The sequence below is a fragment of the Rhinoraja longicauda genome, chromosome 17, assembly GCF_053455715.1.
Source record: "Rhinoraja longicauda isolate Sanriku21f chromosome 17, sRhiLon1.1, whole genome shotgun sequence".
In the NCBI taxonomy this organism is placed as follows: Eukaryota; Metazoa; Chordata; class Chondrichthyes; order Rajiformes; family Arhynchobatidae; genus Rhinoraja; species Rhinoraja longicauda.
The window spans coordinates 984,182-1,272,539 of record NC_135969.1 but is presented as its reverse complement, the minus strand read 5'-3'; the positions used below and the strand labels follow the sequence as shown (position 1 = coordinate 1,272,539).

General features: G+C 45.0%; 1 protein-coding gene across 2 annotated transcripts; it reads right to left on the bottom strand.

Annotated features, from left to right (window-relative positions):
- Positions 1-109,107: 109,107 nt before the first annotated feature.
- Positions 109,108-265,368, bottom strand: phf2 (PHD finger protein 2). 2 transcript variants are annotated; one of them, XM_078413919.1, is made up of 23 exons: positions 264,809-265,368; positions 210,132-210,217; positions 192,659-192,770; positions 186,132-186,292; positions 181,840-181,981; positions 175,524-175,710; positions 174,273-174,435; positions 172,398-172,485; positions 163,321-163,427; positions 163,116-163,207; positions 157,910-157,999; positions 154,065-154,328; positions 150,706-150,825; positions 144,851-144,969; positions 136,922-137,112; positions 136,490-136,563; positions 135,722-135,891; positions 135,406-135,456; positions 127,514-127,788; positions 121,849-121,944; positions 120,067-120,176; positions 114,117-114,231; positions 109,108-110,406 (listed from the first exon to the last, which is right to left on the bottom strand). In XM_078413919.1, exons 1-23 carry the CDS (start codon positions 264,904-264,906, stop codon positions 110,318-110,320), a joined length of 3,000 nt encoding a protein of 999 aa, XP_078270045.1. In that variant the 5' UTR covers positions 264,907-265,368; the 3' UTR covers positions 109,108-110,317. The 2 variants fall into 2 exon arrangements, 1 of the variants encoding a protein (XP_078270045.1); XR_013548343.1 differs by lacking the exons at positions 109,108-110,406; positions 114,117-114,231 and having other exon boundaries at positions 120,127-120,176; positions 121,849-121,963.
- Positions 265,369-288,358: the final 22,990 nt, after the last annotated feature.

Here is a 288,358-nt window from a genome sequence, read left to right as displayed (position 1 = left end):
TGCCAAGCACAGCAAGTTGAACTCTGGATTTTTAAATAGCTTTTTGCTGGAAAATGTCCCGCAGAAAGCAATTTGTTCTGCTTTTATTCTCCCCTTAGTTTAAAATATCTGGCACCAACTTGGCTCAAAACATAATAATTTACAAATTCTAAGCAATGAATAGAAAATTAATAATCAGCAAAATTAATCAATAGATTATCTTGACAAAATTTTGCCTAAAATTGATTCTCCAGTCATTTTCAATCTGCATGATATTGTAAAGAGTATCAGAGAGAATCAACTGGCCACTTGGGCTCTATTCAGAGTTTAATTTCTAACAAGGACTGTGATCACTCTATCTCCACTAATGCACAAATTAAAATTACTCTTTTACCAACTGTATCTAGAATATGTGTGTAAACAATCGAAAGCAGAGGTAGGAATAAATTGCATGCATATAGACAGTGCTTTCTCACTTCAGTATGACTCGATCGTTTATAATCAACTATCAAAATAATGGTAATGTAAATGAAGTTTACTGTTAAAAACAAATGTTTTGTTGTACAAGTTGCCACACCCTGCATTAGCTTGACACGTATAACTCACTGCACAGAAGACCATTAGAAAGTATTAAATGATGTAAAATTGTTGCATTTGCAAAGATCAAATGAACCAAATGGTCGTAACCATTTTATTCTTAAGTAATCGTTATGTGTTATTTGATAATCACTGCCCAACACACTTTCTGACATTGACATTCACAGAACGATGCATACCTATTCCGTAACTCCATGGTCCACTCGTCCCTTCCTACCCAAACCACCCCATCCCCGGGCACTTTCCCTTGCAACCGCATGAGATGTAACACCTGTCCCTTTACCTCCCCCCTCAACTCCATCCAAGGACCCAAACAGTCTTTCCAGGTGAGACAGAGGTTCACCTGCACCTCCTCCAACCTCATCTATTGCATTCGCTGCTCTAGATGTCAACTTAATTACATCGGCGAAACCAAACGCAGGCTCGGCAATCGTTTCACTCAACCGCCTTAACCAACCTGATCCCCGGTGGCTGAGCACTTCAACTCCCCCTCCCACTCCCAGTCTGACCTTTCTGTCATCGGCCTCCTCCAGTGCCATAGTGAGGCCCACCGGAAATTGGAGGAACAGCACCTCATATTTCGCTTGGGCAGCTTACACCCCAACGGTATGAACATCGACTTCTCCAACTTTAGATGGCTCCTCTGTCCCTCTCTTCCACTCCCTCTTCCTAGTTCTCCCTCTATCTTCCTGTCTCCACCTATATCGTTCTTTTGTCCCGCCCCCCTGACATCAGTCTGAAGAAGGGTCTCGACCCGAAACGTCACCCATTCCTTCTCTCCTGAGATGCTGCCTGACCTGCTGAGTTACTCCAGCATGTTGTGAAATACATACCTATTGTATGTCTCATTCCTGCACGTTTTGAAGTTGTTGGAGACATTGAAAATGTGAATTTTTCTTTTATCTTTTCTCTCTTAATCCAATCTTCGTCCTGAATAATTTAAATCTGCTTCTCAAAGCTGCACAGTTACTTTAACCCTTCAAACTGGCATTAATGATACATAGCTGTTTCCTCCATTTACTATGGTTGTAAATACAATACGATATGATACGATACGATAGAACTTTATTTATCCCAGGAGGGAAATTAATTTGCCAACAGTCATAAAAACACAAAGTACACGAAACATGAAAATAAAGTGACGGCTTTGGGGATGTGCAAAGATTGAGGGGGTGGGGGGAGGGGGGTCAGTTTCAGTCTCAGTCTCAGTCTACCCCACGACAGAAGGGGGAGGAGTTCAAAGTTTGATTGGCGCAGGGAAGAAGGATCTCCTGTGTGTTCTGTTCTGCATCTTGGACCAAATACCATTGTTCCCTCAAGGCAATATGGTCAACTTGCCCCTTCAGCATATTGTTGTACAAAACAAAATAAAAGCAAGGAAGAAAAAGTCTAATTACAAGTGTTGACTATGACAATGACTCTATGTCGATGATAATTCACTATGACAATAAATTAGGCTAAAATAAAGAAATATGCCAAAAGCCTTTGTGACCACCCCATCTGCCTGTGACACCGCCTTCATGGAACTATAAGGAACATCTATCCTAGATATCTCTGCTCTACAACGCTTCCCAGAGCCCTTCCTTTCACTGTGTAGGTCCTGCCCATGTTAGACTTTCCAAAATGCTACACCTCACACTTCTCTGCATTAAATTCCATCAACCATTCCTCAGCCCACCTGGCCAATCGATCACCATCCTGCTGTAACTTACCACCTAAACTATCTGTATTACTACCCATTTTTGTATCATCTGGAAGCTGTACAGGATGTTGGTGAAGCCACGTTTGGAGCACTGTGTTCATTTGTGGTCACCCGGCTCGAGGAAGGAGGTCATTAATGTGGACAGAGGGCAAAACAGATTTGCAAGGATATGGCAATGACTTGATGGCCTGATAGAAATATAGGAAATAGGTGCAGGAGGAGGCCATTTGGCCCTTCAAGCCAGCACCACCATTCAATATGATCATGGCTGACCATCCAAAATGAGTACCCGTTCTTGTTCTCTTCCCATATCCCTTGATTCCGTTAGCCCCAAGAGCTATATCTAGCTCTCTCTTGAATACATCAATATAGGGACTATAGGGAGAGATTGGGCAAGCTAGGGCTTTATTGCTTGAAGCGCAAGAGGCTGAGAGGTGCTCTTATAGAGGTGTATAAAATCATGAGGGAAATAGCTAGGTTAAATACACAGAGTCTTTAACTCATGGTAGGAGAATCAAATACTAAAGGGCATAGGCTTAAGGTGAGGGGGCAAGATTTAATAGGAACTTGAGGGGCAACTTTTACCCTCAGAGGATAGTGGGTGTGTGTAACAAGGGCGGCACGGTGGCGCAGTGGTAGAGTTGCTGCCTTATAGCGAATGCAGCGCCGGAGACTCAGGTTCGATCCTGACTATGGGTGCTGTCTGTACGGAGTTTGTACGTTCTCCCCGTGACCCACGTGGGTTTTCTCCGAGATCTTCGGTTTCCTCCCACACTCCAAAGACGTACAGGTATGTAGGTTAATTGACTGGGTAAAATGTAAAAATTGTCCCTAGTGTGTGTAGGATAGTGTTAATGTGCGGGGATCGCTGGGCGGCGCGGACTCGGTGGGCCGAAGGGCCTGTTTCCACGCTGTATCTCTAAATCTAAATCTAAAAATCTAAAGCTGCTGTAGTAGAGGCAGGTTTTATAGCAGCATTCAAAAGACACTTGGACAGATACACGGATAAGAAAGATTTAGAGAGATACTAGACCAAGTGGACCCGTTGGGCCCAAACCTCTCTTGCATTGGTGCAGCACCCTCTTCCCCCCCTCCCCCTCCCTCCCCCTCCCCCCTTCCGCATCCCCCTTCCCCCTTCCCTCCCCCTCCCTCCCCTCCCCCCTTCCCCCCCAATCCCCCCATCCCCCTTCCCTCTCCCCCTTCCCCCCCCTCCCCCATCCCTCCCCCCCTTCACCTCCCCCCCACTCCATCCCCCTCAACCCCCCTTATCCTCCCTCCACCCCCCCTCCCTCCCTAGGAGATAGATTAAAACTTTAAAATGTGAATGACTTTAAAATTATAACACCGATTTCAATGAAACTTCTTCCATTAGCACCAAAGGGACGACGGTGGGCCTAAAATTGCTGCGCTATCGTGTACTGTTTTGGCTGTAGTTCAGGAACAAACAAACAAACAAACGCGAGTTTTTGTATATAGATGGCCCGTCCCCCACCCTAGTTTTCCCACTGCTTTCACTGTCCTCCTGATTAATGTTACTGTTAGTATGCCTCGCTCTCACCTTCCCCTCAGCTCACAATGAACCATTTTACATTTCCTTGGTCGACACAAAATGCTGGAGTAACTCAGCGGGTCATGCAGCCTCTCAGGAGAGAAGGAATGGGTGACGTTCTGGGTCGAGTGAGGCCCTTCTTCAGACTGATCCCGAAACGTCACCCATTCCTTCTCTCCTGAGATGCTGCCTGACCCGCTGAGTTACTCCAGCATTTTGTGTCTACCTTCGATTTAAACCAGCATCTGTGTTATTTTCCTACACATTCTACGTTTCCTTGCGCATCGTCTGCTTTGATCTGTTGTTTTCACACTTTACCCTTCCATATCTCTAGACTCCCTCTCCCCTGACTCTCAGTCACAAGAAGGGTCTCGACCCGAAATGTCACCCATTCCTTCTCTCCAGAGATGTCGCCTGTCTCGCTGTTACTCCAGCATTGTGTGTGTATCTTTGGTGCATCTGCAGTTCCATCCTACACATTAGACATGAAACTCCAATTAATGTATTGTGTAATCACTTGTGTAATATTTTATTTGCAACATCTTTAAAAGACACAAGAAAATGAAGTAAATTAATGTCGATAATGCGAAATAAACTGTTTCTTCCAAGCTTCTAAGGCAGTTTGTTGTTAGTATTTAGTTTTAGACAATAGACAATAGGTGCAGGAGGAGGCCATTCGGCCCTTCGAGCCAGCACCGCCATTCAATATGATCATGGCTGATCATTCTCAATCAGTACCCCCGTTCCTGCCTTCTCCCCATACCCCCTGACTCCGCTATCCTTAAGAGCTCTATCTAGCTCTCTCTTGAATGCATTCAGAGAATTGGCCTCTACTGCCTTCTGAGGCAGAGAATTCCACAGATTCACAACTCTCTGGCTGAAAAAGTTTTTCCTCATCTCAGTTCTAAATGGCCTATCCCTTATTCTTAAACTGTGGCCCCTAGTTCTGGACTCCCCCAACATTGGGAACATGTTTCCTGCCTCTAACGTGTCCAACCCCTTAATAATCTTATACGTTTCAATAAGATCTCCTCTCATCCTTCTAAATTCCAGTGTATACAAGCCTAGTCCCTCCAGTCTTTCAACATATGATAGTCCCGCCATTCCGGGAATTAACCTAGTAAACCTACGTTGCACGCCCTCAATTTTAATTTGAGAAATGCTGGATCTATTGTGGGGCGTTGTAGTGAGGCTGGGAAGGAATAACAGGACAATTGACATTTGGTACAAGCGTAGCAATAGGGGCAGAAAATGAAAAAGGAATAAATTCACAGATAAATGGTTAAAAATATCAATTAAATGTGGATCAGCTCAGAATTTTTTGAAAAAATTGAGGGAGGTTGAAATAGCAAAGAAACAACTGGAAATTATGAAACAGGAAATGAATGGAAGGAATTTAGTGGGTCACAGAGCAGGAAAGTAGGCCCTTTGGTCCAGTGTATCCCTGGTGACCATGAGGCACCTATTAACACCAACAGAGTCATAGAGTCACACGGCACAGAAATAGTCCCATTGGCCCAGCCTGTACATGCCGACCAAGGTGTCCCATCTAAGCTAGTCCCATTTACCCGCCTTTGGCCCGGATCCCTCTAAATCTTTCCCATCCACGTACCTGTCCAAATGTCTTTTAAATGTAGTTATTATACCTGCCTCAACAGCTTCCTCTGGCAGCTTGTTTCATATGTTCATAACGGGCGGCACGGTGGCGCAGGGGTAGAGTTGCTGCCTTATAGCGAATGCAGCGCCGGAGACTCAGGTTCGATCCTGACCACGGGCGCTGTCTGTACGGAGTTTGTACGTTCTCCCCGTGACTTGCGTGGGTTTTCTCCGAGATTTTCGGTTTCCTCCCACACTCCAAAGACGTACTGGTATGTAGGTTAATTGACTGGGTAAATGTAAAAATTGTCCCTAGTGTGTGTAGGATAGTATTAATGTGCAGGATCGCTGGGCGGCACGGACTCGGTGGGCCGAAGGGCCTGTTTCCGCGCTGTATCTCTAAATCTAAAAATCTAAAAATGAAATCTTTCCCCCCTCACCTTACACTTGAGCATTTTGTTCACGATTCCACCACTCTGGGACAGAGACCACATACATCACCCAATCTATTCTGCTCATGATTTGTTACACTTCTATAAGATCACACGTCTGCCTCCTGTGCTCCAAGGAATAACATCCTAGCCTATCCTAACCTATCCAATCTCTCCCTCTACTTTAGGTAGTCAAGGCCTGGCAACATAATTCTTTCAAATTTAATGGCATCTTTCCTACAGAAAGGTAACCAGAGCTGAACATAACGTCCCACCTTCTTTATTCCATTTTCTGACAAAAGCCTTCTTGACCACCCTATCAATCTGCGATCAGGAAACTTGCACCCCTTGGATCCCACTGCACTACAACACTCCCTGAGACCAACTGTTCATGATCAAGTTCCTGCCCTGGTCTGTCATGTCAATGCCACATCTTATACTTATCTGAATTAAACTTCATTAACCATTCTTTGGGCCAGTTTCGCAGCTGATCAAGATCCTGTTGTAATTCTGGATAGCCATCTTCACTATCTACGATACCATCGTATTTTAATTCCATCTACAATGATGGGCTGATGGAGGCGGTGGGCAGAGGAGATGGGACAGAATGGGAATGGTGAAAAAGGGAGAATAAATCTCTGGACAGGTGGGTTACGAAAACACCAGGACTGTGGGATACCTGAAATTGGAAGAATGGAATGTGCATATCATTGAATTGTAGGTTACCCAAGCAGAACATGAGGTGGTATTGTTACAAATCACATTTGGCCTTGCCTTACCGTGAAGAGGTAGGTGCAGGCAGGTGAGTTTGGGAGTGGGAAGGAGAACTGAAATGCAGGCACCCAGAAGCATGAGATGACCATTGTGGACAAGAGTCCAGATGTTCTGCAAAGAAGTCATCTGGTCTACATGTGTAGGCAAGAACTGCAGGTGCTGGTTTAAATTGAAGGTAGACACAAAATGCTGGAGTAATTTAGCGGGACAGGCAGCATCTCTGGAGAGAAGGAATGGGTGACGTTTCGGGTCGAGTGTCTGAAGAAGGGTCTCGATCCGAAATGTCACCCATTCCTGCTCTCCACAGACGCTGCCTGTCCCGCTGAGTTACTCCAGCATTTTGTGTCTACTTTCATCTGGTCTACACATGGTTTCTCCGGTGTTGAGGAGGTCAGATTGTGGTCACTGAATACAACAGCCCAGGCTGGAAGCTGCCTCATTTGAAAAATGCACTCTAGGTTCCCCGGATAGTAGTGAGGGAGGAGGTGAAGGGAACGGTTTTACAATAGACAATAGACAATAGGTGCAGGAGTAGGCCATTCGGCCCTTGGAGCCAGCACCGCCATTCAATGTGATCATGGCTGATCATTCTCAATCAGTACCCCGTTCCCGCCTTCTCCCCATACCCCCTTGACTCCGCTATCCTTAAGAGCTCTATCTAGCTCTCTCTTGAATGCATTCAGAGAATTGGCCTCCACTGCCTTGTGAGGTACATTTCCTATGGTTGCGGGGGGAAGTGCCATTGGATGAGGAGGGTTTGTGTGAAGGGATGTGCATTGCACAGAGCGCTTTGCTCCATCCCTCCACCTTTGTTCTCGCCCACCTTCCCCTCGACAAGAACAGTGAGAGAGATCCCTTGGTCCTCCCGCTTCATTCCACCGGCCTGCCTTCGCCATTGCTGCCAGCTCCAACAAGATCTTACCTGCGGTCGCTTCTTCCCCTTCCTTCCACATCATGCTTAGATAGGTTGCACTCTCTTCATAACTTCCTAGTCCACTCGTCCGTTCCCCACCCACCCTTCCTTCTTTTCCCCTTCCCTCACAGTCCTGACACAGGGCCTTAGCCTGAAACATCAAAGTATACCTTTTGCCACCACAAAAGTTGCACAAACCGCTTTTCAGTTTTTGCTGGTGCTCCAGTAACTGTTTACAGGTTCAGGCCTAACTCGACGGTTGGAAGGAGCTTGGTTTTACACTCATAATTACTGCCTCATATTTGTTCCAAGGATGACCAGAGGTGAGAGATGTCTTTTATTGCCCTCCAATTTTATTTGGTATAATCTCATCCATGTGAATTATCCCCCCCTCCCCCCACCCTAGCTTTACACTGAGCTAAGGACACATTTCCTGCCCCACTAGAATTACAAATAATTGATCAAATGAGATTGCATTTGCTTCACCTTTGGGATTTTAGCAAACCAACACAAACCAACACAAACAGATCGGCATGGTGGCGCAGCGGTAGAGTTGCTGCCTTACAGCGAATGCAGCACCGGAGACTCAGGTTCGATCCTGACTACGGGCGCCGTCTGTACGGAGTTTGTACGTTCTCCCCGTGACCTGCGTGGGTTTTCTCCGAGATCTTCGGTTTCCTCCCACACTCCAAAGACGTACAGGTATGTAGGTTAATTGACTGGGTAAATGTAAAAAATTGTCCCTACTGTGTGTAGGATAGTGTTAATGTGCGGGGATCGCTGGGCGGTGTGGACTTGGTGGGCCGAAAAGGCCTGTTTCTGCGCTGTATCTGAAATATTAAAATAAAAAATAAATAAAAATTGCGGTTCTTTCACAATGAAAATGAAAATGACCCACCAGGAGTGGTTTAAATGATCCTTGCTCCCTGTTGACCAGAACCAAAGGCATTTCATCAGATGTCATAGAGTCATACAGCATGAAAGCTGGTCATCGGCCCAACATGCCCATGCCAACCAAGATCCCCCATCTACATTAGCCCCACCTACCTGTGTTCAGCCAATTTCCTTCTAAACCTTTACTATCCATGTACCTGTCCAAATGTCTTTTCAATGTTGTTATAGTAACTGCTTTGACTACCTCTCTGACCGCTTGTTCCACATACCCACCACCCTCTATATGAAATAGTTGCCCCTCAGGTTCCTATTAGATCATTCCCCTTTCACTTTAAACTTATATCCACTCGTTCTTGATACCCCTACTCTGGGTAAAAAGACTCTGTGCATCTACCCAACCTATTCCTCTCATTATCTTATACATCTCTATAAGGTCACCCCTCATCTTCCTGTGCTCCAAGGAATAATGTCCTAGCCTGCCCAACCTCTCCCTATAGTTCAGGCTCTCTAGTCCTGGCAACATCCTCGTAAATCTTCTCTACACTCTGTCCAATTTAATAACAGCTTTCCCATTGCAGGGTGATCAAAACCGAACCCAATACTCTAAATGTGGCCTCACCAATATCCTGCCCAACTGTAACATAATATCCCAACTTCTCTGCTCAATAGCTTGACTGATGAAGGCCAGTGTGCCAAATGCCTTCTTGACCACCCTATCTACCTGTGACACTGCTTTCAAGGAATTATGTACCTGCAGTTCTAGATCCCTCTGTTCAACGACATTCCTCAGAGCTCTGCCATTCACTATGAAGGTCTTGCCCTGGTTTGCCTTCCCAAATGCAACAATTCACACTTATCTGCATTAAACTCCATTAACCATTCCTCAGCACCACTTGCCCAACTGATCAAGATCATAGAAACATAGAAACATAGAAAATAGGTGCAGGAGTAGGCCATTCGGCCCCTCGAGCCAGCACCGCCATTCAATATGATCATGGCTGATCATCCAGCTCAGTAACCTGTACCTGCCTTCTCTCCATACCCCCTGATCCCTTTAGCCACAAGGGCCACATCTAACTCCCTCTTAAATATAGCCAATGAACTGGCCTCAACTACCTTCTGTGGCAGAGAATTCCACAGACTCGCCACTCTCTGTGTGAAGAAATGTTTTCCCATCTCGGTCCTAAAAGACCTCCCCCTTATCCTTAAGCAGTGACCCCTAGTTGTGGACTTCCCCAACATCGGGAACAATCTTCCCGCATCTAGCCTCTCCAACCCCTTAAGAATTTTATATGTTTCTATAAGATCCCCCCTCAGTCTTCTAAATTCCAGCGAGTATAAGCCTAGTCTATCCAGTCTTTCTTCATATGAAAGTCCTGCCATCACAGGGATCAATCTGGTGAACCTTCTCTGTACTCCCTCTATGGCAAGAATGTCTTTCCTCAGATTAGGAGACCAAAACTGTACACAATATTCCAGGTGCGGTCTCACCAAGGCCCTGTACAACTGCAGCAGAACCTCCCTGCTCCTATACTCAAATCCTCTTGCTATGAATGCTAACATACCATTCGCATTCTTCACTGCCTGCTGCACCTGCATGCTTGCTTTCAATGACTGGTGTACCACGACACCCAGGTCTCGTTGCATCTCCCCTTTTCCTAATTGGCCACCATTCAGGTAATACTCTGTTTTCCTGTTCTTGCCGCCAAAGTGGATAACCTCACATTTATCCACATTATATTGCATCTGCCATGCATTTGCCCACTCGCCTAATCTATCCAAGTCACTCTGCAGCCTCCTAGCATCCTCCTCGCAGCTAACACTGCCACCCAGCTTCGTGTTATCCGCAAACTTAGAGATGTTGCATTCAATTCCCTCGTCCAAATCATTAATATATATTGTAAATAACTGGGGTCCCAGCACTGAGCCTTGCGGTACCCCACTAGTCACTGCCTGCCATTCCGAAAAGGACCCGTTTATTCCTACTCTTTGCTTCCTGTCCGCCAACCAATTTCACTAACCACCTCAACACTGAACCCCCAATACCGTGTGCTTTAAGTTTGTACATCAATATCCTATGTGGGACCTTGTCGAAGGCCTTCTGAAAGTCCAGATATAACACATCGACTGGTTCTCCCTTATCCACTCTACTAGTTACATCCTCGAAAAATTCTATAAGATTCGTCAGACATGATTTGCCTTTCATAAATCCATGCTGACTTTGTCCGATGATTTCACCACTTTCCAAATGTGATGCTATCACATCTTTAATAACTGACTCTAGCATTTTCCCCACTACCGATGTTAGGCTAACTGGTCTATAATTCCCCGTTTTCTCTCTCCCTCCCTTTTTAAAAAGTGGGGTTACATTAGCTACCCTCCAATCCTCAGGAACTACTCCAGAATCTAAAGAGTTTTGAAAAATTATCACTAATGCATCCAGTATTTCTGAGGCTACTTCCTTAAGCACTCTGGGATGCAGCCTATCTGGCCCTGGGGATTTATTGGCCTTTAATCCATTTAATTTACCTAACACCACTTCCCGACTAACCTGGATTACCCTCAGTTCCTCCATCTCATTAGACCCCCGGTCCCCTGCTATTTCCGGCAGATTGTTTATGTCTTCCTTAGTGAAGACAGAACCAAAGTATTTGTTCAATTGGTCTGCCATCTCCTTGTTCCCCATGATCAATTCACCTGTTTCTGACTGCAAGGGACCTACATTTGTCTTAACTAGTCTTTTTCTCTTCACATATCTATAAAAGCTTTTGCAGTCAGTTTTTATGTTCCCTGCCAGTTTTCTCTCATAATCTATTTTCCCTTTCCTAATTAAGCTCTTTGTCCTCCTCTGCTGGACTCTGAATTTCTCCCAGTCCTCTGGTATGCTACTTTTTCTGGCTAATTTATATGCTTCATCTTTTGTTTTAATACTATCCTTGATTTCCCTTGTTAGCCACGAATGCACTACCTTTCCTGGTTTGTTCTTTTGCCAAACTGGGGTGAACAATTGTTGTAGTTCATCCATGCAATCTTTAAATGCCTTCCATTGCATGTCCACCGTCAACCCTTTAAGTATCAATTGCCAGTCTATCTTGGACAATTCACGTCTCATACCCTCAAAGTTACCTTTCTTTAAGTTCAGAACACTTGTTTCTGAATTGACTTTGTCACTCTTCATCCTAATGAAGAACTCTACCATATTATGATCACTCTTGCCCAAGGGGCCTCGCACAACAAGACTGCTAACTAACCCTTCCTCATTACTCAATACCCAGTCTAGAATGGCCTGCTCTCTCGTTGGTTCTTCGACATGTTGGTTTAGAAAACCATCTCGCAAACATTCCAAGAAATCCTCTTCCTCAGCACCCCTGCCAATTTGGTTCACGCAATCTATATGTAGATTGAAGTCACCCATTATAACTGCTGCACCTTTAGTGCACGCATTTCTAATTTCCTGTTTGATGCCATCCCCAACTTTACTACTACTGTTAGGTGGCCTGTACCCAACTCCCACTAGTGTTTTCTGCCCCTTAGTGTTTCGCAGCTCTACCCATATCGATTCCACATCCTCCGAGCTAATGTCCTTCCTTTCCACTGTGTTAATCTCCTCTCTAACCAGCAATGCTACCCCACCTCCTTTTCCTTTCTGTCTATCCCTCCTGAACATTGAATATCCCTGGATGTTGATGTCAGGGGAGGGGGCGCCGCCTCCTGTCTGAAGAAGGGTCTCGACCCGAAACGTCACCCATTCCTTCTCTCCAGAGATGCTGCCTGACCCGCTGAGTTACTCCAGCATTTTGTGTTTACCAACAGAGAAAAGATCACTGACCCTCAAGGATTGAGTTAAGGTGCTGACTGTGCAAGATGCATTTAAAATCATGAGGACAATAGTTTGCCTTTATTTTGTACCATTTGTTTATTTTGCAACAACTTTAAGCAGTCTGGATGGAGGTTGTGACACTGGGCCACAGAAAACAATCTCAGACAGTTTGAAGTTTTGTTTTAAACATATAGATGGTCCTACCTATTTGATTGAGTAGGGAAAGGGTAAGGAGCATGGGAAATAGAGGGCAACTAGGGAATAGCTCCAGGGGATTTTAGCCTAAGGGGAAGAATGGGAGCAGTCAGTAGGAACCTTGAGTGAATCTGAGGGCAAGCTGGCTGAGGATGCCACTACAGTGACTGACTGCATCAGCAGGTGTGTAGAGGGAGGCGTGCTGATGAAGACAATCTGTGTTCCCCAACTGGAAACCATGGATGAACCGTGAGGTCCATGCCCAGCTGAAGGTCAGGGCCGCTGTAACTGGCCAATCATCCCGAGAGGTACACGGGAGCTCTCTGCGATCTTCGCAAAACCATCAGGAATGCCAAGAGACAATACTGGGACAAACCTGGATCCCAGCATAATCACTCAGACACCCAGTGACTGTGGCAAGCCTTGAGTGTAACAGACTGCAAAGTGAACTAGGGCAGCATCACTGGTGATAGTGCGGCCCTACCTGATGAACTGAATGCGTTCCATGCTTGCTATCAACAGAAATCCAACAGGGCGATGACATCTGTTCCGTTAGACTCAAGCGTGTCTTTTCCCAGCGTCACTGTTGCAGAGGTTAGATCGGCCTTCCTGAGGGTGAGCCCATGGAAAGCTACGGGCCCAGACGGAGACCCAGCCCACGTCCTTCGCAACAATGCAGACCAACTAGCAGGAGTATTGACAGACATCTCTGTATCTGCCCGTACTCCGTTCTGAGGTACTCACCCGTTTCACGAAGACCAGTATCATCCAGTAAATCCATCCTACCAAGCAACCTCGATCCACTGCTGTTCATCTACCAATACAACAGGTGCGTGGTTGATGCCATCTCCCTGGCCCTGCGCTCATGCCTGGAACACCTGGATACGGAGGACACCTAAGTCAAGCTCCTCCTCTTCATCGACTACTGCTCTGCTTTCAATAACATCATCCCATCCGAGCTCATCATCAAACATGTGACGATGTCAGCACTCCCCTCTGCAATTGGATCCTCGACTTCCTGACCAACAGACCACAATGAGAGAGGATAGAGATATTCCACAACACTGGTGCCCCATAAGGATGTCTTCTTAGCCCCCTCCTATCAAGTCAAGTCAAGTCAAGTCAAGTTTATTTGTCACATACATATACAAGATGTGCAGTGAAATGAAAGTGGCCACGCCTGCGGATTGTGCTCAACTACAAAACAGAATAGAATTATTTTTTTTAACACAAAAAATAAATTAATACAGTAAATTAAATTAGTCCCTGGTGATATGAGAGTTAACAGTCCTGATGGCCTGTGGGAAGAAACTCTGTCTCATCCTCTCTGTTTACACAGCGTGACAGCGGAGGCGTTTGCCTGACCGTAGCAGCTGGAACAGTCCGTTGCTGGGGTGGTAGGGGTCCCCCATAATGTTGCTGGCTCTGGATCTGCACCTCCTGATGTATAGGTCCTACAGGGGGGCGAGTGTAGTTCCCATAGTGCGTTCAGCCGAACGCACTACTCTCCGCAGAGCCTTCCTGTCCTGGGCAGAGCTATTCCCAAACCAGATTGAGATGTTCCCGGACAAGATGCTTTCTGCAGCCCCAGAGTAGAAGCACTGAAGGATCCTCAGTGAGACTCTGAATTTCCTCAACTGTCTGAGGTGGTAAAGGCGCTGCTTTGCCTTACTCACCAGTGCGGCAATGTGTGTTGTCCATGTCAGACCCTCTGTGATGTGGACTCCCAGGTATTTAAAACTGCTCACTCTATCCACTGTAATCCCATTTATCTCCAGTGGCGTGTATGTCCTCGGATATACTCTTTATACACCCACAACTGTGCAGCCTAATACCAATCCAACTCAACGTACAGGTTCTCAGATGACACCATCGTAGCGGGCTCGATATCACATAACGATGAGACAGAGAACTGGAAGGAGATTGAGAGCCTCGTGTCCTGGTGCCAAAACAACAACCTCTCCCTCAGCATCAGCTAGCAAAGGAGGTTGTGATTAATGCCAGGAAGCAAAGCTGGACACGTACGTACCCTGGTAGACATTGATGGCACCGAAATAGAGATGGTCGAAAGTTGATAGGAATAAATATCACCAGCAATTTGTCCTGGACAGCCACGTCAAACAATGACCAAGAACGCACACCAATGCCTCCACTCCTTGTAAACTTCCCCGGTGTGGGGCAAATAAAGGAATATATTAAAGTTCAGTATGTCCCCAACAACTCTCACCAATCTCTACAGATGTGCTCCACAAAGCATTATATCGGGACGCATCACAACTTCGTTTGGGAACAGTTCCATTCAACACGGCAAGAAATTGCAGAGAGCTGTGGACATAGCCCAGACCATCACACAAACCTCCTTTCCATTGACTCCATCTACATTTCACATTGCCTTGGCAAGGCCAGCAGCATAATCAAGAACCAGTCTCACCCCTCTTCCTCCCTCTCCCATCAGGCATGAGGTACAGAAATTTGAAAACACATACCTTCAGACTCAGGGACAGTTTCTTCCCAGCTGCTATCAGGCAACAGAACTGTCCTCTCATCAGCTGGAATGCAGGTCTGACCATCTATCTCATTGGAGAGCTTTGAATTATCTTTAATGAGAATTTATCTTGGCCTATTTGATACATCCTTACTCCTGATTCTGTCCATGGTGGGTGGCTTGACTGCAATCATATCTGGTCATTTCATTGACTGGATGGCAGGCAACAAAAGAGCTTTTCACCGCACCTCAGTGAAGGTGCCAATAATAAATGAAACTATTCAGTTACAACCTTGTGTAATGACATTTCACAGTCAGATGCGTTTTGATGTATTTTGCTAAGAAGCGTGTGAAATGGTGCTGAGAGGGAATGGGTGTAACTCTTCCCCACAGGTTATGGAGGTGTGAAGGTTGGGACTTCACCCTCTGACTGGGTCGCAACCAATGCCAAGGGAAAACTGTGCATCTGTTGAAGTTGGTGAGAGTTGTTGGGGACGTGCCGAACTTCCCACGACCTCAAAGTGGAGGCGTTGGTGTGCGTTCCTGGTCATTGTTTGACGTGGCTATCCAGGCCAAATTGTTGGTGCTGGGGATGCAATCACCTGCCATTGAGGGCATGCAGCGTAGGTTCACTAGGTTAATTCCCGGGACTGTCATATGTTGAAAGACTGGAGCGACTAGGCTTGTATACGCTGGAATTTAGAAGGGATGAGAGGGGATCTTATCGAAACGTAAAAGATTATTAAGGGGTTGGACACGTTAGAGGCAGGAAACATGTTCCCAATGTTGGGGGAGTCCAGAACCAGGGGCCACAGTTTAAGAACAAGGGGTAGGCCATTTAGAACTGAGATGAGGAAAAACTTTTTCAGTCTGAGAGTTGTAAATCTGTGAAATTCACTGCCTCAGAAGTCAGTGGAGGCCAATTATCTGAATGCATTCAAGAGAGAGCTAGATAGAGCTTTTAAGGATAGCAGAGTCAGGTGGTATGGGGAGAAGGCAGGAACAGGGTACTGATTGAGAATGATCAGCCATGATCACATTAAATGGTGGTGCTGGCACGAAGGGCCGAATGGCTTCATCCTGCACTTATTGTCTATTGTCTATTGACTGGGGCCTACCAGGCGTTCATATCATATCATATCATATATATACAGCGCGGAAACAGGCCTTTTCGGCCCACCAAGTCCGCGCCGCCCAGCGATCCCCGCACATTAACACTATCCTACACCCACTAGGGACAATTTTTTACATTTACCCAGTCAATTAACCTACATACCTGTACGTCTTTGGAGTGTGGGAGGAAACCGAAGATCTCGGAGAAAACCCACGCAGGTCACGGGGAGAACGTACAAACTCCTTACAGTGCAGCACCCGTAGTCAGGATCAAACCTGAGTCTCCGGCGCTGCATTCGCTGTAAAGCAGCAACTCTACCGCTGCGCTACCGTGCCGCGTTGTTAAGCATAAGTATACACCGATGAGCCAGAACATTATGACCACTGACAGGTGAAGTGAATAATATTGGTTATCTTGTTACAATGGCACCTGTCAAGGGGTGGGATATATTAGGCAGCAAGTGAACAGTCAGTTCTTGAAGTTGATGTGTTGGATGCAGGAGAAATGGGCAGGAGTAAAGACCTGAGCGACTTTGACAAGGGCCAAATTGTTATGGCCAGACGACTGGGTCAGAGCATCTCAGAAACGGCAAGGCTTGTGGGGTGCTCCCGGTCAGCAGTGGTGAGTACCTACCGACAGTGGTCCGAGGAGGGACAAACCACAAACCGGCGACAGGGTGTTGGGCGCCCAAGGCTCATCGATGCGCGAAGGCAAAGAAGGCTATCCCGTCTGGTCCGAACCGACAGAAGGTCGACTGTGGCACAAATCACAGAAAATGTTAATGGTGGTCACGGGAGGAATGTGTCACAATACACAGTGCATTGCACCCTGCTGCGTATGGGGCTGCACACAGAGGACCAACAGCATATTAGGCAGGTGGTCATAATGTTTTGGCTCATCAGGTCATAATGTTTTGGCTCATCGTGTAGATGCTTTGTCCACAATAAAGCTCGCGTTGACTACCTTGTTTGTGTGGTCTCTGATTCTGCAACCAAACTGTCGGGTTAAACCTAGAGTAAGTGCTTCTTGTTGTGTCACATGGTGTACAGTATACTTCATTGTTTTGTTTAGTTTAGGTTTTTTTTTAGATTTCGAGATACAGCGCAGAAACAGGCCCTTCGGCCCACTGAGTCCGCGCCGCCCAGCGATCCCCGCACATTAACACTATCCTACACACACTAGGGACAATTTTTACATTTACCCAGTCAATTAACCTACATACCTGTACATCTTAGTTTAGAGATACAGCGTGGAAACAGGCCCTTTGGCCCACCGAGTCTGCACCGACCAGCGATCACCCATACACTAGTTCTATCCTGCACACTGGGATCAATTTACAGAGGCCAACTAACCTGCAAACCTGCGCGTCTTTGGAGTGTGGGAGGAAAGTGCAGCACCTGGAGAAAACCCACACGGTCACGGGGAGAACGTACAAACTCCGTTCAGACAGCACTAGTAGTCAGGATGGAACCTGGGTCACTGGCGCTGTGAGAGAAATAGATGGGAAACAACGTCATAGATGTTGGTCATGAAAGGAATTGCAGAAAGCTGGCTCAGATTCAGGGTTCCAATGGTTCCTGGGTGTGAATTCAAGGACACTATAAGTAGCCAATGCCAGAGTAAGGCTTCAAGAGTTGTGTTACAAGTTTGATTATGTGTGTGGACAATCTTCCCAGCAAGAACAAAAGGGTTTAAGTCATTCATTACCTGACAAGAATCAAACTGTTAATACTTGTGAAATGCTTCAGACCTGGTTGATAACACCTTGCAGAAAGGGAATTTGGCAAAGATGCAAAAGGTGAAAAGTTATTCAGAATGTTGAAAAGAATAACATTGCCTATATTGTTTAATATTAATATTAATATTGTCTTACCTATTTGCAATTCCAGTTACACCATTAAGAGGCAGTGGAGTTAATTTTAAACTCTGAAATTATCACCAAGACCGAAAATGTAAATGTTATGTTTAACATAGACAACACTCTGTCTATTACCAACTCTAATCTGCATCCTTCATAGAAACATAGAAACATAGAAAATAGGTACAGGAGGAGGCCATTCGGCCCTTCAAGCCAAAACCGTCATTCATCATGATCATGGCTGATCATCCACAACCTGTGCCCAACTTCTCCCCATATCCCTTGATTCCACTAGCCACCTATCTATCTAACTCTCTCTTAAATTCATCCAGTGATTTGGCCTCCACTGCCCTCTGTGGCAGAGAATTCCACAAATTCACAACTCTCTGGGTGAAAAAGTTCCTTCTCACCTCAGTTTTAAATGGCCTCCCCTTTATTCTAAGACTGTGGACCCTGGTTCTGGACTCCCCCAACATTGGGAACATTTTTCCTGCATCTAGCTTGTCCAGTCCATATCACGTTTCAGCGTGTAAATGAATATTGTGATACTTTCTGGCTGACTAGTAATGGTAAATATTGCTTGAAGCCATTAGAATAGAAATGAACAGCAATTAATAATACTTAGAAAGGTCAGGTGTCAAGTATGTGGCTTCAGTGAATGAGCACATTGCATGTTGCAAAGTCCGCAGAGGAGCCATTACATATTTTATTTTTCCCACACACTAACTGTTGGTACAAGATCTAATCTTCAGAAGGAAAGGGCAGCAGGCCAGGGTTACTGTGGATAGGAGGTCCCTGGGGGTCTTAACTGCGGCAACCTGCATGTTGCTTGTAAATAATGTTCAATTTGCTTGCCTGGGGCGGTAGAAGAAGTATCTAACAGTTAACATGTGGAAACCAATGAAATCGTGCAATGCACTCGTCTTTTTCTAATGAATGGCAGTGTGACATAATTCTTAAGGTACACTTCAGTTGTTATAGTGTGGTGATTATGAATTTGTAAGGATTTGTCTTTTCAATACCCACTTGAAGGTTTCCAACCCCCTGCCATTATTTAGATGAAGGCTTCAGGTCAAACAATGTTCAAATGTGTGTTCCCAAGTCATTGTGATTAAATTAGTCTAAAGGTTGACACATGTTAGTAAATGAGTTTAAATGGTTTTGATGGGATGTATTTTCCATTAATGAGTTTCCAGTTAGGACATGTCTTTCCAAAATTGCTTCATCTAGTTTTTCCTCAACCTTATATTGATTGCCACTTTAAAACTAAAACTAAAGATAAATATTTGTGGTTGGAAGTTGTTGCATGTGCAAATTATTTCTCCTTAATACACAAAATATCGCAGCAATGCAGACTGATTTTCTCCCCGTATTAAAAGGTGTTGGCAGTCTTCTTAATGCTGTTCTATAAAGCTCAAAATAAATCATCACATTTATTAGCCAAGTTCCAAAATTGTGCTAACAGGTTCTCTTGTGTTCTAATATGTATTAAAAAGGAACCGCAGATGCTGGTTTATACCAGAGATAGACACTAATGCTGGAGTAATTCAGCAGGTATCACCAACAACTTCTCCTGGACCACCCATATTGAAGCAACGACCAAGCTAACACACCAATGCCTCCACTTTCTTGGAAGGCTTAGGAAGTTCGGCATGTCCCCTACAACTCTCACCAATGTCTACAGATGCACCATAGAAAGCATTTTATCAGGATGCATCACAGCTTGGTTTGGGAACAGCTCCATCCAAGACCACAAGACATTGCAGCGAATTGTGGGCGTGGCCCAGACCATCACACATGTCTTTCCAATGACTGGATAGAATGCTACAAAAGCTTTTCACTGTACCTCGGTACACGTGACAATAAACTAAACTCAACTCAGGTCAGGCATCTGTTGTGCTGCTGCAAGTAAGGATTTCATCGTTCTATCTGGGGCAGATGACAATAAAACACTCTTGACTCTTGACTATTGATATGACATTCTGTTGTTCACTATTGTTGTGCAGGAATAGCAAAGAAACAATTATTTGTACAGAGCTCTCATGTCTGACAGACAACACCCTGGCAGGTTCATTCCTACAGTGCTTCCGTTTTTATCTTCAGTTTTTAATCTGGTGACAATGCAATCAGTTCCTTTTTGCACAGTTTCTTCTGCGTTTCTGTTATTTAATTTAGGTCTGACAGTCAGGATTTCAGTTTAGCTTAGTCCACATAGAAACATAGAAACATAGAAAATAGGAGGAGGCCATTCAGCCCTACGAGCCAGCACCGCCATTCATTGAGATCATGGCTGATCATCCAAATCAGTAACCCGTGCCTGCCTTCTCCCCATACCCCTTGATTCCGCTAGCCCCTAGAGCTCTATCTAACTCTCCAGTGAATTGGCCTCCACTGCCTTCTGTGGCAAAGAATTCCACAAATTCACAACTCACTGGGTGAAAAAGTTTCTTCTCACCTCAGTTTTAAATGGCCTCCCCCTTTATTCTTCGACTGTGTCCCCTGGGTGTGGACTCCCCCAACATTGGGAACATTTTTCCTGCATCTAGCTTGTCCAGTCCTTTCATAATTTTATACGTCTCTATAAGATCCCCTCTCATCCTTCTAAACTCCAGTGAATACAAGCCCAGTCTTTCCAATCATTCCTCACATGACAGTCCCGCCATCCCGGGGATTAACCTCGTGAATCTACGCTGCACTGCCAGGAGAGATTTATGCGGCCGGTGTGGGCACGTTGGGCTGAAGGGCCTGTTTCCACGCTGTATCACTCTATGACTCTGTGACTCTTCATATGATGCTCAGTTTGACCCTTCAGTTCCAATGAAAGCTGTTTCCTCAGTGAGGCAAAGCCCTTGTCATGATTCTGACCAATATGTTTGATAATCTATGCAGGAACAAATTTTAACCATCATGTTCCCACTAACATTATTTGGACACAGTGCCCGATTACATGAATTCCTTCCACCAGGGTGTACATCCTTATTAACAATGCAGAAATGTGTCCAAAATTGTTTCATACCACACTGATGTGATTTTTCCCTGCGCGATGATAGCTTTTTGGGTGATTTCTAACTCACCATCTACTTGGTATCTCAAATGGATAATGGCTTCTATTATTAAATTAAACGTGTACAGCACAAGAAGATGCCCTTCGGCCCTCAATGTTTGTGCTGAACATGATGCCAAGCCCATCACTTATCTACCTGCTCATAACCCTTATCCCAACATTCCCTGCATATCCATATCCGGCATTCCAAAGATAACAATTCCATTCTGTCCAACTTCCTGCAGCTAATACACACTAATTCAGGCCATTATTCAGGTAAAGCTTTAAGGTGAGAAGGGTAAAGTTTAAGGGCCAAAGAGCAGGATGGGTTTTTTACACAGAGGGTGGGAATGCGTTGCCAATGTTAGTGGTGGAGGCAGATAAGATTGTGGCATTTAAAAAAAAATTGTGAGTTTATAAATTCACAAAACATTGAAGCAGAATTAGGCTATTCAGCCCTTCGAGCCTACTCTGCCATTGAATCATGGCTAAACTATCTTTCCCTCTCAATATTCCCCTGCCTTCTCCCCATAACCCTTGATGCTCTTACTAATTAAGAATCTGTCAATCTCCACCTTAAAAATATACAATGACTTGGCCTCCACACCCTTCTGTGGCAATGAGTTCCACAGATTCATCACTCTCTGACTAAAGTACTTCCTCCTCCTTTCTAAAGGTACGTCCTTTAATTCTGAGGCTGTGCCCTCTGGTCCTAGGCTCTCCCACTAGTGGAAACATCCTCTCCACAACCACTCTATCCAGGCCTTCCACTATTCAGTAAGTTTCGATGAGGTCCCCCTTCCTCGTCCTTCCAAACTCCAGCGAGTACAGGCCCAGTGCCGTCAGACGCTCATCATAGCTCGTTAACGCTCACCCAATCACTCACATTATCATTCGCGTAAACCTCCTCTGGACCCTCTCCAGAGCCAACTCATCCTTCCTCAGATATGGGGCCCAACAACACTCACAATACTTCAAATACAGTCTGACCAGCGCCTTATAAAGCCTCAGCATTACATCCCTGTTTTTATATTATTGTACTCTCAAAATAAATGCTGACATAAATCTGTATAAATATTTGCCATCCTGACTATAGATTCAACTGGCAAATTAACATTTTGGGAATCCTGTACCAGCAGTCCCAAGTTCCTTTGTACCTCTGATTTTTGAATACTCTTCCCATTTGGAGAATCGTCTGCGCCTTTATTCCTACTGCCAAATTGCATGACTGCACATTTTGCTGTGCTGTATTCCATCTGCCACTTCTCTGCCCACTCTCCCAACCTGTCCAAGTCCTTCTGCAGAGCCCCTGCTTTCTTCACACGACCTGCCCCTCCACCTATCTTGGGATCAGCTGCATTTGAATAGACGCACATGGATATGCAGAGAGTGTTGGGATATAGATTATGTACAGCCAGATACCAGTTTTTCTTGGCATCACAGACATTGTGGACTGAAGGGCTGTTCCTGTGGTGTGGAGTTGTATTTTCTATGGTCTATGAAAACCCTTTAATTTAGGCCCGCTTCAGAGCACTACTTCCACAGTGCTCATGGGCCTTGCAAGCCTCGAAGAGCCTTGCACAAGTGATTTGCGTGATAAATTACATAGAAAATAGGTGCAGGAGGAGGCCATTCAGCCCTTTGAGCCAGCACCGCCATTCATTGTGATCATGGCTGATCATCCACAATCAGTAACCCTTGCCTGCCTTTCCCCATACCCCTTGATTCCGCTACCCCCGAGAGCTTTATCTTTTAAATTCATCCAGAGAATTGGCCTCCACTGCCTTCTGTGGCAGAGAATTCCACAAATGTTGCCGTGAATTCCACAAGTATGGAGAGATAATTGTGAGTCCAGATGGGGCATTTGGGAGGGGGAAGAAAGGGAAGCGGGGAGGGGGTGTTAGAGAGGACCAAAATTGGAGAACTTGACTTCATACCGATGTGTTGAAGCTACCCAAGCAGATCATGACCTGGTGTTCTTCCAGTTTGCATGTGGCCACTCTCTGCCAGCAGAGGCGGCCCAGGGCACAAAAGTCAGTATGTGAATGGCAAGGGGAGTTCAAATTGTTAGCAACTGGGAGATCTGTTAGGCCTTGGCAGACCGCACACAAGTGTTTGGCGAACATCATGGTGCAGGAATCAGTATTGGGCCCCTTTGCTGTTTGTAATATACAGATGCTCCTCGACTTACGATGGGTTTATGTTTCGGCCCACCGAGTCCGTGCCGCCCAGCGATCCCCGCACATTAACACTATCCTACACCCACTAGGGACAATTTTTACATTTACCAAGCCAATTAACCTACAAACCTGTACGTCTTTGGAGTGTGGGAGGAAACCGAAGATCTCGGAGAAAACCCACGCAGGTCACGGGGAGAACGTGTCCCTCTACATGCCCCATTTACACACATTGACTCTAACTTCCATCAATGGATAATTCAAGGTTTCAAGGTCAGGTTATTGTCACGTGTACTAATTAAGGTACAGTGAAATTCGAATTACCACACAGCCATACTAAAAAAAAGCAACAAGCCACACAACTACATCAAAGTCAACAGAAACATCCACCACAGTGGATTCCCCAAGTAGACACAAAATGCTGGAGTAACTCAGCGGGTCAGGCAGCATATCGGGAGAGAAGGAATGGGTGACGTTTTGGGACCCGAAACGTCGCTAATTCCTTCTCTCCCGAGATGCTGCCTGACCCGCTGAGTTACTCCAGCATTTTGTGTCCACCTTTGATTTAAACCAGCACCTGCAGTTTTTGTTCCAACACAGCAGATTCCCCACGCTCCTCACTGTGATGGAGGGCAATAATGTCCAAGCCTCTTCCACTTTTATTCTCCCATGGTCGGGGCAGTCGAACCATCCGCAGTCGGGGCGATTGAAGTTCCTGCAGCTGGTGATCGAAGCTCCCGCGTCAGGGCGAGCGAAGCTCCCACGTAGGGGCAATTGAAGTTCCCGCGTCGGGGCGATCGAAGCTCCCGCGGCTTGGAGTTCCCGAAGTCGGTCTCAAACCAGAGACTGCGAGCTCCGCGATGTTAAAGTCCACAGGCCCCCGCGGTGGAGCTCTCGATGTCTCCAGCAAAGGCCGCCAACTCCTTGACGTTAGGCCGCAGTGTGGACGGAGATATGATACGGAAACAAATCGCATCTCCGTCAGTAAGAGATTAGAAAAAGTTTCCCCCAACAACCCCCCCCCCCCCCCACGTCCCACATAAAGCAAGCTAAAGAACACTAAAACGTACATTTAACACATACAAACAAACAACAACAAAAGGAAGGGACAGGCAGACTGTTGGCGAGGCAGCCATTGCTAACTTAATTCCTAACCTAACGTCACTTTCTAACAATTCTGAGTTTTATCAGATGTTTTATAAACTACTTGGTGACCAAAGGAACTGCAGCCACTGGAATCCTAAGCTAAACCAAACTGCAGGATAAACTCAGTGGGTCAGGCAGCATCTGTGGAGGAAAATGGACAAATGTCGTTTTGGGCTGAGACCCTTTCTCAAGACATATTGAAGAAGTATCCCAACCTGAAACATTGTCTGTCCATTTCCCTACACTTATGCTGGCTGACCTGTTGATATCCTCCAGCAGCTTTTTTTAATAAACTAATTTACAGGAGTGCCTTGATTGCATCAATATTATAATTAGATGCTGCTGGTAAGTCTATCTCTAAAAATGTAAGTGTGGATTGGCAGTGGAAGAATATTTAGTAATGGGGTGACCAGAATCTCACACAATGCACCAAATGTGTTCTATCCAAGCTCGTGTGGTTTAGGGTGACACAGTAGTGTAGCAGTAGAGTGGCTGCCTTACAGCATCAGGGACTCAGGTTCGATTCTGACCATGGGTGCTGTCTGTAGGGAGTTTGTACGATCTCCCTGTGACCATGTGTGTTTTCTGCTGGTGCTCCGGTTTCCTCCCACATTCCAAAGATTTGCAAGTTTGTAGGTAAATTGGCTTCTCTAAATTGTCCCTGGTGTGGAGGATATTTAGAATCTTGTGTAGGAAAATAACTGCAGATGCTGGTACAAATCGAAGGTATCACAAAATGCTGGATTAACTCAGCAGGCCAGGCATTTTGTGATACCTATAATTTAGAATATTGTGTTCTGTTCTGGGCACCATGTTATAGGAAAGATATTGTCAAGCTTGAAAGGGTTCAGAAAAGATTTACAAGGATGTTGCCAGGACTACAGGGTGTGGGCAATAGGGAGAGGTTGAGTAGGCTGGATCTCTATTCCATGGAGCGCAGGAGGATGAGAGGAGATCTTATAGAGGTGCACAAAATCATGAGAGGAAAAGATTGGGTAGATGCACAGTCTTTTACCCAGAGTAGGGGAATCGAGGACCAGAGGACTTGGTGAAAGGGAAAAGATTTAATAGGAATCCGAGGGGTAACTTTTTCACACAGAGGGTGGTGGGTGTATGGAACAAGCTGCCAGAGGAGGTAGTTGAGGCTGGGACTATCCCAACGTTTAAGATGCAGTTGGACAGGTTTGGAGGGATATGGACCAAGCGCAGGCAAGTGGGACTAGTGTAGCTGGGACATTGTTGGCCGGTGTGGGCGAGTTGGGCCGAAGGGCCTGTTTCCATACTGTATCACTCTATGACTCTATGATAGGACTACTGTATGGGTGATCATTGGTAGGCGTGGTCTTGGTGGGCCGAAGGGCCTGTTTTCACGATGTATCACTAAACTAAACTAAACTAAACTAAGCAAGACGAAACTAAACTAAACTAGACTAACCTAAACTTGCATCATGACTTGCTGACCCATGACTCGATGCCCCAACCTATCAAAGTAAGTATTCCATGTGCCTTCTTTGCCACCCCATCTACTTGTGTCACCACTTTCAGGGAGTTATGGACTTGGACTTCAATGTCCACTGTAGGTTAATGCTGTTAAGGGTCAGGCCATTAACTGTATATTTTCTACTTGCATTTTCTCTATCAAAGTGCAACACCTCACGCACTCTTGAATTAAACTCCATCTTCCATTCCTGTAACTGGTCTATATGCCACTGTGTACTTTGACAGCTTTCCTCACAACCCCAGCAAGCTTAGTGCCATCTGAATGAATGAATGAATGAATGTTTATTGGCCAAGTATGCAGATACAAGGAATGTGCCTTGCTGCTCCGCTCACAAATGGCAACACAAACACACAGTTAACAATTAAGAATAAAGCATAAACACATCAAAACAATGAGGATACAACATTACGGTCTAAACATGTGGGTGAAAATAAACCAGAGCTAAAAGAGACTACAGACTTTGGTTATTGAGTGGAACTATCACTCGTGGGAAAAAAAGCTGTTTTTATGTCTGGCTGTGGCTGCTTTGACAGTCCGGAGTCGCCTTCCAGAGGGAAGTGCTTCGAAGAGTTTGTGGCCAGGGTGAGAGGGGTCAGAGATGATCTTGCCCGCTCACTTCCTGGCCCTTGCAGTGTACAGTTCGTCAATGGGGGGAAGGTTGCAGCCAACAACCTTCTCAGCTGTGCGAACGATCCTTTGCAGCCTCCGGATGTCGTGCTTGGTGGCTGAGCCAAACCAGACCATGATGGAGAAGGTGAGGACGGACTCAATGATAGCAGTATAGAATTGGATCATCATTGCCTGTGGCAGATTGTGTTTCCTCAGTTGCTGCAGGAAGTACATCCTCTGTTGGGCCTTTTTGACTGTGGAGTCGATGGTGATGGACTGGAGATGATGGTTCCAAGGAACTTAAATGACTCCACAGATGTGACTGTGGTGTTGTTGATGGTGAGTGGGGGGGAGGGGAGGGGGAGCTCTTCAAAAGTCTACAAATAGTTCCACTGTCTTGAGAGCATTGAGCTCCAGGTTGTTGCGATGGCACCAAGACGCCAGCTGTGTCACTTCCCATCTGTAGGCAGATTCCTCCCCATCCTGGATCAGTCCAATCAGGGTAGTGTCATCGGCAAACTTGAGGAGCTTGACAGAGGAGTCTGTGGAGGTGCAGTCGTTGGTGTAGAGAGAGTAAAGGAGAGGGGAGAGTACGCAGCCTTGCGGTGCTCCTATGCTGAGGGTCTGGGGGTCCGAGATGTGCTTTCCCAGCCTCACATGCTGCTTCCTGTCCGTCAGCAAACCTACTAATGAATCCATCCATGTTTACATCCAGGTTATTTATATATATCACTAATAGCAATGGTTGCAGCACAGATCCCTGTGGAATTCCACTGGTCACAGACCTCCAGCCTGAGTATTGTCCATCGACCACAACCCTTGGTCTTCCATCAGTAAGCCAGTTCAGATCCCCACACATTTTGATCTCCTGGATCTACCATGGGGGACTTTATCAAATTCCTTACCAAAATCCATGTAGATACCATCCACCACCCCACCTTGATCGATCACCTTTGCTGCCTCATCTAAAAACCTGATCAAGTTAGAACGTCATAACCTGACGTGTACAAAGCCATGTTGACTGTCCACAATTAACCCATTCACATCCAAATGGCAGTAAATCCTATCCCGCAGAATCCACTCCATTAGTTTCCCTACCACTGACTTGAGGCTCACAAGCCCATAAGTCCCTGGATTGTCTCTCTTATAGGAACAATATTAGCTACTCGCCAATCTTCTGGGACCATGCCTGGGGCTAGAGAGGATGCAAAAATTTATCAAGAATCCCGCAGTCTCCTCTCTTGCCTTTCCCAATAATCTGGGCTAAATCCCATCAGATCCTGGGGATTTATCCATCTTGATGGTTCTTCATTCACCCCAGCATCACCTTCTCGATCTCAAACTGCCCTTGCACATTAGTGTTGTCCACACTGATCTCACACTCCTCCATGTTTTTATCCTTGGTGAAAACAGTTGCAAAGTAGTTGTTCAGCACCTTGCCCACATCTCCAGACCAAGCACAAATTTCCCCCCTTTGTCCTTGCGCGGTCCTACCTTCTCTCTGCTTACCCCCTTTGATTTTAATATTGCTATAACAAGCTTTGATATTTTCTCTAAATGCTGACATCATATAATCATATAATTAATGTAATTATTCTCCAAGTGATCCTTTGAAAATTCATTCCCTGTGAATTAGGAGCAATAAACAAATTTACGGCAGGTGAAATTGCAGATAGATGCCTTGCCTGCGTTGTGAGGTGAAGGAAGGTGGGAGTGTGGGGGACCCAGATGTACAAGTAGGACTTCAATCTGCCCCTGTTGTCCTCCGCCTCATGAAGTGGAATTGCAGAGCTCAATCGGAGCAAGTGCATCCGACAATGTGCTCCATTGCATCCAGCACCAGGGCCATGACTCCACAAGCAGAGGGTTTGTAGCACTTCTCAACCTGGCCCATAACTTGACATGAGGAACCACTGACCTAAGCTGGAAAGAGCACAGAGAGGATTTACGAGGATGTTGCCAGGACATGAGGCGACCTGTGTTACCGCAAGCAGTCCGGGCAGGTTAGAACTTTATTCCTTGGAGCACAGCCTGGGGGATGAGGGGGATCTAATAAAAGGTTTATAAGGCCGTGAGGGGAAGATAGGATGAATGCACAGTCTCTTTTATCCAGATTTGGGGCTGCACGGTGGCGCAGCGGTAGAGTTGCTGCCTTACAGCGGTAGAGTTGCTGCCTTACAGCGAATGCAGCGCCGGAGACACGGGTTGGATCCCAAATAAGGGCGCCGTCTGTACGGAGTTTGTATGCTCTCCCCGCGACCTGCGTGGGTTTTCTCCGAGATCTTCGGTTTCCTCCCATACTCCAAAGACGTACAGGTTTGTCGGTTAATTGGCTTGGTAAATGTAAAATTTGTCCCTAGTGGGTGTAGGATAGTGTTAGTGTGCGGGGATCGCTGGTCGGCGCGGACCCGGTGGGCCGAAAGGGCCGGTTTCTGAGCTGTATCTCTAAACTAAGAGTAGGGGGTTGAAGAGCCTGAGGACATGAGGGAACCTGAGCATTCAAGAGAGAGCTAGATAGAGCTCTTAAGGATAGTGGAGTCAGGGGGTATGGGGAGAAGGCAGGAACGGGGTACTGATTGAAAATGATCAGCCATGATCACATTGAATGGCGGTGCTGGCTCGAAGGGCCGAATGGCCTCCTCCTGCACCTATTGTCTATTGTCTATTGACATGGGTTTCATGTGAGAGGGGAAAGATTTAATAGGAACCTGAGGGACAAATTTATCACATGGATATATGGAACAAGCTGCCAGGGGAAGTAGTTGAGGCAAATACTACGACAACTGTAAGGTACATTTGGACAGGTTTGGACGGATAATGGCCAAATGCGGGAAGTTGGGCTTGTGTAGTTGGAACATCTTGCTTGACATGGACAAGTTGGAGCAAAGGGCCTGTTTCCATACTGTATGTCTCTGGCTGTATGACGCTATGAGTTATGAATAGCAGCCCCCATTATATGAATGGGGTAATCAACTCTTCCGAAAACAGGAATTGCAGGAAGTGGCTCATTTAACAATTTTTATAATGTTTTTACCTACATGTTAGTTGCTTTCAAACACTTTAATGGTTTCTCTTTCTGCTGAATATATCAATGCCATGTTTTAATGTTTAAATCAATGTGAATCGTTTGTGAATATCTCGGACTATAAGCGGCCCTCGGGTAGAATTCAGGATGTGTTAAACTCCCATGGAGCAGGTTGATTAGTGAGAGGATCACAGTACGTTATGTTTCTAGCTGTAAAAAAATGAGGAAAGATGCAAACTGACTTTGAAAGAGACGTTTTTTTTGTGGAATATAGTGTCTTCAAAAGGAAGTCTCTCCTGGGTAATCTACTGATAAAATCAACCAAGCCAGCTGGAAGGATGACACAAATGCTGGAGCAACTCAGCGGGACAGGCAGCATCTCTGGAGAGAAGGAATGGGTGACGTTTCGGGAAAACATCACCCATTCCTTCTCTCCAGGGATGCTGCCTGTCCCGCTGAGTTGCTCCAGCATTTTGTGCCTATCTTCGGTTTAAACCAGCATCTGCAGTTCCTTCCTACACAGCTGGAATGATGGATGGCCTTTCTTCGTCATTTTATATTGAGATCCTATTATGCAATTAAGTCCACCTTCAGGAGTTCTGCAATACGCAAAAGATGAGCTCCTCTGGGTGGACAACCCACGCAGCAAGCAGTAAAACTGATTATACTCTGAGACATCATGGACACACCACACTGTTGCCTCAGGACAGACACAAGGAACTGAAGATAATGGATAATACATGAAAGGACGCAACGTATTGAGTTACTCCAGCACTTTGTGGGCTCCATCTCTTAACGTGGATCAAGCACAAGCATGGCACATCATATCTGGCGGTCTAGGTCACATCTTGTCTGTACATATGTATGTATGTTTCATATTGATGCCATAATCAGGCCTGGGACTGTAAGATGGATGGAATACTAGTTAAAGAGTCAAAGCAACAACTTCAACAAGATCTGCACAATGCCGCAGACATGTGTGTGTGTGTGTGTGTGTGTACAGGCTTGTGGATGTGTAGCTCATAATTAAATGCCCTTGCTGCATTAAAACTGAGGTGAGAAGGAACTTTTTCACCCAGAGAGTTGTGAATTTGTGGAATTCTCTGCCACAGAGGGCAGTGGAACCCAAATCACTGGATGGATTTAAGAGAGAGTTAGATAGAGCTCTTGGGGCTAGTGGAATCAAGGGAGGCACGGGTTATTGATTGTGAACGATCAGCCATGATCACAATGAATGGCGGTGCTGGCTCAAAGGGCCAAATGGTCTCCTCCTGCACCTATGTTTCTATGTTTCTATGTTTCTATGTTTCTATGTTTCTATGTTTCTATGTTTCTGTGTTTCTATGTTTCTATGTTTCTATGTTTCTATGTTTCTATGTTTCTATGTTTCTATGTTTCTATGGTGCACGCCTGGATTTCTGTCAAGGACATTAACAGAGAAGGGTTCAAAACCATTGATTGAAAAATGGTGCTTGTATGGTGTGCACAAAGACACACCTGGTCACGGACTACGATTGGACTTATGGCAGCTCAATGCTCTGTGTGATTAGACAAGTAATCCTGGCCAAATAAAAGGTTCAGACGTAACCCAATTATAGTTTTGAGGAAAGGACTGATAGAGATAGAGGGAGACGTTTATCCATTGTTGGAATAGTTTAAGGGCAGGGGTTTGGATCTTTAAATCATAGCCCTCCATTTTGGCAGTTAGGAAACAGTTCACACCAATTCTATTATTTGGAAATCAGGAAAAGCAACTTTAGTTTTCTCATGTAAAGCAATATAATTAACATACAAACCATAACATACAAAGAATGAGATCCTTCTTCCCCGTGGCTATCAAACTGTACAACTCCTCCCCCTTCTGTCGTGGGGTAGACTGTACCTCCCCCCTCCCCCCCCCCCCCCCCCCCAATCTTTGTGCATCCCCAATCCTTTCCATTCGTCACTTTAATTTCACGTTTCATGTATCTTGTGTCTTTATGACTGTTGGCAGATCAATTTCCCTCCTGGGATAATTAGATACGATCATTAGATATCGTATCGTATCGTATAATGAATCTTCTGTTTAGAAAATTCTATATCACCCGAGTATTTTCACGTGGTTAGTATTTTTCTTTAAGAAGAATTTCTTTAAGGAGGTGGGTGCCCAGGAACTGATCAAATGGTCTTGGTTTAGGTTTTCAGGCTCTCAAATGCATCATGAAGGGCTACAGCATCTGTACAGCAGTTACATATTGACCAAACCCAAGCAAGTTCATCACTGCTTGAGTCCAGGAAACACCAGGCATTACCACATCAGATGCATAGAGCATTTGGGAATAGGGTTGCCAACTTCCTCACTCCCAAATAAGGGACAAAAGGTAAAGTCACCGCCCCACGCCCCACGTGACCTCACCCAGCCAGTGGCCACGCGCTCCCGTTCCACCAATGGCCTGCATGGGTTTTCTCCGAGATCTTCGGTTTCCTCCCGCACTCCTAAGACGTACAGGTTTGTAGGTTATTTGGCTTGTTAAATGTAAAAATTGTCCCTAGTGGGTGTAGGATATTGTTAGTATGCGGGGATTGCTGGTCGGTGCGGACCCGGTGGGCCGAATGGCCTGTTTCCACGCTGCATCTCTAAACTAAACTAAACTAAACTAAACTAAACTAAACTAAACTAAACTAAACTCAAATTTGCTAACTATTCTGATCTATCTATTCTTCAATGGGTGCATTATGTGGAGCTTTCCTCTGGCTTTCTCTCCAATTCCTCAAAGTTCTTTAGCTTCCAGCACAGTTTGTTATTCCTCCTAATCATTCGCATCATGGTTTCCATTTGTCACGTTGTGGAATATTTCTTCATTTTGAAAATACCGTGGGATGAAAGCTGTTGATGGATGGTTTATATGAAAACCCTAAATCCCAACAGGAAACAGGTTCACACGAAAAACTGGCAAAGATTATTTTAATCTCGCTTTTTGCTCCAGCATTGGACGAGTCACTATTTTCCACCCAGTGAACAGGAATCTATCCATTTCCTTCTGAGTTCTCGGTTGTGTGAACTCGGTGTGGCGTGACAAGTTTGGCGTTTGATTAGTAACACGCAGTGTGAATGGGGTTGTTCCCAAGCAAGCTGCTTCAGGATTGCACGGTTTACAGTGGGCAACTTGACATTGGAGCCCCTTGGTGTAAGATTTCGCACTGTTTGGTGTTGACACCACGTGGACTTTATACCCAACGTGTCAGGCGTGATTTAAAAGCTGCCTGGATACCGCACCCTGGGTCCTGTTGAACAATTTAAAATTAGCCACAGTTGATTTAGATTTTCAGAAAGTGTGGACACTCTCATGCCTGTTTTTTTTTAACAATTTACATTTTTGATATCCTGTGTGGGAATTGTATGCAGTCCACTCGGTGGTTACACCTAATATTTTCTCTATGTGTAGAGAGTCAGGTCTTCGACACATCTCCATAACATGTTCTTTGCAGATTTTTAAACTGTTCTCTTTCATCTTTGGAGAAACATACATAGAAATTTTACTGCCGTAACAGTGATGCACTGAGCTGTTTTTTTGCCCTGGCCTTAACCGTAAGGGTTTAGTTCAGAGATACAGCGCGGAAACAGGCCCTTCGACCCACCAGGTCCGCGCCGACCAGCGATCCCCGCACATTAACACTATCCTACACCCACTAGGGACAATTTTTATATTTTACCAAGCCAATTAACCTACAAAGCTGCACGTCTTTGGAGTGTGGGAGGAAACCGAAGATCTCGGAGAAAACCCAGGCAGGTCACGGGGAGAACGTACAAACTCCGCACAGACAGCACCCGTAGTCGGTGATTGAACCCCGGTCTCCGGCGCTGCATTCGCTGTAAGGCAGCAACTCTACCGCTGCGCCACCGTGACCGCCCGACTTAACTAAAATACTTTTGGATGGGCATATGGAAATGCAGGGATTTGAGGGGTCTGGGTTATTTGCAGGTAAATAAATGATAGTCTTGGCATCATGTTCAGCATAGACATTTTGGGCCGAAGGGCCTGTTCTTGTGCTGTACTGTTATTTGCTCTAGGTTCTCGGTACCTAATTTCACCAAACGTAGAGGGAAAGTAGCCAGTATACAGAAGAAGGGCAGGGCAGGGCAGGGCAAGGACGAGCAAGTGCTAAAGATAGACCCAAAACTGGGTGGATATAGGTGAGTGAAGAACAAAATGCTGGCGATACTGGGATCTGTCAAGAAAGAAGGTGAAAAATGAAACTGAAAGTTGTTAGTAAGTCTACAAACTTGCTCACCGTTCCACCGACATTTACGTCCAACTTATTTATATATATAAGATGCTGGAGTAACTCAGCGGGACAGGCAGCATCCCTGGATTGAAGGAATAAGTGAACTTTTCGTGTCGAGACCCTTCTTCAGACCTGAAGCTTCACCATTCCTTCTCTCCAGAGATGCTGCCTGTCCCGCTGAGTTACTCCTGCATTTTGTGTCTATCTTAAGTTTAAACCAGCATCTGCAGTTCCTTCATACTTATTTTTTTATATCACAAACACCAGAGGTCCCAGCACAGATGGCTGAGCAACCAGAAGAACAGCTTGCAGAACAACCCTCTAACGTCTATGAGTAATCAGGTTCAGAATCCATATTTATATAAATTACTCGGATGAATAAGGGTTGGTGCAGATGCGATCAATGGAAGGAAAGGGGGAGGATGGGAGGGGTGAAGGGGATTCAGTGCAGGGCCGTTTTTACAGCATTATGGGCCCCCGGGCAAAGCAGTGTACTGGGGCCCCTACCGTTACTCTCCCCCACCCCCCTTTCCCTACCAGCCCCCCCCTGTCGTGCCGGCGAAAAGCACTTACCGAAAAGCACTTAGCGATGGACTTAGGGTGCTACATTGTTGCGAAAAGCACTTACAGATCGTTGTGAGAAGCACTTAGTGACCGAAAATGTTGCGAAAAAAGCACTTATTGAACCTACATTTTTAAAGTAGTATTTATTTATTGCAAGTCACTTAACATACACAGATCAGCATGGGGCCCCGATGCTCGTGGGCCCCTGGGCAAGTGCCCATCAGGCCCATGCGTTAAGACGGCCCTGATTCAGTGGGAAGTGTGCACGGGGCAGGAGGAAAAGGAAACTAGGCGATAGAGGGTGAAGGGCGGGGGTTAGGGAATGAAGAAGGGGGGTGGTTGAGAGAGGACCAGGGTGGATAGGAAGAAAGACAAAGGGGTGGTGGGTGCAGGTTAACTGAATGTGGAAAGTTCACGATCAATGTTGTTAGATTCGTTTTAGTTTTAGTTTTAGTTTTAGTTTTAGAGATACAGCGTGGAAACAGGCCCTTCGGCCCACCGCATCCGCCCCGACCAGTGATCCCCCCACATTAACACTATCCTACACACACTAGGGACAGTTTACACATGCACCGAGCCAATTAACCTACATACCTACACGTCTTTGGAGTGTGGGAGGAAACGGAAGATTTCGGAGAAAACCCATGCAGGTCACGGGGAGAACGTACAAACTCCTTACAGACAGCACCCACAGTCTGGATCGAACCCGATTCTCCGGCGCTATGAGCGCTGTAAGGCAGCAACGCTATCGCTGCACCACCATGGCCACCCCACGATTGTAGACTATTCAGAGGCAATGATGGTCCAGTTTTATTCTGCCATGATAGAGTCCATCCTCACCTTCTCCATCATGGTCTGGTTTGGCTCAGCCACCAAGCACGACATCCAGAGGGGAAGTGACACAGCTAGCGTCCTGGTGCCATCACAACAAACTGGAGCTCAATGCTCTCAAGACAGTGGAACTAATTGTAGACTTTCGAAGAGATCCCCCTCCCCTCCCCCCACTCACCATCAACAACACCACAGTCACGTCTGTGGAGTCATTTAAGTTCCTTGGAACCATCATCTCCAGTCCATCACCATCGACTCCACAGTCAAAAAGGCCCAACAGAAGATGCACTTCCTGCGGCAACTGAGGAAACACAATCTGCCACAGGCAATGATGGTCCAATTCTAAACTGCTTTCATTGAGTCCGTCCTCACCTTCTCCATCATGGTCTGGTTTGGCTCAGCCACCAAGCACGACATCCGGAGGCTGCAAAGGATCGTTCGCACAGCTGAGAAGGTTGTTGGCTGCAACCTTCCCCCCATTGACGAACTGTACACTGCAAGGGCCAGGAAGCGAGCGGGCAAGATCATCTCTGACCCCTCTCACCCTGGCCACAAACTCTTTGAAGCACTTCCCTCTGGAAGGCGACTCCGGACTGTCAAAGCAGCCACAGCCAGACATAAAAACAGCTTTTTCCACGAGCAGCAGCTCTACTCAATAACTAAAGTCTGTAGCCTCCTTTTGCACTGGTAGTTTATTTCATTCATCACATGTTTAAACTATAATGTTTTATTCTTAAGTGTTTAGTGTGTGTCGTGTTGTTACTTGCGAGCAAAGCACCAAGGCACATTCCTTGTATGTGTACATACTTGCCTAATAAAATTTATACACTTCAATCATTTAAGTGATTTTGTCTAAACGCCTGTTAAACATAGTAATTGTATCTATTTGTATCTCCTAGCAGTGCCTTACAGATTTCAAATGTTCTCTGTGTAAAACAAAACTTACCCTTCACATCCCCTTTAAAAGTCCTAGCCCTCCTTAAACCTATGCCTTCTTGTTTTTGATAACCTTAAGTTTGTAAATCACCAAGTTTGTCAACTGCAAGAACACGTTTATCCTGACATCATCCCTTTGGTTTTCTCTCCCATTAATCAGAATTAGTTTAGTTTAGTTTAGAGATACAGCGCGGAAACAGGCCCTTCGGCCCACTGCGTCCGCGCCGACCAGCGATCCCCGCACATTAACACTATCCTACACCCACTAGGGACAATTTTTAGATTTACCAAGCCAAATAACCTACATACTACGTCTTTGGAGTGTGGGAGGAAACCGAAGATCTCGGAGAAAACCCACGCAGGTCACGGGGAGAACGTACAAACTCCATATATACAGCCCCCTTAGTCGGGATTGAACCCGGGTCTCCGGCGCTGCATTTGCTGTAAGACAGCAACTCTACCGCTGCGCCACCGTGCCGCCCAATTAATTATAACTCAAGATGTTTGGTTTCAAGGAAAAACCACATGCAGCGCCAAGGGACTGAGATCTGTACCAAAGAATGGATACAAAGTGCTGGAGTTACTCAACAGGTCAAGCAGCATCTCTGGAGAACATCTATAAGGTTGTGGGTCAGGACCATTCTCAGAGCAACGGGAATCACAGCGGGCGAGTGGTGAGAGAGGGTCTCACAGAACCCCTGTTGGAGAGAGGAGAAGAACTTCTTTAAAGTAGGCATTCATTGAGGAGAATTCACAGTGGAGCAGCAAAATGTAGAAGCAAGGAAGTGTAGATATCCGGAACAAGATGCCAGCTCATGATAGACACAAAACGCTGGAGTAACTCAACGGGACAGGCAGCATCTCTGGAGAGAAGGAATGGGGGATGAATGAGAGCCGTTCATTTATTGTTACTGATTAGTATGTCCTCACTCACAAGAAGGTTATATGATCATCAAAAAGAGCACTGCCTTGAAATAGAGACAGAGTTGTTGCAATCTTGACAACAATCAATTAATAGACAATAGACAATAGACAATAGACAATAGGTGCAGGAGGAGGCCATTCGTCCCTTCGAGCCAGCACCGCCATTCAATGTGATCATGGCTGATCATTCTCAATCAGTACCCCGTTCCTGCCTTCTCCCCATACCCCCTGACTCCGCTATCCTTAAGAGCTCTATCTAACTCTCTCTTGAATGCATTCAGAGAATTGGCCTCCACTGCCTTCTGAGGCAGAGAATTCCACAGATTCACAACTCTCTGACTGAAAAAGTTTTTCCTCATCTCAGTTCTAAATGGCCTACCCCTTATTCTTAAACTGTGGCCCCTTGTTCTGGACTCCCCCAACATTGGGAACATGTTTCCTGCCTCTAACGTGTCCAACCCCTTAATAATCTTATACGTTTCGATAAGATCTCCTCTCATCCTTCTAAATTCCTTCTAAAGTTAGAAATTGGCAATGGGTCAAGAAACATGGATTCCTGGAAGAATCCCTTAGTCTGTGGCCAATAAATATTTCTTAGAGGAAATTATATAATCAATTCACCAATTTTCCACAAGAGGTCAGTTTCTTTTCTGTCTTTATTATGGTACTGAAGGAACTGGAAATATCAAAGCTTATTGTCAAAATTAATTCTGGAGATGTGGGAATAATACCAGCAGTGGAAGCCTCGACATTCTTTGTCACCCTCAAATGTATGGTGAGTCAACAACTGATTAGGCTATTACATCACTGTGACAATATTTACTTTGGTCTAGTTTAGAGATACAGCGTGGAAACAGGCCCTTTGGCCCACCAAGTCGGCAACAATCATTGTTTACCCATACACTAGTGGCGCAGTGGCGCAGTGGCGCAGTGGTAGAGTTGCTGCCTTACAGCGCTTGCAGCACCGGACTACAGGTGCTGTCTGTACGGAGTTTGCACGTTCTCTCTGTGACTGCGTGGGTTTTCTCTGAGATCTTCGGTTTCCTCCCACACTCCAAAGACGTACAGGTTTGTAGGTTAATTGGCTTGGTGTGTGTGTAAATTGTCCTTCGTGTGTGTACAATAGTGTTAATGTGTGGGGATTGCTGGTCGGTGTGAACTCAGCGGGCCGAAGGGCCTGTTTCTGCGCTGTATCTCAAAACTAAACTAAAAAACGAAAATAGTTCCATCCTACACACCAGTGACATTTTTTTACAGAGGCCAATTAACCTACAGACCTGCATGTCATTGAAACATGGGAGGAAACCGGAGCACCTGGGGAAAACCCACGCGGTCACAGGGAGAACGTACAAACTGCTCCTCCTGAGGGGGCCCAGTCTTTGAGAGTGTTCAAGGCTGAAATGAACGGGTTCATCTAGACCAAGGAATCAGTGGTTCCCTTGGAATCATAGATTGATGCATGCCGGTTTGGGGTATAGGATCAACCACAATCTTATTGGATGCAGTCTGACAAACACATCTAGCCGACTTCCACCTGAATATCTTCGTATCAACCTTAATGATTCTAATGTGTAGGAAGGAACTGCAGATGCTGGTTTACACTGAAGATAGACACAAAATGCTGGAGGAACAAGGAATAGAAGGATAGAAGGAATGGGTGACGTTTCGGGTCTGGAAATGTCTCCCATTCCTTCTCTCCAGAGGTGCTGCCTGTCCCGCTGAATTACTCCAGCAATTTGTGTCTATCTTTAATGATTATAAGCCTGAATTTTAAAACCATATTTGACAAACTTTCCTCCTTGACTTTCACCACAGATTCTATCTTCTTCACTTGAGACTTTATTGTGTTGATGATGTCTGTGACTACCTCGCTAATTTATCACAGGCTTAGTTTATTAGTCTGTGCTCTGATTTTGCCTCTACTTTTATCTTCATCTGAAATTATCTGGACTTGCAACCTTCATTCAAGTATTTTCATTTCATACTCATGTTTTCTAAAGCTCTCCTAGCAAGCCTCTCAATCTCTAAAGGTTCTAAGTGTTAAACGCTTTGGTTACATGCATAAGATCCCACAATAAGAGCCGATCACCCATTGTCCCTGTGTTTGCTGACCTACATGGGCTCACATTTTTATTTTAAGCGCCTTTGGTTAAAACTATACTTCCCTAGGTTTATGTAAAGGAAGGAACTTCAGATGCTGGTTTACACTGAAGTTATGCACCCTTCCAAAACGCCACCCATTTCTTCTATACAGAGATGCTGTCTGTCCTGCTGTACTTATTCACAAGGCCACGTTAAAGCAGTAGAATTAGGCCATTCGGCCCATCGAGTCCACCCTGCCAATGAATCATGGCTGATCACTGCCTCCTAATCCCATTTTCCTGCCTTCACCCCATAACCCTTAACATCCGTTCTAATCAAGAAATTGTCTATCTCTGCCTTAAAAATATCCACTGACTTGGCCTCCACAGCCCTCTGTGGCAATGAGTTCCACAGATTAACTACCCTCTGACTAAAAAAGTTCCTCCTCACCTCCTTTCTAAATGAGTGCCCTTTCATTCTGAGACTATGACCTCTGGTCCTAGACTCCCCCCCCCCCCCCCTGTGGAAACATCCTCTCCACATCCACTCTATCTAGGCCTTTCCTTATTCTGTAAGTTTCAATGAGGTCCCCCCTCAACCTTCTAAACTCTAGCGAGTACAGGCCCAGTGCCGACAAACGCTCATCATATGCTGACCCACTCATTCATGGGATCATTCTTGTAAACCTCCTCTGGACCCTCTCCAGAGCCAGCACATCAGATATGGGGTCCAAATTTGCTCACAATACTCCAAATGCAGCCTGACCAGTGCCTTACTGTATAGAGCCTCAGCATTACATCTCTGTTTTTGTATGCCAGTCCTCTTGATATAAATGCTAGCACTGAATTTGCCTTCCTAGTTTACAACTGTTTACAACTTCAGAACTCTTCAAAAATTCAGAATTCCACCAATTCTAATGTTGTATGAAATTCATCCTTAATTAGTTGCCAAACTTTTAACAGTTAAGGCACAACATTTAAACTCAATTCCTCAGCGTTGGTATCATTTTGCCCTCATTTAAGATACCCCTTCAATTTCACCATTTTTTGAGCAACCATTTTAATAGCCCCTTGTAAAACTGTGAGCCACCAGGGAAATGTAGTCAACATTAAAGTTCATTGCAGGTTTGTTGGTCTGATTCCCAGGCTCTTTGGGTTGCATGCAGTCAGAATTCATAGTTTAATAATAACTTGAGTTAGAAAACCAAAATGTAAAGATATAATAAAAGATAAATAGAATGAAGAAATATTTTTCGGGTACTGATTATATTGGTTTAATAATGTATATTTTCTTATAGTTTTGTTTAAAGGTGCAAAAGCAAGCAAAATGTTCCTGTGTTATTTGAAGCAATCCAGAAACAAGCAATAAATGACTGCTGTGAATATTTTAATTTATTACGTATCATTATAGTGCGTTCAGAAAAAATGGGACCCAGTGCGAATTATACATTAAATTAGGGTAAAGAGGCCAATGCAGCCCAGCAGATTATCATAGGTAATTTGAACAAACAAGGAAAAAGAAAACTTGCTGTTTGGATAAATGTATTTTGCAGATTACAAGAATTAGATGCAATGCACAATTCATGGCCAATTTTGATTGTCTAATGCAGCATAGATTCATTCCTTCTGTGTGGGTGGCTGCCAACATTTTACTTACCATATGTTGTTTAGCTTAGCGGATACAGGTAGGAAACATGCCCCGATGCCCACTGAGTCCACACTGATCATCGATCGCCCATTCACACTTGTTCTCTGTTTCCCACTTTCTCATCCACTCCCTAGATTCTAGGGGCAATTTACAGAGGCCAATTAACGTACAAACCTGCACATCTTCGGGACGTGGGAGGAAACCAGAGCACTTGGAGGAAAGGCAAGCAGTCACAGGGAGAACGTGCGAACTCCACACAGACAGCAACTGAGGTCAGGATTAAACGCCGGTCCTAGCCACCGTGAGGCAGCAGCTCTACCAGCTGCACCACCTTGACAGCAACTACACCTCTGCAACACCCATATGGTTACGCAACTGACAAAACTAATGCGGACTAAATAGCTTCTCAATTAAATTTACAAATTCTTTCTGATATCAAATTTATGCCAAATAAATCATATTGTTCTATTTTAGTACGTGCTGTGCAATACAATTTCAATTGAAAACCAATAGGATGAGAAATCTGAGGCCCTGCTTTTTCTTCCCAAGTAGCGTTGCCAACTGTCCCGTATTATCCGGGACATCCCGTATATTGGGCTATATTGGTTTGTCCCATACGGGACCGCCCTTTTCCCTTATTAGGCCCGGGGGGGGGGGGGGGGGGATTTAGGCCCGGACACAGTAGGCCTGGCTGCTGTAGGCCTGGGGGCCGCTGTTGGCCCGGCGCTGCCTAATGGAGGTTGCGTAGCTATAACCTAATGTGCTGCTATAACATCTTTAATAATCGACTCAACCATCTTCCCCACTACTGATGTCAGGCTAACTGGCCTACAATTCTCCATTTTCTCTCTCCCTCCTTTCTCAAAAAAGTGGGGTTACATTGGCTACCCTCCAGTCCACAAGAACTGACCCAGAGTCGTGAGAACATTGGAAAATTATCAGAAATGCATCCACGATTTCTAGGGCCACCTCCTTGAGTACTCTGGGATCCAGACCATCTGGCTCTGGGGATTTATCTGCCTTAGTCCCAATAGTTTACCTAACATCATTTCCTGACTAATGTGCATTTCCGTCAGTTCCTTCAGGTTAGTAAGACATGACGTGGTGTAGATGAAGCCATGCTGATTTCTTTCTCCACCTATATCCTTCCTTTGTCCCGCCCCCCTGACATCAGTCTGAAGAAGGGTCTCGACCCGAAACGTCACCCATTCCTTCTCTCCTGAGATGCTGCCTGACCTGCTGAGTTACTCCAGCATTTTGTGAATAAATTCCCTAAATATCTCATTCTTTTCCAAACGCAGGTAAATCTTACACCGAAGAATCCTCTGCCACAGCTTCCCGAACACTGACTTTAGGCTTAGTGGTCTCTAAATTCCTGGATTATCTCTACTTTACTTCTTAAACAAAGGAGAAATATTGGCTATTCTGCAGTCCTCTGTGATCTTGCCAATTTCCTCTCTTGCCCCTCTCAATAACCTGGGATAGATCCCATTGTCCGGAGAATTTATCCACCTTCGTGATTTTCAAGAGACCCAACACCACCTTGTCATATCATATCATATCATATCATATATATACAGCCGGAAACAGGCCTTTTCGGCCCTCCAAGTCCGTGCCGCCCAGCGATCCCCGCACATTAACACTATCCTACACCCACTAGGGACAATTTTTACCTTTACCCAGCCAATTAACCTACATACCTGTACGTCTTTGGTGTGTGGGAGGAAACCGAAGATCTCGGAGAAAACCCACGCAGGTCACGGGGAGAACGTACAAACTCCTTACAGTGCAGCACCCGTAGTCAGGATCGAACCTGAGTCTCCGGCGCTGCATTCGCTGTAAAGCAGCAACTCTACCGCTGCGCTACCGTGCCGCCCCGTGTCCTTGATCTAAAGCCAACCTTGCAGTGCACCCTGCACTGATCTCACTCTCCTCCCTGCCTTCTCCTTGGTGAGTACAGATGCTCAGTACATGCTCAGTACTTCACCTACATCCTCTGACTCCAACCATAAATCCCCTCCTTTATCCTCGAGTGGTCTTACCTTCTCCCTAGATTTCCTCTCATTTTTAATGTATGTGTAAAAAGCCTTAGGGTTTTCTTTAATCAAACTTTCCAATGACATTACATGGCCCCTTTTGGCCCTTCTAATTATCCACTTCAATTGTTTCCTGCTAGTTTTATATTCTTCAAAGGCCCAGTCTCATTTCATCTTCATACACCTTTTTTTATGCTTTCTTTTTCTTCTTGAAAATGTTTATAATTTCTGATCAAGGTTCTCTTACCATTTAGGGCGGTCACGGTGGCGCAGCGGTAGAGTTGCCACCTCACAGCGAATGCAACGCCGGAGACCCGGGTTCCATCCCGACTACGGGTGCTGTCTGTCCGGAGTTTGTACGTTCTCCCCGTGACCTGCGTGGGTTTTCTCCGAGATCTTCGGTTTCCTCCCACACCCCAAAGACGTACAGGTATGTAGGTTAATTGGCTTGGTAAATGTTTTTAAAAAATTGTCCATAGTGGGTGTAGGATTGTGTTAATGTGCGAGGATCACTGGTCGGTGCGGACCCGGTGGCCTGTTTCGACGTTGTATCTCTAAACTAAACTAAACTAAACTAATATCATCGTTATCCTCCTTACAGAATTATGTTGGTGCTCGATTCTAATAAGCAGGTATTTAAAAGACTCCTACATGTCTAATGTGCAGTCACCCAATAACAGGTGCTCCCAATTCTCTCACCTTATCTCCTGCCTAAAAGTGTTATAATATGCCTTACCCCAATTTGGTACTTTTCCCAACGGTCCAGACTTATCCTTAATCAAAACTATCTTAAAATTGTTAAAACTATCGTAAGACCCGCTGAGTTACGTTTTGTGTCTATCTTCAGTTTAAACCAGCATCTGCTGTTCCTTCCTACATCTTTCTTTCTCTCCAGATATGCTGTCTGACCCGTTGAGTTACTCCAGCTTTTCGTGTCTATCTTAAAATGTAATGGAGTTGTGATCACTGTCCCCAAAATGCTTTCCCACTGAAACATCAGTCACCCGCCAGGTTCCTTTCTCAATGCAAGGTTCAATATGGTGTCTCATCGACTTGGACTATTCATAGATTTCCCTCTCATTTTTAATGTATGTGTAAAAAGCCTTAGGGTTTTCTTTAATCAAAGTTTTTAAAGGAACTCCCTTGCACACAGCAAAACATAAGTCTGCTATGTCCAAGCCTTTTACACAAAGGAACTTTTAGAAACATATAAAATTCTTAAGGGATTGGGCAGGCTGGATGCAGGAAAGATTTTCCTGATGTTGGGTGAGTCCTGAAACAGGTTAAAGAATAATTTAAGAATAATTTAGAACTGAGATGAGGAAAAACTTTTTCACCCAACGAGTTGTGAATGTGTGGAATTCTCTGCCACAGAAGGCAGTGGAGGCCGAATCATGGGATGTGTTCAAGACATAGCTGTTAGGGCTAACAGAATCAAGGGATATGGGGACAAAGTAGGAACAGGGTACTGATTGTGGATGATCAGCCATGATCATATTGAATGGCATGTGCTGGATCAAAGGGCCAAATGGCCTACTCCTGCACCTATTTTCTATGTTTCTACGAAATGCCAATCAATATTGGGGAAGTTAAAATCACCCACTACATCAACCCTGTTGCATTTACATCTTTCCGTAATCTGTCTATATCTCTGTTCCTCAATTTTCCACTGGCTGCAGAGGGCCTGTAATCTAAGCACTTCAGAGTGATTGCATCTTCTTATTTTTGAACTCGACCAATATTGCCGCTGAGGCCAAACTCTCTCTGAGTATCACGGTGACATTCTCCATAATTATTAATGCAACTCCTCCATCACTTATCTCCCTCTCTATCTCCACCACCTTTACCTCCCTCTCTATTAGGGTTGCCAACTGTCCCGTATTAGCCGGGACATCCCGTATATTGGGCTAAACTGGTTTGTTCCCTACGGGGCCGCCCTTGTCCCGTATTAGCCCTGGACGGCGCTGTAGGCCCGGACACTGTAGGCCCGGACATTGTAGGCCCGGACACTGTAGGCCCGGACAATGTAGGCCCAGACACTGTAGGCCCGGATACTGTAGGCCTAGACACTGTAGCCCGGGGGCCGCTGTAGGCCCGGACAGTGTAGGCCTGGGCGCCGCCTAATGGAGGTTGCGTAGCAACCCGCCCCCCCCCCGTGGCTGCCATTGGTGGAGCGGGTAGATTTTTCGATTTTTCCAGGACGATTTGGATTATTTTTAACCTATCACCGAGTAAGCTAGGTGCGTAGAAAGACAGGTTATTTATTGCAAAGCTCCTGAACTTGCTGCATGAGTTTGTGTTTCCCTACCATGTGTCTTGCAGAAACACACCCTAAATCTCGATTATTGTCACATTTTTGAATCATTATCTTATTTGTCCATCTATTTTTTAAACTATTTTGACTTTAATTCATGCACTTTCTAGTCTTCCAATTGTCTCTTTCCCATGCCTTGAATTTCATAGTAAGTGAGGTATTTGGTTAGTCCATTGGAGACAAAAGCATGTGTAGATCTTGGAATCTTCAGCAAACGATAAAGTGCTGGAGGAACTTAGCGAGTCAGCCAGCATCTCTGGAGGGAGTGTTTCATTTAGAGAACAGAACCTTAGGCCCACCGAGTCCGCACCAACCAGCGATCCCCACACATTAACACTACCCTACACACACGAGGGACAATTATACGTGTATACCAAGCCGATTAACCTACAAACTCCTCCTCCCACTCCCACACTGACCTCTCTGTCCTGGGCCTCCTCCATTGTCAGAGTGAGGCCCAGCGCAAATTGGAGGAACAGCACCTCATATTCCGCTTGGGTAGTTTACACCCCAGCGGTATGAACATTGACTTCTCTAACTTCAGATAGTCCCTGCTTTCCCGCTCTATCCCCTCCCCCTTCCCAGTTCTCCCACTAGTCTTCCTGTCTCCGACTACATCCTATCTTTGTCCCGCCCCCTCCCCTGACATCAGTCTGAAGAAGGGTCTCGACCCGAAACGTCACCCATTCCTTCTCTCCCGAGATGCTGCCTGACCCGCTGAGTTAGTCCAGCTTCTTGTGTCAACCTGCAAATCTGTACATCTTTGGAGTGTGGGAGGAAGCCAAAGATCTCTGAGAAAATCCACACAGGACAAAGAGAGAACGAACAAACTCCGTACAGGCAAGCACCCTTAGTCAGGATCAAACCCCGTCTCTGGCGCTGTAAGGCAGCAGCTCTACCGCTACAAATGGCCGGACAATATTTTGGATTGGGACCCTTCTTCAGATTCTGTGGGAGGCGAGTAAAATGAAATGACTTGCTGTGTTCCTCCAACACTTTGTTTTCAGTGAACCCTTCATTTAATCCAGTCCCAGATCCTGTGTTTCCCTCGGATCCAATTGCAGCACAATATTTTTACTTAAGGTATGGGAAACACCATAACAGTTTTGCTGGGAAATATTGTAGGAGCCTTGACAATAGAAAGGTTTGGGCCAGAGTGTGAATCAAATGGTTTGCCCGTGTAATGTACCATCTTTATTCATAGATTATTCATTTCTTCTCCCATTTTAAAATCGGCTATAAAATAACTATAATTCCAAAACATTTCTCAGCAAAGATAGTAGCCTTGATGATTTAAGGTCTTGTACCTGTGACAGTAAGGTTGCCAACTGTCCCGTATTAGCCGGGACATCCTGTATTTTTGGTTAAATTGGTTTGTCCCGTATGGGACCGCCATAGTCCTGTATTAGGCCCGGGGACCACTGTAGGCTAACGGAGTGTGTTCGGGGAGCGGGGCCGAGTGTGTTCGCCTAATGGAGGTTGCCTAGCAACCCGCCTCCCGGCCCGGGTGGCCGCCATTGGTGGAGCGGGAGCACGTTGCCGCTGGCTGGGTGAGGGCAGGTGGGGCGCGGGGCGGTGACATCACCTTGTCCCGTATTTGGGAGCGAGATAGTTGGCAACCCCTACGTGACAGTGATGCTTGTAGGGCCAATTAACGTTGTGCATTACCTGTGTTGCAGGGACTCCTCAATGTTATTTTACATGTTTGTGCATGTTCTTGGACACTGAGCGAAAATTATGTTAGAAAGTATTATTCTAGACCATTCATACGAGAAAACGAAACACACGATTTCTTTAATCTGCTCGCTTAAGTGTAGCTGCCTGTATTTTGTAGCTTGTTCATTATGAAACATTCTGACCTCAGATTGTATCGTGTTACACAGTTCTGGTCTGATTAAGAGGTTTACTATTTCGTTAAAAGGTTCAGTAACTTAGACTAAAAACAAATATCTTGAATCCATCACACACGAAAGTTGAGACTCTTCGAAATTACTACGTAGTGTAACACTTAGTAGGTCAGCCCAGGAACCGTTAATAATGTTTATATGTAAATAAAATAGCACCACCTTCCACATTTGCAATATGTGAAAGGTTTTTATTCACTAATGATGGAAAGGTTCCTGACCTTTTACAAATGTGCAGGATTAGTCTCATTTCCTATGGCAAAAAAAGGCAAACATTTCCAACTTGCTCCGTTTTACTCTGCAGATGGTGACTTGGATGTGAAAACAGGACTGACAAATAAATTAATCAAAATGGCATCACCAGAGACATAGTTTGCACATCGACCTTTGGGTAAGTGAATTAGAGCTATGTTTGACTGTGAACAGGAATGTTTCCCACTTACAACAAGTTCAGCTCCACACATCTTGAAAACATTTAGAGCTGCGATCAGCATAACCTGCCGTTTTTGGACCTTAAGCTGTCCAGCATTATATCCCCAGTAACAAATTTATTATGAGATTAAATAATGAACCAATATCAAGGGTTCGAAATGTAATTTCACTCTCTGTGAATCTGCTTTGCTGAAAGACATTAAGATGTGGGTCGCTAAGTTCCACGTGTATCTGTTGTACACAAGACGCACTCTCGTTGACAATAATCTTTCCAGAGATTGAACCAGAGTGGGGTCTTGAGAGGTGAAAGCTGCATTTAATCAAGGACACCTGCCAGGCAGCGAGACAAAATGATAGTTGAGCAAATAACAAACCAGCACTCTGTTACTGCTTTTAAAACTGCAACCTCCCAAAACAGTCCCAAAAGGAAAAGCACATTCCTGATGCATCCAGATTAGTGAAACAAGATCATCACTGTTGTGTAGATATATATATTTTTTTAAATGGGATGAATATCCCTCTTGCATTCTCCTGGTCTGCCTTTTGATGACTGTCAATCTCAGATTCTGGCCTGGATGGGTAACAGTAAGACTTTTGTGAGTCTTGTATACACTCTCCATTGTAAATCCAGATCACGACTTGAACTGGCCTGTTTGTGGAAGCCTTGCTTTTGTTTTATTTGAATTAGAGTCATACAGCACGAAGTAGGCCCTTCGCCCCATTCATCCATGCTGACCAAGATGTTATAGACAATAGACAATAGGGGCAGGAGGAGGCCATTCGACCCTTCAAGCCAGCACTACCATTCAATATGATCATGGCTGATCATTCTCAATCAGTACCCCGTTCCTGCCTTCTCCCCATACCCCCTGACTCCGCTATCCTTAAGAGCTCTATCTGGCTCTCTCTTGAATGTATTCAGAGAACTGGCCTCCACTGCCTTCTGAGGCAGAGAATTCCACAGATTTACAACTATCTGACTGAGAAAGTTTTTCCTCGTCTCTGTTCTAAATGGCCTACCCCTTATTCTTAAACTGTGGCCCCTGGTTCTGGACTCCCCCAACATTGGGAACATGTTTCCTGCCTTTAACGTGTCCAACCCCTTAATAATCTTATATGTTTCAATAAGATCCCCTCTCATCCTTCTAAATTCCAGTGTATATAAGCCTAGTCGCTCCAGTCTTTCAACATACGACAGTCCCGCCATTCCGGGAATTAACCTAGTAAATCTACGCTGCACGCCCTCAATAGCAAGAATATCTTTCCTCAAATTTGGAGACCAAAACTGCACACAGTACTCCAGGTGCGGTCTCACTAGGGCCCTGTACAACTGCAGAAGGACCTCTTTGCTCCTATACTCAACTCCTCTTGTTATGAAGGCCAACATTCCATTGGCTTTCTTCACTGCCTGCTGTACCTGCATGCTTCCTTTCAGTGACTGACACATCCAGATCTCGTTGCATGTCCCCTTTTCCTAACTTGACACCATTCAGATAATAATCTGCCTTCCTATTCTTACCACCAAACTGGATAACCTCACACTTATCCACATTAAACTGCATCTGCCATGCATCCGCCCACTCACACAGCCTGTCCATGTCACCCTGCAACCTCATAGCATCTTCCTCACAGTTCACACTGCCCCCCAGCTTTGTGTCATTTGCAAATTTGCTAATGTTACTTTCAATCCCTTCATCCAAGTCATTAATGTATATTGTAAATAGCCGCAATCCCAGCACCGAGCCTTGCGGTACCCCACTAGTTACTGCCTGCCATTCTGAAAGGGACCCATTTACCCCACTCTTTGCTTTCGGTCTGCCAACCAATTTTCTATCCATGTCAGTACCCTACCCCAAATACCATGTGCTCTAATTTTGTGCACTAATCTTCTATGTGGGACCTTGTCGAAGGCTTTCTGAAAGTCAAGGTACACCACATCCACCGGCTCTCCCCTGTCCATTTTCCTAGTTACATCCTCAAAAAATTCCAGAAGATTAGTCAAGCATGATTTCCCCTTCGTAAATCCATGCTGACTCGGAACGATCCTGTTACTGCTATCCAAATGCTCCGCAATTTTGTCTTTTATAATTGACTCCAGCATCTTCCCCACCACTGATGTCAGACTAACTGGTCTTTAATTTCCTGTTTTCTCTCTCCCTCCTTTCTTAAAAGTGGGATAACATTAGCTACCCTCCAATTCACAGGAACTGATCCTGAATCTATAGAACATTGGAAAATGATCACCAATGCGTCCATGATTTCTAGAGCCACCTCCTTAAGTACCTTGGGATGCAGACCATCAGGCCCTGGGGATTTATCAGCCTTCAGTCCCATCAGTCTACCCAACACCATTTCCTGCCTAATGTGAATTTCCTTCAGTTCCTCCGTCACCCTAGGATCTCTGGCCACTAGAACATCTGGGAGATTGTTTGTATCTTCCTTAGTGAAGACAGATCCAAAGTACCGGTTCAACTCGTCTGCCATTTTTTTGTTCCCTGTAATAAATTCCCCAGCTTCTGTCTTCAAGGGACCCACATTTGCCTTAACTATTTTTTTCCTCTTTACATACCTAAAGAAGCTTTTACTATCTATATTATTGGCTAGTTTACCCTCGTACCTCATCTTTTCTCCCCGTATTGCCTTTTTAGTTATCTTCTGTTGCTCTTTAAGAGTCCCAATCCTCTGGTTTCCTGCTCTTCTTTGCTATGATATACTTCTTGTCTTTTATTTTTATGCTGTCCTTGACTTCCCTTGTCAGCCACGGGTGCCTCTTACTCCCCTTAGAATCTTTCCTCCTCTTTGGGATAAATTGATCCTGCAACTTCTGCATTATTCCCAGGTATACCTGCCATTGCTGTTCCACCGTCTTCCCTGCTAGGGCCTCCTTCCAGTCAAATCTGGCCAGCTCCTGCCTCTGTAATCCCCTTTGCTATACTGTAATACTGACACTTCCGATTTTCCCTTCTCCCTCTCAATTTGTAGAGTAAAACTTATCACATTATGATCACTGCCTCCTAATGGCTCTTTTACCTCGAGTCCCCTTATCAGATCAGGTTCATTACACAACACTAAATCCAGAATTGCTTTCTCCCTGGTAGGCTCCAGTACAAGCTGTTCTAAGAATCCATCTCGGAGACACTCCACAAACTCCCTTTCCTGGGGTCCATTACCAACCTGATTTTCCCAGTCTACCTGCATGTTGAAATCTCCCATAACCACCGTAGCATTACATTTGCGACATGCCAATTTTAGCTCCTCATTCAACTTGCACCTGATGTCGAGGCTACTGTTTGGGGGCCTATAGATAACTCCCATTAGGGTCTTTTTACCCTTACAATTCCTCATTTCTACCCATACTGATTCTACATCTCCTGATTCTATGTCACCCCTTGCAAGGGAGTGAATATCATTCCTTACCATCAGAGCAACCTCAATGGCAACAGACCATCCTCAAGTCCCGCCTGCCGCCACAGAATCTACTGTCTGTACCTTGGACAATGGAGTCACCCACTACTATGGCTCTTCCTGACTTCCGTCTCCCCGGTCGGGTCTCCTTGCCTGGATTAGAGCCACCGACCTGTCCGCCGCTCGGACTGGAAGCGTCTTCTGCCCCGACAGCTCCCAAGAGGGTGTACCTGTTTGCAATAGGCACAGCCACCGGGGTCTCCTGTAGTCCATGTTTACTCCCCTTTGAAACAGCCTCCCACCTTCGCTCGACCTGGACCCTTGGCGTGACAGCCTCACAGTAGGTCCTGTCCAGGAAACCCTCGCATTCCCGGATGGCCCTGAGATCATCCAGCTGCTTCTCCAACTCCACCACACGTCCATTCAGGTGCCGCACCTGGACACAGTTCTTGCAGGTGTAGCTCCCAGAAGCTCCAGCGGTGTCCCTACCTTCCCACATCCTGCAGGAAACACACTGCACCAACTTGTCCGCCATTACTTTAGTGAAGTCAAAAACAAGTCAGGCTTAAAAACAAGCGTGACCTCCTCACCAAAGACACGCAGCCAAAGACTCGCACTTTTCTCACAGAGCACTTTTCTCACAGGGCACTTCCCTCGACAGGGCCACACCCCTTGTGCAAGCCTTGTTTATATCAGTCACTAAATTGATTAATTGGCCAATTTACCAAGCTTTAATTGCTGTAATTCACACTTACTTTCTTTCAGCCAACGGTGGTCCTTGCTTCTCCTCCTCCTCCTGCTGCTGCTGCTGCTGCTCTCCCGACCTTCACGTCCTCAGACTGATAGTCACAGGAAAGGGAAAAGAGAGATATAGACGATAATGTAGAGAGAGATATAAAACAAAAGGATGAAAGATATGCAGAAAAGTAACAATGATAAAGGAAACAAGCCATTGTTAGATGTTTGCCAGGTGAGAACGAGAAGCTGGATGGAGATGGAGAGAGAGGAGATGCGGGGTTACTTGAAGTGAGAAAAATCAATATTCGTACCCCATGGTTGTAAGCTGCCCAAGCGAAATATGAGGTTCTGTGCCTTCAATTTGCATTTAGCCTCACTCTGACAATGGAGGAGACCGAGGGCAGAAAGGTCAGTGTGGGAATGGGAATGGGAATTAAAGTGTCCAGCAACCGGGAGATCAGGCGGGCTGAGCGAAGGTGTTCAGTGAAACGATCGGCCAGTCTGCGTTTGGTCTCGCCGATGTATAAGAGTTCACATTTTGAACAGCGGATACAGTAGATGAGGTTGGAGGAGGTGTAAATGAACCTCTGCCTCACCTGAAAGGACTGTCGGGGTCCCTGGACAGAGTCGAGGGAGGAGGTATGGGGACAGGTGTTGCATCTTCTGCGGTTGCAGGGGAAGGTACCTGGGGAGGGGTTGTTTTGGGTGGGAAGGGACGAGTTAACCAGGGAGTTGCGGAGGGAACGGTCTCTGCGGAAGGTGGAAAGTGGTGGAGATGGGAAGATGTGGCTCGTGGTGGGATCCCGTTGGAGGTGGTGGAAATGTAGAAGGATTATGTGTTGTATGCGACGGCTGATGGGGTGGAAGATGAGGACCAGGGGGACTCTGTCTCTGTTGTGACGAGGGGGAGGGGGAGCAAGGGCTGAGCTGTGGGGTACCGAGGAGACACGAGTGAGGGCCTCATTTATGATGGGAGAGGGGAATGAGGACATCTCGGATGTCCTCGTATGGAACACCTCATCTTGGGCGCAGATGCAGCGTAGATGGAGGAATTGGGAGTAGGGGATAGAGTTTTTACAGGAAGCAGGGTGGGAAGAAGTGTAGATGAGATGTGGGAGTCAGTGGGTTTGTCAGTCGGTCGTCAGTCGACAGTCTATCTGATCAAGACTGAAGCAGTCTGAAGAAGGGTCTCAACCCGAAACATCACCCATTCCTTCTCTCCAGAGATGCTGCCTGTCCCGCTGAGTTACTTCAGCATTTTGTGTCAATGTTCGGTGTAAACCAGCATCTGCAGTTCCTTCCGACACTGACAATGGTGATATTGAGTGATCATCGCTAATTGTTCCTGTACTGAGAAGGCATTGAGGAATTACCCAGATTGCTGGATCTGTCTTACACGGGCCAAGCAAGGCAAGCACAGCAATTTCTTTCCATGAAAGGTATTGGTGAACCTAGATGAGATTTTAGGGCAATCCTGTAGTATTGAGTTTACTTATGAGGCTAGATGTCTTTTCCTTTCCAGATGTATTTAATCATAGTGTCATAGAGTGATATAGTGTGGAAACAGGCCTTCCGCCCAACTTGCCCACACCGGCCAACATGTCCCCAGCTACACTAGTCCCACCTGCCTGCATTTGGTCCATATCCCTCCAACCCTGTCCTATCCATGTACCTGTCTAACTGTTTCTTAAATGCTGTGATAGTCCCTGCCTCAACTATCATATCATATCATATCATATATATATACAGCCGGAAACAGGCCTTTTCGGCCCACCAAGTCCGTGCCGCCCAGTGATCCCCGTACATTAACACTATCCTACACCCACTAGGGACAATTTTTACATTTACCCAGCCAATTAACCTACATACCTGTACGTCTTTGGAGTGTGGGTGGAAACCGAAGATCTCGGAGAAAACCCACGCAGGTCACGGGGAGAACGTACAAACTCCTTACAGTGCAGTACCCGTAGTCAGGATCGAACCTGAGTCTCCGGCGCTGCATTCGCTGTAAGGCAGCAACTCTACCGCTGCGCTACCGTGCCGCCCACCTCCTCTGGCAGGAGGTTAAATCACTTGAATGTAAATTTTCCAGCTGCCAATACATGATTCAAAAGCATGTCAATAGGTCAAGATGCTCGGTCTCTGTCTTGTGTGTCTAATAACAAATGATTAGACCACTGGGCCATGTGATCTTCTCACAACAGCACCAGTTCAATAAACACACCCAGGGCCGTCTTAACGCATGGGTCTGATGGGCACTTGCCCGGGGCCCCATGAGCATAGGGGCCCCATGCTGATCTGTGTATGTTAAGTGACTTGCAATAAATAAAAACTACTTTAAAAATGTAGGTTCAATAAGTGCTTTTTTCGCAACATTTTCGGTCCCTAAGTGCTTCTCACAGCGATCTGTAAGTGCTTTTCGCAACAATGTAGCACCCTAAGTCCATTGCTAAGTGCTTTTCGGTAAGTGCTTTTCGTGGGCACGACAGGGGGGGGCTGGTAGGGAAAGGGGGGTGGGGGAGAGTAACGGTAGGGGCCCCAGTACACTGCTTTGCCCGGGGGCCCATAATGCTGTAAAAACGGCCCTGAACACACCCAAACAGAATTGAATCTTTGTGTGTACCAAATAAGTTGTCAGGAAACTTCTGAATAAATTAGAGGCGGCACGGTGGTGCAGCGGTAAAATTGCTGCCTTACAGCGCCAGAGACCTGGGTTCCATCCTGATTACGGGCGCTGTCTGTACAGAATTTGTACATTCTCCCCGTGACCTGCGTGGGTTTTCTCCGGGTGCTCCGGTTTCCTCCCACACTCCAAAGTTGGAATGATGGGAAGGTTAACTGAAGGTAAAATAGTAAATTGTCCATTGTGTGTGTGGCAACTTGTACAGAGATGGCTGGTCGGCATGGACTCAGTGGGCCGAAGGGCCTGTTTCCGCGCTGTACCTCCAAACTAAACTAAATCAACTGTACACAAAAAAGTGTAAAAACACATTAAGGATTTATTTTATTCACTTTGTTAACTTATACGACTAATCTAGGCCCAGCACTGCTAAAATATGTTTTTTATATAATGAGGATCAACAAAAAAGACTGTTTTAATTTTATTTTCAACAAATTCTGTTTCCCAAGAGTAGACCACACGGAATAACCTCATCACACGAGGAAAGGCATAAGCTGCCCTTGTATAGTACAGGCTCATCACTCAGCTGCTGACCAAAGAAAATCAGCTCAACGTACAGCAAAACGTAATCTCATTCATGAAGAATGTAACTTCTCTTTAGATAGCTGCAGCAACAGCTTACACTTTCTGTGTTAATAGTACATTTCGTAAGAAAACATAGTTAGATTCAACAGCTCTGCAAAACCCAAATATAATTCTTCAAAAAGTACCAATCAAGCTTAATCCTTTGAGCAGACAGATTGGATGGCCAAATTCAGAATCGGACTGCTCCCCGCAAATTGTTAGGAAAAGGAAAAGACCCAAAGCAATTGGTGTTGAAATTACCAAGTGACAGATGACAAAATAATTGCAGCAAGGAAGTGCATTCTGGAAGAAAAATGACCAAGCACGTTTATGCAAGTTTGACAACTTCCATAGGTGGGCGTTACACACGCAGCTCTGTTCACCTGCCCGCTCCATCACCGAGATCTCACTGGTCCATTAGTTAAACACTGCAGCCTGATAAACTTCAGAGCCTGATTCGAAAACGGGACCCTGGCCAAGCAGAGATGGGTGATATCAATAAACTGCTGCTTCATGAAAGTATGTTCTGAAGCTGTTATTTGAGAAGCCTTGTCAGATTCAAAGCATAATAATATGTTAATCCTTCTGATTTTATTCTGTTCTATAGATTGTATCGTTAAAAAAAACGGGTTCAGTACTATAAAAACGCTCTCAGTACTATAGAGTACAAAAAAATAACATCAACTCATTCATTGCTAAAATATGTAATCTGGCATCATCTCATTGACCATGCTGTACCCAGAGTGCTGCCAGATGGCACTGTTATTGCAGCTGTGTGGAGAGCATCTTGGCCTCATATGGACCAACACACAATCGCAACGTATACCACATGAATCACAATGTTAGCATGTTTTCAACCTAAATATAATTTACTGTCACAACATTGTGTTCATCATAGCTAGACATTATATCAATTTTGCAAGACTTCATGTTAACGTTCACATCGATAGCATGAAAAATTGGAAGCGACAAAGTCGAGAAAATAAAAGTTACAGCGAGCAGTTATTTCACCCACAGTTTTTCCAGGAAACAGAAAAGTCAGTACAGTGGCTTAATGCTGACATTAACAGCTTGCTATTAACTTGACATTAACTATGTATTGACACCCTTCACCAGTTTATTTCAATGACTGCCACAAAAACATGGCAGCTCATTCTTTCATTGTAATTAGATAAAGGAACCTATAACAGGCAACCTACTCATGAGATAAAGAAAGCAAAGTCTGCTATGTTCCCACTTACCAATTGAATGTAATGATTGTAACAGAGTCAAAGAGATGTTCAACACATTTTGGCCCATCTGCATCAATTCCTTCCACCTGCACACAGTCCGTATGGTTCTAATAGAGACCAGTCCGAAGAAGGGTCTCGACCCGAAACGTCACCCATTCCTTCTCTCCAGAGATGCTGCCTGTCCCGCTGAGTTACTCCAGCTTTTTGTGTCTATCTTCCGTATGTTTCTATGTCTTTTGTATTTAAGTGACCGTCTAAATGTCTGCTAAACGTGGTGATTGTATCTGACACCATCACTTCCTCTGGCAGCAGGTCTGGATATCAACTCGCAGCGTAGAAAAATGCCTTCACCTCAAACCTTTTTGAAAACTCCTTCAACTTAAAAGTATCCGCTCTTGCTTTTGATAAGGGTCTCGACCCGAAACGTCACCCATTCCTTCTCTCCCGAGATGCTGCCTGACCTGCTGAGTTACTCCAGCATTTTGTGAATAAAAAAATATTCTGACTATCTATCCCTGTCTGCATGTCCTATAATTTTTACTATGTCAAATCAACTGTCAGCCTCCTTTGCTCCAAGGAATATAAATCCAGTCTAAAAAATCTCCCCATATCTAAAGTTCCCCAATCCAGGTCACACTCTGGTGAATCCCCCCCTGTACTGTTGCAGTGCGACCTGGCCCTTCCTACAGTGTGCTGACTGGAACTGCAAACAATACTCCTGCAAACAATACTTCATTCCAACTTCTACTTCCTAGCAGATGAAGGTGAGTATTTCATGTGCCTCCTCTTCATATCATATCATATCATATCATATATATACAGCGTGGAAACAGGCCTTTTCGGCCACCAAGTCCGCGCCGCCCAGCGATCCCCGTACATTAACACTATCCTACACCCACTAGGGACAATTTTTACATTTACCCAGTCAATTAACCTACATACCTGTACGTCTTTGGAGTGTGGGAGGAAACCGAAGATCTTGGAGAAAACCCACGCAGGTCACGGGGAGAACGTACAAACTCCTTACAGTGCAGCACCCGTAGTCAGGATCGAACCTGAGTCTCCGGCGCTGCATTCGCTGTAAAGCAGCAACTCTACCGCTGCGCTACCGTGCCGCCTTGGCCACTCTTTGCCCTGGACAATTGTCCATCTGATCTAGTTCCTGTTGTCAACTTAGATCACCTTCCTTGCGATCCACATTGCTACTAACTCTCATGACAGTTGTAAATTTATGAACTTTACCTCCTATATTTTTATCCAAATTGCAAGTAAATGTGACAAACAATGTGTAGGAAGGAATTGCAGATGTTGGTTTAAATCGAAAGTCTGAAGAAGGGTCTCGACCCAAAACGTCATCCCCATTCCTTCTCTCCAGAGATGCTGCCTGTCCCGCTGAGTTGCTACAGAATTTTGTGTCTCTGTTACAAGCAACAAGGGTTCCAACCCCAATCCCTGTGGTAACCACTGGGTGGCGCCAGCAATGGCTGCCTCACCATCAGTCTGTCTGTCTGTCCCTTCCTTCTTTGTTGTATTAAATGTATGTTTTAGTGTTCTTTAACTTGTTTTATGTGGGGGGTGGGGGGGGGGTGTTGGGGGAAACTTTTTTAAATCTCTTACCTCGACGGAGATGCGATTTTTTTCAGTATTGTATCTCCGTCTGCACTGCGGCCTAACATCGAGGATTTGGCGGCCTTTGCTAGAGACCGACTTTGAGGACTCCAACCGCGGGAGCCTGCGGGACTTACCATGGTGGAGCTCGCAATGCCTGTCAGGATCGACTTTGGAGCTCCAACCGCCGGAGCCTGCGGACTTTAACATCGTGGAGCTCGCGGTCCCTGGTCGGAGACCGACTTCGGGAGCTCCAAGCCGCAGGAGCTTCGACCGCCCCCAACACGGGAGCGTCGACCGCCCCAACACGGGAGCTTCGACCCCCCCCCAACACGGGAGCTTGGACCGCCCCAACACGGGAGCTTCCATCGCCCCAACATGGGAGCTTCGATCGCCCCGACGCGGGACCTTCGACCGCCCCAATGCGAGAGCTTCGATCGCCCCAACACGGGAGCTTCGATCGCCCCAACACGGGAGCTTGGACCGCCCCAACACGGGAGCTTCCATCGCCCCAACATGGGAGCTTGGACCGCCCCAACACGGGAGCTTCCATCGCCCCAACACGGGAGCTTGGACAGCCCCAACATGGGAGCTTGGACCGCCCCAACATGGGAGCTTGGACCGCCCCAACACAGGAGCTTTGATCGCACCAGCACGGGAGCTTGGACCGCCCCAACACGGGAGCTTCCATCGCCCCAACACGGGAGCTTGGACCGCCCCAACACGGGAGCTTCCATCGCCCCAACACGGGAGCTTGGACCGCCCCAACACGGGAGCTTCGATCGTCCCGACCGTGGGTGGTTCAACAGCCCCGACCGTGGGAGAATAAAGAGGAAGAAGTTTGGACTTTATTGCCTTCCATCACAGTGAGGAATGTGGGGAATCCACTGTGGTGGATGTTTATGTTGACTTTTATGTAGTTGTGTGCCTTGTTGCTTTTTTTTAGTATGGCTGTTTGGTAATTCGAATTTCCCTGTACTTTAATTGGTAAACGTGACAATAAACTGACCTTGACCTTGAAACCTTGAAACCTTGGCACACCAGTCGTTATAAATTTCCAATCAGAAAAGCATTGCTCCACCACTACCCTTTATTGCCAAGCCAATTATGGGTCCAGCTACCCAGCTTGTTCTAGATTCCATGTATGTGCCTTATCCTCCTTGACCAGGGTTCCATCTGGACCTGATCAATGTCTTTACTAAAGTCCACCCTGCCTTCATCAATGCTCTTAGTTACCTCCTCAAAAAATTCAATCAAATTAGTATTAAAATTCCACAAATGTGGGACATTTTAAAGATAATATTCATTTTTTTAAAAATGTGTGTTCAGCATTTTGAAGGCTGGTTAAAGGAAGTGAAACAAACTGATCTTGTCATGTATTGTGTGCGAGTGTAAAGGAATTGTTTGGTACATTTCTCAGGATGTTAATCTGTGCAGCTGCTCAAATGGCACTGCATTTCTGAAGCATCTGCTGACATCTTTTCATCACAGCTCATGTTGAATAGTGAACGAGGTGCAGCCTCAATTAAAAACTGTTGTGAATAACAAGCTTCCTTTAAATGCAGCTTACAGATGGACGACATTTGTCCAAGACAGTCTTCATTCCTTGCGATTGTGAATCAACATTTAACATGGCCACACAGAATCAAAATCATTTAAAATGTATTAAATGCCTTTATAAATCAAACATAGTGGCCAAAATACATTGCTTTATTGTACCACTTAACGGGCACACAGCAGCAAAGATTACACAAAATCTCCATTGCATTTAGTGTTGTATTGTGTTATTAAAAGCAAACATCAAGTCTTCAAATAACAATGTGTAATTGAAGGATGTTTAAGGCTAGATATTCAAAGTTTAGGGTAGTTTGCCAAAGAAAAAGTTTGTTTTCAATTTGAGGGAAATTAAAATTATATATTTTATTTAATGCAGTGGCTCTGTATGGAGTTATTTCCTGAAGTAGGAAGTTCTTTTATATGGAACTAATGTTACTCAGGGTGAATGTAATCGTGGTGCCTAAATTCATGTGATGAAGATATGGGTATATATATTATATATTTGTGAAACTCAGCCCCCATTTCTACTCATGTGTCAATTTTCATTTTCACCTCAAATATATCTGGAAATATTGAAGATGGATTTATGGATTTGTATATCAATAGTCAATAGTCAATTTATTTGTCACATACACATAAATGTGCAGTGAAATTAAAAATTACCCACAGTCCAACAATAAGACCAATAAAAATAAGCAATAACACACACAACCATAAACCAACACCAAACAAAAGAAACATCCATCACAGTGAGTCTCCTCCAGTCACCTCCTCACTGTGATGGAAGGCCAGAATGTCTTTTCTCTTCCCCTGCCATCTTCTCCCGTGGTCAGGCTGTTGACTTTGCCACGTCGGGCGGTCGGGGCTCCCGACATTGAAGCCCCCGCCGGGCAGAGAAAATCCCGCAGCCGGTTCCAGGCCGTGCCGGACGGTGAAAGTAAGTAGGAAAGACTGTGCAGATGAAATGTGAATTCACAAACCTGTCACCTGAAAACAGTGGACAGGAAGATCAAATGGCGTGAGGGGACTGACCTGGTTCAGCCACTGATTTTGTGCTTTCATCACCACTCTGTCCTTCCCAAACACCAACAATGCTGTCATCCACGTGGAAGTGTCACAAGCTCACAAGTTCACAAGTTGTAGGAGTGGAATTAGGCCATTCGGCCCATCGAGTCCACTCCGCCATTTAATCATGGCTGATCTCTGCCTCCTAATCCCATTTTCCTGCCTTCACCCCATAACACTTGACACCCGTTCTAATCAAGAATTTGTCTATCTCTGCCTTAAATATATCCACTGACGGTCTCCACAGCGCTCTGTGGCAATGAGTTCCACAGATTAACTACCCTCTGACTAAAGAAACTTCTCCACACCTCCGTTCGAAAAAAGTCATTATACAAATTAATATTTGATTTAATGTTTTTTTAATTTACTCTAATCTGTCATCACACCTTTAAGCTATCTTTATATATAATGTCGTAATACAACATTACATGTTGTATGTGTAGGGAAAAAAACTGCAGATGCTGCTTTAAATCGAAGGTAGGCAGAAAATGCTGGAGTAACTCAGCGGGTCAGGCAGCATCTCTGGAGAGAAGGAATGAGTGACGTTTCGGGTCGAGACCCTTCTTCAGACTGATGTCAGGGGAGGGGGCGGGACGAAGATAGGATGTAGTCGGAGACAAGAAGACTAGTGGGAGAACTGGGAAGGGGGAGGGGATAGAGGGAAAGCAAGGACTATCTGAAGTTAGAGAAGTCAATGTTCATACCGCTGGGGTGTAAACTACCCAAGCGAAATATGAGGTGCTGTTCCTCCAATTTGTGCTGGGCACAAATTGTGCTCTGACAATGGAGGAGGCCCAGGACAGAAAGGTCAGATTGGGAATGGGAGGGGGAGTTGAAGTGCTGAGCCACCGGGAGATCAGGTTGGTTAAGACGGACTGAGTGAAGGTGTTGAGCGAAATGATAATGTTATCTATTGTAAATTCAGTTTAGATTCTATCAGCTGTTTGGCTTTCATTCTGTCTAAGAGTAAGTGGCAACATTTTCACACAGAGGGTGATGGATGCATAGAATAATCAGCCACACAGGCTGCTAATCATGACAGGCATGGCCCATGGTGCAGCGGTAGAGTTGCTGTCTTACAGCGCCAGAGACATGGGTTCAGTCCGAACACTAGTGCTGTCTGTACGGATTGCGTACGTTCTCCCTGTGATCACATGGGTTTTAGATTTAGTTTTATACTTTTAGAGATACAGCGCAGAAACAGGCCCTTCAGCCCACCGAGTTCACACCGACCAGTGATCCCCGCACACGAACACTATCCTACACACACTAGGGACAATTTACATTTATACCAAGCCAATTAATGCTAAAAACCTGTACGTCTGTGGAGTGTGGGAGGAAACCGAAGATCTCAGAGAAAACCCACGCAGGTCACGGGGAGAACGTACAATCTCCGTATAGACAGCACCCGTAGTCGGGATCGAACCCGGGTCTCTGGCGTTATAAGACAGCAAATCTACCACTGTGCCACCGTGCCGCCCACAGTTTTCTCCAGGTGGTCTGGTTTTCTCCCATATTCAAAAGAGGTTGTAGGTGAATTGGCTTCTGTACATTGTTCCCAGTGTGTTGGACAGAACTAGTGTCCGCGTGATTGCAAGTCGGCCTGGACTCAGTGGGCCGGAGGAATCTGTTTCCACGTTGTATCTCTAAACTAAAATCTAAAACTAGTTGAGGCAGCTACAGTAACAAAACATTCAAGACATTTGAACAGGTCCGCGGATTAGAAAGGTTGAAGGGAATATGGACCTAACATGGGCAAATGGGACTAGCTTAGATGGGGCATGGTGGTTAGCATTGACTAGGTGGGTCGAAGGGCCAGTTTCCCTGTTGTATGCTTTGCTACATTATGGTTGTAGATTGCACTTTTAAAGAGACCATGAAATTGTTGCAGCTCCAGCAATCTGTAAAAGCTGAAGTTTAACACCAAGAAAAGGTAATGGAAGCATGGAGCATTGTCCGGCTGTATGCCCTGCCAATTCACCACTGCCCTTGTTGCTTCTCAGCCTGGCCTGCAGCCAATCATGATAACAATTATAATCCAAAGCCTTCAAGCTCCACGTCTGCTTGTGATTATCTTCCTCCACTGGTAAGTGAATGATCTCACACCAGCCCTGATGCAGTCACTGGAGAGAGGCATCGAATCATACAGCCTGAAAACAGGCCCTTCGGCCCAACTCGCCCACGTCAACTAACATGCCCTATCTGTTCCTCTCATGATCTTATACACCTCTATAAGATCTCCCCTCACGCTCCAGCGCTCCAAGGAATAGAGTCCTAGCTGCACAAGCTCAGGCCCCCGGGTCCTGGCAACATCCTCATGAATCTTCTCTGCTCCCTTTCCAGCTGAACATCTTTCCTTCCTCTGTCCTTTGGTTCTTGATTCCCCTACTCTGATTAAAGGACTATGCATCTACCCTACCCATTCTCCTCATGATCTTATACACCTCCATAAGATCACTTCTCATCCTCCTGCGCTCCAAGGAGTAGAGTCCCAGCGTACTCAACCTCTCCCGTCCAATCTGGCAACATCCTCGTAAATCTTTTCTGCACCCTTTCCAGCTTAACAATACCTTTTCTCTATCAGGATGACCTCATATGCAGCAATGTCGTGTACAACTGTAACATGACCGCCTGACTTCTCTACTCAATACTCTGACTGGTGAAGGCCAATGTGCCGAGAGCCTTCTTGACCTCGTTATCTACTTGTGACACCACTTTCAAAGAGCTATGTACCTGCACTCCTTGATCCCTCTGCTCAACAACATTCCCCAGAGGTCTGCCACTCTGTGTAGGTTCTGCCCTGGTTTGACTTCCCAAAATGCAACATCTCGCACTTCTCCGTATTAAACTCCATCAACCATTCCTGAGCCCAACTGCCCAACCGATCAAGATCCTGCTGCAATTTTTGACAATCATCTTTGCTATCTATAATACCACCCACGTTAGTGTCATCTGCAAACTTGCTAATCATGCCTTGTACGTTCTCATCCAAATCATTGACATGGATGACAAAGATGTTAGTTTGTGTGATGGTCGAGGTTGCGTCCACAATTCGCTGCGATTTCTTGTGGTCTTGTTCCCAAACCAAAGCTGTGATGCATCCTGATAAAATGCTGTCTATGATGCATCTGTAGCAAAGCCCCGCAGCTCTCCCTGTGAAACAGGTAGAACTCCCTCACACAATAGTGTTCAAAGTGGAGGATGTTACAAACATCTCTCATCTCATGTCTGTTTGGTTACGTAGAACATCCTTGTTCCAAACATAGACTGGCAACTCTTTCTCTGCTACATTAATGACTACATTGGGGCTGCCTCCTGGACCAATGTATATCCATATGCATATCCAGAAGTCGTTTAATGCCACTGACATATCTGCTTCAACCACGTTCCGTGCACCCACCACCATCTGTGCAGAGAGCATTGATTTCATTAACGTTACCACTACCTTCCACCCCGTCCACAAATTATTTGCATCCCGGATCCCAAAACTTCTGATCCCTCTCTCCCCTTTCTCAATCTCTCTGTCTCCATCACGAGGGACAGAGTCTCGACTGATGTTTACTACAAGCCAAACAACTCCCACTATTATCTGGACTACACCTCCGCCCACCATGCCTCTGTAAAGATGCCATCCCTTACTCTCAATTTAACACAAGATGAGGAATTCCCAGCTCGGACATCCAAGATGCCCTCTTCCTTTGACGCACAGATTGGGTAGACGGGCAGAATCTTTTTCCCACGATGGAGAAATCAAATGCTAGAGGGCATCGCTATCAGGTGAGATGGGGGAAGTTTAAAGGGGACGTGTGGTGCGTTTTTCTGCACAGGTGGTGGTGGGTGCATGGAACGAGCTGCAGGGGTGGTGTTTGAAGCAGGTACGTCAGTGGCATTAAAAGACCTGGATATGCGTATGGATATGCAGAAAATGGGGGAATATGGGTTATGCGCAGGTAGATAAGTACTGGGCTTGGTATCATGTTTGGCACAGATGTTGTGGGCTGAAGTGTGGCCAATTCTTGCACTGTAAAGTTTATTTTATTTTACTGATCAGATTTAGTTTTCGACCATCGATCACCAATTCACAATAGTTATCCCACACGCACTAGGGACAATTTACAGAGGCCAATTTACCTACAAACCCTCGTGTGTTTGGGATGTGGAAGGAACCCGGAGCGCCCGGAGGAAACCCACGCAGTCACAGGAAGAACGTGCAAATGCCATACAGACAGCAGCCGAGTTCAGGATTGAACCCGGGTCTCTGGCGCCGTGAGGCAGAGGTTCTACCACTGCACCCACTCTGCCATTCTCAAGTCAAGTCAAGTCAAATTTATTTGTCACATACACATACTCGATGTGCAGTGAAATGAAAGTGGCAATGCCTGCGGGTTGTGCACAAAAAGAATTAGTTACAGCATATAACTAATATGATATAATATCACCAAATAATATCACTAATATAATATCACCAAATCCACCCAAAACTTCATCCTCAACATTGATGGTCTCCCAGTATCCACCTCACCTCACATCCGGAATCTTGGAATCATCCTTGATCAAACCCTCTCCTTCGACAAACACATCAAACACATCACAAAGACAGCCTTCTTCCACCTCAAAAACATTGCCCGTCTCCGTCCATCCCTCTCCTCCACAGCTGCAGAAACCCTCATCCACGCCTTCATCACCTCCCGTCTGGACTACTGCAACAGCCTCCTCTATGGCGCACCCTCAAAAATCATCAATAAACTTCAATACATTCAAAACTCCGCTGCCCGTCTACTCACACACACCTCGATCCGTGACCATATCACCCCCGTCCTTTATAAACTCCACTGGCTCCCCATCCCCCAGAGAATCCAGTACAAAATCCTCCTCATAACCTACAAAGCCCTCCATAACCTGGCCCCATCCTACCTGACCGACCTCCTCCACAGGCACACTCCCACCTGCACCCTCCGCTCTGCCGCTGCCAATCTCCTATCCCCCCACATCCGGACTAAACTCAGATCCTGGGGGGACAGGGCTTTCTCCATCGCTGCTCCCACCCTATGGAACTCACTACCCCAAACCGTTAGAGACTCCCCCACACTCACCACATTCAAAACATCGCTGAAGTCTCACCTGTTCAGTACTGCCTTCAACCACTGAAGGTCACCTCACCTACTGTCTCCTTTCTCTGTTCATTTATTTATTTACTTATTTATCTATTTATTAATTTCCCTATGTTCTCAAAATCTCGGTAAAGCGTCTTTGAGTATATGAAAAGCGCTATATAAATAAAATGTATTATTATTATTATTATTATATAAATAAAGTTAATAAGTTACTAAACATAGCACAAAAAGTGTCGACAAAAATTTAGTCTCTGGGGTTATAAAAGTTGACAGTCCTGATGGCCTGTGGGAAGAAGCTCCGTCTCATCCTCTCCGTTTTCACAGCGTGACAGCGGAGACGTTTGCCTGATCGTAGCATCTGGAACAGTCCGTTTCTGGGGTGGCAGGGGTCCCTCATGATCTTGCTTGCTCTGGATCTGCACCTCCTGATGTATAGGTCCTGCAGGGGGACGAGTGTAGTTCCCATGGTGCGTTCTGCCGAACGCACTACTCTCTGCAGGGCCATCCTGTCCTGGGCAGAGCTGTTCCCAAACCAGACTGTAATGTTGCCGGACAGGATGCTCTCTACAGCCCCAGAGTAGAAGCAATGAAGGATCCTCAGCGACACTCTGAATTTCCTCAGTTGTCTAAGGTGGTAAAGGCGCTGCTTAGCCTTACCCACCAGTGCGGCAATGTGCATTGCCCACGTCAGATCCTCTGCGATGCGGACTCCCAAGTATTTGAAACTGCTCACCCTATCCACAATAGACCCATTTATCTCGAGTGGCGTGTACGTCCTTGGATGTTTAGCCCTTCTGAAGTCCACAATCAGCTCCTTTGTTTTAGTGACATTCAAGAGGAGGCTATTGTCCTGACACCAGAGTGCCAGATCAGCCACCTCCTCCCGGTAGGCCTTCTCATCGTTGTTGGAGATCCGGCCCACCACCACAGTGTCATCAGCAAACTTGATGATGGAGTTTGAGCTGAACCTGGCCCCACAGTCATGTGTGTACAGGGAGTACAGTAGGGGCTAAGGACGCAGCCCTGGGGGGATCCTATGTTCAGGGTGAGGGAGCTAGATGTGTGTTTCCCCCATCCTGACCACTTGGGGCCTGGCAGTGAGAAAGTCCAGGACCCAGGCACACAGAGGGGTGCTAAGCCCCAGTTCCAGCAGCTTCTCAACCAGTCTGCTGGGGACTATTGCATTGAATGCTGAACTAAAGTCAATGAACAGCATCCTCACATAGCCCCCCTGGCTGTCCAGATGAGAGAGAGCGGTGTGTAGAACCTGGGAGACCGCATCATCCGTGGACCTGTTTGGACGGTATGCGAACTGTAGTGGGTCCATGTTGCGAGGAAGGAGGGCGCAGATGTGCCTCTTGACTAGCCTGTCAAAGCATTTCATGACAACCGAGGTGAGGGCCACCGGTCGGTAGTCATTTAAACACGCTGGAGAGGCATTCTTTGGCACCGGTACAATGATGGATCTTTTGAAGCATGCAGGGACCACGGACGGCCAAGGAGAGGTTGAATATTGTGGTGAGCACTGGAGCAAGCTGAGTAGCACAAGACTTTAGTACTCGCCCAGATATACCATCTGGGCCTCCAGCTTTCCTCGTGTTCACACGCGTCAGAGCCCACCTCACCTCATGCTCGGACACCGAGAATGTGTGCACATCCCCGGCGGTGGATCCCCCTCCAGCCTCGCTAGCCAGCGCCCCTTCGGTGCTGTTTTTAGACGGCGAGCTGGTGGTGTTACCCGTCTCAAACCGTGCGTAAAAAGAGATCAGGTCATCAGCTAAGGAGGAGCCGGCACTTCCGGTTGAGGGGGTGCTGGACCTGTAGCTAGTTATAGTCCGTAGCCCCTGCCAAAGGCGCCTGGTGTCCTGCTGCTCCATCTGTGACTCCATCTTGTCCCGGTACCTCTTTTTTGCATCCTTCACTGCCCTTCGCAGTCGGTAGGACTCACCCTTGTAGTCGTCCATGTTGCCGGATGCCAGGCCGGAGTTGTAAGCAGCGGTGCGAGCATTCAAGGCCACGCGAATAGACCTGTCCACCCAGGGTTTTTGGTTAGGGAAGATACTGACCCTTACCGTGGGGATGATGGTATCGGCTATTGTGGCAATGAAGTCCGTAACCGCTTCCGCAAACTCATTTACGTCTCTGGAACTTGCTTGGAACATGTTCCAGTCGACTTCGCTCAGTGCATCCTGCAGCATGGCCTCTGAATGGTCAGCCCACCGCTTTACATCCCTCGTCACTGTCGCTTCCCGTACTATCCGTTGTTTGTACTCCGGCAGCAGGAAAATGGCAGCGTGGTCAGATTTCCCAAAAGGAGGGAGAGAAACGGCCTTGTAGCCTTTCCTGAATGGCGTGTAGCAGTGGTCCAAAGTTCTTTCCCCCCTGGTGACACATGTGATGTGTTGGTAGAAGTTGGGCATGACCTTTTTGAGATTTCCCCTATTGAAGTCTCCAGCCACCAGCACAGCCGCATCAGGGTTCTTGTTTTGGTGTTGACACAACACATCGTGTAGGGTGGACAGTGCCACGTCGGTGTCCGCATGCGGTGGGATATAGACGGCTGTGATGATCACCGAGCTGAACTCCCGGGGTAGGTAGAATGGTCGGCATGAGATAGTTAGATGTTCCAGGTCCGGCGAGCAGGAACGAGAAAGTGTCTTAATATTCCCAGGATTACACCAGTTATTATTGGTCAAGAAGCAGACTCCTCCGCCCTTGGATTTCCCGGATTCTTCCGTTCTGTCCGCCCGGAAAACAGTGAAGGACTCGGATGGGCAGATCACCTGGTCAGGCACCAGCGGGGTCAGCCATGTTTCGGTCAGACAAAGGATGTTACAGTTCTTTATGTCCCTCTGGAATCTGATCCTTGCCCTCAGGTCATCCAGCTTGTTCTCCAGGGACTGGACATTGGCCAGAAGTATGCTGGGCAGAGGTGGACGTAAGGCTTGGGTTCTCAGCCTGTTCCGAATCCCCCCTCGCTTCCCTCGGTGTTTTTTCCGACTTTCCCACTGACCTGCGCTCCCACTGCTGCTGCCGCGGTGCGCTCCTTTGATGATCTCTATCGGTATATTCGTGAGTAGATTGCTGTTTAATAGTGCTCCAGTAGCGCTCGAGTTTAATTTTACGAGCGTTTCCCGGTCGTACATTGGTTAATGCTAAGTGCTAGCACACGCTAGAGCACTTAGGGATAATTTTAAAGTAAACATACCAGTTTAAAACGCACAGTTCCCGCAGAGCTACCACGACGGCGACTGGACTGGACCGCGCCATCTGCCTTTTATGTTGCATGTTCTATGTTCTTTAGTAAAGATAGTTTCCCCCCTTGTGTCGTAGATGGACCCTTCAACCCTGGTTCTGCCCTCACTCCCTCTCCCACTAGACAGAACAAGGATCAGTTCCCCGGCTGCCTAACTTGCACCTGACCAGCCTCAGAAAACAACATCATTCTCTGACATTTTGCCCATCTCCAACATGTTCCCACCACCAGTAACATCTTCCCAATGTCCATCCCTTTCTGCCTTCAGCAGAGACTGCTCCCTCAGCAACTCCTTAGTTCACTCATCCCTTCCCATCAAAAGCACCCCCTCCCCAGCAACTTTCCCGAGAGACCGCAGTGGATGTAACTGCTGCCCCTCTAGCTCCCCCATCACCTCCATCCAAGGATTCCCATCGTCCATCCAGGTGGAACAGACATTCACATGCAATTTTCCTGAACCTCACCTGCTATATTTGGAGTTCCCTGTGTGGCTTCCTTTACATCGGCGTGACCAAGCATGGACTAGGCAACCGTTCCACCGACGCTTGTACAGGGCCTGCTGCATCTCCCAACGGCTAACCGTTTTAACTCGCCTTCCCAGTACCTGGTGCCTCCAATGTCAGGTTTGTTGGTGCAGTTATCGTGGCCACTGCTGACAATGAGGTCATGATCCAGCTAAGAGACGAGAATGGATGTTGCAGTATGTGTCTAATTGTATTGTGAGCAAATTGTTTATTATTGGAGTTATATTATAGGAGTTATAGTCCCAGCCCCAGGATATTTAGATCTTAGTTTAGTTTAGTTTAGTTTAGTTTAAAGATACCGTGGGGAGACAGGCCCTTCGGCCCACCGGGTCCATGCTGCCCAGCGAACCCCGCACATAAACACTATCCTACACACACTCGGGACAATTTACAATTTTTACCAAGCCAATTAACCTACATACCTGTACGTCTTCGGAGTGTGGGAGGAAACCGGGGCTCCCGGAAAAAACCCACGCAGGTCACGGGGAGAACGTACAAACTCCGTACAGACAGCACCCGTAGTCAGGACCGAACCCGGGTCTCTGGCGCTGTGAGGCAGCAACTCTACCGCTGCGCAACCTGGCACCATCGTGACAGGAATACCACGGGCCAAGCATTCTCAGATGCTTCTTCATTGAGTCCCCTCCCATCATAAAGTCAAGTATTAAGATATTCACGGATGATCATGTTACATTCTATTCAATTTACAACTTCTCAGTAAATGATGTGGTAGCAAGATCTGGACAACGCTCACGGCTGGAGTAACATGTGGCAAATAACATTCACAGCATGTGTGTCTTGCTATCACCTTCTGCAACAAAAGGTCCACCAACTTATCCTGGCCTTCCTCTTTCATTGCTCTCCCCGATTCCTTCTTCATGACGCTCAGCGGGAAACATTAACCGGAAACTATATTGGATGAAGCAAATAATGAAATCATCTCCGGATACTGGCTCAAATCGTGACCTTTCCCTGCCCCTGAAAACCTTTATCACAACCAACAAAGAATGAATGAGGGTATCACAAAATGCTGGAGTAACTCAGCAGGTCAGGCAGCATCTAGGAGAGAGGGAATGGGTGACGTTTCGGGTCGAGACCCTTCTTCAGACTGATGCCAGGGGGCGGGACAAAGAAAGGATATAGGAGGAGACAGGAAGACAGAGGGAGAACTGGGAAGGGGGAGGGGGGGAAAGAGAGAGACAGAGGAACTATCTAAAGTTAGAGAAGTCAATGTTCATACCGCTGGGCTATAAGCTGCCCAAGTGAAATATGAGGTGCTGTTCCTCCAATTTCTGGTGGGCCTCACTATGGCACTGGAGGAGGCACTGAAGGAGGCTATTCTGGTACCACCTATCACATCTGCAACCAAGGAAGATAAATACAGCGAATACAGGGAGACACCACTGACCGCTGTTTCCTTTCCAAGTCACCCAACATTCTGGAAATATATTGCCCAAATCCCAAATCCCAAATCCCGATCCCATCATCTGACTGGATCAGAATCAGCAGTGAAGGAAGTAACTGCAGACGCTGGTTTACACCGAAGATAGACACGCAAAATGATGGACAAGGCTGAGTTACTGCAGCACTTTGTGTCCCAATCAACAGTGTCAGTCCCTTCACTCGGAAGACCACTGCTACTCAAGGTGGCTTATCATTGCCTGCCAAGGAATGGTGAATAAATGCTGACCTTGCCAATGATGGCCGCCCAGCATCCCACAATGCAAAGACATCTCATTAAATCAAAGGGGCGAGGCTGAGGGAGCCTCCCAGATGTGCTGATGCCCAGGGTATTGATTACTCCCTCTCTTGTGAAAATGCAACAGGATTGAGTGAAGCCTTTAAATTAGCAACGGTTCCTTCAGCACCTCTCTTGATGTCCATGCCTTATGACCCTACAATGTAAAATATCCAACCTCCAAGTGACCTCTGCTGTGAATGATAATTCCCTAATTACCTCTGATAATCACTCCTCAGGCATGGAAGGTGTAGGCAGAGTGTTGACTCCAGAATAGCCGGCCTATCAGTATGAAACCTGCCTGTTCTGCAGAGTTTCGGTTTGATTTGTAATTTATTATGTTGTCTGCGTGAATTCTTGTTGCTACTTTTAAAGCACAGTTAGCCAAGTGAGGCTCAGTGACGTTTACAAGAGTGATCCCAGGAATGAGTAGGTTAACCAGTGATGAGCGTTTGTCAGCACTGGGCCTGTACTCGCTGGAGTTTAGAAGAATGAGGGGGGGACCTCATTGAAACGTACTGAATAGTGAAAGGCTTGGATAGAGTGGAGAGGATGTTTCCACCAGTGGGAGAGTCAAGTACCAGAGGGCACAGCCTCAGAATTAAAGGACGTTCTTTTAGGAAGATGAGGAGAAATTTCTTTAGTCAGAGAGTGGTGAATCTGTGGAATTGTTTGCCACAGAAGGCTGTGGAGGCCACAAGTCAGTGGATATTTTTAAGGCAGAGATAGATAGATTTTTGATTAGTACGGGTGTTAGGGGTTGTGGGGAGAAGGCAGGAGAATGGGGTTATGAGGGAGAGATAGATCAGCCATGATTGAATGGTGGAGTAGACTTGATGGGCCGAGTGGCCTAATTCTACTCCTATTCCTTATGACCTTAGAAATAATACATAAACTGGAGTATTGAGGTCCAGAATGAAAGCAGTTTATATTAAGTGACAGTGATCTGGCTGCACTAAACCATTCAACAATTCCAACTTTAAAATATCTTCAAACATGTACATCCAGTTACATTTTGGTTCTCAAGTACCACCTTGATAAAGTGTTCTTAATTTTCCTCACACCAACACTCTTAGATCCTTTCATAATCTTTAAGGCTTCTAGCAGGCAATCCCTTAATGGTCTCTTCGGCGAGACCAAGCGCAGGCTCAGTGATCGTTTCGCTCAACACCTCCGTTCAGTCCGTCTCAACCAACCTGATCTCCTGGTGGCTCAGCACTTCAACTCCCCCTCCCATTCCCAAACTGACCTTTCTGTCCTGGGCCTCCTCCATTGTCATAGTGAGGCCCAGCGCAAATTGGGGGAACAGCACCTCATATTTCGCTTGGGTAGTTTACACCCCTACGGTATGAACATTGACTTCTCTAACTTCAGATAGTCCCTGCTTTCCCTCTCTATCCCATCCCCCTTCCCAGTTCTCCCACTAGTCTTCCCGTCTCCTTCTACATACTATCTTTGTCCCGCCCCATCCCCTGACACCAGTCTGAAGAAGGGTCTCGACCTGAAACGTCACCCATTCCTTCTCTCCAGAGATGCTGCCTGACCCGCTGAGTTACTCCAAATTTGAGGAAGGATATTCTTGCTATTGAGGGCATGCAGCGTAGGTTTACTAGGTTAATTCCCGGAATGGTGGGACTATCATATGTTGAAAGACTGGAGCGACTAGGCTTGTATACACTGGAATTTAGAAGGATGAGAGTTGATCTTATCGAAACGTATAAGATTATTAAGGGGTTGGACACGTTAGAGGCAGGAAACATGTTCCCAATGTTGGGGGAGTCCAGAACAAGGGGCCACAGTTTAAGAATAAGGGGTAGGCCATTTAGAACTGAGATGAGGAAAAACGTTTTCAGTCAGAGAGTTGTGAATCTGTGGAATTCTCTGCCTCAGAAGGCAGTGGAGGCCCATTCTCTGAATACATTCAAGAGAGCGCTAGATAGAGCTCTTAAGGATAGCGGAGTCAGGGGGTTTGGGGAGAAGGCAGGAACGGGGTACTGATTGAGAATGATCAGCCATGATCACATTGAATAGCAGTGCTGGCTCGAAGGGCCGAATGGCCTCCTCCTGCACCTATTGTCCATTGTCTATTGTATCTACCCAGTCTATTGAATCGTTCCTGATTGTGGTTCCTTCTGGATTCAGCGACCATTGTCACCATTCTACATTGCAGCCTCTTCAAATCCTTTAATATGTCATTTACAATATGGAGGCCAAAGCTATTCACAGAACTCCAAATATGGTCAAACCAAAATTAAATACGTTCTATGTAACTTCTTGCCTTTAAATGATATTGCCTCTAGAAATAAGACCCAGTGCTTTGTTATTGTATAACTTTATCAATCTACGCTTCTACCTTTAATGACATGAATATCTACAAGATCCCCTTATTCATTATTTAGATGGTTGAATTTCAAAGGCTTAAACTAATCTATTTCTCCTTCCTTCCAAGGTAAGCCTCTCTATGCAAAAGTCCATTTGCCTATTTTGTGCTCATTCTCCAAGTGTGTTCATATATTTCCTTTTTTATATTGGCTACATACTCCCTCCCCCCTCCCCCCTCCCCCCGCTCAAATTTGCTGTCTAATCATGTTTTTTTTGTTTGATGTCATATTTCTTCAGGATAAAGCACTGAGCTTATATTTTTGTTGCATTTAGAGCCCCATAAATTTATTGGATGCTTTAAGGAGCTAACCTTCATTCTGTCAAAAGATTCCTTTGAAATAAAATACTTTAGCAAAGCAATACCATATTTGAGCAACGTTTTCTCCAAAGCATGCCCATAAATATCATCTAATACTCCAACAGTAATGGCTTTTGCAAGATTTCCAACTTAAGTACCTGATTATCAGCTTTGCTTTTGGTCTTCAAGCAAGGGGATGGGAAGCATCTACTTTACGTTCCACATTATAATCTTTGCTGAGGAAAGCAAAATAATTCAATGCTGCTTCAAGCATTGAACCTTTCCGGCACAAATCTTGTACACTTTAAAATCATTAGGTATTTCTGTTGAAATATTAATTTGTATGCCACAAATTTTGTGTGCCTACAAAGGTTTAAAAATAAACAATGAATTTTATAAATAACTTTATTCTCAATTAATCTGATTTTGGAGCAGCCCTACGTTGTTTTAGCTTACATAAAGAAATAACCATAGGATTTCTGTGGATGGAAAATCCATCCTAAATTCGACTGCATTCTTTTTTTGTCAAGAAAATCTTTAAAAATTTTAAACGTGAGAAATAATTTTAATAAGTAATTAATTTTAGATCAATTTTTGGCTTGCTTTTACATCTACACGATGATGATCATAAGGTCATAAAGTCATAAGTGAAAGGAGTAGAAATAGGCCATTCGGCCCATCAAGTCTACTGCGCCGTTCAATCATGGCTGATCTATCTCTCCCTCCTAACCCCATTCTCCTGCCTTCTCCCCGTAACCTCTGACACCCGTACTAATCCAGAATCTGTCTATCTCTGCCTTAAAAATATCCATTGACTTGGCCTCCACATCCTTCTGTGGCAAAGAATCCCATGGATTCACCACCCTCTGACTGAAGATGATGATACTTTATTGTCACGTACCTAGCTAGGTGCAGTGAAATTATTTAGTTTATGCATGGAAAAATGCACCAAAGGCACTGACAAAGTTACAAACAGTACTCATTCCTTCTTCGTCCCCCCACGCCAGGTCCCCCTTGGTTCTCAGTGCCACCCCAAACCGGGTCCCCCTTGGTTCTCAGTGCCACTCCAAACCGGGTCCCCCTTGGTTCTCAGTGCCCCCCACGCCAGGTCCCCCTTGGTTCTCAGTGCCACCCCAAACCGGGTCCCCCTTGGTTCTCAGTGCCACTCCAAACCGGGTCCCCCTTGGTTCTCAGTGCCCCCCAAACCGGGTCCCCCTTGGTTCTCAGTGCCACTCCAAACCGGGTCCCCCTTGGTTCACAGTGCCACTCCAAACCAAGTCCCCCTTGGTTCTCAGTACCACCCCAAACCGAGTCCCCCTTTGATCTCCACCCCCCCCCCCCAAACTGGGTCCCCCTTGGTTCTCAGCTATGTGGTCCGTCCACCTTACCTGTCTCACGTGCAATGTACTGAAGACACCTAACTGCTTGACCCTGTCTCCATTTAGCCGTGGGCCTTTCTAAGCTCCAGCCGACCATCACCCAATGTTAGGCCTAAAACCTATTTTCAGAAGCAGTATACAAGACCAATTCTGATTTTATAATGAAGTGTCTCACTGCAGAACACTAATATGGCAAGCAACCTGTCAGCACATTGTGAATTAGAGAGTCACATGACATGACTTTACATTTTTAACCCCTGACCCTTTACTAGCAATTGACCAGAGCAAATTGTTAAAGTGTGCAGCCTAAAATAAACAAGTCTATCATTGGCTCGAAAGATATTTTTTTGAGAGCTGCTTTGCTTTCAGAAAATGGTGATAATATAATGAAATGAACTAAAGTTGTGCTGAATAAAATATATGAATTAATCTCTTTAAATTATTTTTAATGCAAGACAACAATTAAAACCGATCGTGCAGGGAAATGCACATTAAAATGCAATGGAAATGTTTAAATTGTCTATGGCTTTACCTATCATACAAGTAAGTAAAAAGTATGCTACTTAATAACCACAGAAATGTTACCTTCAGCCCAACTGGCCTGTGCCAAAGCCAGATGCACTGTAAGGGGAATAGATGCAGTGGATGTACAGAATCTTTGACCCAGATTAGAGGAATCAACAGTCAGGGGACATAGGTTTAACGTGAGCTGGGTAAGATTTGACAGGAATCTAAGTGGCACCTTTATCACACAGAGGGTGGTGGGTCTATGGAACGAGCTGCCAGAGGAGGTAGTTGAGGCAGATACTATAACAACATGTAAAAGACATTTGGACAGGTGCAGCCTTACCGACTTGTACAATTGTAACATCACTTCCCAACTTCCACAGTCAGTTCATTGACTGATGAGGGCCAGCGTGCCAAAAGCCTTCTTCATTACCCTATCTACCTGCGACACATTTGTAGGGAACTGTGCAACCATACTCTATTTATCCTTTTGCATACCACAATTCCTGGGCCTCTACTGTTCATGGTGATGGCCCTGCCCTGGTTAGACTTCCCAAAATGCAACACCTCGCACTTACATTAACCATTCCTCAGCCCACCGGCCCAACTGATCAAGAGCTTGCTGTAATTCTTGACAACCATCTCCACTGTTTACAATATCAACTAGTTTAATGTCATCTCCAAATTATGCCTTGTACATTCTCATCCACATCATTGGTGTAGATGACAAATGGAGATGGGCCCGACACTGATCCTTGAGGCACACTGCTACTCGAAGGCCTCTGGTCTGAAAAACAATCTGCTACCACCACCCTGTGCTTCATGTCATGAATTCAATTCTGTATCCAGTAGCACATGTGCTCTAACCTCCCAGAGCAGCCGACCACACACAATCATCCAGAACAAGGGGCCACAGTTTAAGAATAAGGGGTAGGCCATTTAGAACTGAGATGAGGAAAAACTTTTTCAGTCAGAGAGTTGTGAATCTGTGGAATTCTCTGCCTCAGAAGGCAGTGGAGGCTAATTCTCTGAATGCATTCAAGAGAGAGCTAGATAGAGCTCTTAAGGATAGCGGAGTCAGGGGGGTATGGGGAGAAGGCAGGAACGGGGTACTGATTGAGAATGATCAGCCATGATCACATTGAATGGCGGTGCTGGCTCGAAATGCCGAATGGCCTCCTCCTGCACCTATTGTCTATTGACTATTGTCTATTGTCAATCTTATCATTGACCCTGCTGACATGCATATAATATCTGGCCTGCTCCCATCAGACTTCTAGGTTAGTTCTTCAAAAAGCTCAATCAAATCAGGATCTTGATCAATTGGCCAGGTGGGCTGAGGAATGGTTGATGGAATTTAATGCACAGAAATGTTAGGTGTTGCATTTTGGGAAGTCTAACATGGGCAGAACCTACACAGTGAATGGTACGGCTCTGGGGAGTGTTGTAGAGCAGAGGGATCTAGGAGTACAGGTGCATGGTTCCTTGAAGGTCGAGTCACAGGTAGATAAGGTGGTCAAAACAGCTTTTGTCACATTGGCCTTCATCCGTCAGATTATTGAGTATAGAAGTTGGGAGGTCATTTTGCAGTTGTATAAGACTGCAGTTATATAAGTTGCATTTAGAGTATTGTGTTCAGTTCTGGGCACCATGTTATAGGAAAGATGTTGTCAAGCTGGAAAGGGGGCAGAGAAGATTTATGAGGATGTTGCCAGAACAAGAGGGTGTGAGCTATAGGGAGAGGTTGAGTAGGCTGGGACTCCCTGGAGCGCAGGAGGATGATCTTATAGAGGTGTATAAAATCATGAGAGGAATAGATCGGGTAGATGCACAGTCTCTTCCCCAGATTATGTGAATCGAGGACCAGAGGACATTGGTTTAAGGTGAAGGGGGAAAGATTTAATAGGAATCTGAGGGGTAACCTTTTCACACAAAGGGTGGTGGATGCATGGAACAAGCTGCCAGAGGAGGTAGTTGAGGCTGGGACTATCCCAACGTTTAAGAAACAGTTAGACAGGTACATGGATAGGACAGGTTTGGAGAAATATGGACTAATGCAGGCAGGTGGGACTAGTGTAGCTGGGATAAGTTGGCCGGTGTGGTCAAGTTGGGCCGAGGGGCCTGTTTCCACACTCTATCACTCTATGACTCTAAATTCATGAGACGTGATCTCCCATGCATAAAACTATACTGCCTATCATCCCCTGCCTTTTCAAATGCATGAATATCTTACCACTCGGAATCCTCTCCAGAAACTTTCCAACCATGAATGTTTGGCTTTCTGGTTTATATTTCCCATATTTTGTATTTGCAGCTTCTAAAATGGAGGCACTACATTAGCCACCTTCCATTCTTCTGGTGCATTTATTTTTTTAAACAAATTTAAAAAAACCCAATTCACTTCCAATGTTTATTCAATGTCCCTGATTCATGGTGTCTTTACAGTACAAATGTCAGATGGTAATAGAAACACAACATTCTGGGACTGAATGACAAAGTGCCATTGTTTTAACTGAAAACATGATTTCCTTAATATACATGTAACTACAAAATTACTTGCGATGGACATAATTTAGAATTGTTATGGATGAGATTATGCCTTTACGTCTTTCAAAAATGTTCTGATGGACAAACGTCTCAGAGTCATTTCAGTCTCCAGAATTGATCATTATTCATTTGTTGCTTTGGCCTGACAGTTTTACACTGTATAATCCTCACAGAAATTACCTTCCCAATAAAGACATCCTTTATTTACAGAGTACTGAATTTATTAAGTGTTCCTGGTTGCTGTTCTCGGCAAATATAGATCACATGCACATTTATTTTCCCAGTCCTATAAATTTTAACGAGCCATATTTTCAACAAGTACACTACAGGAAATGTATATACAACCTCATCATTGTGGTATTAGTTGTGCTAAGTTGTTCATGATGGCTAAATTCATAGCTCCATTACACATTTTATAAACACTGGCTCCAGCTGAAAGAACAGCAGTATACAACAGACCTACGAATTGCAAGTGGCATAGCAACCTAAATGACTGGTCCTGGTTCAGGTTGTAATATATGGACAATACTCTTTGGAGCAGTGATCAGTTAATAGTCACAAAATGCTGGAGTAACTCAGCTGGTCAGGCAGCATCTCAGGAGAGAAGGAATGGGCGACGTTTCGGGTCGAGACCCTTCTTCAGACTGATGTTAGGGGGGGCTGGACAAAGGAAGGATATAGGTGGAGACAGGAAGATAGAGGGAGATCTGGGAAGGGGGAGGGGAAGAGAGGGACAGAGGAACTATCTAAAGTTGGAGAGGTCAATGTTCATCCCACTGGGCTCATATTTCGCTTGGGCAGCTTGCAGCATTGGACATTGATTTCCGCCAACACCGCCATTCAATCATGGCTGATCTATCTCTCCCTCCTATCCCCTTTCTCCACCTATATCAGTCTGGAGAAGGGTCTCGACCCGAAACGTCACCCATTCCTTCTCTCCTGAGATGCTGCCTGACCTGCTGAGTTACTCCAGCATTTTGTGAATAAATACCTTCGATTTGTACCAACATCTGCAGTTATTTTCTTATACTAGATAATAGTCACAATTATATACGATGCTCAAAACACATGAAGCTAACCATCTAAGCTCATCAATCTATGAATAATGAGATACAGCTTCATAAAGGAGTGGAGTATCTTTTACAGTAAGGAGAGGCCATATTAACTCTTGGAAACAAAACTAAAGAGTACCAACTTGTAAATTTAACAGCACAACCCCTCCCAAATAGTGATGGAGGCTATTCTTGCTGACTGATGCAAAAGGTCAAGAATGAAACTCATAAACTGACAGCATATTTGACTTGGAAATGTAAATAATGAACTAGAGATCTGAGGTAGTATATATTTTTTTGAATATAGAGAACAGATATGCTAACTAGGCATAGGTAGAAATGAATACTAATATGTTGCTTACTAGCCTGCTCATAAGTTAATTAGCGATAGGAGCAGAAATAGGCCATTCGTCTACTCTGCCATTCAATCATGGCTGATCTATCTCTCTCTCCTATCCCCATTCTCCTGCCGTCTCCCCATCACCCCTGACACCCGCACTGATCAAGAATGACACCCGTACTAATCAAGTGTAGGAAAGAAAACCGCAGATGCTGCTTTAAATCAAAGGTGGACACAAAATGCTGGAGTAACTCAGCGGGTCAGGCAGCATCTCTGGAGATCTTCATCTTTGTCCCGCCCCCTCCTCTGATATCAGTCTGAAGAAGGCTCTCGCCCCGAAACGTCACCCGTTCCTTCTCTCCAGAGATGCTGCCTGACCCGCTGAGTTACTCTAGCATTTTGTGTCTACCCGTACTAATCAAGAATGACATCCGTACGAATCAAGAGGCATCTCATAATCTATCTAATAAAGAAACAAATAGCATCTCATAATGTGCAATTTAAGGAGGTTCAGAATGAAACTAAAGAGATTTTCACTGTCACTACGTTTCTGTTAGAGTGACAAATACAACACAGGATGGTTTGACAACAGGTTGTCAGGGTGGCACAGCAGTGAAGTTGCTGCCTTACGTCACCGGAGACCCAGGTTCCATCCTGGCTACTGGCACTGTCTGTTTGCAGTGTGTACATTCTCCCTGTTACTGCGTGGGTTTTCTCCGGGTGCTCTGGTTTCCTCCCACATTCCAAAGACGCACAGGTTAATTGGCTTCTGTTAATTGTTCCTAGGATAGAACTAGTGTACTTGGGTGATCGCCGCTAGCACAGACCCGGTGGGCCGAAGGGCCTCTTTCCATGCTGCGTCTCTAAACTAAACAGAATATTTGACAAAATTACTCGCAAATAAACACACAGTTGGTGGAATATTTCGATGAAAATTAGTGCAGATGAAATCACGTTTCTAACTGGATTTTTTTGCAATTGGTATGTGATAGAAAAAGTGCATACGTTTAAAAGTGAAAAGAGAGGGCCATCTGTAAAATCACAATAAATTACCAGTTCAAAAAGAGCAAATAATATAAATAACAATGGTCTAATTGAGAAGGATTGAGAAGGACAGGAACTCCAGCAGTGTGATGGACTTGTGTTTGAGTTCCATTGACGGCTGTCATGTTGGTGCCATCTAGTGGACGTAAGCATTATTATTCAGGATTCACCAATGATCAAAAATCAGCACCAACATAAAAATAATTACAATAATTTATTTCATACCAAGTATATTTTAAAAATCAACTGTTTTTTTAAAAAGGGATTATCTGTAAACACACAATGAGGCTTAGACTTTGCAGATGAAACATGAATAATAAGATACCATAAAAATCAATCAGAAACACTTGATAATGTTTTCAAATGACAACATATTCACTGTAGTGTAAGAAAATAACTGCAGATGCTGGTACAAATCGAAGGTATTTATTCACAAAATGCTGGAGTAACTCAGCAGGTCAGGTAGCATCTCAGGAGAGAAGGAATGGGCGAAGTTTCGGACTGATCTGAAGAAGTCAGATATTCACTGTGTTAATTCCAATGCAGTTGACCACATTTCAGAGCCTTGTCCAAGATTCTTCTCTTTTGACTTGGTCACAGGGCAAATAGTTCATCTTTTGGAATGCAGTCCGACTTTCCACCCCACTTTGATCCGAGAATGAGTTTCCACAAGTGACAAACCCTAAGTGTGGTCTGATCACATGGCCGCAGACGGATTGCTTGGAATCGGAGAGAAGTGCGGGGCAGGACTGGCAGCTGGGTACAGTACAAAGGCTCCAAAGCTTGCACACTTGAATCGTAGCTGAACACGACATTGAGACTTTTGTTGAGGGGCTGTATAGGCCTTTCAGTGCAGGTTGCTGAAGTGGCACTATACTAATTCCACAACTCCACGTTATCTTTGAAGTCTTTGTTCTTTTATTAATGTCAGTTTTTCTACTTTCCCACTCCTGCATCTATAATCGAATGGATCACTCTTCAGACAAATGGATGGAGCTGAATGGATAAAGGTCAATTTTGTTAAGTATACTGGGATCTTTGTCGTTAGATAGGAGCGAAGGAGGGTAGATTGCGAGCAGTGTTATTGGGCAATGACAGGTGGGTAGGAAAGAACTGCAGATGCTGGTTTAAACCAAAGACAGACACAAAATGCTGGAGTAACTCAGCGGGACAGGCAGCATCTCTGGAGAGAAGAAATGGGTGACGTTTTGGGTCGAGACCCTTGATCAGTATGAAGAGGGTCTTGACCCAAAACGTCACCCATTTCTTCTCTCCAGAGATGCTGCCTGTCCCATTGCGTTACTCCAGCATTTTGTGTCTATCTTCGATGACAGGTGGGTGTTGCTTAAAGTTCAGCTGATCAAAGTACAGTTCAGCATGTTCCAGTAAAGAGGAGGTATAAGAATGGCAAGGACAGGGGGCCGAGGATGAATAAAGGAGAGCATGTGAGGTTTAAGAAGGTGGCATTAGATGGGGCGTCTGAGGAATGTAAAGTGAGTAGGAAAGAACCCAACTTGGTGATTAGTAGAGCCAAAAGAGGCTATGAAGTGCCATTGATATGTCGGATTAAGGAAAATCCCAAGGCTTTTTATACGTACGTTAGAAATAAAGGGAAAAGCCAGGAACGCTTAAAGATAAAGGAGGGAATCTGTGTTTGGACTTGGAGGATGACAGGGATGTAGACAAATACTTTGGATCTGCATTCACTGAGGAGAAGGACTTGGAGGACAGTGTGGAGAATACAAATATGCCAGGGCAGTTTGAGATCGAGAAGGAGGTGCCTCAGAAGGCAGTGGAGGCCAATTCTCTGGATGCTTTCAAGAGAGAGCTAGATAGAGCTCTTAAAGATAGTGGAGTCATGGGGTATGGGGAGAAGGGCAGGAATGGGGTACTGATTGTGAATGATCAGCCATGATCACATTGAATGACGGTGCTGGCTCGAAGGGCCGAATGGCCTACTCCTGCACCTATTGTCTATTGTTTATTGTCTATTGAGGTGTTGCTGAGGCCCTTGAAGAGCTTCAAGGTGGATAAATCCCCAGGGCCTGATGGGATCTTGCTCAGGTTGAGGGAGGCAAGAGAGGAGATTGCAGGGACCATAACGAAGATCTTTCTTCTCTCGCCACAGGCTAGTTCCTGGAAGACTGGAGAGTGCCTAAGGTTGTTCCTTTGTTTAAGAAAGGAAGTCGAGAGAACCCAGGGAACTATAGGCCGGTGAGCCTCACGTCAGTGGGTGGGGAAACCTTTGCAAAGAATTTTTTGAGATTGGATTTACTCCCATTTGGAAGAACATGGGCGAATTCTGGATAGTCAGCAAGGCTCTATACACAGCAGGTCATGTTGCACTAACTTGAATGAGATTTATGAGGAGACGATGAAGGAGATTGATGAAGGTAGGATGGTGGATGTTGTACACATGGGTTTTAGTAAGACTTTTAAAGCATGGTTTACTGATCCAGAAGATAATGATGTACGGGATACATGATGACTTGGTCGTATGGATTCAGAACTGGTTTATTCAAAGACAGAGGGTTGTGGTGGAAGGAAGACAAGCTGGCTGGATGTCTGTGACCAGTGGACTTCCTCAGGGATCAATGATGGGCTTGTGATATTTATAAATGACTTGGATGTTAATGTAGATGGGTTGCTGGCTATATCTGCTGACAACACCAAAATTGGAGCAATTGGACACCTTCTGGAGGGCCATTGCGGCAGATGCCTTGTGCAGGGCTGCTGAGAATCCGAGGCCGGTGGCCCGCGGGCAACAGGCCCTGGGTGAGCGGAGCCCACGGCTGGGGCCCGGGTCAGCTTAGCCCACGGCTGGGGCCTAGGGTCAGCACCACGGAGGTGCCCAGAGATGTCCCAGCGGCAATAGTGAGGAGGTCGGTGCGCACCGACGGACGAGGATGGACCACGTGGAAGTGAGGACGCCGCTGCGGGAAGGAATAACGGGGAACCTGGTGTGGGGGACTGGCGTGAGGAGGGGGAGAACAATGGGGACCGCCGTGTGGAGGGGGAGGGGGGAGAACAATGGGGACCGCCATGTGGAGGGGGAGGGGGAGAACAATGGGGACCGCCATGTGGAGGGGGAGGGGGGAGAACAATGGGGACCGCCATGTGGAGGGGGAGGGGGGGAGAACAATGGGGACCGCCATGTGGAGGGGGAGGGGGGAGAACAATGGGGACCGCCGTGTGGAGGGGGAGGGGGGAGAACAATGGGGACCGCCATGTGGAGGGGGAGGGGGGGAGAACAATGGGGACCACTGTGTGGAGGGGAAGGGGGGAGGGGGGAGTGGGGGAGAACAATGAGGACCGCCGTGTGGAGGGGGAGGGGGGAGAACAATGGGGACCGCCATGTGGAGGGGGAGGGGGGAGAACAATGGGGACCGCTGTGTGGAGGGGGAGGGGGGAGGGGGAGAACAATGGGGACCGCCGTGTGGAGGGGGAGGGGGGAAAACAATGGGGACCGCCGTGTGGAGGGGGAGGGGGGAGTGGGGAGTGGGGAGAACAATGGGGAACGTCGTGTGGAGGAGGAGGGGGGAGTGGGGAGTGGGGAGTGGGGAGTGGGGAGTGGGGAGTGGGGAGGGGGGAGAACAAAGGGCGGGCCTGGTGCAGACACCTTGTCACTTTGTAACCGCCCTTTATGTGTGACTATCTGCATACCCAGGGCACACGAGCAAAGTGTTTCACTGTGACTTGTCCCATGTGACAATAAAATACTCAATCAATCAATCAGTCAATTACAGATAGTGAGGGAGACGGTGAGAAGATACAGCAGATGCAACCACTGAAATAGGCGGAGAAATGGCAGATGGAGTTTAACTCGAGCAAGGGTGAAGTGTTGCACTTTGGGAGTTTGAATGGAAGGAGACAGTATACAGTTAATGGCAAGACCCTTAACAGCATTGATGTGCAGCGATCGTGTAGTCGAAGTTCATAGCTCACTGAAGGTGGCAGCACGTAGATAGGGTGGTAACGAAGGCTTGTGGCACGCTTGCCTACATCGCCAGGGGCATTGAGTATAAGAGTCAGCAAGTCATGTGGCAGCTCTGTTGGACTTTGCCTAGCCCGCATTTGGAATTCTACATGCAGTTCTGGTCACCGCATACAGGGACGATGTGGAGGCTTTGTACAGGTGCAGAGGAGGTTAGCAATCGCTGCCTGGATTAGAGGGCTACAGCTACAGGGAGAGGTTGGAGAGGGTACAGAGGAGGTTTACCAGACACTGCCTGGATCAGAGGGCTTCAGCTACAGGGAGAGGTTGGAAATATTGTTTTTTTCTGGAACATCAGAGGTTGAGAGGTGACTTTCTCGAAGTATATAAAATTATGAGAGATATCAATAATGTGGCAGTCAGACCCAATTTGCCAAGGAGGAAACCTCTAAGATTAGAGGGCACATTTATAAAGTGAGAGTTTGTGGGGAATGTTTAAAGGAGATGGCGATGCAAGCTTTCCTTCCACCACAGAGTGGTGTGGACCTGGAGCACAGTGTCAGGGGTGGTGTGGGGGAAGCTACAACTGTGACGTTTTAGAGGCTTGTAGATTGGCGCATTAAAGTGTAGCGAATAGAGGGATATAGATCATGTACAGGCAGATGAGATCAGTTCAACTTGGCATCATGTTCACCACAAACATTATAGACAAAAGGGTGCATTCCTGAGCTGTACTGTTTCTATGTTCTCTGATCTTAAAAGTATGTTAATTTCCCGAAGATTGTTAGAAAATGTATGAATTTCTTTGTCATATATGTATAAGTGGCGTAGCCTTATAACATATAACATATAACATATAACAACTACAGTTTGGAAACAGGCCTGTCCGGCCCTACCAGTCCACGCCGACCATTCTCCCTGACCTAGTCTCATCTACCTGCACTCAGACCATAACCCTCCAATCCCCTCCTATCCATATACCTATCCAATTTACTCTTAAATAATAAAATCGAGCCAGCCTCCACCACTTCCACCGGAAGTCCATTCCATACAGCCACAACCCTCTGAGCAAAGAAATTCCCCCTCATGTTACCCCTAAACCTTTGTCCCTCAATTCTGAAGCTATGTCCCCTTGTTGGAATCTTCCCCACTCTCAAAGGGAAAAGCCTACCCACGTCAACTCTGTCCGTCCCTCTCAAAATTTTTAAAACCTCTATCAAGTCCCCCCTCAACCTTCTACGCTCCAAAGAATAAAGACCCAACCTGTTCAACCTCTCTCTGTAGCCTAAGTGCTGAAACCCAGGCAACATTCTAGTAAATCTCCTCTGTACCCTCTCCATTTTGTCGACATCCTTCCTATAATTTGGCGACCAGAACTGCACACCATACTCCAGATTCGGCCTCACCAATGCCCTGTACAATTTCAACATTACATCCCAACTTCTATACTCGATGCTCTGATTTATAAAGGCAAGCATACCAAACGCCTTCTTCACCACCCTATCCACATGAGATTCCACCTTCAGGGAACAATGCACAGTTATTCCCAGATCCCTCTGTTCCACTGCATTCCTCAATTCCCTACCATTTACCCTGTACGTCCTATTTTGATTTGTCCTACCAAAATGCAGCACCTCACACTTATCAGCATTAAACTCCATCTGCCATCTTTCAGCCCACCCTTCCAAAAGGCCCAAGTCTCTCTGTAGACTTTGAAAATCTACCTCACTATCAACTACTCCACCTATCTTAGTATCATCTGCATATTTACTAATCCAATTTGCCACACCATCATCCAGATCATTAATGTAAATGACAAACAACAGTGGACCCAACACAGATCCTTGGGGCACTCCACTAGACACTGGCCTCCAACCTGACATACAATTGTCAACCGTTACCCTCTGGTATCTCCCATTCAGCCATTGTTGAATCCATCTTGCAACCTCACTATTAATACCCAACGATTTAACCTTCTTAATCAACCTTCCATGTGGAACCTTGTCAAATGCCTTACTGAAGTCCATATAGACAACATCCACAGCCTTGCCCTTATCAATTTCCCTGGTAACCTCTTCAAAAAATTCAAGAAGATTAGTCAAACATGACCTTCCAGGCACAAATCCATGTTGACTGTTTCTAATCAGGCCTTGATTATCCAAATAATTATATATATTGTCCCTAAGTATCTTTTCCATTAATTTTCCCACCACAGACGTCAAACTAATAGGTCTATAATTGCTAGGTTTACTTTTAGAACCTTTTTTAAACAACGGCACAACATGCGCAATGCGCCAATCTTCCGGCACCATCCCTGTTTCTAATGACGTTTGAAATATTTCCGTCATAGCCCCTGCTATTTCTGCACTAACTTCCCTCAATGTCCTAGGGAATATCCTATCAGGACCTGGAGACTTATCCACTTTTATATTCTTCAAAAGTGTCCGTACCTCCTCTTCTTTAATCCTCCTAATTTCCATCACTACTCTACTTGTTTCGCTTACCTCACATAATTCAATATCCTTCTCCTCGGTAAATACCGAAGAAAAGAAATTGTTTAATATCTCCCCCATTTCTTCCGGCTCAGCACATAGCTGTCCACTCTGACTCTCTAATGGACCAATTTTATCCCTCACTATCCTTTTGCTATTGACATATCTGTAGAACCCCTTGGGGTTTACTTTTACATTACTTGCCAAAGCAGCCTCATATCTTTTTTTCGCTTTTCTAATTTCCTTCTTAAGATTCCTTTTACATTCTTTATATTCCTCAAGAACCTCATTTACTCCCTGCCGCTTATATTTATTGTATATCTCCCTCTTTTTCCGAACCAAGTGTTCAATTTCCCTGGAAAACCACGGCTCTTTCAAATTATTATTCTTTCCTTTCCACCGAACAGGGACATAAAGACTCTGTACTCTCAAAATTTCACCTTTAAATATCCTCCATTTCTCTATTATATCCTTTTCATAAAACAACAATTTCCATTTCACTCCTTTTAAATCCTTTCTCATCTCCTCAAAATTAGCCTTTCTCCAATCCAAAATCTCAACCCTTGGTCCAGATTTGACCTTCTCCATAATGATATTGAAACTAATGGCATTATGATCACTAGACCCAAAGTGCTCCTCAACACATACCTCCGTCACCTGACCCATCTCATTTCCTAACAGGAGGTCCAACACTGCCCCTTCTCTGGTAGGCACCTCTACGTATTGCTGCAAAAAACTATCCTGCACACATTTTACAAACTCCAAACCATCCAGCCCTTTAACAGAATGTGATTCCCAGTCTATATACGGAAAATTGAAATCACCCACAATCACCACTCTGTGCTTACTACTAATATCTGCTGTCTCCTTACATATTTGCTCTTCCAATTCTCGTTCCCTATTTGGCAGTCTATAATACACCCCTATAAGTGTTGCTAAACCTTTCTCATTTCTGAGTTCCACCCAAACAGCCTCCTTAATCGAGCCTTCTAGTCTGTCCTGCCAAAGCACTGCTGTGATATCCTCCCTGACAAGCAATGCAACACCCCCACCTCTTGCCCCTCCGATTCTATCACATCTGAAACAATGAAATCCTGGAATATTTAATTGCCAATCGCAACCCTCCTGCAACCATGTTTCACTGATCGCCACAACATCATACTTCCAGATGTCAATCCAGGCTCTAAGCTCATCCACCTTTCTTACAATGCTCCTAGCATTAAAATATACACATTTAAGGGACCCATCATTTCTTATTCTCAGTTTATTTCTTTTCCCTTCTTTCTCTCCTACATATTGGGTCTGAGTGTTTCCCTTTTCTGCCTCCTGCCTCACACACTGCCTATTAGCTATCTGTGTTTGAGTCCCTCCCCCCAACCGTACTAGTTTAAAGTCTCCGCAGTTATTTTAGCAAATCTCCCCGCCAGGATATTGGTTCCCCTCGGGTTCAGATGCAACCCATCCTTTTTGTACAGGTCATACTTCCCCCAGAAGAGGTCCCAATGATCCAGAAACTTGAAACCCTGCTCCCTGCACCAGTTCCTCAGCCACGTATTTATCCTCCACCTCACTCCATTCCTATTCTCACTATCGCGTGGCACAGGCAGTAAGCCTGAGATTATTACTTTGGAAGTCCTTTTTTTTAACTCTCTTCCTAGCCCCCTGAATTCTCCTTTCAGGACCTCTTCCCTTATCCTACCTATATTGTTGGTACCTATATGTACCACGACCTCTGGCTCCTCTCCCTCCCCTTTCAGGATATCCTGGACACACTCAGACACATCCCGGACACCGGCACCAGGGAGGCAAACCACCATCCGGGTCTCCCGACTGCGTCCACAGAAACGCCTATCTGACCCCCTCACTATAGAGTCCCCTATTACTACTGCTCTCCTCTTCCTTTCCCTACCCTTCTGAGCAACAGGGCCGGACTCCTTGCCAGAGGCCCGGGCACCGTCGTTGCCCCCAGGTAGGCTGTCCCCCCCAACAGTACTTAAACAGGAGTACTTATTTCCAAGGGGTACAGCCACCGGGGTACTCCCTAGTCCCTGCCTCTGTTCCTTGCCCCCCCTAACAGTGACCCACTTGTCTACCTCCCGTGGTCTAGGAGTGACCACCTCCCTGTAACTCCTATCTATAACCTCCTCACTCTCCCTGATCAGACGGAGGTCATCAATCTGCCGCTCCAGGTTCCTAATACGGTCCCTTAGGAGCCCCATCTCGTCACATCTGGCGCAGATGTGGATGTCTGGAAGACTATCAGACTCCCAGATTCCCCACATCTGACACCCAGAACAAAAAACTGCCCTGGCAGTCATACTCTCCAAACAAAGCCCCGCGCTCGGTTACTAAACCTACCGCCCGGCCGCTACTCCAACCGCTCCAACCGCCCACCCAAAAGAACTGAGTGATCTCCTGGGAGAGGCGAAAAACCGGATAAAAAACCCAGGCCAATTTGGGAAAAAATCCGGGAAATTCCTCTCCGACCCCAAGCTAGGCGATCGAAACTAGTCCGGGAGATCACACAGGTCTTACTCCTTACTATCCCCACACAATCCCCACACAATCCCCACACAATCCCCACACAATCCCCACACAATCCCCACACAATCCCCACACAATCCCCACACAATCCCCACACAATCCCCACACAATCCCCACACAATCCCCACACAATCCCCACACAATCCCCACACAATCCCCACACAATCCCCACACAATCCCCACACAATCCCCACACAATCCCCACACAATCCCCACACACTACTTCCCAAGCAACACAGCTTGGTGCTGCTTGCCGCTGCTTGCTGCTGCTGCTGCTGCTGCTACTGCTGATTGCTGCTGCTGCTACTGCTGATTGCTGCTGCTGCTACTGCTGATTGCTGCTGCTACTGCTGATTGCTGCTGCTACTGCTGATTGCTGCTGCTACTGCTGATTGCTGCTGCTACTGCTGATTGCTGCTGCTACTGCTGATTGCTGCTGCTACTGCTGATTGCTGCTGCTACTGCTGATTTCATCGATGATACAACTGCCAAGAGACCCAGGTTCCATCCTGACTGCGGGTGCTGTCTGTACGGAGTTTGCACTAAACCCCCGTGACCTGCGTGGGTTTTCTCCGAGATCGTTGGTTTCTTTCCCCACTCCAAAAATGTACAAGTTGTAGGTTAAGTGGCTTGGTATAAATGTAAAATTGTCCCTAGTGGGTGTAGGATGGTGTTAATTGCAGGGATCGCTGGTCGGTGCGGACCCGGTGGGCCGAAGGGCCTGTTTCCACGCTGTGTCTCTAAACTAAACAGAATTAGAATACTATACAATTCTTCAATTTCTGCTTCATATAACAGACACATCAGAAAATGTGAAGACCAGGATGTGTTTTATGAAAAGGCACGGACCAAAAAATTCCATATCCAATCCCAATATTAATATCAACTATTTACTTTTAACCCCAACTCAGAGACATAGAGTCGTACAGCGTGGAAACAGGCTCCACGCCCCTCCCTGCCCAAGCCAACCAACATGCCCCAGCTACACTAGTCCCGCCTGCCTGCATTTGGCCCATATCCCTCCGAACCATATATCTGTAAAAAAGTTTATTAAATGTTGTGATAGTACCTGCCTCAACTACTTCCTCTGGCAACCTCTTCCATGTACCGAATACACTTTGTGTAAAAAAAGATTCCCCTCAGGTTCCTATTAAATCTGTCATCCCCCCCCCCCTCACCTTAAACCTATGTCCTCTGGTTCTTGATTCCCCTACTCTGTGTAAAAGATCCTAGCTATTTACTCTGGGCAACACAGCAAAGAGTAGCGGGAAGCCAGAGGATTGGGAAACCTTCATAGGACAACAGAAGGTAACAAAACGGGCAATACGGGCTGAAAAGATGAAGTACGAGGGGAAGCTGGCCAAGAATATAAAGAAGGACAGTAAAAGCTTCTTTAGATATGTTAAGAGAAAAAGATTAGCAAAGTCAAATGTGGGTCCCTTGAAGGCAGACACGGGTAAAATTATTATGGGCAACAAGGAAACGGCAGAAGAGTTGAACAGGTACTTCGGATCTGTCTTCACTAAGGAAGATACAAACAATCTCCCAGATGTACTGGAGGATCTAGGGGGGGTAGAGGAACTGAAAGAAATGTTCATTAGGCGAGAAATAGTATTGGGTAGACTAATGGGACTGAAGGTTGATAAATACCCTGGGCCTAATGGTCTGCATCCCAGGGTCCTCAGGGAGGTGGCTCTAGAAATAGTGGACGCATTGGTGATCATTTTCCAATGTTCAATAGATTAGGGATCAGTTCCTGTGGATTGGAAGATAGCTAATGTTATCCCACTTTTCAAGAAAGGAGCGAGAGAGAAAACGGGGAATTACAGACCAGTTAGCCTGACTTCGGTGGTGGGGAAGATGCTGGAGTCAATTATTAAAGAGGTAATAACGGTGAATTTGGATAGCAGTAAAAGGATAAGTCCAAGTCAGCATGGATTTATGAAAGGGAAATCATGCTTGACTAATCTTCTGGAATTTTTTGAGGATGTGACAAGTAAAATGGATGAAGGGGAGCCAGTGGATGTAGTGTATCTAGACTTTCAGAAAGCCTTTGATAAGGTCCCGCACGGGAGATTGGTGACTAAGATTGGAGCACATGGTATTGGGGGTAGGGTGTTGACATGGATAGAAAATTGGTTGGCAGACAGGAAGCAAAGAGTAGGAGTAAACGGGTCCTTTTCAGAATGGCAGGCAGTGGCGAGTGGAGTGCCGCAAGGCTCGGTGTTGGGGCCGCAACTGTTTACCATATATATTAATGATTTGGAAGAAGGAATTAGAAGCAACACTAGCAAGTTTGCGGATGACACAAAGCTGGGTGGCAGTGTAAACTGTGAAGAGGATGTTAGGAGGTTGCAGGGTGACCTGGACAGGTTGAGTGAGTGGGCAGATGCGTGGCAGATGCAGTATAATATAGATAAATGTGAGGTTATCCACTTTGGCGGCAGAAACAAGGAGGCAGATTATTATCTCAATGGAGTTAGGTTAGGTAAGGGGGAGGTGCAGAGAGACCTGGGTGTCCTTGTACACCAGTCACTGAAAGTTGGTGTGCAGGTACAGCAGGCAGTGTACAGCCAGGGATATCAGGTTGGTTCACGCGGGCTGAGTGAAGATGTTCCGCAAAACGATCGCCCAGTCTGCGTTTCGCCGATGTACGATCTTGAACAGCGGATACAGTAGATGAGGTTGGAGGAGGTGCAAGTGAACCTCTGCCTCACCTGAAAGGACTGTCGGGGTCCCTGGACAGAGTCGGGGGGGGGGGGGGGGGAGGTTTAGGGACAGGTGTTGCATCTCCTGTGGCTGCAGGGGAAGGTACCTGGGGGTGGTTTGGGTGGGAAGGGTTGAGTTCCCGTTGTATCCGTTGTCCAAGATGTGGACTCTTACACATCGGCGAGACCAAACGCAGACTGGGCGATCGTTTCGCAGAACACCTTTGCTCAGCCCGCCTGAACCTTCCTGAACTCCCGGTTGCTGGACACTTTAATTCCCCTTCACATTCCCACACAGGCCTTTCTGTCCTCGGTCTCCACCATTGTCTGAGTGAGGCTAAACACAAATTGGAGGAACAGCATCCCATATTTCGCTTGGGCAGCTTACAGCCCAGTGGTACGAATATTGATTTCTCTCACTTCAGGTAGCCCCAGCATTCCCTCTCTTTCTAACCCTCCCCCACCCAAGTCTCACTAGCTTCTCGTTCTCACCCTACAAACAGCTAACAATGGCCTTTCCTTTATCTTCATTACTTATATGCATATCTTTCATTCATTGTTCTTTATCTCTCCACATCACCATCTATATCTCTTGTGTCCCTTATCCCTAACCAGTCTGAAGAAGGGACTCGACCCGAAATGTCACCCATTCCTTCTCTCCAGAGATGCTGCCTGTCCCGCTGAGTTACTCCAGCTTTTTGTGTCTATCTTCCGTTTCAACCAGCATCTGCAGTTCCTTCCTGCACATTTTGTCTGTTTGGCTTAGCAGTAACCTTCAGAAGATCATCAAGATTGAGATGGGTTTGGATCAGTTGTGAAGATAAAGATTCACACCTGAGTCAAGCCACCCTGCGTATGCCTAGTTCACGTTTTGATTACTCGGGGGGAGGACTATTCCACCCTTAGGTCAGAACAATTAAAAGATACACAAAGCACATTAAACGCATGCAATTTGACATGAGAGCCTTGGTAAACAGGCTGCTCAACCTAACACATCATGCTGACCCAGAAGCTACTCCTATTTGCCCATGTTTGTCCCATATCCCTCTAAACTTTTCCTATCCTTACGACAATAAGACATTGGGGCAGCATTGGGCCATGGGTGGCGCGGTGGTGCAGCGGTAGAGTTGCTGCCTTACAGTGAATGCAGCGCCGGAGACTCAGGTTCGATCCTGACTACGGGTGCTCTACTGTACAGAGTTTGTACGTTCTTCCCGTGACCTGCGTGGGTTTTCTCCGAGATCTTCGGTTTCCTCCCACACTCCAAAGACGTACAGGTTTGTGGGTTAATTGGCTTTTGGGTAAATGTAAAAAAATTGTCCCTAGTGGGTGTAGGATAGTGTTAGTGTGTGGGGATCGCTGGGCGGCGCGGACCCGGTGGGCCGAAGGGCCTGTTTCTGCGCTGTATCTCTAAAATCTAAAAACAAAAATTGGGCCCACTGTGTCTGCTCTGCCATTCAATCATAGTTTTCCCTCCCAACCCCATTCTCCTGGCTTCTCCCAATAATGTTTGGCACCCGTACCATTCAACAACCTATCAATCTCTGCATTAAAACTACGCAATGACTTGACCTCCAGAGCTGTCTGTGACAATGAATTCCACAGATTCATCAGTTATAGTTGTGATTTTCCACTCTTCTAGAATCATTCCTGAATATGATGCTCATTGAATGATCACTACTGTTGCCTCCACAATCCCCACAGCTATTCCCTGGGTTGTAGTCCATCTAGTCCTGGAGACGTATCCACCTTCAGACCTTTCAGCTTCCCACCCACCGTCTCTCAGTATTAGCGACTGCACTCTCTTCTGCCCGACTCCCTTGAATTTCTGGCATGTTGCCTGTGTGAAGATTGGAGAGTACTGTGAGGACTGATGAAAAAAACGCATTCCGTTTGACTGCCATTTTTTTATTCCCCATTATTTCTCCAGCATCATTTGCAAGCGGTCCAATGTTCTTGCTTGCCTCTCTTTAACTCGTTATATATCTGGGGGGGGAAATGTTGGTATCCACTTGCTACCTACTTGTGTCTACTTGTGGCTAGCTTGTGTCTACTTGTGGCTAGCTTGTGTCCACTTGTGGCTAGCTTGTGTCCACTTGTGGCTAGCTTGTGTCTACTTGTGGCTAGCTTGTGTCCACTTGCTACCTACTTGTGTCCACTTGTGGCTAGCTTGTGTCTACTTGTGGCTAGCTTGTGTCCACTTGCTACCTACTTGTGTCCACTTGTGGCTAGCTTGTGTCCACTTGTGGCTAGCTTGTGTCTACTTGTGGCTAGCTTGTGTCCACTTGTGGCTAGCTTGTGTCCACTTGTGGCTAGCTTGTGTCCACTTGTGGCTAGCTTGTGTCCACTTGCTACCTACTTGTGTCTACTTGTGGCTAGCTTGCCTTCTTATTTCATCTTATCTCTCCTTATTGTTTTTAAGTTGCTCTCTGTTGGTTTTTAAAGCTTCAAAATCCTTCAGCTTCCCATTAATCTTTGCAACGTTATAGATAATAGACAATAGGTGCACGAGGAGGCCATTCGGCCCTTCGAGCCAGCACCACCATTCAACGTGATCATGGCTGATCATTCTCTTTTTTTCTTTTTTTAAAAAATATTTTATTTAAGTTTTAACAGAACTCATACATTTTAAATTTCATAATAAACAATAATAACTACATTATAAATTCGATTATACACGTATTGTTCTGTATTTTCTCCCTTCCCCCACCCCCCCTTCCCCCCACCCCCAGTTAAAAAGAAAGAAAAATAAAAAGCAAAAGAGAGAAAGAGAGGAACCTGGAGTCCCGAGGGAGTCACTTCCGAGTACTTTCTTATTAAATTCTTATTAAAGGTAACAAAACAATCCTGAATTTAAATATTTCCAATTCTTAATCCTAGCTTTAAAATGAATGGGTTCCACACCTTCAAGAAGAAGTCATATCTATTTCTCAGATTATACGTTGCTTTTTCTAATGGGATACAACTACGCATTTCTGCATACCATCTTTCAAATCTTATTTCATTTTGATCTTTCCAAGTGACCGCTACACATTTTTTTGCTACTGCTATTGATATTTTGAGAAATCTTTCCTGATGTTTATCTAAAATTAGCTTTGGTACTATTCCTTTTGTGTCTCCCAATAAAAACAACCTTGAATCCATTGGTATGATCTTATTTATTAATTGTTCCAAATTTTTTTTTAGGTCTTTCCAAAAAGGAGTTACCTTCTGACATGCCCATGTAGCATGTAAAAAATTACCCACGTCTTGGTTTCATCTAAAACAACTTTCAGATGAGTTTGGTTTAAAATTGTGTAATTTTTCCGGGGTTAAATATAGTTGATGTAGAAAATTATATTGTACTAAACTATATCTCACATTAATAGTATTTTTCATACTATCTAAACACAGTCTTTCCCAACTTGGTTCATCAATAATAATATTAAGATCTGTTTCCCATCTTTGTCTTGATTTTTGAATTCCTATCTTCGGACTAGATTTTTGTAATAATTTATACATTGATGATATAATTTTTTTTATTCCCTTGCCCTGAATCAAGGATTCCATTCCTTTAATCTGAAATAGAGACATTGAATTACCTAACTTTTCCCTTAAAAAAGATTGTAATTGATAATAGAAAAAAATACTATTCCCTGGAATTTGATATTTATTGCTGATCATTCTCAATCAGTACCCCGTTCCTGCCTTCTCCCCATACCCCCTGACTCCGCTATCCTTAAGAGCTCTATCTAGCTCTCTCTTGAATGCATTCAGAGAATTGGCCTCCACTGCCTTCTGAGGCAGAGAATTCCACAGATTCACAACTTTCTGACTGAAAAAGGTTTTCCTCATCTCCGTTCTAAATGGCCTACCCCTTATTCTTGAATACGTTCCCTTTAGCTTTTATGCCACCCTGTCACTTTCTTTGTCAGCCACGGCCGCCTCATTCTCCACTTTGTCCTGCGTCTTCTGAATGACTCCCAGAAATTCCTGCCATTGCTGCTCCACTGTCATTCCTGCTAGGGTCCTCTTCCAAACATCTTTAGCCAGCTCCTCCCTCATGCCACTGTAGTCACCTTTACTCAACAGTAATACCGACACATCTGATTTGTAAACTGCAGTTTGTGTTTGATCATATTTTGATCACTGCCTCTATAGAGTTCCCTCACCTTAAGCTCCCGAATCGAATCCATTTAATGACACAACATGAACATCTCCAAGTGTCTTTTAAATGCTGTCATAGTACCTGCCTCAATTACCTCCTCTGCCTAGGAAACAAAACTGCAGATGCTGGTTTAAATCGAAGGTAGACACAAAAAGCTGAACGGCCCGAAACGCCACCCATTCCTTCTCTCCCGAGATGCTGCCTGTCCCGCTGAGTTACTCCACCCTTTTGTGTCTACCTCCTCTGTCTGCTCGTTCCATAAACTCACCACCCACTGACTGAAAGAGTTGTCCACCAGATTCGTGTAAAATCTCTCCCCTCTCACCTCAAACCTGTGTCCTCTGGTTTTTGATTCCCCTGCATTGGACCTATCAATACCCCCCTCGAAATGTTATACACATCTCTAAGATCACCCCACATCCTGTGCACTGTGGGGAACAGAGTTTTAGCCTGCCCAACGTTTCCCTGTACCTCAGCGCCTCAAGACCTGGCCCAATGCTCAGAAATCTCTGCATTCTCTTCAGCTTAACGACATCCTTCCTCTTAGGGCGGCATGGTAGCGCAGCGGTAGAGTTGCTGCTTTACAGCGAATGCAGCGCCGGAGACTCAGGTTCGATCCTGACTACGGGTGCCGTCTGTACGGAGTTTGTACGTTCTCCCCGTGGCCTGTGTGGGTTTTCTCTGAGGTCTTCGGTTTCCTCCCACACTCCAAAGACGTACAGATTTGTAGGTTAATTGGCTGGGCAAATGTAAAAAATTTCCCTAGTGGGTGCAGGATAGTGTTAGTGTGCGGGGATCATTGGGCGGCGCGGACCCGGTGGGCCGAAGGGCCTGTTTCTGCGCTGTATCTCTAAATCTGAAAATCTAATATCCTTCCTCTTGGCAGGTGACCATAACCGAACACAATACTACAAATGCGGCCTCACCAACATCTTATAGAACCGTAACACAATATCTCAACTTCTATACTCAATACCCTGACTGATGAAGGTCTATGTTTCAAAACTCTTCTTTGCCAAGCCATCTACCTGTGCCACAACTTTCAAGGAACTATGTACTTAGTCCTGGATCCTTCTGCTCTGTAACACACCACAGGGCCCGACCATCACTGTGAAGATCCAGCCCTGGTTTGACTCCCCAAAATGCAACACCTCACACATATCTGCATTGCACATTTCCTTGGTATTCGTCTGCTTTGATCTGCCCTTTCCACTCCTCACATGCTCTTTGTACCCTTCCATATCTCTACATTATTATCTGAATGGTGTCAGGTTAAGAAAAGGGAGGTGCAACGAGACCTGGATGTCCTTGTACATCAGTCACTGAAAGTAAGCATGCAGGTACAGCAGGCAGTGAAGAAAGCAAATGGCATGTTGGCCTTCATAGCGAGAGGATTTGAGTACAGGAGCAAGGAGGTCTTACTGCAGTTGTACAGGGCCCTGGTGAGACCGCACCTGGAGTATTGTGTACAGTTTTAGTCTCCAAATTTGAGGAAGAATCTTCTTGCTATTGAGGGCGTGCAGTGTAGGTCACCAGGTTAATTCCCGGGATGGCGGGACTGACATATGATGAATCTTCCGACTGGGCTTGTATTCACTGGAATTTAGGATGTGAGGGGATCTTATAGAAACAATTCTCACATGATTGGACAGCTAAATGCAGGAAAAATATTCCCGATGTTGGGGGAGTCCAGAACCAGGGGTCACAGTTTAAGAATAAGGAGGAGGCCATTTTGTAATGAGATGAGGAAAAACCTTTTCACCCAGAGAGTTGTGAATCTGTGGAATTCTCTGCCACAGAAGGCAGTGGAGGCCAATTCACTGGATGTATTCAAGAGAGAGTTAGATAGAGCTCTTGGGGCTAACTGAATCAAGGGATATGGGGAGAAAGCAGGAACGGGCTACTGATTTTGGATGATCAGCATTGATCATATTGAAGGGTGGTGCTGGCTCGAAGAGCCGAATAGCCTACTCCTGCACCTATTTTCTATGTTTCCTTCTTCTCCAAGTCTGAAGGATTTCCACCCGAAACATCACCCATTCCTTCTCGCCAGAGATGCTGCCTCTGAGATTACTCCAGCATTTTGTGTCTACCTTCAATTTAAACCAGCATCTGCAGTTCTTTCCGAAACATTTTGTCTGTAATACCATGTATTTTAGTATCATCTGCAAACTTACTAATCATGCCTTGTACATTCTCACCTCAATCATTGATATAAACCACAGACAGCATCAGCTCCAACACTGACCCCTGAGGCACACCACTGGTCACACGCCTCCTGTCTGATAAACAACCTTCCACCACCACATAACATATGTTGAGCGTTTGACAGCACTGGGCCTCGACTCGCTGGCGTTTAGACGGTTTAGTTTAGTTTAGTTTAGTTTAGAGATACAGCGCGGAAACAAGCCCTTTGGCCCACCGGGTCCACGCACCCCAGCGATCCCCACACTTTAACACTATCCTACACCCACTAGGGACAATTTTTACATTTACCAAGCCAATTAACCTACAACCCTGTACGTCTTTGGAGTGTGGGAGGAAACCGAAGATCTCGGTGAAAACCCATGCGGGTCACGGGGAGAACGTACAAATTCTGTACAGACGGCGCCCGTAGACGGGAGCAAACCCGGGTCTCCGGTGCTGCATTCGCTGTAAAGGCAGCAACTCTACCGCTGTGCCAACGTGACCGTTGAGGGGGGACCTGAATGAAACTTACAGAATAATGAAAGGCTTGGATAGAGTGGATGTGGAGAGGATGTTTCCACTAGTGGGAGAGTCTAGGGCCAGAGGTCATAACCTCAGAATTAAAGGGCGTCTTTTGGAAAGGAGGTGAGGAGGAACTTCTTTAGTCAGAGGGTAGTTAATCTGTGGAACTCATTGCCATCAGTGGATATTTTTAAGGCAGATACAGACAAATTCTTGATTAGAACGGGTGTCAAGGGTTATGGGGAGAAGGCAGGAAAATGGGATTAGGTGTCAGAGACCAGCCAGGATTGAATGGCGGAGTAGCCGACTTCTACTCCGATAACTTGTGAACTTGTGAACCACCTCTACTTCCTTTCGTAAAATCATTTCCGTCTCCAGTCGGCAAGCTCTCCCTGGATCCAATGCGATCGAACCTAGACTAGCATTCCATGCGGGACTAGATCAAAGACATGGCTGGTCCATGTAGGCAATGTCCATGGCCTTAACCTTGTCAATCTGCTTGGCTACTTCTACAAAACCCTCAAAAAAAATTCATGGGACATGGGTAGAAAGGAACTGCGGATGCTGATTTGCACCGCAGACATAAAATGCTGGAGTAACTCAGTGGGACAGGCAGCATCTCTGGAGAGAAGGAATGGGTGATGTTTTGGGTCAAGACCCTTCTTCAGACACAGAGGAGAGGGAAACTAGAGATATGGAAGGGTACAAAGAGCATCAAAGGTGTAAAAAGGACAGATCAAAGCAGACGATGATTAAAGGAAATGTACAATGGTTCATTGTTGGCTGAGGGGAAGGTGAAAACGAGGCAATCAGTAAAATTAATCAGGACAGTGAAACTAGTCGGAGAATTAGAGTGGGGGAGGGATGGAGAGTGGACAATGGACAATAGGTGCAGGAGGAGGCCATTCGGCCCTTCGAGCCAGCACCGCCAATCACAGTGATCATGGTTGATCACCCACAATCAGTACCCCGTTCTTGCCTTCTCCCCATATCCCTTGACTCCGCTATCTTTGAGAGCTCGATCTAACTCTCTCTTGAAAGCATCCAGAGAATTGGTCTCCACTGCCTTCTGATGCTGAGAATTCTACAGATTCACAACTCTCTGGGTGAAAAAAAAAATCCTCATCTCCGTTCTAAATGGCCTACCCCTTATTCTTAAACTGTGGCCCCTGGTTCTGGACTCCCCCAACATTGGGAACATGTTTCCTGCCTCTTGCGTGTCCAATCCCTAAATAAATCTTGTATGTTTCAATAAGATCCCCTCTCATCCTTCTAAATTCCAGTGTGTTCAAGCCTAGTCGCTCCAGTCTTTCAACATACGACAGTCCAGCCATCCCGGGAATTAACCTAGTGAACCTACGGTGCACGCCCTCATTAGCAAGAATGTCATTCCTCAAATTTGGAGACCAAAACTGCACACAGTACTCCAGGTGTGGTCTCACCAGGGCCCTGTACAACTGCAGAAGGACCTCTTTGCTCCTATACTCAACTCCTCTTGTTATGAAGGCCAACATGCTATTAACTTTCTTCATTGCCTGCGGTAACTGCATGCTTGCTTTCAGCAAGGGTTACCTGAAGAGAAGTCAATATTCATACTGCTGTGTTGTAAGCTGCATAAATGAAAAATCAGGTGCTGTTCTTCCAATTTGCATTGGGCCTCACTCTGACAGTGGAGGAGGCTCAGGACTGGAGGTTCAGTATGGAAATGGGAGGGTGAGTTAAAGTGTTTAGCAACTGAGAGATCAGGTAGGTTTAGGTGTTCAGCAAAATAATCGCTGAGTTTGCGGTCCTAGGAGTCCACACCTGGAACAGCGGATACAGTAGATGAGGTTGGAGGAGGTGCAAGCGAACCTCTGCCTCACCGGAAAGGACTGTCGGAGTCCGTGGACGGAATCAAGGGAGGATGTATAGGGACAGGTGTTGCATCTCCTGTGGTTGCAGGTGAAGGTACCTGGGGAAGGGCGTGGTTTAGGAGGGAAGGGATGAGTTTTAGTTTAGTTTACTGTCACGTGTACCGAGGTACAGTGAAAAGCTATTGTTGCGTAGTATCCAGTCAGCGGAAAGACAATACATGATTACAATCGAGCCATTTACAGTGTATAGATACATGATAAGGGAATGACATTAACCAGGGAGTCACGGAGGAAATGGTCTCTGTGGAGGGCATAAGGTGGAGGTAGGAAGATGTGGCTCGTGGTGGGTTCCTGTTGGAAGAGGTGTAAATGTCGGAGGATTATATGTTGTATGTGATGACTGATACGGTGAACAGTGAGGACAAGGGGGACTCTGTCCCTGTTGTGACTGAGGGGAGCAGGAACAAGGGCGGAGCTGTGGGGTATCAAGGAGACCCGTGTGAAGGCCTCAACTATGATGGAAAAGGGGAACCCCCGTTCCCTAAAAAATGAGGACATCTCAAATTTCCTGGTATGGAACACCTCATCCTGGGCGCAGATGCGGCGTAGACGGAGGAATTGGGAGTAGGGGATAGAGTCTTTACAGGAAGCAGGGTGGGAAGTATAGTCCAGATAGCTGTGGGAGTCAGTAGGTTTATAATAGATGTCAGTCGGTAGTCTATCTCCTGTGATGGAGACGGTGAGATCAAGAAAGAGGAGGGAGGTATCAGAGATGGTTCAAGTGAATTTGAGTGCAGGATGGAAATTTGTGGTGGGGTTAATGAAGTCCGTGAGCTCTGCATGGGTGCAGGAGGCAGCACCGATGCAATCGTCAAGGTAACGGAGATAGAGCCAGTGTACGCCTGGAACAGTGATTGTTCAACCTACCCTACAAAGAGCAGGCATTTCGTGGGGTAGGTTGAACAAGACCCCAGAGCTACTCCTTGGATTTGTAGGGAATGGCAGGAGTCGAAGGAGAAGGTCCAGCTCCATTAGGCGCAGGAGATTGTTGGTGGAAGGAAACTGGCTGGTTCTGGTCGCTCAGGTAAAAAAACATGTTGACTATCCCTAATCTTCCCCTGGGTATCCAAATGCAAATACATCTTATCCTTCAGGGTACTCTCCAGTAGCCTACCTACCATAGATATTAGGCTCACTGGTCCATAGATCCCTGGCTTTTCTTTGCAGCTGTTCTTAAATAGAGGCACAACATTAGTTGCCCTCCAGTCATCTGGCACTGCAAGCATGGTTGTTCTGCTTGGCTCATGCAATTTCCACTCCAGCTTCCCGCAGTGCCCTCGGGTATGGCTGACTTATCTACTTCCACAGACCTTCGGACATCCAGCATCTCTTCAATGGTAATATGGACTGTCCACAAGGTATCTCTCTTATCTGTACCAAATTCCCTAGTCTTCATGTCTTTCTCCCTGGTATAAAGAGGATAAATACTCATTGAGCATCTTACCATCTCCACATATATATATATAGATGACCACTTTGGTTCACAAAATGCTGGAGTAACTCAGCAGGTCAGGCAGCATCTCAGGAGAGAAGGAATGGGTGACGTTTCGGAGACTGAAGAAGGGTCTCGACCCGAAACGTCGCCCATTCCTTCTCTCCTGAGATGCTGCCTGACCTGCTGAGTTACTCCAGCATTTTGTAAAATAAATACCTTCGATTTGTACCAGCATCTGCAGTTATTTTCTTACACCACTTTGGTTTCTGAGGGGCCCTATTCTCTCTAGTTATTCTTTTCCTTTAAGTCAGTTACAAAATATTAATGAAAGATCTTTTAAAAAGTCTTCACTTACATTTTTAGTGAAGAATAGTAATGCTGTTCTAATGAATGTGGTAATGCGAGGTACACCAGCCATTCCTTGGTATGACTTGAACACCTGGATCTGTTTTGACTTCCAATGGGACTGTAGCAGTCCCTATCATGCTGACGAACACTCTGCAGCGTAACTGGGCAGCACCTACTCGCTGGCTGTTGGCAACCAAAGCTAATATCTTTCAGGACAGATTTCATGTCAGCCTAAAGGACCTGTCCCACTTAGGCATTTTTTTAGGCAACTGCTGGCGACTGTCATAGTCGTAGCAGGTCGCCCAAAAACTGTCGACTGGACCCTCCTAAGACAATGTCTACGACAAGCTACCGACAATCTACCACCTAGTCGACGCCCAGCACTTCAACTCCCCCTCCCATTCCCAGTCTGACCTTTCTGTCATGGGCCTCCCCAGTGCCATAGTGAGGCCCACCGGAAATTGGAGGAACAGCACCTCATATTTCGCTTGGGCAGCTTGCAACTTCTCCAACTTTAGATAGTTCCTCTGTCCCTCTCTTCCCCTCCTCCTTCCCAGATCTCCCTCTATCTTCCTGTCTCCACCTATATCCTTCCTTTGTCCCGCCCCCCTGACATCAGTCTGAAGAAGGGTCTCGACCCGAAACGTCACCCATTCCTTCTCTCCTGAGGTGCTGCCTGACCTGCTGAGTTACTCCAGTATTTTGTGAATATATACCTTCGATTTGTACCAGCATCTGCAGTTATTTTCTTACACTACCTAGTCGACGTCAAGCTATGGCAAGCTACCGACAACCGGCGACCCAATCGTCGGACTTAGGACGTCCATCTATGACCGCACCTACGGCAACCTACGACCACGCAGGCGACAACCTACGACAACCGAAGTCAACCTACGTCCACCCGCGACAAGCTACGACAAGCTACGACCCTGTCGGCGACAACTGAAGACAACTGACGCCGGTACCTGTCGCTAGTTGACGTAGGTTGACGTAGGTAGTCGCCAATGGAATTCACCAAAGTCAGCACCAGCGACAACCTACGTCACCTGGCGTCAACCTACGACAGCGCCTACGTCAGGAGACGTCAAGCTACGATCAGTGGCGTCAAGCCCACTGTTGCCGAATTTTTTTTAACATTCTGAAAATCTAGCGGCGACCAGAAAATTGCTGCGACTCTTTGGAGACGACTCACCACCGTACAGGTGACACCCGTGTGGCAACAGCCTAGTCACCTGCAGTCACCTAAACAATTGCCTATGTGGGACAGGACCTCCTATGCCCCAGTCACTACTTGCTGGATGCAACAAATTGTGATTCGGTGGATCTTCTCTGAAACATTTCTAACATCTGTACATTACCCATTGTGCGAGGTGGCAATATTTCAGAAGAGGTTCAACCATAATCATGCACAATCAATTCATAGAACTTGTTCTGCATTAGATCATCCGAGCAATATCAAAACTCCAACAGGGAAGGGTACAAATGGACAGATACGCAAAGGAAAATCACAAAGAGTTTAACTAAAGTTCACAAAAATCATTTAAAAAAAAACCTATATGGAGGCACAATACTACAGGGAGGTAGCGATCACTGCCAGTGGAAAAATAGCAGCCTTTTGTAATATACCGCCAAACATTTTCCTTTCCACCAATTTCAAACAATATACAATGAATGGCTGACAATTTTTATGAGAAGTGTTCAAAATTAACCTACTTAGTACAATTTCACACAATACTATTGTAGTCTTCTGTCTAAACATAGCACAAAAAGTAAGGAAATTTGTGTTTGGTAGATTATTTCTTTGTTGTAACAATGCTTCTTGGCAATAAATCTTATACCGTTGGAAAGCCTGTTTATTTCCCTTTTAAATGGTGCCACATTTGTAAGGAACATGCATTTGTGGGATGAGCAGCAGAGCTGAGTATATGGGTTGCGCCCATGAAAAATGTGCCAAATCTTCTCTGCCAATGCCAAACAGCTTATTCTGCCATTGACTCTTGTTCGGTGTTGTTTGGTGGATTGGATGATTGAAGTCTGAAGAAACAAGACATATTGGCAATTTAACAATTTATTCATTTAATAAACAGGAGCCTCATTAGCGTGTGGAAGAACCATACACAGCCACAACAGCCTGGCACCTCCTCCTCATGCTGGTCACCAGCCTGGTCACACACTGTTGTGGGATGGCATTCCATTCTTCAACCAGCATTTGTCGCAAGTCAGCCAACGTGGTTGTGTTGGTCACTCTGGCACGAACAGCACGCCCAAGCTGATCCCACAAGTGTTCAATGGGGTTGAGGTCAGGACTGCTGGCAGGCCATTCCATCCTCTCCACTCCCAAATTCTGGAGGTAGTCTCTGAGAAACCCTGCTCTGTGGGGGCGAGCATTGTCATCTTGGAGGATAGAGTTCGGTCCCAGACTGTGGAGATATGGGATTGCCACTGGTTGCAGAATCTCATCTCGATATCTCTCTGCATTGAGATTGCCTCCAATGATGACAAGCCTCATCTTTCCAGTGAGGGAGATGCCGCCCCACACCATCATGCTGCCTCCACCAAAAGATGTTACTCTATCGGTGCAGCAATCAGCATAGCGTTCTCCGTGTCTTCTCCACACTTTGACCCTATGATCCAACTGCCGTAGGCAGAATCTGGACTCATCGCTGAACATAACGTTCCTCCACATGTTCAGGTTCCAGTGCACGTGTTGCCGACACCAGCGCAAACGGGCCTGACGGTGAAGGGCAGTCATGGCAGGCCTCCTGGCAGCCCTATGAGACCAGAGATCGGCTGCGTGCAGTCTGTTCCGAATTGTCTGGGCAGAGAGCCGTCGGCCATATCGTCCTGCAAACCTTGACTGCAAATCTGTAGAAGACAGCCTACGGTTCCTAAGTGCTGACAGGGTGAGGAAACGGTCTTCTTCGGGTGTCGTCTTCTTGGGACGCCCACTTCGCGGCCTGTCTCTGTCATCCCCCGTTATATGGAACTTGGCCTTCACTTTGGAGATGGTACTAGGGCTCACTCCAAATAATGCCGCAACTTGGTTTTGCGGAACACCAGCTTGAAGTTGCCCTATCGCACGGGTCCTATCCAGATCAGTCAAACGTGGCATGCCGATTCTTGGAGCAGACACCTACTGACCACTGTAGCAGGGCCCATGCTCACAGATGCTGCCAATCAGGTGCCAATCAGTGACCTGATTGTCAGCACCTGGGGGTACCAGAAGCTCAAAACAAGAGTCAATAGCAACAGCAGAATAAGCTGTTTGGCATTGGCAGAGAGGATTTGGCACATTTTTCATGGGCGCAACCCATATACTCAGCTCTGCTGCTCATCCCACAAATGCATGTTCCTTACAAATGTGGCACCATTTAAAAGGGAAATAAACAGGCTTTCCAACGGTATAAGATTTATTGCCAAGAAGCATTGTTACAACAAAGAAATAATCTACCAAACACAAATTTCCTTACTTTTTGTGTTATGTTTAGTTCCAGTCAGCCTTAGCAATAGCTCATACAGTGTTAAACAGAACTGCAATAGTTGGTTGTTAAAAACATTGCCTGGAAGTGAAAAGACTTGTGAAACAGAAGAGTATGTAGATTTTATTTTTAACAGTTTTAAAACACATTCTATACAGGTTATTTATAGACAATGTACACATCAATAATAATAGCTAAAATAAAATGTAAGAAGTGTTTCTGTTGTAATTTATAGTGCAGTGGAACTTACAAAATTGAACACAAAACATGAACGATGGTGCAAAGTATAGACTAGCTTTCACTGATTTGTCCTTAATCAACCAATACATGTTTCCTACTGCATTACACAGTAATAGAAAGCATACTTCCACAATTTCAGAAAAAGCTTTCTTTCCTGTATACTCCCTATTTCCAGTTAATTGCACATTATGCCAAGTCAAAACAGGTCAAAGATTACTAAAAGATAAAAAATAACCTGTGATAAAATATTAGCCAAAATTAAATCAGCAGACAAAATGTCACCTGTCATAGGTTTTCTTTGTCAATAAGTGCGAGGGCTATATAGATGATCGCAAGCTATTGTCAATTAAAAGGCAATGATCTGTCTTTATTAACGTTTAAAGAGACAGTCAAAGCTGTCGTTTTGCATTTTAGATTGAATTACTAAAGTGTACTTCATTACATATACATTTTGGTTAAACAATATTTCTTCATTCTGGCTTACATGAATTGAATTAAAATAATCATTGTGTATCTATATATTACTTAGTTTAATTCATCTACTTCCCCTACAATGTAGTTTGCATGAGCATATTTCCCTTAATCAAAGGTTAATGCAGATCACTAAGAATTTTTAAAGTTCTCATCACCCTGCCCACAAATTAAACTGGCATTCTTTACTACAGTGTATGAACCTTCTATTTTTACAAAACAATTATTCTGTGGCACACTTGCAGTAAAGAATGCTGTTCAAAAAGTGAGATGACTTGCATTATTGACATCACACTGAAGACTCCTGTAAGTTGTAGACTCATTTCCACTCTGCGTTCATTTCAAACTTCTCAAACTTAATTGACATTGGATTATTGCAACCAATTGACAGGACCATATTTCACACCAGATCAGCTGAATTTACATGGTGCAAGTCCAATCTGTTTAGCTGATCACACTTTAACAATTTATTTTCCTGCACATGTTTACATGCCATTGGGTTTTTTTTCCCCAGGAGGTCAGGTATATCTTGAATACAAACACAAAAAAACCCCCTCCAAAACTGAAATACAATCAGAAAGTGCCGTAAAGACCGTACTCAAAAAGACTGCCAGCATCTGTGGAGAGAAAATAAGACTAACATTTCAGTCCAATGACTCTTCATCAAAATTGGAGAAAATTAGATTTTGTAACAGGTTTTAAGCAAATATAGAGCTAGGCGAGGAGAAGAGGAAGAAAATAGGTTAGGACTGAGATAGAATGCAAGGAAGGAGATATTATCAGAAATAATGATAGACCAAAATAATGATAGGAAAAAGAGCTTTATTAAGGATGTACACAGAACCGAGCCCAGCGAGGACATAGGGTGGAGAATTAAAGTGAAAAGCAACTAGAATCTCAGTTGTGACCAAGTGAATTGAATGAAGCCAGTTTACAAAATGTTGCTTAAGATACATTTACCCATTCCAGCATGACAGATAGGACTGTGAACTGTATTCTCAGTAGAAGGAAATTGCTGCTTAACCTGGAAAGGTTGGATTTCTGGAATGTGGGATGGAAAGCAGTAAAAGACTGGTAATGAACCTTTGCTTGCTTGGGAAGGTGACTGGCGACAAGCATTTTGGAAAAGTAGTCCTGTGTATCCCCTCTGGTGAAGAGGATGTCTTTTGGTGGTGGCATCAAACTGGAGATGGTGGAAATGGTAGTGGATGTGGGTCCTGATGGTTTGGAAAGTGAAGACAAGGCAAATTTTAATATCCTTCTGAGAGGAAGAGGATTGGGAGCAGACGTGCATGAACTGACATCAACAAGGTCGAAGACCATGTCACTGAGGATGGAGATGGTTCTTCCTATGCAAAGAAAGGGGAATATGACAGGTGAATCTTTACAGGAAGTGAGTTGACAGAAGGAATACCCTGGTTATGGGAGCGGCTGGGTTAATAATAAACATTGCTCAGCAATCTATCCCTAAAGATTGATGAAAAGAAGTTGAGGAAGGGAAGTGAAGATCAGTGATGGACCAAGTGGAGGCGGGGTAAGGTATGAAAATGGATGAAAATAAAATACATTTTCCAGTTTGAGACAGGAATGGGAAATGACAATTTCAATAGAACAGCTAATGTTACAAAGACAGTGGTTAGTTGCAGTTTTAATAAATCCATTTTATTGAATCACAACTTCCTTCTGCCCAGAGCTACCAGAACTACTTTGTAACACAAATACCTAATTTTCTTGAGAAACTATAAAGGATCTTTCAATTAAATTTCAACTTGTTGGAGAGACACTGAAAAAGTAAATATGTCGTGACTGCTTCAGTTATCATTGAAATACACATTTCCACTTTAAAACTGTTAAAAATGCTGAGATGATTAATATATATTTCCATACCTTTTACTAAAAGCTTCAGAATTCCTTTTTTAAATTGAAAGATGTATTTATCAAAACGCAAAGTATCCAAGAAAATCCATATACAAGATATTGTGAGGCTCAAAAGGTGCACTGACAGCTGGAACCTGGTTTATTTTATTCCTGAGGTCCACTGTGTTTTAACTGCAGCCTTTCTTGCCCAGTGTTTAATTCACTGATATAAATTTATTTAAGAGCATATTTTATACAACATTGACATCATTGTAGCTGAGGATTTAGCAATGCAGCACGAAAGATGTCATAGCGTTAAAATGACTTGTTAAAATTAACGTATTTAACACATCTCTGACTAATATGAACTAAACATTTTAAATGTTTAGTGAATCCTATACAGAAACTCTTGTTGAAAAATAAAGTTTGTAAATAATTAAAAAAATTGTCAATGTAGCTATAACTCATCTTGACTAAGCAAAAAAGGAATGACTTTCATAAAGAACTATGCAATTAATTACCTAAATTATAAACGTACCTAGGAGAAATGGGCAGATTTGATTGTAGGATTATTATACTAAGTGAAAGGCCCAAAGTTGTGCAACTAATGATTTAGAGGAAAAAAATGACCCTCTAAAACCAGATTTTATGTAACAAATTCAAGAAAACGAAGACATCACAAGTAGTTGAAAAATTTAAAAAAAAGTGTAAGAAATGTACAAATATAAAAAGCTACAAATATTAATAAATTACAGATAAGTCACTTAGACTTGGACACCAACACTACACCATTTAAGACCAAAAATACTTCATATTGCATTCAAATGCAAAATTGGAAATTATAAGCTCAAATAAAACAAAGGTTTAACCTTATTTACAAAGCTTCTCTTTTACTGATGTGTCGTGACTACTTACAAGATAACATTTTTGCAAGGCCACACAATGTTTTTGTTTTTCAGGCAATGCCTTTTATAAAAAATAATCTCCATCATTATTAGAACAACTCAAAAGAAATATAATTTTATCGTAAAAGATGAAAATATCAAAAAAAGTAGAGTGAACAATGGGTACATAGAGTTATAACTCAAGGTACTTTGCAATAAAAATTAGCATTTTTACCATATTTACAGGATGTGTATATTATGAAAAAGGTATTTCTTTAAATTTGAAATGTGGAATTGCCTGAGAAACAAATTTATAGAAACAGTATCCATTTGCTCAGGATAAACGTAGTTCATTACTGAACTCTGTAATACTCTTCCCTATAAAGTACAAAGTCAGAGAAAGTTGTTTTTGATAGCCTTTTTAAAAAATGAACATCTTTCAATATCCATTCATTAATTTGTCATTTAATGCAAACGATCCTTCAGTAGGAGATTCGATGTTTCAGTGGAAGATTCAGCTGAATGGAGAGGATCACTGTAGCCTCTCTGATAGATGTTAAAAGCCTCTCCAATTGCGATACAGACCATGCAGAGCTATCCTTCTTACCAGAGAACCACACAAACGCAGTAGTCCCACTGAGAAAGGTCTCCAAAACATGTTAAATGGATACTGTCTCTACCCTGGAATGATCCAAGATGTATTAACTTTGTGTCACACATGTAACAAACAGCATTAGTGTCAGGCCAATACATTTAACTGAAAATATTTTTCATTTCTATCTTTACAGAAGAAGTTTTCCGTTCCTATGTATTTTTAGTATCTTCCCAAGTCTCTGTTTAGCTGTTGCCATACCCTTCTTTAACCGCTTCCCTGAAAAATAATACATAATATTCATTATTATGAAATATGAACATGTTAACATGATTTATTTCCCATTTACCACTACCAATCTATCATTACATTTTAGAGCTACAAATATAGGAAGTATCTGTTTATATTGATGCAGTCAATGCTACACCTATAAATTAGTTTATAAGACAAAAAACAAACAGCAGGAGGAACTTTACAACGGAGATGAGGAAAAACATTTTCAGTCAGAGAGTTGTAAATCTGTGGAATTCTCTGCCTCATAAGGCAATGGAGGCCAATTCTCTGAATGCATTCAAGAGAGAGCTAGATTGAGCTCTTAAGGATAGCGGAGTCAGGGGGTATGGGGAGAAGGCAGGAACGGGGTACTGATTGCGAATGATCAGCCATGATCACATTGAATGGTGGTGCTGGCTTGAAGGGCCGAATGGCCTACTCCTGCACCTATTGTCCATTGTCTATTGAACTCAGCAGGTCAGGCAGCATCAGTGTGGGGAAATGGACACATCATAGTTTGCCTCGGGTTTCTTCTTTATGAAGGTGTTGAAGAAGGATCTCGGACCAAAACATCACCACCACAGATGCTGCCTGACCCACTGAGTTCCTACAATTTGTCTGCAGTCTATTTGATCACCAAGAGGTTTGTAAAATTTCAGATAACGCAGAATTGATGGAAATGGACATCAGGTTTGGAATGATTCATGGATAGAAGCTAGAATCGATGTGTGTAAACAGAGCATATATAAGGAGGCCGCTGTGCATCCATAATGGCATCATGCAAATAACTTGTACAAGGTTCAACTTGGCATGTAAGGCCCATGAGCACTGTGAAAGTAGCTCTGAAGCATTAAGGGGCTTTCATAGAACATAGAAAATATAACAGTACAGCACAGGAACTGACCCTTCCACCCACTATGTGCCGAACATAATGCCAAGAAAAACGTATCTACCTGCACCCAATCCATATCCCTCCACTCTATGCATATCCATGTGTCTATTCAAAATTTCTGTCTCCATCACTACCATCGACAGCATTTTCCAGGCACTCTCCATCCCCTGTGTAAAAAAACTTGTCCTGCACATCCCCTTTAAACTTTGCCCCTCTCACCTTAAAGCTTTAGCAGAATGATGCCTGGAGTAGGGGAGATACGTTACAGGGAGAGGTTAGACAGATGTGGATTGTTTTCTCTGGACTGCTGGAGATTGTGGGGACACATGATAGAAGTATATAAATTTATGAGAGGCATAAATAAGGGAGGCAGTCAGATGCTCTTTTCCAGGATGGAAAACTCAGATACTAGAGGGCAGAGATACAGCGCGTAAACAGGCCCTTCAGCCCACCGTGTCCACGCTGACCAGCGATCCTTGCACATTAACACTATCCTACACCCACTAGAGACAATTTTTACATTTAGCAAGCCAATTAACCTACAAACCTGTATGTCTTTGGAGTGTGGGAGGAAACCAAAAATCTCAGAGAAAACCCATGCAGGTCACGGGGAGAACATTCAAACTCCGTGCAGACAGCACCCGTAGTCGGGATCGAACCCGGGTCTCCGGCGCTGCATTTGCTGTAAGGCAGCAACTCTACCGCCGCGCCACCGTGCAGCCCATGAGAGGGCCAGGTTTAAAGGAGATGTAAGTGGGAAGTTTTTTTTACACAGAGGGTGGGGAGTGCATGGAACACTTTGGCGGAGGTGCTGGTTGAAGCGGATACATTAGTGGAATTTAAAAGACTTTTGGAAAGGCATATGGATATACAGGGAATGGAGGGCTACAGTTAATGTGCAGGTGGATACCACATGCCTTCTTTACCACTGTATCTATTTGTGTTGCCACTTTCAGGGAGTAATGGACTTGGACCCCAAGATCAGAATCAGAATCAGAATCAGAATAATCTTTATTGTCATCCAAAATTTTGGACGAGATTTCGTCGACCCAGTCGCTCTATATGCGAATGTTGTTTAGGGTCTTGCTATTATTTATTTATTTTCTCCTTACATCCGACATCCCAAATGCAACACCACACATCTGCTTGGATTAAACTTCACCTGGCATCTTTCAGTCCATGCCTTTAGCTGCTCTGTAGTCTGTAGCTACTTGCCTTTCTCACAGTCAGTGACTGAGGTAATGTTGGTGTCATCTGCAAACGTACCAACCATCCCAAGTCACTGTTAATCCCATGCATTTGAATCTACTGGCTCGGCCTATCATGGAGGACTTTATCAACCGCTCGACTAAAATCCATGTAGACCACAGCCACCATCCTTCATCTATCATCTTCGTCACTTCCTCAAAAAACTCTCAAGTTAGAGTCGGCGATTCATCCACCTTAATGCTCTTTAAGAGCCCAAACAGTTCCTCCTTCTTAATCTCAAACTGCCCTGACATATTAGTGTTCTTCACACTGGGCTTTCACATTGATTTCACAGGAGCTGAGCTCACCTGAGCCATTGCAGTCGACTCCATACATCTGCAAAGGTGTTTTATGATTTTGCCCATGCTCCATTGGTCACCTCCCCAATTGGCAAAGGCCTCTTTAAGTAACACTAATCACTGATTTCTGATTTAACCATTCTTGGCCATCCTGCTCAATCATCTCCCCTGCAACCACCATCATCCTCCAACAACCATGCTTCCAATCCCAGACATATCCCCCTGCCCTGGGACCTGATTTCCTTTAATGGACACCCCACTCAATTCCAGTGTATTCTGTAATACCACTCCATCTTATTGCCAACACTCCACACTATCTTCAACACCATCCATCGTGTTCTCTGCCCTGATTTTCTCTCGACTTCACATGATCCTCACCCTCACCACCACCATTTGCAGCTGGATTGAACCTCTAGTTCTGAGGCATTCTACACAGCTCTGCTACACTCGTGAGCAACACCAAGACTCAGCCTTGGGCTGTAAGAGGCTGCTCATTGGAGATGTTGGCACGTGTAGAGCTAACAAAGATAGTTGATTCTGTGTCATTGAATTTGTAAGGCTAAGACTCCAGATTTTGACTAGGTCTGGGTATTAAGAAACATCAGGACAGGCTGGAAGGGCTGCACAGACAACGACGGTTCAAGAGGTAGGCCCCCATGTCTTCTTTCTAATGTCTGTCTGCAGATGCAGTCCAAACCAGCATGGTTCTATTGATGGTCAGGGGTAGGAGAGTTCCCTCAAACATGAACCTGTGCCCCCAATTTCCATCTGCAACAAAGGTACAGTGAGCATTCAGTTCAATCCTGCAGTTAACCAGCATAATGCTCTCCCTGCAATAACACCACCTGTTATTCTCTGTTCATCTGAGCTTAAGCTGAACCTTAGAAGTCACAGCGATGTTTTATGTTTTGTTTTTCTGCACTATTATTGTTTATTTTTTATGTGTACGTATGTGCATAAAATTATATATATGTATGTGTGTTTGTGTATGTATGTGTGTATGTGAGTGTGTGCCAGTGTGTGTGCCAGTGTGTGTGCCAGTGTGTGTGTGTGTGTGTGCGTGCCCGTGTGCGTGTGCGTGTGCATGTGTGTGTGTGTGTGTGTGCATATACACACTGATCTTTTTCCCTCATTTATTATATTGTTTGCAGTGTGTTTACGTGTTCTGGTGCTGCTGTAAGTAAGAGTTTCATTGTTCTATCTGGGACATATGACAATAAAACACTCTGGACAATGTCAGCAGGGTCCTTCTATTAAACAGTGCTAAATGACATTACCTGCATGGCTATCAGTCTTCATTTCTGTAGAAGCACTTTCCTGAGGAATTTTGATTGCGTCATCAGATAACACTTTCCTTTTGGTGTACTTTCTCTTCTGAACTTTCTGTTGTTCCTACAAAGCAAAGATAATAACAGTCAGTAACATGAAATGTGTGTGTTGTGGACACCTGTATTTTTTATTAATGTTCCTGATAATTATGGCTGTATTAAATTATAATGGCTGTAACTTGCCAACTGACCGTGGCCCGATGCTACTAGTGAGGCATCAGGATCTGCTACATAAGGGCCTCCAAGTTGCAGCCCTTCTGCACACAGCGTGCGGGTGATAGTGGTGGAACCCAAGCCCATCACCCACTTTGAACTGATGGCCCCAGCTTGCGGCAACAAACACATCTTCTCTATATCTACAGGTGTCTGACATTCAGAAACACTTTTAAAAACGTAAATGATTGAGAGATTTAAAAATATATAAATATATTAAAAATAAATTTGGCTAAAATACAAATTGATAAAAAGACAAAGTGAAATAAAGAAAGAAAGAAAAGTGATCTTAACTTAGTGTTCAATGAAGGTCATAGAGCGTGGAAACAGGCCCTTCAGCCCAACTTGCCCACAACGGCCAACAATGTCCCAGCTTCACTAGTCCCACCTGCCTGCGCTTGGTCCATATCCCTCCAAACCTGTCCTATACCTCAGAAGGCAGTGGAGGCCAATTCTCTGAATGCATTCAAGAGAGAGCTAGATAGAGCTCTTAAGGATAGCGGAGTCAGGGGAGAAGGCAGGAACGGGGTACTGATTAAGAATGATCAGCCATGATCACATTGAATGGCGGTGCTGGCTCGAAGGGCCGAATGGCCTCCTCCTGCACCTATTGTCTATTGTCTATACCTGTCTAACTGTTTCTTAAACGATGGGATGGATAGTCCTAGCCTCAACTACCTCCTCTGGCAGCTTGTTCCACACCCACACAATACCCTTTGTGTGGAAAAAGTTACCCCTCGGATTCCTATTAAATCTTTTCCCCTTCACCTTAAACCTATGTCCTCTGATCCTTGATTCCCCTACTCTGTGCATCCACCCGATCTATTCCACTCATGATTTTATACGGTCTATAAGATCGCCCCTCATCCGCCTTTGCTCCAAGGAATAGAGTCCCAGTCTACTCAACCTCTCCCAATACCTCAGACACTCGAGTCCTGGCAACATCCTCAGAAATCCTCTTTGTACCCTTTCCAGCTTGACAACATAATCCCATTTAAGGCGAATAATCCCATTTAAATGCTTAGATTCAATGCATGTAAACATAAATGCATGCATGGTTTGCATAAAGCCAAGGTGGTGCTGGTAAAATGCATCCAGGATCTCAGTTCAGTTTAATTTGGACCTACCTCCAAACACAATGAGGTGGGAGGTTCGATGCCCAGTTTGAGCTCCAGCTTGTCACTAATTTGTGTGTTGCAGTTTGCAGATAGAAATCAAAGATACATCAGGTGCTGGAGGGTGGATGGGGTTGTGGTTCTGACAGAACTGCTAACAACTATTGATCAAAGTAAAACGGTGTGGTTCCAGTTGCTTGCAGTCAGGAATGATGGAGGACAAGTACACAAATAATGGGACGACAGGTCCGAGGGATTCCCCCTCTCAACACTGGCAGTGCCCAGTGTATGTGTGCACAGAACAGGGGAAATGTTTGTAACTATCATCAATCAGCAGCACCCAATTAATGATCCATCTTGGCCTCCACCACCATGGAAGACAGCGCCGAGCCAGTTCATTCCATGTAATAGCAAGGAATGACCACTAGTCACAGGAATGACTATAGGATTGTAGCTATTAGGGTGATCACGGTGGCGCAGCGGTAGAGTTGCTGCCTTACAGTGAATGCAGCGCCGGAGACCCGGGTTCCATCCTGACTACGGGTGCTATTTGTACGGAGTTTGTACGTTCTCCCCGTGACCTGCGTGAGTTTTCTCTGAGATCTTCAGTTTCCTCCCACACTCCAAAGACACACAGGTTTGTAGGTTAATTGGCTGGGTAAATGTGAAAATTGTCCCTAGTGGGTGTAGGATAGTGCTAATGTGCGGGGATCGCGGGTCGGCGCCGACCCGGTGGGCCAAAGGGCCTGTTTCCGCACTGTATCTCTAATACAGCCAAGCTTGCCAAGCTTTCTTGTCAAGCTATTTCAATATGGATGCAAGTACTAACTCTTATAAAAGGGAGTCTAACCATCTGTGTGTGAAATCTAACTGCCATTACGATAGTCAGATGCACCATAGGTCCAGGTGTAGGGGATTGTGGGGGAAGGTACCATTGATCTGAAACCTAACAGACCTGCCATAACCACACTACAGCTGCAACAGGAAGTCAGTGTGAGATCACTGAGGCACGTTACTCATCTCGCTAACTCCCCAAATGTTTAGCCATCTGCAAGTCTGAAATGGTGATAAGTAGTTGTATTTTGTCAGGATAAGAGCTGTAGTAACTACATTCAAGAAACAGCATCATCCAGGACAGAGAAGTTAATTGGAATCCCATCTACCACTCACATGCCGCAGTGCACAATATCTACACATTGAGAAGCTGGAGCTTACTTAGGTTTCTTTGACAGCCTCTCCCAAATCCATGACTTCTATCACCAGGAGCTCCCAAGGGCAGTGGGTGCATGTGAACACACATCTTCTGCAAGATGCCTTGCAAGCACACACCATTATTGGATCTTGGATGCACATTGCCACTCCATCAGAAGTTGATGGAGAAAGTTTCTGGAATCAGAGTCTGGCTGTCATTGGGTGGGGACAGCAGTTGCTCGGTGGGGAACGGGCAAAGGGAAGTCAGGTCAGTAGGTCAGGCTACTGGCGTAGAACTGAAACCTGCTCATGGGACATAGACACAAACTCGTCAGGCATTTTGAACACCTGGTAAGTGGCTCTTGTGTGACTGAAAATCCTGGAAATGAAATGCAGACATCCATAAAATAAGGAGTGAGGTCATGCAAAATGATTATAGGGAGTTAGACAAAAGGTGAGAGAGCAGGACCTTTGTAGTAGAGTGATCTCATCTCTGGATTACTCCCAGTGCCACGTGCTAATGAGGGGAGGGAGAGGAGGACAGGACAGGTGAATGTGTGGCTGAGGAGTTGGTGCAGGGGGCAGGGATTCAGATCTTTGGACCATTGGGATCTCTTCTGGGGCAGAGGTGACCTGTGCAAGCGGGATGAGTTGCATCTGAACTGGAAGGGTATCAATATCTTGGCAGCCAGATCTGTTATAGCTACACAGGTGGGTTTAACCTCTGCCAGGGGGTTGGGGTACAATGTAGGACTGGGGGAGGCGAGAGGCTGGAAGTCGGCACAGAAGGTGATGAAAGCACGTTGTGTGGAGTGGATAGGCAGGAGCATGGCAGGGAGTGGGGCTGGACTGTTGGATTGAGTTGCACTTATTTTAATGTGAGAGGCCTGGGGGGTAAAGCAGATGAACTCAGTGTGAACAGGTCGTGTGACTGGGATGGTGCAGCCATTACGGAAACCTGGCTACGAGAGGGACACGACTGGCAGATTAATATTCCAGGGGAATATTACAGGAGAGAAAGCCGTGGGGATAAAAGAGGAGGGAGTGTTGCTTTATTGATTAAGAATGTCATGGCAGTCGTCCAAGATGACATTACTGATGGTTTGCCCAGTAAGTCTATATGAGTGAAGTTTGAGAAATTAAAAGAGCTCGATGACTTTGTTGGGAGCGTACTATAGGCCCCCAAATACTCAACGTGAAGTAGAAGAGCAAATACGCCAGCAGATTTCAGGCAGCTGCAAAACTAACAAGGTTGTCATAGTAGGGAATTTTAACTTTCTCAAGATAGACTTGGACTGTCACAATGCCAAAGGCTTAGATGGAGTGGAGTTTGTCAAATACGTTCAAGAATGTTTCCTTGGGTAATATGTAGAGGGGCCTGCATGGGAGAGAGTAAAGCTTGATCTAGTCTTAGGTAGTGCAAGAGACTGATGTCTCAATGGGCAACCCTTTTGGGACCAGCAACCATTCGCTTTAAGATAGTTATGGATAAAGACATGGATTAAAGACGTTGCCAGTATTAGACCGGGTCCTGCTCCATCTGACTGGAGTAGATTGTCTGCGGACAATGTCGCTGGTCAAGAAAAATAAGGAGACATGGGACAGGAATAGGCAGCTGGGATCAAGAGTATTCCTGGAAGTGTTTCATGAACTGAGGAGCATACTTAAGGAAATCAGGAGAGCAAAAAGGAGGAAGGAGATAGGTCTGGTAAATAATATTGAGGTAAGTCCAGAGGACATCAGGGGAAAGAGGGTGACCAACTAGCGCCTCTAAAAAACCAAAGCGGTCATCTCTGTGTGGAGCTGCAGGAGATGGGCAAGTTCCTCAAAGAGTACTTCTCATCTGTTTTTATCATCAGAAACACATGAAGTCGAGGGAACTTGGGACAGTTAATGGAAGTGTCTTAAGGGCAGTCAGTATTCCTGTCAAGGAGGTGCTGAACATCCTCTGGCGTATAGATAAATCTCCCAGGTCTGATCAGATATATCCAAGGACACCGTGGGAAGCTAGAGAAGAAATGAGGTGCCAAAAGATTGGTAGGTGGCTAATGTTGTGGCTCTATTTAAAAAGCACAACAAGGAAAACCCTGGGAACTATAGACCAGTGAGCCTGACATCTGTGGTTGGAAAGAGACTACAGAGTATTCTGAGGGATGTTTTATATGCATTTGGAGAGGCAGAGGCTGTTTGGGGATAGTAAGCATGGTTTTGAATATGGGAGATCACGTTTAATAAATTCAATTTTTGGGTGAAGTAACCAAAAAGGTTGACATGGGCAAAGCCATAGACATTGTCTATATGGACCAGCAAGGCACTTGATGAGCTTTCGCATGGTAGGCTACTCTGGAACATTAGATTGAATTGGATCCAGGAAAGCTAGCCAACTGAATAGAGAATTGGTTTCATGGAAGGAAACAGAGGGTGATGGTGGAAGGTTGTTTTTTGGATTAGAGGTCTGTGACCTAAAGGCGTGCATCAGGGATAAGTACTGGGCCCATTGCTGTTTAAATCAACGATTTGCTTGAGAAGGTACAAGGCATGATTAGTAAGTTTGCAGATGACACGAATGTGTGTTGCATTGTAGAGAATGAAGATGGCTATCAACAATTATAGCAGGATCTGGATCAGTTGGACAAGTGGGCTGAGGAATGGTTCAAAGGATGTCATTAAGCTAGAAAGAGTGCAGAGATTTAAGAGGATGTTGCCAGGAATTGAGGGCCTGAGCTATCGGGAGAGGTTGCGCAGTATGGAACTTTATTCCTTGGAAGGCAGTAGGATGAGGGGTGATCTTAGAGAGGTGTAAAGGATCATGAGGGAAATAGACAGGATAGATGCACTGTTTTTTTTTAACCCAAAGTAGACGAATCAAGAATGAGAGAACATAGGTTTAGGGTGAGAGAAGAAAAAATGTAATAGGAACGAGAGGCAACTTTTTCCACACAGAAGGTGGTGGGTGTATGGAAGCAGCTTCCAGGGGAGGTAGTTGAGGCAGATACGATAACAACAGTTAAGACACTTGGACAGGCACATGGTAGGAAAGGTTTAGGATTATTTGCGTCAAATGTGGGCAGGTGGGACTAATGTAGATGGTGAATCTTGATTGGTGTGGGCAAGTTGGGCTGTCGGGCCTGCTTCCATGGTCTATGACCCTCTGCAGAATTCATTTAGGCAAGTTATAATTGACAAATTCCACAAGTATGCATATGACACAACTGAATATGTATAATACAAATGTGAGCAGGACTTTTTGTTTAAACATTTGAATAAGTTACAAGTTTTTGCAAGTTAACTTTAAGTGAACACCTGCAATAATATTACCCGTTGAATGTCATGTGAGGATTGTGTTCTCTACAGGGTGGTGACATTTTTCAGCAGCTCACCTGGTGTGATAGTTTAGCTGCAGCTGCAGCTAATCCAGTTTCTATTGAGGCCACTCTTGCACCTTCCCTTGTCGGTCTGTCATGCCGAGGAACAGATGGTGTAACTCTGGCTAAAGAGATGCAGAAATATTTGTTTGTAATTGTTTCATGCTTTATAATAAGGAAACACCTTTAAGATATTTACTGCATAATTTTGCATCCAGTTGATATTGACAATAACAATTCTCTGGGGGAATATATTTTAAATAGCAGTTTTATTTAGTCGTCGTCATACAGCGTGGAAATTGGGCCTTCGGTCAACTTGCCCACACCAACCAACATGTCCCATCTACACTCGTCCCACCGGCCTGCTTTTAGCCCATATCCCTAATCCTATCCATGTACCTATCTAAATGTTTCTTAAACATTGCATTAGTATCAGCCTCAACTTCCTCCACCTGCAGCTCTTTTCATACACCCACCACCCATTTGTGTGGAAAAAGTTACCCCTCAGGCCCCTATTAAATCTTTCCCCCCTCACCTTAACCATATGTCCTCTGGCTATTGATTTCTCTACTCTGGGCAAGAGATTTAATGCATCTACCCGATCTATTCCTCATGATTTTGTATACCTCTACTGTATAAGATCACCCTTCATCCTCCTGCGCTCCAAGGAATAGAATCCTAGCCTGCTCAACCTCTCCCTATAGCACAGTCCCTTGAGCCCTGGAAACATCCTCATAAATCTTCTCTGTATCCTTTCCAGCTTGACAACATCTCTCCTATAACATGGTGCCCAGAACTGAACGCAATACTCTAAATACGGCCTCACCAACGTCGTATATAACTGCAACATGAGCTCCCAACTACTCTGACTAATGAAGGCCAATGTGCCAAAAGCCTTTTTGACTACCCCATCTAACTGCGACTCCACCTTCAACAAACTATGTACCTGCACTCTTAGATCCCTCTGCTCTACAACACTCCCCAGAACCGTACCATTCATTGTGTCGGTCCTGCTCATGTTAGTCTTCCCAAAATGCAACACCTCACATATCTCTGTTTTAAATTGCATCAACTATTCCTCAGCCCACCTGGCCAACTGATCAAGATCCTGCTGTAATTTTTCACAACTATCTTCACGATCTGCAATACCACCCACTTTTGTGGCAACTCCAAACTTGCTAATCATGCCATGTACTTTCTCATCCAATCATTGATATTTGTTGGATAGAAATTTCATCAGATTAATTATAACGGTATATTGCTCTAAAAGGTTTTCTCACTCTTGTTACAATTAATTGTGTTGTTCTCAATTAATGATATGAAAAGAATCAAACCATGAAGTGTCATAGAGTCGTACAGCACCGAGACAGGCCCTTTGACCCAACTTGTCCATACTGACAGACGCCCCATCTACACTCGTCCCACCTACCCACACTTGACCCATATCCCTCTAAACCTCTCCGATCCACGTACCTATCCAAATGTCCTTGAAATGTTGACTCAACTACGTCCTACGTAAATTGCCCCAAAGTAGGCAAGTGAGGGTGATTGTTGTTGATGCAGACTCAGTGGGCCCAAGGACCTGTTTGCATGCTGTATCTCTTAACTAAACTAAACTAAACCAAACCATTGTATGTACCAATTAAATGCGTACAATGAAAATCGTGTACCAGTCCATACAGTTTATATCAGAAAATGTTTTTCGTTATTTTCACCATAACATTCATGGTGTGAAGTGATGCAAACTCACACCAAAATGACCCAAATATTAAACACTATTTTTTGATGTGAAGGTACCTGTTGGATTCCAAGGTGTGTCATCTGCACTTCTTCTCTTTTTGGATCTGGATTTGAAAACTGGATCGTCATCATCAGATTCAAGTGATGGGTAAACTGGACACATAAGAGGAATCTATAGATATTCATTGATTATATTATGCAAATAAATTATTTATTACTCACATTCTGAATGGACCCCGACATTCAGAAGCCAAAGATAGACATAAAATGTTGGAGTAACTCAGCGGGACAGGCAGCATCTCTGGAGAGAAGGAATGGGTGATGTTTTGGATTGAGACCCTTCTTTTCGACCCGAAACGTCACCCATTCCTTCTCTCCAGAGATGCTGCCTGTCCCGCTGAGTTACTCCAGCATTTTGTGCCTATCTTCGGTTTAAACCAGCATCTGCAGTTCATTCCTACAACATCCAGAAGCCAAAATCGGATTCCAGAAGAATATTTCCACATTTTCCAAATATCTTTTTATCTTGTTAATAAAATTTCACTGAAAGGTGACAAGTGTAGATACAAACCATCGTAAATTAATATGTTATATCTCCTCTCAAATTTGGCCCCTTCCACAAAAACCAACACGACTTGTCGACTCTTTGTCCTTTATCAGCGTGAAATCATTTTAGAATCATGGAATCACTTCTCCAAATCCAATCATTTTTCCAAATCCTTTCACTTGAGTCGCCCAAAAATGGACATAATGCACCAAACCAATGTTTTGGTTTAAGTGTTCCTTGCATTTGTACTCTTTCCCTCCGTGTATAAATCCCTGTATGTTGTTAATCACTTTCTCAATGTGCTCTGCCACTTGTAACAAATTACATAGCATCAGAGAGACATACAGCATTGAAGCAGACCCTTTGACACAACTTGCCCATGCTGACCCACAAGCCCCATCTACATTAGTGCCACCTGCCCGCGTTTAGCCCATATCCTTCTAAACCTATCGTGTCCAAATGTATTTTAAATGTTGTTACAGTACTTTCCGCAACTACCTCCTGTAGCAGCCTGCTCTATATATCCACACCTGTGTGAAAAAGTTACCCCTTAAGTTCCAATTAAATCTTTCCCCTCTCACCTTAAACCAATGTTCTCTGGTTCTTGATTCCCCTACTTTGGGAAAAAGATTGTGTGCATTTACCCGATCTATTCTCCTCGTGATTTTATACACCTCAATAAGATCATCCCTCATCCCCCTGCCTAACCTCTTCCTCTAGCTCAGACTCCTGGCAACATCCTCATAAATCTTCTCCGTACTTCCAGCTCAACAAATCCTTCCAAGAGCAGGGTGACCAAAACTCAACACAATACTCCGACCTCACTTAAAACTGTAATAAAACATCCCAACTTCTATACCTTGACTGATAAAGGCCAATGCGCAGAAGGCCATCGTGACCGCCCTATCAACCTGTGACATCAGTTTCAAGGAACTATGTACATGCACTCTTAGATTGCTCTTTGAACATTTCTCAGAGCCCTGTCATTCACTGTGAATGCCGTGATTTGATTTTCCAAAGTGTAACACTTCTCATTTACCTATACACTGGGATCAGCCAATCATCCCTGTCCCGCCTGCAGTTGGTCCAAAGCGCCACAGCGAGACTCCTGACGGGTACCCGTAAAAGGGACCACATCACCCCGATTCTGGCCTCTCTCCACTGGCTCCCAGTACAGTACAGATTCAACTTTAAGCTCCTCCTATTCACATACAAAGCCCTAAACAGGCTTGCCCGCCCCCCCCCCCCATATCAAGAATCTTCTAACCCAGCACTCTATGTCCAGGTCCCTCAGGTCGGCCGATTTGGGGCTACTCACTATCCCGCGGTCTAGGCTTAAGCTCAGGGGTGACCGTGCTTTTGCGGTTGCAGCACCTAGACTGTGGAACAGCATCTCTCTCCCCATCAGAACTGCCCCTCCATCGACTCCTTTAAGTTCAGGCTCAAAACCTATTTCTACTCCCTAGCGTTTGAGGCGCTCTGAGGGGGCGCTGTGAACTGTTTATGTATGTGCTGTTATGTTTGTGTGCCATTGTATGTTTGTTTCTTAGTGCCTGAACTGATGTATAGCACTTTGGTCAACGTGGGTTGTTTTTAAATGTGCTATACAAATAAAATTGACTTGACTTGGTGTATTAAACTCCATTAACCATTCCTCAACCTACTTGCCCTACTGATCACGATCCTGCTGTAATTTTTGATAAATACTTTTCCTGTCTATGACGCCACCCACTTTACTGTTGCCTGCAAACTTACTCATCATACCGTGTGCAATCTCATCCCAATCAATGAGAGATCCCAATCCCGGAGGCACATCTCTGGCACGTAGCTGGCCTCCAGTGGGAAAAACAACCTTCCACCATCACTCTCTGCTACTTTCCAGCAAGCCAATTGTCTATCCAGTCTGCTGGCACTCCCTCAAACCCATGAGATCTAACCTTCCAGAGCAGCCTATCATGTGGAATCATCAAATGCCTTGGTGATTGCTTCTTCAAAATCTCAATCAGATTTGTGAGCCATGATCTCTCATGTACGAAATTGTGCTGACTCTCCCGAATCAGCCGTTGTCTATCCAAATGTTACAGTGGACGATAGTTTCCAGGCTTTTTCTTGCAGCACTTCTTAAATAGAGATTCAATGTTGACAACCCTCCAGTCATCCGACACCTGACAGATTCATATATCTCTGCCTGGGCGCCTGTAATTAATTCTATAGCTTCCAACAGTGCCCTCAGATATGTCTGATTATGCCCGGTGGATCTGCCTACCTCCATACATCTTATTACATTCAGCAGCTCCTCGACCGTAAGACTGACTGTCCGCAAGACATTTCCATTAACTACCACAAGATCCTCAGTCTTCATTTCTTTCTCCTTGGTAAAAATGGAGGATTAATACTCATTCAGGGCCTTGCCCACTCCTGTGGCTCCACACAGAGATCAATGCATTGGTTCCTGAGCAGCCCTATTCTCTCTCTAGTCACTGCCTTTCCCCCAATGTACATAAAATGTATTTGGATCTCCATTAATATTATCATCCAGAACTAACAGCTGCTCCCTTTTGCCCTGATTTCCATCTTGCGTATACTCCTCAGTTCCTGCAACACCTCCAGAGATACACTTGATCCCAGCTGCTGATCACCTGTCCCCTGACACCCTTTTCCACCAGAGCCTCCGTTTCTCTACATCTATAGCCTTCTACATCTTCTTTGGCATGAAAACAAAATCAACTGCAGTTGTGTTTTAGCATCTGTATTTAAAATAAACACACAGAATAATATTTGCAAGGTTTTGCATAGTACCTGCAGAATGGTGTGCTTATTACCCAATTTATTAATAAACTTTTTAATTACCCCTTTCAGCTCGCCTGATTTAATGTTCAACAATAACAATCATACTTTGCTCTAGCCAGGGGATAAAGAAATCAGGAATTAAAATCCTGTTTATTGCATTAAATAAAACTTATTCTAATTCAACAAAATATTCACCATGTTAAATACCAGACCATTTATCTTAAGCAATTTAACTAATTATGCCCACTAGTAAAAATAATTGAATCATATTAGTACTTCACCTACTTAAATAAGTCCTAAGTATGGGATGATTTTGGAAAACATTGTTAATGTAATTAACTTATATAATACGAGAAATGTAAATTATGTAATTTTTAAAATTCAGTTTTGTAGTGAATTGTAACTTATTTGCTCTTCATTTGAATGTTAGATATGTTTAGAATGAAGAGAATAATTTAAATTTTATTACTACATACTAATCAAACAGTAATGATCTACAATATAAGATATATACTATATATAATTGTAGACAGACACATATTTCCTTTCATCCAGTTTAAATTAATGATCAGTACCACTATCATTTTGTAGGTGACTTCCTCATAAAACTATGCAGGTTAACTAATCTGCAGTTTGGAAATCATGATATTGTGGGCCATGCTAATCTATACAATTAATCATCAGTAGACTTAGTGCTGCTTATATTATTTAATGAGCAAAGTTATTGTGCTGCCGAATTACAATCATTTATCGAAGGTAGACACAAAATGCTGGAGTAACTCAACGGGTCAGGCAGCATCTCAGGAGAGAAGAAATGGGTGATGTTTCGGGTCGAGACCCTTCTTCAGTCTGAAGAAGGGTCTCAACCCGAAACGTCACCCATTAATATTATCATCCAGAGCTAACTGCTGCTCCCTTTTGCCCTGATTTCCATCTTGCGTATGCTCCTCAGTTCTCGCAACACCTCCAGAGATACGCTTGATCCCAGCTGCCGATCACCTGCCCCCTGCCACCTTTTTCCACCAGAGCCTGTTTCTCTACATCTATAGCCTTCTACATCTTCTTTAGCATGAAAACAAGATCAACTGCAGTTGATCAGTTTGAAGAAGGGTCTCGACCCGAAACGTCACCCATTCCTTCTCTCCTGAGATGCTGCCTGACCCGCTGAGTTACTCCAGCATTTTGTGTCTACCTTCGATTTAAATCAGCATCTGCAGGTTTTTTCTCCTACAATCATTTATCATTGGTTAAACACAAACCAGTCTTTCCAGCTCATCCCTTAAATTAAAAAAAAAGTTATTTTCATTGTGTTCTTCCTTGCTGATACCCATCTTAGAGTACACACATTCTGTAATTAGTTCACTTACACCTTCCCCAAATCAACAAATCCAGTTGTCATTCAAGGTCATTTTATATATATTTTTTAGGTTTAGAGATACAGTGCGGAAACAGGCCCTTCGGCCCACCGAGTCTGCGCCGCCCAGCGATCCCCGCACATTAACACTATCCTACACACACTAGGGACAATTTTTACATTTTACCCAGCCAATTAACCTACATACCTGCACGTCTTTGGAGTGTGGGAGGAAACCGAAGATCTCGGAGAAAACCCACGCAGGTCACGGGGAGAACGTACAAACTCCGTACAGACAGCGCCCGTAGTCAGGATCGAACCTGAGTCTCCGGCGCTGCATTCACTCTAAGGCAGCAACTCTACCGCTGCGCCACCGTGCCGTCATGAATGAATCAGACTGAGGTCACACGGAAAGGGATGTCTGAACAACGGGACCCATTTTGAGCCCACTGCACAAGTTACTTTTAGCATTTATTTGTATATATGGTACACCAGGGAGGTGCTATTTTATAATATAAACCTGAGCAATAGGGAATGGAAAAAATGAGCCAACTTGAAATGGTTTCCAATATAGGAAAATTAACAAATATTGAAGACTGACTGAGATGCCTGAAATTTGTTGTGTGAGGCTTTGGTGCTGATTTTTCATCTAACACGAGGCTATAAACGAATCCAGTTTAATACCAAACCACCAGGTCTGATAACACAACACATCGTATAAAGCTGGTGAAATGAATGATCAGTAATTAAAAGGAAAGCAACTATTGCCACATATTTTGGGATTTAACTTCAAAGTTCCACTAATGAGATTTAATTAATCAGAACATCTTAGAAACACAGAAATAAATATACATAACCAGAATGCCGACATATAATATGATTTTTTATATTTTACTTCAGAATCAGTTAATCTTAATTAAGGGTGCAAAACTAGTTTGATGACTGTCGACAGCTGTTCAGTGCTAGTTCATAACATTATTTAGTTGTAGAGCAGGCAGGTTCTGTCATTGTTATTCATCAAATGTTCTTACCATAATCAGAATCTTTGAAACATGCTCCTAGGCTGTCGTGGTCTTCATAATCATTAATGTCGATAATGCTCTGCGTAGTGTTTTTGATTAACCGTTTCCCTTTGTGCTTATTAATCTTGTTACTAGTTTTCTTGGATCCTTGAGTTATTGAAGAGCTATTTTTAACTTGGTTACCGGTCCATGAAGTCTGCAGGCAAGACTCTGAGGATTGAAGGTTTGCCATCGATAACATGCCCTGGATGGCTTCCTGTGTGCTGGGTGAGGCTGGAGGTTGACTGAAAGACAAGCAAAATAACTAATTCTTTTAAACCAGCAGTAAACTAACAACAGGCAGCTAATAAAGTCAGAGTCACATAGTACGGAAACATGGCTTTTGGTACAACCCGACAATACTGTTCAAGTTGCCGCATCTAAGCTAGTCCCAACTGCTTGTGTTTGGCCCGTATCCCTCTAAATCATTCCTATCGATGTACCTGATCAAGTGCCTTTTAAATGCTGTTATAGTAACTACCTTAACTACTTCCTCTGGCAGCTTTCTCCATGTATCCACCCAAATATCACTCCACAGGTTGCTAGTACATTTTTATCTTCTCACCTTAAACCAATGCCCTGCGGTTCTTGATTCCCCTGCCCTACGTTAAAGACTATGTGTATTCACCCTATCTATTCCCATCATAATTTATGCACCATTATTAGATCACCCCTCAGTCTCTTGCACTCCGAAGAATAAAGGCCTGGCCTGCCAATGTTGCCCTGTGGCTCAGACCTCTGAGACCTGGCAACATCCTCGTAAGGCTTCACTACTCTCTCTCCTTTTTAACGCCATTTGTCCTAAAGCAAGCTGACCAAAGCTGAAAACAGTACTCCAACATCTAACATCACATCCCAAATTCTATACCAGGTACCCTGATTGGTGAAGGCCAATGTACCAAAAGCCGCCTTTACCTTTCTATCTACCTGTCACACGATTTTCCGGGAACTATATCGCTATACTCCTGGATATCTCTGCTCTACAATACTCTCACATGTGAAAGTCCTGCTCTGATTTGAGCTCCCAAAATGCAACATCTTGCACATATTGGCATTAAAATCTATTGGCCAAAGGCAAATGTGGATATTTGTTTTCACCATTGCAGCCTAATTGAAAAAAAATGGAACATAACAACTGATACTTGTTACTGAAATTACAAATATAATAGTGTTGGAATTGGCTTAAATTCTTCAGGATAATGCACGAAAGTTTATGACACTTGGAATTACCAGTATTTCAGTATTCCCCATCTTAAAAGGTAGAAGAGGGCAAAGCCGTAGACAATGTCTGTCGGGACCTCTCCAAGGCCTTTAATAAGGTTCTGCATCGTAGATTGAATTGGAAGGTTAGACCTCATGGGATCCAGGGAGAGGTAGCCAACTGGATTGAGATTTGGCTTCATGGAGGGATGTTTTTCAGACTGGTAGCCTGTGGCTAGTGGTGTGCCTTAAGGATCACTGCTGGGCTTCATGGTATTTGTGGTTTATATCAATGATTTGGATGAGAATGCACAAGGCATGATTAGAAATTTTGATGTAGACGATAGATATGGTGGGCTCACAAGTTGAAATTCTAAATTGGGCCAAGGCCATCTTTGAAGGTATTAGACAGGAACTCCCTCAAGTAGATTGGAGCAAGTTGTTTGAAGGAAAAGGAACATATGGAAAGTGGTTTGTTATTAAAAATGTGCCTCCCCCCTCGACTCCATCCAAGGACCCAAACAGTCTTTCCAGGTGAGACAGAGGTTCACTTGCACCTCCTCCAACCTCATCTATTGTATCCGCTGTTCCAGATGTCAACTTCTCTACGCAGGCTCGGCGATCGTTTCGCTCAACACCTTCGCTCAGTCCGCCTTAACCAACCTGATCTCCCGGTGGCTGAGCACTTCAACTCCCCCTCCCACTCCCAATCTGACCTTTCTGTCATGGGCCTCCTCCATTGTCATAGTGAGACCCACCGCAAATTGGAGGAACAGCGCCTCATATTTTGCTTGGACAGCTTACAGCCCAGCAGTATGAACATTGACTTCTCTAACTTTAGATAGCTCCTCTGTTCCTCTCTTCCCCTCCCCTTCCCAGTTCTCCCACTGTCTTCCTGTCTCCACCTACATCCTTTCTTTGTCCCACCCCCCCCCCCCCGACATCAGTCTGAAGAAGGGTCTCGACCCGAAACGTCACCCATTCGTTCTCCTGAGATGTTGCCTGACCTGCTGAGTAACTCCAGCATTTTGTGATACCTTTGATTGGTACCAGCATCTGCAGTTATGTTCCTACACCAATACGTCCACGATTTCTAGAGCCACCTCCTTGACTAATTTCCTGACTAATGTGGATTTCCTTCAGTTCCTCCCTCCCTCTAAATCCTCGGACCCCTAGTATTTCTGGGAGATTGTTCGTATCTTCCTTAGTGAAGACAGAACCAAACGACTTGTTTAACCGGTCCGCCATTTCCTTGCTTCCCATTATAAATTCACCCGTTTCTGACTGTCAGGGACTGCAAGCTACTGTTAGATATAGATCAGCAACTGAAACGGGTTAAGAAATAGCAGGTGGAGTTTAGCGTGAGCAAGTACAAGGTGTTACACTTTTGGGGGTTGAATGTAAGGAGAGAGTCTACAGTTAATGGCAAGACCCCTAACGGCATTGATGTGCAGAGATCTTGAGTGCAAGTTCATGGCTCAGTAAAGGTGGCAACACAAGTAGTCCCATGGTATGCTTGCCTTTATTGGCAGGGGCATAGTGTATTAGAGTCAGGAATGTCATGATGCAGCTCTATAGGACTTTGGATAGGCCACAGTTGGAATATTGCAGTTCTGGTCACCTCATTGGGAGAGGTTTACCAGAATGTTGTCTGGATTAGAGGTTTTCAACTACAGGGAGAGGTTGGATAGACTTGGATTTTTATCTCTGGTACATCCGTCTGAGGTTGAGGGGGGACTTGATAGTATATAAATATTATGAAAGGCACAGAGAAGGCAGACAGTCAGAACCTTTTTGCCAGGGTGAAAATGTCCAACACTAAAGGGCATGGCGACAAGGTGAACAAAATCCGAGCAAGACGTTGGAGAGACCGCATTTAGAATATTCTGCTCAGTCCTGGGCACCATATTATAGGAAAGATATTGTCACGGCATGGCTACAAGGTGAGAGGGGGAAAGTTTGGTGGAGATGTGGAGGACATGTTTTTTTACATTGAGTACTGGAGGCTTGGAGGACAGAATGGGGCCCCTCAAGAATCAAAGCAAGACGTTGGAGAGACCACATTTAGAATATTCTGCTCAGTTCTGGGCACCATATTATAGGAAAGATATTGTCAAGCTTGAAAGGGTTCAGAAAAGATTTACGAGGATGTTGCCAGGACTAGAGCATCTCAGCTATAGGGAGAGGTTGAGTAGACTGGGACTCTATTCCATGGAGCGCAAGAGGATGAGGGGTGATCTTACAGAGAGGTATGTCAAATTATGAGAGGAATAGTTCGAGTAAATGCACAGAGTCTCTTGCCCAGATTAGGTGAATCAAGGACCAGATGACATAGGTTTAAGGTGAAGGGGAAAAGATTTAATATGAATCTGAGGGGTAACTTTTTCACACAAGGGTGGTGGGTGTATGGAACAAGCTGCCAGAGGAGGTAGTTGAGGCTGGGACTATCCCAATATTTAAGAAACAGTTAGATAGGCACATGGATAGGACAGGTTTGGAGGGGTATGAAACCAATGCGGACAGGTGGGACTAGTGTAGCTGGGACATATTGGCTGGTGTGGGCATGTTGAGCTGAAGAGCCTGTTTCCACACTGTATCGCTCTGTGAATATGACTCTAATCATATCCATATAGTATATAACATCGAAGCCAAAAATTGACACAAAAATGCCAGAGTAACAGCGGGTGGAGAAGGGTCTTGACCCGAAATGTCACCTATACCTTTTCTCCATGGATGCTGTCTGACCCGCTGGGATACCCCAGCTCTTTGTGTCTATCTTCGCTTAAAACCAGGATGTGCAGTTCTTTCCTAAACATAGAAGGCAATGTGTACTGGAATTCTGCTTCTGACATTTGCCTCAATTGATGGCAATCCCATGAATTTTAGTTCACGCAATGAGGAAACATTTCTAGATTCATGACTTACCTTATCATTAGTAAAAAATAAAGTGGATGAGCTTGAGGCTCAGTTAGTCATGGGCAAGTATGATGTTGTAGGGATCACTGAGACATGGCTACAAGAGGACCAGGGCTGGGAACTGAATATTCAGGGGTACACAACGTATAGAAAAGACAGACAGGTGGGCAGAGGGGGTGGGGTTGCTCTGCTGGTAAGGAATGATATTCATTCCCTTGCAAGGGGTGACATAGAAGCAGGAGATGTTGAATCAGTATGGATAGAAATGAGGAATTGTAAGGGTAAAAATACCCTAATGGTAGTTATCTATAGGCCCCCAAACAGTTGCCTCGACATAGGGTGCAAGTTGAATCAGGAGATAAAATTGGCGCGTCACAAATGTAATGCTACGGTGGTTATGGGAGATTTCAACATGCAGGTGGACTGGGAAAATCAGGTTGGAAATGGACCCCAGGAAAGAGAGTTTGTAGAGTGCGTTCGAGATGGATTCTTAGAACAGCTTGTACTGGAGCCTACCAGGGAGAAGGCAATTCTGGATTTAATGTTGTGTAATGATCCTGATCTGATAAGGGGACTAGAGGTAAAAGAGCCATTAGGAGGCAGTGATCACAACATGATAAGTTTTACTCTGCAAATGGAAAGGCAGAAAGGAAAATCGGAAGTGTCAGTATTACAGTATAGCAAAGGGGATTACAGAGGCATGAGGCGGGAGCTGGCCAAAATTGACTGGAAGGAGGCCCTAGCAGGGAAGACGGTAGAACAGCAATGGCAGGTATTCCTGGGAATAATGCAGAGGTTGCAGGATCAATTTATCCCAAAGAGGCGGAAAGACTCTAAGGGGAGTAAGAGACACCTGTGGCTGACGAGGGAAGTCAAGGACAGCATAAAAGTTAAGGAGAGGAAGTATAACATAGCAAAGAAGAGTGGGAAGACAGAGGATTGGGACTCTTTTAAAGAGCAACAAAAGTTAACTGAAAAGGCAATATGGGGAGAAAAGATGAGGTACGAGGGTAAACTAGCCAATAATATAAAGGAGGATAGCAAAAGTTTTTTTAGGTACGTGAAGAGGAAAAAAATAGTCAAGGCAAATGTGGGTCCCTTGAAGACAGAAGCAGGGGAATTTATTATGGGGAACAAAGAAATGGCAGACGAGTTAAACCGTTACTTTGGATCTGTCTTCACTGAGGAAGATACACACAATCTCCCAAATGTTCTAGGGGCCGGAGAACCTAGGGTGATGGAGGAACTGAAGGAAATCCACATTAGGCAGGAAATGGTTTTGGGTAGACTGATGGGACTGAAGGCTGATAAATCCCCAGGGCCCGATGGTCTGCATCCCAGGGTACTTAAGGAGGTGGCTCTAGAAATAGTGGAAGCATTGGAGATCATTTTTCAATGTTCTATAGATTCAGGATCAGTTCCTGTGGATTGGAGGATAGCAAATGTTATCCCACTTTTTAAGAAAGGAGGGAGAGAGAAAACGGGTAATTATAGACCAGCTAGTCTGACATCAGTGGTGGGGAAGATGTTGGAGTCAATTATAAAAGACGAAATTGCTGAGCATTTGGATAGCGGTAACAGGATCATTCCGAGTCAGCATGGATTTACGAAGGGGAAATCATGTTTGACAAATCTACTGGAATTTTTTGAGGATGTAACTAGGAAAATTGACAGGGGAGAGTCGGTGGATGTGGTGTACCTCGACTTTCAGAAAGCCTTCGACAAGGTCCCACATAGGAGATTAGTGGGCAAAATTAGAGCACATGGTATTGGGGGTAGGGTACTGACATGGATAGAAAATTGGTTGACAGACAGAAAGCAAAGAGTGGGGATAAATGGGTCCCTTTCGGAATGGCAGGCAGTGACCAGTGGGGTACCGCAAGGTTCGGTGCTGGGACCCCAGCTATTTACGATATACATTAATGACTTAGATGAAGGGATTAAAAGTACCATTAGCAAATTTGCAGATGATACTAAGCTGGGGGGTAGTGTGAATTGTGAGGAAGATGCAATAAGGCTGCAGGGTGACTTGGACAGGTTGTGTGAGTGGGCGGATACATGGCAGATGCAGTTTAATGTAGATAAGTGTGAGGTTATTCACTTTGGAAGTAAGAATAGAAAGGCAGATTATTATCTGAATGGTGTCAAGTTAGGAAGAGAGGATGTTCAACGAGATCTGGGTGTCCTAGTGCATCAGTCACTGAAAGGAAGCATGCAGGTACAACAGGCGGTGAAGAAAGCCAATGGAATGTTGGCCTTCATAACAAGAGGAGTTGAGTATAGGAGCAAAGAGGTCCTTCTACAGTTGTACCGGGCCCTGGTGAGACCGCACCTGGAGTACTGTGTGCAGTTTTGGTCTCCAAATTTGAGGAAGGATATTCTTGCTATTGAGGGCGTGCAGCGTAGGTTCACTAGGTTAATTCCCGGAATGGCGGGACTGTCGTATGTTGAAAGGCTGGAGCAATTAGGCTTGTATACACTGGAATTTAGAAGGATGAGGGGGGATCTTATTGAAACATATAAGATAATTAGGGGATTGGACACATTAGAGGCAGGAAACATGTTCCCAATGTTGGGGGAGTCCAGAACAAGGGGCCACAGTTTAAGAATAAGGGGTAGGCCATTTAGAACAGAGATGAGGAAGAACTTTTTCAGTCAGAGAGTGGTGAAAGTGTGGAATTCTCTGCCTCAGAAGGCAGTGGAGGCCAGTTCGTTGGATGCTTTCAAGAGAGAGCTGGATAGAGCTCTTAAGGATAGCGGAGTGAGGGGGTATGGGGAGAAGGCAGGAACGGGGTACTAATTGAGAGTGATCAGCCATGATCTCATTGAATGGCGGTGCTGGCTCGAAGGGCTGAATGGCCTACCCCTGCACCTATTGTCTATTGTCTATTACTTTTTGAAATCAGAATAAAGCTGAGAAATAGGCAAACGATAAGTATCTGAATAGCCAAGATGTTTTGTCATCAACCAGAAATGGTTCTGTTTCTCTGCATAAATACTGCCTGCCTGCTGACGACTTGCAAGATATTCCTCTTAGATTTTCACCATCCGTCATATGTTCTGTAAGTATCTGCATGTTCTGGGTCTCGACCCGAAACGTCAACTTCAGATTGTTCCTCTTTCCCTCTTTATCCCCTCCCCCTTCCCAATTATCATATCATATCATCATATCATATCATATCATATCATATATCTACAGCCGGAAACAGGCCTTTTCGGCCCTCCAAGTCCGTGCCGCCCAGTGATCCCCGTACATTAACACTATCCTACACCCACTAGGGACAATTTTTACATTTACCCAGCCAATTAACCTACATACCTGTACATCTTTGGAATTCTCCCGCTAGTCTTCCTGTCTCCTACTACATCCTATCTTTGTCCCGTCCCCTCCCCTGACATTAGCCTGAAGAAGGGTCTCGACCCGAAACGTCGCCCATTCCTTCTCTCCAGAGATGCTGCCTGCCCTGCTGAGTTACTCCAACATTTTATGTCTACCTTCGATTTATACCAGCATCTGCGGTTTTTTTCCTACACATCCTATGCATGTTCTGTTAGGTCAGCTTGGACTAATTGGGCTGAAAGGCCAGTTTCTGTGCTGTATGACTCTATCAATCAGTTTTTGTGTGCTCGTATCTAATATTATCCATCTTTGTGACAATGTGTGCTTTGATCATATTTTTCTATCTGAATTGGTCTTTGTTCAGCTGCAAGAAGTGTCTTTAACCGTGTTAGGGTGTTAATAGTACCTGAATTCGGTGATGTCATCGTTGGTGACTTTGGGTGCTTTAACGATTTTGCTGCAAAAAAAAACATTTTTACAGGATTTTGTCAGATTAAGTGTTTAAATTAACTGACTCACAATTTTATTTCTATAAAACAGGCAAATAAAAGTGAACAAATCTTAATTGTACCAAATCAAATGCATTAAATGAACGGGGGTACCGGAAACCCATAACAAAGAAATAGTAGCTTATTTAAAATAGCTATTAAAATTTACAGCTGAAATGCAACTTATCAACCCACAAGATATTCTTCTTTGGAGATTGAAGCAATGATACTGACCTATTCCCACTGTACTCGAGGCCTCCAACCTGTTTGCTGGCCTGTAGCAGATCCAATATCCCAGCAGAACTACCTGTTTCAGCTGCTTTGGCAGTACTAGGATCTGGCTTTGCCTCCGTGTCAATATGTAGAGAATCTTCATCAGTTGAGTTGTCATCCTGCTGGTGAACCTACAAATGAAAATACTAGAATAAAAAGAAATTGTCATTGAAGATGGTGCTGGCGGTTTAGCACCACCTTTTCATGGGCAATAAAAGATGGCCTTCCCACTTGGCACACTAATCCAGAAAATGATTTCATTTTAACAGAAAAAAATGCCAAGCAAGGATATAAATCATGAGAAAAAAGTTTTTTTACTTCATCCTATACAATTGCTGGTTTACATTTTTAATGCAGTGAGTATTGTTTTCAGTTTTACAATCCCGACTACGGGTGCTATCCATACGGAGTTTGTCCGTTCTCCTCGTGACCGCGTGGGTTTTCTCCGAGATCTTCGCTTTCCTCCCACACTCCAAAGATGTACAGGTTTGTAGGTTAATTGGTTTGGTATAAGTATAACTTGTCCCTAGTGTGTGTAGGGTAGTGTTAATGTGCAGGGATAGCAGGTTGGTGGGGACTCGGTGGGCCGAAGGGCCTGTTTCCACGCTGTGTAACTAAATCAAACTGAAAGAACGATTTGTAGGTAATATTATTGCCAGTATAGCTTTAGTTGACAATGGATGTACCTGCAACGGCACTTCCACAGGAATTAGTGATGTATCAACATACCTGGTTAGAACAGTGCTGAACCAAAGGTTCTTTCATTTCAGCAACTCCAACACTCTCTTTGGTCTTTGTTAAAACTACAAAACAAATGTAGCGTCAGTCTAATGCGCCAAAAAACTCCATACAGTTCATCAAGTCCATACTTCTCCATAATCTTGAAATAATCTAGATATTGCACATCCTCACCACTCCATCTAGCCCTCACCGTTCCAATCCGATTTTCTTTCCATTGCACCGATTGTCCTCTTGTATTTTTGCCATGCAAACCATTTCCATACCTGACACAGGACAAGCACTGTAGTATTTATCAGTGCCTCTGATCTCGGAATACGCTGATACCAATGTTTCGCTGAATAGCCTACCACACACAAACTGCAAATGCCACGATTTACTTTTCAGTGTATGTGAATATAAAAGCCTAAAAATGCTTCTTACATGTTAAACTTCTTTTAGGAGCAGTCTTCTTTCTTCTTATCGGAAACTCGTCAATCTGCAATTCACCGTCTTCTGACACGTACTCATATTCATCTCTCACTGGCTTGGATTTGTCTTCTTTGATATTTTGTAAACAGCCAAACACATTATCAGATTTCACGGATTTAGGCTGTGTTTTCACTCCTTTACAACTGTTGAAACAAAATGTTTTGACATCAAAGGAAAAAATTTCCCACATTATCAACCGCACAACGCATGTTGGTTATATAGCACAGTCAATTGTGCCATGAATCGAGTCTATGTTACATTATAAATATTGTGGAGCCTATATTGAACAAGCACAATGATTGTGATATATTCCTAACCCTTATCCATAGTTTTAAATGTTGGTAGCACAATAAACCTTTGCTGTATGGTCACTTATATAACTGCTGTGTGCACTGCTATTAATTAGTTGTACAAGGGAGAAAACAAGAGAAATAGGTGAAGAAGCATTTCGACCTGAAATGTCACCTATTCCTTTTGTCCAGGGATGTTGTCTGACCCACTGAGTTACTCCAGATTCTTGTGTCTATCTTCGGTTTAAACCAGTAACAGTGGTTCCTTCCTACACAATTGTTTGTAATACTTGCATGTTAATTGTCAAAGATTTCTGGACATCCATCCCCCTGAATATGACCAACTTCCAGCTCTGACCATGTATAAAAATTCTGCATTTTTATTTATTCTACCAATTTTATTTATTCTGCATTCATTTTTCATATCACATTTCATCTATCAGGTTTTGCCCATTTTGTTTATCCTTCTAAAGGCACTCTGCATCATCCTCGTTCCATTTGGCTTTGCGTCATCAACAAAATTGAATATACAGTAAATCCTCGTTATAATGGACCATTGTTGCTGATTGTCCGTGATAACCGAGTAATGTATTATCATGTAGGTTGAAACAAAGAACTGCAGATGGTGGTTAATACATAATAGGACACAGAGTGCTGGAGTAACTCAACATCTCTGGAGAACATGGGTAGGGTGACATCAGATATCATAAATCACGACTAAGGGTGAGTTTGCAGGCTCCTTAACCACAAAATTAGTTTATAACACTAACAAACATACATTTTTGCCAGCTGATAGAATCATACAGCAGGGAAACAGGCCCTTTGGCCCAACTTGCCCATGCCAACCAAGACGCCCCATCTACACAAGTCCCACCTACCCGCATTTGGCCCATATCCCTCTAAACCTTTCCTATCCATAATTTCCCTACTCTGGGTAAAATACTCCGTGCATTTACCCTGTCTATTCCCTCGTGATCTTATACACCTCTATTATATCAGCCTTCATCCTCCTGCACTCCAAGACATAAAGTCCAAGCCTGCTCAACCTTTCCCTATGGATCAGGCCCGGATAACATTTTCATAAATATTCTCTGCAATCCTTCCAGTAGTCGGGAGCCTGCAGGAACAGGGAGATGGGGGATCGGAATGTGTGGCTGAGGGGTTGGTGCAGGAGGCAGGGATTTACATTTCTAGATCACTGGAATCTCTTCTGGGGCTGGGGTGACCTGTACAAAATGGACGGGTTGCACCTTAATTGGAGGGGGACCGACATTCTGGCAGGCAGGTTTGCTAGTGCTACACGGGTGGGTTTAAACTAAACAGTGAGATCAACAACGTGGAAGCAATGTGTGTAGTTAACGGGGAAGAGAGTATAGGAAGGGTCACGTTTAAACCAACAGGGCAGGGGGGTGGGAACCAATGCAAGGAGACAGAGGACAGAAGCAAAAGGTGGAAGGGAGAAAAGAAAACAAACCTGAAAGCTTTGTGCCTTAATGCGAGGAGCATTCGTAATAAGGTGGATGAATTGAATGTGCAGTTAGTAGATAAGGAATATGAGTTTGAAATAGAGTTTGTACGTTCTCCCCGTGACCTGCGTGGGTTTTCTCCGAGATGTTCGGTTTCCTCCCACACTCCAAAGACGTACAGGTATGTAGGTTAATTGGCTGGGCAAATGTTTTAAAAAAATTGTCCCTAGTGTGTGTAGGATAGTGTTAATGTGTGGGGATCGCTGGGCGGCGCGGACCCGGTGGGCCGAAGGGCCTGTTTCCGCGCTGTATCTCTAAATCTAAATCTAAAATATAGTTGGAATTATGGAGACATGGCTCCAGGGTGACCAAGGCTGGGAGCTAAACAAGCAGGGGTATTCGATATTCAAGAAGGATAGATAGAAAGGAAGAGGAGGTGGGGTGGCATTGCTGGTTAAAGAGGAGATTAATACAATAGTAAGGAGAGACGTTAGCTTGTTTGCTGTAGAATCGGAATGGGTAGAACTGCAAAATAGCCAAGGGTAGAAAACGCTTGTTGGAGTTGTGTACAGACCGCAAACAGCAGTAGGGAAGTTGGGGAAAGCATCAAGCAGGAAATTGTACAAGGATACAGCAGTTATCATGGATGACTTTAATCTATATAAACGTAGAATGGGCCAACCAAATTGGTAGCAGCGCTGAGGAGGATTTCCTGGAATGTATACGGGATGTTTTTTTAAACCAATATGTAAAATAACTGACTGAGGGCAGGCCATCCTAGACTGGGTATTGTATAATGAGGAAGGATTAGTTAGCGATCTTGTTGTGCAGAGCCCCTTGGGCAACGGTGACCATAATATGGTGCAATTCCGCATTAAAATGGAGAGTGATCCGGTTAATTCAAAGACTAGGGTCCTGAACTTAAAGAAAGGAGACTTTGATGGCATGAGATGGGAATTGACTAGGATAGATGGGTAAATTATACTTAAAGGGTTGATGGTGGAGATGCAATGGCAAAGATTTTAAAACCGCATGGATGAACTCGAAAAATTGTTCATCCCTGTCTGGCGAAAAAATAAAACGGGGAAGGCGGCTCAACCGTGGCTGACGAGGGAAGTCAAGGATAGTGTTAAATCCAAGGAAGAGGCATAGAAATTGGCCGGAGAACTGGGAGAAATTTGGAACTCAACAGAGGAGGACAAAGGGGTTAATTAAGAGGGGGAAAAAAGAGCACTAAGAAACATTGCGGGGAATATAAAAACTGACAATAGAAGCTTCTTTAGATATGTAAAAAGGAAAAAAAATAGTGAAGACAAATGTAGGTCCTCTACAAACAGAGACAGGTGAATTTATGATCAGAAACTAGGAAATGGCAGAACAGTTAAATGAGTGCTTTGGATCTCTCTTCACTAAGGAAGACACAAACAATCTCCCATAAATACTAGTGGACAGGATCTAGTGGGAGGGAGGAACTGAAGGGAATCCACATTAGTCAGGAAATGGTGTTAGGTAAACTGTTGGGTCTGAAGGCAGATAAATCTCCAGGGCCTGATGGTCTGCATCCCAGAGTACTCAAGGAGGTGGCCCTTGAACTCGTGGATGCATTGGTGATAATTTTCCAATGTTCGCTCGAGTCTGGATCAGTTCCTGTGAACAGGAGGGTAGCCAATGTAACTCCACTTCTTAAGAAAGGAGGGAGAGAGAAAACAGGGAATTATAGACCAGTTAGCCTTATGTCGGTAGTGGGGAAGATGCTTGAGTGGATTATTTAAGATGTTATAGCAGCGCATTTGGAAAGCAGTGACAGGATCGGTCAAAGTCAGCATGGATTTATGAAGAGGAAATTATGCTTGACTAATCTGGAATTTTTTAAGGTTGTAACAAGTAGAATGGATAAGGAAGAGCAAGAACAGGAAGGCAGATTATTTGGTGGCAAGAACAGGAAGGCAGATTATTATCTGAATGGTGTCAGATTCGGAAAAGGGAAGGTGCAACGAGACCTAGGTGTGCTTGTACATCAGTCACTGAAAGTAAGCATGCAGGTACAGTAGGCAGTGAAGAAAGATAATGTCATGTTGGCCTTCATTGCAAGAGGATTTGAATTTAGGAGCAAGAACGTCCTACTGCAGTTGTACAGGGCCCGAATGAGACTGCACCTGGATTATTATGTGCAGTTTTGTTCTCCTAATCTGAGGAAGGACATTATTGCTATTGAGGGAGTGCAGCGTAGGTTCACCAGCTAATTCCCAGGATGGCGGGATTGACACATGATGAAAGAATGGGTCGACTGGGCTTATGTACACTGGAATTTAGAAGGATGAGAGGGGATCTTATAGAAACATATAAAATTATTAAAGGATTGGACATGCTAGATGCAGGAAAAATGTTCCCGATGTTGGGGGAGTCCAGAACCAGGTGTCAGTTTAAGAATAAGAGGTAGGCCATTTAGGACTGAGATGAGAAAAATAAATTTCAGCCAGAGAGTTGTGAATCTGTGGAATTCTCTGCCACAGTGGAGGCCAATTCACTGGATGTTTTCAAGAAAGAGTTAGATTTAGTTCTTCGGGCTAAAGGAATCAAGGGATATGGGGAGAAAGCAGGAACGGGTACTGATTTTAGATGATCAGCCATGATCATATTGAAGGGCCGAATGGCTTACTCCTGCACCTATTTTTCTATGTTCCTATGTTTCTAACAACAGACTGATGGAATGAAGGCTGATAAATCCCCAGGGCCTGATGGTCTGCATCCCAGGGTACTTAAGGAGGTGGCTCTAGAAATCGTGGACGCATTGGTGATCAGTTTTCAATGTTCTATAGATTCAGGATCAGTTCCTGTGGATTGGAGGGTAGCTAATGTTATCCCACTTTTTAAGAAAGGAGGGAGAGAGAAAACAGGAAATTATAGACCAGTTAGTCTGACATCGGTGGTGGGGAAGATGCTGGAGTCAATTATAAAAGACGAAATTGCGGAGCATTTTGATAGCAGTAACAGGATTGTTCCGAGTCAGCATGGATTTACGAAGGGGAAATCATGCTTGACTAATCTTCTGGAATTTTTTGAGGATGTAACTAGGAAAATGGACAGGGGAGAGCCAGTGGATGTAGTGTACCTTGACTTTCATAAAGCCTTCGACAAGGTCCCACATAGGAGATTAGTGGGCAAAATTAGAGCACATGGTATTGGGGGCAGGGGACTGACATGGATAGAGAATTGGCTGGCAGACAGAAAGCAAAGAGTGGGGATAAATAGGTCCCTTTCAGAATGGCAGGCAGTGACCAGTGGGGTACCGCAAGGCTCGGTGCTGGGACCGCAGCTATTTACAATATACATTAATGACGGATGAAGGGATTAAAAGTAACATTAGCAAATTTGCAGATGACACAAAGCTGGGTGGCAGTGTGAACTGTGAGGAAGATGCTATGAGGTTGCAGGGTGACCTGGACAGGTTGTGTGAGTGGGCGGATGCATGGCAGATGCAGTTTAATGTGGATAAATGTGAGGTTATCCACTTTGGTGGTAAGAATAGGAAGGCAGATTATTATCTAAATGGTGTCAAGATAGGAAAAGGGGACGTACAACGAGATCTGGGAGTCCTAGTGCATCAGTCTCCGAAAGGAAGCATGCAGGTACAGCAGGCAGTGAAGAAAGCCAATGGAATGTTGGCCTTCATAACAAGAGAAGTTGAGTATAGGAGCAAAGAGGTCCTTCTGCAGTTGTACAGGGCCCTGCTGAGACCACACCTGGAGTACTGTGTGCAGTTTTGGTCTCCAAATTTGAGGAAGGATATTCTTGCTATTGAGGGCGTGCAGCGTAGGTTTACTAGGTTCATTCCCGGAATGGCGGGACTGTCATATGTTGAAAGACTCGATCGACTAGGCTTGTATACACTGGAATTTAGAAGGATGAGAAGGGATCTTATTGAAACATATAAGATTATTAAGGGGTTGGACACGTTAGAGGCAGGAAACATGTTCCCAATGTTGGGGGAGTCCAGAACAAGGGGCCACAGTTTAGGAGTAAGGGGTAGGCCATTTAGAACGGAGTTGAGGAAAGCATTTTCAGTCAGAGAGTTGTGAATCTGTGGAATTCTCTGCCTCAGAAGGCAGTGGAGGCCAATTCTCTGAGTGTTTTCCAGAGAGAGCTAGATAGAGCTTTTAAGGGTAGCGGAGTCAGGGGGTATGGGGAGAAGGCAGGAACGGGGTACTGATTGGGAATGATCAGCCATGATCACATTGAATAGTGGTGCTGGCTCGAAGGGCCGAATGGCCTCCTCCTGCACCTATTGTCTATTGTCTCACATCCTTCCATTAGCAGGGTGACCAAAACTAAACACATTTCTCTGAATGTGGCCTCACCAATGTGTTGTACAACTAATATAACATCCCAACTTCTATACACAGTGACTGATGAAGGCCAATGTGCCGAAAACTATCTTGGCCACCCTGTGTGATGACACTTTCAAGGAACTATGGGCCTACACTGCAAGCTCCCTCTGCTCTACAACACTCCCCTGAGCCCTGTCTTTCGTTGTGAAGGCTCTGCCCTGGTTTGTCTCCCCAACCATGAAGCAGCATCTGCATGGTGAACCATGGTGATGAAGCCAATACTATTTTGATTACTGACCCACTTAACCAAAATTCAGTTGCACCCAAGGCTGAAACCCATGGTTTCATATTTATTCAATTGATAATGTGCCCTCTTCTCACAAGTCTGTACTCAGGCGTTCAGCCACAGACCCAACTTGCCAATGGCCATGATAAAGACACAAGAGGATCTGGGATTAAATAATTACCATCACCTATTTTGGGCATGCTTTGGCATTTTGTATAATTTGTCGAATCTAATACTGGTGGTGATGGGAAGGATGGGCTCACACCACCTCGTCTGGGTAGAGGTAAAGGGCCAGCTTGCGTTGGGGAGATGAGATCCGACACCCAGCGTTGGGATGGGGCCGCTGAGTGATATTGGGATCTGGCAGGCCGGTGTGCTACCCCAGGGGAGAATGAAAACAATAGGAGTAGGAAAAAAACTGCAGATGCTGGTTAAAACCGAAGGTAGACACAAAATGCTGGGGTAACTCAGCAGGTCAGGCAGCATCTCGGGAGAGAAGGAATGGGTGACGTTTCGGGTCGAGACCCTTCTTCAGACTGATGTCAGGGGAGGGGGGCGGGACAAAGATGAAGTTCTCCAGAGATGCTGCCTGACCCGCTGAGTTACTCCAGCATTTTGTGTCTACCTTCAAGAATGAAAAGAAGACTGGAATGGAGATGTGGTGCGTGGAGAATTGAGAGAAGCAAGGATAAAGACGTGGATGGCGCAGTAATGGCGGTGAAGACTGGGGTTGGGCACAGAATAGGGACCAGTGTGGTTTGGACATCGCCGTGTGCTTGTGAGAGTGAAAGGTGCTGCTGTGATGGGTATACAGGTCTCTGAGATCGCACCAGAAGCTGCCCTGGAAACTCTGGACGATTGGGTTCTCCACAAGATGTGGTCTCGTTTTGCTGTCAATGTTTCAAAAGGCATGACATCTCCATTTTCATCTCCAATGTGGAAATCGTGTAGACTTACCACAGCCCCTCACACAGGAAGTGCCCAGTTAAATTTCTCCTGGACTCATTCTCCTATCTCCAACTCAACACATCAGAAAATAAAGCTGCCACCTTAGGCACATGGCATCGCCAGGTTAGCATCTTGCCCACAATGGTTTGCAAATACATTTAACTGTCTATTGAATTAATTTCTAATTGAATAACACAACAAAACGTTTTCAGTCTTAAGTGACTGAATTCTACGCATACATTTTGGATTCATGCAAAGCGTTAAAAATGTACCTCTGTTATTGTTGTGGCAGCTGTAACAGAGCACAAGAACATCTGTTTGGAGTCTAAGGTACAATCTTGACCCGAAGCTTTGCCTATCCATCCCCTCCACAGATGCTGCCTGACCCACTGAGTTACTCCAGCATTGTTATTTTGGTCAACCTCTAAATAAGGTTCTGTTCTAAGGCCACATTTTGTTTGTTTCGCTGATTGTGCAGTTGAGTCATTCAGTAAATATTTAAAGTCTACGAATAAGTCAAATACAAATGAGGAGACTTTTAATCTATTACTTTAACCACAAACCTGAGCAACTTTTTATTGGTGAAGACCAGCTTGAGCTTGCGGTTGCCTTTCTTTCCCGTCATAAATGATTTTTCTGATTTTGTATTTTCCATTTTTAGCAGAGAATCTGGTTTACTGTTCTGGGAAGTAAAACATAGAAACATAGAAAATAGGTGCAGGAGGAGGCCATTCGGCCCTTCGAGCCAGCACCGCCATTCATTGTGATCATGGCTGATCATCCCCAATCAACACCCCGTGCCTGCCTTCTCCCCATATCCCTTGATTCCACTAGCCCCTAGAGCTCTATCTAACTCTCTCTTAAATCCCTCCAGTGATTTGGCTTCCACTGCCCTCTGTGGCAGAGAATTCCACAAATTCACAACTCTTTGGATGAAAAAGTTTTTTCTCACCTCAGTTTTAAATGGCCTCCCCTTTATTCTAAGACTGTGACCCCTGGTTCTAGACTCACCCAATATTGGGAACATTTTTCCTGCATCTAGCTTGTCCAGTCCTTTTATAATTTTATATGTTTCTATGAGATCCCCTCATCCTTCTAAACTCCAGTGAATACAAGCCTAAAGAAAGTGCAGCTGTGAGTTTTTCAGTTCTAAACAGATACCATTTCACCTCTGAATAAATTCATTTTAAGTTATATTATTTAATTTAGCTTTCTTATTACTACTATATTATTTTCTAAGCAAATCGTGAAAACTCAAGGACAAAATTAAATGAACATCTAATGGAGCACCTCACTTGCAAGTGCTCAGCTGAGAGGAGGAGCAGCACATGGGATTCAGAAGGCAGCCATTAGTGTGCCAGAGAGACCTCCTCGTGCTCGACTGAAGGAAGGAGGGCACTGGCGGAGCGGCACAGTGGGAGCAGCTGTTCCAGGAGAGAGTAGTTTAGTTTAGAGTTACAGCGCGGAAATAGGCCCTTCCACCCACGGGGTCCACACCGACCAGCGATCCCCACACATAAACACTATCCTACACACACTAGGGATAATTACATTTATACCAAGCCAATTAACCGACACACCTGTACATCTTTGGAGGGCTCCTTTTCCTTTGGAGGGCTCCTTTTCCTTTGGAGGGCTCCTTTTCCTACCAATGTCATTTGTGCCAATGTGCACAACGACATCCGGCTGCTTGCCCTCTGCCTTGAGAATGTTCTGCAGCCGTTCAGCAGATTGTCCTGCCGCTTGGAGTCCCACTTGCTGTCACAGAATCCCCTGCCTGCCCCCCTTTCATAGGTCTCATTTCACTATGAATCTGGCTGTGTTCACCCTTCCCTGCAGTACCAGAGAGACAGGCCCTTGCCACAGCCGACAACCACTGCTCTCCCCTCCTCAATTACCCCCCGCAACAACATCCACATGGAAATACCTATAGTTGAAGGGAATGTCCACAGGGGACTGTAACGCTCTCTGGATGTTCCCTTTCCTGGTGGTCACCCATCCACTTTCTGCCCATACCCTAGATTGTACCATGACCATCTCAATGTCCCTCCTTTCCTTGACCTCCTCAGTCTTCCAGATGATTCGGAGGTCACCCAGCTGTTGCTCCAGTTCCCTAGAGCAAGTGTAAGCAGCTGCAGCTGGATGTACCTGGCACAATTGTGGTCCTCAGGGACGCTGGAAGTCTTCCTGACTGGAGGAGCATGCTACTGCCCTAACTTCCCCTCTTCACCACACTAGAACGAGGAAGATTTACAAAAGAAAGAAAAAACACATCTCATACCCCGCATCCCACTGTCACCCTCTTCATGGAAGCCTCTCAAGCCAAAGCCTCACACATATCCTCCTTGTAGCCACCACATGGCTGCTCCACCACATGGCCGCTCCACCACATGGCCGCTCCACCACATGGCCGCTCCACCACATGGCTGCTCCACCACATGGCCGCTCCACCACATGGCCGCTCCACCACATGGCTGTTCCACCACATGGCCTCTCCCACCACATGGCCGCTCCACCAAATGGCTGCTCCACCACATGGCCTCTCCCACCACATGGCTGCTCCACCACATGGCCTCTCCCACCACATGGCTGCTCCACCACATGGCTGCTCCACCATATGACCTCTCCCACCACATGGCTGCTCCACCACATGGCCGCTCCACCACATGGCCGCTCCACCACATGGCCGCTCCACCACATGGCCGCTCCACCACATGGCCGCTCCACCACATGGCCGCTCCACCACATGGCTGCTCCACCACATGGCCGCTCCACCACATGGCCTCTCCCAACAGGCCTCTCCCACTGGGAGCAATCACATCAAGATGATCCAGAGGTTTGAGATGCACAGGAGTAACAGTGATTTGTGGGATCTGTGCTGGGACCTCTCTCGTCTGTGACATATATAAATGACTTGTAAGTAAACGTAAATGGGTTGGTTAGTAAATTTGCAGATGACACTAAGTTTTACTGGAATCCTGGCGTGTGAGGAAGGCTGTCAAAGTAGACAGCGAGAGAAAGATCAGCAAGAGAAATGGGCAGAGGTATGGCAGGTGGAGTTTAAACTCAGCAAGTGTGCACGTTGGGAGGTTAAAATATACAATTATTAGCATGATCATTAACAGCATTGATGTACAACGGGACCTTTGATTTCATGTCAATATCTCCATGAAAGTGGCAGTACAAGTAGATAGAGTGGTAAAGAGGGCATATGGTATGCTTGCCTTCAGGAAGTCATGATGAAGCTCTGTAGGACTTTGGTTCGGCCATATATGGAGTATTGTGTGTATATCTGGTCACCCCATTGCAGGAAGGACATGGAGGGTTTGGAAAGAGTGCAGGGGAGGTTTACCAGAATGATGCCCGGAGTGAAACGTTGGACAGGGTTGGATCATTTTCTGTGTAATACCAGAGGTTGTGGGGAAACCTGGTAGAAGTATATAAAAAGATGTGAGACATAGATAAGGTAGACAGTCAGAACCTGTTTCCCAGGATGAAAGTATCAAATACTAGAGGGCTTAACATTAAGGGAAAACTTTAAAGGAGATGCACAGGACAAATCTTTTTACCCAGAATGTGGTGAGTGGCTGGGGACTACTGGGCTGGTGGTGGAGGCAGGTATGATGGTCAATATGATTGACAATAACAAAACTTTTGGATAGGCACATGGATGTGCAGAGAATGGAGGGGTATGGGTCATGTGATGGCTGATATTGAGTGATCTCCCGGTGGCTCTGCACTTTAATTCCCTCTCCCACTCCCAGTCTGACCTTTCTGTCATGGGCCTCCTCCATTGTCATAGTGAGGCCCACCGGAAATTGGAGGAACAGCACCTCCTATTTTGCCTGGGCGGTTTTACACCCCAGCGGTATGAACATTGACTTCTCCAACTTCAGATAGTTCCTCTGTCCCTCTCTTTCTCCTCCCCCTTCCCAGTTCTCCCACTGTCTTCCTGTCTCCTACTACAGCCAATCTTTGTCCCGCCCCCTCCCCTGACATCAGTCTGAAGAAGCGTCTCGACCCGAAACGTCACCCATTCCTTCTCTCCGGAGATGCTGCCTGACCTGCTGAGTTACTCCAGCATTTTGTGTCTACCTTTGATTGGTCTTGGCATCATTTATGCTGTGGACATTCTGGGCTGAAGGGCCTGATCCTGTGCTGTGCTGTTCTATTTTCTATGTTCTATATTTTGAATCAAGTGAGCAGGAGGAGACAGAAATTCTCCAAGTCTTTTCTCCCCCAATGTGCATCTTTGCTCCTGAAGTGTTCATCCATTATAAGAGCAAGGCTGTGCTTGCACTACCTTGTTCCTCTACACTCAGTCTACACTGTTCCAATTCCAGATGAGAACCGCAACTGGACATGATGCTAGTTAGTGGAGGTGCAAGAAACTGCAGGTTCTGGAATTTTAAACAAAACACAAAGTGCTGGAGTAACTAAGAGGGTCAGGCAGATCTGTGGAGGGGATGGATGGGCACATTCCGGGTCGGGTCCCTTCTTCAGACTGGTTGTAGTAGGAGGATAAAACTAGAAAAGTGGTGGGGTTATATCAAAGCCTGGCACGTGATGGTTTGATACACGTGATGGGGTTTTGAATGGCAGATGGTTGGACAATGGCAAGAGAGGATGCAGGCTAGCTTGCAGTTCCATGTCTATGAGGGGATGCAGGCTAGCTTGCAGTTCCATGTCTATGAGGGGATGCAGGCTAGCTTGCAGTTCCATGTCTATGAGGGGATGCAGGCTAGCTTGCAGTTCCATGTCTATGAGGGGATGCAGGCTAGCTTGCAGTTCACTGATGAACTGGAAATTACTTGGGATTAACTTGTACATTGACATGAAATGTATGAAAATCTGAATTCATTGTCCTCCACTGTATGTGCAAAGAAACTAGCGTGGGTCCACTATATGGAACTAACTTCATACATTTCTTGTGGCAATCAATTTCCAAGCCAAGATATTTACAAAAAAATTGTTTGCACCTCATAGACATGGAACAGTAAGCACAGGAACAGGCCCTTCAACCCACAAGGATTGTGCTGAACTTGATGCCTCGTTACACTGATCTCATCTGCCTGGACATGATCTCTATTCTCTATCCCCTGCACAGCTATGTGCCTATTTAAAATCCTCTTAAACGCCACTGTTGTACCTGCCTCCATCACTGCCCCTGTGAATGTGTTCCAGGCTCCCACTATTCTCTGTAAAACAAATCTGCTCGGCACATCTCCGTTACACTACCCCCTCTCACCCTATAGCTGTGCCATCTAGTGTTGGACAATTCTACCCTGGGAAAAGATTCTGACTGTCTACCCCATCTGCACCTCTCATTATTTTTATATACTTCTTATCAAGTCCCCCTCACCCTCCGACATCCCAGAGAAAGCAAGTGTGGTCTATCCTACCGCTCCATGTAGCTGACAGCCTCTAGTCCAGGCAGCATTCTGGTAAACCTCCTGCACCCTCTCTGAAGCCTTCCTGTAATGGGGCGACCAGAACTACCAGCAATACACCACATATACCCCACTCAAAGTACTATAGAGCTGCATCCGTACTTCATGACTCTTCTACCTCAGCTGCACGGAGGCAGAGAGGAAAGCTCTTCAGCGAGTAGTCCATGGAGCTCAGAGGACCATCGGAACACAGCTATCAGCCTTGGAGGGCATCTACAACACACGATGCCTCAGAAAAGCCACCAGCATCCACAAAGACTCTTCACACCCCTGCAACAGTCTGTTCGAACTTCTACCATCGGGCAGACGATACAAGGCCTTCTACGCCCGCACCTCCAGACTCAGGAACAGCTTCATCCCCAGGGCCATAGCTGCTATGAACCGGTCCTGCTGAGCCGGATGGTCACATCGCACAGTGAACCGGCACAGATCTACTTGCACTTTATTCTGTTTTAAAACTGTTACAATTTGTTTCATTGGGTTGTTTAAATTAATACTGACTAGCTAATTATTGCATCGTATGGGAGGCGCATTCCCAATCTCGTTTTACCCCTGTACAATGACAATAAATATATATTGTATTGTATTCAATGAAGGCAAGCGTGCCATACACCTTTTTTACCATCCTATCTGCTTGTGCTGCCACTTTCAGTGAGCTATGAACTTGGGACTCAAAAATCCCTCTGCACATCAATGCTTTGAAGGGTCGTGCCATTAACTGTACATTCTCCCCTTATATTCAACCTCCCAAAGTAGAACACCTTACACTTGCTCAAATTAAACTCTATCTGACATGTTTCCGCCCATTTCTGCAGCTGATCCATGTCCTACTTATCTTCTGTCTGCAACTCCTCCAATTTTGGTGTCATCAGGAAACTTACTCACCAACCCATCTATATTTAGGCCATATCATTACAAAAATCTTAAAGCCAGTAATATATATTTGGGACTCTGCAGAACCAACCTACCTTGTATTTCCATTTCACTTCAGCTTTGCTTTTGTTCTGCTCTTGTATTCCAAACTTCATTACATCATTTTGATTATTTGCACTTTCTTGGTCAGCCACGCTTAACACATTTTTTGAAGCCTAAAGAATAAGAAATACATGTTTCGCTTGCCCATAAAATGTTGCAAAAGAGGAAGGGATTCAAGCATTAACACAATTATACAATAAGCTGCTTTATTCACAAAATGCTGGAGTAACTCAGCAGGTCAGGCAGCATCTCGGGAGAGAAGGAATGGGTGACGTTTCGGGTCGAGACCCTTCTTCAGACTGAAGAAGGGTCTCGACCCGAAACGTCACCCATTCCTTCTCTCCCGAGATGCTGCCTGACCTGCTGAGTTACTCCAGCATTTTGTGAATAAATCGATTTGTACCAGCATCTGCAGTTATTTTCTTATATACAATAAGCTGCCCTGTTCTTCGTAGTTCTAGTAAATCTAAACATCCGGGAATAGCAATTTCCCCTGGCATGTGTGTCAAGCATATATAAAATGACAAAAATACAAATCAGCAGCAGAAGTACACCTCTCAGCTTCTCAAACTTGCTCCAGCATTTAATGAGAATCTGGCTGATCCAACAGTTACCTCAATTCCCCATTTTCATCCACCCATGATAATCTTTCTAAACCTTGGTTATGGCACCTATCTAATCTTTAAGTCCCCCTCCCATTTCCACGCTGACCTCTCAGTCCTGGGTCTCCTCCATGTCAGAGTGAGGTCAAACGCAAATTGGAGGAACAGCACCTCATGTTTCACTTGGCAGCTTATAGCCCAGTGGTGTGAATATTGATTTCTCTAACAGCAAGTAACCCTCCTATCCCCTCTCACTCCACCCCTCCTCCACCCAAATCATTGTACTATGTTCAAACTCGTCTTGTTGAGTCTCGTTGTCTGTAACTCGTTCTCTCCTAGGCCACAGCTAACAATGGTCTGTTTCCTTTATCATCGTTACTTTTTTGCATATCTTTCATTCATTTCTCTATAACACCACCTATATCTCTCGTTTCCCTTTCTCCTGACTCTCAGTCTGAAGAAGGGTCTCGACCCAAAACATCACCTATTCCTTTTCTCTCGAGATGCTGTCTGACCTGCAGAGTTAACTCCAGCTTTTTGTGTCTTTCTTTGGTTTAAATCAGCATATGCAGTTCCTTTCTACACATTTCTGTGTCTCAGAGCTCTACAATCTCATTTATAGTCATCGAGACATGCAGCACAGAAAACAGGCCCTTTGACCAAACTTGCCCATGCCAACCGAGATGCCCCATCTACGCCAGTCCCACCAGCTTACCTTTGGCATATCCCTCTAAAGTTTCCTATCCATGTACTTGTCCAAATCTCTTAAATGTTGCTATCGTACCTGCCTCCACAACCTCCTCTGGCAGTTTGTTCCATATACCCACCACCCTCTATGTGAAAAAGATGACACTCAGGTTCCTAATAAATCTTTCCCCTCTCACCTTAAATATGTCGACTGATTCATGATTCCCCTAATCTGCGTAAAAGGCTCTGTCCATTCACACTATCTATTCTCCACATGATTTTATAAGATGACCCTCAGCCTCCTGCACTCCAAGGAATAAAGTCCTAGCCTGCCCAATCTATCCCGATAACTCAAGTTCTGGCAACAACTTCGTAAATCTTCTCTGCACACTTTCTAACTTAGCAACATCTTCCTCTCGCAGGATGACCGAAAATGAACATAATACTCCAAACATGGCTTCACAAATGTCTTGTACAACAGCAACGTAATAACACAACATCCCAACTTCTACACTCAGTACCGTGACTAATGAAAGCCTCCTTGTCCACCCTCTGCACCTGCGATGCCACTTTCAGGGAACTATGTATCTGCACTCCAAGCTCTACAACACTCCCCAGGGTCCTGCCATTCACTGTGAAGGTCCTGCCCGGTTTTGACTTCCCAAAATGCAACACCTCGTACTTATCTGCATTAAACTCCATTGACCATTCCTCAGCCCACTTGCCCAAACGCATTAAGATCCTGTTGTAATTTTTTGATAACCATCTTCTCTATCTACAATACTACCCCTTTAGTATCAACTGCAATCATGCTTTGTAAATTCTCTTCCATATTCTGAGGCACACCACTCGTCACAAGCCTCCAGTCCGAAAAACAATCTTCCACCATCAACCTTCTGCTTCCTTCCATGTTGGCTAAATCTCCCTGCATCGCATGTGATCTAACCTTCCAGAGCAGCCCACCATGTGGAATCTGACACTAAAGTGAGTGGTATAGCAGATAGTAAAGATGGTTGTCAACAATTGTAGCAGAATCTTGATCAGTTGGGCAGGTGGGCTGAGGAATGGTTGATGGAATTGAATACAGAGAAATGTGAGTCGCTGCATCTTGGGAAGTCTAACCGGGGGGGGGGGGGGGGGGCTACACTGTGAATGGCAGTGCTCTGGTGAGTGTTGTAGAGCAGAGGGATCTAGAAGTGCAGGTATATAGTTCATTGAAAGTGGCATGATAGGGTGGTCCAAAAGGCGTTTGGCACATTGACCATCATCAGTCAGAGTATTGAGGATAGGAGTTGGGAAGGTTATGTTACAGTTGGACAAGACATTGGTGAGGCCACCTTTCGACTATTATGCTCAGTTTTGGTCACCCTGTTATAGGAAAGATGTGGTTAAGCTGGAAAGGGTGCAGAGAAGTTTTATGAGCATGTTGCCAGGACTCGAGGGCCTGAGCTATAGGGAGAGGTATAGGCAGGCAAGGTCTAAGGGTCTCAACTCGAAACGTCACCCATTCTTTCTCTCCAGAGATGCTGCCTGACCCGCTGAGTAACTCCAACTTTTTGTGTCTATCTTCAGGCTCTGTTCCTTGGAGCACATGGGGATGAGGAGTGATCTTATAGAGGTGTACAAAATCAATAAATATGGTAAATGCATAGTCTTTTACCCAGAGTAGGGGAATCGAGAACCATAGATTTAAGGTGAGGGGGAAAGATTTAATAAGAGCAACCTTTTTACATGAAGGGTGGTCGGTATATGGAATGAGCAGTTGGAGGAGGTAATTGAAGCAGGCACTGTCACACAATGTTTATAAAAATTATAGACAGGTACATTGAAAGTGTAGTTTTGGAGGGACATGGTGTCTATCTTCAGTTTAAACCAGCATCTGCAGTTACTTCTTACACAAAATATTTCTCTAACTTTGATCTGTGCTACATAAATATGCAGCCTTTATTTCTATTGACAAAATAGCTAAGGAAATTTGGATTACCTAGTTTGTTTTATTTGTAATATCACATTAAATGAAAGAAAGATGCATAAAAAACATAATCGAGTTTAAAAAAACCCACCTTTCCCCCTTTCTTTGGCACTTCAGTTTTAATCAAAGCCTCCTTTGTGTGTGCCTCAAGGATGTCCAGGTTCGGAACTGCCCCACTACCGTCTCTCTCTTTCTTTCCCTTTTTCTTCCCTCCTTCTTTGGCCCGTGAAGATTTTTTTCTCTCTGGTTTTTCCACTGGTGTTGTACCTGTCGGCACTGGCAGTTTGGCCAGTGCAGGGGGGCTTTTTCCTGCACTGGCATCACTTATTTCACAGTCATTTGTTTTAAGTGCATTCTGTGAAGAGATGAAAATTAGAAAATATGACAACTATGTGATTCATTGGAACATACACACAATCTGAAAAATAATTACCATGCTTCAAAACATTTTCAATTTGTTTTTGTTTAGTTTAGTTTAGAGATACAGCATGCAAAGAGGCCCTTCGGCCCACTGAGTCCGCACCGACCAGCGATCCCCACACACTACTACCCTACACACACCAGCGACAATTTATAATTATAGACCAGTTAGTCTGACATCGGAAGATGCTGGAGTCAATTATAAAAGACGAAATTGCGGAGCATTTGGATAGCAGTAACAGGATCGTTCCGAGTCTGCATGGATTTATGAAGGGGAAATCATGCTTGACTAATCTTCTGGAATGTTTTGAGGATGTAACTAGGAAAATGGACAGGGGAGAGCCGGTGGATGTGGTGTACCTTGACTTACAGAAAGCCTTCGTCAAGGTCCCACATAGGAGATTAGTGGGCAAAATTAGAGCACATGGTATTGGGGGTAGGGTACTGACATGGATAGAAAATTGGTTGGCAGACAGGAAGCAAAGAGTGGGGATAAATGGGTCCCTTTCAGAAAGGCAGGCAGTGACTAGTGGGGTACCGCAAGGGTCGGTGCTGGGACCGCAGCTATTTACAATATATATTAATGACTTGGATGAAGGGATTAAAAGTAACATTAGCAAATTTGCAGATGACACAAAGCTGGGTGGCCGTGTGAACTGCGAGGAAGGTGCTATGAGGTTGCAGGGTGACTGGGACAGGTTGTGTGAGTGGGCGGATGCATGGCAGATGCAGTTTAATGTGGATAAGTGTGAGGTTATCCTCTTTGGTGGTAAGAATAGGAAGGCAAATTATTATCTAAATGGTGTCAAGTTAGGAAAATTAGATCTGGGTGTCCTAGTGCATCAGTCACTGAAAGGAAGCATGCAGGTACAGCAAGCAGTGAAAAAAGCCAATGGAATGTTGGTCTTCATAACAAGAGGAGTTGAGTATAGGAGCAAAGAGGTCCTTCTGCAGTTGTTCAGGGCCCTGGTGAGACCGCACCTGGAGTACTGTGTGCAGTTTTGGTCTCCAAATTTGAGGAAGGATATTCTTGCTATTGAGGGCGTGTAGCGTAGGTTTACTAGGTTAATTCCCGGAATGGCAGGACTGTCGTATGTTGAAAGACTGGAAATACTAGGCTTGTATACACTGGAATTTAGAAGGATGAGAGCGGATCTTATTGAAACATATAAGATTATTAAGGGGTTGGACACGTTAGAGGCAGGAAACATGTTCCCAATGTTGGGGGAGTCCAGAACCAGGGGCCACAGTTTAAGAATAAGAGGTAGGCCATTTAAAACTGAGATGAGGAAAAACTTTTTCAGTCAGAGAGTTGTAAATCTGTGGAATTCTCTGCCTCAGAAGGCAGTGGAGGCCAATTCTCTGAATGCATTCAAGAGAGAGCTAGATAGAGCTCTTAAGGATAGCGGAGTCAGGCGGTATGGGGAGAAGGCAGGAACAGGGTACTGATTGGGAATGATCAGCCATGATCACATTGAATGGCGGTGCTGGCTCGAAGGGCCGAATGGCACCTATTGTCTATTGTTTATTGTCTAAGCCAATTAACCTACAAACCTGTACGTCTTTGGAGTGTGGGTGGAAACCGAAGATCTCGGAGAAAACCCACGCAGGTCACGGGGAGAACGTACAAACTCCGTACAGACAGCACCCATAGTCGGGATGGAACCCGGATCTCCGGCGCTGTGAGGCAGCAACTCTACCGCTGCGCCACCGTGCCATCCGAATAATGTTTCATTATTGAAAATCTGGCATCAGGAGGACTAATCTCTTCTTTTTTGCCATGAATTTCAATCATCAATTTACTAGTTTCATAAAATATTGTGGTTGTTGCAAGTTTCTTGGATTATGCTTTTCCAGCAGGCGTTATTACATTGCATAAAATACAATTAATGTCAAAGTGAGAGGATTTAACTTTGCGTAAAGCATTCCATTCTGAGGCTTCACCACTTAACAATATCAAATACATTCAGTAAAAACGATTTATTTCTGTCAACTATTAATTACAATTGCAGAAAAGAATACTAGTATTTGTATTACTCGAGAATACCAGTAGTATTATTATTATTTTAACTAAAACAAGCATTTAAAACGTTTTTAAAATATCTTAATCAGACTGGTTATATATTGTGCGTATAAAATATTTTCCAATAAGGCTGCAGTACTTCATAGACAACAAAGTATTGACTTTATTGTTGGAATGGCATTTATGACAATACCATGCAAAAATTTAGTCTGAATATGCAGCAACATTTCATAATAAAACATTTACAGAGGGTCCACCTACTTTTATTTTTCAATTGAAATATCTCACCCCTGTACAGTGTAAAGTATGTGTCTAGCAGTACAAGGACATCTAGGTGTTCCAGTGATGCTGAAGAAAACATCCTCAGGAACAGATGAATCTGAATCTTCCAGATAATAATGTATAAAGAGAATAATATCACTCATGTTCTACGACACTGGATATTTATTCATGTTTTCATTTTTTATCCAATTAAAAAAACTATTTTTTGCCACAATCTGCATCTTACAAAACTTTAATTATTTATGATAAAATATTAAGTTCCAATGAAATACTGCAGCCTTACCCCTTACTAATGTATTACGGACATAACTTAATTTGACTTTGCAAAACCCATACAATGGGGAAAATGTGATTTTACAAAGTGCCATTCATTTTGATTAAAATGCCTCCTAATAAATAACATACCAACCTGCTGTCTGCAACCTCCTCCACTGCCAGCGTGAGGCCACACGTAAACTGGAAGAACAGCACTTCATATTCCACTTGGGTAGCTTACAACCCAATAGCATGAACATTGAATTCTCCTATGTCAGGTAGCCCATGCCCCTGCCGTTCCGATCTACCCAGGTTCCCTCGCCCACACCTTCCATCCCCTCATGGCCCTGCCGTTCCGATCTACCCAGGTTCCCTCGCCTACACCGTCCATCCCCTCCCCCTCAAAACCCCAATTCCATCTATTCAACCACCCCTCCCGCTGACTCTATATTTCTGCCTGGATCACCCTCCTTTCTTATCAGATTTCACTAATTTGATTTCTCCAGTTATCACTTCCCCACTTTACGACTACTATTTCCACCCATCTCTTCCCCTCCTGATTCATCTGCCCTTCCAACCTTCCTTACCTTGATCAACTTATCTCTTGCCAGCTCTTGCCCCATCCCTCCCCTCATCCTTTCTACCAGCTGTCGCCCCTCTCCTCCAGTCCTGAAGAAGGATCCTGGGCTGAAACTATATCTGTCCCCATCCCTTCGGTCCACTTCCCTTCCCCGACCTGCTGTTCCTCCAGCAGTTTGTATTTCTCTTCAAGATTCCAGCATCTGGAGTCTCTTGTGGCTCCGAATAACGTATTCACTTTTAAGTGAGAACATTCTCAAAATATATTTATTGACCAAAAATAGCCTTGTAAAAACGCAATTAAATTTTTAACAATCATCAGGATACTATTAGATAGTAAAAAAACATTAAATATTTTAATGAATATTAAAACTCACCTCTGCTAATCGTATTTCTTTGGCAAATTCTTTGATAAGCTGTACTGTTTTAATGGTTTCTGGGATTTCATCCTCATGGTCAGCTATAACCTAGATATGAAAGCACGATGCAGTGGTCGGTAAATGGTGAATATTTACTGTGGTTTAATGAAGAGGCCTTCAGCAGGGAACTCCAATGATCAAAATGCCATGGAACAATAATGTTTGTAACTTGTGAAACCTTTGTGTCCAAATGACCAAGACACTGCAAGCTGATTACTTGCTTCTTTGGTTTCAGTCAGAAAGTAACCTCCAAAGTTACCTTTCTAAAACCCTGAACAGCATTGATGTGCAGAGGAATATTGGAGACCAAGTCCATAGCTCACTGAAGGTGGCAGTACAAGTAGATAGGGTGGTAAAGAAGGCATGTGGTAAGCTTGCCTTCATTGCTTTGGTTAGGATGCATTTGGAATAATGCATGCAGTTCTGGTTCTTCCCATTGCAGCAAAGATGTGGAGGCAATAGACAATAGACAATAGACAATAGGTGCAGGAGGAGGCCATTCGGCACTTCGAGCCAGCACCGCCATTCAATGTGATCATGGCTGACCATTCTCAATCAGTACCCCGTTTCTGCCTTCTCCTCATACCCCCCTGACTCCGCTATCCTTAAGAGTTCTATCTAGTTCTCTCTTGAATTCACTCAGAGAATTGGCCTCCACTGCCTTCTGAGGCAGAGAATTCCACAGATTCACAACTCTCTGACTGAAAAAGTTTTTCCTCATCTCAGTTCTAAATGGCCTACCCCTTATTCTTAAACTGTGGCCCCTTGTTCTGGACTCCCCCAACATTGGGAACATGTTTCCTGCCTCTAACGTGTCCAACCCCTTAATAATCTTATACGTTTCGATAAGATCTCCTCTCATCCTTCTAAATTCCAGTGTATACAAGCCTAGTCGCTCCAGTCTTTCAACATATGATAGTCCCGCCATTCCGGGAATTAACCTAGTAAACCTACGCTGCACGCCATCAATAGCAAGAATATCCTTCCTCAAATTTGGAGACCAAAACTGCACACAGTACTCCAGGTGCGGTCTCACCAGGGCCCTGTACAACTGCAGAAGGACCTCTTTGCTCCTATACTCAACTCCTCTTGTTATGAAGGCCAACATTCCATTGGCTTTCTTCACTGCCTGCTGTACCTGCATGCTTCCTTTCAGTGACTGATGCACTAGGACACCCAGATCTCGTTGTACGTCTCCTATTCCTAACTTCACACCATTCAGATAATACTCTGCCTTCCTATTCTTACCACCAAAGTGGATAACCTCACACTTATCCACATTAAACTGCATCTGCCATGCATCCGCCCACTCACACAACCTGTCCAAGTCACCCTGCAACCTCATAGCATCTTCCTCACAGTTCACACTACCACCCAGCTTTGTATCATCTGCAAATTTGCTAATGGTACTTTTAATCTCTTCATCCAAGTCATTAACGTATATTGTAAATAGCTGCGGTCTCAGCACCGAGCCTTGCGGTGCCCCACTAGTTACTGCCTGCCATTCTGAAAGGGACCCATTTATTCCCACTCTTTGCTTTCTGTCTGTCAACCAATTTTCTATCCATGTCAGTACCCTACCTCCAATACCATGTGCTCTAATTTTGCCCAATTATCTCCTATGTGGAACCTTGTCAAAGGCTTTCTGAAAGTCAAGGTACACCACATCCACCGGCTCTCCCCTGTCAATTTTCCTAGTTACATCCTCAAAGAATTTCAGAAGATTAGTCAAGCATGATTTCCCCTTCGTAAATCCATGCTGACTCGGAACAATCCTGTTACTGCTATCCAAATGCTCCGCAATTTCGTCTTTTATAATTGACTCCAGCATCTTCCCCACCACTAATGTCAGACTAACTGGTCTATAATTTCCCCGTTTTTTCTCTCCCTCCTTTCTTAAACAGTGGGGCAACATTAGCTACCCGCCAATCCACAGGAACTGATCCTGAATCTATAGAATGCCTCCACCAATGCCTCCACAATTTCTAGCGCCACCTCCTTAAGTACTCTTTGGTGGGTTTACCAGAACGCTGCTTGGATAAGAGGGTTTCAGCTACAGGGAGAAGCTGGATAAACTTTGATTCTTTTCTTCAGAATGTCTGAGATTGAGGGAAGACTTAATAGAAGTGCATACAATTATAAGAGGCATACATGGGGTAGACAGTCAGAACCTTTTTCCTCGGGTGGAGCTATCCAACTCTGTCGCTATAAGGTGAAAGGGGAAGGTTTAATGATGTGCAGGGCAAGTTTCTTTACACAGAGAGTGGTGGGGCCTGAAACACACTGCCAGAGGCAGGGGCAGTGTTTACGCGATAGCGGTGTTTAAGAGATAGGCAGATGGGAGATAGATTGGCACATGGAAGTACAAGGAATAGATGGACATGTATCAGTTTCACTTGGCATCATGGTTGGCACGGACATTGAGGATTGGTTGGCCTGTTCCTGTGCCGTTCTGTTCCTCCAGTAACCTTCAAAAGTGAATTGGCTGTGTCCCAGACACAGAAACATTAACTGGGTTCTAAACAAAGAGGAGAGAGTGAGACTAATTTCAAATGAAAGGACGTAGACAGGGCAGCCCAGTGGCACTGCTGGTAGCGCTGCTGCCTCATAGTGTCAGAGCCCCGCGTTCGATCCTGACCTTGGGTGCAGTCTGCATGCAGTTTGCACATTCTCTCTGTGACCATGTGGGTTTCTTCTGGTGCTCCGGTTTCCTCCCACATGCCAAAGACATTTGGGTTTGTAGGTTAACTGGTCTCTGTGAATTGCCCCAAGTGTGTGAGTAGTGCATGAGAAAGTGGGATAACATAAAATGAGATGGCTGGCATGGACTTGGTGGGCCGAAGGGCCTGTTTCCATGATGTATCTCCAAACTAAACTAAAAGCAGGAGCCACAGATTTGGTGTAAAGAAGACATGAGTTGCCCATGCTGCCACCGTGGGAGGCCGAAACACCAGGTGCATTGAACTTCAGACCGGCAGCAGCAGCAGCTTCAGCCACGGGCAGTTGGGGATGATGCCGAGGGATGGTCAACATGCTGTCAATGGCTACAAGAAGTGTTGTGGGTCGAGGAGGGCATCTCTGAACTTTACAAAAGTTACAACGTTTTTCACCAATGTTTAGTGAAGCCTCCACATGACTTGCTCACTTCAGGACAGCCTCACCCCGAGAGGTCCCACAGAGAGCTCCCACAGAGTTACATAGAAACATGGAAACATAGAAAATAGGTGCAGGAGGAGGTCATTCGGCCCTTCGAGCCAGCACCGCCATTCATTGTGGTCATGGCTGATCGTCCACAATCAATAACCTGTGCCTGCCTTCTCCCCATATCCCTTGATTCCACTAGCCCCTAGAGCTCTATCCAAATCTCTCTTAAATCCATCCAGTGATTTGGCCTCCACTGCCCTCTGGGGCAGAGAATTCCACAAATTCACAACTCTCTGGGTGAAAAAGTTCCTTCTCACCTCAGTTTTAAATGGCCTCCCCTTTATTCCATGACTGTGGCCCCTGGTTCTGGACTCACCCAACATTGGGAACATGTTTCCTGCATCGAGCTTTTTATAATTTTATATGTTTTTATAAGATCCCCTATAAGATCCCCTCTCATCCTTCTAAACTCCAGTGAATACAAGCCTAGTCTTTTCAATCTTTCCTCATATGACAGTCCCGCCATCCCAGGGATCAATCTCGTGAACCTACGCTGCACAGCCTCAATTACAAGGATGTCCTTCCTCAAATTAGGAGACCAAAACTGTACACAATACTCCAGATGTGGTCTTACCAGGGCCCTATACAACTGTAGAAGAACCTCTTTACTCCTATACTGAAATCCTCTTGTTATGAAGGCCAACATGCCATTAGCTTTCTTCACTGCCTGCTGTACCTGCACGCCAACATTCAGTGACTGGTGTACAAGGACACCCAGGTCTCGCTGCACTTCACCCTTACCTAACCTAACACCATTGAGATAATATTCTGCCTCCTTGTTTTTGCCGCCAAAGTGGATAGCCTCACATTTATCTACATTATACTGCATCTGCCACGCATCTGCCCACTCACTCAACCTGTCCAGGTCACCCTGCAACCTCCTATCATCCTCTTCACAGTTTAAACTGCCACCCAGCTTTGTGTCATCTGCAAACTTGCTAGTGTTACTTCTAATTCCCTCTTCCAAATCATTAATATATATGGTAAACAGTTGCGGCCCCAACACTGAGCCTTGCGGCACTCCACTCGCCATTGCCTGCCATTCTGAAAAGGACCCGTTTACTCCTACCCTTTGCTTCCTGTCTGCCAACCAATTTTCTATCCATATCAACACCCTACCCCCAATACCATGTGCTCTAATTTTAGTCACCAATCTCCTGTGCGGGACCTTATCAAAGGCTTTCTGAAAGTCTAGATACACTACATCCACTGGCTCCCCTTCATCCATTTTACTTGTCACATCCTCAAAAAATTCCAGAAGATTAGTCAAGCATGATTTCCCTTTCATAAATCCATGCTGACTTGGACTTATCCTTTTACTGCTATCCAAATGCACTGTTATTACCTCTTTAATAATTGACTCCAGCATCTTTCCCACCACCGAAGTCAGGCCAACTGGTCTGTAATTCCCTGTTTTCTCTCTCTCTCCTTTCTTGAAAAGTGGGATAACATTAGCTATCCTCCAATCGACAGGAACTGATTCTGAATCTATTGAACATTGGAAAATGATCACCAATGCGTCCACTATTTCTAGAGCCACCTCCCTGAGAACCCTGGGATGCAGACCATCAGGCCCTGGGGATTTATCAGCCTTCAGTCCCATTAGTCTATCCAATACTATTTCTTGCCTAATGAAAATTTATTTCAGTTCCTCTATCCCCCTAGATCCTCTGTCCTCCAGTACATCTGGGAGATTGTTTGTGTCTTCCTTAATGAAGACAGATAGGAAGTACCTGTTCAACCCTTCCGCCATTTCCTTGTTACCCATAATAATCTCAGTTATGCCAGCTCTTCAAGAAGCAAAACATCTACTTCAGACAAACACTTCATACTTGAAAGTTTGTCTCAGATCAGTAAGCAGTGGACCACAAACCTGCACAAATGGTCTTATTTGCCCCATTTAGCCAGCGGATTACACCACACAGTATCAACAACAGAAGGTGAGTGCCACATTCCATACCTGCTTCTTGGTCCATGACCGGAATGCTCCATTCAGAGCCTTTGCTCCCTGGACCAGGTACGATGGAGGTGGCTTCCCAGATTTGTGCAAACCTGTTGCAAATGAAGAAACCAACAATGCCAGCGTAAGAACAGATGAATGCTTTTGAAGAATGAGAACAGATATGTCACAAGGCTGAGAAATGCAGTTTCCATTTACACATTACCTTTGAGTGTCTCAAGCAGATATTTGCCAACAAACCAACATATGACTTCAAAGTTTGAAAACTTAATCAGGCTGCCGATTTTCAGTCTTTTTTCCACTTCATAGGCTCTGCAATACATCAAATTAGTGATCTACAAGAACAATCAGTTTAACATGATATTGAATTATAAAATCAATTTTTCTGCAAACATCGCAAATTGTGCCATTTAATCAAATTAAAAAATGTAAAAATTCGTATGGTGTTGCAGTCCACCTGTTCCACAACTGATGGCTAATTATTGAAGGATTATTGTGTTTGATTTCAAACACAATTTATTTCTATATGTCAATAAACTTCCTGGGGCAGGCCAGTGTTCAACTGACAAAAACAAGTCGCTCCATAATAAAATGTGAACTGTCTTCCAAGAGATCCCTTGAAACTTTTTTTTTTAGATTTTTAGAGATACAGCGCGGAAACAGGCCCTTCGGCCCACCGAGTCTGCGCCGCCCAGCTATCCCCGCACACTAACACTATCCTACACACATTAGGGACAATTTTTACATTTACCCAGTCAATTAACCTGGGAGTGTGGGAGGGAACCGAAGATCTCGGAGAAAACCCACGCAGGTCACGGGGAGAACGTACAAACTCCGTACAGACAGCGCCCGTAGTCAGGATCGAACCTGAGTCTCCGGCGCTGCATTCGCTGTAAGGCAGCAACTCTACCGCTGCGCCACCGTGCTCCTATTCCAAAGTCAACCGCTATTTTCAGCAGCTAGGACCTGCTTATTTTGGGACTTTACATTAAAAATTAGCATTTTTAATTTTAAATGTTACTCTTCTATTTAGATTTTGTAAGCAATTTGTCGCATAGGACAGTGGTTTCATGACCTTTGTGAATTGAGGTGGCAACGTTAAATGATAGGGCTAGGATTAATATACATACATCACATATATTTTTACATCGATTTTATATTACTTACAGAAAAGAAGTACCATAACATGCCAATATAGGATATAAAAAAGGGGAAGGAAATTTGTATTACTTTGTATATGGATTTTACAGGGGTTATAAAATGATGCAGAAGTAACAGCCATTAGTTCAAAACAAGAACTGATCTTCAGATGATCTGTTCTAATGTACTTTGATAGCAAGTCAGATCACTACGCAGCATGGAAACAAGTCCTTCAACCCAACTCGTCCACGCTGACCAAGATGCCGCATCTTCGTAAGCCTCATTTGTCCGTGTTTAGTCCACATCCCTCTAAATCTTTCCAGTATCTGTCCAAACGTCTTTTAAGATCTTTTGATCTTACAGAGGTGTATAAAATCATGAGAGGAATAGATGGGGTAGATGCACAGAGTCTCTTGCCCAGAGTAAGGGAATCGAGGACCAGAGGACATAGGTTCAAGGTGAAGGGGAAAAGATTTAATGGGAATCTGAGTGGTAACTTTTTCACACAAAGGGTGGTGGGTGAATGGAACAAGCTGCCAGATGAGGTAGTTGAGGTTGGGACTATCCCAACAATTAAGAAACGGTTATACAGGCACATGGATAGGACAGATTTAGAGGGATATGGACCAAGCACAGGCAGGTGGGACTAGTGTAGCTGGGACATATGGGTAAGTTGGGACGAAGGGCCTGTTTCCACACTGTATCACTCTATGACTCTAAGTGCTGTCATAATACTTGAATCAACTATGTCCACTAGCACCTCATTCCATATACCCACCACCATCTGAGTGAAAAAGTAGCCCCCCAGGTTCATATTAAATCTTGCCCCTCTCACCTTAAACATATGTCCACTTGGTTTTGATTCCCCTACCCTGGGCAAAATACTCTGAGCATTAACCCTATCTATTTCTCTCATGATTTTACGCGCCTCAATAAGACAATAGACAATAGACAATAGGTGCAGGAGTAGGCCATTCAGCCCTTCGAGCCAGCACCGCCATTCAATGCGATCATGGCTGATCACTATCAATCAGTACCCCGTTCCTGCCTTCTCCCCATACCCCCTCACTCCGCTATCCTTAAGAGCTCTATCCAGCTCTCTCTTGAAAGCATCCAACGAACTGGCCTCCACTGCCTTCTGAGGCAGAGAATTCCACACCTTCACCACCCTCTGACTGAAAAAGTTCTTCCTCATCTCCGTTCTAAATGGCCTACCCCTTATTCTCAAACTGTGGTCCCTTGTTCTGGACTCCCCCAACATTGGGAACATGTTATCTGCACCCTTCAGCTTCCTGCATGCCAAGAAATCAGTTGAAAATTAAAGGGAGAACTTGGCAAACATGAGGATGTCCATTAAGACAATTTAATATGTTAAATCAAAGCTAATGGCATGTTGGCCTTCATGACAAGAGGATTTGAGTATAGGAGCAAAGAGGTCCTTCTGCAGTTCTACAGGGCCCTAATGAGACTGCACCTGGAGTACTGTGTGCAGTTTTGGTCTCCAAAATTGAGGAGGAAATTGTTGCTATTGAGGGAGTGCAGCGTAGGTTCACTAGGTTAATTCCCGGAATGGCGAGACTATCGTATGTTGAAAGACTGGAGCGACTGGGCTTGTATACGCTGGAATTTAGAAGGATGAGAGGGGATCTTATTGAAACACATAAGATTATTAAGGGATTGGATACGCTAGAGGCAGGAAACATGTTGCCAATTTTGGGGGAGTCCTGAACCAGGGGCCACAGTTTAAGATAAGGGGTAGGCCATTTAGAACGGAGATGAGGAAAAACTATTTCACTCAGAGAGTTGAAAATCTGTGGAATTCTCTGCCTCAGAAGGCAGTGGAGACCAATTCTCTGGATGCATTCAAGAGAGATTTAGATGGAGCTCTTAATGATAGCGGAGCAGGGGGTATGGGGAGAAGGCAGGAACGGGGTACTGATTGTGGATGATCAGCCATGATCACATTGAATGGTGGTGCTGGCTCGAAGGACCGAATGGCCTACTCCTGCACTTATTGTCTATTGTCTATTGTCTATACCAGAAATCTTCAGATGATGTTATTTTCCACCTTTGTGATAGTAATGAAGGATGCTTCCAAATCATTATTATTTTATCACTTGGCACCTAACACATGACCATAGGCACGTTTGTCTGTCTATTAATAATTGGGGTATTAGTCAACTCAAGAGTGTCGGCTCTCACAACAGTAATTATGGGTTCAGCATTCCCTGTCCTCAGAAGCTTTTAAACCAACCCTTGTCTACACTCAAGTTGTTAAAGCTGAAATAATCCAAATATCAAATGTATAATTATAACCATTGAAACTGCAGTTAATTATTTATTGGTGTCATTGTGTGCCATTGAAACTGTAGTTAATTGTTTGTTGTTGTCTTTGTGTTTAAAACAAACGTACTTTGTGTTTATGGGATTTTGCAAAGAGGATGTCCAAGAGAATATCTCCTAGATCTCAAGTGGTGCAGCGGTAGAGTTGCTGCCTTACAGCACAAGAGACCCGAGTATGATCCCGACTACGGGTGCTGTCTGCACGGAGTTTGTACGTTCTCCCTGTGACCTGCATGGGTTTTCTCCAGGATCTCCGGTTTCCTCCCACACTGTAAAGAACCAGGGGTCCAGAACCAGGGGCCACAGTTTAAGAATAAGGGGTAGGTGAGGAAAAACTTTTTCAGTCAGAGAGTTGTGAATCTGTGGAATTCTCTGCCTCAGAAGGCAGTGGAGGCCAATTCTCTGAATGCATTCAAGAGAGAGCTGGATAGAGCTCTTAAGGATAGCGGAGTCAGGGGGTATGGGGAGAAGGCAGGAACGGGGTACTGATTGAGAATGATCAGCCATGATCACATTGAATGGCGGTGGTGGCTCGTGGGGCCGAATGGCCTCCTCCTGCACCTATTGTCTATAATGGGAGTTTAAATAGTTAGCAAATTTGAGATGCAGCAGACATCTAGGTGGACCGAGCACAAGTATTCAGCAAAACAGTTGCCCCACCCACGCTTAGTATCGCTGATATAAAGGGGGCCATATTGGGAGCACCCAATGCAGTAGCTGATGTTAAAGAGATGCATATGAACCTCTACTTCAGCTGGAAGGGCTGCTGGGGATAGACACGAGGAAGGTGTGTGTGAACAAGCGTTGCATGTCCTGCGCTTGCAGGAGACAGTACATGGGAAGTGGGTAGCTGGAGTGGGAAGGGATGAGTGAACCAAGGAATTGCGGAGGGAGTGGTCAATGTGGCAAGTTGAAAGGGTTGGGTATGGGAAGGTGTGATTGGTAGTGGGATCATGTTGAAGCTGGCGGACATGTTAGAAAATAATCTATGGAGGCTGGGGAGGTGAAAGGCGAGGACCAGAGGAACCCTAGAGAAGACCACGGCTGGGGCCCGGGTCAGCACCACGGAGGCCTCAGGAGAGGACCCAGCAGCGTCGTGGAGAGATCGGTGCGGCAGCCGATGATGGCGTTGACCGACGGAGAAGGACAGACACGTGAAGCAAGGATGTCGCTGCCGAGGGAAGAACCTTCGGGTCTGAAGAAGGATCTCGACCCGAAACGTCACCCATTCCTCCTCTCCTGAGATGCTGCCTGACCCGCTGAGTTACTCCAGCTTTTTGTGATACCTTCGATTTGTACCAGCAGCTGCAGTTAATTTCCTACACAAGTTCTTTCTCGGTTGGTGTTTCAATAGACGTTTAGGCATGTCGAAGTTGGTAAATGGGAGGGTGATGGTGAATGGTGGGGATGAAGGGAGTGGGTTGTGGAGCTCAGGCCTTGACATCATTAGTCTTGCAGCTAATCAAACATTATTTCCAGCTGGAAGAGCAATTCACTTGCATTTCTTCAATGTAATGTACTGAAGTCTCTGTTCACAACATGGCTTCCTCTCCTTCGGCCAAACAAACTGCAGATTGAGGGTCACTCTACGGCACATTTTCACTTGGTCCACAGGGATCATCCACTGTTTGTAGTTGTGCCCACTTTAATTCACCATACTGCTCCTCCTTTAATATTTATATCTGTGATCTCTTACACTGTTACAATGACACTGAAGAAGGGTTTTGACCCAAAACATCATCCGTTCCTTCTAACCAGAGATGCTGCCTGGCCCACCGAGTTACTCCAGCTTTTTGTGTCTATCTTCTGTTACAATGCAAGCTCTAGGAGCAACATTTTGCCCTCTGTCTGGGTCATTGCACTCTTCCAAATGTCATATTTCATTCTCTAAATTTCGATAAGTGCCCTTTCTTCCAGTCTATATAAGTACCAGATCTGCCTTCCATCTTTTTTTGCTTTTCCTTCCTGCACAGACTCTCCTGCAGTGCTTATTCCAATATGCAAGAATAACCACTCAGCTTACACTGGTACACCTGCCACGTGACTTCATTCTATCAGAGAAGTCCCTTTCTTCACCCATTACCCATCCCACCATTGTGGCTATTGGCTCCTCTCTTTCTTAAGTCTAATAATCGAAACACAATGCTGGAATCAGATGCTGGAATCAGATGCTGGAATCCTCAGCAAAACACAAAGTGCTGGAGAAACCCAGTGGGAAGGGCTGAACGGAACATGGAGTTGCAGAGAGGGTGGTCTTTACTGAAAACATGCCCTGGCATCATTCCGCAATTTCTCCCCTACAGCAGTGACTCTGCCTCCTGCACCCATACAGAACTGCTTAACTTCAGCAATGGTACCACTAACTTCCACCCTGCCCTCAAATTCACTTTGACTATCTCTGTCACCGCTTTGCACTCTCTCAGTCTCTCTGTCTCCATCACAGGGAAACGACTATCTGCAAACCCACCAATTCCCACAGCTACCTCGACCATTCACCCTCCCTCCTTGGCTCCTCCACAGATGTCCTCCCTTACTCTCAATCTCCCCGTCTCTGCAGCATCTGCCCCAGTTCCACAGTTCGGCTCTTGCTTTGCCCCCCCCCGTACAGAACAAGGATAGCGTTCCCTGGTGCTCCCCTGGTCCTCACCTTTCACTTCATCAGCCTCTGCATCTCCGGCATTTCCACCGCCTTCAACATGATCTTACCACTGCTCACATCTATCTGCTCTCACCTCTCTCCACTCTCCGCAACCTGACCACTTGCCCTTTCCTTCCCACACAACCTGACCCACCCAGACATTTTAACCTGCACCCGCAGAAAATGTACATCTGTCCCGACACCTCCTCTCTCACTTCCAACAAGAGTAACAGTAGCCCTTCCAGCTGAGACAGAGATCATGTGCACCTCCTTCAACCTTGTCTATTGCATTCGGTATTCCGGAGTGGCCTGCCGTACTCCGGCAAGACCAGGCACAGACTAGGCGACTGTTTCGCTGAACACTTGCACTTTGTCCTCCAATACCTGTTGGAGCTCTTGGTTGCAGACCATTTTAACTTCCCTCTCCATTCCCGTACCGACCTACAGGTACATGGAGAGGACAGATTTGGAGGGACATGGACCATGCGCAGGCAAGTGGGACTAATGTAGCTGGAACATTGTTGGCCGGTGTGGGCAAGTAGGGCCAAAGGGCCTGTTTCCACGCTGTATCACACCACCAGTCTACTCCACCATTCAATCATGGCTGATCCACCTCTCAACTCCATTCTCCTGCCTTCTCCCCATAACCTCTGACACCTGTACTAATCAAAAATCTGTCTCCCTCTGCCTTGAATATATCCACTGACTTGGCCTCCACAGCCTTCTTTGTTTCTACATCTCATATTCTACCTGGTTACTTTGCAACCTAACAATATGAACTATTTTCTCTGCCCCCTTCCATCTCCCAGCACCCGTACACCCAGTTCCTCTTACCTCCCTCCGCTCATCTTCCATCCCCCAGTCCCATATTTCCTTTTACCTCTCTCCCCTCTGCCCTTTCCCCATCCCCTACCCATATCCCTACCGCCGGCTTCATATTTCACCCCTTTCCTTATGCCTCCTTTTCACGTCTAGCTTTTGTCACTATCGCCTGCCATCTGCCAATCGCCTACCTCCCTCCCTCCATCCAAGCCCTCATCTTTTCCTGCATGTCGGTCTGCCAGCACATTCGGTTTATATTATAGCGCACAGCAAATGTCCGGCCTCTGAAACACCATGGAAAGCTTTCATGAACCGCATAATCAGGACCTAATCTTTGCCAGTTGTCAAATATGTTAGGATCATGAAATAATTAATACATTTTTCTGACATCCAACCACTTATCACATTAAAAATATATATATTTTTTTTTTTTTAACAACATAAAAATAAACTAGATGGAGTCATTGAGTGATTAATACAGCGTGGAAACAGGCCCCTCAGCCCAACTTGCCCATACCGGCCAACATGAACCAGTTACACTAGTCCCACCTGCCTGCGTTGGGTCCATATCCCTCCAAACCTGTCCTATCCATGTACCTGTCTAACTGTTTCTTAAATGTTGCAATAATCCCAGCCTCAACTACCTCCTTTGGCAGCTGGTTCCATACACACCATCCTTGGTGTGATAAATTACCCCTTACATTCCTATTAAATCTTTTCCCCTTTGCCTTAAACCTATGTCCTCTTGTCCTCAATTCCTCTACTCTGGACAAGAGACTTTGTGCATCTACCCGATCTATTCCTCTCATGATTTTATACACATCTATAAGATCACCCCTCTTCCTCCTGCGCTCCATGGAATAGAGACCCAGCCTGCTCAACGTCTCGCTATAGCTCAGACACGCTAGTCCTGGCAACATCCTCGCAAATCTTCTCTGTACCCTTTCTAGCTTGAAAACATCTTTCCCATAACATGGTGCCCAGAACTGAGCACGATATTCTAAATGCAGCCTCACCAACATCTTATACAACTGCAACATGACCTCCCACCCTCTATACTCAATACTCTGACAGATGAAGGCCAAAGTGCCAAAAGCCTATTTCACCACCCTATCTACCTGCGACTCCACCATCAAAGAACCATGCACCTGTACTCCTAGATCCCTCTGCTCTACAACACTCCCCAGAGCCATACCATTCACTGTGTAGGTCCTGCCCATGTTAGACTTCCCAAAAGTCACCTCACATTTCTCCGTATTAAATTCCATCAACCATTCCTCAGCCCACCTGGCCAACTGATCAAGATCCTGCAGCAATTTTTCACAATCACTATCTGCACTATCTGCAATACCATCCACATTTGTATCATCTGCAGTTAATAAAGGCAATAACTTAAACTAAAATATTTATTGCAGTAAGAGGAACTTGCTTTCTCCTTTGGTTTTGCCTACAGCCTAAACTCTTCAGTGAAATCAATAGATTCTCAGAGTCTGTGCCAGAGCTGACCCGACACATGGCCTGAGAACCATCTCCTCAGTAGAAATGCTCAGAAATCTCAGTACGATAGGGTCCCACTGCTAGCACCAGAGCAAATTGATAATTAAATATTTCAAACCCATCAGTAAGTTCATGACTTCCACAGTTGACAAATGATACATGGAAGTCCAAGACGTGTTATCATTTTAAACAAGTGAATGATAACATCTCTGCTGAGCCCCACTGGCATTCAGCAGCAAGATCACAACCCTTATTATTCAGTGTTGAGCATAAGAAATAGAATAAGACATATGCAGCTCCTCAAAGTTGTTCTACTAATGAAAAGATCACGGTTGATTTTATGCCTTGTCCACTAATGCCTGATCCCACATCCTTTTTTTTCCCTTGCTGCCCAAAAAAACATGCTCCTGTCTTGAATATACGCATTTTCTTATGTTAGAATCTGCTGGTCTGTTGTGTCTCTGAATACAGTCGTGTTTGGATAAATCCTGTTCTCCATGAGGCTATCAAACGCCATAACCTCCAAACTGGCTCCGAACTACATGGACTTATTTTTGACTTTGCACTATTATTACTCGTTTATTTATCTTCTTGTTTGTTTAGATATGCTGAACTTATTTCTGTTGTTTATCATGGGTTTTACATAGTTCCAAGTTTACATATTTGTTGTGCTGTTGCAAGTAAGAAGTTTATAGTTCCGTTTTGGGGCATATGACAATAAAACACTCGTGACTTGATTCTTGATCAATTATTCAACCACAGACATCAATATTTCATCTCCAGGACACAAATGCTTGCTTGAACAATGTTTTTAAGAATAGTTATATTGAAGAATATCATACCTCAATTGCATTTCAATGTTTAGACTGTGTAAAAAGTGTCCTCCAAAAGCCAAGCAGTCCACAGGAGTTAATGTTGCGTAAATCCAGCCTATTAATAAAATAACGCAAATCTGTTACATAATTGGTGGCATTGGTTTGTCGGTTCTGTGTTGCTCGGGGTATAAAGGCAACTGGAATTTTGTACAATTCAGCAAATTAAAAGATGACCCTCCTGCATAAGACCAAACACCAGCGGCATGTGATGCAAAAGATATTTGGATAAGTGCATGGACAAGAAAAATTTAGTGGGATATGTACTGTGCAATGTGCATGGCTGCTGTTGCAAGTGTGTGATACCAAATGTAAGCATGTCAAACCGCCGTGTTGCTGAAGTGACACTTGCATCTGGAAACTATCACACAATGCTGGAGTAACTCAGCGGGTCAGGCAGCATCTTGGAGAGAAGGAATGGGTGACGTTTCGGGTCAAGACCCTTCTTCAGACTGGAGCATTATGTACAGGTTTGGTCTCCTTTCCTTAAACAAAGGGAGATATTTGGCCTGGAAGGAATGCAACCAAGATTGGAATCCTTTACCCCAGAGGGCTGTGAGGAACATTCATTGAGTTGGTTCAATCTAGAGAACGATAGATTTCTGCATATTAAGGTCATCAAGGATTCTAGGGAGTTTGCAGGAAAATAGAACTGAAGTAGAAAATCAGCCACTATCTTTGTGTCAGGTGTCAGAGGTTATGGGGAGAAGGCAGGAGAATGGGGTTAGGAGGGAGAGATAGATCAGACATAATTGAATGGCGGAGTAGACTTGATGGGCCGAAAGGCCTAATTCTACTCCTATTCCTTACGATCTTATGATCTTATGGATTTGTGCCAAACGTGGGGAAAATGGAACTAGTTTACATGTGGCATCTTGGGTGGCATGGACAAGTGGGGGCAAAGGACATGTTCCATGCAGTATAACTCATGAGTCTATGTGCAAGAGCATCAGCAAACGACAATGCTCAAATCCCAACACTAAGTTCTATTGAATTATCTTAGCATTTAATATCAAAATCAAATTTCTCCCTTATAATAGTTTAATAAGTTCAGTTCCATGCTCACAGCTAATGTTTAGTTACAATTTTCAAATAAAGTAATGAACTCCTGTCGTTTTCCTGCAATTCTTTCATTCCTGCTTAATACATTGCGCTTAACTTTTGCAGTTCACACTTGTATTCAAGCACATCCAGCATTGCATAAGGTTATATTTTTAATCACCCAAATATTTTTCAGTAATTTTTTTTAGTTGATAAATATTTTACTGTAGCTGGAGAAGGCAGGAATAGGGTACTGATTGAGAATGAACAGCCATGATCACATTGAATGGCGGTGCTGGCTCGAAGGGCCGAATGGCCTCCTCCTGCACCTATTATCTATTGTCTATTGTACCCACAACATACATATTTTAATTGCAATGCTAAGATTCCAATGCACCAGTATATTAGTTCAAATTTGCTTAATTAATCCAACTGACGTCAATATGCTTCCCAAATATTATTATATGTTATCACTTGTCACATAAAAAGCACTGTATCATACATATCAATTAAGTAGTAATATTTTTTCATATCATATCATAAATATTTTTTCATTTCATATCATACATATCAATTAAGTAGTAATATTCTTTCAAAGGTTACACGTCTTTGAAAGGTATAAACATTTTAACGCATTTACAAAGAAATAAATTATACATAAGCATAAGTAATGAATAACATTAGCACTCTTACATAGGAAGTAATTGTGCTTAATTTGGCACACAATCCTTCTGATTTCTCCTCAAGCACCCATTATAAAAAATGCCCCTTTTTAAGTGAAATTTGTGTGGTGAAACATGATACCTGAGGGGATGAATAAGCTCTGCCCTTGTTTCAGGTTACATTTGTAGCACTTGTCTACTTGATCAGCAAAAAACATTTCACTCTGATTTGAGGATGAACTCCACCTTTCATATAAAGCAAGGTTTGCCGAAGTCGACTTAATCAAATAAAAGATTTTCTCTCCCTGGAGAGGAAAAGATATGTAATGTTAATACTCTGACTATTCCCATAGTTTCAAATGAAATAACATTTATGAAAGGAGGGAAAATAAGTGGAAATATTTAACAAGCAAAGGCCTGAGAAATGGAACATTTAATAAATTAAATAAATAAAAACCACAGGCCGGTTGTCCCCATATTTTTCTAAATTAAGCCTATGGAGAATACCTAATCAGACAGCTGCCGCTAACAGTTGTATTCAACATGTTTAGAATGGAGTAGGAGACATATTTATTGTCTTCAGATTTTTTTTTAAATGTATCATTTATGATAGATTAATTTGTTTCCAAAACAAAAATATGAATGCGTATCTCTGGAACGTCAGAGGAGACACTTGATAGAAATATATATAAAATGATGGAAGGCATTGGTAGGGTAGACAGTCAGAACCTATTTCACCGGTGGAAATGTCCAACACTAAAGAGCATAGCTACAAAGTGAGAGGGGAAAAGTTTAATGGAGATGTAAGGGGCTAGATTCTGTACACAGAGTAGTGGGGGCTTGGAACGCATTGTCTCAGGTAGTGGTGGAGGCAGATGAGATAATGGCATTTAAGAAGCATTTAAATAGGCACATGGAAGTGCAGGGAATAGAGCGATATGGGTTACGTACAGGCAGATGAGACCAGTTTAGTGGCATCGTATTTGCACAAACATTGTGGGCTGATGGCCCTGCTCCTGTGCTAATTATATGTTCTGTGTTCTAAAAATAGAACATAGAATATTTGAGCTTTCTTTTAATCAATTATAGGAAATCATGGAAGACATGCTCAGGCAGACATATCTCAAGAAAAATGTCTTATCTAATGCTTCCTCGGTCTGGTTGTCAGTAAATTTTTAGGGTCCAAAGTGCTCATTCAGAGCTTTATGAGCGATTCTCTGAGTTCATGAATTATTCCGTCAGTGATTCACAGGGACAGTTTCTTATCCTGTTCCACCGGTGTAACGTGTCTTCTGCATGGGTTTACGATAAAGCCTTTCTCTGTTGTACAGCATATAAGCTACAATATGAATGTTAGTTGTTGTTTATGTTACACGATTCAAGAGCAACTTACCCGTAGGAGATGATACCACACGGAGGACCCGCCCGAGTCTATGTGGAAGTCTGTGTAGCTGTCCTTGACACCTATTTGGCAATACTTTGTAACTTTTGGCTTCTCAAAAAGTGAATCATCTTGCCATACATTATCAACCCAGGATAATTTCTTGACAACGTCAGGAGCTTCAACCAAACTAGACATTCTGCAAACAAAAAAAGACTGCATTTCTAGTCTCGATAAAAAAAATCTTGTCAGGGACAGCATAAAAATTAAGGAGAGGAAGTATAACATAGCAAAGAAGAGTGGGAAGACAGAGGATTGGGACTCTTTTAAAGAGCAACAAAAGTTAACTAAAAAGGCAATACGGGGAGAAAAGATGAGGTACGAGGGTAAACTAGCCAATAATATAAAGGAGGATAGCAAAAGTTTTTTTAGGTACGTGAAGAGGGAAAAAATAGTCAAGGCAAATGTGGGTCCCTTGAAGACAGAAGCAGGGGAATTTATTATGGGGAACAAAGAAATGGCAGACGAGTTAAACCATTACTTTGGATCTGTCTTCACTGAGGAAGATACACACAATCTCCCAAATGTTCTCGGGGCCGGAGAACCTAGGGTGATGGAGGAACTGAAGGAAATCCACATTAGGCAGGAAATGGTTTTGGGTAGACTGATGGGACTGAAGGCTGATAAATCCCCAGGGCCCGATGGTCTGCATCCCAGGGTACTTAAGGAGGTGGCTCTAGAAATAGTGGAAGCATTGGAGATCATTTTTCAATGTTCTATAGATTCAGGATCAGTTCCTGTGGATTGGAGGATAGCAAATGTTATCCCACTTTTTAAGAAAGGAGGGAGAGAGAAAACCGGTAATTATAGACCAGTTAGTCTGACATCAGTGGTGGGGAAGATGCTGGAGTCAATTATAAAAGACGAAATTGCTGAGCATTTGGATAGCAGTAACAGGATCATTCCGAGTCAGCATGGATTTACGAAGGGGAAATCATGCTTGACAAATCTACTGGAATTTTTTGAGGATGTAACTAGGAAAATTGACAGGGGAGAGTCAGTGGATGTGGTGTACCTCGACTTTCAGAAAGCCTTCGACAAGGTCCCACATAGGAGATTAGTGGGCAAAATTAGGGCACATGGTATTGGGGGTAGGGTACTGACATGGATAGAAAATTGGTTGACAGACAGAAAGCAAAGAGTGGGGATAAATGGGTCCCTTTCGGAATGGCAGGCAGTGACCAGTGGGGTACCGCAAGGTTCGGTGCTGGGACCCCAGCTATTTACGATATACATCAATGACTTAGACGAAGGGATTAAAAGTACCATTAGCAAATTTGCAGATGATACTAAGCTGGGGGGTAGTGTGAATTGTGAGGAAGATGCAATAAGGCTGCAGGGTGACTTGGACAGGTTGTGTGAGTTGGCGGATACATGGCAGATGCAGTTTAATGTAGATAAGTGTGAGGTTATTCACTTGGAAGTAAGAATAGAAAGGCAGATTATTATCTGAATGGTGTCAAGTTAGGAGGAGGGGGAGTTCAACGAGATCTGGGTGTCCTAGTGCATCAGTCAATGAAAGGAAGCATGCAGGTACAGCAGGCAGTGAAGAAAGCCAATGGAATGTTGGCCTTCATAACAAGAGGAGTTGAGTATAGGAGCAAAGAGGTCGTTCTACAGTTGTACCGGGCCCTGGTGAGACTGCACCTGGAGTACTGTGTGCAGTTTTGGTCTCCAAATTTGAGGAAGGATATTCTTGCTATGGAGGGCGTGCAGCGTAGGTTCACTAGGTTAATTCCCGGAATGGCGGGACTGTCATATGTTGAAAGGCTGGAGCGATTGGGCTTGTATAAACTGGAATTTAGAAGGATGAGGGGGGATCTTATTGAAACATATAAGATAATTAGGGGATTGGACACATTAGAGGCAGGAAACATGTTCCCAATGTTGGGGGAGTCCAGAACAAGGGGCCACAGTTTAAGAATAAGGGGTAGGCCATTTAGAACGGAGATGAGGAAGAACTTTTTCAGTCAGAGAGTGGTGAAGGTGTGGAATTCTCTGCCTCAGAAGGCAGTGGAGGCCAGTTCGTTGGATGCTTTCAAGAGAGCTGGATAGAGCTCTTAAGGATAGCGGAGTGAGGGGGTATGGGGAGAAGGCAGGAACGGGGTACTGATTGAGAGTGATCAGCCATGATCGCATTGAATGGCGGTGCTGGCTCGAAGGGCTGAATGGCCTACTCCTGCACCTATTGTCTATTGTCTATTGAATGTTCAACTAAGAAAACTGTTTACTTTGTCATTTAAACGCCCTTTTCCCTAAGTGGAAAATCCTTTAGTCATTTTTTTTAATGACTTTGAGTAAGATGGCACTGTACATTACATACTCTTTGAAAAAAAATATGAATAAGAAATCTGGTTCAAAAGCATAACTTGTGTAGGAAGGAACTGCAGATGCTGGTTTATACCGAAGATAGACACAAATACAATACAATATATCTTTATTGTCATTGTACAGGGGTACAACGAGATTGGGAATGCGCCTCCCATAAGATGCAATAAATTAATTAGCTAGTCAGTATTAATTTAAACAACCCAATGAAACAAATTAGAACAGTTTTAAAACAGAATAAAGTGCAAGTAGATCTGTGCCGGTTCACTGTGCGATGTGACCATCCGGCTCAGCAGGACCGGTTCATAGCAGCTATGGCCCTGGAGATGAAGCTGTTCCTGAGTCTGGAGGTGCGGGCGTAGAAGGCCTTGTATCGTCTGCCCGATGGTAGAAGTTCGAACAGACTGTTGCAGGGGTGTGAGGAGTCTTTGTGGATGCTGGTGGCTTTTCTGAGGCACCGTGTGTTGTAGATGCCCTCCAAGGCTGGTAGCTGTGTTCCGATGGTCCTCTGAGCTCTATGGACTACACGCTGAAGAGCTTTCCTCTCTGCCTCCGTGCAGCTGAGGTACCACACAGGGATGCCATGTGTTAGGATGCTCTCTATGGTGCAGCGGTAGAATGTCGTCAGCAGCTGTTGGGGTAGACCAGACTTCTTCAGTGTTCTTAGGTAGAACAGTCGTTGCTGTGCCTTCTTGACCAGCGCAGCAGTGTTATTGGACCATGTTAGGTCCTCCGAAATGTGAATGCCCAGAAACATGAAGCTGGACACTCTCTCCACACTGTCCCCGTTGATAAAGATCGGGGCGTATTCCCCGTTGTGTGACCTACGGAAGTTGATGATCAGTTCCTTGGTCTTGGTGGTATTTAGGGACAGGTTGTTATCAGAGCACCAGTCCGCCAGGTTCTGCACCTCCGCTCTGTATTTTGTTTCATCACCGTTGGTGATCAGCCCGATCACCGTTGTGTCGTCTGCAAACTTGACAATGGTGTTGGTGTCGAATGCAGGAACACAAAGTGCTGGAGTAAGTCAGTATCTCTGGAGAAAAAGGATGGGTGACGTTTCGGGTTGGTACCCTTCTTCAGACTGTACTGAGTTTGTATGTTCTCAAGGGAAGGAACTGGGGTCAAGAAAAGGCCAGAACAAAGCAGGGTCGGCAACAGATGACCAAGGGTAGGTGGCACAATGGCTCATTGTTGGATGGGGAATAGGTGATAATGAAGCAATACAAGACGCAAATAGTGGAACAAGCAGGATGACTAGCGCGGGGAAGGGGGGAGAGAGGAAACGGAGGGATTACTTGAAATTAAGGTTCATACTGCTGGGTTGTAAGCTGCCCAAGCAAAATATGAGGTGCTGTTCCTCCAATTTGTATGCGGCCTCACTCTGACATGGGAGAAGGCTCAGGAGAGAAATGTCAGTATGGGAATGGGAGGGGGAGTTAAAGTGTTTGGCACTTGGCATCTACTGCAGTTGCAGGGCAAGGTACCTGGGGAGGGTGTAGTTTGGGTGGGAAGGGATGAGTGAGCTAGGAAGTTGTGGGGGGAACGGTCTCTGCGGAAAGCAGGAAAGGGTGGAGATGGGAAGATGTGGCTTGTGGTGGGATCTCGTTGGAGGAGGACTATGTGTTGTATGTGACGGCTGATGGGGTGAAAGGTGAGGAATAGGGAGACTGTTCCTGTTGTGACTATTAATAATATTCAATATTTAATATATTCCTTTATTCGTCCCACACCGGGGAAATTTACAGTGTTACAGCAGCAAAGTGGATAGCAAGAGAGTAAGAGATCATTCATTATAAATAAAGATACATAAATTGTCATCAGTTTTCTGTGTGTTCTTAGCTGTTACTGTTGACTCGTCTGCTGGGAGCAGTGCTGGTTGTGCAATCCCACAGCAGCGGGAAGGAAGGACCTCCTCTATCTCTCCTTCACACACTTGGGGTGAAGGAGTCTGTCACTGAAGGAGCTACTCAGTGCAGTGACAGTGTCCTGCATGGGGTGGGAGTCGTTGTCCAGCAGCGATGTTAGCTTTGCCATCATCCTCCTCTCTCCCACCACCTGCACTGAGTCGAGGGGGCAACCCAGGACAGAGCTGGCCTTCCTGACCAGCTTGTCGAGTCTCTTCCCCTCCGCCGCTGAGATGCTGCTGCTCCAGCAAGGCAGAGTTATGGGGTACTGAAGAGCCACATGTGAGAGCCTCATCTAAGAGAGGAGGGGAACCCGCATTCCCTGAAGAATTACATCTTGGATGTCTTGGAATGAAACACCTCATCTTGGGCACAGATGCAGCATAGACAGATGAATTGGGAGCAGCAGATAGAGTGTTTGCAGGACGCAGGGTGGGAAGAAGTGTAGTCCAGATAGCTGTGGGAGTCAGTAGGTTTATAATAGATGTCAGTCGATCGTCTATCTCCTGTGATGGAGACGGTGAGATCAAGAAAGGGGAGGGAGGTGTCAGTGATGGTCCAAGTGAATTTGAGTGCAGGATGGAAGTTAATAGAGAAGTTGATGAAGTCGATGAGTTCTGCATGGGTGCAGGAGGTAGCATCGATGCAGTCGTTAATGTAACGGAGGTAGAGTTCGGGGATGGGGCCAGTGTACGCCTGGAACAGGGATTGTTCGACGTACCCGACAAAGAGGCAGGTGTAGCTGGGCCCATGCCAGGGCCCATGGCCATCCCTTGGACTTGGAGGAAGTGCGAGGAGTCAAAGGAGAAGTTGTTAATAGTGAGGACCAGCTGCGCGAGGCAGTGGAGAGTGCTTGTAGAGGGAAAGTGGCTGGGTTCTCTCTCTCCCCTCCACCCTAGTCATCCTACTAGTTCCACTGTTCATTATCACCTCTTCCCCAGCCAACAATGGGCCATTGTGGGCTCCACCCTTCCTTGGTCATCTGGACCTGCTTTGTTCTGGCCTTTTCGTGCCTCCAGTTCCCTCCCCTCTACTTTCAATCTGAGGAAGGGTCCTGACCTGAAACATCACCCATCCCTTTTCTTCCGAGATGCTACCTGACCTGCTGAGTTACTCCAGCACTTTGTGTCTATCAAAAGCTAAACTATTGGCTTAACTGAACAGTATTCTTGTCATGTTTGAGCTTATTTTCCAGAAAAACAAGTTCTGTTAACCATCTCCTCATAGCAATTATTAAATCAATTATAATAGCAACATCATATTTCTTTTTGGTTCCAAAAGGTCTTTTTGAGGACAGAGTTCAATGGGCAGGTGGACACAAAATGCTGGAGTATCTCAGCGGGTCAGGCAGCATCTCGGGAGATTTCGGTGACGTTTCGGGTCGAGACCCTTCTTCAGACTGATGTCAGGGGAGGGGGCGGGACAAAGATAGAATGTAGTCGGAGACAGGAAGACTGGTGGGAGAACTGGGAAGGGGGAGGGGATAGAGAGGGAAAGCAGGGGTTATCTGAAGGTAGAGAAGTCAATGTTCATACCGCTGGGGTGTAAACTACCCTAACGTTCAATGGGCCATGTGTTTAACACTATAAATCAGGGATAGGTTTCGAGACAATGATGTTTACTTTAGTTTAGATACAGTGCAGAAACAGGCCCATCGGCCCACCGAGTCCGCACCGACCAGCGATCCTCGTACACTAACACCATCCTACACACACAATCTTTACATTTACACCAAGCCAATTAACCTACAAACCTGTAGGTCATTGGGGTGTGGGAGGAAACCGAAGATCCCGGAGAAAAGCCACGTGGAGAAGGTACAAACTCCATACAGACAGCACCCGTAGTCAGGATTGAACCCGGGTCTCCGGCACTGGAAGGCTGTAGCTTTACCGCTGCGCCACCGTGCCACACTTTCTATGGTAAATTTTATGTCCTTCTCCCTTCATAATTGTCTTGGCATTTTTGTTAAAGATTCAAAATATTAGATCCAACACAGAGAAATTAAAAATAAATATTAAATTTAAAAAACATACTTGGTATCTGAAAATTCAAAATTAATCACATTAAGAACTCTCTTCCGGTTTGCACTGTAGTAATAGTCGACAAACTCCTTTATAGTCAACTTGCAGCTCTTCTGTTTGGTGACGTCTACAACATCAATAACTCTGTCTGGACCTAAAAGTAAAGTCAGAATAAAGTGAAGGATTAAAAACTATAATTTAGGACAAAGTCATTAAAATGTCAACACAATAGTCACCAAGGATTAAAAGTATAAACTGAAATTTCACAAATAGAAATTTAGTTTAGTTTAGTTTAGAGATACAGCATGAAAACAGGCCCTTCGGCCCACCGAGTCCGTACCGACCAGCGATCCCTGGAGACACAGGGCAATTTATACATTTATACAAAGCCAATTAACCTACAAACTTGTACGTCTTTTTTGGAGTGTGGGAGGAAAGCAAAGATCTCGGAGAAAACCCACGCGGTCATGGGGAGATCGTACAAACTCTGTACAGACAGCTCCCGTAGTCGGGATCGAACCCGGGTCTCTGGTGCTGTCACTATGCTGCCCAGTATGGTGAAATCATTTCAAACTTACCTGTAAAGCACGCTAAAAGATCCATACCATCATATGTCTTATGTGAATAAGAGAATTGAAAACACCAAGCAGATATAAATTTAGAAAAAAGAATACATTATCTTTAATGTAATAAGATAGGAATTCTGAGGGAAAGATTAATTGATCTCTTTGTACATTATATTATAACACAGGAAGGCAGAGCCTGGGGCTGATCATAGTATCACAACAACAGCCCAGGCACCTTGCATTCTATCACTACAAAGTAGTTCAACTGGTTTTCCTATGCCCACTGCCTCAAGTAGTTCATTCATGTGAGTTTAGTTTCATTTAGGTTAGGGACACAGTGTGGATCAGGCCCTTCAGCCCACCAAGTCCGCACAAACCAGTGATTCCCGTACACTAACACTATCATGCACACTAGGGACAATTTACAATATTTACTGAAGCCAATTAACATACAAACCCGCACATCTTTGGAGGGGGTGGAGGAAATCCCAGGTGCAAGGCAGCAGCTCTACCACTGTGTCACTGTGCTGCCACTGTTATTAACTAAGGGGCTTGGGCTGACCAGCCATGATCAGATTGCTCTGGGCTTTGACCAGCCATGATCAGATAGGCTTAAGGGATCAAATAGTCCACTCCTACTCCTCTCTCCCTGTGTATCATACAAATATGGTACACTAGATATTCAGTTCCCTAGTAGTGTAATTTTCCAAACCATTTTTTTCTGGAGTGGAACACAATCGCAACAGCTTCCAGCTTGAAATACACCACTGTGGAAATTCCACCAGGCACTTCAAACTGTAAATCAATCACCTCTGCAGCGATCAGGCTATTTGGAGCGCTGGCTGGGAAAATGGGATCACACTGCTCACTTGTGGAACAGCGCTTTCAAAGAATTGGCACTCACAAAACTGCTTGACCTGCAGTAACACTGTGTAAGAGGAGCAGGTCTTAGCACAACGGTTGGTCTCACTGCTTTCATTTCTTTTGTACTTGCTTATTCTCTTCAAGCCTCCATCCTTGATCTTATTTTCGGACCAGCTCCCTCCATCTCTGACCACTGCCCCCAGGCTCCAATCTTGCTCCCCCCCCCCCCCCCCCCCACCAAGACCTGTCTCCAGCCATTGACCCTCTTCTCCCCCTCCCCCACCCACCCAACAACCAGCCAGGGATCTCCAGCCACCCCCCACACCTAAAGCACCAAGCCTTTATCCACCTGGCAACTCTGGCCCCCGTTCCAATCCGAGACGTCTTGCCTACAAATTCAACTGTACTCTGCTGATTTTCTCAGTGTGGTGATTGATAATTAATTTAACCGGAAGTACAATCGCATTTATAAACATTTTCAAGTCAAATCGTACTGATTGTTAAATTTGACTTGACATTTCCATCTGGACAGGAAACAATCACTGCATTTACATGGAGACACAAGAGCAGCAGTTGTTGGAATATTGAGTGGAAAACGACTGCTGGAGGAACACAGCAGGTCTGGCAGCAACTAGTGTTCTGAAAAAGGGTCCTGATCTGGAATGTTCCTAATCATTTTAGTTTTAGTTTTAGAAATACAGCGTGGAAACAGGCCCACGCTGACCATCAATCACCCGTACACTAGTTCAATCCTACACACTAGGGACAATTTACCAGAAGCCAATTAACCTACAAAACTGCACGTCTTTAGAAAGTGGGAGGAAACCAGAGCACCCGGATAAAACCTGCATAGTCATGTAGGAGAAAATACAACCTCCGCACAGACAGCACCCGTGGTCAGGATCAAACCCGGGTCTCTGACTCTGAAGGGCAGCAAACCGACCACTGTGGCGCCTTTTTGTAAATTGTTCTCCCTCTGACTGTATAGATTTGGCCACTGTAATTCACTCCTAAATCGGTGGGTGGCAGGAAGATCGGGACAGTGCAGGGGAATTTTAGTTTTAGTTTTCCGAGATGCAGTTTGGAAACAGGCCCTTCGGCCCACAGATTTCCTTCCGCAGATACTGCCTGACCAGCTGAGTTCCTCCAGCAGTTTTGTACTCATTTTAACTTACATGCAAAATTGCAGGTGATGTTGGGCCACACTTTCCTGGGGATGTTCTTTTTATGCCACTCAGCAGGTCAACAAACAAAATCATAAGGCCATAAGTGATAGGAGTAGAATTAGGCTATTTGGCCCATCAAATCTACTCCGCCATTCAATCATGGCTGACTATCTCTCCCTCCGAACCCCATTCTCCTGCCTTCTCCCCATAACCTCTGACACCTGCACTAATCAATCTATCGCTGCCTTAAAAATATCCACTGACTTGGCCTCCACAGCCTTCTGCGGTAAAGAATTCCACAGATTCACCACCCTCTGACTAAATACATTTCTCCTCATCTCCTCCTTGAAGGAATGTCCTTTAAATCTGAGGCTATGACCTCTAATCCTAGACTCTTTCACTAGTGAAAACATCCTCTTCACATCCATTCTGTCCAAGCCTTTCACTATTCAGTAAGTTTCATTGGGGTCCCCCCTCATCCATCTAACCTCCTGCCAGTGCCAACAAACGCTCATCATGTGTTATCCCACTCATTCATGGGATCATTCTTGTAAACCTCCCAGATCCCCTCCAGAGCCAGCACATCCTGGTGTCTACAATTGCTCACAACACTCAAAATGTGGCCTGACCAGTGCCTGATAGAGCTTCAGCATTACATCCCAGTTCTAACCCTCTTGAAATAAATGCTGACATTGTGTTTGCCTTCCTTACTACCGATTCGACTTGCAAATTAACTTTTTGGGGAATCCCTCACCAGCACTCCCAAGTCCTTTTGCACTTCATGCAAGATCATGCACCATTGACATGAAGCTCTGCAGGTGGAGCACAGATTCAATCAAAGACTTAGGTTGCCGACCCTATCCCCAACAACCTGATCTACCATAAAACAATAATCTACATGTTCTACCCACTGGTGATGTGCACTTCCCGGTCCACCCATGAAGGTAAACCCACAAAGCTGCTAGCCAATCTGACACAATACATTGGCCCACATCCTGGACTGCAATACCATCCACTCTCGAAACATTGAGACTAACATATCAGCTAAAGCTTTGTCAATTGCTGAGCAAAGATAATAACCCACAGGAATTTGCATTTGTGGCCACAGGCTGGTAGTCTATGTTTGTGCTTGTTTCTTCGTAGTTATTTGTATACGGCCAATTAGAAATGCATAATAAACTAGGTATTACAAACTGAGATACCTGTTTAATATTAAACTACAATGCAATAGACTAAGGTAGACACAAAATGCTGGAGAAACTCAGCAGGTCAGGCAGCATCTCTGGAGAGAAGGAATGGGTGACGTTTCAGGTCCACACTGACCCGAAACGTCACCAATTCATTCTCTCCCGAGATGCTGCCTGACCCGCTGAGTTACTCCAGCATTTTGTGTCTACCTTCAATTTAAACCAGCATCTGCAGTTTTTTTTCCTATGCAATAGACTAAACTCATCTCACATTTTGTTTACATTTAGGCATTGCCGAGGTGCATATTTGCCATAAACCAGTTTTCATTGACGAGCGACTCTTGTGATTGCAAATAAAAATGCACCTCACCAAATTTATATCTTTTATTTATACTGATAGCTTTCAATTTAAGGTGTGTTTTATAGAAATTAAATGAAATTTAAATGCATCCTGGATATAGTGAATGGAATTGTTCTTGTGTCTTTCTATATTTGTATAGGTTAACTCTTTATTTACTTACCAACATAATTTTCAAGGTCACTAACAGAAAATGTAAGTGGTGGTAAACTTAAGCCCAAACCATCCTTCTTTGCAACCAAGATGGGCCCTGTAAATCCATTTTCTTCCAGATATCCGAAAGACAGCTGTGTCCCTGTGAGCCGTTGAATAACTTCCTCTGCACTGTATAAAACAATATTAGTGCACATTAACTTCACTGCAGTAATTTCAACAACAATAACATTTAATAATGTTATCATCATTAAATAATTTTGTTTCGTACTCACACTTTATGCATGTTTGGTAGTTTTAAATAATTTTAATGAAGTTGTTCATTGTAATAGACAGTCACAGTCTGAAGAAGGGTCTCGACCCGAAACGTCACCCATTCCTTATCTCCCGAGATGCTGCCTGACCTGCTGAGTTACTCCAGCATTTTGTGTTTACCTTCGATTTAAACCAGCACCTGCAGTGCTTTTCCTGCACATTGTCCCTGCTTTCCCTCTCCCTCTCCATCCCCTCCCCATTCCCAGTTCTCCCACTAATCTTCTTGTCCCCGACTACATTCTATCTTTGTCTCCATCCCTCCCTTGACATCAGTCTGAAGAAGGGTCTCGACCCGAAACGTCACCATTCCTTCTCTCCCGAGATGCTGCCTGACCCACTGAGTTACTCCAGCATTTTGTGTCTCCCTGAAATTTGACCATCCTTGCTTTAAGAAATTAATATTACAATTTCTTAAGAAATATTAAACACCAGCTTATGAAGTTAAAAGGACAGCTATGACATAGCTTACACACTGGCCCATGGAAAGAGAGCCTGTGCTGCTAAAGAGGTCTCTAGATGGCAGCCATATACTGCACTGCACCAGGGAGAACCATTCAAAGGAGTGGTTGTGGAGGGCGGGGCGGATGGAATCGATGGCTGAGGGCAAGAATTCACGGAAAACAGAGGAAGAAGGGAAAAGTGGGAGATCCCACTCCATGCCGACATATAAAGGTTGATCAAATCCTGTGCCACAGTTAGCTCCAGTTCCCCGTTTGCATCGGCAGCATTCTGACCGCAGGTAGATGCATCGGTGAACTGACAATATCAAGACAGAGATGACAAAATCTATTCTCGGAAAGTGGACGGGACAGTTTTGGTGCACTGGCCAGGGGGTACACTTTGTCCGAACACCTAATCAGGTGCCACAAAAAGACTGCGAAGAGCGGCTTCCTCTTGTTGAACATTAAAACGCTACCTGGGTGGAGAAGCAGACAGTTGCTGCATTGCTGGTTTACAGGCGGGGATGAGACAGTGCCTTCCATACAGCAGCCAGATGGAGACTCCCCGAGACACAAGGAGCAAACCATGGTTGATTCCAGACCACCGCAGATGAAGGCAGCACCAGGACCAGACTACGGCATATGTGAGCAGGAGATAGTGGCACTCTGATACTTCAAACTGAGTCGGGGCTGCTTGCAATAAGATTTTTAAATATTTAAAAATATCTGGGGAACATATATAAAATAAAAGCATCATTCTACAAAGGAATCTTTTAAATCATTCATCCACGATTTTCATAGTAATTTGCACCTACATATACCAATACTTGTGATCTTTTACACCAGTAACTGTTGCGAAGTAGTTAATGTAATTTTGACATGCATGAAATTTGATGGGGAATGGTGTGTATAAAGTGGGCACAAGTGTTTTCCTCTAGTTCAGATTGTGAGCTCCCTTCTATCACAAACTGTACCACCACACATTGCCCACTTTAGAGATGCAGCATGGAAACAAGCCGTTCGGCCCATTGAATCCGTGCCAACCCGTGCACCAGTTCTATCCTACACACTAGCAGCAATTTGGAGAAGCCAATTAACCTACAAACCTGCATGTCTTTGGCTTGTGGGAAGGAACCCGTGTGGTCACAGGGAGAACGCACAAACCTCATACACACAGCACCCATAGTCAGGATTGTACCCAGGTCTCTGGAGCTGTGAGGCAGCAACTCTAACGCTGCGTTACTGGGCTTAATTCATGTCACTAATTCAAAACAGTGAACAACAATCTGCATCGATCACTGTTCATTCCCATCTGTCACTCACATACTCTGAACTAATCAATTCTGGAATGCATATCATCACACAAGTGTAAGCAAACGTACTCACGAGGCACTCCCTTCCTCTCACACCAATGGTGGCATACAACTGCCATCGCTATCAGCAGATTTGCAGGAGCCTCCATCCTCCTGGATGGAGATGTAAATCTTCTCTGTACCCTTTCCAGCTTGACAACGTCTTTCCTATTCACCACACCTCTTCTCGCATCGGTCGATCCCAATTGTACCTGACCTTAATCTCTTATCCCCTCTTAAACATCCTGCCCATTACTCTGGAGACTTCAGTAACATCGCCTGTACTCTCCTTCCCTTTAACTTCATCCATACATTTCCAATTTGTTGACCCCACCCCCCACTGTTTCGTTGAAAGTCCTATTTGCAGCCATGGTTATGCTGTTTGCCAGGACGCTGGTCCCAACTGGGTTCAAGTGCAGTCTGCCCCTTCGAATACTGGCGCCAATGGTCCATGAATTCAAATCCACTTCTTCCACACCAATCTTTGCGTCATGTGTTCAACGCTTTAATCTTCTCAACCCTATGCCAAATTGCTGATGGCTTAGGTAACAATCCAGAGATTATTACCTTTTTGGTTTTGCTTTGCAATTTAGTCCCGAGCTGCACAAATTCCCTCAGTAGAAATTCTTTCCTTTTTCTACTTTATTCGATTCATCCCTGCCAAGGTTAGCATGAGGGGTTGCCTGAGCTCCACGAAGAGTTTGTGCTACTTCCAGTTGACCCCGCAAGTGAATCTAAAGTCTGCAGTGGATTATCATCAGTTCCTGCATTCAAGGTGTTGTTTTATGAGAACAACATTGAGTAGATTAAGTCTGGAGTCTTGGAGTTTAGAAAAGGGATGGTGATCTTATGGAAACATAAGATACTGGGTCTGATGACGGAGAACTGTCCCAGCTTCAAAATAGGGGATTGCTCATTTAATGTGAAGATGGGAAAGAATTTCTTCTCATAAAGGATCAGGAATCTTTGAAATTCTCTGCTGTAGAGATCTGGGACAGCCAAATCACTGACGATATTCAGGGCTAAGGTAGACAGAATTTTTGTCTGCAGGGAACTCTGTGGTTATGAGGAACACACGGGAGGCAAACAGGCAAGTAGAGGTGAGACTAAAACAACTTCATCCATGATCTCACTGGATAGTTCAGCCAACTCAAACGACTACATGACCTCCCCACCCCCCACTCCGGTTTTGAATGCGTAAGAGCTGCACAATGTGATTGGATGATTCAGCTGTCAAACGTGCATTGTGGATTGATATACAAGTTGAGAATATAGACACAAAATGATGGAGTAACTCAACGGGACAGGCAGCATCTCTGGAGAGAATGAATGGGTGATGTTTCGGATCGAGTCCCTTCTTCAGACCCATTCCATCTCTCCAGAGATGCTGCCTGTCCCGCTGAGTTACTCCAGCATTTTGTGTCTACCTTCAGTTTAAACCAGCGTCTGCAGTTCCTTGCTGTATATAAGCTGTGTCAGGTGGGTGTGCAGATTGCACCACTAACTGTGAGGTGACATGATAAAGATGAACGTTGGCAGGAATCCTGATTGCAATTTTAATTAATGAGTGATGAAGGTTAATGAATTGAGGAAAGGCCGGAGTTGGGTGGAATACCATTTGAAAATACATTCAGGACATTGATCTGTGGTGTGACGCCACCTGACTTCTTGTGAATTGAATTGAATTGAATACATTTTATTAGCCAATTATGTACACATACAATGAATGTGCCTTGGTGCGTTGCTCGCAAGTAACAACACAACATACAGCAAACAATTAAGAATAAAACATAAAACATTAAGAATAAAACATTATAGTTTAAACATGTGAAGAATGAAATAAAATACCAGAGCACAAGGAGGCTACAGACGTTTGGTTGTTGAGTCGAGCTACTGCTCGTGGAAAAAAGCTGTTTTTATGTCCGGCTGTGGCTGCTTTGACAGTCTGGAGTCGCCTTCCAGAGGGAAGTGCTTCAAAGAGTTTGTGGCCAGGGTGAGAGGGGTCAGAGATGATCTTGCCCGCTCGCTTCCTGGCCCTTGCAGTGTACAGTCCGTCAATGGGGGGAAGGTTGCAGCCAACAACCTTCTCAGCTGTGCGAACGATGCGCTGCAGCCTCCGGATGTCGTGCTTGGTGGCTGAGCCAAACCAGACCATGATGGAGAAGGTGAGGACGGACTCTATGATGGCAGCATAAAACTGGACAATCGTTGCCTGTGGCAGATTGTGTTTTCTCAGCAACAGGTGGTGGTCCAACCATGTCCTCATATCACAATACTGGCAAAGGTTTTAACAGCTATGTTCCCAGTCTTTTCAGCATTATCTTCAGTGTTTCTGGCAATCATGCACGACTAGAACGCCTCTCTCGATTTCACCTTCCTCCACCGTGGCCTCCAATAAAGCTTTCAAATTCCTTGGAGCATGTTACCTTCCACACCGCAGGAGTCTTCAGTTACCAGGAAATAATTACTTTCCATATACACCGATCAGCCAAAACATTATGACCTGATGAGCCAAAACATTATGACCACCTGCCTAATATGCTGTTGGTCCTCCGTGTGCAGCCCCATACGCAGCAGGGTGCGATGCACTGTGTATTGTGACACATTCCTCCCGTGATCATTAAAATTTTCTGTGACGTGCCACAGTCGACCTTCTGTCGGTTCGGACCAGACGGGATAGCCTTCGTTGCCCTCGCGCATCGATGAGCCTTGGGCGACCAACACCCTGTCGCCGGTTTGTGGTTTGTCCCTCCTCAGACCACTGTCGGTAGGTACTCACCACTGCTGACCGGGAGCACCCCACAAGCCTTGCCGTTTCAGAGATGCTCTGACCCAGTCGTCTGGCCATAACAATTTGGCCCTTGTCAAAGTCGCTCAGGTCTTTACTCCTGCCCATTTCTCCTGCATCCAACACATTAACTTCAAGAACTGACTGTTCACTTGCTGCCTAATATATCCCACCCCTGGACAGGTGCCATTGTAACAAGATAACCAATGTTACTCACTTCGCCTCTCAGTGGTCATAATGTTTTGCTGATCAAATCTATTTGTACATCAGATCTATTCCAACAGCAAAGCACTTCCCCTACTGAGCACTTTTACCTTTTCTCTGATTTTAATAAGAGTTTTAAAAGTGACAATATTGAACCTTGTTGATGACGCTTGTAACCAATCAATTGATTGATTGTCAGCTCTCGGTCAGCATTGGTGAGTACCTACCGACAGTGGTCCGAGGAGGGACATAAAAAGCTGGAGTAACTCAGCGGGTCAGACAACATCTCTGGAGAAAAGGAATAGGTGACGTTTCCGGTCGAGACCCTTTTTCAGGTCGGAAGAAATGACTCGACCCAAATTGCCACCTATACCTTTCCTCCAGAGAGGCTGCCTGTCCCGCTGAGTTATGGACAATAGACAATAGACAATAAGTGCAGGAGGAGGCCATTCGGCCCTTCGAGCCAGCACCGCCATTCAATGTGATCATGGCTAATCATTCTCAATCAGTACCCCGTTCCTGCCTTCTCCCCATACCCCCTGACTCCGCTATCCTTAAGAGCTCTATCTAGCTCTCTCTTGAATGCATTCAGAGAATTGGCCTCCACTGCATTCTGAGGCAGAGAATTCCACAGATTCACAACTCTCTGACTGAAAAAGTTTTTCCTCATCTCAGTTCTAAATGGCCTACCCCTTATTCTTAAACTGTGGCCCCTTGTTCTGGACTCCCCCAACATTGGGAACATGTTTCCTGCCTCTAACATGTCCAACCCCTTAATAATCTTATACGTTTCAATAAGATCTCCTCTCATCCTTCTAAATTCCAGTGTATACAAGCCTAGTCGCTCCAGTCTTTCAACATATGATAGTCCAGCTTTTTGTGTCTATCTTCAGTTTAAATCAGCATCTGCAATTCTTTCCTATACATTTTGTTAGCTATTGTTAGCTGGACGTACCCTGTATACTGTAAGTCATTACAAGAAGACAGCAATCTGAAATGGAGTTTTGCCTATGCTACATCAACGATTGATGGTTAAACATACATCATGCTCTTCAGGGCCATGTTCAGGGCTATCCCATCTGCACTCCATTCTGGACTTTAATACGTTTAATGTTTAAAAGTTTAAATAATTTGCAAAATAAATCTTAATGCATTACGCAAATTTAATTTTCAAAGGAATCTTCATCCTTTTCAACTCGACTGTACGCTTTATTTAAATTAACAATTTAAATGCACACACTTACAATAATGATGTCAAATTGGTCATTATAGATTGATACAAATCCATAACAATAAATGAATAGGTGAATACATTTTACTGATGTTGAAATTTTTACTTCAGGAATGTCAATGACACAAATAACTTTAAACAATGAATAGTCTTATATTGCAAAAGACTGCTTTTACCACTGTGTGTATTCCCTGCCATGCTGTGTACCTGGGGAATGTCCGACTTCGCAGCTCCTTGATAAACACCTGGCTTCCATTCTGCACTGGCTGCACAATATCCACAGCATGTATCGGATCATTCTTCTGCCTCTTCTTTTTCACTAGAAAATGAATGAATGAATGAATAAGTTTATTGGCCAAGTATGTGCAAATACAAGGAATGTGCCTTGGTGCTCCGCTCACAAATGACAACACAAACACACAGTTAACAATTAAGAATAAAGCATAAACACATCAAAACATTACAGTCTAAACATGTGGGTGAAAATAAACCAGAGCAAAAAAGAAACTACACACTTTGGTTATTGAGTAGAACTACCACTCGTGGAAAAAAATATATTTTTATGTCTGGCTGTGGCTGCTTTGACAGTCCGGAGTCGCCTTCTGGAAGACAAAAAACACTGCACTTGACACAGGTGAGCTTATCATTCATTCCACCATTCTGATAGCCTTTACATTAGAATGCAATGTGAAAAGAAAGAACCCTATATAGTCTATCGGGAACTATAGACCAGATTGGTGGGGAAGTTACTGGAGAGAGTTCTGAGGTACAAGAGGCATGGGATCTAGGGAGAGCAAGCTAACTGGGTACGGAATTAGCTTCATGGTAGGAAACAGGGTGACGGTGGAAATGTGTTTTTTGAATGCCTGGTGTGCCTCAGTTATTATTGAAGATAGACACAAAATGATGGAGTAACGCAGCGGGACAGGCAGCATTTCTTCATGGAAAGAATGGGTGACGTTTCAGGTCGAGACCCTTCTTCAGTTATTATTGTTACCATTGCAGTTAACCTCAAATCAGGGCAGGATCTTCACAGTAAATGGTAGGACACTGAAAGTGATGTACAGCAGAGATATCTAAGAGTACAAGTACATAGTTCCCTGAATTGAGTTTCACAGGTGGACAGGGAGTCAGATAGTCATACAGCACAGAAACAGGCCATTGGGGGCAACTCGTCCATGCTGACTAAGATGTCGCATGGAGGCTAGTCCCATTTGTCTGTGTTTGCCTCTTATCCCTCTAAACCTTTCATCTCCATGGGCCGGCTCAAGAGTCTTAAATGCTGTTACAGTACCTGCCTCAACTACCTCCCTTGGTTTTTTAGTATAGTTTAGTTTGGAGATACGGCGTGCAAGCAAGCCCTTCGGCCCACCAAGTTCGGATCGATCTGGCGCTTCAAGGCAACAATTCCACCGCTGCCCCACCGTACCATCCTTATTTCAATATCTCAACATCCTTTGAATGGAAACGTTTCCCCTAAGGTTCCTGTTAAATCTTGCCCTTCTCACCTTAGATAGGAACTTGCTGAAGGTGATTGGAGTAGGTTGTGGGAGAGGGAATGTGCGGAAAGTGGGGGGCTGCTTTTAAAAGCATGGTGACAAGACAAGGTGACAGGTTAGGGTGCAGGGGAAGGCAAGTGGGAGTAAGGAAGCTTCGATGATGGGAAAAATTGAGGCTTTGGTCAGGAAAAAGCAGATAGCATAGGACAGGCAGAGGCCGATGGGATCATGTGTATCCCTGGAGGAGTTTCAGGAACTGAAGAGCACACTTAAGAAGGAAATGAGGAGGGCAAAAAGGGGAAGGAGAAACCTCAGGCAGGTAATACTAAGGAACCCCCAGAGATGTTACAAGTACTGTGGCGTCGAGGATGATGCCAGGTTCAGCTGTGACCACACCAACACGCGCTGTGGGGTGAATTCATGTGATATGTTATATTTACAGGGACAATGAAGTCCAGGACACCGTGGGGCGCTGCCGCTGGTTGTCAGGGGACATGTGCAACCACACTGGCCATCTCGGGCTGGTCCCGGCAGCTCAGCTCAGGTCTTATATAGAAACATAGAAAATAGGTGCAGGAGTAGGCCATTCGGCCCTTCGAGCCTGCACCGCCATTCAATATGATCATGGCTGATCATCCAACTCAGTATCCCGTACCTGCCTTCTCTCCATACCCCCTGATCCCTTTAGCCACAAGGGCCACATCTAACTCCCTCTTAAATATAGCCAATGAACTGGCCTCAACTGCCTTCTGTGGCAGAGAATTCCATAGATTCACCACTCTCTGTGTGAAAAAAAAGTTCTCATCTCGGTCCTAAAAGACTTCCCCCTTATCCTTAAACTGTGACCCCTTGTTCTGGACTTCCCCAACATCGGGAACAATCTTCCTGCATCTAGCCTGTCCAACCCCTTAAGAATTTCATAAGTTTCTATAAGATCCCCTCTCAATCTTCTAAATTCCAGCGAGTACAAGCCGAGTCTATCCAGTCTTTCTTCATATGAAAGTCCTGCCACCCCAGGTGTTGATGGAGGAGGTGTGGCCACCTCAGGTGGTGCAGATTTCTTCCTGGTGGTTCTGCTTTGAGCTTGAAGAGGAGGACAAAGACCAATGACAAAGTGGAGTGCCTCCCGTCTGGCTGAGTTCCCATGTCACAGGTTCCAGGAAGGCTGGGACAGACCACCAGCACCACCTCATGGTCAAGACTGGGCTGCCGGGAAAGCAGCCCGAGTCAGCCAGCGCCTCTATCTAAGGCCAAGGTTGAGTAGCCGGGGCATGCCTGAGATGCCAGAACCTCTTCCTGCCCACACTAAACTAAAAATAAAAATTTCCGAACATGGACATGAACTCATGACTTTTTATCTCCAACATGACTGTCCTGTTGCTAAACTGAGGTTAAGACTAATTAGTGATCATCAACAGAAGTCTGTCTTTTCGATTAGATAGGTTAGTTTTGAGATACAGCGCGGAAACAGGCCCTTCGGCCCACCGGGTCCGCGCCGACCAGCGATCCCCGCACATTAACACTATCCTACACCCACTAGGGACAATTTTTACATTTACCAAGCCGATTAACCTACATACCTGTACGTCTTTGGAGTGTGGGAGGAAACCGAAGATCTCGGAGAAAACCCACGCAGGTCACGGGGAGAACGTACAAACTCCGTACAGACAGCGCCCATAATCGGGATGGAACCCGGGTCTCCAGCGCTGCATTCGCTGTAAGGCAGCAACTCTACCGCTGTGCCACCGTGACCGCCCTAATGTACTTACTTTGCCCATGCCATGAATAGATCAATGGGTCTGTCATTAGAATCACAGAACAGTACAGCACAAGAACAGGCCCTTGGCCTCCATAATGTCTGCGCTGAACATAACGGCCATCACTTACCTAAGCCCATCACTTATCTACCTGCACATTACCCTCATCCCTCCACTCACTGCATATCTTTATGCGTGTCCAAAACTCTTTTAAATGCCACTAACATATATCTGTTTCAACCACCAACCTGGGCAGTGCATTTCAGGCACTTGCCACCTCTGTAACTTGCTCTGAACATCCCTTTAAACTTTGACCCCCTCATCTGATGTTAATAAGTTCATAAATCATAGGAGCAGAATGATGCCATTTGGCACATCACACCTCCTCCATCATTCAGTCATAGCTGATCTATCCTTTCCTCTCAAACCCACCATCCTCTCCCCATAACCCTTGACATCCTTATTATTCAAGAATATGCCAATCTCCACCTTATGAATACTAAATACACTTCCACTGGACCCTCTCCAACGCCAGTACAACCTTTCTCAGATATGGGGCCCAAAACTGCTCACAATACTCTAAACTTCAGATAACTTCAGATGGTCCTTGCTTTCCCTCTCTATCCCCTCCCTCTTCCCAGTTCTCCCACTAGTCTTCCTGTCTCCGACTACATCCTATCTTTGTCCCACCCCCTCCCCTGACATCAGTCTGAAGAAGGGTCTCGACCCGAAACTGTTGTACTTCATGGTCCGGTATCTGTTATACCTTTGTTATGACTCTGGACAGACCACAAGTACACGTGTTTAAAAGGTTTAAAAGTTGAAGCTAAGATCCAGGCTGTTTATTCCATGGCCACCTGGAACCAGAGTGACCACCAAATCACCTCATTCTCTTATATACATGTTACTACATGGGCAAACAAAGTAGTCCTTGTGATACAACAAAGTAGTCCTTGCAATGTCACAACATCCCCCTTGTCTTATATAAAACAAAATATATTTAACAACAAACTCTAAACTCAAATGTTTTTACTTATTTATTTATTTATTTATTTATTTTTCTAACCTTTTTGCTTGGGTTTCTTTTTTATTTTTACCTTACTAGGCTAATCACCAAACCGCTGCCACCATGTTGTTAGTCCAATTATTGCAGTTTAGTATTTAATAATTTGTGCACTAGTTTAGAGTTACATCGCAGAAACAGGCCCTTCGGCCCACCGAGACCGTACCGACCAGCGATCCCCGCACATTAACAGTAATCTTCATACTAGGGACAATTTACAAATATACCAAGCCAATTAACCTACAAACCTATACGTCTTTGGAATGTGGGAGGAAACTGGAGCACCCGGAGAAAACCCACGCAGGACACGTAGTCAGGATCGAACCAGGGTCTCTGGCATTGTAAGGCAGCAAGTCTACTGCTGTGCCACCCTTGATTGCACCACAATCTTTACACCAGTCTGCAGTTGTGCATTCATCATTTGTACTTCTTGTACTATTCATGTATACTATCTGAATCTGTTATTGTAATTGGGTTTCAGATTCCCATGAGCAGAAAAAAAGGCAGAATTATGACTTTGAAACTCAGTAGCAAATACGCCGACCAGTTTGTTAATTATCAGATCTTGTGATTACTTATATACTTTGCTAACCCCAACAAAACAAATGTACTCTGACATTTAACTGCTTACAGCACAGTAACAAATTGGTGGTTGCAACGTTGTGGCTGAAAGAGGATCAGACCTGGCATATCCAGGGTTACACATCCTCTTGAAAAGACAGTCAAGTGGGCAGAGAGGGTGGGGTAGCTCTGCTGGCAAGGAATGAAATGCAGTCCTTGGCAACGGATGAAACAGGGTCAGATGCAGAGTTTGTGGGTAGAGCTGAGAAACTGCAAGGGTAACCCTGACAAGAGTTATGTAAAGGCCAGCAAACAGTAGCCAGGATGTCGTGTGCAAATTAAATCAGGAGATTCAATTGGCATGTAGGAAAAGCAATGCTACAGTGGGCTTGGGGGATTTCAATGTGCAGGTAGACTGTGAAAATTAGGTTGTTACTGGATCCCAAGAGATGGAATTTGTAGAATGCCTGCGAGATGGTTCTTCAAGCAGCTTGTAGTGGAGACTACAAGGGAAAAGATAATTCAGGATTTGGTATTTTGCAACAAACTAGATTTGATTAGGGAGCTGAAAGTACAGGAACCACTAGGAGGTGCCCACCGCAATTTCATAAAATTCAACCTGCGGTTTTGAGGGAGAAGCAGAAATCGGATGTGTCGGTATTACCGTGGAGTAAAAGGGACTACAGAGGCACGAGGGAGGAGCTGGCTAATGTTGATTGGAGAGGGACCCTAGCAGGAATGACAGTGGAACAGCAATGGCAGGAACTTCTGGGAACAATTCAGAAGACGCAGGATCTTTTCATTCCAATGAGGAAGAAAGATTCTAACGGGAGAATGAGGCGACCGTGGCTGACAAGGGAAGTCAAAGACAGCACCAAACTAAAAGAGAAGGCCCATAACATTGCACAGATTTGTGGGAAGCTGGAGAATTGGGAAGCGTTTAAAAAAATAACAGAAGGTAACTAAAAGAGCAATACAGGGAGAAAAGATGAAACATGAAGGTAAGCTACCCAATAATATAAAAGAGGATAGTAAATGTTTTTTTCAGATATATAAATAGTAACAGAGAGGTAAATGTGGGCATTGAACCACTAGAAAATGACACTGGAGACGTGAGCATGGGGAATCAAGAAATGGCAGAGGAAATTAATATGATTTTTTTTGTGTCACAGTGGAAGACACCAGCAACATAACATATAACATATAACATATAACAACTACAGCATGGAAACAGGCCTGTCCGGCCCTACCAGTCCACGCCGACCATTCTCCCTGACCTAGTCTCATCTACCTGCACTCAGACCATAACCCTCCAATCCCCTCCTATCCATATACCTATCCAATTTACTCTTAAATAATAAAATCGAGCCAGCCTCCACCACTTCCACCGGAAGCCCATTCCATACAGCCACAACCCTCTGAGTAAAGAAGTTCCCCCTCATGTTACCCCTAAACCTTTGTCCCTCAATTCTGAAGCTATGTCCCCTTGTTGGAATCTTCCCCACTCTCAAAGGGAAAAGCCTACCCACGTCAACTCTGTCAGAGGGTGGAAGTTAGTGGAGTGGCTATTACTAGGGAGAAGATGCCTGGGAAGCTGAAAGTTCTGAAGGAGGATAAGTCACCTGGGCCAGATGGACTACACCCAGGGGTTCTGAAAGAGGTGGGTTTAGAGACTGTAGTGATTGTAGATATTGTAATTTAGGCATTGGTCGTAATTTTTCATGAATCACCACAATCAGGAGTGGTCCCAATTGCAATCAGGAGTGGAAAAATTGCAAATGTTACTCCACTGTTCAAGAAGGGTGCAAAGCAAAAGAGGGGATAGTACAGGCTTGACTTGAGTGGTTGACAAGAGATTAGAGTCCATTATAAAGGATGAGGTTTCTGAGTACTTAGAAGCACACAATAAAATAGGCTGAAGCAGCATGGTTTTGTGAAAGGGAGAACTTGCCTGGTGAACCTGTTGGAATACGTTGAGGAGGTAAATTGCAGGATAGAGAAAGGAGAGTCAGTGGATGTGCTTTGCCTGGATTTTCAAAAGACCTTTGACAAGGTGCTGCACGTGAGGCTGCTAAAGAAGATGAGAGCCCATGGCATTAGAGGGCAGCTACTAGCATGGGTAGAAGATCAGCTGATTGGCAGCAGTGGCAATGAAGGGGAGTTTTACAGGATGGTTGCCCGTGACTAGTGGTGCTCTGCAGGGCTCGGTGCTGGGTCCACGTTATAATAATAATAATAATAATAATGTATTTTATTTAAATAGCGCTTTTCATATACTCAAAGACGCTTTACAGAGATTTAGAGAACATAGGGAAATTAATAAATAGATAAATAAGTAAATAAATAAACGAACAGAGAAAGGAGACAGAAGGTGAGGTGACCTTCAGTGGTTGAAGGCAGTACTGAACAGGTGAGACTTCAGCGATGTTTTGAATGTGGTGAGTGTGGAGGAGTCTCTAACGTTTTGGGGTAGTGAGTTCCATAGGGTGGGAGCAGCGATGGAGAAAGTCCTGTCCCCCCCAGGATCTGAGTTTGGTCCGGATGTGGGGGGATAGGAGATTGGCAGCAGCAGAGCGGAGGGTGCAGGTGGGAGTGTGCCTGTGGAGGAGGTCGGTCAGGTAGGATGGGGCCAGGTTATGGAGGGCTTTGTAGGTTATGAGGAGGATTTTGATTTGGATGAGGGAATTGAAGGCTTTTTGGCCAAGTTTGCAGATGATACGAAGATAGGTGGAAAGGCAGGAATCTGCAGAGAGACTTGGACAGGTTGGGAGAGTGGGCAAAGAAATGGCAGATGGAATCCAGAGTAGCAAAGTGTGCGGTCATGTATTTTGGTAGTAGGAATAATGACAAAGTGCTGGAGTAACTCAGCGGGTCAGGCAGTGTCCCTGGAGAACATGGACAGGTATGTCTGCTATCCTTGCCCTACATAGAACATTGAATAGTACAGCAGGCAATGGACCCTTCGGCCCTCAATGATGGCGCCGAACATGATGTCCAGTTAAACTGCTCTTATCTGCCTGTGCATGATCCACATTCCTCTATTCCTTGCCTCTTAAACACCACTATCACATCTGCCTCGCCAACATGACTGAAAATACGTTCCAACACCCACTACTCTCAGTTTAAAAAAACTTCCCCAACACATCTCCATTAAACTTCCCCCCTCTCACCTGATAGCTATTCCCTCCTGTGTTGGACATTTCCATCCTGGGGAACAAGGTTCTGACTGTCTACATGATGCCTCTCATAATTTCATCAACTATCAAGTTTCCCCTCAACCTCTGACATACAAGGGAAAACAATCTAAGTTTATCCAACCTCTCCTTGGAGCTAAAACCCTCTAATCCAGGCAGCCTTCTGGAAAATCTCCTCCGCACCCCCTCCAAAGCTTCCACATCCGTCCTATATTTGGGCAACCAGAACTACACATAATACTCAAAATGGACACTGGGGCAGAGCACATCTCATGGTTGTCTTCTCTGTAGCCCCAGGGTTGCAACCTCGCCTTGTTCACACTGAGTACGTGCGCTTGCTTGCTTGCCCCGGACTCTTGCTCACTCTGATCACACACCAGCCGATAACTGGTGGGAGCATTGGCTCCAGACCAGCTTTTATAGGCTGCACGTTTGCACATCATTGGGTAAATTACTTACAAATACAATAAATTCAGACTGCAATTTTTTTTTAAATAACCAAAATCAACTTTATTCAAACGAACTATATTCCTATGAAAGACTACATGCGAAAATCTTTTTAAAAACAGAAACTTAAAACGATTACAAAATATACCTAGAAGGTTCACTGGCCGGACGGAGCTTGCTGCCGGTCCGTTCAGGTGTCTACTCCCCTTTGACAGCATCGCGGTCTCTGCCCCCCATTCCACAGCCGACTGTTGCAGCTGCACTTCTGTCAGCTGTCACAACGGGCTTTGACAGTTCCTGTCGGACCTTGTCTTCTCCTGATCCCGGTCGGTATCTGTCTCTGCTTGACGTTGATTGTCGACAATGAAAGTCATCCGTTCTCAGTACCGGCGACAACCTAGCAAACCTGGGGACAGCGTGCGACAGCGCCTGCAATAAGCTACGATACCTGGCGACAAGCCAGCTGTTGCCGAGAAATTTCAAACCGTTTGATTTTTCAGAGACGAGCCGAGATCTGCAACGACTCATTGGATACTGCTCATGATCATGCCCGCGACACCCAGGCAAACGTGCAGCGACAGCCTAGTCGCCGGCAGTCGCCTTAAAATCACCTAACTGGGACAGGCCCTTAAGACATTTATATATATATCACAAAAATGCAGAGGTCCCAACACAGCTCCCTGCGGAACTCCACTAGTCACAGACCTCCAGCCAGAATATCGTCCTTCCACCATACCCTCTGCCTTCTATGAATAAGCCTGCTCTGAATCCTTACAACCAAGCCATCGTGAATCCCGTACATCTTAATCTTCTGGATCAGTCCACCATGAGGGACCTTATCAAAAGCCTTCATATAATCCTCGTACACAACATCCACTGTCCTATCTTCATCCATCTCCATCGCCACCTCCTTAAAAAACTCAATTAAGTTAGTAAGGCACCAATACAAGATACTCTGGGGATGCTGCCTGACCCGCTGAGTTACTCCAGCACTTAGGTTTTTTTAATTTAAAATAAATACTTGACAATTTTCATTAAAGTTAGCATTTTTTAAATTTAAAATACATTTCAAATAGGGCTTGAAACACTGATCTTAAGATGGTAATTCATCTGATTGCTCTGCAACTTATAGGAGGGTATCGTTTTATCTGTAAGCCAAGCACTGCACCCGATCACTTAAACCAGACAGTCACCCCTTTTCATGTCGTATTCATCGTCATGTGCACAAGTAGGGTGAATGGCACTGTGAATGATTATTTAATTCATGCTTATTAACTATGGGATTATGGTCTGAAAATGTATTTTTAAACTTCAATATATATTATAGACATGCACAAATATTGGCATTAGTGGATAAAATTCAACCAATCCATTCAGATACTGAATAATGCCTGCACCACATATTCAGTATCAGAAAACAAATACCCCTCTCTGCCTTGTTCAAACAAGGTGATTTATGTTCTGAAGGCAAATTACCACAAATATCATCTACATGATTATATGCCAATATCTTTCCCAGAGGAGTCAAGCAAAAGAGCAAGTGGAACCAGAGAATTTGGTCCCATCTATAAATGAAACCATACTTTACATGTTTCATACTTGGTTCCCCCATCAAACAGAAATTTGACAAATATAGACAATAGACAATAGACAATAGGTGCAGGAGGAGGCCATTCGGCCCTTCGAGCCAGCACCGCCATTCAATGTGATCATGGCTGATCATTCTCAATCAGTACCCCGTTCCTGCCTTCTCCCCATACCCCCATACGAACCAAGAAATATGTCAGGAGGTTTTTCTGTAATAATATTCATAAGTACATGTTCTTCAATAGATTTATGTCTTTACAAGTGTGATGACAAGACTTCAGGGCATCATGGTTCTGTCATAGAGTGAAGGGCAAGGCAGGTCGACGCAAGGATCCTTGGATGACGAGAGAAGTTGAGGCTCTGGTCAAGAATAAGAAGGAGGCATGGGGTGGGTATAGGCAGCTGGGATCAAGTGCATCCCTGGAGGAGTTTTGGGAAGTGAGGATAATGCTGAAGAAGGAACATCAGGAGGGCAAAAAAGGGGGCAGGACATAGCTCTGGCAGATCACATTAAGGATAATCCAGAGATGTTAGGGAGCAAGGATAGCCAGAGAGAGTATAGGCCTCTCTCAAATCCATAAGGTTAATTCTGGATGGAGCCACAAGGTCCTCAATGAGTATTTCTCCTCTGTTTTTAGTGTGTGGTATTGTATAGCGACGATGATTGTCAGAAGAATTGCAAGGGGATCTTGATCAGTTGGGCAAATGGGCTGAGGAATGATTAATGGAGTTTCATGCAGATAAGTGTGAGGTGTTACATTTTGGAAAGTCTAAACAGGGCAGGGTCTACACTGTTAATGGCAGGGCTCTGGGGAGTGTTGTAGAGCAGAGGGCTCTAGCAATGCAGGTGCATAGTTCCTTGAAAGTGGCATCACGAGTAGATCGATACAATGCCACTCAGTCTGGTGTCATCGGCAAGCTTACTCATCATGCATTGTACCTTCTCATCTAAATCATTGATACAGATGACAAACAGTCTTCATTATTCAGGGTACTGAGTACAGAAGTTGGCATGTCATGTTATAGTTGCACAAGACATTGGTGAGGACACATTTAGAATATTGTGTTCAGATAAGCTAGAAAGGGTGCAGAAAAGGTTTACAAGGATGTTACATGGATACATAGACAATAGGTACAGGAGGAGGCCATTTGGCCCTTCGAGCCAGCACCGCCATTCAATGTGATCATGGCTGATCATCCACAATCAGTACCCCGTTCCTGCCTTCTCCCCGTACAATTTGATTCTGCTAGCCCTAAGAGCTCTATCGAACTCTCTTTTGAATGCATCCAGTGAATCGGCCTCCACTGACTTCTGAAGCAGAGAGTTCCACAAATTCACAACTCTCTGTGTGAAAAGGTTTTTCCTCATCTCAATTCTAAATGGCCTACCCCTTATTCTTAAACTGTGGCCCCTGGATTCTGGACTCCCCCAACATCAGCAACATGTTTCCTGCATCTAGCATGTCCAATCTCTTCATAATTTTATATGCTTTTAAGATTCCCTCTCATCCTTCTAAATTCCAGTGTATACAAGCCCAGTCAACCCATTCTTTCATCATATGACAGTCCCGCCATCCTGGGAATTAACCTCGTGAACCTACGCTGCACTCCCTCAATAGCAAGAAGGTCCTTCCTCAAATTAGGAGACCAAAACTGCACACAATAGTCCAGGTGCAGTCTCACCAGGGCCCTGTACAACTGCAGATGAACCTCTTTGTTCCTATACTCAACTCCTCTCTTTATGAGGTCTAACATGCCATTAGCTTTCTTCACTGCCTGCTGTACCTGCATGCTTACTTATAGTGACTGGTACACAAGGACACCCAGGTCTCGTTGCACTTCCCCTTTTCTTAACCTGACACCATTCAGATAATAATCTGCCTTCCCGTTCTTGCCTCCAAAGTGCATAACCTCACATTTATCCACATTATACTGCATCTGCCATGCATCTGCAGTGCCACTGCCATGCCACTCCCCCAACCTGTCCAAGTCACCCTGCATCCTCATAGAATCCTCTTCACAGTTCACACTGCAACCCAGCTTTCTGTTATCTGCAAATTTGCTAATGTTACTTTTAATTCCTTCATCTAAATCATTAATATATATTGTAAATAGCTGCGGTCCCATCACCGAGCCTTGCGGTACCCCACTAGTCACTGCCTGCCATTCTGAAAGGGACCCGTTAATCCCTACTCTTTGTTTCCTGTCTGCCAACCAATTTTCTATCCATGTCAGTACCCTAACCCCAGTACCATATTTTTGCCCATTAATCTCCTGTGTGGGACCTTATCAAAGGCTTTCTGAAAGTCCAGGTACACTACATCCACTGGCTCTCCCTTGTCCATTTTCATGGTTACATCCTCAAAAACTTCCAGAAGATTAGTCAAGCATGATTTCCCCTTCGTAAATCCATGCTGACTTGGACCAATCCTGTTACTGCTGTCCAAATGTGCTGCTATTTCATCTTTTATAATTGACTCCAGCATCTTCCCCACCACTGACGTCAGGCTAACTGGTCTACAATTTCCTGTTTTCTCTCTCCCTCCTTTCTTGAAAAGTGGGACAACATTAGCTATCCTCCAATCCACAGCAACTGATCCAGAATCTATAAAACATTGGAAAATGATCACCAATGCGTCTACGATTTCTAGAGCCACCTCCCTGAGTACTCTGGGATGCAGACCATTAGGCTCTGGGGATTTATTAGCCTTCAGTCCCATCAGTCTGCCCAACACCATTTCCTGACTAATGTGGATTTCCTTCAGTTCCTCCGTCACCCTAGGTCCTCTGGCCACTAGAACATCTGGGAGATTGTTTGTGTCTCGCTTAGTGAAGAAGGATCCAAAGTACCGGTTCAATTCGTCTGCCATTTCCTTGTTCCCCATAATAAATTCCCCTGTTTCTGTCTTCAAGGGACCCACATTTGTCTGAACTATTTTTTTCTCAAAAGGGAGATGTTGAGTAGGCTAGGACTTTAATCCTTGGAGAGCAGGAGGATGAGGGGAGAATTTATAGAGGTGTATAAGATCATTTTAGGAATAGATAGGATAAATGCACAGATTTTTAACCAGAGTAGGGGAATCGAGAACCAAAGAACATAGGTTTAATGTAGGTTTATGTTTAATAGGAACCTGAGGAGCAACTTTTTTTACACAAAAGTTGGTAGGTATATGGAACGAACTGCCAGAGGTGGTAGCTGAGGCACCTACTATCACAACATTTTAAAAACACTTGGACAGGATAGTATGTGGATGGGATAGGTTTAGAGTATGGGCCAAATGCAGGCAGATAGGACTCGTGTAGATGGGCATGATGTCAAGTCGGGCTGAAGGGCCTGTTTCCACGCTGTATGACATTAATTTACAAAGTTGTCTCTTTATTTTGATTCATATAGTAATATGCAAGGCAAGTTAAATTAGCCGGTAATTAACTGTCTGCTATATTCTTTATCTGCTACATGCTGCAGCTCTGGGCAATAATTTGTAATCTTGATTCTCCAGGCAGCAGAGAATCCACCAGTACGAGCAGAATTGAACTCTCTTCAAATCTACAGCTACACAATATTAACAGAAGCATTGCACAGCAATTTACACGCACAAAAATTATGAACCAATGACTTCCATTGAAATGAGATGCAAGGAACTGCAGTTGCTGATTTACTAAATAAAATATACACACTACTGAAGTAACTCAGCACCATACTGACTATCTATGCCTCCCATCATTTTGTATACGTCTGTATACTTTTGTATACTTTTGTATACTTTTGGAGAGAGTTAGATAGAGCTCTAGGGGCTAGTGGAATCAAGGGATATGGGGAGGAGGCAGGCACGGGTTACTAATTCAATAGTCAATAGTCAACAGTCAATTTATTTGTCACATACATAAATGTGCAGTGAAATGAAAAATTACCCACAGTCCAACAATAAGACCAATAAAAATAAGCAATGACACACACAATCACAAACCAACAAAACAATCATAAACCAACACCAAACAAAAATAAACATCCATCACAGTGAGTCTCCTCCAGTCACCTCCACGCTGTGATGGAAGGCCACAATGTCTTTTCTCTTCCCCTGCCGTCTTCTCCCGCGGTCAGGCTGTTGAAGTTGCCACGTCGGGGCGGTCGGGGCTCCCGACATTGAAGCCTCTGCCGGGCGGAGAAAATCCCGCGGCCTATTCCAGGCCGCGCCGGACGGTGAAAGGTGAAAGGGGCCGACCCATGCCCCGCGATTCGGGGCGGGTGAAGACACTGCCGCTGCCGGAGCTCCCGATGTCGGCCCCCACCCAGAGGCCTGCGAGCTTCCGATGTCCACGCGGCCCGTGGCCGAAGAAGCCTCCAGAGACGAGTCACAGCCGCTCCCGCAGCGCCACCACAGCCTCCGAAGGCAGCCGGCTCCGCAGATGGTAAGTCCGGTTCGCGGGCTCTACGAACCAGAGCCCCAGGTGGTCCCAGCTGGAGGCCGCCAGCTCCAGGTGTTTGGCTGATGGTAGGCCGCAGCGGGAACGGAGACACCACCCAGAAACAAAGGTCCCGTCTCCATATGGAAGAGACAATTTTACAGTTCCCCCCCACCCCCCACACACATAACACACAACCACAAACACTACATCACATCTAAACGCTACAATTAAGACAAAAAACAACAAAAAACACAAAAGACAAACGGACTGCAGGCAAGCCGCAGCTGCTGGGGCAGCGCAGGCACACCAGGTGATCATTGTGGATGATCAGCCATGATCACAATGAATGGTGGTGCTGGCTCGAAGGGCCAAATGGCATCCTCCTGCACCTATTTTCTATGTTTCTATGTTTCTACGTAACTGCTGATGGCAATAGCATAATGAATTCTGAAGTATATACACACATCCTATCGCTCAAGTTCACACAAATGCCTCAAAACCCATTGGCCGGCGGTTCATTCTACACACAACCTCTTGCGTTCCAGGGAAAACAATCCAAGTCTGTGCAACGTCCTAATGCAGCCAATAGCCTCTCATCCTTGCATCGTTCAGGTGAACCTCCTCTGCACTCTCTCCAAACCTTCCACCTCCATGCGATACTCCAAATGCAGGAGAGGGAAACTTCAGAAGCAGGAGGTCCTCTGGAACATGCATCATCATGTTATTCATGCTTGCCAAACAAAAGGCTCACGAGTGAGCTGAGGCGAGTTTCAGATGGACAAGCTGAAAGCAGGTGCAGATGAAGGGCGATGGAGTCAGGCAGAGCCACAGTGGTCGGAGACTCATTAGTTCAGGGCACAGACAGGAGACCCAGTGGCAGCAAATGAGACTCCAGGATGTGTGTTGCCTCCCTGGTGCCAGGGCCCAGGGTGACTCAGATCAGCTGCATGACTTTCTCAAAGGGGAGCAGCCAGAAGTGGCACAAATGACATGGGTAGGACAAGGGATGAGATCCTACTAAATGAATATTGGGAGATATGCAAAAGATTAACATGCAGGCCTTCCAGGAGAGTGATGTCAGGGTTACTCTTGGTGCCACGTGCTAGTGAGGGAAGGACAGAAGAATGCGTGGATGAGGACTTGGTGCAGGGGGCAGGGATTCTGATTTTTGGATCATTGGGATCTCTTCTGGGTCAGAGGTGATCTGTACAATAGAGACAGGAGACACCTGATGGTGAACCAACATCCTGGCAGGCAGGTAGGTTTGCTTGTGCTACATGGGTGGGTTTAAACTAGAAGCAACAAAGAACTGCCAATGTTGGTTAATGCACTAACGGACACAAAGTGCAGGAGTAAGGCAGAGGGGCACCCACATCTCTGGAGAACACGGATAGGTGATGTTTCAAGTCAAGACCCTTGTTCAGACTGATATCATTGGGGGAGGGGGGGAGCAAGGAAAGCTGGAAAGGGGAGGAGGAAGTAGGAGGGGAGAAATAGGTAGGATAGACACAAAATGCTGGAGTAACTCAGCGGGACAGGCACCATCTCTGGAGAGAAGGAATGGGTGACGTTTCGGGGCGAGACCCTTCTTCAGACTGAAAGTCACAGGAAAGGGAAACGAGAGATATAGACGATGATGTGGAGAGATATTGAACAAATGAATGAAAGATATGCAAAAAAGTAACGATGGTAAAGGAACCAGGACATTGTTAGCTGTGGCAAGGTGAGAATGAAAGGTGTGTGACTTGGGTGGGGGAGGGATGGAGAGAGAGGGAATGCCGGGGCTACCTGAAGTTAGAGAAATCAATATTCATACCACTGAGCTGTAAGCTGCCCAAGCAAAATATGAACTGTTCCTCCAATTTGCATTTAGCCTCACTCTGACAATAGAGGAGGCCTAGGACAGAAAGGTCAGTGTGGGATGGCAAAGGGAATTAAAGAGTTCGGCAATTGGGAGATCAGGTTGGTTCAGGCGGGCTGAGCGAAGGTGTTCAGCTAAACGATCGCCCAGTTTTTTTGGCACACCGTTATCAGAAAAAATTGCCCCTCGCAATGCCATAAGATTACATTTCCACATATATTACTCAAAAATAATGCTTTCGAAGAATGTTTCTGGAGAGAAGTCGCTATTGAATGTAACTAAAACATTCAACATAAACTTACAATGAATAATATATTAAATTAAAACATGTATAAGAACAGACTGTGTAAATTTTATATTATCCCAGACTCTGAATTAAAGGATTAGGAGAGTCATCTAGATGTTTTTTGTTTAGAAAATTTCAGAGATTATCATTAATCATCTTTGGGTGTAGTCATAACTGTTACAGATGTAGCTGTTTTATTTACCCTTGTAAAACGGAGTCTTAAAGCTTCATCAGATATGAGAGTCTCTGAAGGACCTTTATTCCTATTCTCAAGCCAAATACCAAATGCCAGTTGGGACTAGTGTAGCTGGGACATGTTGGCCAGTGTGAGCAAGTTGGGCTGAGGGGCCTGTTTCCATGCTGTATTTCCATTGTCCTTCTGCAGTATGACAATATCCTGATCACTGGTACCAAGAACATGCAGGAATATCAACCACCTTTTACCCATTTACTTCTATTATCATCATATCATATCATATATGTAGCCGGAAACAGGCCTTTTCGGCCCACCAAGTCCGTGCCGCCCAGCGATCCCCGTACATTAACACTATCCTACACCCACTAGGGACAATTTTTACATTTACCCAGCCAATTAACCTACATACCTGTACGTCTTTGGAGTATTAGCTGTAGTGGAAACAAATAAGTAAGAGTTGTATGCCTTATGCCTCTTCTTGTAAACATATAGCATTATGAACTGCGGCGAGCCCTTTATGGAAAAATCAATCCCTTGAAATAATATTCAAACTTTACCCTGACAAGAATAATCAAATTCTTTGCAAGGTTAACATTTCTTCACACATGTAACATGCATGGAACTGGAAAAATGTTCCCACTTCTGTTAGACACAACAAATAACAAGTATGATATTAAAAGTTTTAATAGCTATTAGATTTATTCACAAAATGCTGGAGTAACTCAGCAGGTCAAAATTAATAGCTATTAGAATGAGCATAAAAGCACCATCAACAAGATATGCTTTAAACTTGTAGCAGAATCCAAACGCATAACAACTTACTCGTTGACTGGCCATGAATTTTCTCACAGTTCGGGCAGTGATAGATGTCAATGTCTGGAGCCTCATCCTCTTCCACGCTAACACAGCTGTAAACATTGCAAACATAAACCAATGTTAAATACAGAAAATCACATTTCACATTGAAACAATTATTTGCCTTCTTCAATCATTTGAGTTCTTAATTCCCCAGCCATGCGAGAAAATCTGTGCATTCACTCTGTCTATGCCCCTCGTGATTTTAAACATCTATAAGATCACTCCTCATATTCTCCAAGGAATACAGTCCGAGACTGCCCAACCTGTCTCTACACCTCAGCTCCTTGAGTCCTGACAACAACCTTGTCAATCATTTCTGCATTCTTTCTACATGCAATGCCCTTTCTGATGAAGGCCACAGTGCTAAAGGTCTTTTTAACTATGCTGTCTACCTGAAGATCGACACAATATGCTGGAGTAACTCAGAGGGACAGGCAGCATCTCTGGATGGAAGGAACGGGTGACGTTTCGGGTCGAGACCCTTCTTCAGACTGAACTCTGGCATTCTCCTTTCCTGGAAACATATTTTGCCTTTATGGACCAGTGAATAATAAACATAAATGCGTGTTAACCACAGTGCCAAGACTCATGAGGTGAATGCAGCCCAAAAACCTGCTTTGGGTGTAAGTCAATAGTAATAAAGACCATTCCCATCTGCTTCCGATTTAATTCCTGCAATGACCCACAGCTGGACTGAACAACATCTCATCAACTATTCATCATGACATGCAAACTGGCAGCTGTAAGTGTAAAAATTAAACGAAAAGGTTCACCTAGAAAATATTCTTACTGCTTAGTTTAGTTATTGTTGTCATGTGTAGCAAGATACAGTGAAAAGCTTCAGTATTATCCAGTCATAAAAGACTCTCCAAAGATTACACAATCAAGCCAGCACGGTGGCGCAGCGGTAGAGTTGCTGCCTTACAGCGAATGCAGCGCCGGAGACTCAGGTTCGATCTTGACTACGGGCGCCGTCTGTACGGAGTTTGTACGTTCTCCCCGTGACCTGCGTGGGGTTTCTCCGAGATCTTCGGTTTCCTCCCACACTCCAAAGACGTGCAGGTATGTAGGTTAATTGGCTGGGCAAATGTAAAAATGTAAAAACAATTGTCCCTAGCGTGTGAGGATAGTGTTAATGTGCGGGTATTGCTGGGCGGCACGGACCCGGTGGGCCGAAGGGCCTGTTTCCGCGCTGTATCTCTAAATCTAAAAAAAAAATCTAAAGCCCTCCACAGAGGGCACAGAGAAAGAATACAGGATACAAGGTTTAGTCCAAAAATACAGTCCGATAATGTCCGATTAAAGATAGTTCAAAGGTTTCCAATGAGGTAGATGGAAGGGTAGGACCACACTCTCGCTGATGAGTGGACTCTGGGGAAAAAACAGTTCCTAAATCTGGGGGTATGTTTTCAAACTTTTGCTCCTCTTATCTGATGGGAGAGGGGAGAAGAGGGAATGACCAGGGTGAGACTGGTCCTTGATTATGTTGGCAGCGTGGTGTAGATGGATTCAGTGGGTGGGACGCTAGTTTGTGTGATGGTCAGGGCTACTGTTTGGAATTTCTTGCATTCTTGGATGGAATTGTGCCGCCCCCTGGAAGGAATTCTGCAGGATAAGACATTATGCATTTGGATAGTCAGAGGCTGGTTAGGGATGATTAGTCAGCATGATGTTTTACATGGGAGATCAAGTCTTACAAATCTGAGATTTTTTTGCAGAATTAACCAAAAGATTGACAAGGACAAAACTGTAGACACTGCCTATAATGGGCTTCAACAAGGCATTTCATAAGCTTCTGCATGGTAGGCTGCTCTGGAAGGTTAGATCGCCTGGGATACTGGGAGAGCTGGCCAACTGGATAGAGAATTGGCTTTAAGCAAGGAAGCAGAGAGCAGAGGGCCATGGTGCCTCAGGGATTGGTGCTGGGCCCATTGCTGCTTGTGGTTTAAATCAACAACATGGATGGTGGAAGGTAGGAATAAGAGGATAAGAACATTGCAAAAGAGTTGGTGCACAAGGGATGGACTCCAGTTCTTGGACCACTGGGATCTGTTCTGAGGCAGGTTGACCTGTACAAGAGGGTGAGGTTGCATCTTACCTGCAGGGGAACCAATACTCTGGTGGGAGATTTGCTACAGTTACTCAGGAAGGGTGAAACTAGTCTGTCGGAGATGAGACGCAAGGTGGTGGTGTAGCAGCCTGACAAAGTTGCAGCACGCACAGAAGCAACATGAACAGTGGGCAGGACAGACAATGGCAGGACAGGGGTGGAGGCGGTCAGTCCGACAGGTCAAAATGGATTTATTTTAAATGATAGGTAATTCACAATTCAAAATTGTACTTTATTAGCCAAGTATGTTTTGCAACATATGAGGAACTCCATTTACCGTACAGTCGGCTATCATAGTTCCGGTGCCGAAAAAAGCAAAGATCTCCAACCTGAACGACTACCGCCCGGTTGCCCTAACGCCGATAGTCATGAAGTGCTTTGAGAGGCTGGTCCTCTCACACATCAAATCCAGCATCCCTGACTCACTGGACCCACATCAATTTGCATACAGGGCAAATAGATCTACAGAGGACGCCATCTCTCTGGCTCTTCACACTGTCCTGACTCACCTAGAGAGACAGGGCACGTACGTGAGGATGCTATTCATAGACTATAGCTCCGCCTTCAACACGGTCATCCCCACCAAGCTCATCACCAAACTCCACCAGCTAGGCCTTAGCTCGTCATTATGTGACTGGATCCTGGACTTCCTGCTGGAACGACCGCAGGCAGTGAGAATGGGCCCGCACCTGTCCTCCACTATCACCCTGAGTACCGGCACACCACAGGGCTGTGTTCTGAGCCCCATGCTCTACTCCCTCTTCACACACGACTGTGTTCCTGCATTCGACACCAACACCATTGTCAAGTTTGCAGATGACACAACGGTGATCGGGCTGATCACCAACGGGGATGAAACAAACTATAGAGCGGAGGTGCAGAACCTGGCGGACTGGTGCTCGGATAACAACCTGTCCCTAAATACCACCAAGACCAAGGAGCTGATCATCAACTTCCGTAGGTCACATAACGGGGAATATGCCCCGATCTCTATCAACGGGGTCAGTGTGGAGAGAGTGTCCAGCTTCAAGTTTCTGGGCACTCACATTTCGGAGGACCTAACATGGTCCAATAACACTGCTGCGCTGGTCAAGAAGGCACAACAAAGACTGTTCTACTTAAGAACACTGAAAAAGTCTGGTCTACCTCAACAGCTGCTGACGACATTCTACCGCTGCACCATAGAGAGCATCCTAACGCATGGAATCCCTGTGTGGTACCTCAGCTGCACGGAGGCAGAAAGGAAAGCTCTACAGCGGGTAGTCCTTAGAGCTCAGAGGGCCATCGGAACACAGCTACCAGACTTGGAGGGCATCTACAACACACGATGCCTCAGAAAAGCCACCAGCATCCACAAAGACTCTTCACACCCCTGCAACAGTCTGTTCGAACTCCTTCCATCGGGCAGACGATACAAGGCCTTCTATGCCCGCACCTCCAGACTCAGGAACAGCTTCATCCCCAGGGCCATAGCTGCTATGAACCGGTCCTGCTGAGCCGGATGGCCACAACGCATAGATCAACTTGCACTTTACCCTGTCCAAAACTGTTACAACTGTTCATTTCGTTGGGTTGCTGCTGTCTAAATTACCTAAATTATTGCATCGTATGGGAGGCGCATTCCCAATTTCGTTGTACCCCTGGGTACAATGACAATAAAGATATATTGTATTGTATTGTATTGTATTGTATTGTCATTACATAAAAAGCAACAGGAGACACAAAATACATTTTAACATGAACATCTACCACAGTGACTCCTCTACATTCCTCACTGTGATGGAATGCAAAAAAAAGTTCAATCTCTCCCTTCTTTGTCCTCCAGCGGTCGGGGACCTCTAAGCTTCAGTTGACGGGATGATCTTGACTCCCGTAGACGGCGAAGGGCCTTCCTCGTCGGGGAGATACAGCTCCTGCATCGGGGGAGGGGGTTTCTCAGCTCCCGGGTCAGGGCTTGTCGAACCTCGTGCTGCCTGGTGCTCCCGACTTCGGTCTCAACCTGGGACTGCGTACGGCAGATAAATTCAGGTAATGGACAGGCACAAGGGATTGTAAAATTGGTGCCATCGTGGTTGAGGGATGGGCAGGACTGGCAGCTCAATGTTTCAGGCACAGATGCTACAGGCATGATAGAGGTGGAAGAGAAGAGTATGACTTGCTATATTCAGGCATGTGAGTGAGGTAAAAAAAAAAATGAGTAAAAGAGCCGAGCACTTGCGCGAGGCGTACAGCGTGGGTCAAAAAAATGGGACATTTACAAACAAAATTACCCGTTTCAAGCCTCTTTTAGGGCATTTCAAAGTAAAAACGGACATTAATCTGTGTTCCATGTAAATCTGTGGAATTCTCTGCCTCAGAAGGCAGTGGAGGCCAATTCTCTGAATGCATTCAAGAGAGAGCTAGATAGAGCTCTTAAGGATAGCGGAGTCAGGGGGTATGGGGAGAAGGCAGGAACGGGGTACTGATTGAGAATGATCAGCCATGATCACATTGAATGGAGGTGCTGGCTCAAAGGGCCCAATGGCCTCCTCCTGCACCTATTGTCTATTGTCTATTACAAAATAATGTGAATATGTCACTGTACACTAATAACATTTAAGTGAATTCGCACATAAATTGATAAACAGCCCAAAAAGTTGGTAATTTGCTTTTCTGCTGTGTTTTATATTTTAACCCCGTCTTAATTAATTTAGTTATATAATCTCGCACTTAAATTTAATATTTACTCATTACAGTTCCACCACTGATTTTCTGGCACTCTTGGTTCCAGAGCTTTGCTGGTTTATCCAGCCGGCCAAGGAAGTCGGCTATGTGGATAGATGTGCTGGCTCCAGCTGGGCTGGAGTTCCAGAGCCCCGGCCGCAGGTTGCAAATTCAACCCACCGGTCGGCCACGGAAGTCCCGATGAGGTCGAGATTGGCTGCCTTGCCCAGCCTGGGTGCCACATTTTCGGGGAGACTTCCAGGACGAGAGGGTGATTTCTCGTGGAATCCCTAGCGACCACTAGCGGAACCGTAGTCTTCATTACATCATTTATTTTCTCTTCTTTTCCGATCCGATTTCTCCGTTGGTAAACGCGATTTTGGCAAAGTGAAAAACGCGGAAATCATGCAAAAAGCACGGAAAATGGATTTTAAAAACGTGGAATTCTGCAGGAACGGGGAAAATTCACATGACTGTATATTATAGAACTTAGAACGAAGTGGCCCTTTGGCCCACGATGTCTATCCCTGATCATGATGCAAAGACCACCTCTTATTTGCCTGCACATAATCCACATCCCTCCATATCCTGCATATCCATATGCCTATCCAAAAGTCACAAATGCCACCATATTGTCTGCCTCATCCACCACCCCAGGCAACATGCTCCAGCTCTCACCTCCTTCTGTGGAAAACATTGACCAGCACATCTCTGCTCAATTTTGCTCCTCTGACCTTAAATTACATCCTCTCGCATGTGATTTTTCCATTCTGGGCCAAAGGTTCTGACTGCCTCCCTACGCCCCTCATAATTTACATTAGAATTATAAAATAATTATTAGAGATATATAGGTCAGGTAAAGCATCGCAGCAGAGAAGGATATTCAGGTGAGAATGCCCGGAGAGGCAATATGGGTAGAATTTAGAAATAATGTGGTGATTGCTTTGATCAGTTTATATTATAGGCTCCCGACAATCAGCAGGAATTATAAGAGCATATAGTCTGGGTTATTGCAGATAGGTGCAGGACTAATAGGGGTGTAATAGTAAAAGATTTTAACTTCCCTTGACTGGGATTATCATATTCCTAAAGGATTAGTTAGTGGCAGATGTGTATCCAAGAAAGCTTTCTGAACCAATATACAGAAGGATGCAAAAGCAACAGAGTCTTTGACGGGGCAGAATTTGCTAGGTGTATCCAAGTGGACCTCCTAAAACAATATGTGCATACTCATGTTCAGTTCAAGGTGAGACCATACTGGGTCGGTTGGGAAATGAGCCTGGCCAGGTGACTGGAGATTCAGAGCGACCATTTTGGGAATGGTGTTCACAACTCCATAGGTTCCAACCGAAGAGACACAAAAAGCTGGAGTAACTCGGCGGGACAGGCAGCATCTCTGGGGAGAAGGAATGGGTGACGTTTCAGGTCCAGACCCTTCTTCAGACATCCATAGGTTTCAAGATTGTTTTAAATAGGGACAAGTGTGGACCTTGTGGTAAGGTGCTAAATTGGTGTAAGGCAGATTACAATGTTATTAGGCAGGAGCTAGAGAGAGTAAATTAGGAGCAGTTGCTATTGGGTGCGTCGGCATTTGATTCGTGAGAGTCCTTTAAAGGTCAGTTGATCAGCGTTCAGGACGAGCAAGTCCCAGTAAGGGGAGGAGATAAAGATGGCAAAATTAGGGAACCTTTGATGATCAAAAAGGTTGTAAATATGGTCAAAATGTAAAAGGGAATGTATGTAAGGCTTTGGAAGATGAGATGAGACAGGCCTTTATGAAACATAAAATAAGTAGGAAAGAATTCAAGTGGGTGATTAGAAGGGCCAATCGGGGCTTGGATTGGATTTGGTGAGTCAGATTAAAGGAAATCCCACGGCATTTTATATGGACATAAAAACAAGAGAGTAACGAGGGAGAAGGTAGGACCACTCGAGGCCAAAGGAGGAACTTTGTGCTTGGAGTCAGAGGATGAAGGTGAGGTACTATATGAGTACTTATTTTATTCACCAAGGAGAAGGACAAGGAGGACAGTGAGATCAGTGTGGAGAATACTAATGTGCATGTCTGAAGAAGGGTCCCTACCCAAAACCTCACCGATCCACTTCCTCCTGCACTGCAGAGTTACAACTGCATTTGTGACTAATATGCAGGGGGAAGTTTGAAATAAGACAGCGATGAATTGGGATGCTTGAAGAGTATTAAGATAGATAAATAAACCCCCTGGGCTTGATGGGATCTACCCCAGGTTGTTAAGAGAAGCAAGAGAGGAGATTGCAGAAGCCTTGGCAAGAATCTTTGTGTCATCGCTAGCCACAGGCAAGGTCCCGGGGGGATGGCAGGTAGCCAATGTTGTGTCTTTATTTAAGAAGGGAAATAGAGAGACTCCTGTGAATTACAGTGTTGCGTCTCATGTCAGTGGTAGGGAAGCTATTGGAGAACATTCTTCAGGACAGGCTTTACTCACATTTGGAAGAGAATGGGTTAATTAGGGAGAGTCAGCGTAGCTTTGTACACAGCAACTCATTCCTTACAAACCGCATCAAGGCTTTTGAGGAGGTGAGGAAGGTGATCAATGAGGCAGATGTTGTCTACGTGGCTTTTAACAAGGAAGGTATTGATAAAGTCCCACATAATAGGTGGATCCAGAAGATTAAGATGCACGGGATTTGCAGTGAATGGGTCATACGGGTTCAGAACTGACTTACTAATAGTAAACAGAGGGTAGTGGTGGAAGGGCATTATTTAGGCTGGATACCTGTGACCAGTGGGATTCTGCAGGGAAATCTGCTGGGACCTCCGTTGATATATATAAATGACTGGGACACAAATGTAATTCGTTGGGTTAGTAAGTTTGCAGACGACAGCAGGATTGCTGGAGTTGCGGATTGTGACGAAGGCCGTCAAAGTACACAAAGTCTCCCATCAGCCTGGCACCCTCCCGGGGCTCCGAGTGTCCCGACACCTCTCCACGTTCCCTCACTCCTCCAGGCTCAGCGCCCCTGCTCTGTGCCTCGCTTCCTGTGGCTCTTCGGCCCCTTGCTGCTCCTGCTGGCCCTCCAGCCCTTCTCCCCGCTCGCCCTCTCCGTCAGTCAGGCTCCGCTTCCACTTGGTCGGCACTCAACACCTCATGGCTGGGGCCGTGGCCTGGTCCTCCGCCTCGGCTCCCAGCGCCCAGCGCCCAACCCAGCTCTCGCTGCTGCTCGGCCTCCGCTGCCGATCGGCCTCTCCCCAGTTCCGCTTCCTCCTTTTTTTCGGGCTCGACACTCCGCTCCTCGCCTTCCACCACCTCCTCCTCCAAGGCCCTCGAGCCTTTCCTCCCTGGGCCCTTCGCCCTTAGTCGGGCCACCGACCTCCAGCGCTCGCTGCTTCTGCCCCTCCAGACCTCCAGGCCCCTCGGCTCGGGTTCATCCCGCTGCTCCTCTCCCAGCTCCCTCAGCCCCGTCCTTTCCTCCTCCTCCTCCTCTTCTTCTCCCCTGGTCGGCGGCCCTCTGCTTCTCGGCCTTGCTCTCCTGCCTCCCTTCCCGGCCGTGTTTCCCCTTCTCCCGCCGGCTGGCCAGACGTCTTCCCGGCTGCTTCTTGCGTCCGCGGGCTTGGCGGCCCTTCTCCTGGTTCCTCTTCCTCCGCCACATCCTCCAGTTTATGCCCCATTTTTTACAGCACAAAAATTGACCATTTTGGTGTTTTTTTCAAGGTAAGAACGTACGTGTTGCATGTGGTACTAGTGCATTCTGGAAGCTAGCTTGAGTGTACTCAAGTGTACTCCTGGAGTACACCTGAGCTGGCTGGAGCATACTCCATGTGGCTTGATGTTCTTCCATTTGTTTTACTTGTTCTTTTTTGAGTTCATTAAATTTATAAAACTGACATTTCTTTATTTTTTCCTTCGGCCCGCAAAAATGTGGCAAATATATAATGTGGCCCTCATGCTGAAAAGTTTGGAGGCCCCTGGTGTAGACAACCAGAACATTTTTCTCAGGGTAGAATTGTCAAATAGTAGAAGGCATGGCTTTAAGGTGAAAATGGCAGAGTAAAGGAGATGTGTGGGGCAATTGTTCTTCCAATGGGTGGGTGCACTTCCATGGGTGGGTTAAGATATGACAGTAATATTTCCGAGGCTTTTAGATAGGAAAGGGGGGATATGGGTCACGTGCGGTCGGATGGGTCACGTGCGGGTCACGTGCGGTCGGATGGGTCACGTGCGGGTCACGTGCGGTCGGATGGGTCACGTGCGGTCGGATGAGATTAGGTTATCTTGGCATTATGTTCAGCATTGTGGGCCAAAGTGTCTTTTCCTATGTTATATACTTTCTATGTTTTATATTTTATGTATTTTGAGGAAAGGGATAACCAGGGATGTGAGGGTCCCCTGAAGGATCAGTGTGGTTGTCTAGACGTGGATTGACAGGAGATGAGCAAGGGTTTAAGTAAATACTTCTTGTCTGCATATACCGTGAAGAAGGTCATGGAAGCTAGTATGTTTAGGAAGGGAAACGGAGATGTCTGAAATATTTTAACATTATGAAAGAGGAGGTGCTGGCATACAAGGGCGGTTCAGTATCTGGTGCCTGACCGTATGTATCCTAACACGTTGTTGAAATCAACGGAGCGGATTGCTGGGGCCATGGAAGAGATCTTTGTTAGTCATAAATGAAGTACCAGAAGACTGGGTGGAACCTAATGCTGTGTAATCATTCAAGAAGGGCTGCCAGGGTAAGCCACAGAACCATAATCCAGTGGGTGTAACATCATTGGTAATACTGCAGGCAGTTCTGACAGCAGAGATCTATCTGCATTTAGAAAGACAAGGGCAAATTAGGAATGTGTTAAAAGGAAATGCAGATGCTGGTTTAAACCGAAGATGGACACAAAAAGCTGGAGTAACTCAGCGGAACAGGCAGCATCTCTGTAATGGAAGGAATGGGTGACGTTTTGGGTCGAGACCCTTCTTCAGACTGGCGAATTAGGAATAGTCAGTATGGCTTTGTGCACAAGAAATCATGTCTGACAACCTTGATTGAGTATTTTTGAAGTCCAAGAGTTCTGACGAAGGCGTGGTGGTAGCCTTTGTCTTTGTGGACTTTAACAAGGCCTTCCACAAGGTCCCGCCTGGTAGGAAGGTGGGCTCGCATGTGTGGGCTAACCAAATGGACACAAAGTTGGCTTGTGAAAGGAGGCAGAGAGCGATAGTGGAGGGTTGTTATTCAAATTGTGGACAATGACCAGAGGTGCGCCACAGAGATTGGTGCTGGGGGCCTTGTTTATCATCATTTATATTAATGATATGAATCAGAATATAAGTGACTTGATAATAAGTTTGCAAATGACACTACAATCGGTGGTACAGTGGACAAAGAAGAAGGTTGTTAAACGTGACAACAGGATCTAGATCAACTGAAAAAGTGGGGAAAGGGATGATGGAATGTAACTCAGGCGTGTGTGAAATGATGCTTTTTACATAGTGATACAGAGAGTGAATGGCAGGGCCCTTTGAGTGCTGTTACACAGAGAGACCAAGGGATTACAAGGTATATTGTGCAGGAAGGAACTGCAGATGCTGGTTTAAATCGAAGATAGACACAAAAAGCTGGAGTAACTCAGGGGACAGGCAGTATCTCTGGAGAGAAGGGATGGGTGAGGTTTCAGGTTGAGACCCTTCGGACTGAATAATCATCATCGGTGGTCACTGGAAGCGAGTATGACTGTCCTCTCCATAGGGTCGGACGCCTGTGCGTGACTTTGTTTAATGTGGGGAGACTGGTGCACAGACAGCCAACACACGGTCCTTGACAGATCTGGGTCAGGATCCAGTGGCGTGGAGTCCAAGACGACCGGGGACCCTTTTCTGCTGCAGCCTTCATCCACCTTCCCAGCCGCTGTGACGCTCCACTAAAGTCGGCCATCATTCTCCGCCTGTTCCACCGTTGAGGTCTTGGTTGGATTGCTCTTTATCAGGGACCTCCCCCTCGACCGTACCGCCATGGGTGACCCTACCAGGAGCGTAGCTCCAGACGGCATCGCTCTCAGGATCTCAGGGCCACACGAGCTTCTCCACCATGACAAGGTGACAACCCACGGAGAATAATACATGGTATCCTGAAAGTGATCACACAGATTGACAGGGTGGTGTTGGCAGCATATGGCATAGTTGCTTTCATGGGTCAGAGCACTGAGCATCGGTGTTGGACTGTTACATTAAAGCTTTGCAAGAGGTTAGTGAGACCACACCTATAATGTTGTGCACAGTTGTGATTGCCATGCTGCAGGAAGACTGCGATTCAGTTAGGGAACGTGCAGAAAAGATTCGCAAGGATGTTCCCAAAGCTGGAGGTCTTGAGTTATAATGAGAGACTGGATAGCCGGGATCTATTTTTCCCAGAGTAATGCACGTTGAGGTTTATAACCTTACCGAGGTTTATACATTTACGAGGGACTCAGGCAAATAGCCACTGTCTTTTTCCAAGGATGGGTGAGTCTAAAACCATGGGCCATAAGTTTGCTCTTAATAAGATGAAAAAGATTGAAAGGAGATCTTTGGGACAGGTTTTTCATGCAGAACGAACAAGCTGCCTGGGGAGATGGTAGATGCAGGGACACAACTGTAACATTTTCACAGTTAAACAGGTACATGGAGAGAAAAGGTTGAGAGAGATATGGGCCAAATGCAGGAATATAAATGAGGGTGGGACCACACTCGGACATAGGAGTGAGTTTATACATGGAACCAAAAGAAGTGGGCAAGGTACTAGTTTAGTTTAGTTTAGAGATACAGCGCGGAAACAGGCCCTTTTGGCCCACCGACCAACGATCCTCGCACATTAACACTATCCTATCGTGGTATCCTATACCCACTAGGGACAATTTTTACATTTGCCCAGCCAATTAATCTACAACCTGTACGTCTTTGGAGTGTGGGAGGAAACCGAAGATCTCGGAGAAAACCCAGCAGGTCACGGGGAGAACGTACAAACTCCGTACAGACAGCACCCGTAGTCAGGATCGAACCTGGGTCTCCAGCGCTGCATTCGCTGTAAGGCAGCAACTCTACCGCTGCGACACCGTGCCGCACGACTAATGGAGTACTTTGCATTGATCTTCACTAAAAATGTGAAGGAGGATAGCAAGGAGTGGGAAGTGTTAATATTCAAGGGGATGTTGGGCCCATTGCTGTTGAAACAATGTTGAAGGTTCTGAAGAAGGGTCTTGACCTGAAAGGTCGCCTGTCCATGTAATCCAGAGATGTTACCTGGCCTGTTGAGTTACTCCAGCAATTTGTGTCCCATTGCTGTTTGTGGTTTATATCAACAATTTGTATGAGATCGTACATGTAAGTTTACAAGTGACACCACTGTGGGTGGTATTATAGTTAGCAAAGAAGGTTATCAAAAATTACAGCAGGATCTTGATCAGTTGCTCAAGTGGGCTGAGGAATGGTTAATGGAGTTTAATGCAGATAAGTGTGAGGTGTTACATTTTGGGAAGTCGAACCAGGGCAGGACCTTCACAATGCATACCAGGGTTCTGGGGAGTGTTGTAGAACAGAGGGATCTAGGAGTGCAGGTACATAGTTCATTGAAAGTGTCATCACAGATAGATCAAGAAGGCACGTTCATCAATCAGGGTATTGAGTATAGAAGTTGGGAGGTTATGTCACAGTTGTACTACACGTTGATGAGCCCACATTTGGAGTTTTGTGTTCAGTTTCGGCCACCCTGCTGTTGGAAAGATGTTGCTAAGCTGGTAAGAGTCCAGAGAAGATTTCTCAACATGTTGCCAGCCTTAAGGATCTCAGCTATGGGGGGAGGTTGGGCAGGCTAGGACTTTATTCCCTGGAGTGCAGGACGATGAGGGTGATCTTACAGAGGTGTACATAACATCAAGGGGGAGTAGATAGGGTAGATGTACAGATACTCTTTTACCCAGAGTAGGGAAATCAAGAACTAGAGGACTTAGGTTTAAGCTGAACGAGTAAAGATTTGATAGGTACAGCGTGGGAACAGGCCCTTCGGCCCACCGGGTCCACACCAACCAGCGATCCTTGCACACTAGCACTATCCTACACACACAAGGGACAATTTACACATACCAAGTCAATTAACCTACAATCCTGTACGTCTTTGGAGTCTGAGAGGAAACCAAAGATCTTGGAGAAAACCAACGCAGGTCACGGGGAGAACGTACAAACTCCGTACAGACGGCGCCCGTAGTCAGGATCGAACCCGGGACTCCGCCGCTGCATTCGCTGTAAGGCAGCAACTCTACCGCTGCGCCACCGTGCCGCCCCACGGCGAAGAACAAATAAAATTGGTACCATTACATATGCAAGAGAAGTAAATAAGTAAATCTTTTCATGTGGTATGGACCAAGTTGTTTATTATGACTGGCCATGTGTTTAGGGCTTTGGCTTTATGCTTGTGATGATGGAAAGAATAGAAAGCTTACTGAAATTCTCCACATCAGTACGAGGTTATCACTAAAACATTCTGTTTGCACAGACACTTACATTCAAACTTTTCATTCAGTAACCTTCTGTTGAGCTGGAAATGATAATGTTCTGGAGCCGAGACCAAGTCATTTTCTTCTAATGTTTGCTTTACTGCATTAAAAATACATAAATCGACGAACTGGCACGCACACAATATGTTTAAAATATATGAAAAGATAAATAATTCCATCCTGTAATTATCCTGTAACAGGATGCAATTTAAACAAAATCACATCATTGCACATTGGAGTATTCTCCACTCTAAGATTGTGGCTTGCAGGTCTTGCAGTCAGGTTTGTTGGGAACTGCCTTTTTGAAGAATAGAAGTGCTCTCTGGCCAGAGCTGGAGGGGTAAAAGTGTCTGTACTTTGGAGCAGTTTGTGTAAGTTAGTGTGGAATTACGGCGTTGAGTGGGAAAATGCCAGGTTCTGTTGTAGCTGTGACAACAGTTAGTCACTCATTTTGAGGAACCTGCCTGCTCTCCCCCAGGGTGACGAATAAACTTGATGAAGTAAGAGTGGAGTGTTGCTTCAGTATATTTACTGAGGAAAGATCGAGGGGGAAATAATCCAGTTTAACAGTTTGGTGCATTCATATCCCAAAATAGATCATTTTGAAATGTTGTCACATTATAAATCTTAGTTTGGATAATGGAAATAATAAACAAAGAAGTGAAAAGCCACCTCTTCCCCAGCTGCTCACACCTGTCACGGCTGCTCACAGTCCTATCACAGCTGCTCACACTTCTATCACAGCTGCTCACACTACCATCACAGCTGCTCACACCTGTCACAGCTGCTCACACTACCATCACAGCTGCTCACACCTGTCACAGCTGCTCACACTACCATCACAGCTGCTCACACCTGTCACAGCTGCTCACACTACCATCACAGCTGCTCACACCTGTCACAGCTGCTCACACTCCTATCACAGCTGCTCACACTTCTATCACAGCTGCTCACACGCCTGTCACACCTGCTCACACCTGTCACAGCTGCTCACACTTCTATCAGCTGCTCCCACTCCTATCACAGCTGCTCACACTCAGAGCTGCTCACACTCCTATCACAGCTGCTCACACTCCTGTCACAGCTGCTCACTCCTATCACAGCTGCTCACACTCAGAGCTGCTCACTCCTATCACACCTGCTCACACTCAGAGCTGCTCACATGCCTATCACACCTGCTCACACTCCTGTTACAGCTGCTCACACGCCTGTCACATCTGCTCACACCTATCACAGCTGCTCACACTCCTATCACACCTGCTCACACTCCTATCCCACCTGCTCACACCTGTCACAGCTGAGTTCCTCTTGCACACACATTGTTCATTTGTGAGTTAAGGATGGTACTGAGGAACAGAGCAACCTGCTGTCGGCTGGGACTGCCCATTCCTATACTATTAGAGGTCCATTAATCAGCAAATTCAAAGTGTATTGAACAATGGGAATTGGATAATCATGGAGATCATTGATCTTGCAGGAGACTGGACACACCCTGTTTGCCATAACACTCTGGAGTTCATCCAATGCACTTCTTTGTTTCCAGATTAGTACGGCACAGGATGCTATGACAAAACGAAATCATTATGGCCTCTAATGCAAAAGAATCGGAGTAAAACGTCTTGGTACAATTATATAACCAATAAAGCAGATCATGTGAAATGTGAATCTTTCTGAGGAAGACTGTATCTGCCCGGGAGACAGTGCAACAAAGACACACTCGACGAAGAATCAGCCGTCTGCAGGATTCAAGGATTCCGTTTCTTCCCACATGTTATCAGGCAACTGAACCATCCTACCACAACCAGTGAACAGTCCTGAACTCATCGGGGCCCCTCAGACTATCCTTGATCGGACTTTACTGGCTTTATCGTGCACTAAACGTTATTTGTTGTCTACTGCCGGACCCTGACGTGAGAGGACGCTGGCGCTGTTTATTCGCCGCTTTTCCGTTAGGATAGTTTGTCTGTTTGTCTTTATGTTGATTGTTCTTGTAAAGCGCTTTGAGCTCCCGATAAGGCGCTATATAAAATAAATGCTTATTATTATTATTATTATTATATATCCGCACACTCTGAATGGCTCGATTGTAATCAAGTATTGTTTCTGCTGGTTGGTTAGCACGTGACAAAAACCTTTCACTGTACCTTGGTACACATGGCAATAAGCCAAATTGACTGGACTGGAAACAAAATCTTGGACCAGTTAAGGAATATAATTCCACTCAGTTGACATTCTTTGACTGTCTCTAACCCACATGTTTAGTTTAGTTTAGTTTAGAGATAGAGTGCGAAAACAGGCCCTAGAGCCCACCGAGTCTGCACCGACCAGCGATCCCCGCACATTAACACTATCCTATACAAACCTCATATTTCGCCTGGGCAGCTTACACCCCAATGGTATGAACATCGACTTCTCCAACTTTAGATAGTTCCTCTGTCCCTCTCTTCCCCTCCCCCTTCCCAGTTCTCCCTCTAACTTCCTGTCTCCACCTATATCCTTCCTTTGTCCCGCCCCCCCTGACATCAGTCTGAAGAAGGGTCCCGACCTGAAACGTCACCCATTCCTTCTCTCCTGAGATGCTGCCTGACCTGCTGAGTTACTCCAGCATTTTGTGAATAAATACCTTTGATTTGTACCAGCATCTGCAGTTATTTTCTTATACACAAACTAGGGTTAATTTACATTAAAACCAAGCATATTAACCTGCTAACCTGTACGTCCTTGGAGTCTGGGAGGAAAGGAAAGATCTCTGGGAAAATTCACGTGGTCATGAGGAAAACGTACAAACTCCGTACAGACAGCACCCGTAGTCGGGATGGAACCCGTGTCCCTGGCACGTCAGCGCTGCAAGCCAGCAACTCTACCACAGTGCACCAGACTGCACCACTATGCTGATCAATGCTTCAGCCCTGTGCACTCTGAGATGCAGGAATACAGATTGGCAGATGGGGCAAGGCTTGGTAGACCCACCACATGGGCTTCGTGGGGAGATGGCACCATTTAATCTTTCCACCCAACAAGCTGTTTAGGGTCAACCAGTACAAACACCTCTTGAGCTAATGGCTCGTGGAATACATTTGATAGAAAATAAAATTTCATATCTTAGAAGTAAATGGAATAATCTCTCTTGTTCTGTGAATGGTGACATATGAATATCCTACATCATATGCCGTATTATCAGCTTTTAAGTCTATTCATGATCAATTAATCACACTAAATGTTGAAAGACTGGAGCGGCTAGGCTTGTATACACTGGAATTTAGAAAGATGAGAGGGGATCTTTTTTTACAATTTTTTTTTTCTAGAGATACGTATAAGATTATTAAGGGGTTATCTTATCGAAACATATAAGATTATTAATAATCGTTAGAGGCAGGAAATATGTTCCCAATGTTGGGAGAGTCCAGAACCAGGGGCCACAGTTTAAGAATAAGGGGTAGGCCATTTAGAACGGAGATGAGGAAAAGCTTTTTCAGTCAGAGAGTTGTGAATCTGTGGAATTCTCTGCCTTAGAAGGCAGTGGAGGCCAAGTCTCTGAATGCATTCAAGAGAGAGCTAGATAGAGCTCTTAAGGATAGCGGAGTCAGGGGGTATAGGGAGAAGGCAGGAATGGGGTACTGGTTGAGAATGATCAGCCATGATCACATTGAATGGTGGTGCTGGCTTGAAGGGCCGAATGGCCTACTCCTGCACCTATTGACCTATTGTCTATTGTTTAAAAGTTAAGGAAACTGGATTTAAGGTTAAAGTTCGAAAGGTATAACAGAACTGGCACGAACTTAAGAAAGTTATTGCTTTGACTATATCTTATGTTCATATCATAAAGAGCAAAATGTACCTTCTGAGTGTTTCACGACCAAAACTAAAGGTGACCTTGTTGCGAGCAATGTTGTTCACGTCTCTCTAAAGGAATGCAACATTTACTTCTCTGCACTCCTTTACGTTTGAATGACGATCTTGGTGCATACTGTATGTTGTTTACTGAGAGATTCGCTTGCATACAGCAAATTATGCAGCACAATGATACTGAACAAAACTGAAATTGTTCAAATTCCTTTCACGCAAAATGCTTGCTACTAAGAGGAGGAAAAAGCACTCAGATGAAACGGTCCCCCAGCAGAAACAAGATTCATGGTGCAATTTGTGATTTTTCATAATTCTTCCACAAAAAGAAGATTTTAGGGAACAGAGCCCCATTTAAATATGTGTTGAAAGCATGGACCATTCACATATTTTATTGCACAGAGCAAAAAGTTGTCTAAAATAATAAACTAACTTTTGGACTTGAACTATCTCTGACACAAAGGGTGGTGGGTATCTGGCCAGGTGAGGTGGTTGAGGTACGTAACATAACAACATATTAAAGATATTTAGACTGGAACATGGAGAGGAAAGATTTAGAGGGATATGGGCCAAGCATGGGTAGGTAGGACTAGGACTAGGGCTAGGGCTTCTTGGTCAGCATGGGCTAGTCGGGTTGAAGGCCCCTTTCTGTGTTGTATCCCTATGACTATGACACCTTTCTCTCCTTCCATGATCTCTCTGACTCTATCACAGACTATTACCTGATGTCTACTGCAAACCCACTGACTCCCACAGTTACCTGTACTATACTTCCTCTCACCCTGCCTCTTGCAAAGACTCTGTGCCGTACTCTCAATTTCTCAAAAAATCCCCCCCCCCCCCCCCCGCCATTTCCTTCACCCCTCTCCTCCCTGTGCCCCATCTAGGCTTGCACCCATTTCTCCTCTCCGCTTCTCTTGACATTCCTTCCTCTAGCTTCACAATTCGCAACTCTTCTATCATTATCTCACAACTTTACTGAAGTTTAGTTAAGGGCGGCACGGTGACGCGACGGTAGAGCTTCTGCTTTGCAGCGCCAGAGCCCTGGGTTCGATCCTGACTAGGGGTGCTGTTTGTAAGGTCCCCCTGTGACCGTGTGGGTTTTCCCCAGGTGGTCTGAAAAGGGGTCTCGACCAGAAACTTCACCTATTGCTTTTCTCCAGAGATGCTGTCTGACCCGCTGTTACTCCTGGTTTTTGTGTCTATCTTCAATTTAAACCAGTATCTGCAGTTCCTTCCTGCACTTTTCTCCAGGTGTTCCGGTTTCCTCCTACACTCCAAAGATGGACGGCTTTGTAGATTAATTGTAAAGTTGTCCCTCGTGTGCAGCTGGTCAGTGCAGACTCAGTGGGCCAAAGGGCCTGTTTCCATGCTGTATCACTAAAGTGTCGTCTTTTCATTTCTGGTCCTTGTTAACCCATCTGCCTATCAAAAACCCCCTCACCTACATCCATCTATCAGGTGCCAGGCTCTGTCCTGCCCCTCCGCTCTCCCAGCTTCCTTATGGGCCTGTCCCACTTCGGCGATTTTTAAGGTGACTGCCGGCGACTGTCAAAGTCGTAGCAGATCGCCGAAAAACCTTTGATTTTTTTAACCCTACGACAATGTCTATGACAATGACCACGACAATGCCTACGACAAGCTACCACCTAGGCGACGGCAAGCTACGACAACCGGCGACCCACGATAAGTCAGTCAGTATACCAGTCAGTATATCCATCTCACAAAAAAGGCACGATGATTGTAGGAGAAAACACAGTTCCCATTTCACACAATATTCATCCATTTGGCAATTGTGGGTGGACAAAATTATCACGGATGCAGCATGTCTTTGTTTCATTTCCCGAGGGCGGATATATGCCAAGATCATCTAGAATCGACCATTACACACCTACACAAGTGAGTGCCGTGCTCTGCTCGGCCACCTTGCATGACAAACACGCATGAGAAAAAAGTATTCGACAGCAACGTCGATCCACACAAGGTGCTCATTCGCGATACTTTCCTGATCCATGAAAGAATGGAGATTTCCCGCTTTACGCAAAGTGGTCATTTTGGGACAAGTAGACTTCAGATTTACAGCGTGGAAACAGATCCTTCGGCTCACAGAGTCCGCGCCGCCCAGCGATCATCGCGTACACTAGCACTATCCTACATACTAGGGACAATTTACAATTCTACTGAAGCCAATTAACCTATACACCCGAGACAGACACAAAAGCTGGAGTGATTCAACTCACCAGGCAGCATCTCTGGAGAAAAGGAATTGGTGATGTTTCAGGTCGAGACCCTTCTTCAAAAGTCACCCATTCCTTTTCTCCAGAGATGCTGCCTGACCCGCTGCCTGACTACAGCTTTTTGTGTCTGTCTTCGGTTTAACCAGCGTGTGAAATTAAATTATTTGATTTTTGTTTTATTTTGTTTGAGTTCGTTTTATTGGTCAAAATAAGTGAAATTAAAATATTTGAAAGAGATGCCATGAGAGACTACTCTGAAATACAATAACTTCAAACATCAATCTTTGGTCAAAATGTCCAAAATTTACTTTATTCAAACAAACAAAATTCTTATAAAAGGTGGATCAGCACCGGCGACAACCAAAGACACCTGGTGACAACCTGGCGACAAGCTACGACAGCGCCCATGATAGCAGACGACAAGCTACCATCATTGGCGTCAAGCCAGCTGTCGCCGAAAAATGTTGAACCCGAGAACTGCACGGACTCATTGCAGACTACTAACGACCATGCCCGCGACACACGGCGACACACATGCGGCGACAGCCTAGTCGCCGGCAGTCGCCTTAAAAATCGGCAAACTGGGACCGGCCCTTTACCCATCCCCACTTCACCTCAATCACTCTGAAGAAGGGTTCTGACCCAAAGCATCACTTATCCATTTGCCCCCGAGATGCTACCTGACCTGCCGTTACTCCAACACTTTGTGACCTTTATTGTAAAGCAGTATCTGCAGCTCCTCGCTTTTACAAACTAACTTTTGGTGTTCGTTTCCCAAAGATAGAACGATAAGTAATTCATATAACTTGGCCTCACTGTTTGATAAACCGTGCTGGGAGTCCTCTAGTTCCAGGCATTGAACAGCCTGGATCGCCTTCTCCAAATAGAGAAAAATACACTTGTTCATAAGGTCATAAGTAATAGGAGCAGAAGTAGGCCATTCGGCCCATCAGCCTAATCTGCCATTCAATCATGGCTGATCAATCTTTCCCTCCTAACCCCATTCTCCTACCTGCTCCCCATACCCCTGACACCTATACTGATCAAAAATATATCTATCTCTGCCTTAAAAATGTCCATTGACTTGGCCTCCACAGTCCTCTTAAATTGGCAAAAGCTAAGATAAATGCAATTTTTTATAAAAATTGATATCACAGGCAACACTCAGCAAGTCAGGCAGCACAGGTGGAAAGAAGAGTCCAAGACCTTTTGTCATAAGACTGTTAACTCTGTTCCTCTTTCAGTCTGACTTGCTGAGTATTTATAGCATTCTCTGTTTTATTTAAATGATGCTTGCACTGCCTATCACACAGGTTTAAAATTAAAAATGATGATGGAAATCTTTAGCAAAGCTCAGATAGAGAATACAGAAGCTTAATTCTGAGTTATCTTGTGCAAACGTGACCAATAATGTATTCATCCATTTTGACCTATTCACTCTGAATACTTATTGAATTAACACTCACATCTGCTACCATGTTTGCCTACTTACAGTTAAGCTACTTAACTATTTTTATCTGTCATTTTCTCACTAGAGACAATGATATATCTTTAAAAAGGTGGATTATCCCGGCAGAGACACATCTGTACAGCACAGGAACAAACCCTTCAGCCCATCGTCTACATGCCGACCAAGTTGGCAGATTGTGCAAGTCCCATTTGCCTGGATTTGATCCATAGCCCCTTAAACCCATCCTATTCATGTCCTCTATATACTAAAACTCTTGTTTGTTTGTATGTTTGTTCCTGAACTACAGCCAAAATGGTACACGATAGCGCGACAATTTTAGGCCCACCTTACTCACCGTCGTCCCTTTGGTGCTAATGGAAGAGGGGGAACGAGAGGGAGGGTGAGGGTGAGGGGGAGGTTGAGGTTGAGGTTGAGGTTGAGGTTGAGGGTGAGGGGGAGGGTGAGGGTGAGGGTGAGGGGGAGGGTGAGGGGGAGGGTGAGGGTGAGGGGGAGGGTGAGGGTGAGGGTGAGGGGGAGGGGGAGGGGGAGGGGGAGGGGGAGGGGGAGGGGGAGGGGGAGGGGGAGGGGGAGGGGGAGGGGGAGGGGGAGGGGGAGGGGGAGGGGGAGGGGGAGGGGGAGGGGGAGGGGGAGGGAGGGAGATAGGGAGGAGGGAGGAGAGTGTGCTGCACCAATGCAGGGGAGGTATGGGCCCACTTGGTCTAGTATATCTATCTAAATGTCTTTTAAATCATAAATGTACCTCCTTCTATAGCTTTCCCTGGCAGCTCATTCCAGATATGAACTACCCTCTGACTGAAACAAATCTACCCCTGAGGTCCCTCTTGAATCTCTCCCCTCTCACCTAAACCCTCTAATTTTGAAATCCTTGACCCTGGGAAAAATACTGTGAGCATTCGTTTTTATTGCCTCTCATGATCTTCTTTCCCCTAATAAGTCACCTTTCAGCCTCCCATTCACCAAAGACAAAAGTCTCAACCTATCCACCCTCTCCCTATTGCGCAATCTTGGACCACATCCCGCTGAATCCCTTCTTCACTCTTTCCAACTTGTGAAATCCTTGCTGTAGCTCGGCAACTAGAGCTGAGCACAGGACTTCAAGTGTAGGAAGGAACTGCAGATGCTGGTTTAAACCGAAGATAAACACAAAAAGCTGGAGCAACTCAATGGGACAGGCAGCATCTCTGGAGAGAAGGAATAGGTTTCGGGTTGAGACCCTTCTGCAGACCTACTTCAGTCCGACCCGAAAAGTCACCTATTCCTTTTCTCCAGAGATGCTGCCTGACCCACTGAGTTACTCCAGTTCTTTATGTCTATCTACAGTCCTTCAAATGTGGTTTCACCAATGACTTGCACAGCTGCATCATGGTAATGTAACTTTTGTACTCAATATCTTTTGCAATGAAAAAACGGGTGCCAAGCACCTTCTTAATTCATTAGGCAAAGGAGCAGCATTTGGCCATTCAGCCAATCGAGTCTACTCTGCCATTCATTCATGGCTGATCTATTTTTCCCTTTCAACCCCATTCTCCTGCCTTCTCCCCATAACCCCTGACACCCGTACTAATCAAGATTCTGTCAATCACCGCTTTAAAAATACCCAATGACTTGGCCTCCACAGCCATCTGTAGCAATTAATTCCACAGATTCACCACCCTCTAGCTAAAGAAATTCCTCCTTGTCTCCTTTCTAAATGTAAGTCCTTTTATTCTTAGGCTGTGCCCTCTGGTCCTGGACACTCCCACTGGTGGAACCATCCTCTCCACATCCACTCTTTCACTATTCGGTAAGTTTCAACGAGGTCCCCCCTCACCCTTCTACACTCCAGCGAGTACAGGCCCAGAGCTATCAAACACTGATCATACATTAACCCAATCATCCCCGGGGTCATTCTCTCAAATCCCCCTTGGAGCCTCTCCAAAGCCAGCTTAGCCCTTCTCAGATATGGGGCCCAAAACTGCCCACAATCATCTGATTGCCTTATTAAGCCTCAGCATTATATCGCTGATTTTTCTTGCCCTGTTTATTCCCACTCTTTGCCTTCTGCCATTCAGCCTATTCATGCTAGTACCTTCCCTCTAATACCCTGGTTTTGTTTCACAGCCTTGCAATTGGCACCTTATCAAAGGCGTTCTGGCAATCCAAGCAAACAACATCCACCGCTGCTTTGTCTATCCTATTTACTTCCTCAAAGGGGCCACAGTTTAAGAATAAGGGGTAGGCCATTTAGAACGGAGATGAGGAAAAACTTTTTCAGTCAGAGAGTTGTGAATCTGTGGAATTCTCTGCCTCAGAAGGCAGTGGAGGCCAATTCTCTGAATGCATTCAAGAGAGAGCTGGATAGAGCTCTTAAGGATAGCGGAGTCAGGGGGTATGGGGAGAAGGCAGGAACGGGGTACTGATTGAGAATAATCAGCCATGATCACATTGAATGGCGGTGCTGGCTCGAAGGGCCGAATGGCCTCCTCCTGCACCTATTGTCTATTGTCTATTGTCTAAGAATCCCAACAGATTTATCAGGCAAGATTTCCCCCTCGCAAAACCATGCTGACTTCGGCCTATTTTATTGTGCGCTTCCAAGTACTCAGAAACTTCGTCTTTTATAATGGACTATAAAATCTTACCAACCACTGAAGTCTATAGTTTCCCCTCTTTTTCCTCCTTCCTTTTTTAACAATTTTCCAGTCCTGACTCCTGAGTCAGAGTCATTCCTGACTCTCATGATTCTAGAAAGATCACAACTAATGCCTCCACAATCTCTAACGCAATCTCTCTTTCAGAACTCTGGGGTGCGGGCCTATTTCTCCAGCATCGTTTTGCAGTGGTCCAATGTCCACGCTTGCCTCTCTTTTTATATATCTGAAGAAACTTTTGGGATCCTCTTTTATATTATTGGCTACCTTCAATTGTCATCTATTTTTTTTTTAGATATACAGCGCGGAAACAGGCCCTTCGGCCCACTGGGTCCGCGCCGCCCAGCGATCCCCGCACATTAACACTATCCTACACACACTAGGGACAATTTTTTACATTTATCCAGTCAATTAACCTACATACCTGTACGTCTTTGGAGTGCGGGAGAAAACCGAAGATCTCGGAGAAAACCCACGCAGGTCACGGGGAGAACGTGCAAACTCCGTACAGACGGCGCCCGTACCCAGGATCGAACCTGAGTCTCCAGCGCTGCAGTCGCTGTAAGGCAGCAACTCTACCACTGCGCCACCGTGCGCTATTCTACCCATACGGCCTTTTAGTTCACCACATTGTCCACCTGACCCGACACATTTAAGGGGCAGTGCATCTGTACTCCCACATCTCTCGGCTGAAACACTCTACAAGGCTCCACGGTTTACTGCACAAGTCCTGCCCTGCTTTGACATGCCAAGGTATAGCACCTCACACTTATCAGAGTTAAGCTTTATTTGCCATTCCTCGGCCCGGTGGGCCAAAGGGCCTGTTTCCATGCTGTATCGCTAATGTGTCGTCTTTTCATTTCTGGTCCTTGTTAACCCATCTGCCTATCAAAAACCCCCTCACCTATATCCATCTATCAGGTAGCAGGCTCTGTCCTGCCCCTCCTATCTCCCAGCTTCCTTACCCATCCCCACTTCACCTCAATCACTCTGAAGAAGGATTCTGACCCAAAGCATCACTTATCCATTTTCCCTCGAGATGCTTCCTGACCTGCCGTTACTCCAACACTTTGTGACTTTTATTGTAAAGCAGTATCTGCAGCTCCTCGCTTCTACAAACTAACTTTTGGTGTTCCTTTCCCAAAGGTAGAACGATAAGTAATTCATATAACATGGCCTCACTGTTTGGGGACTTTCCCAAATGATCTTGATCTTGTTGTAAAAATAGATAACCTTCCTGTCTACTGTGCTACTTATTTTGGTGTTCACCTGCAAATTTATTAACAGTGTTAACTACATTGTTATCTGCATCATAAATATATATATATATATATATCATTTCATATATATATATATAATTTTATATATATACACATATATATATATTATATTATAATACTATAATATTGAATAATATTATAATAATATAATATAATCTGAAGAAAGGGTCTGGACCCAAAACGTCACCCATTCCTTCTCTCCTGAGATGCTGCCTGACCTGCTGAGTTACTCCAGCACTTTGGGAATAAATATATATATATATATATATATGTGTGTGTGTATATATATATGTGTGTGTGTGTGTATATCATATCATATCATATCATATCATATATATACAGCCGGAAACAGGCCTTTTCGGCCCTCCAAGTCCGTGCCGCCCAGCGATCCCCGCACATTAACACTATCCTACACCCACTAGGGACAATTTTTACATTTACCCAGCCAATTAACCTACATACCTGTACGTCTTTGGAGTGTGGGAGGAAACCGAAGATCTCGGAGAAAACCCACGCAGGTCACGGGGAGAACGTACAAACTCCTTACAGTGCAGCACCCGTAGTCAGGATCGAACCTGAGTCTCCGGCGCTGCATTCGCTGTAAAGCAGCAACTCTACCGCTGCGCCACCGTGCCGCCCTAATTATATTATATTATATTATATTATAATATAATATATTATATATGTGGTACATATTATATTATATCTACATGGACCAGAGCCTGTGGCACACTGGTTACAGGTGTTCAAACATAAAAACAGCCCTCAACAACTACCCTATGACTCCTTCCAATTTTGAATTCAATTGAATCCAATCCAATCCAAACTGTGATGAAGACTGCCCAGGCCCATTTCACTCCTGCCATCAAGAAGGCTGTGCAGCTACAGTTAAGAATTTCATTGTTTTGTTTCGGTACATTTGACAATTAAGCACTCTGTCTCTTGACTCGCTTGCCTCGGATTCCATGCCATACAAGCACTCTATGTCAAAGACCTTGCTATAGTCCATACAGACAACATCTATTGACCTGCCCTCATCAATCGCCTTGGTGATCTCTTCAGAAAACTCAGATTTGAGAGACACGATTTCCCATGTGTAAAGATATGCTGACTATCCCTAATCAGTCTGTGCTGATACAAACGCTGGTAGATCCTGTCCCCAAGAATTCCCTCCAATAGCTTGGCCTTGCTGCCCTTAAATAACATGAGCCACTCTCCAGTCTTCCAGACATCACTTGTGGGTAATGATGATGCAAATATTGCTTCAAGGGCCTCTGCAATTTCCGCTCTAGCTTTCCGCTGGCCCCGGGGATTTGCTTTAAACTCCTCGATGGCAATTCACATATGAACTGAAGCATCACAAAGCTGGTGCCTCAATTCCTTTACTTCTATGAACGTCTCTTCAGTAAAAACAGATGAGAAGTATTCATTCAATATATCCCTCATCTATTGTGGGATCACTCATCAACGACAACCGTGCTTATCTTTAAGGGTACACTAGACCAAGTGGACCCGTTGGGCCCAAACCTCTCCTGCATTAGTGCAGCACCCTCCCCTCCCCCCCTCCCCTCTACCCCTCCTTCCCCTCCCCTCTCCCCCCTCTCCCCCCTCTCCCCCCTCTCCTTTCCCCACCTCCCCCCTCCCTCCCCCTCCCTCCTCCCCTCCCCCTACCATCCCCTTCAACCCCCCTTATCCTCCCTCCTCCCCCTCCACCCCCCACCTCTCCCTCCCTCCCCTTTCCCTCCCTAGGAGATAGTTAAACTTTAAAATGTGAATAACTTTTAAAATATAACACCGATTTCAATGAAACTTCTTCCATTAGCACCAAAGGGATGACGGTGAGTAAAGTGGGCCTAAAATTGTCGCGCTATCGCGTACCGTTTTGGCTGTAGTTCAGGAACAAACAAACAAAAGAGAGTATTAGTATATAGATATTCTTTCCCAAGCCACCCTTTGACTAATAATAGAAGTCTAACCTCTTGAGATTCCCCTTTACTTTGCCTGACAGCTCCATTTCATGCCTTCTTTTTGCCCTTCTGATTGCTTTCTTAAGTATATTTCTGACACTTCCTATAGTCACGGAGAGCTTTGCTTGATTCTAAATCTGATGTATGCCTCCTTCTTATTCCTGATCAGATCTTCAACATCTCTCATCAACCAGAGTGGCTAAAACTTGCCAGCCTTGCCCTCTGCCCTGGCAGAACCATGCTGAGCCTGTACTCTTGCTGTTAACTTTTGAGACCCTTGTCTTTGCCATCTCTCCATTTACTAAATAAACTCTCCCAAATGACCTCAGCAAATTCACGCTTATTGCTTCCAAATTCGGCGTTGCTCCAATGTAGGATCTTAAATCATGGGCTAGCCCTACCCTTCCCCATAAGTACTTTACAAGGGAGCTCCTGGTGAGTACTGAGCAGCCATGCTGGAGTGACCGTGAGGAGCCGATCAAGACCGGAATCGGCCTGCAGCCATCGCGAACTAGGACGGGCCCGGCAGCCGAAGTGGCGCAGCGGTAGAGTTGCTGCCTTACAGCGAATGCAGCGCCGGAGACCCGGGTTCCATCCCGACTACGGGTGCTGTCTGTACGGAGTTTGTACGTTCTCCCCGTGACCTGCGTGGGTTTTCTCCGAGATCTTCGGTTTCCTCCCACACTCCAAAGACGTAGGTTAATTGGCTTGGCAAATGTTTTTCTTTTAAATTGTCCCTAGTGGGTATAGGATAGTGTGGGGATCGCTAGTCGGCGCGGGACCAGTGGGCTGAAAGGGCCTGTTTCCGTGCTGTGTTTCCTCTAAACTAAAACCTAAAACTACGTTTTCGGTTTCCTCCCACACTCCAAAGACGTACAGGTATATAGGTTAATTGGCTGGGTAAAAAAAAAATGTAAAAATTGTCCCTAGTGGGTGTAGGATAGTGTTAATGTGCGGGGATCACTGGGCGGCACGGACTTGGAGGGCCGAAAAGGCCTGTTTCCGGCTGTAAATATATGATATGATGATATGATATGATAAGTGACTGCCGAGAACAAGGGACAAGGACGGGCCCAGCGGCCGAGTGAGGAGGGCTGTCGGTGAGAGTGTAGGGCCGACGGAGAGCGATTGCCCGCGTGAGTGGTGACGGTCGGCTGAGGAAGGGCCCGCGTGAGGCGTGAGTGGCGGCACTCAGCTGGGGATGGGCCCGCGTGAGTGGTGAAGGTCGGCTGTGGAAGGGCCCGCGTGAGTGGTGATGGTCGGCTGGGGAAGGGCCCGCGTGAGTGGTGACGGTCGGCTGTGGAAGGGCCCGCGTGAGTGGGGACGGTCGGCTGTGGAAGGGCCCGCGTGAGTGGGGACGGTCGGCTGGGGAAGGGCCCGCGTGAGTGGGGACGGTTGGCTGAGGAAGGGCCCGCGTGAGTGGTCACACTTGGCTGGGGAGGGCCCGCGTAAGTTGCACATTGGGAGGTCAAATGTAAGGGGGAAATATACAATGAATGGCATGACCCTCACAAGAGGGATTTTTAGGTCCAGCCAGCGTTCTGGTGAACAAAGCCTCCACATCGTTCCAATACCGGGGCAACCAGAACTCACGCAATACTCCAAATGCAGATGATCCAAAGTACTCCAGAGCCATATCACGACTCCCTGACTCCAACAAATAAGACAGGCATACCATACACCGTCTTTTCCACATATCTACTTGTGCTGCCACCTCCAGTGAGCTATGAACTTGGACTCCAAGATCTCTGTACATCAATGCTGTTAAGTGTCTTGCATTAAGTGTATACTCCCCTCTTAAATTCAACCAGCCGAAGATCAACACTTCACACCTGCTCGCATCAACCTCCACATGCCATTTCTCTGTCCATTTCCGTGGCTGATCTATATCCCACTGCATCCTCTGACAGCATTTCTCACTGTCTGCAACTCCTCCAAGCTTGGTGTTGTCTGCAACCAGTTATTAGTCATAGAGTGAAACAGGCCCTTCTTCCCAACTTGCCCAACACCGACCAATGTAGAAACATAGAAAATAGGTGCAGGAGGAGGCCATTTGGCCCTTCGTGCCAGCACCGCCATTCATGGCTGATCATCTACAATCAGTAACCTGTGCCTGCCTTCTCCCCATATCCCTTGATTCCACTAGCCCCTAGAGCTCCATCTATTTCTCTTTTAAATTCATCCAGCGAATTGGCCTCCACTGCCTTCTGTGGCAGAGAATTCCACAAATTCACAACTCTCTGGGTGAAAAGGTTTTTTCTCACCTCAGTTTTAAATGGCCTCCCCTTTATTCTTAGATTGTGTCCCCTGGTTCTGGACTCCCCCAACATTGGGAACATTTTTCCTGCATCTACTTTGTCTGGTCCTTTTATATGTCCCATCTACACTGGTCCCACCTGCCTGTGTTTGGTCCATATCCCTCTAAACCCGTCCTATCCATGCACCTGTCCATTTGCTTTTTAAACGTCAACTACCTCCTCTGGCAGCTTGTTCCACCAGCCTTTGCATGAAAAAGTTACCCCACAGGTTCCTATAAAATCTTTTCCCCTTCACCTTCAACCTATGTCTTCTGGTTCTCAATTTCCCCACTCTGGGCAAGAGATTCTGTGCATCCACCTGATCTATTCCTCTCATGATTCTACACCCCTCGAAGATCCTCATGCGCTCAGGGAATAAAATTCCAGCCCACTCAACCTCTCCCTATAGTTCAGACCCTCGAGTCCTGGCAACGTCCTTGTAAATCTTCTCTGTACCCTTTCCAATTTAACAACATATTTCCTACAACATGGTGCCCAGAACTGAACACAATACTCTAAATGCGGTCTCACCAACGTCTTATACAACTGCAACATGATCTCCCGACTTCTATACTCTGATTGATGAAGGCCAATGTGCTACAAGCCTTTTTGACCACTCTATCGACCGGTGACGCCACCTTCAAGGGACGATGTACTTGCACTCCTAGATCCGTCTGCTCTACAACACATCCTAGGGCCCCAACATTCACTGCATTCCTTGAAGTCTGCACCGAATTTGTACCTCCCACACCTCCAGCACAGTGAAATCCGCACTACGATCAATTCATGCAAACACCAAAACGCTGAGTTCCTCCAGCACTTGGTACTTTTGTTCAAGATTCCAACATCTGCAGTTTCTTATGTCAACCTCAATTCCTTGATCTTTCAAATATTTATCTAACTAAATATATTTAATAAGCTGCCCACTATCTTTGGGGGCAGAAAAATGCAGAGATTAACTTCTCTCAGAGAATAAATTACAAAGCATATTGGTTGTAAATGACCGTATCTTGTCATTCTGCCCTTTGCTAACCACTGCCCCACTGGACAAAACATCTCAACATCTACCCTGTTGAGTCCCCTTGGGAACTTTTCTGTTTGTACGAGGTCTCCCCTCATTTTCCTAAACTCCTCGGAAAACCAATCCAAACTATCTAGATCCCATTGATACTTCAACAGCGGTGGGGCCTTGGCAGCGGCGGTGAAACCTCGCCGGTCGACCCAGGGACAGCGGTCGAAGAGGGCGCGGGGGAACCCCCATGAGGGGGGGAGGGGGAAGAACAATGGAGGACCCGGCATGGGGAGACCGCCGTTAGGGAGGGGGAGGAACAATGGAGGACCCGGCGTGGGGAGACCGCTGTTAGGGAGGGGGAGGAACAATGCAGGACCCGGCGTGGGGAGACCGCCGTTAGGGAGGGGGAGGAACAATGGAGGACCCAGCATGGGGAGACCGCTGTTAGGGAGCGGGAGGAACAATGCAGGACCCGGCGTGGGGAGACCGCCGTTAGGGAGGGGGAGGAACAATAGAGGACCCAGCGTGGGGAGACCGCCGTTAGGGAGGGGGAGGAACAATGGAGGACCCAGCGTTTTGGGACCACCGGGAGGAGGGGAAGGGGAGGGTGGAGAACAAAGATGAGCCGGCGGGCGGACTTTGTAACTTTCTCAGCGCCATTTATGTGAAGACTACTTGCATTCCCTGGGTATGCAAGCAAAGAATTTCACTGTGACTTGAGAGGGTGGAATGGAATGGAATACTTTATGCCACATGTGACTTCACATGTGGCATAAAGTATTCCATTCCATTCCACCCTCTCATCCCCAATATTATTAGCTGAAGGTAGACACAAAATGCTGGAGTAACTCAGCGGGTCAGGCAGTATCTCGGGAGAGAAGGAATGGGTGACGTTTCGGGTCGAGACTCTTCTTCAGACTTCTTCCGACTTATTCAGGTGAATCTCATTTGAACTTTCTTCAATGCTATTAAATCTCTCTCAAATTTAGTGAGTTTAGAAAAAAAGATTGTTAGTCTTTCATTGACAGATACGATAAAGAAGGATGAGGGGCCAACATGCACAAATTCAGTTTAATCCTCATTTTAAGATTGTAGATTATTCTTTTCTGCACAATTAATTCCTTTCACATCTGCCTTAGTTAACTTGTCACGCTGTAATGAGCCCATCAACAGATATGGCACTGAAGCATCTGTTTATAATGGTAGTCTAAACTTGCATGTGCATTCTTTATTAAGATGACAAAATAATTCATAATATCAATATAAAAATCCACAGGGTTTTAAAATTAGTTTTATTTTTTCGTAGCAAACTAGTTGATTGCCCAAAGAGTTTCCAATTAAGTACAGCCTTTATGTTAAGTGTGATTGGGGAGCAGAGGGGAAGTAGACTGGAGAAGGCAGAATTAATTTCAATTTCATTTTTAAATAACATATTTTGATCTTTTTAAATAATACTTTGATCTTGTATGTACGATGTTCTGTGTTAAGAGAAGTATCACGTAGCATTCGATTTTGGGAGGAGCAGGCAGTGGCCTGAAGCATTGTCCCAGAGACATGGGTTCAAATCCCACCACAGCAGATGGGGAATTGTACATTCAAGTAATTAAATGCGTCTTAAATTAAAGGGCATCTCAGCAGCTCATGGCTGAAGCTGCTGGTGTGGTAAAAACTCAACTGCCTCAGCAACAACCTTCAAGAAAGGTAATCGGCCTTCCTCACATACATGTGACTCCAGACAAATCCCCTTGCACCTCCTCCAACCTCCTCTACTGTATCCGCTGTTCCAGATGTGAACTCCTGTACATCAGCGAGACCAACCGCTGGCGCGGCGATCGTTTCGCTGAACACCTCCGCTCACCCCGCCTAAACCTACACGATCTCCTGTTTGGTAAGCACTTCAACTCCCCCTCCCATTCCCACACTGACCTTTCTGTCCTGGGCCTCCTCCACTTTCAGAGTGAGGCCCAACGCAAATTGGAGGAACAGCGCCTCATATTTCGCTTGGGCGGCTTACACCCCAGCGGTATGAATATTTACTTTTTGAACTTCAATTAACCCTTGCTTTCACTCTCTCTCCATCCCCTCCCCTTCCCAGTTTTCCGACCAGTCTGACTGTGTCTCTCCCTCTCTCCCCCTCTGTATATTTTGTTGTCACCTACCCTAGCTAACAATGATTTATTCCACATTTTCGTTGAGCAACGTCCCCTTTGATGTCCCACTTTCACACCTTCCATTCTTTATCTCCCTGTCTCCCTCTGACTCTCAGTCTGAAGAAGGGTCTCATTTCGAAAGGTCACCCAATCCTTCTCTCCAGAGATGCTGTCTGTCCCGCTGAGTTACTCCAGCATTTTGTGTGTAACTTCAATACATCTGCAGTTCCTTCCTACACAAATCCTCACGGTTCACTTTCAACTGCTGCTCAGTTCAGGCACGATTGGGGATGGACAATAAATGCTGGCACTGCTGCTGCCCACATTGCATGAATGAATAAATTACAAAGGCATTGGCCTTAGAAAATCACGTCACATAGCACCTTTAGATCAAATGAAGAAAAGTGGATCAATCACTGTAGTTACCTAATAAAATGTATCGATTACATTTTACAGGGAGAACGTTCAAACTCCGCAGACAGCACACGGAGTGAGGATCGACCCAGCTGTGAGGCCACAGCTCCACCCCTCGATTTAATTATAACTTTTATATACATTTGTACAGGTATATAAAAAAGAATATATTCGTAAAATATATTACTGTGGTGATTTTCCTCCACTGAACACAATTCCCTTACCAGTACCCACCAACAGAGGATGTACTTTCTGTGGCTGCTGAGAAAACACAATCTGCCACAGGCAATGATTGGCCAGTTCTATACTGCCATCGCAAAGTCTGTCCTCACCTTCTCCATCATGGTCTGGTTTGGCTCAGCCACCAAGCACGACATCCGGAGGCTGCAACGGATCGTTCGCACAGCTGAGAAGGTTGTTGGCTGCAACCTTCCCCCCATTGACGAACTGTACACTGCAAGGGCCAGGAAGTGAGCGGGCAAGAACATCTCTAACCCCTCTCACCCTGGCCACAAACTCTTTGAAGCACTTCCCTCTGGAAGGCGACTCCGGACTGTCAAAGCAGCCACAGCCGGGCATAAAAACAGCTTTTTTCCATGAGTAGCAGCTCTACTCAACAACCAAAAGTCCCTAGCCTCCTTGTGCTCTGGTATTTTATTTCATTCACATGTTTAAACTATAATGTTTTATTCTTAATGTTTTATGTTTTATTCTTAATTGTTTACTGTATATCGTGTTGTTACTTGCGAGCAAAGCACCAAGGCACATTCATTGTATGTGTACATACTTGGCTAATAAAATGTATTGGATTCAATTCAATTTACAAAATCACATCTTCAGGAAGCCAACAAAAACTGGATATTTACCTTCTAAAAATGGCTTAAATCCATAGATGGTACCTCAGAGTAACTGGCACGATAACAACACAAACAAGCATTTTATGTACATGGAAGGCAACCAATGTTTTCAGGAAGGTGACATTCCAGCTAATTAATATCTCTTTTCTCCTTCACCATCACTGCCATGTTTCAATGCTGCAAAATGTATGTTATTCTTACTCTTTAGGTATAAGCAATCAGTGTGAGAGATCACAGAAAATGACAGAACAAAGAATATGTTTTCTCAAAAATTATCATATTTGTCAAAAGAAATCTGTGCTTTCAATCTTTCATTAGCCCATCCATTTTGGGATACCAACTTACCAAGATAAAAGAGACTGCAGATGTTGGAATCTGGAGTAAACAATGAACCACTGGAAGAGCAGCATCTGAGGGGCATCTGATAAGGCCAATACCATATCAGGTTTGAGACCCTGCATCAGGAACCAATGTGAAGGGTAAATGGCAAATACATGAAGTCAGAGAGAGGGGTAAAACAGAGGCTGGTAAGCAGTAGATGGAGGCATTGAGGGATGGAGTGGGAATGATGGGCAGAGGGAGGGAGGTGTTTGGAGGTGGAGTATTGCAATGGTAGATTGTAGGCAGAACCAAATGGGGAGGGATGATGGGCAAATGACACCAGGTTTTGAATGATTGATTGAAAAATACAACATGGAAACAAGCCCTTCAGCTGGCCAAGTCCACACTGATCATCGATCACCCTTTCACACTAGTGTAAGAAAATAACTGCAGATGCTGGTACAAATCGAAGGTATTTATTCACAAAATGCTGGAGTAACTCAGCAGGACAGGCAGCATCTCAGGAGAGAAGGAATGGGTGACGTTTCGGGTCGAGACCCTTCTTCAGACTTTCACACTAGTCTGACGTTATCTTACTTTCTCATTCATGCCCCATGTACTAGGGGCAATTTACGGAGGCCAATTGACCTGGAAACTTGCACGTCCTTGGGATGTGGGAGGAAATCGGAGCACTGGGAAGAAACCCACGCGGTCGCAGGGAGAACGTGCACGCTCCACAGAGGCAGCACCGAGTTCAAGACCGAACCCGGCTCTCTGGCGCTGTGAGGCTCCAGCAGCTGTGCCACCGTGCCACCCATGGTGAAGGAGAGGTGTCTATACATTGAATAGTGTCATACTCAGTCGTGTTTACACCCATTTTTAAACTACCCCCTTGGGCACAGCGGTAGAGTATATAATGGTGCCCTGAAATGGGGGGACTATGTTTAAACACTGCTGCAATTTCTACATGGTGAAACCAAAATGTATAAAAATGGTCTTTATTAAAATCTGACCATGTGCACTTTAACCACATGTGATTTTTCCTAATACAAATCTCAAATTGTGGAGTACAGAGGCAAATAAATAAATAAATGATGGGTCTTTGTCCCAAATAAATGATGGGTCTTTGTAACTGTAATATATCCCTCCATTGCCTGCATTCAGGATTCAGGATTCAGGATATCTTTATTTCATCACCCACAGTCTAACAATAAGAGCAATAAATAAGCAAATTACACAACCCCAACCAACACAAAACACAAAAAAAAGAAACATCCATCACAGTGAGTCTCCTCCAGTCCCCTCCTCACTGTGATGGAAGGCCACAATGTCTTTTCTCTTCCCCTGCCGTCTCCTCCCGCGGTCAGGCTGTTGTACTTGCCGACCCAAGCCACGTTCCAGGCCGCACCGGACGGTGACCATAATTATATATCCATATGATTATGCAAAAGTCTCTTAAATACCACTATCATATCTACCCCAACCACCAACCCGAGCAGTGTGTTCCAGGCACACACCACCCTCTGTGTAGAAATGTTGCCCCACATCTCCTTTGGATTTTGCCCCTCTCACCTTGAAGCTATGCCCTCGAATATTTGATCTTTCCATCATGAGAAAAAGGTATTGACTGGCTGAAGAAGGGTCTCAACCCGAAACATCACCAATCCAAAGGCGGCACAGTGGCGCAGCGGTAGAGTTGCTGCCTTACAGCGAGTGCAGCGCCGGAGACTCAAGTTCGATCCTGACTACGGGCGCCGTCTGTACGGAGTTTGTACGTTCTCCCCATGACCTGCGTGGGTTTTCTCCGAGATCTTCGGTTTCCTCCCACATTCCAAAGACGTACAGGTATGTAGGTTAATTGACTGGGTAAATGTAAAAATAGTCCCTAGTGTGTGTAGGATAGTGTTAATGTGCGGGGATCGCTGGGCGGCGCAGACTCAGTGGGCCGAAGGGCCTGTTTCTGCGCTGTATCTCTAAATCTAAAAATAATCTAAATCCTTCTTCTACAGAGATGCTATCTAACCCGTTGAGTTATTCCAGCATTTTATCCTTTTTTTCTGACTGTCGACCCTATGCCTCTCAGAATCTTATATACTCCTATCAGGTCTCCCTGCAGAGTTAAATCCCTACTAAATCCATGTACGCAACATCCACCACCCTACCCTCATCAATCACCATTGTTACCTCCTGTAACAACGCAAGTTAGTAAGACACGATCTACCATGTACAAATCCATACTGGCTGTCCATAATTTACTCATTCTCTTCCAAATGGGAGTGAATTCTCTCCCAAAGAATCATCTCCAAAAGCTTTCCCACCACTGACGTGCGGCTCACCGGCCTAGAATTCCCTTGATTCTCTCTACTTCCCTTAAACAAAGGAACAGCATTAGCTATTCTCCAGTCCTCTGGAACCTCACCTGTGGTTAGAAAAGATACAAAGATCTCCGTCAAGCCTCCTACAATCTCCTTTCTTGTTTCTCTCTATAGCTTCGGATAAATTCCATCAGGTCATGGAGATTTATTCACCTTAAAGCTCTTCAAGACCCCAATACCACCTCCATCTTAATCTCAAACTGCCCTTGCGTATTAGTATTCTCCACACTGATCTCACTGTCTTCCATGTCCTTCTCCTTAGTGCAAACAGATGCAAAGTACTCGTTTAGTACCTTGCCTACATCCCCAGGCTCCAAGCACAAATTCCCATTATCCGTGAGTGGTCCTCTCTTCTCTGTGGTTACCCTCTTGTTTTTAATATGGGTATACAAAGATTTGGGATTTTCTTTAATCCAACTCACCAGAAAAATCACGTGGCCCCCTTTGACCATTCTATTCGCCCACTTGAGTTATTTTATTTTCCTCAAAGGCTCTGCCTGATTCCATCCTTTAAAACTAACAAGCACTTCTTTTTTGTTTGTGATGTAATTTACAACCACATTTGTCATCTAAGATTACTTTGCCAGCTTTATTCTTCCTCCTTACTTGAAAATGCAGGGCATGACCTTCAATCAGCTGGTTCTTTAAATGCCTCCCACAAATCACATATGGACCTACCCAATAATAATCGCTCCCAGTGTACTCTGCCCAGCTCCTCCCGAATAACACTGTAGTTTGCTGTACTCCAATTTAGTGCTTTCCCGCATAGTCCAGCCTTCTCCCCATTCAAAACCATCTTAACACTTATCGAGTTGTGATCCACTGTCCCAAAATGCTCTTCCGTTTAAACAACAGTCACCCGACCAGGCTTATTTTCCAACACAAGGTGCAATAGGTTCCCTTCTCAGGTTGGACAATCAACATGCTGTTTCAAGAAACAGTCTCACAAATTCTGCCCCCGTTGAAGTCACCCACTAAGACAACCTTGTTGCTTTCGGTGAGCTGTGTAATAAACTGTTTCTCCATCTCCCACTTGCTTTGTGGAGCCACTAATGCAATTCCGTTAGAGTGCTTGGACCTTTCTTATTTATAAGCTCGACCCATGTCACCTCAGTGATAACACCATTTTCATTTAATTCATTGGTTTTGCTCGAGGATGTACCAAAACAAATGAACGTTCTAATAACTAAAGTGTTCGGTTTTATACGAAGCAATAACTACGGACTTCAAAAATACTTCTGCTTTAAAATCGAGACAAGCCTGAATTCACAGGTGTGGAATGTGCTTCACATTTTCATGGTGCTGAATTTTCTTAAGACTGTTTTACTATTAGCTTTTAACAATTTATGGCAGCCAAAAGTGTTTTGTTCAAATTGCAGTTGCCGTTACATGCGGAAATGATGAGGTTACAGACACCTGCCCTCACTACACACATAAATTATGTGCTTCACCACAAATAACCTGCTTCATCATATATTGCTCACAAAATGCTGGAGTAACTCAGCAGGTCAGGCAGCATCTCAGGAGAGAAGGAATGGGTGACGTTTTGGGTCGAGACCCTTCTTCAGACTTGTACCAGCATCTGCAGTTATTTTCCTACACTATCATATATTGCTCCATCAGTTCCTCACAATGTTCCAACATCTCTTCCATGTAATTAATCACCCTGCTATCAGTGTTATGTAGGCAAACGACAGGCAAACACAGCAGGAAATAATAAACACCAAAGACAAATGAATGGCCCTGTTATTGTCAGTTAAGGGAGGATTGTCGACCACGAAAATTCCCACTTTAAAAGGATAAAGGACTTCTGATCCGAATGAAATCAAAAAGTACAATGCGTTTAAAGATAACGAACTAAACTATTTCAATGATAATTTTTGGAGAATTAAATTAGTGCAAGTACATGAAAAGAGCAAACATAGACACAAAATGCTGAAGAAATCCTTCTTCAGTCTGAAGAAGGGTCTCGACCCGAAACATCACCCATTCCTTTCCTAAGATGCTGTCTGACCCACTGAGTTACTCCTGCATTTTGTGTCTACCACCGATTTAAACCAGCATCTGCAGTTTTTTATTCCTACAAAAGAGCAAACATCATCTATTACTAAAAATGACCATAACATATGGATTGTGGCCTGATATATTTGATGCTTATCCTTACTTCCAGACAATCCCTTGGGGTCGAAAAAACCCCCCACAGATACCAGAATTCTGAAGTAACAGTGGAAGCAGAACATACTAGAAACAGGAAGTCCAGACTAAACAAAAAATACGTTTTTGCAATCTCTTCTTAGTTAATACTCTCCAATCATGACAACATCCAGCTGAACAGCTTTTATACAGCCACAACATGACTTGCTACCATTGACACTCAAGGTCCAAAACAATGAAGTCAAGCATGCTATATGGCCTATCTACTATCGGCACAGTGGCGCAGTGGTAGAGCTGCTGCCTTACAGCGCAGAGACCCGGGTTTGATCCTGACTATAGGTGCCAAGTGGCCTCCTCCTGCACCTATTTTCTATGTTTCTATGTCACCCTGCTAGAGGAAGGTTGTCATTAAGCTGGAAAGAATGCAGTGAAGATTTATGAAGATGCTGGCAGGATCTGTGGGCCTGAGCTACAGTGTGGGCTTGCACAGGCTAAGGCGTTATTTCTTGGAGTGCAGGAGGCTGAGGGGTGATCTTATCAAGGCATATAAAATAACGAGGGGAATAAATACAGTGAATGAACAGAGTACTTTACCCAGTCTAGGGGAATATAAACACAGAGCCATAGGTTTAAGGTGAGAGGGGAAAGATTTAATAGAAACCAGGAGTAACTTTCACTCAGTGGGTGGTGAGTAAATGGAATGAGCTACCAAAGGAGGTAGTTGAGGCAAGTATTAGAATAGCATTCTATGATTCTATGTCTGTGACTGAATTGGAAATTTGTGTGTTGTGATTGGGCTTGCGAATTGGGGCAGAAAGAGTATTGTATTCCCGTGCTCAGATCAGGTAGTGGGAGGATGTGAATGATATTTTCTTGAATCTGGTGGTACATGCATTCAAGCTGTTGTATTTACTGCTCGATGGAAGAGGGGAGAAGAGAGAGTGACTGGGGTGTGAATGGGTCTCGAGTATATTGTCTGCTTTAGCGAGGCGGCATGAAGTGCAGATGACATATGTTTTCACAACCTAAATATGTCACAAAAGCAGAAAATGGTTTTATAGAACATACCTCACCAAATTGTTGAATTGAAGAGAACCGCAAGGATTTTTATACACATATACTACAAACAAGAGGTAGCTAGGAAGAGGGTAGGGTTACTTAAGAATGGGGGAATTTGGGCATGGCCAGATGACATGGGAAGGAAAAGGGTTGAGATCTTGCAGAGTGAATACAAGGAGTTGGGCAAAGGTACAGATACAGCATGGAAATAGGCCCTTCAGCCCATTCCAACCACTGACTACCCGTTCACACTAGCCCTTCGTTGTCCCACTTTCTCATCCTCTTCCTTACACAGTAGGAGGGACCTAAACAGCAGGACCTTGAGGGTGGTAATCTCCAGATAATTTTGGGAGCTGCTGCTCGTGAGAGGGGGGGGGGGGGGGGGGGAAAGGAGGTTAGGACAGATGATTGCATGGCTGAGGAGATGGTGCAGGGGGCAGGGATTCAGATTTTTGGACTATCGGGATCTCTGGGGCAGACGTAACCTGTATGAGAGGGACAGGTTTCACCTGAACTGGAAGGGGAACAGTATCCTTGCATGGAGGTTTGATAGTGCTACCTGGGAGGGCAGGTGGTGGAAACTAAAATAGGTCAGCAAATGGAAGACTGGGAGGAAGGTGGGATTTGGGACCAGTAAGTCTCAAAGGACAGGCAGGGACAAGTGAAGGAATATGGGAAGCTGATGGGCTCAAGTGTGTTTATTTCAATGCAGGGAGTCTGATGGGGAGAGCAGATAAAGGTCGAGCTTGGATCAGTGCTAGAGACTAGGTGCTGAGGCCATTGCGGAGATTTCCAGGGTCTTGATGCTTCATGCATGATAGAAAGGGAAGTAGATGGTGGAGGAGTTGCTCTACTGATCAGGAGGAATGTCATAGCTACACTCAGAGAGGACATAGTGGAGAGTTCATCCACAGAGGTGATATCAGTTCACAAATAACAAAGATGCAATCACTCTAATGGGATTGTACCACAGGCCCTCCACTTGCAAGCAAGGACACAAAGAAACAGATACACAGACAGATTACAGAGAGATACAAAAGAAACACACAGTGCCCTCCATAATGTTTGGGACAAAGACCCATCATTTATTTATTTGCCTCTGTACTCCACAATTTGAGATTTGTAATTTTTTTTTAAATCACATGTGGTTAAAGTGCACATTGTCAGATTTTATTAAAGGCCATTTTTATACATTTTGGTTTCACCATGTAGAAATTACAGCTGGGTTTATACATAGTCCCCCCCCATTTCAGGGCACCATAATGTTTGGGACACATGGCTTCACAGGCGTTTGTAATTGCTCAGGTGTGTTTAATAGCTTCCTTAATGCAGGCATAAGAGAGCTCTCCACACCTAGTCTTTCCATCACCTTTGGAAACTTTTATTGCTGTTTTATCAACATGAGGAACAAAGTTGTGCCAATGAAAGTCAAAGAAGCCATTATGAGACTGAGAAACAAGAATAAAACTGTTAGAGACATCAGCCAAACGTTTGGCTTACCAAAATCAACTGTTTGGAACATCATTAAGAAGAAAGAGAGCACTGGTGAGGTTACTAATTGCAAAGGGACTGGCAGGCCAAGGACAACCTCCACAGCTGATGACAGAAGAATTCTCTCTATAATAAAGCCGCAAAAAATAGGATGGCCAGGTTACAGTTTGCCAAGAAGTACTTAAAAGAGCAACCACAGTTCTGGAAAAAGGTCTTGTGGACAGATGAGACAAAGATTAACTTATATCAGAGTGATGGCAAGAGCAAAGTATGGAGGAGAGAAGGAACTGCCCAAGATCCAAAGCATACCACCTCATGTGTGAAACATGGTGGTGGGGGTGTTATGGCCTGGGCATGTATGGCTGCTGAAGGTACTGGCTCACTTATCTTCATTGATGATACAATGACCATATAATCACCATATATATTAATGATTTGGAAGAGGGAATTAGAAGCAACACTAGCAAGTTTGCGGATGACACAAAGCTGGGTGGCAGTGTAAACTGTGAAGAGGATGTTAGGAGGTTGCAGGGTGACCTGGACAGGTTGAGTGAGTGGGCAGATGCGTGGCAGATGCAGTATAATATAGATAAATGTGAGGTTATCCACTTTGGCGGCAGAAACAAGAGGCAGATTATTATCTCAGTGGTATTAGGTTAGGTAAGGGGGAAGTGCAGCGAGACCTGGGTGTCCTTGTACACCAGTCACTGAAAGTTGGCGTGCAGGTACAGCAGGCAGTGAAGAATGCTAATGGCATGTTGGCCTTCATAACAAGAGGATTTCAGTATAGGAGTAAAGAGGTTCTTCTGCAGTTGTATAGGGCCCTGGTAAGACCACATCTGGAGTATTATGTACAGTTTTGGTCTCCTAATTTGAGGAAGGACATCCTTGTAATTGAGGCAGTGCAGCGTAGGTTCATGAGATTGATCCCTGGGATGGCAGGACTGACATATGAGGAAAGATTGAAAAGACTAGACTTGTATTCACTGGAGTTTAGAAGGATGAGAAGGGATCTTATAGAAACATATAAAATTATAAAAGGACTGGACAAGCTAGATGCAGGAAAAATGTTCCCAATGTTGGGCGAGTCCAGAACCAGGGGCCACAGTCTTAGAATAAAGGGGAGGCCATTTAAAACTGAGATGAGAAGGAACTTTTTCACCCAGAGAGTTGTGAATTTGTGGAATTCTCTGCCACAGAGGGCAGTGGATGCCAAATCACTGGATGGATTTAAGAGAGAGTTAGATAGTGCTCTAGGGGCTAGTGGAATCAAGGGATATGGGGAGAAGGCAGGCACGGGGTATTGATTGGGGACGATCAGCCATGATCACAATGAATGGCAGTGCTGGCTCAAAGGGCCGAATGGCCTCCTCCTGCACCTAGTTTCTATGTTTCTATGTAACTGCTGATGGTAGTAGCATAATGAATTCTGAAGTGTATAGACACATCCTATCTGCTCAAGTTCACACAAATGCCTCAAAACTCATTGGCCGGCGGTTCATTCTACAGCAAGATAATGATCCCAAACATACTGCTAAAGCAACAAAGGAGTTTGTTAAAGCTAAAAAATGATGAATTCTTGAGTGGCCAAGTCAATCACCCGATCTGAACCCAATTGAGCATGCCTTTTATGTGCTGAAGAGAAAACTGAAGGGGACTAGCCCCCAAAACAAGCATAAGCTAAAGATGAATGCAATATAGGCCTGGCAGAGCATCACCAGAGAAGACACCCAGCAACTGGTGATATCCATGAATCGCAGACTTCAAGCAGTCATTGCATGCAAAGGATATGCAACAAAATACTAAGCATGTATAGGAAAATAACTGCAGATGCTGGTACAAATCGAAGGTATCGCAAAATGCTGGTCAGGCAGCATCTTTGGAGAGAAGGAATGGGTGACGTTTCGGGTCGAGACCCTTCTTCAGGCTGATGTCGGGGGGGCAGGACAAAGAAAGGATATAGGTGGAGACAGGAAGACAGTGGGAGAACTGGGAAGGGGGAGGGGAGGAGAGGGACAGAGGAGCTATCTAAAGTTCGAGAAGTCAATGTTCATACCGCTGGGCTGTAAGCTGCCCAAGCGAAATATGAGGTGCTGTTCCTCTAATTTGCGGTGGGCCTCACTATGACACTGGAGGAGGCCCATGACAGAAAGGTCAGACTGGGAGTGGAAGGAGTGGAACACTAAACATGACTCCCAGTTCTCCCTCTATCTTTCTGTCTCCACCTATACCCTTCCTTTGTCCCGCCCCCCTGACATCAGTCTGAAGAAGGGTCTCGACCCGAAACGTCACCCATTCCTTCTCTCCCGAGATGCTGCCTGACCTGCTGAGTTACTCCAGCATTTTGTGAATGAATTGCTATTGATAAATATTAGTCCATTGATAAGCTATTATATCCATCAGGTGCTGCTCATCCTGCAGATAAAAAAGAATCCCGTGCTTTCTTTGCAAGTGTGATGAAAGTCTCCAATTCTCATGGATCTCTCCGTTACCATAACATTTGAACTGGCGATTTTGTAATTTACTCAACACAGTAAAATCCTGAGAGAATTTGCCGGAAACGTATTAGGCCCTTGACCTATGGTCCAAATGTACAGGATTATCAATCATACGAACATTGGAAAATGAGTATGCCACTGGACAGTATATGAAATTCTTCATTGGTTAGTATTAAGCGGCTGCCAACTGAAATGTTGCCAACCAAATTGATATGCAACAGCTTTAAGGAGTACTAGCGCAGCGTGGACCTGTTGGGTGCAAACCTCTCCTGCGGGCCCGGCAACCCTCCCCCAACTGACGATCTGTGGACCCGTTGCCCTCCGGGGAGTCTCCCCCGGGGCTGGGGGGGAAAGGAAAGGGGAGAGGGAGCCACGCACCCTGGCCCCGGTCGGCCATCGCGGTGGCCAGCTGCAGGGGAGCGGCAGCAAGGAGCTTGTCCGTCCGGCCAGCGGCCATCTTCTTTGACCCTCTACCGCCGCGCTGTACCACGGGAGGAAGGTCAGGCGTGGGGCACGCCGGGACGGGCGCCGGTCCTCCCCGCGGGGGGGGGGGGGGGGGGGGGGGGAGAGCGCATTTATTAAAGTTTATTAAGTTAATTGCTTTTAAAATGTAAGACAACTTGATCAATCAAGACCGCAGGCGAATGGTGAGTAGGGTGGCCTACAATTGTTGTGCTATCGTGTACCGTCTTGGCTGTATTTCGGGTACAAACAATCAAACAAATATACAAGATGAGAGTTTTAGTAATATATAGATTAACAATCTAGGGAGAACATGCTTCATCTTTATCAATATGCTATTATGTGCTTAAGAGATACTAAAATGGTTTTGCAGGTTCCAACCTCAGAAATTCCTTAGCAACTAACGTGCCCAGAAAACACCATCCCTCAGAAATCCAAATTAGTAAATTAATTTGCAAATCATGTCAGAAAGTGAATCGAAGGAATGCAAAGTGAGATTGAGAGATGGAAGAGGCACAAAAATGTAAAATCTTTGAAACAATAATATCAAAAAATGAAGCTGTACATTAGTAAAAGTAATTTTCCACTACCAGATGTAATGAAATCATATTACAATTATAATTAACCATCACAAGAATAACTCACATTGAAAGAGATAAGCCTTAATTTTGGTCCATAGAACTGGCAGTAAGTCACACCAGAATTTCACACCGTTCGTGATGCTAAATAGCATGTCCTCAGTAAGATACTCATACAGCTGGTTTAAAGGAGCAGGGCACCACCAACCCAAGTTATTGATCTCCTGTCTAGCAGCACATCAGGGGTTGATATTTGCATTTCATTTCAATAATAGTGAATTCCAAAGATATTTATGTTTCACCTTCCCAACTCCCACACAGACAGAATCCATGCCAATATTTTTCAGGTCAGTGTGGATCAATTTTACAAGAACTCACTTCTGATTGAATGTTCACAAACAATTTTTTTTTTAACACAATGCAAGTAATGTTGCATCCTACACCCACATATTACATACTTAAGTTTGCCTTTTCATTCATTACCACCACAACTGCCAAAGTGAGCATTGCAATGCACAATAATTAGTTTAGTTTAGTTGTCATTCTGCTAACTAGTCAGCGGAAAGACAATGCATGATTACAATCAAGCCATTCACAGTGTACAGATACATGATAAAGGGAATAATGTGGATAATGTTTACTACAAAGACCATAATCATAATCATCATAATCATACTTTATTAGCCAAGTATGTTTTGCAACATACGAGGAATTTGATTTGCCATACATTCATACCAATAAAAAGCAACAACACACAAAATACATTTAAACATGAACATCCACCACAGTGACTCCTCCACATTCCTCACTGTGATGGAAGGCAAAAAAAAAGTTCAATCTCTTCCCTTCTTTGTTCTCCCGTGGTCAGGGGTCTCGAGCCTTCCGTTGACGGGACGATCTTGGCTCCCGTAGCCGGCGGTCAGGCCCTCCGTGTCAGGGTGATCAAGCTCCTGCATCGGGCGGGAATCTCAGCTCCCCCGTGCCGGGCGATCGGACCCCGGGTCAGGGCTGGTCAAACCAGGTTTGGGAACAGCTCTGCCCAGGACAGGATGGCCCTGCAGAGAGTAGTGCGTTCGGCGGAACGCACCATGGGAACTACACTCGTCCCCCTGCAGGACCTATACATCAGGAGGTGCAGATCGAGAGCAAGAAAGATCATGGGACCCCTACCACCCCAGTAATGGACTGTTCCAGCTGCTACAGTCAGGCAAGCGCCTCCGGTGTCACACTGTGAAAACGGAGAGGATGAGATGGAGTTTCTTCCCACAGGCCATCAGGTTAACTTTTATAACTCCAGGGACTAAATTTTGTCTTCTCTGTATTAACTTTATTTATATGCTGTAACTGTAAAAAAAAATTGTGCACAATCCGCAGGCATTGCCACTTTCATTTCACTGCACATCGTGTATGTGCATGTGACAAATAAACTTGACTTGACTCTTTCGACTTTGGAGCTTCCCGACATCAGCCTCTCCCGAGACTGCGAGCTCCTCGATGTTGAAATCCTCAGGCCGTGGCCGTTGATCCCAGGCATGAGATGAAGCCAGTAAAATCCATTCAAAAGTGGTACAAAGGTCGTAAATGAGGTAGATAGTAAAGAGTGCTCTCTAGTTGTGGAACGATGGTTCAGTTGCCTGATCACAACTGTGACGATACTGTCCCTGAATCTGGTGCTGTGCATTTTCACACCCAACCATTGGTTGGGAGTGAAAATGCCCAATGGGAGAAGGGGGAACAGGGAGTGGCCAGGGTGTGATCTTGGTTATGATCATCCTTGATTATGCTGCTGACCTTGCTGAGGCAGCGTGAGGTATCAATGGAGTCAATGGAAGGGAGGGAGGTTGGTTTGTGTGATGGTCTGGGCTGTGTCCGCAATTCTCTCCTATTTCTAGGCGCATCTGTAGAAGTTGGTGAGAGGTGTTGGGGACGTGCTGAACTTCCTAAACCTTCTAAGGAAGTAGAGGCGTTGGTGTGCTTTCTTGGTAGTTGCTTCAATATGGGTGATCTAGGAGAAGTTGCTTGTGAGATTCACTCCTAGGAATTTGAAGTTTTCAACCATCTCTACTTCGGTGCTGTCAATGCAAACTGGGATATGTCTACCCTTTGTCTTCCCGACATTGAAAGGTTGTTGTCTCAACATCAGAACACGAGTTCTCGATCTCCTCAGTCTCAACATTATTTGATATCTGGCCCACAATGGTGGTGTCGTCTACAAATTTGTAAATTGAATTAGATTTGTACATGCTGCACAGTTGTGGGTTTACAAGGAGTAAAGAAGGGGACTGAGAACACATCCTTGGAGAGCACCAGTGTTGAGGATTATCACAGAGGATGATTTGTCCCCCATCCTCCATGATTGGGGTCTGTTGGTCAGGAAGTCGAGGATAAAGACAAATACAGAAGAAATTAGGCAGTAATGGTGGAAGGAAAAAGTGTTAATATTTCTGACTGAAGACCTTTGTCAGAACAGGAAAGACCAACAATAAAGTTTGGTTGCAGAGAAAATGGCTAAGGCAAAGGAAGTATCTCTGGCAAGATGGGGCAGGATAACCATGGTCATCAGCTTTGAAAAAAAACCCTGGTTGCTGGACCAGTGCGATTAGAGAAAGAAACAAAGGAAAAGTCATGTGAAACTGAGAACGTGTGTTGGGTGAGAATGTACAAGTTTGCAGATGGCACTAAAGTGGGTGGCATTGTAGATGGCAAAGATGGTTATCAAAGGTCACAGCGGGATTGTGATCAGTTGAACAAGTGGGCTGAGGTATGGTTAATGGAGTTTAATGCAGAAAAATATTGCATTTTGGGGTGTCTAACCAGGGCCGGACCTATACAATGAACGGCAGTGCTCAGGAGCGTGTTGTAGAGCAGAGGGATCTAGAAATGCAGGTACATAGTTCCTTGAAAGTAGCGTCGCAGGTAGATAAGGTGGTCAAAATGGCTTTGGCACATTGGCCTTGACCTGCCACAATAACCATTGGTGCAAGCACACTCAAGACTGACAGGATGCGAGACGTTCCTCCACCAACCTCCTGGTCAAAGTGAGCATAGAATACATTGAGCTCATTGGGGAGGGATGCTGTTGCCATTGTTACGGCCCACCTTTACTTTGTCGCCTGTAACAGCATGCAAGAGTTGTCACAATGACATGTCAATGCCTCGGAACTCCAGAGTGGTCTGCAATTCCCTCTGGCATCTTTAATGGCTCTGTGAAGGCTGTAGATAGATATCTGGTAGCAGTCGGGATCATTTGGCTTGACGGCTGCAGACTTTGATTTCACCTGGAGGTGAACCTCATTCATGGTTCATTCATGGCTTCTGGTTGGGGGAACGCACCAATCCTCCTCTCTATCCTGTTTTCCTCCCATGTTTCTACGTGTCTATCCTTCTCTTTGGAACACAGTCCTCAACACACGCTGCTGAAGTCTGTGACAGCAGTGGCATATTCATCCAGATTATCCGCAAAGTATGTGGACCAGTCCACTGACTCACAACAGATGCGAAGGATCTCATACTAGCACTGTGTGACTTCTCCACTGGATGTTCCCACTCCAGATTCTGATTGTAATTAGAGAGTGGAAGCATAGCCAGGGAGTCCAAATTACCAAATTGCAAGCAGGACATGGAACAGTCAGAGTCTTTGGCATTTGTGTAGTAGTAATCGAGGGTGTTTAGGCCTCAAGTTGGACAGGAGACATATACTGATAGTATTTTGGCAGCACTCACTCGAGGTTGGCCTGATTGAAGTCCTGACTATAATGAATAAGGCCTCATGGCCTTATCTAATTTTATCTTATCGTATCTTATCGTGGCCAAATCTAATTCAATTTTCCAATTCGTACAAATCAAATTCAATTTTCAATTTACAAATTCACAGACGGCATCACCATTGTGGGCCGGATACCAAATAATGATGAGACGGAGAACAGGAAGGAGATCGAGAACCTCGTGTCCTGGTGTCGAGACAACAACCTTTCTCTCAATGTCAGCAAGATAAAGGAGATGGTGATGGACTTGGTACACACGCCCCAGTTTGGACTGACGGTGCTGAAGTAGAGACGGCTGAGAACTTCAAATTCCTAAAGGAGTCAATATCACCAACAACTTCTCCTGGACCACCCATATTGAAGCAACGACCAAGAAAGCACACCAACCTTGGAAGGCTTAGGAAGTTTGGCATGTCCCCTACAACTCTCACCAACTTCTACAGATGAACCATAGAAAGCATTTTATCAGGTTGCACCACAGCTTGGTTTGGGATCTGCTCCATCCAAGACCGCAAGAAATTGCTGCAAATTGTGGACGCAGCCCAGACCATCACACAAAGCAACATCCCTTCCATTGACTCCATTTACACCTCACGCTGCCTCGGCAAGGCCAGCAGCATAATCAAGGACGAGTCGCACCCTGGCCACACCCACTTCTCCCCTCTCCCTTCAGGCAAAAGGTATAGAAGTGTGAAAACACACACCTCCAGATTCAGGGACAGTTCCTTCACAGCTGTTATCAGGCAACTGAATCATTTTACCATTTAAAACTGAGGTGAGAAGGAACTTTTTCACCCAGAGAGTTGTAAATTTATGGAATTCTCTGCCACAGAGGGCAGTGGAGGCCAAATCACTGGATGGATTTAAGAGAGTTAGATAGAGCTCTACGGGCTAGTAGAATCAAGGGATATGGGGAGAAGGCAGGCAAGGGTTTCTGATTGTGGATGATCAGCCATGATCACGATGAATGGCGGTGCTGGCTCGAAGGGCTAAATGGCCTCCTCTTGCACCTATTTTCTGTGTTTCTATGTTTACCACAACCAGATAGCAGTGCTGAACTACTATCTATCTCTTTGGTGACCCTCGGACTATCCTTGATCGGACTTTGCTGGCTTTACCTTCCACCACACGTTATTCCCTTATCATGTATCTATACACTGTAAACGGCTCGATTGTAATCATATATTGTCTTTCTGCTGACTGGATAGCACACAACAAAAGCTTCTCATTGTACACGTGACAATAAATTAAACTGGTACTTTGTTGCAAGGTATTGGTGACAGTATCTAATTCCTCAAGTGCAAGTTTAGCAGGTGTATTCAAGAAAGAGTTAGATAGAGCTCTTAGGGCTAACAGAATCAAGGGATATGGGGAGAAAGCAGGAACGGCTACTGATTTTGGATGATCAGCCATGATCATATTGAATGGTGGTGCTGGCTCGAAGGGCGGAATGGCCTACTCCTGCACCTATTGTCTATGTTTCGATCAGCATAGGGTGGGATGTAGACTGCTGTCAGGATAGCCAAAATGAATTCCTGTGGCAGATAGTAAGGAGGACATGTCATTGTAAGATATTCCAGGTCAGGGGAGCAGGATAACATAATACTGATAAACGGGCAGGGGAGAGGGACTGGTGGATGAGAAGTGGGGAGGATAACTGGAACTAGAGAATTCAATGGTCATGCAGTTGAGTTGTGGGCTATCCAAGTGTGTGAAGTGGCAGTGTGCCCACAGCAATAAGTAAGGAATAGCATATGGGTGGAACTGAAAAGGCAAATGGCTCAATTACATGATATTGAACAAAGTCGGGCACGGGCTGGAAAAGTTGCAAAAAAATGTTAATACCTCTCTGGTTAAAAATAAAAGAGCAGGAAGGTAAAAAAAACAGAATGCTGGAGTAACTCAGCGGGTCAGGCAGCAAATCTGGAGAACATGGATAGGTGACGTTTCAGATCAGGACACTTCTTCTGACTCTGAAGAATGCTGAAGTCGGGATAGAGTTGCTTCCAAAACTGGTTTGAGTCTGAAGAAGGGTCCGAACCTGATATGACACCTATCCATGTTCTCCAGAGATGCTGCCTAACGCAATGAGTTATTCCAGCACTTTGAGACTTTTTTTCATAAACCAGCATCTGCAGTTCCAAGAAGGTACATTCCCAAAAAACGGCCAGTTAGATTAGTGTGCAGATTTGGCAACTAAGTAAAAACATTAGCTTAACATTTTTTTGAAGAGGCCAGACTGACAGACCAATTACTTCTGAATGTCACCTGTGGAAATATGAAAGCCTCCAAATTCCTGAGGGACTGTCATATCTGTCATTCAGACCGAGCCCTCTTGTTGAACTCCTACAACAGTACAGTAGCATATGTCCTGTGCATTCTGAGATTAACCATGATAATGGTTCATTAAATAATAATTTCTATACAAAAAAAAAGTCTGGACGAGCATCATGGGTCAGGCAGCATCTGTGGAGGGAATGAACAGACCCTTCCTCGTGCTTTTTGTGATCATTTCCATGGCCTGGAATTGTTTGGAGGAAGGTAAAGATTTGGATAATTTATAATTTGTAATTAATTTAGGTAATTTAAATACATTTAATTAATTTGACATTCTGATGTTTTAATTATTTTTAATTATTTAAAAGTAAGCATTTGAAACTATTCATTTTTAACACTATTTAAATGTTTTCAATTTAGTTTTAGAGATGCAGCGTGGAAACAGGCCCTTCGGCCCACCGAGTCCACACCGACCAGTGATCCCCACACACTAACACTATCCTACACACACTAGGGACAATTTACACATACACCAAGATACTTAACCTACAAACCTGTACTTCTTTGGAGTGTGGGAGGAAACCGAAGATCTCGGAGAAAACTTACGCGGTCATGGGGAGAACGTACAAACTCCGTACAGACAGCAACCATAGTGGGGATGGAACCCGGGTCTCCGGTGCTGCAAGCGCTGTAAGGCAGCAACTCTACCGCTGCGCCACTGTGCTGCCCAGTTCACACCTTTACTGTCTTTTGACAGTTGGCTATTAAAGGCTTTCTGGAAGATTGCCTTATTTTTTCAGAAGTAAATCCTTCCACTGCACAAGGCCTCACTAAGTGTTGGGGGCATGGGTTTGATGGGTACCAGTGGATCAAAACATTCCATAATCTGTATGTTGGATCCAGCCATGGTTATAAGAAGCTGCATGAGTTACCAAAAATTAATTCCCATAGAAAGCCAGTTACCTTTTTAAAATTGTAAAGGTTTTTTTATAGAATAAAGGAAAGTTTCTTCTTATTGGTAAGTTGGTTATAATGTATCAGTAATTCAAAAGAATTGCCAAAGGAGGAGTTAAAATAAATTACTGTAATGCTTTAGTTCACAGCAATTTACTTGCCGATCTTTCATGTACATATACATATCATTAAAGGCTAATGAACTAATTTTGCCGTTTCTGTAACAATTCAATGGCTATTTAACTGCACACACTTTTAACTTTACTTAAAATAAAATCAGGAGAATGCAGTGCATATAATGATATGTTGGCAAGTTTAAAACTGAGGTGAGATGGAACTTTTTCACCCAGAGAGTTGTGAATTTGTGGAATTCTCTGCCACAGATGGTAGTGGAGGTCAAATCACTGGATGGATTTAAGAGAGAGTTAGATGGAGCTCCAGGGGCTAGTGGAATCAAGGGATATGGGGAGAAGGCAGGCACGGGTTATTGATTGTGGATGATCATTGTGGATGGCTCGAAGGGCCGAAAGGCCTCCTCCTGCACCTATTTTCTATGTTTCTATGTTCTAAATCTAGCATCCTCCAAATTCAATATTATGTGCAAAGACATTTCCTTGTGATATCACATGAGGAAAAATATGCAAAAGATACAAACAAACTAATGGGAAAAAGCCAATAGTTACCATAATTTTGCTTCATTCAAAAACACATCAGTGGAAGTTGTTTGGGGGCCTAATAGGCAGAAATTGCATGCCAGTTTAAAAATATTACTGTTTCTGCTGTGTTTTAGTTTCAATAATCACTATATACAAAATATATACTGAGCCAGATGTGATTATTCACCATATTTTAAAAAAATACTCTAAAACCATTCTTCGGGCATTAACTCTGCCAATAATTGATTCATTGTTAACATTTTTTTTCAACTTTAAGAAAAAGCACAAATGTCCCCATTATATTGACAGTGAGCATAATTTCCCACTGAAAATTCTGAATCTTTTGAATTAGTAAGAATAATCATCCACAATCAATAACCTGTGCCTGCCTTCTCCCCAATAAATCAATGCAACCAAACAAACTCTCCAAACAATATTTCAAGTATTCTTATGGCATCCTACAGCTCTCTGAAAGAAGATACCAGTGGATCAAGGCAACAAAACACTCAAAGAAACCTACTGCATTAGTAAAGTTAAAATTATGATGAACTTCAACTCCACTTTTCGAAGAAACTATAGATTATTCTGTTTAATGGCTGTGACATGCTTTTGAAACATCACTTTTGTTCTCCAAAGATGCTGCCTGTGCCACTGTTACTCCAGCATTTTGTGTCTATCTTTGATATAAACCAGCATCTGCAGTTCTTTTTAATTACATAAGCAGTAATTTGGCTTAAACTACAGCAATTACCCATAGTTCTACCCATTTGATCCTAACTATGAAAATGTACCCACAACAATAATTTTTTTTTTTTTTAAACAGGTGATTGAAGATTTTGTCAGTGAAATAAACCCACATATTTACTTATCAGCATCAATGATTATATTTTGACTATCACAAGCATGGTCCAATTTAGTAACCTTGTTCCTAAAGATAGCTACAGTTATTTAAGTGAAAACATGGAAACACGTCAGCTAATGTGAGGTAAAATTCCAGCTATGACTTCAATCCTTCACTTCACGCTGCAGTTAGTGCAACATCCCTAAACTAAACTAAAAAAATCATGGTCAGCATTATGAACATATCTTTCCCCTGTCTGGGCCACATCTACTGCCCTGGAATGAACAATGTAACTGATTGATTTATTCACAAAATGCTGGAGTAACTCAGCAGGTCAGGCAGCATCTCGGGAGAGAAGGAATGGGTGACGTTTCGGGTCGAGACCCTTCTTCAGACTGATTGTAACTGATTGTTTTTTTAAAAAAATCACATTTCGCCGACCTGATCCCCGTTTCCTCACGAGTAAAAAATGAAATGTCAAGGTAAAGAACGCACATGGCTAAACTGTCTGTCGGTTCACCAGAGAAAAGTTGATGAGGCATTGAAGAACAAGGGTTGTCATCATTTAAGTGTCACTCGGTCTGGAAGTGTCAGATTTACAGGAAGTCAACTTTTCTTTAAACAGTGCAAATACAAATAGTTAAAACGTGAAGGACTAGGCCTAGGATTTCTCCTTGGAGGGGGGGGGGGGGGGGGGGTCGTGATGATTTGGCCAATATTATATTTTAAAATGGACCAACACATTCCCCCATGGCAAGTCTCACACAAGACGACGAGCGCCAAATAACATCCGGATAAACTTTCATTGCTGGTGATCAACACACCTAAAGGTTTCTTGTCAAACTCTCTGTGCTCAACCCCAAATGACTGAAACAAATTAAATACTTCGCCGACTCAAAAACAAAAAACAGCCTCCAGGAGTTAGTTAACAGGAGTATTTTGAGCAGTTACCTGCACCGAAACTCTTTGTGCTTTTACAAACTCAGGAATAACAAGGAATGAGGAGACGTCAATAGGGGATGTTTGCTGACATTTTTCAGAAGCTACACGTGGAAATACTATAAATAAATGCCGTAAAAATGTCAATATTGACACCAGGCCCAGTTATTATATCAATTGAAACAAAAGCGGCCGCCGTTCCCCCGGGGGCAGTTGGCGCAGATAATCCGGGTAAAGCTGCTGGAAAATACTCCAGTACTTCGGTGAAAGAAAATGGGGGGGGAAGTGTCCTTTACTTTCCAAACACACATTGTGAATGTGTCTGCACTGCACTGGGGAAGGGTGGCGTGGGCCCACTCCTGGCTGCTGGGCACGGCTCAAGGATCACTCCTCACAAACAAAACAAAACAGGGCAGGGGAGGGGAGGGGAGGGGAGGGGAGACACCTCGGCGGCTTGAAGAGGAACCCCATGGGGCAGACAGACAGACAGACAGACACGGCGACAAGGCCACTGTGAATCCACAATGACAGCAACAACAGGCGCCTGTCACACAAACCCCAGCCACAGCCCCCACAGATAAACACCCCACTACCCCCACAAACCCCAACCCTCCTCTACCCCGACATCAGCAGCCCTGGCCCCGGAGAGCTGCCTCTCTCCTCTCCTCTCCTCTCCCCTCCCCTCCCCTCCAGCCGCCCCACACAACGCACGGCAGCCAGGCTCTCTCTCTCTCTCTCTCTCTCTCTCTCTCTCTCTCTCTCCAAAGCCCCAAGCCAGGCGAGGTGGTGGGGAAAGCCGCCTTTTACCTGCCGTGGAACCAGTCCTTGCACGCATCGCACTCGATCATGAAGCGGGTCACGTCGTAGGGCAGGCGGCAAATACAGTAGACGGGCACAGCCGCCATGTTCGCTGCCTCCAGCTGCACAAGCCAGCGCCTCGCCTCCTTCCCGCTCCACTAATTCCCCCGCAGCTTTCCTCTTCCTCTGTGTGTGTGTGTGTGTGTGTGTGTGTGTGTGTGATGCCGGCTGGGCGAGCGCTCACAATGACCAGCGAGCGGCCTGTCTACAGTCTCAGCGCGCTCTCTCCCTCACACACACACACTCTCTCTCTCTCTCTCTCACTCTCTCACACACACTCCCTCTCTCTCTCTCCCTCTCTCACACTCTCTCTCTCACACTCTCTCTCACACACTCTCTCTCACACACACTCCCTCTCTCTCTCTCCCTCTCTCACACTCTCTCTCTCTCTCTCTCTCTCTCCCTCTCTCACACTCTCTCTCACACTCTCTCACACTCCCTCTCTCCCTCTCTCACACTCTCTCTCACAGCCGCGCTACTGAAGTTGGTCACATCGTGTCTATGCTGCGGCTGTGGGCACAATGCGCTGGGCCGGCCGCCGCCTGACAGTTGTCTACTGTAGACTGACTGCAGCCTTTCATTGCTAAATTACGTCAGGCAGCCCAGTGGCTGGCGAGAGCTTTCACACTGAGTGTAACCAGCACAGCCTGACCGGGCTACAATGTAACAGCGGCCTGTTCAGAAACTCCCCCGAGCAACGCCGTCCATTCCAAACTTCAGACACGGGCTAGCAAGCGGACACAAGTACGCCTTTAGCCCCACTTGTCGGAGTGTTACTGTGCACACACAACCCCGTCCATTGCACGGGCCTCTTTGCAAACCTTTTTTTTTAATGTATAAACCATTTTTTGCTTGTATAAACCATACAAGCAAATGTAAACGTTTGAAAAATAGTGCAAGACAAAAAAAAGATAGAAGTTATATTCAGAAAACGTTGCAGGAATAGGTTCCTCTGTTTAGTAGAATTACTTTTAGGTGCGTTCCAGAATGATCACATTAAAAAATAGATCTCTCAAATTATTTATAATGTATGATGCAGTTACATGATTTAGATACATACTAAAGACTCGTGAAATAACGTGTCATGTAAGCGTTAAAGATATCATTGATGCTTTTGCTTCACAGATAACCCAGGCTAACTTTCTGCCTCTCACCCCAATTGTAAAGTATTCAGAACGAAATAAACGCATTATTGGAGAATATGTATTGAAAAGAATAAATAGTTGATGACAAGTTTAAAGTGTGTTTACAATGAGAGAATTATTGCAATTTCAAAGAAGTAAAATCACGTTTACCTCGCACAGTTCTGCTCTGTGTGAGTCTTCCCAAGAGTAAGATATATATGTGCTGGTCAGATTCATACATGTGTGCGGAGCTTTCTCTTGGAGATATGAGTGTTTAATACAGCTCACCCTCTCCATGATCACCTTCAGCAACAGACTGGTTCCACCAAGATGCAGTATAGAATGTCACAGGACATCCTTCTTCCTTGTGGCTATCAACCTGTACAACTCCTCCCCCTTCAGTTGTGGGGTAGACTGACTCCCCCCCCCCCCCCCCCCCTCCCCCTATTCCTGGACTTTACACTGGTCACTTTAATTTCATGTTGCATGTATCTTGTTGTGTTTTATGACTGTTGGCAGACCAATTTCCCTCCTGGGATAAATAAAGTTCTATCCTATTGTAAAAATCAAAGTGAGATCACAATGTTGGTGACGTCTCATTTCGAGTATTGTATTGTTATGGTCACCCAAGGCTTGGAAGGATGTCATTAAACTGGAAACCATGCAGAGAAGGTTTACGAGGATGTTGCCAGGACTTGAGAGCTTGAGCTGTTGGGAGAGATTGGGCACTTTATGTACTTTATGCCTTGGAGTGCAGGAGGCTGAGTGGTGATTTTATAGAAGTGTATAAAATCATGCCAGAATTGACGGGATGAATGTATCTTTTACCCAGGGTAGGGGAATCAAGTACCAAAGGACATAGTGGTAAGGTGGGAGGGGAAAGATTGGATGGGATCCCAAAGAGCAACTTTTCACTGAGAGGGTGGGGGGTATATGGGATTAGCTGTCAGAGCAGGTATTTGAGGAAGGTAAAATAACAACTTTTAAAAGGCACTTGGACAGTACACGGATATGAAATGTTTAAAGGGATATGTGCCAAATGTGGGCAAATGGGACTAGCTTAGATTGGGCATGGACAAGTTGGACTGAAGTGTCTGTTTCAATGTTATGGGACTATAATTGATTGAAAGATACAGCATGGAAACAGGCCACTCGGCCCACCGTGCCCTTGCTGACCAATGATCACCCTTTTCTCAGAAGTTCTACATTATCCCACTTGTGCATCTATTTACAACACACTTGTGGCAATCTATAGAGGCCAACTAACCACACACCTGCATGTTTATAGGATGTGGGAGGGACTGGAGCAACCAGAGGAACCCTATGTGGTCACAGAGAGAATGTAAACTATATACACACAGTACCCTGGGTGGCACGGTGGCGCAGCGGTAGAGTTGCTGCCTCACAGCGAATGCAGCGCCGGAGACTCAGGTTCGATCCTGACTACGGGCGCCGTCTGTACAGAGTTTGTACGTTCTCCCCGTGACCTGCGTGGGTTTTCTCCGAGATCTTCGGTTTCCTCCCATACTCCAAAGACGTACAGGTATGTAGGTTAATTGGCTGGGCAAATCTAAAAAATTGTCCCTAGTGGGTATAGGATAGTGTTAATGTGCGGGGATCGCTGGGCGGCCGAAGGGCCTGTTTCTGTGCTGTATCTCTAAATCTAAAAATCTAAAATCTACCCGAGGTATATTGTAATTTGTATCTAGACACTGTAAATGGTTCTATTGTAATCATGTATTGTCTTTCCGCTGACTGGATAGCACGCAACAAAAGCTTTTCACTGTACCTCGGCACACGTCACAATAAACTGAACTGAAACTGGCATCGAGCCTGTGTATCTGTGCTGTGAGGCAGCAGCTCTACCAGCTGTGCCACCGTGCCACCTTGACAATCAAGAATGTTGTTGATATAAAAGACAGATGGCAGTCAGCAAATAAAAAAGTAAAACAAAACTCTTAAATGATAAATCCATACAACTTACAATGGGTCAGGAAAAACATGCAAACTTTAGGATAGAATATGAGGCCTGGAAATGTTATTGTGCTACACACTTTTTTCAGATGTCAAAAGCAAAAATTACATTTGCTATATTTGGAGATATCTGCAGGAAATTATGAAATTTGATCATACTATATGATATGTTTTGGTGTTGGTTTAGAGCCTTTATGTCTAAAAAAAGCAGAGGACTTGAATTTACAAAATGTGTTCATACGCTTTTAAAACTTCACAAAACCATATTCCCAATGAAGAAGAACTCGAGTATCATCACAGTTGTAGGCAATGCCATAGTTGAGTATTATCACAGTTGTAGATAATGCCATAGCCATTTTGTGCACAATAGGTCCCACACAAAGTTAAATAATAATAACCAGATAATCTGATTAAGGTCCATTGATTGAGGGATGTATGGTTCTACAAAACTACCCTGGTCTTTTTAAAAGCAAGTGTCAGGACCTTTTATGTCTAAAGTCATAGAGTGATACAGTGTGGAAACAGGCCCTTCGGCCCAACTTGCCCACACTGGCCAACATGTCCCAGCTACACCGGTCCCACCTGCCCATGTTTGGCCCATATTCCTCCAAACCTGTCCTATCTATGTACCTGTCTAACTGTTACTTAAACGTTGGAAGAGTCCCTGCCTCAACTATCTGCTCTGGCAGCTTGCACCCACAACGCTTTGTGTGAAAAAGCTACTCCTCAGATTCCTATTAAATCTTTTCCCCTTCACCTATGTCCTCCGGTCCTCGATTCACCTACTCTGGGCAAGAGACTCTGTCTCATCTACCCGATCTATTCCTCTCATGATTTTATACACGTCTATAAGATCACCCCTCATTGTCCTGCACTCCAAGGAATAGAGCCCTAGCTTACTCAACCTCTCCCAATAGCTCACACCCTCTAGTTCTGGCAACATCCTCGTAAAATGAAGAAGGTAGTGAATGAAACAGCGTGACCCATGGTGCAGCATCCTCTCATTATACACCTGCTCACCACCAGACTCCCTTTTGCAAGGCTCTGCCACATATTTGGGCTCCAGCATTCTTCAGTCATTGCTCTCAACATTTGTGTCCACAGCAACTTAATAAGTAAGCAATCCCATCTGCTGTTGAGGCATCATCTTTGGGATCATATCGCCCTATTTAAACACCCACACTTTTGTCACCAGCAACTTACAGAAATAAAGAACCCGCCCACAACCAGTTTCTTTAGAGCGCAATTGTGTCTAACTTTGAACAGGTCCTATCAGGGTCAGATCGCGTTTTTTTTTAACCATTTACAGCATTTATTGCCCAGCCTTAATTCTCCTTCTGCTGAAGGTACATCCACAGTCAGGTTTCAGGGCCCACCACAGCACAGAGTCTGCCTTGTTGAAGGTACACAACGACCTGCTTCTCGCCATCGACACCAGCGACTGTGCAATCTTGCTCCTTTTCGACCTCAGCGCAGCGTTCGATACAGTGGACCACACCATCCTTATTGACCGTCTCCGGTACGGGATTGGCGTTGATGGCACTGCCCTGAGATGGTTCGTTTCCTACCTCAAAAATTGGAGTTTCTCCATCAACATAGGCAGTTATTCCTCTTCCCCAGCTAGCCTCTCCTGCGGGGTTCCACAAGGCTCCATCCTAGGCCCCATTCTCTTCTCTCTATACATGCTCCCCCTCGGCCAAATCATTCAAAGGCACGACATTTCTTTCCACTGCTATGCAGATGACACACAGCTTTATCTCCCCCTGAAACCCAACAACCGGTCAAATTTAATTAGCCTCATGCGCCTTGAAGACATAAAATGTTGGATGGCACAGAACTTCCTTCAACTAAACGAGAGCAAGTCTGAGGTCATCCTATTTGCCCACCCCCCCCCGACCCCGACTCCATCAAAACGACAACAGGCAGCCTTGGAAGCCTATCCTCCCTAGTCAAACCGCATGTCAAAAACCTGGGCGTGATATTTGACTCTGCATTAAAGTTTGACAAGCAAGTCAACGCTGTGGTAAAAGCCAGCTTCTTCCAGCTTCGTACCATAGCTAAAATCAAACCATTCCTCCAATTTGACGACATTGAAAAAATCATCCACGCATTTATTTCCTCCCGTCTAGACTACTGCAACTCCCTATACACTGGGATCAGCCAATCTTCCCTGTCCCGCCTGCAATTGGTCCAAAACGCCGCAGCGAGACTCCTGACGGGTACCCGTAAAAGGGACCACATCATCCCGATTCTGGCCTCTCTCCACTGGCTCCCAGTACAATACAGAATCAACTTCAAGCTCCTATTCGCATACAAAGCCCTAAACGGGCTTGCCCCCCCTATATCAAGAATCTTCTAACCCACCACTCTATCTCCAGGTCCCTCAGATCGTCCGACTTGGGGCTACTGACTATCCTGCGGTCCAGGCTTAAGCTCAGGGGTGACCGCGCTTTTGCGATTGCAGCTCCTAGACTGTGGAACAGCATCCCTCTCCCCATCAGAACAGCCCTCTCCATCGACTCCTTTAAGTCCAGGCTCAAAACCTATTTCTACTCCCTAGCATTTGAGGCCCTCTGAGAGGGCGCTGTGAACTGTTTATGTATGTGCTGTTATGTTTGTGTGCCATTGTATGTTCGTTCTTAGTACCTGAACTGACGTACAGCACTTTGGTCAACGTGGGTTGTTTTTAAATGTGCTGTACAAATAAAATTGACTTGACTTGACTTGACACAGTGCTGTTCGTGAGGAAGCTTCAGGATTTCATCCTAGCTACCATAACGGAATGGCAATATTTTCCCAATCAGGCTGGTGGGCAGAATTTACAGGCTGTGACATTGAAATGTAACTATCACCCTTTCACCTTCCACCCCATCAGCCGTCGAATACAACAAATTATCCTCCAACATTTCCGTCACCTCCAACGGGGCCACATCTTCCCACATCTTCCCATCTCCTCCCCTTTCTGCATTCCACAGAGACCGTTCCCTCCGTAACTCCCTGGTCCACTCGTCCCTTCCCACCCAAACCACCCCATCCCCGGGCACTTTCCCCTGGAGATGCAACACCTGTCCCTTTACCTCCCCCCTCGACTCCATCCAAGGACCCAAACAGTCTTTCCAGGTGAGGCAGAGGTTCACCTGCACCTCATATAACATATAACATATAACATATAACAACTACAGCATGGAAACAGGCCTGTCCGGCCCTACCAGTCCATGCCGACCATTCTCCCTGACCTAGTCTCATCTACCTGCACACAGACCATAACCCTCTAATCCCCTCTTATCCATATACCTATCCAATTTACTCTTAAATAATAAAATCGAGCCAGCCTCCACCACTTCCACCGGAAGCCCATTCCATACAGCCACCACCCTCTGAGTAAAGAAGTTCCCCCTCATGTTACCCCTAAACCTTTGTCCCTCAATTCTGAAGCTATGTCCCCTTGTTGGAATCTTCCCCACTCTCAAAGGGAAAAGCCTACCCACGTCAACTCTGTCCGTCCCTCTCAAAATTTTAAAAACCTCTATCAAGTCCCCCCTCAACCTTCTACGCTCCAAAGAATAAAGACCCAACCTGTTCAACCTCTCTCTGTAGCCTAAGTGCTGAAACCCAGGCAACATTCTAGTAAATCTCCTCTGTACCCTCTCCATTTTGTCGACATCCTTCCTATAATTTGGCGACCAGAACTGCACACCATACTCCAGATTCGGCCTCACCAATGCCCTGTACAATTTTAACATTACATCCCAACTTTTATACTCGATGCTCTGATTTATAAAGGCAAGCATACCAAACGCCTTCTTCACCACCCTATCCACATGAGATTCCACCTTCAGGGAACAATGCACAGTTATTCCCAGATCCCTCTGTTCCACTGCATTCCTCAATTCCCTACCATTTACCCTGTACGTCCTATTTTGATTTGTCCTACCAAAATGCAGCACCTCACACATATCAGCATTAAACTCCATCTGCCATCTTTCAGCCCACCCTTCCAAAAGGCCCAAGTCTCTCTGTAGACTTTGAAAATCTACCTCACTATCAACTACTCCACCTATCTTAGTATCATCTGCATATTTACTAATCCAATTTGCCACACCATCATCCAGATCATTAATGTAAATGACAAACAACAGTGGACCCAACACAGATCCTTGGGGCACTCCACTAGACATTGGCCTCCAACCTGACATACAATTGTCAACCGTTACCCTCTGGTATCTCCCATTCAGCCATTGTTGAATCCATCTTGCAACCTCACTATTAATACCCAACGATTTAACCTTCTTAATCAACCTTCCAAGTGGAACCTTGTCAAATGCCTTACTGAAGTCCATATAGACAACATCCACAGCCTTGCCCTTATCAATTTCCCTGGTAACCTCTTCAAAAAATTCAAGAAGATTAGTCAAACATGACCTTCCAGGCACAAATCCATGTTGACTGTTTCTAATCAGGCCTTGATTATCCAAATAATTATATATATTGTCCCTAAGTATCTTTTCCATTAATGTTCCCACCACAGACGTCAAACTAATAGGTCTATAATTGCTAGATTTACTTTTAGAACCTTTTTTAAACAAGGGCACAACATGCGCAATGCGCCAATCTTCCGGCACCATCCCCGTTTCTAATGACCTCCTCCAACCTCATCTACTGTATCCGCTGTTCCAGATGACAACTTCTCTACATCGGCGAGACCAAACGCAGGCTCGGCGATCGTTACACTGAACACCTTCGCTCAGTCCGTCTCAACCAACCTGATCTCCCGGTGGCTCAGCACTTCAACTCCCCCTCCCACTCCAAGTCTAACCTCTCTGTCATGGGCCTCCTCCAGTGCCATAGTGAGGCCCACCGCAAATTGGAGGAACAGCACCTGATATTTCACTTGGGTAGTTTACACCCCAGCGGTTTGAACATTGATTTCTCTAACTTCAGGTAGTCCCTGCTTCCCCTCTCTATCCCCTTCCTCTTCCCAGTTCTCCCACTGTCTTCCTGTCTCCATCTACATCCTATCTTTGTCCCACCCCCTCCCCTGACATCAGTCTGAAGAAGGGTCTCGACCCGAAATGTCACCCATTCCTTCTCTCCTGAGATGCTGCCTGACCCGGTGAGTTACTCCAGCATTTTGTGTCTACCTTCAATTTAAACCAGCATCTGCAGGTTTTTTCCCTCCCCTTTTCTCTCTGTCCATTGCCTCCACAGATGCTGCCTGGCCCATTGATTTTCCCCTACAGCTTGCTCTTGCCCATTTCTATCTTGATGTGTTCTTGGTGGAAGGATCGGTGAGCTTGTTTACAACTGCTGCACAGTTCATTGCAGTTCTGTGGAGGCACAGAAGCAGATTAAAAAGGGAAAGGGCTGTTTACAAATACTGAGCAGTTAATTCCAGAGTTGGAGGAATTTCCGAAGCAGTAGATTTAAAAGAGAAAGGAACAGTTTGATTGACTCATTGAGAGACAGCAGCCCATAAGAAGAAGGTAAGGTGCAATGGAATGTCCAATTGGAACCGGCTGTGTGGACTGAGGGTGCGGGGGTATGTGGAGTGGGGGGGTGGGGGTGTGGGGGTATGTGGAGTGGGGGGGTGGGTGTGGGGGTATGTGGAGTGGGGGGGGGTGGGTGTGGGGGTATGTGGAGTGGGGGGGTGTGGGTGTGGGGGTATGTGGAGTGGGGGGGTGTGGGTGTTGGGGTATGTGGAGTGAGGGGGTGTGGGTGTGGGGGTATGTGGAGTGGGGGGGTGGGGGTGCGGGTATGTGGAGTGGGGGGGTGTGGGTGCGGGGGTATGTGGAGTGGGGGGGTGGGGGTGCGGGGGTATGTGGAGTGTGGGGGTGTGGGTGCGGGGGTATGTGGAGTGGGGGGGTGGGGGGGTGGGGGTGCGGGGGTATGTGGAGTAGGGGGGTGGGGGTGCGAGGGTGTGTGGGGGGGTATGTGGAGTGGGGGGGTGGGGGTGCGGGGGTATGTGGAGTGGGGGGTTGGGGGTGCGGGGGGGGGGGTGGGGGCGTGGGGGTGTGTGGAGTGGGGGTGTGGGGGTGTGGAGTGGGGGTGTGGAGTGGGTGTGTGGAGTGGGTGTGTGTGGAGCGGGGGAGTGGGGGTGTGGAGTGGGGGGGTGGGGGTGCGGGGTATGTGGAGTGGGGGGGTGGGGGTGCAGGCGTGAGTGGGGGGGGTGTGGGTGTGGGGGTATGTGGAGTGGGGGGGTGTGGGGGTGTGGAGTGGGGGTGTGGAGGGGGGTGTGTGGTGTGGGGGTGTGGGGGAGTGGAGGTGTGGGGGGGGTGTATGGAGTGGGGGGGTGTGGAGCGGGGGAGTGGGGATGTGTGGAGTGGGGGGATGTGGAGCATGGGTGTGGGGATGTGTGGAGTGGGGGGATGTGGAGGGGGGGTGTGTGGTGTGGGGGAGTGGAGGTGTGGGAGGGGGTGTATGGAGTGGGGGGGTGTGGAGCGGGGGTGTGGGGGTGGGTGTGTGTGGAGTGGGGGTGTGGAGGGGGGGAGTGGGGGTGTGGGAGGGGGTGTATCTGGTGGGGGGGTGTGGAGCGAGGGAGTGGGGATGTGGAGCGGGGGTGTGGGGGTGTGGGGGTGTGTGGAGTAGGGGTGCGTGGAGTGGGGCTTTGTGTTGAGCTGAGTGCTGTGTTTGAGGGTGTGTGTTAATGCTTTGGTTTGTGGGTAGAGTGAGCAGTGAGTCTGGTCAAGGTAAAGTATGGTCTGCGATTCTGTTTGTACCTTCTCAGTGCAGGAAGGAACCACAGATGCTGGTTTACATCTCCTCTTCCTGGGCCTCCTCCATTGTAAGAGTGAGGCCTGATGCAAATTGGAGCAACAGCACCTCATATTTCGCTTGGGCAGCTTACACCCCAGCGGTATGAATATTGAGTTCTCTAACTTCAAGTAACCCTTGCTTTCCCTCTCTCTCCATCCCTCCCCCATCCTAATTCTCCGACCAGTCTGACTGTCCTCCTGATTAAATTCTCTTTGTATGCTTCGTTGTCAACCTCCTGCAGCTAACAGTGATCTATTCTACATTTTCCTTGAACCCCATCTCCTTTGATGCCTTGTTTTCACACCTTACCCTTCCATATCTCTGTGTCTCCCTCTCCCCTGACTCTCAGTCTGAAGAAGGGTCTCGACCTGGAATGTCACCCATTCCTTCTCTGCAGAGATGCTGCCTGCCTTGCAGCCCAGCGGTATGAACATCGACTTCTCCAACTTTAGATAGTTCCTCTGTCCCTCTCTTCCCCTCCCCCTTCCCAGTTCTCCCTCTATCTTCCTGTCTCCACCTATATCCTTCCTTTGTCCCGCCCCCCTGACATCAGTCTGAAGAAGGGTCTCGACCCGAAACGTCACCCATTCCTTCTCTCCTGAGATGCTGCCTGACCTGCTGAGTTACTCCAGCATTTTGTGAATAAATACCTTTGATTTGTACCAGCATCTGCAGTTATTTTCTTACACATCTGTGATCGGTGTGACCAGCTGCTTCACCTTCCAGCAGTGGTCGAGTGGTCCAACTGGAACTGCAGCTGCACAACCTTTGACCAGGATTGTCAGAGTGTCGCAGAGCGGAGTTACAGTGAGATGGTCATGCCTATGGTGCAGGGAGAGGATAGATGGGTGACCACCAGATGGGAGGATAGATGGGTGACCACCATGGGCATTCCCCTCGACAACCAGGATATCCCTTTAGTCTATTTATCCTTTTGGTTGAGTTTAATTTAGTCAAACAGCATGGAAACATGCCCCTGGGCCCAACGATCATGCTGTACACTAACACTATCCTACGCATTAGGGACAATTTTGCAATTTTACCAACGCCAATTAACCTCCAGTTAACCTGGGCAGTTTGCAGCCCAGTGGTATGAACGTCGACTTCTCCAACTTTAGATAGTTCCTCTGTCCCTCCCTTCCCCTCCCCCTTCCCAGATCTCCCTCTATCTTCCTGTCTCCACCTATATCCTTCCTTTGTCCCGCCCCCCTGACATCAGTCTGAAGAAGGGTCTCGACCCGAAACGTCACCCATTCCTTCTCTCCCGAGATGCTGCCTGACCTGCTGAGTTACTCCAGCATTTTGTGAATAAATCGATTTGTACCAGCATCTGCAGTTATTTTCTTATATTATTTAACCTCCAAACCTGCACTTCTTTGGAGTGTGGGAGAAAACCGGAGTACCCGGAGAAAACCCAAGTGGTCACAGGGAGAATGTGCAAACTCCGTACAGACAGCACGCATTGTCGGGATCTCTTTGGTGCAGGAAGGCAGCAATTTACCGCTGCCCCACTATTCTACGTTATCCCACTTTCTCATCCACTACCTTCACACTAACACCATTTATTTACAAACACGCACGTCTTTGGGATGTGGGAGCAAACCGGTGGGAGTGCCCGATGGAATAGGAAGAACATGCAAACTCCACAGAGACAGCATCCGAGGTCAGGATCGAACCCGGGTCTCTGGTGCTGTGATATATTTTGTATACTGTTGGGGGAGTTGACAGATCAGGGGCGAGCAGCAGCAGCAGCAGCACCAGTTAGGTCTGTCCTGTCACGCAAAGCTGGATAGAGTGAAATCAGGCAGAGCAATAGTTTTTTTTATTTTTAATTAATTTTATTTAAATTTTAACAAAACAAATACATGTATGAACTCATAGTACGCGATGGTACCTACATTATATATTCGATTATACATTTTAAATTTGATTATATTGTTCTGTATTATCTCCCCCCCCCACAACCCCCCTCCCCCCCACCCCCCCAGTTAGAAAAAAGAGGAAAAAGGAGAAGAAGAAAGATTAAAAATAAAAAAATTAAAATTTTTAAAAAAGGAAAGAAAGAAAGAAAGAAGAAAGAAGGAAACCTGGAGACAAGAAGGAAACACTTCCGGCTAATTTCTTATTAAATTCTTTTTAGGGGTATCAAAACAATCCTGAAATTAAATATTTCCAATTCTTAATCCTAGTTTTAAAGTGAATGGGTTCCAAAGTTTCAAAAAGAAATCATATTTATTTCTCAGATTATAAGTAGCTTTTTCTAATGGGATACAACTACGCATTTCTGCATACCATCTTGCAATTCTTATTTCATTGTGATCTTTCCAAGTGACCGCCACACATTTTTTTGCTATTGCTATTGCTATTTTGAGAAATCTTTCCTGATATTTATCTAAAATTAATCTTGGTAATATTCCTTTAGTATCTCCCAATAAAAACAACCTTGAATCCAATGGTATGGTCTTATTCATCAATTGTTCCAAAAAGTTTTTTAGGTCTTTCCAAAAAGGAGTTACCTTCGGACATGCCCATGTGGAGTGTAAAAAAGTACCCACATCCTGGTTGCGTCTAAAACAAATTTCAGGTAAATTTGGATTTAAATTGTTTAATTTTTTCGGAGTTAAATATAGTTGATGTAAAAAATTGTATTGTACTAAACTATATCTCACATTAATAGTATTTTGCATACTTTCTAAACATAATCTTTCCCAACTTGGTTCATCAATGCTAATATTCAGATCCGTTTCCCATCTTTGTCGATTTTTGAATTCCTGTCTTTGGACTAGATTTTTGTAACAATTTATACATTGAAGACATACATTTTTTAGTTCCCTTGCCCTGAAACAGGGATTCAATTCCTTTAATTTGAAATAAAAACATTGAATTACCTAACTTTTCCCTTAAAAAAGATTGTAATTGATAATAGAAAAAAATACTATTCCCTGGAATTTGATATTTGTTTCTCAATTGAGAAAATGTCAAAAAATTATTTCCTTCGTAGCAATCTCCTATATGTTTAATACCCTTCTGTTCCCAGACTTGTAATATTTGATTATTCCAAGCAAACGGCAGTAATCTATTTTTTACTAATGGAGTTTTAGCTGTTAGAAAAAATCTTTTATCATTAGCTTTAACTGTTTTCAACAATATATTAATTAAATGTTTTAGCAAAGGTGACTCTTGATCCTTAACTAATAGCTTCGCTTCCCATTTATAGATAAATTCTTCTGGGCATAGTTCTTTTATTTTATCCATTTCAATTTTAACCCATGCTGTTTTTCCACCCTCTTGATAAAAGGATGAAATAAAACTCATTTGTGCTGCCAGATAGTAATTTTTAAAATTTGGTAATTGCAGTCCACCTAATTCAAATTTCCATGTTAATTTTTCCATAGACACTCTTGGCATTTTACCTTTCCAAAGAAAATTTCTCACAATTTTATTCAATTCTTGAAAAAAATTATTTGGTAAAGGTATAGGCAGTGTTTGGAATAAATACTGTATCCTCGGAAAAATATTCATCTTAATACAGTTCACTCTCCCTAGCAATGTAATTGGAAGATTCATCCATTTCTTCAAGTCCTCCTCAATTTTTTAAATTAGTGGTTTATAATTTAGTTTATACAGATTATTTAACTTATTATCTACTTTAACCCCTAGGTACTTCATGCCTTCTTTTTGCCATTTAAACTGACTTTCTCTTTTACATTGATCATAATTACCTTCAGAAAGAGGCATTATTTCAGTTTTATCTTTATTAATTTTGTATCCTGATACTTCCCCATATTCTTCCAGTCTGAAATATAATTTTCTTAAGGATTCCAATGGTCTAGTAAGACAAATTAAAACATCATCTGCAAATAAAGTAATTTTGTGATTTTCCTGATTAACTTTAAATCCTTCAATGTCTAAATCTGATCTTATTAGCTCTGCCAGAGGTTCAATAGCCAATACAAATAAAGCCGGTGACAAGGGACATCCCTGTCTACTAGATCTTTCCAAATTAAATGATTGAGAAGATTGGCCATTTGTCACCACTTTGGCTCTAGGTTGTTTATAAAGAGCTTTTACCCAGTTAATGAAACCATTTCCCAATCCGTACTTCTCTAATACTTTAAATAAAAAATCCCATTCTAACCTGTCAAACGCCTTTTCAGCATCTAAAGCAACTGCTACGCTCAATTCCTTTCTTTTCTGTGCTAAATGTAAAATACTTATAAATCTTGCTACATTATCAGATATTTTCCTTTTTTTGACAAATCCAGTTTGGTCCTCTTTAACCAGCTTCGGTAAATATTCTGCCAATCTCCTTGCCAAAAGTTTTGCAACTATTTTATAATCTGCATTCAACAATGATATTGGTCTATAAGAAGATGCATTTAAAGGGTCTTTCCCTTTTTTTTGAATTACGGTTATAATTGCCAGTGAGAAGGATTCTGGTAATGTAGGTTTTTTCCGCTTGATGTATCACTTCCATAAATACTGGTAACAACAAATCTTTAAATTTTTTATAGAACTCAGGCGGGAAACCATCTTCCGCTGGAGATTTATTACTTGGTAAAGAATATAATACAGAGCAATAGTGATGGGAGACTCATTGGTGAAGGGATCAGACAGGAGATATGAGGAAAGATCGGAAAGACTAGGCTTATATTCACTGGAGTTTAGAAGGATGAGAGGGGATCTTACAGAGACATATAAATTATAAAAGGACTGGGCAAGCTAGATGCGGGAAAAATGTTCCCAATGTTGGGGGAGGTCCAGAACCAGGGGCCACAGTCTTAGAATAAAGGGGGGGCCATTTAAAACTGAGGTGAGAAGGAACTTTTTCACCCAGAGAGTTGTGAATTTGTGGCATTCTCTGCCACAGAGGGCAGTGGAGGTCAATTCCCTGGATGAATTTAAGTCAAGTCAAGTCAATTTTATTTGTATAGCACATTTAAAAACAACCCACGTTGACCAAAGTGCTATACATCAGTTCAGGTACTAAGAAACGAACATACAATGGCACACAAACATAACAGCACATACATAAACAGTTCACAGCGCCCCCTCAGAGGGCCTCAAACGCAAGGGAGTAGAAATAGGTTTTGAGCCTTGAATTAAGAGACAGTTAGACAGAGTCTAGGGGCTAGTGGAATCAAGGGATATCGGGAGAAGGCAGGCACGGGTTACAGATTGTAGATGATCAGTAATAATCACAATGAATGGCGGTGCTGGCTCGAAGGGCCGAATGGCCTCCTCCTGCACCTACTTTCTATGTTTCTATGAGAAGCTGTGGCAGTGGGCGAGACTCCAGAATGACAGCAGTTGCACAACATTATCAAGGGGGAGGAGAGCAGCCAGAAGTTGTTGTGCCCATTGGCACAAATGACACGGGTAGGAAAAGTTCAGAAGACACAGGCCCAGAATCAGGCCATTCAGCCCATCGAGTCTGCCACACCATTCAATCGTGTCTGATCTATTTTTCCCTCTCAACCCCACTCTCCTGCCTTCTCCCCGTAACCTTTGCCACCCTCACTAATCAAGAACCTAACAATCACCACTTCAGAAATACTCAATGACTTGGCCTCCACCGCTGTCAGTGGCAATAAATTCCACCAATTCGCCACCCTGTGGCTAGCCTGTCACCATATTCCTTCACGTCTCCCTACCTGTGCATCCATTGAGACTTACTGATCCTACACTCTACCTTCCAATTTCCAACCTGCTACTTTGGTTCCCACTAACATAGAAACATAGAAGCAGAGAAACATAGAAAATAGGTGCAGGAGGAGGCCATATGGCCCTTCGAGCCAGTACCGCCATTCATTGTGATCATGGCTGATCATCTACAATCAGTAACCTGTGCCTGCCTTCTCCCGATATCCCTTGATTCCACTAGCCCCTAGAGCTCTATCTAACCTGCCTCTGTACAATGAATGCTTCTGAGTAGACACTGGGTGGACTTCCCTGCAAGGATATTGGTCACCCTGCAGTTCAGAAGCAACCTATGCCTCTTGTACAGGTCATCTCTGCTCCTGAACGGATCCCAATAGTCTAAACATCTGAATCCCTGCAGCCTGCAACAACTGCTGAGCCAGTCATTCATCTATCTGATCTTACTATTGCTACCCTCACTAGCACGTGGCACCGGGAGTAATCCGGATATGACTAACCTAGGCTCCTGCTTTTTAAACTTCCCCCTAGTTCCCTATATTTAATCCGTTTTCCTCCTCATGTCATTTGCACCAGCGTGCAGAATGACTTCTGCCTGCTCCCCCTCCACTTGATGAATAGACAATAGACAATAGGTGCAGGAGGAGTCCATTCGGCCCTTCGAGCCAGCACCGCCATTCAATGTGATCATGGCTGATCATTCTCAATCAGTACCCCGTTCCTGCCTTCTCCCCATACCCCCTGACTCCGTTATCCTTAAGAGCTCTATCTAGCTCTCTCTTGAATGCATTCAGAGAATTGGCCTCCACTGCCTTCTGAGGCAGAGAATTCCACAGATTCACAACTCTCTGACTGAAAAAGTTTTTCCTCATCTCAGTTCTAAATGGCCTGCCCCTTATTCTTAAACTGTGGCCCCTTGTTCTGGACTCCCCCAACATTGGGAACATGTTTCCTGCCTCTAACGTGTCCAACCCCTTAATAATCTTATACGTTTCGATAAGATCCCCTTTCATCCTTCTAAATTCCAGTGTATACAAGCCTAGTCGCTCCAGTCTTTCAACATATGACAGTCCCGCCATTCCGGGAATTAACCTGGTAAACCTACGCTGCACGCCCTCAATAGCAAGAATATCCTTCCTCAAATTTGGAGACCAAAACTGCACACAGTACTCCAGGTGCGGTCTCAATAGGGCCCTGTACAACTGCAGAAGGACCTCTTTGCTCCTATACTCAACTCCCCTTGTTATGAAGGCCAACATTCCATTGGCTTTCTTCACTGCCTGCTGTACCTGCATGCTTCCTTTCAGTGACTGATGCACTAGGACACCCAGATCACGTTGTACGTTCCCTTTTCCTAACTTGACACCATTCAGATAATAATCTGCCTTCCTATTCTTACCACCAAAGTGGATAACTCACACTTATCCACATTAAACTGCATCTGCTATGCATCCGCCCACTCACACAAATGTTCTGCTCAGCATTCGGAGTTAGGGTTTGTCAACATCCTCACTCCCAAATACGGTACAAGGTGATGTCACCGCCCCGCGGCCGCCATTAGTGGAGCGGGGGCACGTGGCCACTGGACTGCTCAGTTAACATTTATAACTTTGTCAGCGCCAACAGGTGGCGACACTTGTGTACTGCGTAGTTGGTGTGCAAATCAGAGCATTTCACAATAACGTATCATTCATTCATTCATTATTCATTTATTCACTCATTCACTCATTCATTCATTAATCTTCGCCACCTCCAACAGGATCCCACCACTAGTCACATCTTCCCATCTCCACCCCTTTCCGCCTTCCGCAGAGCTCAATCCCTCCGCAACTCCCTGGTCAACTCATCCCTTCCCACCCTCACCACCCCCAAAGACATAGAGGTATGTAGGTTAATTGGCTTGGTATAAATGTAAAATTGTCCCCAGTGTGTGTAGGATAGTTTTAGTGTGTGGGGATCGCTGGTTGGCACAGACTCGATGGGCCGAAGGGCCTGTTTCCGCGCTGTATCTCTAAACTAAACTGAACTGAACTAATCATAATATTATTTCATCCTATAAACTTTCTATCTGATTCTGGAATGGTTTCTCCAGATGGTTCCATTCTTTATTGAGGATTACAGCATTTCCCTTTCTGTCCACATCAGGTGAATGCATTGGCAGTTCTTCGTTCCTTCTTTCTTAAATGAAATGAAAATTAGGTTCACATTTGCTGCACTCCAGACTGCAGAACTTCTGCGGAAGCTGAAAAAGGTTGCAAGATGTTGCATCCATTATCTCTACAAGCCAGCTGTTACAAACACCTCAGGAAATTAGGTGGAGTGCATGCCCCAATCTGTATCACATGAAGGTGGTTGAGAGCTCCTGAATGTCACTATCACCAACAATCTGTCCTGGTCCAAACACATTGGCATTACAGCCAAGAAACCACTTTGATGCCTCCGCTCTTCAGAAGATTTAGGAAATTCGACATCTCCAATGACTCATCCATACCTGCATTCTACAATGCATCCTATCGAGATATTTATTCACAAAATGCTGGAGTAACTCAAGCAGCATCTCAGGAGAGAAGGAATGAGTGACGTTTCGGGTCGAGACCCTTCTTCAGACTGATAGATCACAGACTTCGAGATATATCACAGCTTGCTCTTCCCAAGATTGATTGCAAGAAATGGTTATGAACACCGTCCAGTCCATTATTCAAACCAGCCTCCCCACTGCTATCCCTCACCCCCCCCCCCCCACCCCATCGCCATCTTATACACCACACACTGGCTCTGGACAGCACTAACATCATTGGTAAGTATTAAGGGTAGGCACAATAAGCCTACACCTTTTGTTTTGGCAGAGAATATCATGCGTGATTATATTGTTTTATTTTTTATATAATGATTTTGTACTATTTAACTTTCACAACTGTATGGTCAATCTGTTGTATTGTATCGACCGGAAAATAAACAAACAAATAAATAAATAAGAATAAATCACGGGGCACCCCAGCAACGGACTGTTCCAGATGCTACGATCAGGCAAACGTCTCCGCTGTCACGCTGTGAAAACGGAGAGGATGAGACGGAGCTTTTTCCCACAGGCCATCAGGACTGTCAACTTTTATAACCCCAGAGACTAAATTTTTGTCGACACTAATAGTAACTTATTAACTTTATTTATATGCTGTAACTGTAATTCTTTTTGTGCACAACCCGCAGGCATTGCCACTTTCATTTCACTGCACATCGTGTATGTGTATGTGACAAATAAATTTGACTTGACTCACACCCCACTCATCTTGTCATCTCCCCTCTTCCATCAGGGAGAACATACAAAAGCTTGACAGACATAACACTAGATTCACAAACAGCTTCTGCCCCGCTGTTATCTTGAACAGTTCTATCATGTGAAGAATGTATTCCCAATCTTCCAATCTACCTTGTACATTTTTTGATCTGACCTTCTCTGAACGACATTCTATATTCTGTGTTATTTCCCATTCCCCTTTGGAACCATCTGCTGTAGTTTGCCTGGCAAAGACAAAGTTCGGTATCATCGAGGCATTCATTGTTCTGGTGATTTTTAATTCATATAATTTTCCTCCTTTCCTCCTTTGTATTGGATACTTGAATCACCAGTATTTCAGGAAGATTCCTTCTTTCCTTTCGTGAGGCAGTTGTTTATTTCTTCGGCCATTTCCTCTCTGCCCATCAATGATTCACACGAGTCTTATGCAAAAGATGAATTGAATTGAATACATTTTATTAGCCAAGTATGTTTACATACAAGGAATTTGCCCTGGTGCTTTGCTCGCAAGCACAATACAAACAATTATTGGCCTTCTTTGCCAATATTTACTTAAACAATGAGACACAACAAGATAAAGCTGACAATTTCCATTTTGAATCCAGCAGTTTTCTATTGCATTGTAGATGTGGTTTGTAGGTTAAAAGACTGCTGCAAATTACCCCTAGTGTATAGGGAATGGAAGCGAGGGGTAACATAGAACTAGTGTGAACGGGTGATCACAGTGTACACCATCTCTTGTGCCATCTCCAATTCAGAGGTTTCAAGGTCAGTTTATTGTCACATGTACCAATTAAGGTACAGTGATATGCAAATTAGCACGCAGCCATAAGGAGAAAAAAAAATGACAAGACACACAACGACATGAAAGTTAACACACCACAGCGGATTCCCCACATTCCTCACTGTGACGGAAGGCAGAACAGTCCAATTCCCTTCCTCTTTGTTCTCCCACGGTCGGGGCAGTCGAACTGCTTTCAAATACTGTTTTCACATTCTAGATTTTTTCACCCATTTTACATCAATGGGGAGCCTGATTCTCAGTGAAGAATTCTCAGTGAGATTGTCACGACGACACCAAGCTGTGTCCAAATCTGCACTGCACTGTATAAATGTAGACAACGAGCCTTTGCCAATAATTGCTTAAGTAATGAGACACGGCAAATATAAAGACCTCAAAACCACATGTATCCAGAGTTGGTCACCTGTTTATTTAGCATTTTCTTCTTTCAGTTTATGTAAAATGCACTGCAGGGCAAATGAATACACAGCTGGAGCTGCAATTGATAGCATGGTACAACAGCAATACGGTATTGCAGGTGCCATAGAACAATGGGCATACTGTATCCATTAGGTAGAAAATTATAGGACAAATATACTGTCAGATAAATCTATCATTACTGAAATGCAGGGTATAGAGTTTATCTTTATTGTTGGTTACAAATGGAAAAGTCTGAACAAGGGTCTCGACCCGAAAAAGTTACCTATTCCTTTTCTCCAGAGATGCTGCCTGACCTGCTGAGTCCTCTTATATACCCAAATTAAAATATGTTTCTCGCATAGGTAAGCACATCTTCTTCCATGTACCTCATCTGATGCATCAAACATTTGGAGTCAAGCAATGTTGCCAAAATGACATAACTAGAACTAGAACCTTGAAACCTTGAAACCTTGAGATGCCTTTAAAAATAAGACACTGGAAGAGGATTAATAAATCAATGTGCAGGAAGGAACTGTATACACTGGTTTACACCGAAGATGGACATAAACTGCTGGAGTAACTCAGCGGGACAGGCAGTATCTCTGGAGAGAGGAATGGGTGACGTTTCGGGAGGAGATCCTTCATTGGACCAATTAATTAATCAAATTCAGTCTCAAGATGTAGGCATGATTAGAGAAGCTTGTACTTCCTCCCCATCTTTAGTTGCCGTGGTGACCACCTTCTTGAAATGTGGGAAGGATGTTTAGTCCACTGGGGCACCGAGAGAACAAGAGGAACTCGGTGGGGGGAGAGGAGAGGGGGCAAGAAGGAAGAGGCACCATTGCAACGATAGTGAATGTGTAGGAAGGAACTGCAGATACTGGTTTAAACCGAAGATAGACCCAAAAGGCCTGTTTCCGTTAACATTGTTACTTTTTTGCATATCTTTCATTCATTGTTCTTTATCTCTCTACATCATCGTCTATATCTCTCATTTCCCTTATCCCTAACCAGTCTGAAGAAGGGTCTCGACCTGAAACGTCACCCATTCCTTCACTCCAGAGATGCTGCCTGTCCCGCTGAGTTACTCCAGCTTCTACCTTCAGGACTATATTGAATACTTTTGTAACTTTGTTGGTGCCCTACACTGTTACGCAGCAACCGTTTGCATATATTATATATTGTACGCAAATCACAGAATGTCACTGTACCAAGTACATGTGTGAATAAAGTATCAATCAATCAATCAATCAATCAATGTAGGCAATTTAAAAAGCAGGACCTCAAGGGTAGCATCTCCAGATTACTGCCAGTGCCATGTGCTAGTGAGGGTAGGAAAAGGCACAGAGGAGAGATGGACGTGTGGCTCAGGGGCTGGTGCAGGGGGCAGGGATTCAAATATGACAGCATTGATGTAGCGGCATCTCGGGTAGGGTTGCCAACCGTCCCTTATTAGCCGGGACATCCCATATTTTGGGCTAAATTAGTTTGTTCCGTACGGGATCGCCCTTGTCCCGTATTAGGCCCGGATGGCGCTGTAGGCCCGGACACTGTAGGCCCGGACACTGTAAGCCCGGACACTGTAGGCCCGGACACTATAAGCCTGGACACTGTAGGCCCGGACACTGTAGCCCGGGGGCCACAGCAAGCCTGGACACTGTAAGCCTGGACACTGTAGGCCCGGACACTATAAGCCTGGACACTGTAAGCCCGGACACTGTAGGCCCGGACACTATAAGCCTGGACACTGTAGGCCCGGACACTGTAGCCCGGGGGCCACAGCAATCCTGGATAGTGTAGACCTGGACAGTGTAGGTCTGGAGGTCCGGGCGCCGCCTAACGCAACCCGCGTCCCATCCCGGGCGGCTGCCATTGGTGGAGCGGGAGCACTTGGCCGCTGGCTGGGTGAGGTCACGTGGGCGCGGGGCGGTGACGTCACCTTGTCCCTTATTTGGGAGTGAGAAAGTTGGCACCCCTAATCTTGGGGTCCATCCATAATTCCATGAAAGTAGAGAGAGTGGTAAAGAAGGCAGAGGGATGCCTGCCTTCCTAGGGCAGGTTGTAGAGGAATTTGGTGAGGTCACATTTAGAGTACTGAGTGCAGACCTGACTGCCCGCCCCATCGCAGGAAGAACATGGTGGCTTTGGAAGGTTTGCAGAGAAGGTTTACTGCCATTTTGACCAGATTAGGGGGTATTAACTGTAGGGAGAGGTTGAATAGACTTGGATTGTTTTCTCTGAATCACCAGAGGTTGCGGGGGGGACCTGATCGAAGTACATGAAATGATGAGAGGCATAGATAGGGTAGACAGTCAGAAACTTTTTTCCAGGATAGGAAAATCAAGTACTATGGGGCACAGCTTTAAGGTGAGAGGGGCACATTTTAAAGAAGCTGTGTGGGGCATCTTTTTTTACACAGATGGTGGGGAGTGCCTGGAACTTATCATATCATATCATATCATATATATACAGCCGGAAACAGGCCTTTTCGGCCCTCCAAGTCCGTGCCGCCCAGCGATCCCCGTACATTAACACTATCCTATACCCACTAGGGACAATTTTTACATTTACCCAGCCAATTAACCTACATACCTGTACGTCTTTGGAGTGTGGGAGGAAACCGAAGATCTCGGAGAAAACCCACGCAGGTCAAGGGGAGAACGTACAAACTCCTTACAGTGCAGCACCCGTAGTCAGGATCGAACCTGAGTCTCCGGCGCTGCATTCGCTGTAAAGCAGCAACTCTACCGCTGCGCTACCGTGCTGCCAGGGTTGGTGGTGGAGGCAGAAACGGTAGTGGCTTTGAAGAGACTTTTGGATAGGCAGGTGGATATGAAGGGAATGGAGGGATATATGTAGATTATGTGCAGGTAGATGAGAGATGGTCTTGGCATCATGTTGGGCACAGACATTGTGGGTCTTCTGTGTTCTATGTTCATTTGAATAATAATAATAATAATTTGGCAAAATGATTTAAATTAACTTTCGCCTCCTGCTCTCAGGATGAATGGAGACTGCAGGCCGATGGCGGACGTGACCGATCTGCAATGGGAACAAGATTCACTCGTCTAATGCTGAGGCAAGGCTCTGCCAGTCACCTGGAGATGTACAGCAGGTTGGCAAGTTGCTTGCTTGTGCTTGGTCAATCCTTTTGCACTGGACAAGCTAGATGCAGGAAAAATGTTCCCAATGTTGGGCAAGTCCAGAACCAGGGGCCACAGTCTCAGAATAAAGGGGAGGCCATTTAAAACTGAGATGAGAAAGAAAATTCCACCCTGAGTGTTGTGAATTTGTGGAATTCTCTGCCACAGAGGGCAGTGGAAGCCAAATCACTGGATGGATTTAAGAGAGAGTTAGATAGAGCTCTAGGGGCTAGTGGAATCAAGGGATATGGGGAGAAGGCAGGCACGGGTTATTGATTGGGGACGATCAGCCATGATCACAATGAATGGCGGTGCTGGCTCGAAGGGCCGAATGGCCTCCTCCTGCACCTA

Coding starts and splice junctions, on each gene's coding strand:
- phf2 (XM_078413919.1), bottom strand. CDS start 264,906: ATGGCGGCTGTGCCCGTCTACTGTATTTGCCGCCTGCCCTACGACGTG. Junction 154,329..157,909: donor AAGAAATACGATTAGCAGAG/GTGAGTTTTAAT, acceptor ATCTCTTCACAG/AATGCACTTAAAACAAATGA. Junction 135,457..135,721: donor CTCGAGTACAGTGGGAATAG/GTCAGTATCATT, acceptor TTTTTTTTGCAG/CAAAATCGTTAAAGCACCCA.